The sequence below is a fragment of the Podarcis bocagei genome (assembly GCF_964188305.1).
Source record: "Podarcis bocagei genome assembly, chromosome: 16".
In the NCBI taxonomy this organism is placed as follows: Eukaryota; Metazoa; Chordata; class Lepidosauria; order Squamata; family Lacertidae; genus Podarcis; species Podarcis bocagei.
The window spans coordinates 4,113,455-4,398,051 of NC_138142.1; the positions used below are offsets into that span (position 1 = coordinate 4,113,455).

The 284,597-nt window shown below is 44.4% G+C and overlaps 8 protein-coding genes and 6 long non-coding RNA genes across 30 annotated transcripts in view; 7 read left to right on the forward strand and 7 right to left on the reverse strand.

Moving 5' to 3' along the window:
- Positions 1 to 26,758: 26,758 nt before the first annotated feature.
- On the reverse strand, positions 26,759 to 36,942 carry LOC308575400. 3 transcript variants are annotated; one of them, XR_014002849.1, is made up of 4 exons: positions 36,011 to 36,285; positions 31,893 to 32,028; positions 30,285 to 30,487; positions 26,759 to 29,409 (listed from the first exon to the last, which is right to left on the reverse strand). It is a non-coding gene; the product is annotated as an uncharacterized lncRNA (long non-coding RNA). The 3 variants fall into 3 exon arrangements; XR_014002848.1 differs by lacking the exons at positions 31,893 to 32,028; positions 36,011 to 36,285 and adding an exon at positions 36,758 to 36,942; XR_014002850.1 differs by lacking the exon at positions 36,011 to 36,285 and having other exon boundaries at positions 31,893 to 33,876.
- A 456-nt stretch (positions 36,943 to 37,398) lies between these two features.
- On the forward strand, positions 37,399 to 92,842 carry ATP2A2 (ATPase sarcoplasmic/endoplasmic reticulum Ca2+ transporting 2). Of its 3 annotated transcripts, none has more exons than XR_014002847.1 (21): positions 37,399 to 38,410; positions 39,425 to 39,442; positions 39,531 to 39,613; positions 53,874 to 53,978; positions 58,132 to 58,270; positions 67,143 to 67,223; positions 70,520 to 70,605; positions 72,321 to 72,785; positions 75,398 to 75,486; positions 76,947 to 77,049; positions 78,776 to 78,907; positions 79,022 to 79,144; positions 79,399 to 79,617; positions 80,239 to 80,574; positions 80,862 to 81,082; positions 81,691 to 81,893; positions 82,776 to 82,861; positions 83,222 to 83,355; positions 84,091 to 84,208; positions 84,344 to 86,165; positions 91,965 to 92,842. XR_014002847.1 is itself a non-coding variant. In XM_081173973.1 (21 exons), exons 1-21 carry the CDS (start codon positions 38,293 to 38,295, stop codon positions 91,976 to 91,978), a joined length of 2,994 nt encoding a protein of 997 aa, XP_081030099.1. In that variant the 5' UTR covers positions 37,400 to 38,292; the 3' UTR covers positions 91,979 to 92,842. The 3 variants fall into 3 exon arrangements, 2 of the variants coding, with proteins under 2 accessions (XP_081030098.1, XP_081030099.1); XM_081173973.1 differs by having other exon boundaries at positions 37,400 to 38,410; positions 84,344 to 84,464; XM_081173972.1 differs by lacking the exon at positions 91,965 to 92,842 and having other exon boundaries at positions 84,344 to 86,272.
- On the reverse strand, positions 91,952 to 94,101 carry LOC308575401. The gene is made up of 2 exons (XR_014002851.1): positions 94,012 to 94,101; positions 91,952 to 93,981 (listed from the first exon to the last, which is right to left on the reverse strand). It is a non-coding gene; the product is annotated as an uncharacterized lncRNA (long non-coding RNA).
- Positions 94,102 to 111,302: 17,201 nt separating this feature from the next.
- Positions 111,303 to 122,723, reverse strand: ANAPC7 (anaphase promoting complex subunit 7). Of its 3 annotated transcripts, none has more exons than XM_081174364.1 (11): positions 122,479 to 122,723; positions 119,029 to 119,170; positions 118,434 to 118,553; positions 117,945 to 118,056; positions 116,826 to 116,979; positions 115,993 to 116,135; positions 115,110 to 115,227; positions 114,034 to 114,230; positions 113,563 to 113,787; positions 112,541 to 112,691; positions 111,303 to 112,357 (listed from the first exon to the last, which is right to left on the reverse strand). In XM_081174364.1, exons 1-11 carry the CDS (start codon positions 122,577 to 122,579, stop codon positions 112,168 to 112,170), a joined length of 1,653 nt encoding a protein of 550 aa, XP_081030490.1. In that variant the 5' UTR covers positions 122,580 to 122,723; the 3' UTR covers positions 111,303 to 112,167. The 3 variants fall into 3 exon arrangements, with proteins under 3 accessions (XP_081030490.1, XP_081030489.1, XP_081030491.1); XM_081174363.1 differs by having other exon boundaries at positions 118,984 to 119,170; positions 122,479 to 122,721; XM_081174365.1 differs by lacking the exons at positions 117,945 to 118,056; positions 119,029 to 119,170; positions 122,479 to 122,723.
- Positions 122,724 to 125,612: 2,889 nt separating this feature from the next.
- ARPC3 (actin related protein 2/3 complex subunit 3) lies at positions 125,613 to 136,110 on the reverse strand. The gene is made up of 7 exons (XM_081175501.1): positions 135,958 to 136,110; positions 131,801 to 131,900; positions 130,544 to 130,620; positions 129,553 to 129,621; positions 128,761 to 128,887; positions 127,807 to 127,901; positions 125,613 to 125,882 (listed from the first exon to the last, which is right to left on the reverse strand). Exons 1-7 carry the CDS (start codon positions 135,961 to 135,963, stop codon positions 125,820 to 125,822), a joined length of 537 nt encoding a protein of 178 aa, XP_081031627.1. The 5' UTR covers positions 135,964 to 136,110; the 3' UTR covers positions 125,613 to 125,819.
- A 2,799-nt stretch (positions 136,111 to 138,909) lies between these two features.
- Positions 138,910 to 148,829, reverse strand: GPN3 (GPN-loop GTPase 3). Its single transcript, XM_081175500.1, has 8 exons — positions 148,669 to 148,829; positions 147,444 to 147,552; positions 144,877 to 145,044; positions 144,182 to 144,306; positions 142,661 to 142,776; positions 140,708 to 140,804; positions 139,983 to 140,111; positions 138,910 to 139,361 (listed from the first exon to the last, which is right to left on the reverse strand). Exons 1-8 carry the CDS (start codon positions 148,714 to 148,716, stop codon positions 139,299 to 139,301), a joined length of 855 nt encoding a protein of 284 aa, XP_081031626.1. The 5' UTR covers positions 148,717 to 148,829; the 3' UTR covers positions 138,910 to 139,298.
- LOC308576301 lies at positions 148,758 to 150,430 on the forward strand. Its single transcript, XR_014003178.1, has 3 exons — positions 148,758 to 148,856; positions 149,772 to 149,900; positions 150,111 to 150,430. It is a non-coding gene; the product is annotated as an uncharacterized lncRNA (long non-coding RNA).
- Positions 150,431 to 151,160: 730 nt separating this feature from the next.
- DENR (density regulated re-initiation and release factor) lies at positions 151,161 to 161,122 on the forward strand. The gene is made up of 8 exons (XM_081175385.1): positions 151,161 to 151,363; positions 153,351 to 153,465; positions 154,517 to 154,536; positions 155,882 to 155,966; positions 157,963 to 158,046; positions 159,215 to 159,331; positions 159,703 to 159,842; positions 160,810 to 161,122. The coding sequence occupies exons 2-8, from the start codon at positions 153,360 to 153,362 to the stop codon at positions 160,852 to 160,854; spliced, it is 597 nt and encodes a 198-aa protein (XP_081031511.1). The 5' UTR covers positions 151,161 to 151,363; positions 153,351 to 153,359; the 3' UTR covers positions 160,855 to 161,122.
- On the forward strand, positions 156,145 to 157,586 carry LOC308576232. The gene is made up of 2 exons (XR_014003158.1): positions 156,145 to 156,809; positions 157,130 to 157,586. It is a non-coding gene; the product is annotated as an uncharacterized lncRNA (long non-coding RNA).
- Positions 161,123 to 164,471: 3,349 nt separating the features above from the next.
- On the forward strand, positions 164,472 to 184,425 carry CCDC62 (coiled-coil domain containing 62). 10 transcript variants are annotated; one of them, XR_014003156.1, is made up of 15 exons: positions 164,475 to 164,879; positions 166,116 to 166,292; positions 167,136 to 167,328; positions 168,429 to 168,595; positions 169,941 to 170,042; positions 171,063 to 171,234; positions 172,623 to 172,724; positions 173,196 to 173,284; positions 174,541 to 174,641; positions 176,610 to 177,314; positions 180,616 to 180,793; positions 181,470 to 181,598; positions 181,873 to 181,965; positions 182,191 to 182,256; positions 184,082 to 184,425. XR_014003156.1 is itself a non-coding variant. In XM_081175377.1 (14 exons), exons 2-13 carry the CDS (start codon positions 166,257 to 166,259, stop codon positions 181,957 to 181,959), a joined length of 2,061 nt encoding a protein of 686 aa, XP_081031503.1. In that variant the 5' UTR covers positions 164,476 to 164,879; positions 166,116 to 166,256; the 3' UTR covers positions 181,960 to 181,965; positions 184,082 to 184,425. The 10 variants fall into 10 exon arrangements, 8 of the variants coding, with proteins under 8 accessions (XP_081031506.1, XP_081031503.1, XP_081031510.1 ...); XR_014003157.1 differs by having other exon boundaries at positions 182,200 to 182,256; XM_081175377.1 differs by lacking the exon at positions 182,191 to 182,256 and having other exon boundaries at positions 164,476 to 164,879.
- Positions 184,426 to 193,728: 9,303 nt separating this feature from the next.
- On the forward strand, positions 193,729 to 259,475 carry HIP1R (huntingtin interacting protein 1 related). The gene is made up of 32 exons (XM_081175489.1): positions 193,729 to 193,912; positions 218,215 to 218,278; positions 218,995 to 219,137; positions 220,348 to 220,404; positions 221,021 to 221,101; positions 223,001 to 223,077; positions 223,872 to 223,933; positions 227,262 to 227,402; positions 230,979 to 231,036; positions 231,551 to 231,626; positions 231,901 to 232,041; positions 233,386 to 233,444; positions 234,467 to 234,539; positions 237,577 to 237,760; positions 238,831 to 238,919; positions 239,310 to 239,426; positions 239,966 to 240,067; positions 241,356 to 241,550; positions 242,436 to 242,583; positions 243,163 to 243,249; positions 244,378 to 244,485; positions 245,349 to 245,485; positions 246,445 to 246,555; positions 247,430 to 247,488; positions 249,663 to 249,693; positions 249,978 to 250,040; positions 251,007 to 251,107; positions 251,228 to 251,333; positions 252,904 to 253,027; positions 254,748 to 254,809; positions 255,920 to 256,120; positions 257,256 to 259,475. Exons 1-32 carry the CDS (start codon positions 193,820 to 193,822, stop codon positions 257,292 to 257,294), a joined length of 3,189 nt encoding a protein of 1,062 aa, XP_081031615.1. The 5' UTR covers positions 193,729 to 193,819; the 3' UTR covers positions 257,295 to 259,475.
- Positions 214,683 to 216,665, forward strand: LOC308576299. Its single transcript, XR_014003176.1, has 3 exons — positions 214,683 to 214,783; positions 215,016 to 216,100; positions 216,444 to 216,665. It is a non-coding gene; the product is annotated as an uncharacterized lncRNA (long non-coding RNA).
- Positions 220,411 to 225,821, reverse strand: LOC308576300. Its single transcript, XR_014003177.1, has 3 exons — positions 225,765 to 225,821; positions 223,545 to 223,739; positions 220,411 to 220,922 (listed from the first exon to the last, which is right to left on the reverse strand). It is a non-coding gene; the product is annotated as an uncharacterized lncRNA (long non-coding RNA).
- Positions 259,476 to 265,336: 5,861 nt separating the features above from the next.
- VPS37B (VPS37B subunit of ESCRT-I) overlaps positions 265,337 to 284,597 on the reverse strand; it is a 25,736-nt gene continuing 6,475 nt past the window's right edge. The window contains exons 2-5 of one of the 2 annotated variants that reach the window (XR_014003159.1): positions 270,065 to 270,236; positions 269,080 to 269,162; positions 265,581 to 266,574; positions 265,337 to 265,539 (exon numbers count right to left, since the gene is read on the reverse strand). Coding sequence is in view for 1 of the 2 variants with exons in the window: in XM_081175386.1 (XP_081031512.1) it covers positions 266,080 to 266,574; positions 269,080 to 269,162; positions 270,065 to 270,236 (750 nt within the window). In the remaining variant the exon portion in view is untranslated. Of the gene's footprint in view, positions 266,575 to 269,079; positions 269,163 to 270,064; positions 270,237 to 284,597 lie in introns of both variants that reach the window. The other variant, XM_081175386.1, reaches the window with a different exon arrangement.

The following is a 284,597-nucleotide window of genomic DNA, read 5'->3' on the forward strand; positions in this document are numbered from 1 at the left end:
TTTGAGTCCCTTTTTAATGCATGGTTTCCCCAGCAAGCTCTCTGCAGCGCTACCATACTGCAAATAGCCAACAGGAACCACCTCTAAACCACACAGCCCCAAAGTGACAGCACATCTCAAAAACATGCATTTGTGATCATCTTTCCTCAACATACTCTGCAAACTGAAGTGCACCTATAACTGTTAGAGCATCTGTATGCTTCCAGCAGGTTAGCAGACAAGCTTTGCAAAAGCCCTATTGAAATGAACAAGGGCACTACCTTGACTGAAGCTTATGATTCATTTAAGGTTTAGAGGAGCAAGCAAGGGAGAAGAAGTCTCCAATCAATTTCTGGACTTAAAGAACATACAGGAAAAATCTCAGAATGTGTTACTGATGCTTATTGGAATGGTGTCTATGGCACAGTTTCTTTAGCCCTAATGCAAAGAGAAATATATATATATATAAAGACAGAGAGAGGAGGTTTTGCAGTAGCAGCACTTTTTGGATTGCACCCCAAAACGCACCATGCTGCTTTCTCAGAGGTCCATTGTCACCGCTGCGTCATTCCTGTTGCCCTCCAGAAGGGCAAACTGATTACGCACTTCAGCAGCATCAGAAATGACTTTCTCAGCTGAAGCAGAAAATTATAATTATCCAAAGAAAAGAAAAACTGGAGGAAGGGGTAAAGTGGCTATCTTTAGCTTCTATGCAAGTGGACAGTCAATAATGTGACTTTAATGGTTTTTGTTCAGTGACTATTTTTTCCAACCTGTTAGAGATTTGATAGGCGTTTCATGGGAGGAGAGTGGGAGAATTCTGACAGCTCCTTCAGCTTATCGCTTTTCCTATTAGCATTAATACTCTAACCAGCTAATACATGAGATTACACACGGCTTGGAAAATCACCTGCTTCTTACTGGTGACGTTCCAAAGAACATGTAAGAAACAATTTAGTGTCTGTTAAATATACATTTTGAATATCCTGAACCCCTGGGAGCCTGCTCATATGTGACCACATATCCAGGAATAGCTCACTTCTGCATTAATTTGTTTATACACTGAGGGGGTTAAAAAGAAATTGCAGTGCGCTGTCCGGCAATAAGTGCAGGGACATTTAGATGTAATAATGTATTTAACTGAGTCTGAAGTCCAATTTAAACATGACAGCAGACAAGCCTAGAAAGATTACCGCTTGGGGTCCCAGGCACCTTGTGGCACATCGAAACCAGGTCTCCATCTGCCAAGTGCAGATAGTTAGCAAGCCAGCACAGCATCTGCCCAGGCCACAAATCCCTGGTGTGTTAGTTCTGCAGGTGAGGCAACTGGGCTTAGACATGATACTTCGCACATGGGACTCTGCAAGGGCACATTATTTAGGGAAGTTTTTAATGTCTGATGTTTTATCATGTTTTTAATATTCTGTTGGGAGCCGCTCAGAGTGGCTGGGGAGGCCCGGCCAGATGTGTATTATTTATGAATACCCCAGCATGCCCTCACCTTTAAAGCAAGTCTCTATCTCAAGAGGGGATAGTACAAGATCTGTCATGGATGCTTTAGTTGAGATTCCTGCCTGGCAACGGCTATTAGCCATGATAGCTAAATGCAACCTCCATATTCAAGTACTGTCTGCCCACTATTGGAAACAATACTGGGCTACATTGGCTTTTCTGATCAAGCAGGTCTCTCCTACGTTCCATTATATTCTTACTGTGAATCTCAGGTGCTGAGGTCAGTCGGCCGCCTCCTCCCTGCTTTGCATGAGCGTTTCCAGAGTCATCTGGCTGCCCATTGTTTGGATGGAATGCTGGACAGGGCGGTTTAAAGTGCCAGACCTTTTTCAGCTGACATAGCAAGGCAGTTCTTCTTCTTTGGCAATCACTTGTAGCCGAGTAAGATTGTCTTCCATAAACACGGTTTTAACAATAAGTCCGTAAATGACTGTGGAGGCCAATACTGGATCCACACGTCCTTCCACAGTGGGGACATTGGTTTCCGGGCGGGAGTTGATCACGGAGGGGGTTTGCCAAGCGTGCCTTCCTCCTAGCACATTTCTCCCTTGCGTTCTGAGTTCGAGTGTCTTCAAAGCCCATGACACCTTTGGTAAAGGCTGTTCTCCAACTGGAGCACTCGCAGGCAAGTGTATCCCAGTTGTCGGTGTTTATACTACATTTTTTTAGATTTGCCTTGAGACAGTCTTTAAACCTCTTTTGTTGACCACCAGCATTACGCTTTCCATTTTTAAGTTTGAAATAGAGTAGTTATTATGTACAGTTGTTATGTACCTATGAAATAATAAACCATAAAACCATGTACTTTATGCAAATAATATCTACAGATTGTGCATAAACTACTCACTTCATTGAGCTGATTTGAATTGAAGTGCTTAGTTTTCATGTTGCAGTTTTCAAATCACTTTTTTCTGTTATAAGATATGCCTTAAGTTTAAGTCATTTAGTGACAGGTAATCTAAGACTACAAATGTGCTGAGTGAGAGAATCATTTTACTTGAATAAAGCATTTTTGGACATTTCTTGGCAGTTTCAAATAAGCAAAAAATATTTGACTGTTGACTGCCATACAAGGCTGGAAAATAAACATTCGGCACCCAAACTGCAGTGTTCAGACAGGCCTAGAGCATGAGCATAACTCGCCCTGCATCGCTGTGCTTCATTATGAAGAGCCTTTGGCTACATGAGCTTGCAACTATTATGGTATTTTCTTGCATCAGTTGTGAGGGAAAGCCTTCAAAGTGCCCAACAGTTTGGGATAAAGGTAAAGGTACCCCTGCCCGTACGGGCCAGTTGTGTCCGACTTTAGGGTTGTGCGCCCATCTCACTTAAGAGGCCGGGGGCCATCGCTGTCCGGAGACACTTCCGGGTCACGTGGCCAGCGTGACGAAGCTGCTCTGGCGAGCCGGCACCAGCGCAGCACACGGAAACGCCGTTTACCTTCCCGCTATAAAGCGGTACCTATTTATCTACTTGCACTTAGGGGTGCTTTTGAACTGCTAGGTGGGCAGGAGCTGGGACCGAAAGACGGGAGCTCACCCCGCCGCGGGGATTCGAACCGCCGACCATACGATCGGCAAGTCCTAGGCACTGAGGTTTTACCCACAGCGCCACCCGCGTCCCGTTTGGGATAAAAGTTGGGTTCAAAAATTCCCACACAGCATGATGAATTCAACTGGGTGAGCTTATTTTTCATTTATTTCATTTCAGAATTTATAAACCAACCTACAGAGAATACCCAAGCGGTGTACAAAAAACAACATTAATCTAATACAAATCATAAAACAGTACTGATACCTAAAAACCAAAAAGAATTTAGGGCTGATGGGAGCAGAGCCACAGTCTCCCTCTCCCTGATATAGGTGCTTTATACACAAGTAAAAAAACACCTTGCATTTATCCCTCTGGCAAAGTGGCAGCTAGTGCAGCACATTTTGGCAGAGGTGTCAAAAGTTATTGATAGGTTGCCTTGAGTTAATCCTTATCTCCCAGCCCAACCAGCCTTGTAGGATAGTTTTGAGGTGGAATTGGGCCCATCCCATGTACGCTGCCCTGGGCTCCTGAAGGAAGCAGTGGGATACAGATACGGTGCCATTTAAGGATGTAAGTGGAAATCAGGAAACTCCCTTCCTTATTAAATTTGTATACCGCCCTTCATCCAAAGATCACAGGGCGGGTCACAACATTAAAAACACCACATTTACTCTTAGGCTTTGACAAACAAATATTTGTAGATTAAACTTGCTAGGGCAATTTCTATAACCTTTGCCAGAATTAGCACCTTTCCAACAGACAAATAGTTGGAGCAAGATGCCCAGTATAACATCTTGGTAGCTGACTGTTCTGTTTCCCATTTTCTTCATTTTCCCACTCCTCTGAAAACACTGCCTTTTAATTCTCTTCATGCGGAACCCATTAGCATGCACTTGACACACAGTAGCTCAAGCCTGCCTCTGTTTTTCCTCTCCCACAAATGTTCCCTGCCAGTGAATCTCACCGAATTAAACTGAAGATTCGTCTTAAAAACAACAGCTCTGCACATGTGGTATAGATACACATGCATGCATAGACGCACTGATGCAGATGTACGTGTCAAACCAAGGCAAATGTTATCTCCAGTAAAATGAATGTGTGGGCTTAGCCTTGGAATCCATTCTAAAGGCCAGCCATAGCACATGTGACGCAGTAATAAAAACCACAAAGAGCCTTGTGGCATCTTAAAGGCTATCAGTCTGGTGTATGGCGCCATAAGCTTCCACAGAGCAGAGCCCACTTCATGAAGTGTAATTCTCCATTGGCAACCATAAAGGTAAAGGTAAAGGACCCCTGACAGTTAAGTCCAGTCGCGAACAACTCGGGGGTTGCGGCGCTCATCTCGCTGGCCGAGGGAGCCGGTGTTTGTCCGCAGACAGCTTCTGGGTCATGTGGCCAGCATGACTAAGCCACTTATGGCAAAACCAGAGCAGAACACAGAAACGCCGTTTACCTTACCGCCGGAGCGGTACCTATTGATCAACTTGCACTTTTTGGCGTTGTCAGGGGTTCAGGAGCAGAGGCAAGAGCAAGGGAGGAAACAGAGAGCGAAGGGGAGGAGGCAGAAGAAAAGATGAGTGATGACGACGACCCGAGATCTCCGAGCCTTTCCAGTGAATCAGAAGATTCACAGAAAGGAGCACCAGTGGCCAGGGCAAGGGGGGAGTCTAGGGGGGCACCCCAGGAAGATAGAGCCAGAGGGGACTCAGAGGAGAGCAGTTGGAAATCGGGACCAGCGTCACCGCCAGAGAGCAGGGAAGAGGAAGGGAGCCAGGGAGCAAGCGCTGGCAGCTCACAACAGGGGGGAGGGCATGAGTCAGGAGTGGCCACACCTCCATCGGGGAGCGAAGAAACGGTCAGACGGAAAGTGGAAGGTTGGGCGCGCGCGCCAAGTTCAAATGCACAGGAAAGTGATGCAGTAGGCAGCCCTGAAAGAGAGCCAGGTCCTAAAGCCCGGCGCAAGGAGACAGGGGGGTCCGGGGGGTCGGTGTCAGAAGAATCCAGGAAGGAAGAGACCCCGGGGGGCAGAGGGACCCAGAGGAGAACAGTCAGGCGGAAAAGGTGGAGCAGGGCTAGGATATTAAGTTGGTGCACAAGGGGCGGAGACTCAGACGGAGCTTCGCCGATCTAGCCACTAGACGTAGAGTTGCACGCAGCAGCTTGAGAATGGAAACTGTAATTCAATAAAGACTTTTACTTAATGATCGCTGGCTAGCGTGATCCTCTGTGAGCTAGGATCTGGAAGCAGCTCTGACAGTAAGCTCCGTCACATAATTGTGGGCATCTACAGCCTCGAGGAGAGGAGAGAAGCAGGTGCCTACTAGCGAGCTCACGAACGGCAGCCGACATGACGGCGGAGCAGCAGATAGCGGAACTCAGAGAAGCAGTGTCACAACTGAATGCCGAGGCTCTCGCATCCAGGAAGAGAGAGGAGGAGGCAGCTGCCGCCTGCAGGGATCTCCAGGTCAGGTTGGACATGCTTACGAAGCAAGGGCAACTGACACCCAGACAGGAGGGAATTGGGTTGGCGAGACAGACGAACAGGCGGTCTGGTCTCTCACTTCGATGGGAACCTGCAACAGTACCCCAATTTTAGAGCAGACGTAATGTGCGCACTGCAACTGCTGAATAAAGACTTTAGAGATGAGCAAGAGAAAGTGGGATTCATCATGTCCCATTTGCATGGGGATGCTAAAGCATGGCTGCGCAATTTGTGGAGGGATAATGATCCGGCGCTCCAAAATGCGGATGCCTTTATTAAAGCGATGGATGGATGTTTTTTATCAAGCATTGACGTGGATCTTGCTCGGCAGCAGATACATGGACTGAAGCAAGGGAGGGCCAGCGTAAGGCAATACCATGCCCGCTTTTTCGCTTTGGTCAGTGCCCTGGAATGGGACAGAGATTCGGCCCCTGTAAGAGACCTGTTTTGGGAGGGATTGCACGGCTCTGTTAAAGATGAAATTGCGAGGGGGGAGAGACCCCGGACCACGCAGGAGATCGTTCAGAGGGCGCTGGCGGTGGGGGTGCGGCTGGAAGAACGTCCGTGGAGCAGGGACGAAGGGCGTGGAGGGCGTGAACCAGCCAGGGGCTCCTCCTTCCTTCCCAGAGAAGCAGCGCGTGCGCAATCCACGCCTCCGTCTGGAGGAGGGACAGAACCTATGGAGGTTGGAAGTGCAAGGGCTCAGTCAGCAGCCAGAGCCCTAGCACCGACAACAGTGACGGCGAAGCCTCCTAGAGGGAACAGGAAGTGTTACATCTGCGAGGAGCCAGGGCATATGGCGAAAGAGTGTCCCCGGAGGCTCCGCAAGCACACTGCAGCCTCAGCAATGGTAACTGCAGCAACGCAGCATGGAGAACCACAGCAGGGAAACGACGCAGTCTGGCTGGAGGAAGAGGCACTGGGGCCCAGCCAGACGTGTCAGTGAAGCAGTCCCCAGAGATTTTACAGCCCGTGAACCCCCTCCCGCCCAAACCAGTAGTGAGGCTCACCGCATCGCTCCAGCTGCCCAATGGAATCACCATGGACGTGCCAATCACCATTGACTCAGGAAGCAATGCGGACTTTATAGGGCAAGACTTTGTCGACCGGCACGCTATACAGTTGCTGCCGGCCACGCTGCCCCTGCAGGTTGTCACGGTGGATGGCAGGGAGCTGCTCGGGGGGCAAGTGGTGAAGCAGACGCCACCAATGGTGATGCGACTTGGGAATCACAGGGAAATCATCAGCTTCAACGTCACTCAACTATCGGACACGCCCATTGTATTGGGCATGAGTTGGCTGGACAAGCACAGCCCAACGCTGGCGTGGTACCAGAGGCAGCTGACCTTCGGCTCTTCCTTTTGTGCTGAACACTGCATCGTGCCCCGGCAGGAAGGAGAGGAAGAGGAGACACAGCTGCTGCTAGGCACGCTGCAAGCGATTCCCCACAAGTACGCAGAATTTTTGGAGGTTTTCTGCGAGAAGGAGGCAGACAGGCTACCCCCTCACAGACCATATGACTGCAAAATTGACCTGCTGCCGGGGGCGGCGCTGCCTAAAGGGAAGCTGTATTCCATGTCTGAGGACGAACTGCAAGAACTCAAGGAGTTCATAGATCATAATTTGGAGCGCGGTTTCATCCGGGAGTCCAAGGCAGCGGGGGGCAGTCCTGTATTCTTTGTTAAGAAGCGGGACACGCCCCAAAAAAGACTGGTCGTGGACTATCGCATCTTAAACAGTGTGACCAAGCCATCGGACTTCCCCATGCCCCGGATCGACGACCTCCTCGCTAAGGTACGGAAGGGCAGCGTGTTCACCAAGTTAGACCTGCGAGGGGCGTACAACCTCATTCGCATGCGGGAAGGAGATGAGTGGAAGACAGCCATGTTCACGCCACTGGGCACCTACGAATATAGAGTTATGCCTTTTGGATTGCAAAATGGCTCCCACGTTTTTCAAGCATTCATGCATCACGTGCTGGCGGGACTTCTCTACAAGACGTGCGTCTGTTTCTTAGATGACATCCTGATCTTTTCGGAATCGCAGCAGGAGCATGACAGACACGTCAAGGAAGTGCTGAGCAGGCTAAAGCAGCATAGGCTTTACGCCAAGCTGGAGAAGTGCCAATTCGACGTGACTGAGGTGGATTTTCTGGGCCACAAGTTGTCTGACAAGGGGCTCGCCATGGACAGCGCCAAGGTGCGAGCGGTGTTGGATTGGAAAAGCCCACGCAACCGGAAGGAGGTCCAACGGTTTGTCGGCTTTGCGAACTTCTATCGCAAGTTTATCAAAGGCTTCGCTATGCAGACAGCGGCCATCACGGACACGCTTAGCTCCAAGAAAAAGAAGTTCATCTGGACAGAGCAGGCGGAGCAGTCCTTTCAGGCACTCAAGCGTCTCTTCGCGTCAGAAGAGCAGCTGCTGCATGTCGATCCCAGCAGGCCGATGAGGGTCGAGACAGACGCCTCGGACAGAGCCGTGGGGGCAGTCCTGCTGCAGAAAGACCCGCAGGGGGTTTGGCGGCCGGGAGCGTTTTACTCCAGGAAGCTCAGCAAGTCCGAGCAGAACTACACCATCTGGGACAGGGAGTTGCTGGCCATTCATGCAGCGTTCAAAGCCTGGAGGCACTTCCTGATCGGCGCCAAGCACACGGTGCAGGTTTGCACGGACCACAAGAATCTGGAGCACTGGCGCACGGCACAGTTCCTGAACCAGAGGCAGATACGTTGGGCTGAGTTCTTTGCGAACTTCGACTTCCGAATAGAGTATGTCCCGGGGGACACCAACATCATGGCGGACGCTCTCTCCCGTAAGCCACAGTATCTGGAGGACGCAACGCCAGCAGCCGCCATGCACATCTTCGCACCAACAGTGTGGGCGTGCGCCGCGGCAACCGTGGACCTGGAGGCGGTGCGACGAGCGTTGCAGGATGACCCCTTCGCGCAAGCAAAGATGGCAGAGGTGCAAAGGGGCACGGCAGCGACCGACGGGTTCCAGCTGAGAGATGGATTGCTCATCCGTAAAGGGGCCATCTACGTGCCGGGAGACGAACTTCGCGCCAAGGTGCTGCAGCAGCTGCACGACGCGCCCACTGCCGGGCACTTTGGCAAGGAGAAGACGGTGGAATTAGTCGCCAGGGATTTCTGGTGGCCCGGAATGAGAGGGGAGGTCGCGGACTACGTGGCGAGGTGTGACACCTGCCAGAGGGCCAAGCCAGTGCACAGACCGCCGGCCGGACTGTTGGAACCGCTGCAAACTCCGGTCGAACCATGGGAGAGGGTGGCCCTGGACTTTGTCACGGATCTGCCCAGCTCGAGGGGCAAGACGGCAGTGCTGGTGGTGGTGGACTTGTTTTCCAAGATGGCACATTTCATTCCGTGCGCTAAGGTGGCCACGGCGGAGCAAACCGCCAAACTGTTCATAGACCACGTGTTCAAGGTTCACGGCCTGCCACGGTCTATTCTGTCCGACCGGGGGCGGCAGTTCATCTCGAATTTCTGGCAGAAGCTGATGGGCTTCCTGAACGTCAAGATCAACCTGGCGTCGGCGAGACACCCGCAGACCAACGGGCAAGCGGAGCGGGTCAATGCCATCATGCAGCAGTACCTGAGATGTTATGCGAATCAACAGCCTGCGACGTGGGTGGATTACCTGCCGCTCGCCGAGTTCGCCTACAACAACACGAAGCACGTGTCCACGGGGGTCACGCCGTTCTTCGCCAACAACGGGAGGCACCCCAGAACCTTCCCGGGACTGGAAAGAATGGGGGAGGGGGAGCCGCAGACAGCAGATGCGTTCGCGTCGGAGTTGCAGGAAGTCCACGATCAGCTGCGGCGGCACCTGGAGCTGGCCAAACACGCATACAAGGTACAAGCGGACAAACACAGAAGGGTTGGCGAAGAGATCCATGTGGGAGACTGGGTCTGGTTAGCAGCCCAGATGGGGGGAAGAGGGGGTAGAATACTTTCTCGCCAAGGAGGGCACCCCGGCCAGTGCGAACAGCTGGGTGCCGGGCTACGCCTTGGACGAACCTCTGCTCAAAGACGAGTTTCATGCCCTCTTCCCACATAGGCCAATGCCAGAAGACTTTTTCGACGACTGGCTTTTCACGCCCACGCTTTCTGCCAGCACGTTCCGGGGGTTCGACTCGGACGAGGACCCGATACGAGACGCCCGTTCCCCGGAGGGGTCCCCCTCGGGATCTGCCTCAGAACCCTCGTATTGGTGGGACGACAGACCAGAGGAGCAGTGGCGCAGGAAGTGGCTGGAAGGTCCAGGACGAGCAACGCCGCCAGGAGGAAGTGAGGGAGAGACGGACATGGACGTTTTCGGGGACGACCCTGGTTTCGAGCACGGCGGCACAGAGATGGAAGCGGAGGTGACCGTCGTCGACGAGGGCAGGGAGGAAGAACCGGGAGACTTCAGATGGAGGCCCGCCATGGGAAGCGAACGGTATCCGACGTTCGTCCCTTTGACACAGCAGCACCCAGCTCCCGCACCGAAAGGAGGGGAGGGGGGAACGGGGGGCTTCGAGGGGGGGATGGATGTCAGGGGTTCAGGAGCAGAGGCAAGAGCAAGGGAGGAAACAGAGAGCGAAGGGGAGGAGGCAGAAGAAAAGATGAGTGATGACGACGACCCGAGATCTCCGAGCCTTTCCAGTGAATCAGAAGATTCACAGAAAGGAGCACCAGTGGCCAGGGCAAGGGGGGAGTCTAGGGGGGCACCCCAGGAAGATAGAGCCAGAGGGGACTCAGAGGAGAGCAGTTGGAAATCGGGACCAGCGTCACCGCCAGAGAGCAGGGAAGAGGAAGGGAGCCAGGGAGCAAGCGCTGGCAGCTCACAACAGGGGGGAGGGCATGAGTCAGGAGTGGCCACACCTCCATCGGGGAGCGAAGAAACGGTCAGACGGAAAGTGGAAGGTTGGGCGCGCGCGCCAAGTTCAAATGCACAGGAAAGTGACGCAGTAGGCAGCCCTGAAAGAGAGCCAGGTCCTAAAGCCCGGCGCAAGGAGACAGGGGGGTCCGGGGGGTCGGCGTCAGAAGAATCCAGGAAGGAAGAGACCCCGGGGGCAGAGGGACCCAGAGGAGAACAGTCAGGCGGAAAAGGTGGAGCAGGGCTAGGATATTAAGTTGGTGCACAAGGGGCGGAGACTCAGACGGAGCTTCGCCGATCTAGCCACTAGACGTAGAGTTGCACGCAGCAGCTTGAGAATGGAAACTGTAATTCAATAAAGACTTTTACTTAATGATCGCTGGCTAGCGTGATCCTCTGTGAGCTAGGATCTGGAAGCAGCTCTGACAGGCGTGCTTTCAAACTGCTAGGTTGGCAGGAGGGGATTCAAATCCCTGACCTTCTGATTGGCAAGCCCTAGGCTCTGTGGCTTAACCCACAGCGCCACCAGTGTCCTCTTAAATGACCTTAGCACCTCCTAGGAGACCTGAACTCAGAACCCACAGTTGTCCCCACACAAAGGATCCAAGTGTGATTAGCACTGCAAGTTCCCGCAGGCCCAGAAGGCCTGGTCTGGTGGCAGAGGTCTCGGCTGTTCAGCCAGTGTGAACAGGATTACTACCAGATTGGCATTACCCTGCCCTGCACCCCAGCTGGCTCCCAGCCCAGTCCACCCTTCTGACTGGTCCACAGTCCTACATTAATGCTTCAAAGCTCAGTCTGAGTACTGAGCATTCTGGCTATGAATTTTGCCACACAATACAAGATTGCGGTGCCTTGATGTGCCTCGTTGCCTTGGAGCCCAATGCATAAAACTGCTTTCCGAAACTTGATATTCTTGCCTCTCGCCCAGCTCCCTCTAAATACACAGATTAGGTTTGGCTGGGAGGGGGGAGACCTTTGCACTGGCTTGTACCCCATGGTTTGCTTCTGCCGCCCACTTTGCAATCCCCCAATCCTCCACCTAAGGCACATCAACATGATAGGGCAATTCTGACATAATGGCTCTAATGATATCCAGGTCAAATGAAAAGTGTTCTGTGAACGGCCCTGAGACCTCCAGATATGGGGCGGTATATAAATTCAACAAATAATAAAAAAATAATAGCCCTATTCATGTCAAATTGGAATTAAGCCCCACTGAGTAAATGGGGCTGGCTCCAGGTAAGGGTGCATATTATTCCTGCCCAGGAGGGGGGCGGACTAGATTACCCTGTGGGTCCCTTCCGATTCCACAATCCTATGCCTGCAGCGTTAGTCTCCCTAGAGAGCTTGTGCGGTTTTGCCCAAATGTGCTGTAACTTGGGGAGAGCAGGTGTCTGCAGGCAAAAAATATTCAGGACTGCACTGGTGGCTGCACTGGGCTGAGAAAGACTCTTCTTTGAGATGCCAAGGAGCTGCCAGCAGTCAGCCTAGCAAAACTGAGCAATACTGGGACATAAGGTAGCTCTGCATTTTGCAGGGGTGCGTGAGAATATTCAGATCCTACTGCTTCTTCTTGTAAGCCTCTGGACTCTTTAGGACTCACTCAAAATGCAATGAAATTAAAGAGGGAGATTGGGGCGAGGGGTCTGCAGCTTTGTTGCCCAGAACCATCAAGCCATGGAAAACATGCGGGTGTTTTTCTTTTTCTTCCTTTCTTTCTTGCCAGTGACTCAGCTATGTCAAAACAAGTGGCCAGCTTTTATTCTAACACTTCTTGAAGGATTTGATTGAAACTCTGTATGTCCAGATAACATCCAACAAAGTGCCCCTCTTGCGTTTAGTTTCAAGATATTTTTGGAAACAGCACAAGTGACCTTGGAGCGCCAGAGCCCTGCTTTTCCAATTTAGGACTTTGTGGCTGGCCTGCAGGGAAGGAGGGTATTCTTTGGAGAAAAAAGGGAAAGGAATCAGTGTCCCCATCAAAACTCCCTACCTCTTCCAATTAATATATAGAAGCTATGTGGGATCCCCCCCACCCCCCAGATATACTGATCTATTTAAGGACATAAATCAACAAAGCTACTTCTCAGCATATTTTCCCCATAAATTTTCCGGCTTATATTTGTTTATTGCCAAAAGGTCCTTATGTAATTTGAATGGATTGGCGCTTAGTTTATCTGCCGTTTTTCCTTTTTGTGTTTAAGTAATCATAGCTAGGATTCTGCTGTCAAGCCAGTGACTTGATGCAAAGTCTAAATGAAAGCAGCCTATAATCTTAGCACAGGACGGCATAACAGGTCTGTCCCTTGTGGGAGCTGAGATCCATATTCATAGAAACGTTCCCAGTCCATGAGGATTGCACTGTGAAACCAAGGAATGGCCTTAGGGCGTATGAGGCCACCATCTTGCCGAAGCTGAGCAGGCCAGAGCCAGGGCCTGCGGGAACTGCAGGGTTGGAAGGGACCCAAGGGCCATCTAGTCCACCCCCCTGAAATGCAGGGAATCTCAGCTAAAGCAGCCATGACAGTTGGCCATCCAGCCTCTGCTTAAAAACCTCCAAGGAAGGAGGTTAATCAATATCTGGATGGGTCTCTACCTTCAGTAACAGAAGAAAGGCAGCATATACCTGTAAGAATACAGGAATCCAAATCTTTATTGCTTAGCCAGGAGTATACAGAAATGCAACAAAAAGTGGAATGCCATTCAAAACATAATTAAAACTAAGTAGTAGCACATATTGCAATATCTATTATAATAATAATTTCAAAATTATAGCACACATTACAGAAAAGACACACTTTAGCAACAGAACTGACAGACCCCCTACTGTCTGATATATCGTGGAAAACGCTGGAACCTGTGCAAAACAGGTCTCTTATAGCTAGGTAAACAGCGTTTCCGTGCGCTCTGGCACTCGTCATGGTCCTCTGTGCGCCAGTAGCGGTTTAGTCCTGCTGGCCACATGACCCAGAAACCTGTTTGCGGACAAACGCTGTCTCCCTCAGCCTGAAGTGAGATGAGCACTGCACCCCATAGTTGCTTTTGACCAGACTTAACCATCCAGGGGTCCTTTACCTTTTTTACCTTATATATAGGAATCCATTTATTACAATGATTGTGTAGGTCTGTAAGTGGGTAATTTGTTTAATTTTATTTTAATTTTATTTATTTTTTAATATCTGATGGGAGGGCATTCTACAGGGCGGGCACCACTACTGAGAAGGCCCTCTGCCTGGTTCCCTGTGTTTAATTTTATTTAAAATAGTTCCATTCGACCTCCAAGGCTTAGGTTTGAAAGGGGCATATAGCAAAATTTTAAATCCATACAGAAAATTAAAATCAGAACAATGGTAAAAGGCATCAGCAATAAAAACTGTAAGAACAACTGCAGTGGAACATAGTCCAAAAGCTGAAAATGCAAAACCAGGTTGCTCTAAAATGATCCTAAATGCCGTCAAAGCTCTCACACACAGCAGTGTGTTAACCAGTACCTAAAGGTCACAGAGAAGAAAGACAGCTGGGCAAATGGACCGGAGTAAATGGACAGCCAAGGCCCTGCCTTGAATGTATTTATTTGCTAAATTTGCCTCACCTTTCAGTGTGACAGGTCACAATACAACATACTAAATCACATAAGAGTTTAAACAGCATCACAATATGCAGGTAAATAAAACCAATCTCACATCTGCCCTTCATCTGTAAGCAAGCCCACTGTTATCTGATAAGCCTGGCAGAAGAGGAATGTTTTTAGCTAGTGGCAAAAGCCAGCTAATATCAGTGCCAGCCTAATGTTGGAAGGAAGGGTATTCCACAGCCGGGGGGGGGGGGGCTGACAGCAAAAAGGCCTTATTATGAGTCCTATATCCCCCTACTGCAGGTGAGGGGGTTGAGCCTGAAAGAATACTGCCTTGCCCAAGGCCAGCATGGAAGATTGTGGCAGAACTGAGGACAGTTTTTTAGCCACTACACCAGGCATAGGCAAACTCGGCCCTCTAAATGTTATGGGACTACAATTCCCATCATCCCTGACCACTGGTCCTGTTAGCTAGGGATGATGGGAGTTGTAGTCCTAAAACATCTGGAGGGCCGAGTTTGCCTATGCCTGTACTACACCAACACTCATCAGCCCCGCCCACCAGAGCCCAATGGTAATGGATGATGGGATTTGTAGTCCAGCAATCCTGGAAAGGCCACAGGTTCTACATCCCTGCACTATACTACAGCAGCTCTACAACTTTATGATATTACAGAGCCATGTTTTTGTAAGTCTCTGTACATTTTGCAGAAAAGCTGGGAGAAAAAAAGAATGCCTTTCAGTCTCATGGCAGTATTGATTTCTGTTCTATAGCAGAAATAAAAAAATTCCTTCCAGTAGCACCTTAAAGACCAACTAAGTTAGTTCTTGGTATGAGCTTTCGTGTGCATTTCGTGGTATCTGAAGAAGTGTGCATGCACACGAAAGCTCATACCAAGAACTAACTTAGTTGGTCTTTAAGGTGCTACTGGAAGGAATTTTTTTATTTTGACTATGGCAGACCAACACGGCTACCTATCTGTAACTGTTCTATAGCAGCTTAGACATAAAGTGTGCCTCTTATTTCTGGAAAGAGGCTTTGAGCGGGAGAACATTTCTATGTGGCCTGAATGCTCTTCAGCTGGAGCAGCAGATGGGAAGCCGGAGTTCCTGAGAGGCTCCTTTGCATTGCCTGAAGCTCCCCTGCTGGTGCTACCTTTGAAAGTGACAGTCAAAAGGAAGAACAAAGACAGGAACCAGGGACCCGAAAGGATTGCTTCCCGCACACCTGGCTTGGTGCTTTAAAAGCCTGAAGGAACTCTCCAGAAAAATAGAATAAACAGTGGTGTAGCAGGGGAGGCAGGGGGGTCATGGCCCTGAGCAAAACCAGGAGCCCCCATGACCGGCTCCCTCATCCAGGCCAGAGGCACAGGGAGGCAAGCTGCGCTCAGGCAGGCCTTCAGGACTCCGGTGGTGCCTCCACCTCCTCCTGGCTGGCGAAAGGACGCCTGCCTGCAGCCCGTTTCTGGGTTGGTTTCGCATTTCTCTGCTTTATCTCCAGGTTAGGGCTAGTTTGCAAGGAAAGACTCCCTTGATTAGATGCTGGCCAGTGAAGAGACTGACCATTGCCCAGACCACCAAGGGGGTGCAACACCTGCCCCACCCCGGGTATCAGCAATCCATGCTACGCTCCTGAAATAAAATTAAGCTGTTCTGGGTTACTCTTGTGGCCTTTACCAGCAGCTATGCAGAACTAGCTGGCCAGTGAAAAGACTGGCCGTTACCCAGTCCACCGGGGGTGTGTGCAATACCTGCCCTATCCCGGGTGTCAGCAATCCACGCTACACTCCTGGAATAAAATTAAGCTGTTCTGGGTACCTTTGCAGCCTTCAGCAGCAGCTATGCGGAAATCAGCCTGTGAAAGATTTCCCTTGGTAGAGATAAGCACTGAATGGCTGTGCATCAAGCTGCTGATAAAGGCCACTCTTCCTCTGGCTGGTAGAAAAGTAGCAACTCCAGGAGAAAAGCAAGGCTCTTTTCATGCCTCCTCGTCTGACTAGCCCATCGTGCAACAAGGGTTGCATGCCCCCTTTGTTTCTGGAAAGACTAACTGTGACGTGGGCGGGGGGGGGGGTTCATGGCACACGGACGTGCACATGAGTCAGCGCTTGAGTGCAAGAGTCTGTGGGTGGGGTGGCCTCACCCACTTTTGGCCGCACCCACTGCTGGCACACAGCCCCTAGAGCATGGGTAGGCAAACTAAGGCCCAGGGGCCGGATCCGGACCAATCGCCTTCTAAATCCAGCCCACGGACAGTCTGGGAATCGGCGTGTTTTTACATGAGTAGAATGTGTGCTTTTATTTAAAATGCATCTCTGGGTTATTTGTGGGGCATAGGAATTTGTTCATTCCCCCCACCCCCAAAACATAGTCCAGCTCCCCACAAGGTCTGAGGGACAGTGGACCGGCCCCCTGCTGAAAAAGTTTGCTGACCCCTGCCCTAGAGGGCTGGTCAAGGATGAATGTGGGCAGTCCTTGGGATGAAAAGGGTTGGCCACCCCACCTTTTAATATCTGGAGGGCAGGCAGAAATCCAACAGGCACAGCTTTTCCTCATCAGCAAAGAAATCTAACATGAGCTGGAGCCCTGAAAAGGTGGAGAACCTGGCTGGAGGTGTTTTGCTCGGCACCCCCCAGGCATTCTTAATTCAATTAGTGCCCTGTGAAAGTGCTGCCTCATTCAGCGCTTAAAAGCACCCAGAAAGCCTAGGAAGATTCCAACAAATTCTGAGTCATTCCCTCCCCTGCCATGCATTAGTGTTGAGGGAGAGAGTGAGGGGTATAATCACCCCAACAGGAATTATTTGGTGCCAGGGTGGAGGCCTGAAGAACTGGGGTTGCCAGCCCTTTGACAAGCCCTCCACCCCTTTAACATACGTTTTACCTGCAGCAATTAGCAAGTGATAAAATTTAGCTATGCTGTGTTAATTTTACAGCTAATGGTGCCTGCTGCTGATGCATCATTGACTGATTTCTGTGTATGAAAGTGCTGTTAAATTCATAGGTGCAGGGAAAGACAGGGTGGGGTGGGGTTCTTTTATAGAAACATAGGAGTGCAGAGTGGGAAGGGGTCCCAGGGGCCATCTAGTCCAGCCCCCTGCAATGCAGGAATCACAGCTAAAGGATCCCTGACAGATGGCCACCCAACCTCTGTTCAGAAACCTCCAAGGAAGGAGAGTCTATCATGATGGTCATTTGGGAAACCTCCCTATAATGTACAAAGCACCACCCGACATTTGTGCCACCCGCCCCACCCCTGGGCATGGCATGCTAACCTCTTGGCCAGAAGGGACAGCTTTTTGGCCAAGGACAGGGAACCCATATGTGACCCTCCAGATGTTCCTTGGCTTCAGTCTCCCTCATCACTGGCCGCATTATGCGAGTTGGATTCCAGCAACATCTGGAGGGATGGTTCTGCAGTCCAGTTTTAGGTAGACTGGAATTGTGGCCAGCCAGCTGTTGGCATGGGCTGTGCCTGTTGGAAACACAGAGCTGTGAAAAGCCCAGGAGCACTGACAAGGCAATGGGAGCTGAGCTGGTGGTGCAGAGGAATGAGGGCAACACTGCCTAATTCATAGCACAATCCTGAGCAGGCTTGCTCAGAATTAAGTCCCACCGTACGCAATGTGGTTGACGCACTGCAATGTGGTCAGAGCAATTGGGACTGCAGGGTAAGACTGAGAAATGGGCTAAGGAGGCGAGTGTTTGAACTTCCAGAAAGCAGCAGGATGAGGGAATATCTTGCATTCATCCACCTTTGCAAAGGCACATGATGATCTATCAATGCTAAAATTACTCCCATCCTCCACTAACCGCTACCCAACATAATTTTGCTCTGACTCTGCTCACTTGCCTTTTAAGGCCTTCTTGAGGAACATGATTTGCTCTGTGCTGAAGGTCCCCACTGGTCTCCACGCAAATGCGCCCAAGCAACATCTGTCTTTAATTGTTTATATCAAATTACCTATTTAAAAAAAAAACAGAAGCAAAGGTTTTATTTTAGAAGCATGTGCCGTATGTGAAGTCAGAACAACGTTAATGGAAAATCCGATGCGCTTTTTAGAACATTCTCCAGCTTTTGCAAAACAGTTTTCATGGCCTTTGGGGCAAGTGCAGACTAGTGTCAAATTAATTTTGTGCAGCGCCAGCCTCTAGATAAGGGATTCCTAGTCAAACGGGTGTCCCCTTTTTTAGAGCATGATTTTAATAGAGGGGTAGCTATAAAACCTTGATGAATCAAAACTTAAAGCAACCAAAAACTCTGGGCAGCCCCCAACATGAAGAGAGTAGAAATAAAAAAAAACAAAAGATATAAACAAGGGCTCTTCACATATGACCTGATGGTCACGACATCAGACCCCTTAAACACAGCAATCACCCTAACCAAATAACTCAACACATTCGCAGTGGTGTCAGGCCGACAGGTGAACTTTGCAAAATCTTAAGCTATGTGCTTCAACACTCCCCCTTATATCCATAAAGAATTCACTAACATCACACAGATAAAACTCTGCCACATTAAATTCAGATATTTCACCCTTTCTGACAAAATAGTCATTATCAAAATGATCACCCTTCCCAAAACTAACCTACCTATTTCAAACCCTCCCGATTTGGATTCCCCCAAAAAACCAACTCCATAAATGGCAGGAAAAAACTACACTCATTTAGTTTCTCACACAAAAAAAACAAAAAATAAGCCCCAAATACCTGTACCTCCCCTCCTCAGAAGGAGGAGGAGGAATTCTCAATATAGAACTACATAGCCAGCCAAGTGCGCCACATAATCCCATACCTCCTAGAAGACAAGATGAAACAATGGGTGCACATGGTGATAGGTACAATTGAAAACACCCCCATCACAGTGTACCCAATTTTTCCAATTCCAAATAACTTTATTGTACTAGCCACTGGTCACTACAAATATGAATCAAAAATAAATACAAGCAAAAGGGGTGTCACGCCACAAATAATGGTCTCTCTTTAGATCTCTGCATCTCCCTTACACTTCACTGCTATATTGTCCAGGGTCTTCTTTCTGATCTTTTTGGACACGAAAGCAAAAAGGGTGACTTTATGAATCACTGAAGCGTTCACATCACTAAGAAGCCATTCCTCCAAAACAAACAGGAAAAACCCCACAGCACTAAACAGGTACCCCCTGAGTATCTCCCGGGGGGGAAAGCACTGCATATGTTGGAAGCCACCCAGAGTGGATGGGGCAACCCAGTCACATAGGCAGGGTATCAATAAAATCATTATGATTATTATTATAGAATCATAGAATCATAGAGTTGGAAGAGACCACAAGGGCCATCGAGTCCAACCCCCTGTCCATTATGGAATAGGACAGCCTTGTTTTCATCAGAAAAATGTTGGAAGGTATGAGAATCTAGGAAATGCACTTCAATGAAGGGAGATGACAATGATCTCCTGTCAGAGAGTTGTGCCTGACACCTTTCTGAGGCACTCTGTCATATTCCACACAAAAAGCAGGGCCATTTGTGACAGTTTGGTGAAGAGGCTGGCATGTAGACGAGCAGCATTACTTCACAATGGACTCAAGTAACCTGTGCGGAGCAAAATGTCAAAGGATAAACGCGCCATCCATCTGCTGAAGGCCATAATAATTATTATTAGATTGAGGTGTTTTCTCTTACACTGACGTTACACTGAAACCTTTTCCCATGTAGGACTTTCAACAATGCCTAGCAGCTCATGTCACCAGCCGGGGTAGCCAATAGTTACCGAATACAAACTGGAGTGTCTCCTTTCTCTGAGTCTGTACTTTGGTATTATCGTTAAGCGTAATAGTCCCTTCCTATTGGCTTAATTTCCCCTGGGGAAGGTGAGAGAGCGAGAGGAGGTAGGCAGAACGTATTGTGTTCCTCTGCCTTCTTCAGTGATGAAACAAGAGGAGCCCAACAAGGAAATGTGCTGCTATTAATACAAGTCTCAAGTTGTTTGTTTACCAAGATAAGAGCTGCCTCTCTTTGACCTTTCGGTGTCCCATCTGAGGGGCAAAGGCTTGGAACCTGGGGACTGTTTTTAACGGGATCATCGAGTCCTAAAGGACTGCAAGGGCATCTAGTCTTACCAGTCCTTGGGTGTAAGTGGTGGGACCAGATAAAAAGGTGTGCCTCGCAAGGGGTTTGTTGAGCAAATAAAGAGGCAGCCCTATTAGGAGGGAAGGGCAAGGTGGCAGACTTTGGCCGGCATTAAGGGCAGAGATGTAGGATGCAAGCAGTTCTGACTGATGGGAGGCAACGGGCATAAATAAAGCCCTGCTAGATCAGGCCTAAGGCCCATCTAGTCCTCTCCTCACAGTGGCCAACTGGATTCATATTGAAGCTCCCAAACAAGACACTCCCCACTCATTCTTCCCATCAACTGATTAACAGAGGCATATTGTCTCCAAAAGCAGAGGTAGAACACAGCCATCTTGGCTAGTAGTCATGTATAGGCTTGCCATTTGCTTCATCCCCTGCTGCTAGAGTCTCCCAGGCTACATCCTGTGGCAGTGAAGTACATTACCTATGAAGTACCTTCTTTTGTCTGCCCCCAGTCTTCCAGTGGATGATCCCAGATTCTAGTATAGAGGGAGAAAACTTCCATCTACTGGCAGGTTCTCCCACACAAGTGCCATTGAAATTAACTGGAGCTACTCAAGAAGACGACACAAGTGGTCTTGTGCAGCTCCTGCTTATTTCATTGGGAAGTAGGTCCTGGGATGATAGCCCTGGCAGATTGTGGCCCAGGTTACTTAGTGAGAGGGTTGCACACCTTGGGCTGCCAAGCATCGTGGCCTGGTGGAAAGAGCACTCTGAGGGCCTGGGTGAAATAAATGTTTAGAATCACATGGATGCAGGCCCAGCAGCAAGGGTCAACATGGCCAGGTATCTGCTGAAATCTACTGTGACCACTGACAATAAGGGATGTGGGTGGCGCTGTGGGGTAAGCCACAGAACCTAGGACTTGCTGATCAGAAGGTCGGCGGTTCGAATCCCCGCGACGGGGTGAGCTCCTGTTGCTCAGTCCCTGCTCCTGCCAACCTAGCAGTTCGAAAGCACATCAAAGTGCAAGTAGATAAATAGGTACCACTCCAGCGGGAAGGTAAACAGCGTTTCTGTGTTCTGCTCTGGTTTTGCCAGAAGCGGCTTAGTCATGCTGACCACATGACCCGGAAGCTGTCTGCAGACAAACGCCGGTTTCCTTGGCCAGTAAAACGAGATGAGCGCCGCAACTCCAGAGTCGTCCGTGACTGGACTTAATGGTCAGGGGTCCCTTTACCTTACCGTGACCGCTGACAATATTACTCTGGAGCAAGGATGGAGACTCACTGAGGGAGTGAGGGCCGTGAAGGATGTGTTGAGGCATCTGTTCCTCCACCTTCCCTAGGGCTGCCAAAGACCTGTGTGCCCTGAGGGGAGGCAGAAGCCAGGAAGTCCAGGCCAGTGAGCAACACACACCATTGGCTCCCAGTTGGCCCGGGAGAGGAGTCTGACATTCTACATTTTATGCAATTTATTTGGCTTTAGTGTTTTAAAATTGTAAACTGCCTTGGGGGCCTTGTCAGAAAATCAGTATATAAATCCAATCAATTCATAATAAAGGCCCTCCAAAACCCGAAACTGACACCGTGGATGCTCAGGGAAATAAAATGCCAAACAAATTAAAATGTTAAGATTCTTCTGAAGGGATTCATTGCCGTGGCCTTGTTTTAGGAAGTGCATGGATTTTTTTCTGTTTACACAGGGTTGGGAAACTCTTGACTGTGATCTTATACGTATAAGTGCCACCTGAACAAAACGCTGTCAGGCACAAGGGGAATATGGCAGATCCACACCACACATTTAAAGCGCATATGGCTACCCCAAAGAATCCTGGGAGTACATTAGTAGTTTGTTAAGTGCTGGGAATTGTTGCTCTGTGAGGGGAAAAGACAGTTCCCAGGATTTCTTCAGGGAAAGCCATGGACTTTAAATGGGCACTGGATGTTTTAAATGTATGATGTGTCTATGCAGCCACTGATTCCTGTTTCTTTACACTGCGGTGGCCAAGCTGTGTAAATGCAGATGTTTCTGGACTACAACTCCCAGTGCTTTTCCAGCTGCACTGGCTCCCGGTGAAGTACAGGGTCAGATTTAAGGTGCTGCTTTTGACCTTTAAAGCCCTTCACGACCTAGGACCCTCGTACCCACGGGACTGCCTCTCCCGGTCTGCCCCACGGAGAGCCTTAAGGTCCATAAATAGCAACACCCTAGTGGTCCCGCAGGCAGTGGAAGACAGGAGTGCCTGGCGTGCTCTGGTCCAGGGGGTCACGAAGAGTCGGACACGACTAAACAACTAAACAACAAGTGGTCCCGGGCCCTAAGGAAGTTAGATTAGCTTCAACCAGAGGCAGGGCCTTCTCAACACTGGCTCCGGCCTGGTGGAGCGCTCTGCCTCATGAGACCAGGGCCCTGCAGGATCTGATTTCTTTCCGCAGGGCCTGTAAGACAGAGTTGTTCCGCCTGGCCTTTGGCTTGGAGCCAGTTTGATTCCCTCCCCCTCTTTCTTTTTCCTTTCTCCTCCTGCGATGAGGCTACATTTTAATATTTTAATGTTTCAATATTTTAATGTTGTATTTTAATCTTGTTTTTGAGTTGTATTCATTCAACTTGTTTTTATTATTGCTTGTTAGCCACCCTGAGCCCAGCCTTGGCTGGGGAGGGCGAGGTATAAATAAAAATTATTATTATTATTATTATTATTATTATTATTATTATTATTATTATTATTATCCTTGACCACCAGCTATGCTGCCAGGGTCAGTGGGGAATCTAACAACAGCTAAAGTGTCAGAGGTTCCACATACCTTCTGAACATACTGTGCAGATAGGCGATAACAGGCACCAGGAGGAGGAATGACTGAAAATTTCTAGCCATTGTGTCTAAGGGAGCAAATTCCTCACACAGAATAAATAAAAGTGATGTGCTGTTTCCAGTTATGACAAAGCAGGTTTCTTACCAGGAATCCGTTCTTCTGGTTTCCCTGCCTCCCAGATATTGTCCTGCTATAACCCACATGAAAGCCCCAGAGAATGACTGTTTGAGGTCATCACACTCAGGTATGCAGCAAAACTGGCTACAAAACATGACTAGCTAAATTTCTAGTATTTTGCTTCTTACTCCACACATACTTCATGGTATCCTCAAGAGAAAGAGAAAAGAAAATCGGTTGTGTTGTTTACATTTCACAAAGGTAAGATCCAGCTCCCTGCTGAAATTCTATGCATGCTTTTTTGGAAGTAAGACCTGCTGAACAAAATGGTGCTTACCTCTAAGTAAGCATGCATAGAACTGAGCTGTTGGAAAAGGGAAACCATCATTTGTAAAAGGAGACCAGCACTCTGTCAGAGCTGGCAATTGGAAAGGCACTTGCTGTAGAAAAAGGTTCCTGCAGCTACCCTAAGATAATTCCTCTTGGCTTTGAAGTGAAGTATGATTTGTCTTTCCCTCTGTGCTATGTGCAGACTTCTCAAGCCTGTCAGTCTCTAATCCAAAAATGTTAAACGATTTCCTTCCCATCCTGTGCCCCTCCTCCCCCCATCCCCAGGACAACACGAGCTCTGAGGTCAACACTGTGTTGTCTGGCTGCTGATTCAGGCTGCACACAGAGGTTGGTAATTAACTACAGCTTCCTGGTCAGGTTCTTAATACAGGCCTGCAGCAGGGCTGGGTTTTCTTTTTTGGTTACTAGTCCATTGGGAAAGAATGGGGAATCTGAAAGCTGAGTGCAGGATTAGCTCACTGGGCTTGAATAAAAACACAAACACCAATCTGTCCTCTATCTGTATGAAAGTCACCTTCCCAGCCTCGAGTGACCAAGAGCAGGACAGGCTGTGCAGCTGAAGATAGGTCACTAGGAGCAGGGGCCATCTTTGACCCTCCCTGACAGTATACGCGATGGATCCCTCGTATTTTCTCTTGCATAAGGTGCTGGTCACAATTCATTTTTCCTGTGAAAAGAATTTGGGTATGTTATGCAGAGGGCAGCACCTGCTTCTCAACGCTGACCACTAATCAAGATCCCTCAGGGGTGGTGCAGGAGGTGTCTGTGTGCAGACCACCCAGAGGCACACACGTCACCTGCAAGGCTTCTTCTTACAGTGTACAAGCCCAGCACTCTCCTCAGCCCTGTCATAATGACATGCATTTTGCCATTTACTGATAAAATACAAGGTCCCCACGCTGAAAACTGCAGTTAGGGTCAGCTAGCAATTACCCCAGGAGGTGACTGGTGCACATCTCCTATAAATTAATTAGCTGAGACGTAACCAATCAGCATCACCCAGGAAAACAGGTGCAGCTTTAGAACGGGTTGAATTCCGAAAGGGAATCCTCAGATAAAGGTGCAAGAAAGCAAACTGAATGTACTCATATATCAAAGTCGCAGGAAAACATCTCCACTGTATGTCAACTCCCCCAACCCAGACGTGAGGTATGGGATTTCCCGATAACCTAGCCAAATTTCACATTTAGTGCCAGGAAATCCTCCTGACTGCCAGCCGTTGAGAGGTTAGAGAGATTAGGGTTTACATTAGATGTTTATTACTCCAGTATCACTTCCTCAGAACATTAATGGGTCATCTAATCCAAAGAGGGCAATGAGCAATTCCCCTAATAATGCCTTTGCAAAACTTTCGTGACAAGCCTTCCTTGTTTAGATTTTTAAAGCCTGGCCATGAAGTCTGATTGTTCCTGTAGCTCCGTGATTTCCTGTCATTTAAGTGTTAGGTGGCTTGTCTGCTGTTTGGTACTGGGTGTGTTCCTTAACAGGTTCTCAGCCACAACAACAGTTGTAGTCAAGACTGATACCAAGAGTCTCTCCTGTGGAGCTGCCTTAGACTGCTGGAACTGTATAAATCATGGAGGAGAAAACATATTTCATTGGGGGAGCTCACTATGTATACAACATACATTTAAAAGCTCCCTCTACACACACACACACACACACACACACACACACACACACACAATCCTGCACATTGTAGTTTTCTCAAGCAGCTACAATTCCCAGCAGACTTTCCCAAAATCAGTGGCATAGCGTGGGTTGTCAGCACCTGGGGCAAGGCAAGTAATTTGTGCCCCCTAACCCATGAGCCAGGTAGAGGCAGAGAGCTGCGAGTGCGAGTGCGCCCCCCCCCCGATGTTGCGCCCGGTGCAGCCGGCCCCCCTGCACCCCCCACGCTACGCCACTGCCCAAAATTCTTTCTAGGGATGGGGGAATGTGTTTTACATGCATGGTGTGCCCCCACCCTAATTGGTAAACTCTTCTCATACCCTCCCAAGTGTTCCTATTTTCCAGGGACAGTCCCTCTTTCCCCCGCCACTGCCACTGCTGCCAGGTTTGGGGAGGAGGATGAGCTGCCACTTGTCCCAAGCGATGGTGGCTGCGGCTGCAGGAACTATGAGGCTGCATCCCGTTGCCTCTCCATGGCCACCGCTGCTGTTCAGCGTGTCACTGCCAGACAAGGCCAATGTGTTTAAAATACCTTTGTCCAAAACCAAGACTGAAGCTGAGATCTCTCAATGTCCAACGTCATGCCATTGACCAGATTCTGTACTGCCCGTGGTTACACAGCTCCATCCCCAGCCAGACTTTCAGCCTAGTGGGCAAAGAAATGTGCAAGTGTGGAAGAGCTTGTGGAATGAAGCTTCTGACAACCGATGCTTTAGTATTAACGGCACAGAATAGATTAACTTTTCCTGACTGCACTGAGAAGCCACAGATATTTTAATGGAATATTAGCAGCTTTGCATCTAATTACTTCCAAACCTCCCAGCGCTCTCCCTTGCATACACACACATACACATTAGGTCACACATTTTGCTCCCAGTTAATTATTTTCTATTTTGGTATGGTCTAAGGCGAGAAAAAGCTGATGGGTTTGCTGGGAAATGTTGAAGCTATTTTTATGTATTTCTCTTGCTCTCCGCAGTGGCTCCTGCTCCCTGGAAACAACCTTGAAGGACTTCCAGGCACCTGGTGCCTCTGATTTCAGCTATTTAAAAGCTGGCAGCTCTGCTGAACGTCCCGTAATGATGCCCATCCAGTTCCATTCGCCCAAGGAAAACATTCATGTTCTGCAACCATTAGTAGTAGTAGTAGTAGCAGCAGTAATTTATTAGGATATTCTGCCCTTCATTACAATATCTCAGGGCGGTTCACAAGATAAAAATACAAGGTAAAAGCACAAATAAATAGTTTGAATAAAAACAACAAAACAATAATGCCCCCTCCCACAAACACATTTAAAAGGCTGTAGAATATTAATCAGCCTTGTACAGGGATTGGCCACAAGCGGCCCACGTGGATCATTTAACTGGCCCACAATCCACTCCCAAACCGCTGAGCAAGTCCCCACGCACTGTACTAAACCGGCGCAGCACAACGCGGGGACTCATGTCTGTGCAGATGCAAACGCCAGAAATCGTGGGCAATCCGGCCCACAGACGGATCTCCGCTGGAGTGAACCGTCCCAGATGAGGTAAACCTTGCTGAGCCCTGGCCTTCTATAACCAAAAAATACAAATATATAATACAAATTAACATATAATGCTTAAGAACAATTTAAAACATCCCCACAAATAAACAACATCCACCCAAGTTAAAACCCCATCCCCATTAAAACGATAGTTTTAGCACAACAGGGCAGGGCTGGCCCATGTCCTCGTTCCACCCCCAAGGTGCCACCCCTTGACTTGTCAGTTTTCTTGACTTCTACCTGCTCACCTGGGTGCCTGTTCCTGCCTTGATTCTCTGAGTCCTATCCCATGAAAGCAAGCACTTCTGTTTGTGTGTGATGTGGAGAGCAAATGTGCTCATAAGAGGATCAGGTACTCCCAATAACTGCCATGTAGATATTGATCCTTCACCCCCCACCCCCCAAAAAATTGTATCTGGAAGTGCACATTTAATATTGCTTTTGCAATTCATGTTTGTGCAATCCGTAAGAGGGTTCTTTTATTTAAAAAAACCTGTTAAAATACAGCCAACTGTTAATTGAATTGCAGTGGAATGTTCTGAATAAAAATGCCAACTTTTTTTCTGTCTCTACTCCTATGTCTGACCCAGAAATCTAGCAAGTGAAAGCTTTCCTCATAGTTTTATCTCCATGCCAGGAAATGCTTCACCTACTTCCTATTAGCATGCCAGGCTGCTAAAGGAATTGAGACAGCCAGGCAGGAATATTCTAAAACCTGGCAACCCGTTTTTTCTGAATCAAATAACTAAATGGCTCTAAAGAGGGAAAGCTGTTGGCTTTACATGTGTCTCCAGCATAGTGTAGCTTTAGGTAAAATGCAGCAAATCATCTGAGAATAACCGGGAAAATGTCAAGAAGTCAAACAGCCTAAAATAGAAAAGGGTTTGGAGGTCAGGACAATTTCAGCGAGCATATAAATCCCTCTGACGTAGGAAAGAGCTATGCACAAGGCAAAGAGAAAAGCAGGACACTGAGCCTCAAAATATTGAGCTCTGGGAACTCTCTGTGAATGTTGTTCTCTGGGCTCAAAGTCTCTTCTGGGCATATCCTGTTTAGGTTAAATCTTTGGAGAAGGGTTGCAGAACCTGTAACCCTCCAGATGTTGTTGGACTTGTGACTCCCATCCCGGTTGACCATCCTGACTGGGGCTGATGGGAGTTGGAGTCCAACAACATCTGGAGGGTTATAGGTTAGGCCCCCGTCTAAGTGGCTGGGTTTTAGGAGAAACTTGTCAATGCAGAGCCAGCTCACCCATTAGGTGGGGTGAAGCAGCTGCCTCAGGCAGTGGAAGTGCAAGAGGCGGCACCACTCTTGCCCCACCACTTCCACCACCACTGAAACATCCCCCCCCCCCACTGAGTTCCAATGACAGGCAAGTGTTCTGGCATGCAGCATTGCTACTCATCTTCCTTGCCCCTGGGGCAGAGAAGTCAAGCACCAAGGTCTTGTGGAACATTCCCTGCTCTTGCAGAATTCAACAAGAGGGGGCAGTTTTCGGCACACAGTGGAAGGGGGGAGCACAGCGGCAGGGAGGAAGCACATTCCCATTTCACCTCACCTTGTTAATATAGAGCTTTTATTGTCATATATTTTTGAGGGCTGAGAGAGTTGAATTCATTTTAAAAAGAAACATTATAGAGGCAATGTCAGTAAGAATAAACCTACTGAGAAAATGTCATACAGCAAACTGTTGCTGGCAACACAGAACCAAAAATGAAAGTGCAGAGCCTGAGAGGGGAGTCAAGCACTTCTTTGCATGGCAAACCAAGATGGCCAGTATACAGTACATTAGTAGGGCTTGTCTGTGTTTGAGCATTATTTAGCTGTTAATCCGCTCCCCCACCTTCAAATTAGGCCAGTCATCTACACCCGCACATGCATTTGTATGTCAGGAGCTAGTTGGGTCTTTCTCATTCATACCAGTAGGGGTTACCTTTTCTGTATGTCCCCATCTTCTAATTTCTTTATTATATTATGCTGATTAAGTACCAACAGGGCATGCACATCAATAGCTGTGCAAGCACCTTAAGAAATAAAACCCTGCCCAGGAAGTGCACAAAAGCACAGAGTCAGACAATTGTAAATTCTCAGCACAATCCTATGGAGTGGTTTGCTTTGCATTTTTCTGATTTCATGCAAATCTGAGGGATCAAGAGTGAGCTCCTTCATTTAGGAGAGCACTGCATATTGTTACAAGCACAACCAGAAAAGCAATGAAAGCATTGAGGAAGTAGTGGCAGAAAGTGATGACTAAGCCATCCACCACCACCCCACAAAACCCCCACAAATAATCTGTGACCCTCAAGTGTAGAAGTTTAGAGATCAATTTCCCTCAATTTATTGGATAATTTCCATATTGGGTAACCCCAAATTCACAGTGGAGAATCAACAATATTGGTGGTGTTTGAAGATAATTACTTGTGGACTATGCAAATTAAATGGAAATGCAAAGACACAATGAACGCATAGTGAACTCTGGGGTGGACAAGCTCCTAGTCGTCCAAATGAGGAATAACCAGGGAACAAACAGCAGAAATGAGAAATGCAAGTCTTTCTAGAAGCCATAAAGTTTTCTTTTTATTTCTCTGCAATATAATATTCTGATTTGAGGAGCAGCCTTAGCAGTACAGAGGCAAGGCAAGTTTCAGTAGCACCCTGGAGAACTCTGTGCAGGGCTCAGGCTGAAGAATTTGGAAGAGCAGAGCTCAAATGTTGTTTCAGCAACAGTCGTTCTCAGACTGAGCCTTAAACAATTCTACTGTCGCTATTAGCACCACTTTTCAGTGAGGCACTTCTTCATTTCAATGGGCGCTGCTGCCTTTGTCATTGACTCCCACTGAGTTGGGGCTACTATGGTTCCACTGAAATCCTTTCAACCTGAGGACCACATTTCTTCTGGGGGTGGCATGTCAGTGGTGGGCAGGACTGCAGCAAAAAGTGAGAGAGCAAGATTCTCTGAATGAGCAAAGCAACCGTTGTGACCCCCTTTGACTTTGCAAAAGCCAGGGGTTTAGAAACACACATGCACACACATTTTCATCAAGACAAGAAAGAGGCAATATCACAGTTTGAGGACACATTTCAGGCAGCCAAAAGCACCTGGGCTAGTGGTGTAGGACTGGAGAAGGCTGTGACTTGCAATAAATATTCAGTACACAAAATTGACAAGATAAAATCATCCCATTGTGACTTCACCACAAACTTCATGTCCAAAAGGAATTTGAATTTTTAAATAATGTATGTGTGTTGCATTTATTAGTGACCCACTACCCAAGGTTGTATAGAAAATGCACAGCATAAAATAGACTACAAGAATAATAAGATCAACCAGTAGCAGCACAAAAACACAAAAACGCCAAGTGACATCAGAGAAAATATCAACACAATTTAACAAAAATTATATAATCCAGCAGCTAGCAGAAATCCACACAGAGCTAAAGCCACACAGCCTAAAACAGTGAAATGCAGATAATTAACTGGCCTTGACAGAGTGAGGGACTTGACCTGGTGCTGAAAATTTGGTGCCAGGTAAGCCATTCTGGGGAGGGTATTCCATAACCAGGAACTACCTCTCAAAATTCTTTCTCTTTGCCACCTTTCATATATTAGCTTATGGGGATACTGGGAAAAGGGCAACTGATGATCTCAGGATCCAGGTAGGTACATACAAAATTCAATCACGCAGAGGCAATGGATAGGACAGTTTTGAAAGCTGGTTCCAAAACAGGAATGTTCCTGACAAACAAAATATTAATGTGGAGGCTGGGGGGGGGGGGAGAGAATTAAAGAAAGAAACATACCAACAACCCAGACTTTGACTCTTCATCCCACAGCTCATAGAAACTGATTCACCGGCATTACTTATATTGTGAACAAATGCAGAGAGGGATGAACAGCCCCGTTGGAAAAGTCATTGAAATTCAGCTGCTGCCTTCTGAAGCCATAATCTCAGGACTCTTGCCAGTTTCAACCTCCTGATGTTAACAGGAACACCCACTATTGCCTGGCAAGAAAGATAATACACACAGACACACAAATAATTGTTCCGTTTACATACACTTAAAACAACATATGAGAAGTTTTCCCTTACTGGGTTTGTACAACTATTCCAATCACCTAAAATGTATTTCTTAAAATAAAAAAGTAGTTCAAAGCTTTAAGCTTCTTAAACAGAGCTTGACATATTCCCATGATATCAAAGAGCAAGATGACTACAAAAATACCCAACTATAGTTGCTATATTTAAACTGTTTTATTCTATCAGAGAAATGCAGCTTTATCATCTTCTAATTTTTATGCAATTGCAGGCAATGTTTATAGGCTGCCAGACGGCAACGCAGGCCTACAGCTTTCTAATTTAGCCTCCCAGTCAATCCCCCAGACCCAGACTAGTGTCAGTGGTTGGCATAGCAGGGCAGCTGCACCCCCCTCCACTGGCACAAGCCTCCTCCACTGATGGCAGCCCTCTTGAATGTGCTGCTGGACAGCAGTGGCCATCTTACTGCTCCTGTTTTGCTACCCTAGCCTACTTACCTACCTGTGAGATGGGATTCACAGGTTCATGGAAGATAAGGCTATCAAGGGCTATTGGTCATGGTGGCTATGTACGAAGGCAGCAGCCTGCCGCTGAATACCAGTTGTTGGAGAACAACAGTGAGTGAGAGCTCTTGCACTCCTGTTCCCCTGATGGGCTTCCCATCGGCACCTGGTGGGCCAGCAGCATAACAGGATGTTGGACGGCATGGGCTTCTGGTCTGATCCAACAGGGCTCTTCTGATGTCCTTATGTTCCCTGGGAAATTTCAGCAACTCTTGCTGCTCCATCCACTCTTCACTGTCACTATCTGCTTCTGCCCCACTGTGGAGAATGGGCCCAGAGGGGAGGGGCAGATGTCAGTTGGTTAAGTCCAAAGTCCTAAATTACCTAACTACCGAGGAGGTAGGAAAGTGGGTGGGTGGCAGCTGCTGTGAGTGGGCCCAATGTTACTTGGGTACATGAGAGCCCACAAAAACAATCAAAACCAGGAGCTGCTAATGGATTCCTCCAACAACAGCTTTCTGCTCTCTCCTCCTTCACTTGCTGAGATAGCACCGAATCCTACCTGTCACAGCAGCCAGTGGAGGAGACCTGCTTGCGTGCACATGGCCTAAAATGTAGGAGGAATAGATTAGTTTCCTCTACCACCATTTCACCATCTATGTTTTACTCAATAGGAAAGTTAAAATAGTTTTCCGCTCACATTCTTTCACTGCTGAGTTATAGGATAATTGGGAACTTAATTTCTGTGAGCAGTTATGACAACAGCAACAAACGCTGAGAGTCACAGTGGTCTGGTCATATAGTGTCTGAATTGAACTCCACAGCTTAAGAACTGTAGCTAAAATTGGATTAAAACATAATGGAACTACCTGGTTTCAACCTGGATGGCAGTGGACACTTAAGTATATCCCTATTTATCCATCTGCACACATACAACAGTCTAGGCTATTGTCTGATGGGGAGAAGGTTGAATATTGTCTGCATCTATATGGATGGGGCCCAGACCTGAAATAGAAAGGGCATTGCAGGTCAGCATTTGGATGAACTGACTGAACTGCATGGGGATTTTGAATGGCACCCTCCTGTGCTTTGCTTAACTCCAGCCAAAGCCATTAAACACTGGCCTGACATTTGAGCATCAAAGAGAACTCCATTGTCACACATATTAAGGACAGCCACCAGCATAACTAACAAATCTGCCACCTTACATAATGTGGGGTGAGTGCATGATCATTTTAAGCAGATGTCCTTCTTGAGACCAAATCCCATTTATGCTTTCATTCATTTTTTTAAAATGCTTTATCCACTAACACATTGTGGCAACGAAGATGGAAACCCTGATTCATTCTGTATCTACAAATTCTCCAGTACTTCAGTGCTGGGGCCTGAAACAAGCCACACTCTCTGAACTGAAATGCCTTCCTCCTAATGCCAGATGATTGCAACTCTTTGCTAGTGAAATACCCACCATGATGATGGGCAGGATGTATGCAGATGGAAAGCTTCTGCATTGCAAAGACTGGAGTGGGAGTGGAGGATGTCCTCTGTCTAAATACCAAAATGAATCTGTATCAGTACCAGCCTATGTGCAGACCCTGAACCAAACCAGTCTTTCTCCACAAAGGAGAAGCAGAACCCAACTTTGAGCCCCAGCACAGATGGGGACCCTGGGAAGTTAACAACTCCTAAGAAAGAACTTAAATATTCCCCTCTTGAGAAGGCTGCAATAATGAGGGACCAAATGTTTGTTTGGAAGACTGAAGCCTCCATGTCCTCAGTCCTGCTTGGGAAGAGCAGGTACGTACTAGTGCATGCTCTGGATCAGAGCCCCATGGAGATGCCAGAAGAGGCAGAGCCGGGTCTACTGTAAAACCATCAGTTACTGATTGCAAATTGTTGGTGCAACAGCTGTGAGGGGGAGGCCCAGCCTTCCAGATCCTGCTGGACAGCTCCTTGGCTGCTCCAACTCCTGTCCCAAAACATCCTCCTTTGGCACCACTCAGGTTTGGAGGAAATGGAAAATTACACCCCATGGCAGCCTTCACTAATCTGATGCTCTCCAGATGCTCTCCAGATGTTTCAGACTACAAACTCCCATGATCCTCTGGATCATGCTGGAACGGATGGGAGTTGTAGTCCAATATATAGCCTGTCAGAGAGGGTTGGGTCATCTAGTGTCAGAGCAGAGAGCAATGCTACCCTCATTGACCTCATGCACAGCTTTTTCTCCATAGGAGAAGATAACAAGCAATTAACTTATAGCGGACAAAGCAATGGGATCATTTTCCATCCATTATGAATCAAGAATGCTTCTGTCTGACTCCCTATCCTCTTTCACAGGTCCCATATTGAATCTGTGTTTAGGTCAGCCTATGACAGAATGTTGGGGTCTGGTTCTAATACAGATAGATGAATAAGGAATATCAGGTCAATAGACTAGAATAGTATAATCCAAAGTGGAAGATACTTGTGTGTATATTTTAGTATTCAGGGCTGATTAATATTCTGTCCAGTGAGCTATATTTTGTAATTATTATTTCTTACACATTTGATATAATAAAAAATAAAACAAAGATAAAACAAAACAGAAAAGCTAAAAGCATTTATGTGCATAAAAGGCAATTTAACACATCCCACCCATTAGTGGAGGCCACAAAATCTAAAACACTCCAAGTTAAAGGCCAAAAGCCTGTATGAAAAGAAACATTTTTGCCTGGCACCTAAAAGTAACATATTTGGCCGTAAGGGAATGGACAATTACACTAAGTACCATTAGCCAATATATTGTATTTTTATAGGAGGGAGGGAGGGGGGAGAGAGAGAGAGAGAGAGAGAGAGAGAGAGAGAGAGAGAGAGAGAGAGAAAGTGTGTGTGTGTGCATATATTCAATTTCTTTCCTGCCTTCATATATACAACGCCATTAACATTTGCAGAATAAGAGAAGTGGAAAAACCCTTGCACTATAGGTCTTTCTCACAAACTATATTTGTATTGTGAGGGAGACAAAAAGGGGGGGGAGAAAGGATAAGTGAAGTTTCACACAGAGAGTAGGTGAGAAATTGAGTTAAATTTTAGACATAATTTTGGATCAGGGTGAGAATTATGAGATTAGGCCAAAGGTTTAATGAAAGAGGTAAATCCTGATGAGGAACCTAAAGTAGGAACTTGTGGGGGTCTGGATACGGCTACCATGAAACAGGGACAATCTGCACATGCTCAGTGTAACTCTTTGCCTTATTATCACTTCACATGACCTGGATGCTGAGCTTTCAGGTATCCCTAATCAAAGCCTTCATAATCTCTATTAAAATATTCAGGATTACTTTAGAGGTGAAAGGATATCTTGCAGCATGAGTGACGGCCAACTTCATCAGATTAATGAACAGGGATTTTATTCCATTAAAGCCAACAGGATTTCACTGAGAATTAATTTGACCTCTTGCGGCGCTGCCTTTCTTGCCAAGGTCCCACTCTGCATTCACACTGCAATCTCAGCTCCTCGGGAGCAGAGAATTCGTATGTGTTGGTCTTCCTTTTAGTTACATTTTTCTGTAGCTTGCTCCAGCTCAAAAATTAATCTGCCTGAAGCTTTCATGCTTCCACAGTTTACAATCAGCTTTGATGCCTTCTCACAGACAGGCCAAAATAACTTGCTTGCCAGTGAAGAGAGATAAATTGGTCAAGAAAACACCATGCGTTTCCAAATTATTATCCCTTCAGGAGAGCCTGATGCTCTCATCTAAATTCCACAGAGGTAAACAGGGGCAGGGAGTAATATTTCAATGTTGGTTTTAAGGGACAGAATTAGCCTATTTGTAGACCTGTCCACACGTTGATTGCATCTGCATAGATAGTTCATTCTTCTTTCAAGGTTCTAGCTCCTTTCCGGCAAGAGAAGTACTAATTTTAACTCCTACCTGATAAAATGTGTTGACCCATCATGCCCCCTCAGACAAGCTTTTATCACTGGATGATAAAGCTGGTCTAAAATCTAGGGAAGCATTTTGTACTAATAAGCAGTTTTTCAGAAGGAGCAGAATTTCCTGTTCTAGTACTGCCTTGGTGTGCATACTTTTGCTGGTTACAAAACATTAGGGGGCAGAAAGAAGGGGTTGATGCGTATTCTCCAACATTTGACGAATGCCAACACCACTTGTTTTATATTAAGATAGCCTATCATGTAGGGACGTGGGTAGCGCTGTGGGTAAAACCTCAGCGCCTAGGACTTGCCGATCCTCAGGTCGGCGGTTCGAATCCCTGCGGTGGGGTGCGCTCCCGTTGCTCGGTCCCAGCGCCTGCCAACCTAGCAGTTCGAAAACACCCCCGGGTGCAAGTAAATAGGGACCGCTTACTAGCGGGAAGGTAAACAGCGTTTCCGTGTGCTGCGCTGGCTCGCCAGATGCAGCTTGTCACACTGGCCACGTGACCCGGAAGTGTCTGCAGACAGCGCTGGCCCCCGGCCTCTTAAGCGAGATGGGCGCGCAACCCCAGAGTCGGACACGACTGGCCCGCACGGGCAGGGGTACCTTTACCTAGCCTATCATGTAGTGCCTTCCAGATGTTGTTAGACTCCAACTCCCAGACAGCATGGCCAATGGTCAGCGATAAACAGAAGCTGTAGTCCAACAACATCTAGAGGACACCACTGGCACCAAGTTTTATAGTATATATCAATACGCAGGGGTGGGAAACGCAAGAACTAATCTTCCTCCCAAATTGTAATCTGATATCCCAAATATAATTTGCTAAAATAATAATAATCTATTTGTTTGCTGTTCATTTGGACACTTAAGATATCGTAACCAAATTTTGTATGATGGTTCCTGAGATCATGTTTTTGTCTATGTTTGGATATAATTAGATGCTATTTTGAATCAAGATGGTGGACTGAACCTTTCAAAATTGCACTTTCTTTTTTAGCTTCTTACAGTCCTAAGCAATGCCAGGTACAAGGCAACTAGTAGTAAATAAATAATGTTGGTGCCACCTGCTTGAGGTTGAGGCATGGTCCTCTTGTGTGTTCCAGCAATACTTACTGAAGACTGATGATCTTAAACAGCATAATGCACAGTTGAAATGCCTGGGAGTTTGACCTTAAATAGATCAAATCAAAGCACTTTCAGCTCAGGCACACTGGAATCTGTTTTATAACAAGTCAGAATCCAGTCCTGTCTACTATCAGCTAACAGCTAGGCAGCAGGGGAAAGACTGCCCAGCTTGGAAGACCAAGAAACATTGGAAAGGGCCATTTGGTGGTGACACTGTATGCGTTTTTTATTTCACAAAGCCTTCAATTTTGTATTCCATCCTTCCTTTCTCCTCCCCCCACCAAATGATTTTGATCGGTTTTTAATCTGCTGTTTTTTGTTTGCTTTTATCTGTGGTCCTTTCAAATAGTTTGCTGTAGTTTGAACGACTGCTTATATGTTCCTTGCCTCAACTGCTTTTAATCCTGTCAGCTGTTTTTCAGGTCTGCAGGCATAAAACGGTGGGGTTGAGGGGATAAGAGTAATTAATCAAATCAACAATAGCGACTGTACTTCAGGCAAGACTGCGTGAGGTGAACATGCCAAGAGTGTAAAAAACATGTTGTATATTAAAAAGTGCTGTTAGAATCGCGCATCCGCCCTCATGGCAGCTGTGTGGAAACGGCAGAAAAACGAAGCCGTCTCAATAAGAATGCCTTTTGAGAGGTAGAACGCGTGTGCGCGCTTCAACATGTTCTCACACACGCATGTTAACGTGTTTAAACGATTCAGGTAGGCTCAGGTGTTGGAAAGGTCAGCTGGGCGTGTCGGGTGCGTGTGAAGGCCGGCCACGCGGCCCCTTGACCTGACGGGACCCGGAGGCGGGCGGAGAGGCCAACGGCCGCCCAGCGTCGCCTCAGGGAGGCCAACGGGCAGCTCGCCTCCCCTCCCCCAGCGCGGCTGGAAAGAGGAAGGCGCTCGAGAGACTTGCCTCGGATCCTTTTCAAACCGGTTTACATTGCTTTGGTTTCGACGCCCGCGCGCCTGCCCACTCCCTTTCCAAGCCAGGCCGTTCCCGGAGTTGTACGGCACCAAGCGTCAGCGCGCGCCGCAAAATCAATCCGCGGGGCGGGGGGCTCATTTTTTTATTATTCGTTTCGTAGACACCAGTGACTCCCTCCTCCTCCTCCCCCCCCCGCCTCCCTCCCTCGCGCCTCTTCCCGGCTTCTGGCGAAATCTCAGCAGCAGCAGCAGCAGGATACGGGTTTTCGCGGTGACGTCACGACGGGTGGGCGGGGCCTCTTCCCCTCCCCCCTCCCTTCGCTCTCCTCTCTCGGCCAATGAGCATCGTCCACATGCCGCGGCCGCAAGAGGGGCAGCCGCGAGTTGGCTCGGATAAATTCTATTAGAGCAGCGGCCGCCGGCTCAGCCAGCGCCGGGGAGGGGAGCCGGGACGAGGGAGGGCAGGAAGCGGGAGAAAGGGACACCCCAAAAGCCCCGCCGCCGCCGCCGCCGCCACACACAAAAAGGGGGGCAGGAAGCCGGAGAGCCGACCGAGGCCTGCGCTGCCGAGCCGGGGAAGAGCGCGCCGAGGAGCCGCCGGTGCTGCCCCGTCAGAGGCGGGTGGGGCGCTTCTCTCTGCCCCCAACCCTGAGGGCGCTCGCACCTCAGCGAACCCGGAGGGAGGCGAGGCGCCAGGGGCCAGTTACTGACTGCGAAGTCAGGGGAGGGAGGAATTCTTTAAAAGGGGGCGTCTCATTTTATAAACCCCCCCAGTTTGGGTAGCAGCCCCTTCTTCCTATTTTTGCCACCCCCCTCACAAAACACCCCTCGAGTTGGACCCCTCGCCCTGAGGGAGAGCGGAGAGGGCTGGGCGACGCACCCTTGCCAGTAAAGAAAAAAGAGGGGGTGCCTTTCTGAGTTGGGGTGGGAGGAGGGGAAAAGGGGGTTCATTGCCCCCTCACCCTGGTGGTAGCTGTGGGCCGTCCCTCCCCCCGAAAGACCTGTCCCCAAGGGGCTGCGCGAGCCTTGATCTACTGGCTGGCTTCGCCTTGCTAGAAAGCGCCGGGCCCCCTCTGGATCTCTTGTCTTGGATGGTGACAAATCCGGGGAGGAGGAGTGGGGATCCGTAGGGGAAGGGAGGGCGGCGAGGGAGGCTAGTGGTGAGCGAGGGTAGGCGCCGCTTTTTTTTTTTATTTGCTGCTGCGAAGAAGGAAGAGGAAGAGAGGCAGCGAAGGAAGGCGAGGGAAACCCGAGCGAGGCTCCATTTGCTGCTGCTGCTTCTCCTCCGCCGGCCTCAGCCATGGAGAACGCGCACACGAAGACCGTGGAGGAAGTTTTGGCGTATTTCAGCGTCAACGAGAGCACCGGGCTCAGCTTGGAGCAGGTCAAGAAGCTCAAGGAGAGATGGGGCGCCAACGGTAGGTCCTCGTCGGAGGGGAGATGCTGCTGGGATTGCCTCCCCCCTCGCTCCCCTCCGCATTTCTTTTTATCGCCATTCTTCTCCTCTTCCCTCGGCCCCTTCTCAAGGCCTAATCGTGTGGCCACGCACAGGACACATCCGCACCCCCCCCGAAAAAAACCGGCATCTGCTTCAGGAACCGGAATAAAAGGAAAGGGAGAGAGAAGATGGCTGACTCTCGATCCACCTCGTGGGTTCCCTTCCGTGCCCCAGGCTTCTGGGGCTGTTCCAGCGTACAAGCTGCCCGCCCGCTTCCCTTTCACCTTTAACGAGGGCAGAGCTGCTTCTGTTTTACACGCAACACGTTTTATATCTCTCTTTTGCCTCCCGTTCTTAACATCTTAGCCTATTGCTTATTTGACCTTTGTTTCTTTTGTTCTTTTCCTTCCGGCTTGGTTCCTCATTCCTGTTAAACGCTCTTGGTTTAAAAAGAGGATTCTGAAGGTGCGGGAGGGGGGCGAGAAGGCACGCTGCTTTCACTGTGTTGCAAAACCGGCATTTGCATAGGAAATTGTATGACGGGGCCAGAGGTGAGGGAGCTACCCTTGAAAAGTGAATAAGTGTATTTTCTTTCCTCCTTGCTTTTTGAAAAAGAAAGGTTGAGGAAAACATAAAATCTCTTTGTCTGAGGCTTAAGAGAGGTGTGTGTGTGTTTAAACACCTTTGACCCTGTGTGTGAAGCTCCATTAGAAGTTATGGTTGGCAGCAGTGATGACTTGGCTGAATTTGTAACCTCACCAGCTTGATGCTTAGGGTAAAATTCTGGGAGCATGAGGCCTGCTCTCTGTCTCAGTGAAAGAAGGCACCTTAACCATTACATTGTTTGTGCCTTTGATATTAAGTTAAACATTCTAAAAAACCCTTTAATGCAGCTGAGGCTTCAAGTATGGATCCTATTATACTAGTTTCTAATAATATCTTGTTTTTTCTTCCTTTCTTGGATGTGCTTTCCGGAAATCTTTATCTCTTAAAGAGCTACCAGCTGAAGAAGGTAAGCAAGTTTGTGAGGCATTTCATATTTCTACATGACATTAATCAGTGTATATTTGACAACTTATGTCTACATTTTTTCTTGGCAGGAAAAACTTTACTTGAGCTTGTTATCGAACAGTTTGAAGATTTATTAGTTAGAATTTTGTTGTTGGCAGCGTGTATATCTTTTGTAAGTATCTTATATTTTTTATTTCATATTTGTCTGACCTGCCATGTATATAAACTTGCCATGCAGATTCTTCAAAAGTTCTTAGACTGAGAAGTGCAAAAACCATACCTTTTAATTTGCCTTAAGTTTTAGCCTTGGGACCGAATATCATGCTTTCTACCAGAAAGTGTTTTGTCTCTGGATTTTAGTGCAGTTACTTTGACCTCAATCCTAACCATATTTTCTCAGAACAAGTTTGATTTTGCTGGGATACTGCAGTTCAAAGTTGTGTTTTAATATGGGGCCAGGATTGCATACCAGTTAAACCAGATACACACTAACATTTTTTGATACATAGTATCCATGGGATTGATGATATTTTTTTATTTGAAGTAGGATCTCCCAGTTCTTGCCTGTTAACCTTGGCCCCAGTAAGAAGGTGAACTAGTATTCTTTGTATGGTTGATTGTTATGAAACTAACTGAGACTGCTGGAAATCTTTTTTTGGATGCAATGCAAACTGTAAATAGAATTTGCATGGGGGAATATTCCAGTTGCCTTCCCTCGCTGATAATAGCAAGGTGACAGTTGTTGCTCTTGACAGTGACAAGAATGATGACAGCAGTGATGGCACCATTGTTGACCAAATTTGGTAACTGACCTTTGGGAAGCCTCCTGCTTTACATGCAGAATTGGTAGGATGGGACTGTGAAACCGGTTCTGGATATTTTTACTTCTTCCTTATTTAAAAGCCGTTGAATAGACTTAACATTGCCTGATGCCAGGTCTGTGTTTGCGGAGAAACAGTTAGATATGCAGCAAAGATCGAAACAGAGGGTGGTCATGGTTCACACATTCTGACATGCTGAAAAGGAAGGGGTAAACTATAAAAGCATTACATGTGGAGATGATACTTAAACAGGTTGGCATGGTGCAAATGGTAGTGTTCTCTTTGGTGCGACTTTAGCTCTAAAATGCTTGGTAGCATTGGGCATGTAGTGCCAGCCTAAACTATAGACAGGGTTGATGTGAGGATGATGGAGATAAAGAATGTACAGCGCTTTGTAACCTGAAAGGTAGGTTAGAGAAGGCTGGGGTTTGCAGGACTGTGTGCACACCAACATGTGCTTTCATTATATATGGCAACTCTAGAGTTCCCCTTTAACTGCAGCTTTTTGTGACGTATTAGCACTTCTGGAGAGCCCCATTACTTCCAGGAGCAGCTTTTCAGGGATCACAAGGCACTGTGGTGGGAAGAAGGGGGTTTAAAAATGGGTTATATGTGGAACCTCCAAGATAGCTCTCCCCAATTGTGGATTTATGTGGCAGTTTTCAGAGGAACTAAATTTAATCTTTGGGGCCTTTTTAGAAGCTATAAGAGTAGAAAACAGTAAATGGTGCAGAGCTCTCTTAAGTGTTTGCAAAATAATTGTGGCAGTAGGAAATACGATCTGGAAAAAACGGGTGAGAGGAGGGTTACCCCTTGTACTAATATGTAGCATAGCATGTTGCTGATCTTGAGCCAGTGAGGGTTTCAGATATCTTGACACTGGCATGTGCTTTCAAAGAAGATGGTCTTCAGTTCTGGTACTTATGCATCATTGCAGTTAGTCAAAGCTTGGCACTGATTTTTCTTGTGGGACGATTGTCTTAGTCATTCTGGTTTTTTTCTTACAAAAGTTAACTATGTATGACTATGCCACTTTAAAATGAGCGAACATTTTATGTAAAGGAAGTTGTGAGTATGAGATGAGACCAACCCATTTTGGGGTTCACTAGAATGTATGTTAGTAAATGTGGATCACTTGTGCATATTCAAAATACATTTGCAGTTTTAAAATAGCATTATTGGTTATAAACCTGATTTTGAGTGACAGTCCATTATTTGTGTTTATGATTTGATTAGAAATGCTCAAGAATTATGCATTCTGAAAGCGGACAATTAGTGAGCACTACGTCTGAAAAGCTGTGCACGTTAACAACGTGAGATGACATGCCTTGACTTACCATGCATAGAATTCCCTACAGTTATTATAGCGTGGGTTAGGTTTTCCTGGAAGAATCTTTCCTTAAACAATTTCCAGGAAGCAAACCAGTGAATTTATTTCTCCAGAATATATTCTAATATTTTGAAACTGAATCTGGGGGATGTTAATTCCAGAGTTAAAAGTTAGCAGAAAAATGTGAATAATTTTGCTCTCCATATAGTCTTATTTAACTGAATTATTAAAAGTTATTGCTATACAGTGGAACCTCGTGTTACGTACCACCCTCCTTACAAATGCTTCGGGTTACAGGCTCCGCTAACCTGGAAGTAGATGCCCTTTGTTGCGGACTTTGCCCCAGGATGCGAGCAAAAGTCGAGCAGCGCAGCAGCAGCGGGAGGCACCATTAGTGAAAACACGCCTCATGTTAAGAACAGTTTCCGGTTACAAACAGACCTCCAGAACAAATTAAGTTCATAACTGGAGGTACCACTGTAATCTTGAGGTTTAATTTTATGCTGATTTCAGTAATGTAGGCCTGTATAGAGTATAGATCAAAGATACTTGTGTTAGTTTACTCACTATTGGCTATTTTATTTTTAAAAAATGACTGTAATCCTTGAATAGTTGCTCTTGAACAATTTCTTTGGTTAAGGTTGCATATGGATGTTGAAATGCAATCCTAGCAGAAGCTTTTGAGATTGTCTTTAGAATTGCTAAGTTTCCGTAGGTCCAAAGCTGACAATATTCTAGCCTATAGGCTTTTTGACACCACACATTAAACCATAGTTTGAAGAATAAATTGTTTCTGTGTGAATAAGCTAGTGTGCTGGTGCATGCTGCTGAAAAGTTCATGCTGAGTTCCTCTGCTCTGCCACGGGGAACCAAGTAGGAGTCTGGCTTGTTGTGATATCTGAAACCCAGCTCATGGTTTGATTTTCCCCAAACAAACCATGATCAGTATTCTAAAAATAAACCTTGGTTACTACTTGAGGCTTGTTTCTCTCCAAACAATGAACCTGGTTTTAGACATCATGACAAGCCAGGATTGTTTCCTGGCAGCGTAGCAGGAACTGGGGAGGAGTGGAGCAAGAACTTGGAATGCACCAGCACACACATGTTCACATTAAACCTTTTTAGAAGTATGGTGTAGTACAGTGATGGCCAAACTTGGCTCTCCAGCTGTTTTGGGACTACGACTCCCATCATCCCTAGCTAACAGGACCAGTGGTCAGGGATGATGGGAATTGTAGTCCCAAAACAGCTGGAGGGCCAAGTTTGGCCATCACTGGTATAGTGTAACATCTGTCATGTCTGCCAGTTGGTTGAAGTGTACAATATAGAAAAAGTATTGCACTCACTCGGAGACCTGAAAAAGATGCTTCCTCACTTTTTTCCTTGAATTACTGATGCAATTTGGAATCTTAATGTTGGAACAAAGTATTTAAAGGGCCCTAATAGTGAAGTGCACTTGAATAAGCCTCTTCCCTCCAGAATAATGGGAGAACTGTGCTCCTGAGGAGTTGTGATGATTAATTTACAAAGAGGCCAGGCAGTGCTTAAAAGGACAACTGTGAAGTGTACATTAGGGGAAAACGTGGGCCTATAAATTTTGCATTTCCCCTCTGAGGGAAATAAGACAGTGTCTTTTATCTGTTTTACTGCAAAACAAGCATTTTGCTTAAGAAGAAGAAGAGTTTGGATTTAATATCCCGCTTTATCACTACCCTAAGGAGTCTCAAAGCGGCTAACATTCTCCTTTCCCTTCCTCCCCCACAACAAACACTCTGTGAGGTGAGTGGGGCTGAGAGACTTCAAAGAAGTGTGACTGGCCCAAGGTCACCCAGCAGCTGCATGTGGAGGAGCGGAGACGCGAACCCGGTTCCCCAGATTGCAAGACTACCGCTCTTAACCACTACACCACACTGGCTCTCTTAAATACAACCTTCCCCAATCTTGGTTCCACAGACTGTAGACTACAGCCCCCATCATTCCCAACCAGCATAGCCAATGCTCAGGGATGATGCAGTTTGGTCCAACAACATCAGAGAAAACAAGGTTGTGGAAGGTTACTTTAATGTGCAGAGAATTATGTATTGTGTGTAATTCTGGATGATTGTATTTACTTCCATATTCATGTGTTCAGGTCTGTAAGTCTAAAAAAATAATAAGAATATGCAACTTCCCCTTTCTCTGCTGATGAGTGCTTGCTACATGTTCATCTTGAACAGTCTTGTTGATGATTTAAAACTCAGAACACCCAAAGTTTGTGTGCATGGTGCTTTGTTTGTAAAATAAGGACAGAATGTGAGAACCACTACCCTATAGATTAGTAAAAGGAGTACAGTGGTGCCCCGCAAGACGAATGCCTCGCAAGATGGAAAACCCAATAGACGAAAGGGTTTTCCGTTTTTGAGCTGCTTCGCAAGACGATTTTCCCTATGGGCTTGCTTTGCAAGACGAAAACGTCTTGCAAGTGTTCCGATTTTTCCCCGCTTCCCCCCCTTTTTCTAAGCCCCTAATAGCCTTTTAGCCGCTAATCTGCTAAGCCTTTAATAGCCGCTAAACCGCTAATAGCGCTAATCCGCTAATAGGGTTGCTTTGCAAGACGGAAAAACCGCTAGACGAAGAGACTCGCGGAACGGATTAATTTCGTCTTGCGAGGCACCACTGTACATACAAGAGAAGGAAAATATTGTGATTCCAACAAATGAAATTATAAATATTGGACTCTATGGCAGGAATCTGGTTCATTTTTATGAACCAGTGTGGTTGGTGCTGGAGTAGAACTGGTTTGACTCCCTCCTTAGCTGTGAAGCTCACTATGTCATCTTGGGGCACACTATTATCCCACCTCAAAGGGTTCTTGTGAGGATAAAATGAGGTGAACCTGTGTATTCCACCTTAAGATCCTTGGGTGGAATAGTGGGATAAAAAACAATACAATATTCTTTGCCCTATGAAAGTATGATGCCATATTGCCCTGACCAGTGGCCTTTCTTGTGTTGTCTAATTTTGACGGGCAGTAGCTCTTGAAGGCCTTGGAGGTGTTTCATAGCTGTGCCACCTAAGATCCTCTCACTACAGGTTGTGTGACTTCTGGAGGTAAAGGATGTGCTCTATCGCTGAATTATGCTCCATTGTCAGGGAGGGCCTTTCTCTAGCACCAGTTCCTACCATATTAGCCTTGATTCTATAATGCAGTTTGGGAGATGTGACGTTATTTATTTTCCTGAACAAAAATGGCTTGCTGTGCTTCTAATAGTGACCATGAAATTGGCATGGGCAATTTAGTACACACAGTTGTTATCCTGGTGCTGGAGAATAACAGATGCAACATAGATAAGGTTAAGTTATTGGAACATGAAGGATCGTCTTACTCACTTGTATACAAAGACACAATCCTTCATACTAAGCATTCATACACAGTGTTCTAGCTTCGGCATTCTCTGACTTCTGAGAATTGGCCTATGTATCTGATGTTCCTTCTTACAGAGTAGGATACTTGTAGCCTAAATTACATAGCCGCTAAACCAAAAGCCTCTTTTTTGGTAGCTCCAGTAACTACAAATAAAATCCTGCTCTCTGGCAGATTGAATTTAGTTTTGTTAATTTTGTTGAACTTAGTTTTGTTAATTTTGTTAAACTTTGAAACAGGATTGAAGAGAGATTCTAGCAGATGTGATCTATGCTTATGTGTGATATGCCAAATAGTGGAGATTAGAAAATATATGCTATATGAGAGTTTAGAAAGGAAGGTGGCTTTATCATTCTTTTTAGAAATTTGGCAAGCTTTAAACATTGAGTATTTTTATCAAGTATTTGATATGCTGTAAAGCAGGTACTGTATCTTCAACCTTTTCAGACGCAGCACCCACTTTTAACCCAAACATGCATTTGGGGACCCATTTCTTAATCTTTCACCATAATATTTGTGTAGTGGTAGTGCTCCTATTACGGCCCACCTTGGATCAAACTGTGACTGACTAGTGGATCCTGACTCACCATTTGAAGACCAGTGCTGTAAAGAATAATATGTAATGTATTAAGAAGCACTGCAGTAAAAAATTATAAAAGAGGGGTGTTAAAGATTTTACTTGGTTAGTGTAGAAGAGGGGATGCAGCTCATTTTATGTGGCCTTGAAAGCTGGCTTGAGTTATTCATTTCTCTACACCAGACAGATTAAGGGAATGATTGAACATGTTATATAAAATGGTGAGAAAAGTCTTGGTATGTAAAAGTGCTGCCTGCATTCTGATAAAAAACATAATTTCCTTTTATAATGACCTCCCTTGACAACTTGTGGACATTTCCCCTTCAATTTTGTTTTCAGGAGGCATCTGGCAGTCACGTAATCATCCAATTAATTTATTCACTGCCTTTTTGACCATGTATTTGTTTGACAGACTTGTAACATAAATTAACAATTTACCTGACAAAAGTTTTTTAATGCTTGTAGAATACCTAATCCTATTGTGCATCTAGCAGAATGGGCACAGTGATCAACTAAATACATCTTTGGTCCCAAAACTGCTTAGAAAATTATCTTTGTGGCAGTATTTGGCTACTTCACTGTGTGTAGCATTGGATTAAACATAATATGTAATGGGAAGTACTGTAGAATTTTAAAGAACTCGCTTATCTTAAGAATGTGTAGCTTTCCTCCCTCCAGGATGTTTTAATTAGTTTGAAGAAGCCTAGAACCCAGCCAGATGAGCAGCTAATAAATTATTATTATTATTATTATTATTATTATTATTATTATTATTATTATTATTATTATTACTACTACTACTACTACTACTACTACTACTATCTGAATTATAGCAAATGGTATGTACAGAAATAACTGATAGAATATCTAAGCGGTGGGTGCTCCTCTATTGACTAACTTTCTGTAACAACAGATGGGGAGAGTTTTTTGGCTGTGAATCATGGAAAGTGTGGAAATAACCTGAACTGATTGTGGACAGTGTCTCTAGGGCAAAATAATTTGTATGGGATAACTTGTTATCAAAACTATTGCAAAGGAATGCTTTATCTGCTTAATTTTAAATCAATTATGGTAAATTAATAAAAACAGTATGCAATAAGAGTCCATACAGCACTCCAGAGAGCATGAGTAAAACAATAGAATTAATAAGGTACTGTGAATTCCAAAAAAGTACTAAATGTGCATAAAAACAACAACTAATTTTAGAGTTGGACAGAGACGTGAATCCAGTTAAATGAGAATGGCATACCGTCCAACATTTCTCCAGTGAAAATAGGGATGTCCTATTCCATAATAAAAATGATAATAAAAATTTGACCACGCCCATCTGACTGGGTTGCCCCAGCCACTCTAAGCAGCTTCAAACATAGTGAAACATTAAGCATTAAAAATCTTCAGATGTCTTCTAAAGGTTGTATTTATCTCGTTGGCTCGGGGTTTACATAACTCGGTACCTTCCAATGAAAATAGGGACGTCCTAAGGAAAAGCAGGACATTCTGGGATCAAATCAGAAACCAGGGCAGCTTCTGAAAATGTGGGACTATTGCTGGAAAAAAGGGACACTTGGGAGAGTCTGGAATTGAGTGGGATGCATGTTCTATGTTGTATTTTTTATCTAGCACTTTACAATGTTTGTAATGCTAATCTCATTCATGACCCAAAATCAGATCTTTAGGCTTGTGGGCAGTAAATTTAATTCTGCTTTATTTCAGAATTAGTCATTAGATACAGCACTGGTCCATTAGTATTACCCATGTTTGTGTTTAGCTGATCTTTGGAGGCTCATGGAAGCAGTGAGACTTGCTGCTTTCAAGAACCTCCAAAGACCAACTCAGGATCAGACCCAAGCTGGGGCAAGTGTTCACCTATAGTTTTCACTGGTGACTTCATTGTGACTAGAGTACAAATCCTGCACAGAAATATATTAAATACATAATGGCATAGTCTTTTTTATGTGTGATGACAATTCTTAAGAACTGGTCTGCCTACCCCCAGTTGTTTTATAGCAGACTGCTTCTACCAAGTCTGTCAAATGCCCACTAGAAGCTTTGACCTTTCACACAGCCAGTAGCCACACAGGAAGCCCAAGCGCTAACATGCCAAAACATTCACATTTGTCTTTCCTTTTTAAAGCTTGGGCCTATATCGTGTTATACACTAGGTTGAGTCTCACATGGTCAAATACACACAAATGCCCTGCACATAGAAAGCAGGTTGTCCAGGAGTAGGATTTTAGGACAGCATGTTGGTTTTCTGTGTGTGTGCAAGAGTGTTTCGGGGGTGGGTGGGTTCTGTCATGTGATCTCTTCCCTTCCAACCTGAAACAATCCAAGCTCGCCACCTCAACTGCTTGCTGTTTGTGAGAACAAGCAGCAGTCATTAAACATGTGTGTTAAGAGTCTTGCGTGGTATGGAAATGTCACACCATTGTATGGTGTCTGCTATGTAGTTAAGAACTTAAAAGGTGACAAGCATGATGTCTAGAGACATTAAACATTTGATACCAGTCTGCATGTACGTTTTCAGGACTTGCAAATAGAACTATTCATATTGGGCAAAAGATTCCTGCATTGCAGAAGGTTTGACTAGTTGACCCTTGTGGTCCCTTCCAACTATGATTCTAGGATCTCAGAGACTCTTGACTACCTATAGCTTACTATTCCATGCCCATCCCTAGTTGGTGTACCTATTTGCTTCAGGTCTCATAATCTTTTGTAAGCAGCAGTGGTATTTTAAACATTTTTGGAAGGTTTATGAAACAGCACATGTTACAACAACTCAAAGAATCACTTCTAAAAGTCTTAGCAATATAAAGCTGCAATCCTATATCTGTGTATCTGGAAGTAAGGCCATTGAGCTTGGTAGAACTTCAGAGCAAGAATCCCAATATAAAGGGAATAATGATAATCTAATCAAGATCCCTCTAGCAGTTCATAGGACTGCTTTGTGGTAGAATTTTTTTAAAAAAATAACGATTTTCTAGTTTCAGTGTGTATATTTTGATTGGTTTGCTTGCTTGTGGGGATCTTGTGATGACATACAACAAATACAGTCTAAATAATTAAAGTATGCTAAATTTTGTATTTTGCTATAATGCCTTCAAACGTTGAAATTTGGCTTTAAAATGCAATACATGAGTGACTAGTTTATAATTTGTGAATGTAGAGAAGGGGAAAGGCAGATGGCAGCTACAGTGGATCTTTACATAGAATTCTCCAGTTTCAACTTTTTCATGTTAATTGTACTAACCTCTCACAAAGGAAACTGTTCATTATAAGCTTGGCACAGCTCATTGTTAAAGTTTACATCCTCTTTGGAAGAGAAAAGTGAGATGTAAGATGCGGTTTTTGTAATTGGTGCTTTATATCTAGCAAGGCGTCTAAAATCAGCATGGCTGCTATTAATGAAATGAACCATTTGACAATTTGAGCATTTATTTTACACAGCAGGTTTCTAGACGTCATAATTCCTTAAGAAAAAGCTGCTGTGTATGGGAAACTTCAGCAAATGCTTATAAGAGTTTAGGATGGGATATATTGGAACTGGTCTCACTCCCTTCTTGTGGCCTTGAAGTCAGTTATTTGTGTTCTCATCTTCTAGTTCCTCCTCTAATTGATGCCTCTGTGCTGGGTATTGTAGAGAATGGTGGATCAAAAGATAATCAGTTTATCACGAGCCAGAAATTAAAGAACAGCATGAAACATGTAGATATGTATACAGTTGATCCTCAGGTTACGTTACCTTTGGGTAACGTAACTTTCAGGTTGCAAACGCGGCAAACCAGAAGTGTATACTTCCGGGTTTCGCCGCATGCGCAGAAGTGCTCTATCGCGCTGTGTGTGTGTGTAGAAGCAACACCTCTAGATGCAGACTTTTGGGGGTACATACGGACCCCCGGAACGAATTAAGTTTGTATCCGGAGGGTCCACTGTACTGTAATACATTCCCTGTGCCTAAGTGGGAGGTGATGTGCCTAAAAATCTGGATCAATAATATTTTCTTGATTTTCTTATTTTATCTTTTTGTAAGCCACTTTGAGAGTATTTTTACAATGAAGTAGTGTATATATTTTATGAAGTGAATTAATCATCTTAAATCAGTACGAAATATTTATTGTTTTTATTTTATGTCATATTGAGCATGATGGACTTTAAAAAATTGGCTGTCTTATTGGTGCTCGTATTCCATTGATAGATGCCATTGCAGAGGCATTTAATCTCTCATTTTAGTACTAGGATCCTGAATACTTCAGTCACATCATAGCTGTATAACTGGAGCTCCATCAAGTGGCTAATGTTAAGTTATAGCAACAGCCATTTAAAAGAGCCAAGATTAAATTTAGGAGTGAAATCTAGATTCTGCGTTCCAACCCAACAGAAGATGATTTTCTAATGGAATTTTCCTCTATTTAAGATTTACCATGCCCCTCAATCTAGAAACTGCCTTCCCTATAGCCTTTAGTGCAGTACTGCATTTCCTCCATTCTCTATTTCCCACAGCCTGTGTACCCACCTGGAAAATAGTTCTACTTAACAAGATTCCTCTTCTTTCAGCTTCCTATTGACTGGCTTCCAAGCACTAATGATTTCAGCATTATTAAGTTTGTTGATTTTTACTTCCTCTTGCCCAATATGTTGAATATAGTAGTAGGTATTTTCTGCATTAATCGTTGCAGAGTTTGATACAAGCTACCAAGTACCATATTTTTCGCCCTATAGGACGCACTTTTTCCCCTCCAAAAATGAAGGGGAAATGTGTGTGCGTCCTATGGGGCGAATGCAGGCTTTCGCTGAAGCCTGGAGAGCGAGAGGGGTCGGTACGCACCGACCCCTCTCACTCTCCAGGCTTCAGGAGAGCCCCAGCGCCAGCCCCACAAGGTCGGGGGACAGAGGGAGGTGGAATGCCACCATCCCGCTGTCTCCCAAAGTGGTTTGGAGGCTGGCGGCGGGGAAGTTCCGGGGACAGCTGGGAGGCACTGTCCCTGGACCTGATCTCAAGGCAGGCGGCGGGGAGAAGAGCGCTTCTCCCCGCTGCCTGCCCCGCAAGCTCCGGGGACAGCTGGGAGGCGCAGCGCGTCTCCCTGCTGTCCCCGGACCTGATCTCAAGGCGGGCGGCGGGGAGAAGAGCGCTTTTCCCCGCTGCCTGCCCCGCAAGCTCCGGGGGCAGCTGGGAGGCGCAGCGCGTCTTCCCGCTGTCCCCGGACCTGATCTCAAGGCGGGCTTCTCCCCGCTGCCTGCCCCGCAAGCTCCGGGGACAGCTGGGGGGCGCAGCGCTTCTCCCTGCTGTCCCTGGACCTGATCTGAAGGCGGGCTGCAGGGAGAAGAGCGCTTCTCCCCGCTGCCGGCCCCACAAGCGCCTGGGGGGGGGGAAATAAAAAAATTTCCCTTTATTTCCCCCCCCCCAAAAAATTTGATGCGTCCTATGGGCCGGTGCGTCCTATGGGGCGAAAAATACGGTAAGTGTAGATTAAATAAAATTTTGGCTGTGACTCTTAAGTACCCCATTCAGTGACCTGGTTCACGTGTAACATTAAACCATGGTTTAGTGGTGCATGTGAACCCAGCATAGCACCTTGCAAGCCATATTTTGTTGTTGGCTCCCTAACTTTAATTACCGTATTTTTCGGACTATTGGACGCACCGGTCCATAGGACGCACCTAGATTGGGGGGGGGGGGAAATAAAGGCAAAAAAAAATTATCCCCGCCAGGCGCGGGGCTGGGGCGGGGAAGCCCGAGCTTCCCCCTCCCCCAGAACGGGACCCAGAGCCATGCCGAAGCTGCGCGCAGCTTTGGCATCGCTCTGGGAGCTTGCGGGGCTGGGGGAGGAGGAAGCCTTCCGCCAGCCTCCAAACCATGTCGGGAGACAGCGGGATGGTGCGCTGCGGGGCTGGGCCAGCCTTCTAACCAAGTCGGGGGACAGCGGGAAGGGCGCGCTGCGCCCCTGCCGCTGTCTCCCGAGTTTGCGGGGCTGGCGACGGGGAGGAGCAGGCTTCTCCCCCCGCCAGCCTTCTAACCAAGTCGGGGGACAGCGGCAAAGGCGCGCTGCCCCCTGCCGCTGTCTCCCGAGTTTGCGGGGCTGGCGACGGGGAGGAGCAGGCTCCCCCCCCCAGCCTTCTAACCAAGTCGGGGGACAGCGGGAAGGGCGCGCTGAAGCCTGGAGGTTGTGGGGCTGGTGGGGGGGAGAAGCAGGAGCGCCGCCATCCCGCTATTCCCCGACCTGATCTGGAGGTTGTGGGGCTGGGGGGGGGAGAAGCAGGCTTGCTTCTCCCACCCCAAGCCTCCAGATCAGGTCGGGGAATAGCGGGATGGCGGAGCGCCGCCATCCCGCTATTCCCCGACCTGATCTGGAGGTTGTGGGGATGGTGGGGGGGGGGAAGAAGCAGGCTTGCTTCTCCCACCCCCAGCCTCCAGATCAGGTCGGGGAATAGCGGGATGGCGGAGCGCTGCCATCCCGCTATTCCCCGACCTGATCTGGAGGTTGTGGGGATGGTGGGGGGGGGAGAAGCAGGCTTGCTTCTCCCACCCCCAGCCTCCAGATCAGGTCGGGGAATAGCGGGATGGCGGTGCTTCGCCATCCCCCTATCCCCCGAGCTTGTGGGGCTGGGGGGGGGGAGAAGCAGGCTTGCTTCTCCCCCCGCCAGCCTCCAGATCAGGTCGGGGAATAGCGGGGTGGCGGCTCTGCGCCTCCCCGCTGTCCCCAGCTTTTGGGTGCAGGCTGCTGCCCGCAAGCCTTGCGAGCCCGCGGGACATCCCGCCGGGCTTGCAAGACTTGGGATAGCTTCCTGAAGCCTGGAGAGCGAGAGGGGTCGGTGCGCACGGACCCCTCTCGCTCTCCAGGCTTCAGCAAAAGCCTGCATTCGCACCATAGGACGCACACACATTTCCCCTTCATTTTTGGAGGGGAAAAAGTGCGTCCTATAGTGCGAAAAATACGGTATGTTTCAGCATTGTGTGTGACCCCAGACATTGTATGTAATTCTTTCAGTTTGTATAAGGATTTCCACTGCTCTTGCGTATTCTTCCCGCTGAAAGCAGCTCTTCATGTTTGTGTTGGAGATGGTTTCTAAAAGTGGTCTGGGATGACTTCTGAAGCAGCACAGGAAACGCTTTGGGGAAAACTAGGGCGAAGGGGCTCAGAAACCTTTGGATAAAGGCATTTATCTACCTAAGATCAAGTTTCATTTTTAAAAGTTTATCATGGATTTTTATAATATCCAATAGCTATGGGAGCACCCATGTAGATACAATCAAGGAACTACATGTATTCAAGAGAGTACTTGACTGCATTTAGCTGTAAATAATTAGGGTACTTTCCTACGTTTCCTGATATTAAAGTAAATTATTCTTTATGCTGATGAATCTAAATAAGGGGATAGCTGCAAGCTGAGCTTCAGCTCTCATGGGTCTGACATCTTTTTTAAAAATGCACACACGCAGTATTGTATAAAATTTTGCTGAGACATTCCACACTTACTCCATTTTTATGTTGTAATCACTTTGGTTTCTCTAGTGCCCTGTCAGTATTTTATCACATATGCACCTCTGAACTGTATGGCGACCTTATCCAGAAAATGTCAACTACATCCTAGTTCCTGATCAACCTGCAACTAGGACCGCTCAGTATTACATGACTTAACCTTCTCTATTGTTTACAGAGAGGAGGCTTGGCTTTAAGGAATGTGGGACTTAGTAGCAGATTATAATGACAGTTTAGAACCTGATAAATATTACCATGTTTCAGTCTCAGAATAGCAAACTAACCAAGCATAAGCATGGTAGCACAAAGCTTACTATGTATTAAACTACTAAAGTCTTATCTTTAAGAAACTGTTGCAGATTGTGTCTCCGGATTTTATTTTTTAAAACTAACCTCTAACATTGCCATGTAAGCTACCCGAGAGAAAAAATACATTATTAAAAAAAATATTACACACACACATACTGTGTATATATATATATGTTTCCTCACTCTAATTTATTTAGGCATTGTGAACAAAGCTAAACTTTGTAATTTGTTTTGAAAAGAAAAGCTACAATTCTAGCCTTCTAACGTGCAATGTACTTTCAAATTCAAGCCATTTGGGAAGGTGAAGATGGGATTATTTTTGTAAAATGGAATTTGCTTTTAGCTTCTAATGTGTCGCTTAAGTGACTTTTCTTTTTAACTGGTGCAATAAATCCTAGGGTATATCTAATTACCAATGACTAACATATAGCTAAAATTAAGACAACTATTATAGAAAATACAGTATATAATATTTGAATATGTAAAATGACCTGTTCTTCAATCTCTCTTGTAGGTGTTGGCCTGGTTTGAAGAAGGTGAAGAAACAGTCACAGCCTTTGTAGAGCCTTTTGTAATCTTACTCATATTGGTAGCCAATGCAATTGTGGGTGTGTGGCAGGTGAGTGAATATTTTGTAATGCTTGAATCTTAAGTAAATTTGCTATATATATTTTAGATTAGCCTGAAAGTAGATGCAAATTGTGAAATAGTTCAGCATTTCAGATTTAGTTATTTGAGAGATGCTCTACATTGTAGAAGTACTGCAGGATCCAAAGAGCCATGCAACTAATTAAGTGAACCCAAGGAAACTTAGGACTTGTATTGCTTAAGCAGCAGCCCTCCATATTGTGTAACAAGTTCTTTTGAAATCAGGAAGTTACAGGATGGATCTGCTGTACTAGAAATTAAATTTTGAGTGTTTGTGAAGAATGCTGAACTTTAGGTCTTTTTTATAGTTTTAATTAAGGTTTTTTGTGTTATACCTATTGTCCCCATTTAGGTCATTTATGAGAATTGAGTATTTGGGGGGATGAGGTGATGCGTGTGTTTTTCATAGTTGGTGCATGACACTGAAATCTTACTTGCTTATTTAAATCTAAAATTTGAATTTCTTCTGCATGGTGTATTTATGGTAGTTCTAACTTGCATGCATGGACTGACATGCCATTAAGGTTAGGAAAACCCAATTTGCCCTGAACTACTTCCTCAGTATGCTTTTATTGTCTTTTATATAATTATATAACATGTGAATTGGTCGTTTTGTGTATTTGAGAATGTATGTATGTGTTTATAGTAACAGCCAGTGTTAGAAACTGAGATATAAAAGCTAATCTCCATATGGCACCTTAAACCTGGGTTGCGGCTGCACTAACAGAATATTTAAGCTCTGTTTTTTACAAGATAACAAAGCTGAAAATGAATTGTGTATATTGTCAGCTCCAGCTAAAATATTATGTTAATTTTTCATGACTGCAAAATGCTTCTCCTGCCTACCCCACAGATACTCTTATGTGGGTCCTTTCTTCAGTCTTCATAGAGTAGCTGGAAATGGGGAGGCAGAAAAAGGTCCCCCTTTCCTTCCACTGCATTCAAGCTCTAGAACAGGGGTAGGCGACCTAAGGCCCGGGGGCTGGATGCAGCCCAATCGCCTTCTCAATCCGGCCCACGGACGGTCCAGGAATCAGCGTGTTTTTACATGAGTAGAATGTGTCCTTTTATTTAAAATGCATCTCTGGGTTATTTGTGGGGCATAGGAATTTGTTCATTTTTTCCCTTCAAAATATAGTCCGGCCCCCCACAAGGTCTGAGGGACAGTGGACTGGCCCATGGCTGAAAATGGTTGCTGACCCCTGCTCTAGATTCTCACTACACCCTCTTTCCTTCATATTACATATATCCTTCTGGCACCACCTTAACTGAAGAGAATGCAAACAACAGCAGACCACCAGGCAGTAAAGCGGTGGCAGCAGATTTGGGCCACATTCACAGCACACATTAGCAGATCTTCTTTTATACTTACTTCTAACTAGAACCTTGAAAACCCTTTTTTTTTTTTGACTGTTTCCTTTTGCTGGCTCATCGAACAGCTTGCGTCTTAAATGCACTTTAACATATTTATATTTGTCAAATCTCAAGTATGAATACATAAATTGCCCCAATACATAAACTGGTCACTCATTTTGTAGCAAGTTATTTCTATATCAGGCTTTTGTATAGTAGGGCCCACAGCCTTCATATCCTGACAGACAGTGAGTTCCCTCACCCCCAATTTGTGCATTGGAGATTATTGCTATGCAGGATTCAAGAGAAATCTGGGATCTGAGAAATGTTTGAAAAGGAAGGGCCCCAGTTGGCTATTTCTGAAAGTATGGTGAAATGAGAATGACTGTCCCCTGAAACCATGGTAATAAGATATTGGTATAAAACCACTGCCAAGCCAGAGCTACCAGATTCTGACTAATAACTTATAGGTAGTGTTTCTTTTAGTTGGTTTCAAGCAGCTCATCTGTTTACAATCCAACAATGTCTTCCTGAAGCCTATACCACAAAAATATAGCCAGCCAATGTGTATTACAAATCCCCAAATGGTATATGATAGGTGATTATTGAAGTCTCTCTCTGCTTGGAATGTACAAGGTAGTTGACTATTCTAAATAGCAGATGCTATAAGCAGTTGAATGCATGAATTTAATCTGGAGCAGAAAATGTGAGCAGGATGTCCCTATAGTACAGATCTTTTAATTGCTCTCACAGATGGATTGTTAAAAATAGTCACTCAGATAAATTCCAAAAGAACATTTTCTATTTAAAGTGGTCTATCTGGGTGGCTTAATAACGACAAGTATGCTCATGTTACAATTCTGAATGGGCACTGGGAAAGGAGACAAATGTAACTTTTGCCTCACGTAACATATTGTTAACAATATGAACATTTCCCCAGAAAGCTAATTCTTTAGTTGTTGGATTGGCAGAAAAGACACTTAATTTTCAGCACTTTGTTGAAGCAGTTAGATAAAGTGTTTTGCAATGGAACAATATGCAAAACAATTTTTGATATCTGCTAATGTTGAATCTGGAAAAGTTATGATTTGTGGGTTGGGGCAAGTAGCAATTCCTGCCTATTTCTCTTCAGTGTAAACTTGGAAGTTTTAAAGATTTTTTTGCACTATTGCTGTATCTGAATATACTGGCAATATGAGTCATGGATAGGTACTTCTCATTTGACTTTCAGTGTAGATATTAGAGCTGGAACTGTTGGCTACTTGAACTTTTTTTTTCTGTTGGTGACCTATAATAACTTGGCAAGATTTTAATATTAAACTGTCTGGAAATAGACAATATTATTGACTGCAAAGTCCTTATTAAATAACTACAGGCATAAACCACTGTTAACATAATCAGATTCAGTTTTTGTGGACAAAAGCAGAGTCCATCTGAAATATTTATGAACAGCATTCAAAATTAGCCGGGAACCAGGTGCATTTTGTGACTGCGAATGGTCTGATTGTGAGCAATTTGAGAAGTCTTGGTGCTGCGTATGGTGACTGAGATTCAAGGTTAAAATTGCCGCTGCTAGAAATACCTTCCTGCCTGACTTCAAAGTAAGATCGCTGGCTGCTGCCTTCCATGCTGCTTTGCCTCACCTTGCCTCCCCATCCCAAAATGAGATCTCTGCTAGATCACTGGCTGCTGCCTTCCACATGCCTCTTCGCTTCCCACTTTAAATAATAATAATAATAATAATAATAATAATAATAATAATAATAATAATAATAATTAATGCTGGTATTTGTAAATATTAATTATTCAACTGGCTTATGGTTTTGGCCACAATTACAGGGGTTGAGCCCCATTCATGTTTGTGGTGTTCAATTAAGAATTGCCATTAAAAATGTGATACTAACAATGTGTCACTGGTGTGAATTGTGCATTAGTTCATGCATTTCAAACAAATTAATAAAAAGTGCTGCTACGTTTTGGGGGGTGGTGTGGCTAGCCATTCTGTTTTTGCACCCACAACAGAGGTTCCATGTGGCAAATAGCTTTTCTATCCCAGTTTCTAACACTGGTTATGAGGTGTTAATATGTTCTTTTAAAATGCCAAAAATGTCACTATGTTCAGCTAATAGCAGTTACTTTGTTAGCAAGTCATGCACTACACTTTTCTTTTATAAGTACAAATAGGAGGCTTTGAGGACAATTGTTTTCTTCAAACTTGGATGCCAGAGTTGTAGTAACTATCGATATATCCAGTTGTAGTTGTGAACGCATCTAGCCAAACAGTGGCTAATTGTTGTGGGAGGGATAGAAGCTTTTTTCCAAAGAAGTGATTCTGATCTGTCTTGTCTTAATGCTTAATCACTAACTATAAGAATTACGCTTTTGGGTTTTAGGCTGCTTGCTCTAAAATGACACAGGATGCAGCCTGCCTGTTTTTTATATGAGAAAAGGATCTCTCTATGATTATGAAAAGAGGTTCTTACCGAACTATCCCCAAGTGAAAACTACCTTTGTCTTTCCCAAATTGTAAGAAAACACATTTGCAAGAAAATGAAATGAAGTAGAGGGCATTGGTTTGCAGATTGCATTTGAAAGTGATGTTTTGCAGGCTGCTCCCCTTGCTGCAACAGCATCTGGTAATGTCAGTAAATGAACGAAGATTGTTTGCCTAACAGTATAAACGAGAAAATTGGAGGGTGGCAATTTGGCCAACCACAATAGTAAAAGCAACAGCTTGTGTGCCCTCTAATCTCAGTGTTTATTTCTTGCAGGAAAGAAATGCTGAAAATGCCATTGAAGCTCTTAAAGAATATGAACCTGAAATGGGTAAAGTGTATAGACAAGACAGAAAAAGTGTACAAAGGATAAAAGCAAGAGACTTGGTTCCAGGTGATATCGTGGAAGTAGCTGGTAAGATGATTTATATGTTACAACATTGTGGGTCTTTTTAGTTATTACGAATTGATTTGCTGTTAAGACAAAGAGTGATAAAAAAACATTAAAAAAGAAATATACTCAAAAACAGTTTTAAACATTGTAAAAAGCTGTGAACTCAGGGTTGCCAGGAACAGCATCTTTCAGCCATCAAATGCTAGGGTAAACAGGAACATTTAAAAATATCTCCTGATAGTCAGTAAGGAGGGAGACAGATGCACCTCACTAGGGAATGTCTGCAACTTATGTAGGGGTTATATTCCAGGGATTGCGCCTAAAGCCAAAAATCATGTATAATCATAGCACATTGGGTTCAGCGGTGGGTGGGATTGCCAAGGTCATTTTCTGGGACCCCCTTTCCTTTCTGCCCACCTTTTTTAAAAAATCGTGTGCATAAAGCTGAATGCACACAAGTTAAATTTGTGTAAGTTGTGGGCTTTACTGCCTTTCCTCATCGACCTCTTTACTGTGAGGGGAGAAAAACTGCTTGCTTCTAGAGGTGCAAATTAGCTGTTACAACAGCTGAACTGACATGAAGTGACCTACAACAGAATAATGTCTTGTGTAACCAGTCACCTGCCTGTCAGTCATCTGATGTCAATCACCTGACATAATTAAGACATCTGTCAAAGTTGACCTGGGGTATGGGGGAAAGTTGCCCAGCACTTCCCAGATGCCTGACAGAGAAGGTATTTGGGAAGTGGTGCGCAAGTGCCTTTGCAGGCTTTGCCAATTGGCAGTGCCTTCAAAGCCCCTTTTTCTAAGCCACCATTACATACCCCACACCTGGTTTCATATATGATGGCAGATGGGCATGACTTATCTGAAACTACCTTATGGACCAAATGGGGAGGACTGGCAGGCCAAAGTCATGTTTACTTGCGTCTTGACTTCCTGCATCAAGCTTCCCTCCCTGTGTTGTCTCTACCTGGGGGTGGCTTTCTTCCACCCTCTATGGTGTTCCTCCACTTCTTACTTTTGCAGTGTATTGTTTAGGCATGTGTTCGTGTTAAGATTTGCATAGATGTTTAACTTCTTTATTGTCAAATTCAGAGAGCAGCTATATTGGTTTGATGTGGCAAAAACAAAGAACCCTGCTAGATGAGCATTTTGTAGGGTAGAGCACTCCTTGCCATATGGTTTAATGAGCAATTTAGGTGTAGAAATGTGTGCACTTAATAGAAACGTGGTACAAACTTCCTGACTTGAATCCAATTTTGGATAGCCTATTCCCTCCCCTCCACAAAGTTCAAGTATTTGTTACTCAGTTCCAGCTTCAATTCCTCTGACATGAGTTTAAGAGAAATGGATGGCTTAATTTTGTTTGAATGTATATCTAATACATAGATCTTGGGCAGTTCATTTTTCACAAGTTCAAGTTTAACATGTCAAAAAATGAACTACTTATAGTTCACATTTCTCCCTTTACAAAATGAACTAGTTCAGTTTGGTTATACTGTATACAAGTTCATCCAAATGTTCCATGGCAATTTTTTTCAGCATACATAATGAGTTGTACTAATATTTATGCCCTTAGGCTTAAAATCTAATGTTTTCATGTATGTCTTGGGTTTATATACCACCTTTTCTGTAAGGAGCTCAAGGTGGCATGCATGGTTCATCCCCTTCTTGATTTTATTCTCACATCGACTCTGTGTGGTATGAGAAAAAGTAACTGTCCCAAGGTCACCCAGTGAGCTTCTTGACTGAGTGGGGATTTGAAGCCAGGTCTCCCTGGTCCAGTGCTAACCACTACACCACACTGGTGTAAGCAACACTGGAGCAGCTGCTCTTTCACTGCTGATACATGAAGCCAAGTCTCCCTGTCTGGAGTGGCCCTTGGTCAGTGGATTGGGCCAGGCTGTGTGTCCCTTTAGCCCTTGCAGTCCCAGAGTAACTGGCAATTGGAGTAGAGTAATCTTTCTGGCAGAGAGGAGGAAAGACTGTTACTTCACGGACTGATGGATGTTGCTAGCTTGGTTTCCCCCTTATTGTGATGTTCTTGGGAAGCATGGGGTGTAACCACCCAGTGACCCATGGTCTCCTGATTTATTTTGTGGTAGATCATTGTGTTGGGTTTGCTCCTGAAGTAGAAACCTGAGTTCCAAAATTCATTGAACTGTGCTGAATCTTCATAGTTGGCACTTTTGAGAATAAATTTATTTCTGTGCTTCCCTCCTGGCTTTTACATTGGGTATAAATACCTTCCTGCTAACATTTCACTCTTGAGGGTATAAATACCTTCCTGCTAACATTTCACTCTTGAGGTCCATTTGTGTGTGTACTGAAGGGCATTGAATATGTGTATCTAGCATATAACTTGTACTACATATCATACTGATATTGCAGTGGTAGATGACAAAAGTTATATAATAGGTGTACTTGATCTTTCTAGTTCAAATTACTGTCCTTAATAAAAAATATTAATACTATGTGGATTGAATTCTTTCATGGTCAAGCTGATGTGCAGATAACTAATAATTCTCAGATTTGCAATAATGCCATTCTTACCCTTGGAAAGACTAAACTTAATTTTTGGAATGACTTTTCAATTAACTTGAATAGACTGTGCTGTGAAATGTAATCCAGTCACTGTAAGTGACTATAGCCAAGCTAAAATTTCAGGGTGGGTGGCAAGAGTACATACACTATGTTCCACAACTAGTGTCAAAACCTGGAGGTGAGAGAAACTGTGTGCATGCCTCTGTCATAAGTGTAAGCATATTGGATGGCCTTTGACATGGTGCCTGCAGAAATAGGACCATGTAGGGAAGCGACAAAGCACTTGATGCGGGGATGCATATCTGGGTATGGAATTCTAGGCAGTGTGCCAGTGACATTGCATTGCAGGCACCAGTGACTGTCATGAATAACCAGGTGGCAGTTACCTCTCAGATATCAGTGCTGTCTAATGTTCATGGATGTTTTAGGATAGGTGGGGGGGGGGTTAAGCAAAGAAGGCATTGGGACACAGTCACTGGCCCTTAAATAAGCGTCCTTTTTGTCAACACAAACAACTTGTTTTGGGGGGCGAGTTGCTTTTCCAACAGCCATATCTTGCCTGGAAAAAACATTAAGCAAACACTGAGCTTTCAAAGTATGTAAAGTACTTGTTAGATGATGAATTAATAAGGACAATGTTGTAGGAAGTTGTGGTTACACTGGAGCTTATAATTATTAAATATAGGTTGTTTCCCTTCAAAGGATATTGCTTACAGCCTAACAATGGAATATGCATAATAATAACAACCACAAACAGAACAGGTAGAATGTGCCAATTAGCCACCTTCGTGCTTTTGCTGCCACTTGTAAATGTGGGATTAATAAGGTTGCCTTCACTAGGAGGCTGGTCACTTCACAGGGATAAATGCTGCTGCCTTTTGAGGGGATTTTATATACAGTGCCACCATGCATTACCTGAAACTACCTGGTTATAGCAAGTTGATGGTATTGCTTACTGGTAAAATAACTATACCTGCCATTTGTGGGTAGTTTTTGCAGTTGTAAGTTGCTGATGAAGATTTGAGCAAAGATGCTCTTAATGGATCAAGGCCACTGAAGAAAGAGAGGCAGTAGAGGAACCAGCATAGGAACCAAAATACAACAGACATTGCAGTCAAACAATAAACACATATTTTGAAACTTCTCAGCATCTTTTACAAGTGATATTTTGCTGGGGGAGTGACTGTTGAGGACATATCTAATTAGAACTTGTGATAATCACCTTTTTCTAAGAAAAGATTCTGTTCAGATGGGAGACTTTACTGTAATACTGCTTTATCACAGTGTATGAAGATCAGCTATCAATAAGAAGCTTATTTTGAAAAGTAGAAAATAACGTTCTCGCAGTATAAACCTTTAGGAACTTTCACTAACCTCCACAGGGTTCTAGGTGTTGTTAAACAATCACAATGTAGTTTGGTAACCTACATATGACAACCAAAGAATACCCAGTTTTTCCTCAAATGACTTTGTATCTTACTCATCTGATTCAGATTTTTACTGGGGAGAATCAACTTCTAGGTTTTTTTTTATTAATCTGCAGTTGTTTGTTTTAAGCTTTATTAATCAATTGTACTAAAGTAAAGGTACTTACTGCTTCTTCTGAAAGTACTGCGTGCTTACAGAACTGATGCCTGCTTTTCGCAGGTGGGGGAGAGGCACGTTCATGCAGTTTTCAATTATTAGTATTCCCATATTCCTTACACTTTGGTCATGCGCTATACCTCATGCTCTATGGTTCCATAGTATGTGTGTTTCTGTAAAGGAACTGTATCAGTTTTGTGTTGGATAACATAGAAACTTGTGTATAGTTCAAGCACACAGTTCACATACTGTAACTGTTTTAAATTAAGTGTTCAAGTCCTGTATAATACACATCAGTTTTGTGTGATGAAGCCTTCTAAATTTTTATAGGTAGAAGAGTACAGGCAGAATGTACTCACAGACTATAGAAACCTTGCATATTAAGGAGCACTGCTGAAGTACCACTATTTCCTCCTTTCATTACCTGAATAATCCAGTAGTTTGAATGTTCCTACTTAGCTTGGCATGCTTGCTAGAATCCTCTAACATGGCAAAAAGTGAATGTTGATGGTCTTCCTTTCCAGACACTTCAGCAGAGAGAGGCTGCATTTCTGCCACTAGTTATGTTGACTGCACTGCTACTGCTGTTTTGTGAATTGCTTTTCTTGTATTTGCTAAAGCCTACGCATTTAGCTATTGCTATAATTAAGGTCTCCTAATTATTTTCAACTAATCAGTTTACTACACTATATTCAGACAGTCATAATTATCTCTATTGGAAAAATCCAGAGTAGCAGCTTTTATAAAGAAGGGTAGGGAGTTTACTGATGTTCAGAGTACTACTGCAAGAATTGATCAGTGAGTGATTTTTTTCATTAGATTGCTGAAGCCTCTGGCTTTTTTTAACCCACTCATTTCCCAACAGATTGTCTATAAGCACCTCCGATGTCATAGTCCTTAAGTAAGCCTGAGCAGGAATTTGCTGGTGTCTGGCCAGGGTCAAATTGCTAATTGTGTGTTCTCTAAGCAAATGATGGGGAAGTTGAAGAGCAAATAACAACTATGTGCTTGGCTATTAAAAGCTGTCTTCTTTTATTTTTCCAGAGTTGGTTGATTGGGCTAACTTTCAGCCAGTTTTGTTGGTGGTGGTTCCCATGGAAAAGATTGGGGGGGGGGTGTCCATAGAATCCATAAACCTTTTAATCATTTGTTTAGTTGACTTGGAAAGAGAAACAAATTAGATAACGAAGAGTAGAATTTATAAGCTAGGTATTAAAAGTAGAAGAAGAGAATGTTACTAATTTGGAATTATGGGTTGGCAGAGGAAATTAAATAAGAATCTATGCATTTCTTTCTGCAAAGCATCTCAAAAATGATTTTGCAATACAGTAGAAACATATGTAGAATTTCAGATCCCATGCAGATGCTGACTGACATAAAAGTCTCCACTTGGAAAGCTTTTTGAAAGGGGAAGTCTTCAACATATGGCAAAAAGACTACAGTGGAGCTTTCCAAACTGTGTTGCGACATGTTAGTGTGTCAGCTGCAGTGTGTAGGTGTGTTGCGCAAATGCTCACCGTGCTCCTTCCAGGGCTGGAAAGGGGTTAGTTTAACCTCTGGTTTGCTATTAAAACTGAATTGCTGTGTCATGAAATGATGCATGTCTATAAAGTATATCACCAACATGAAAAGTTTGGAAATCTGGACTGTAGGATATGGGACTTTGAGCTCTGATTCATCTAGGGATGCCATTACACATTGCTGGTTCAGGTCAGATCTGTAACGCCCCCAAACATACAAAATTTTAGCAGGTTGCGGAAGAATGTGCTTCTGGATAGCTTAATATTTTATAACATTTAATCACTGTATTACAGAATAGCTAACATTCATAAGGACTGTTTCATAAATACCAATATCTGAATATTGTCTGGATAAGGTATGTAGCTCCCTCAAAGTAAAGTAGAGCAGACTTTTTTATTTGGACAGACACTGTTCAGCTGTTTATGGTGTGTGTAGTCCAAAAGTAATATATGTATTTAGCAAGTTTCTCTCTCTGGATTCCCTTTATTCAAGTTTTTACTGGTACCATTATCTTTCTTGCTCTGAATCAGTGATGTGGTATGGACAGTTTTCCAAAACAGAACCTTTCCCATTTCATAAGTTCAGTAGTAACAATGAACTGATGCCTATTACGAATATATACATTAGGCTAGCTTGGCAGTTTCAAGGTTGTTAGCATCTCTTACTACTTTTGTTATATTGTAATGGTCAGGGGTCCCTTTACCATTAATTATGTATTTATTTCATGTTGTAGGCAGTCTTGAGCATGGCTTGAATTATGGAAACGTGGCATACAAGTAACATGTATCTATGTACCAAATACAAGTAAAATAATTGTGGCAAATTAGAGCATTCTGTAGGGCACCATAACATTTTCCAATGCAAACTGATGTCATTTTTTCTAATTTGTATAGGATTTTTTTCTGGAAAACCACATCACTGTGTGTGAAGTGGGTACATTTGAGCAAGAATGACATGCTCAAGGCTCCATCCAGTAAACTGCATGGGGGGCAGTGTGTGACTGGATGAGTAATTCATATAATGGGAATATAAACCTACATTAGCATCTGTGGCTGAGGCAAAAATCTATAAATTAAATAGATGCTTGGTTCACATTTTGCTGTGTTCAAAGGTTTGCTTTCACTTTATGCAATCAGGAGAATATAATGCTGTCACATGCCAGTAGTGTATCTTAAGTTAGGGGATAAGACAAAGTTTAGAAAGATTTATTAACCCATGTTTTTTTTCTTCCTTGTGAATTGTTTAGATTGTACAGAACTCTGGGAAGGTGCTAGGCGTTGAAGTGTGGGAAATAAGATTGCAAAATAGCGCGCCCCCCCCCCGTTCCTGGAATGTCAAACTTTTGTCCTGTACTTTGGCATTAGAACGGTCCCTGTGTCTCTCTATGTGCTACCCGAACTTAATTGTTCACTTTGGATAGTTAAGCAAACTTCAGAACAATGAAACTTCAGCTTGGTTGCTATCCTTGCTGCTTAAAACAATTGGCAGCAATTACTGGGGAGAAGTATACATTTTGTACAGGGAATTTACTGGAGCCACAATAATTTTGTTCCTATTTGGGCTCATCAACTTTTGACTGTCATAACTTTTACGGAAGAATTGTTAATAAGATTTCAGAACATGCTGTTGAGGAACAAATAAATAAATAGTGGTGCTTTTTCTAAATACTCTGCTGAAAGGCAATGAGCTGTGGTGTTCACTTGGCTGCGTTGAAAGCAAAGTTTGTTAGAATAATATTTCAGTGCTTTCTTCCAGTAGTCCTTACCACCATTTTTAGCAGTTGTGTGTAGGCTGATCTATATACATTTCAGCAAAGAGATCCATTATTTTAATATGCCTTTGCCAAGTGGGGCAGTACATTTGAGATGCTCAGCTGTTGAAAGCCCAGCAACCGTGTGTGCCCTTACGGATTGATGGACTTTCTTCTGCATTGTGCTGAGTCTTAGCCTGCTGTTTGGTGGAATTGTGATAGATGAAAAAGCAGCTGCTCTCATGTATCTACATATAAACCTCGTCACAACACCAGGGGACTGCATTCAAATAGTTTGCCCATTTTTGGCCTTGGTCATTGTTTTGTACTATTTTCTCTTCACTGCTGAAGGGCACAGCGAATTTGGTTTTCATGTTGTAATGACAGAGCAGAAAAGAAAAAGTCTAGCTGGCTTATTGGCCTCTTTATTCTAAATAGAGAGTGGTGTTAGTTACCTACCTAAGACTCTGCCCAAGAGAACACTATAATTTTAACCTTGTGAGAAATGTTGCAGAAATTGTTTTTCTAAAAGAGTCTAAAGCTACAAATAATATGTGCTTAATCCTCTGGTATGGTGTTTGTGCATCCATGACCTAGCACATAGAAGTGGCAGACCTACCGGCAGACCTAACTTCCTCACAGCGTCATTCTCTCCCTCATGCATGATTGCTGCCAGTTGCATAAGCAGTTCCTGTAGGAATTAGCATTTAGTCTGTGCATCCCTACAGTAAAACTAGAGGGACTATTGTGTAACAAGTCCACATATTCTGGCAGGATTAGTAATTACTGGCTGATGATGCAAGTATTTTCAGTACCCTGTTTTAGGGTTTTTGTCATGTGTTGGCAAAATAGCGTTTTATTAGTTCTTCCTTCGTGTGTGTGTGCTACTTTAGGAATGGTTATTAGATGAAATGTAGGCTAGTGCAAAAGATGTTGGATATGGCAATTTCCTGTCTGACATTAAAGAGCTATGCTGGTCAAAGATTGAGGTCCTAGGGGGAACATCAGACACCCATGTCATAGTGCACGCTCTTTAAAATATTATCAGTTTCAAAAGTGGTTTGCACTGATATTTGAGAAATCCCAAGTCTGTTCAAAACCAGTCAGATAGTATGGATTCTCCCAATTGTCAACATCTTAATGGGCAGATGGAGAATTCTCTGAGAATGTACAATAATGATATTAACCAAAATAGATACTTCATTAAAGGTTTAAGATCTAGTAACAGGGTTTAAACTACATGAGGAGAAATTGCACATAGCAAAATGTTCCTATAAACACTTGGGCAATGAGATACACTTCCAAAATAGGTTATGGAATTTCTAATTGTGGGAAGCTCTGAAAAATGGGTTAGCTTCCCTCATTTCAAAAGTGAAGTGAGATATTTTGAATAAATATATGGTTGATGTATGCTTGTTCTGGTACTACTTGGAAAATATTTGCATTCTTTAACGTCTGATCAAACTCAAATACTCTCCTCTTCATCCACAGTTGGTGACAAGGTTCCTGCTGACATAAGACTTACTTCTATAAAATCGACAACTCTGAGGGTTGACCAGTCAATTCTCACAGGTAAGTGTTTCTTGGCAGTAATGATCAGAAAATCTATTTCTTTTAAAAACAAATGGGAAACTGTCCTGATTACAGCAGCAACCTCAGTTTTTAACAGAACTCTTAGGCATCATTGTGGTGAATGAGAGCCATCAGTGTTACACTGGGTACATGCCATTCTTACTCAGTGGAAGCCATTAGTATATCTTGGCATTTGTTCCCTTCCAACTCTGCAATTTTATGATTCTGTTATTCTTTCTTTAGACTAAAATAAAGTACCCAAAATAGGAAGTTTGCTTAGAAGCTGGCGTGAACACAATCTTACCTGCTTCAATAATCTTAGCATGATCTATTTATATTTTAGAAAGGTATATTTCTGCTGCGTGGTTGAGTGAAGAACTTCACTCGTGTTTCAGGTTCCTTCAATTATATCTTGTCTGGGCCAGGGATTGTGATTTATAACCCAACTTCCTTAGAATCCTGGACAGACTGAGTAGAAGATAGAATTCTCGTCTTGCACTGCTCTCCCCTCTGAACCGCCAATACTTTTTTGTTTTCTTTTTTCTTTCCTTCATAATTTTTTATTAGTAACTTGCTTGAATAGCCAAATCAGTATATGTATACATGAGAGCTGTATATTGTTTCATATGTAAGACATGGAACATACCATTCAGTGACTGCATTGGAGGGGAAGGAACAATGGAAATAAAGATTTAATGTTGTACTACCCAATTGGTTTTGAAGTTGACTTGTTAAACTAACCAGAGCTTGTTTTAAACCACAGTCCTTGGTCCAGATAGCAAGCTAGATCCTGGAGGAAAATGAAAACTAAATTTCAGCTAATTCCTTCTTCCTATGCTGGTGGGTAGGGAGAGTGTACAAGCCTAGGGCTCCTCTTACATTTGTTCCAGATCATGCACAATGTGCTAAAGTTAATAAGGGATTAGTGTTACTTGTGAATGTTTCCAAAATCCAAATGGAATACATACTTTTAATGCAGAATATCAGAATTGAACCTGTGGCATCTCCAGGGAGGGTTGTGGAAAACTCTTGTTTGAAAGACTGGAGAGGCACTGCTAATCAGTAATCAGTGTAGATGTAACTGAGGTCAGTGGACCAGTGGTTTGACTTGGTATACAGCAGCTTCCTGTGTTTCATTATACATACTCAATTGGGTTTATCTTTTCCTAGTTAAAAGTCAGCCATCCATCTCTCTTCAGAAAGTCATATTTCAGTGGAAATGTTAGAGAGGGAACTCTTTGTACTGTGTCCTAGTTATGATTTTTATTTGCCATTTTAAAGGCTAGAGTAATGTGCTTGCTTTGTAGAATCTAGGTTAGATTAGATTCCCAACGGTTCTTGTCCAGATCACAAAAGGTACATGAACAAAAGGCCAAGAGAGATGTCTACCTGTTGCTTCTTTCTCCTGGTCAATAGGTCTAACAAGCTTGAAGGGTATCGTAATGTATTTGGTTGTATATTTGCAGTATAACCAAACAAACAGGGTGTCAGGATTGGAATATTTTTCCAGTAATCTGATAGCTCAGTCTTTGAGCATTATTCTGGAGATCAAATAAATGTTGGTTCAATGAAAAAAATAGATATAAAAGGAAAATTCCTAGATGCCAAGTTCCAAGTTTTAGGCTAGTACTCTTGGGTGAGAAAACTCCCACAGAGATTTAAAATAATAAAATATGCAGCAAAGTATAGCATGGAAATATAGGCTGTTAGGCCTTTAAAATATGTGCCCTTTAAAGTAAGTTCCAAAGTTCACCTCTTCCTCTAGCATAGAAAAAGACAATGGGTTTAGTAAGTTAAAAATGCTTTTCAGGCAACAACTGTTTTGCACAAGGGCTACATTTCTGATCCCAGTGCATGTCGGCCTACTCTGCCCTTTTACAGCTCCTGCCCTCTTTTCCAGCTACCTCCAGGTCACTGGTGTGTGTGTGTGTGTGTGTGTGTGTGTGTGTGTGTGTGTGTGTACAGTTGTGCATCAACTGGATGTGTGTAAATTAGTCATTGCCTGTACTTACAAACTCTCCAGATTCATGTGCTTTTCCATACAGCATTCAGAAAAGGTTGCACAGGCAGTAAAACTTGGCTTTAGTTAAAGTGGAGAAGGCTCCTAAATTATTGGTATAGGAACTCTAGAGTGGCTTGTAAGAGCCATGCAGTTTGGTTTGCACCAACCAGTACAAACCTTCTCACACATTGAGCTTCTCTGGTAGACTGGAGGGGAACAGAGGCTTGATTATCTAGTTCTTCACAAGGTGTGCTAAGCCTGGCATGATTGTTTACTCTAGGGTCTTAAATGTTTCATGCATTAATTAGACCAGATTGGTGGGGTATTATTATTATTATTATTATTATTATTGGTTATATGAGGCTGGCTATCCTACAGTAAATACATACTCACTTAATTGGGCCCACAGATCATAAGGCCTGTGGATTGATTGTGGCCCCTCGTTTATATGCAGATCCCTGGAGGCATTTGAAGTCTGTTGGCCATCTGTCTGTTCCCCTCATGTTCTTGGAAAGTGTGAATGGGCACTGGGAGAAAGCCTCCATTGCAAATTCTGCATTTTTCCTCCTCTAATTTGATTCAGAGGCACATGGTATAGGAAGAAATTATCTTTAGGTCAAAATCAGACACAAAATCTAAATTAGAAACTGGTTTCTGATGATCAACTGGCTTGCCTTTTTTGGTATATATGGAAGCTTCTTACATGCCCAGGCATTGTAAATATTTCTGTATTTACATATGTTGAATGTCTTTCTCTAACTCTTAATTGGAGGATTTTCTTTTAACTTACCTAGACTATCTGTTATTGCCTGGTTTTCTCCTGGCAATTATTTGCATCAAAACTATTTTCAGGTGGTGTTGGTTTTTTAATGGCTACTGTAGGGTTGCCATATTTCAAAAAGGGGAAACCAGACACAGAAGTTGTTGAACTTTTTTCTTTGCAAAATCTAAAAAAAACACAAATGTTTTCGAGATATTTTTAAGGAAATTCATCAAAATCTAGACTTCTGAAACAGGTTGACATATCTCCAGATTTTCCTGGACATCTGAGCATGATTTCCACCCAGACACTGTTTACGACTGCCGTGTTCTGACTATGTCCGGAAAATTCCAAGTGTATGGTAACCCTAGGTTACAGTTTTAATGTAGTGGCTTTTTCTATTTAAAAAAATGCTTTTCATCTATGTAAACCTTGTATTATGATGTAATGGCTTTCACGGGTGATGTTCTGCATATGCAGAAAGGTGGGAAATGGAGGCATTAATGTCTTACTAAAGCTGTAACCTTCATCTAGGTGAATCTGTGTCTGTGATTAAGCACACGGACCCTGTGCCTGATCCTCGTGCAGTGAACCAAGACAAGAAGAACATGCTCTTTTCTGTGAGTAGATGGGGGGGGGGAGGGTCCTGTTTGTGCGTACTGATTATTAAAGGATTGTTCTGCTGTTTCTTGACTTACTTCCTATGGGTTCCCTCCCCCCCCCCCCCAAAAAAATAGCCATCACTCATTTTGTTTAGGGCAGCTCATGTTTAAAGAATTAAGAATATCTTGGACATCTAAATGGTAACCTTGTATGGAACTAAATGAGCCTTAAAAAACCTGATGCATATAAACACATTGTCTCTTCAATCTTGGTAAACTTTGTTTAGCTACACTTGTACATGCAAGGCAAAAATGAAGAGCAGTAAAACGAGAAAGCATTGGAAACACAGGTGCCCAGGGGATGTGTTGGGCTTGTAATCCTAGGTTTTCAGGGTACATGTTTGAAAGGCAAGTGTGAGGGCTGTGGTTATAAAGCAAGGTGTTTCTGTCCTCTACCAGTTACTGCTAAGTGTTTTTTTTGTAACTGGAATGCTATTTATTAAGAGAGCTTATCTTCCAAGTTTCACTGATACCCCAGTTTCTTTTTTTAAATCTCCTGTGATGTGCCTGGCAGAAAAGCTTAGAAAAAGGGCTCAGCTTCTTTTTCATCTCTTCCAAGTCAGTTGCCACATTTGGCCATAGGACGTCCTGTTCTTTGTTGCATTTGTTGGATGAGCGTCACTTGAAGATGCAAAAAGTGTGCTTGACCACATGTCTGCCCAACTCTTGCCCATACTGGCAAGGCTGGTCTAAGGAAGTGGTCAATGCTTCTTTGTGGGAGGGAGTAGTACAATTACATTCTTCAAGAGAATGAATGTGAGGCCTTTGAAGGATTTAAGAAAACAGTAGGTGAATGCTTTCTTGCATTCAAGCTCCCTCTTCCCCAAGGTCACCCTGCAGGAGGCCATGATTTCATCTGCAAAGGAGCCTTCATCTGGGATCTCCCTCCCACAAAGAAGCATTGACCACCACCAAGACCTGCTCAGTCTTTGTTTTCAGAAGATTGGTAAACTCTTCTTTCAGTGGGCCTCTGAGAAGTGCAGCCTTACTGGTTGTTAAGCAGGCACATGTTTTTCGGTGTTTGTGGAATCTTTGGGACGGAGGTTCTTGGTAAACTGCTGCTCATTTGTCACTTCTATAAATATTGCTTTAATAATCACTTTTACTTGATGCTTCTATTTGGTTGGTGATTTTAATTTGATGGTAGCAACCATCAGAACTCCATAGAGTACAGCTCGCCTAGTGTATAACTGGCCAATAAATACTTAGAGGCCATGGGCAAAGCCATCTGCCTCCTTGGAATGGGAGTAGTAATGAATCCATCCATGACTGGTGATAAGATACACAAGAGAGGGATTAAATTCTTACAATGTTGGACACTCACTGTGATTGTTTTTTTCAAAGCTGACCAAACTAGAGTGAGAGAGTAATTTATGGTCATAGTAGGGCACATAGTACATACAAATACACATAAAATACACATAAAATATGCCTGTGTATATAAAAACCCAGTTCAAAGACAGAATGAAATCTAAAGTAACTTCCAGAATGCTGATAGCTGCATTCATGTATTTTATGTTGCTGTTAACTCGAATTAGCCAAAATAAGACTACAAACCTTGCAGTTTGGCTATAAGGTATTGGTGGAAAATAGTATCTGAAAAAGCATAACCTAGCTTTATGTGCTAGTGATTAACCACAGTTCTCCAATTCCCTTTTAACTTCTTGATTTAGGGTACAAACATTGCTGCAGGGAAAGCTATGGGTGTGGTTGTGGCAACTGGCGTGAACACCGAAATTGGCAAAATTCGTGATGAAATGGTGGCTACTGAGCAGGAGAGGACCCCGCTTCAGCAGAAGCTGGACGAGTTTGGAGAGCAGCTGTCAAAGGTCATCTCCCTGATATGCATTGCGGTGTGGATAATCAACATCGGTCACTTCAATGATCCTGTCCATGGAGGCTCCTGGATTCGGGGTGCCATCTACTATTTCAAAATTGCTGTGGCACTTGCTGTGGCTGCAATCCCAGAGGGCCTGCCTGCTGTCATTACCACTTGCTTGGCTCTGGGTACTCGCCGAATGGCAAAGAAGAATGCTATTGTTCGAAGCCTGCCATCTGTGGAAACCCTGGGCTGCACTTCCGTAATCTGTTCAGACAAGACTGGAACTCTTACCACCAACCAGATGTCAGTTTGCAGGGTATGGTTAATTCACTTATCTAGTTTCTTCTAACTTATGTAATTTGTCTAGGTTTCTGTCAGAACTATGAAATAGGCCAGTTTTAGTGTCAGTACAGCTCTGTCACCAAAGCCTGCTTCTAAGCCTTTATTTTATTAAAATGTGATTGCAGATGCTTTATCAGCAGAAAAGATAATTTAAGTTAATTAGAAGGATAGTGCTTACCTCTTTGTAACTTGAATATTACTCTGTACATAAAGAGAAAAATACATGGCTTGGTTTGAGACAAAACTTAACCAATGCCTATCCCTTGAATCTGTTCAGTTTCTGAGCTCAACTCTAGGAGAAAAGGTGCCTTGAGAATAACTTTCCTTCACCACTGATGCAGTCTTGATAGGGTGAAGATAAATGTGCCCCAGGAGAGATGGAAAAAGAAAATAAAACTTTTTGCCATTTATAGACTCTTCCCAAGTTGATGGCTTGGGAATTATTCTCCTTGTCACAGGTTTTTTAATGAGCTTATTACCCTCTTCAAAACAAAACAGAAACACCTCAAATTTTGAGTGAAAAAATTCCATTCTGTATTAAATTGCCTATGAACTTTGAAGAATGACCCGTGATTACCATTTCATTGAAGGTAGGCCCTGGAGACATAGAATAGATAAGACTTAAGAGTTACTTCCTTCCCACATTGTCATACTTCTGTCAGTCTTCTCCACTATTCTCTATACCCCACACATGGGTGGTCGACAGTATTTGATAGTAAATTCAAACTGGAGTAGATATGGGAGGCCCTGGTGTAAAATTTGATGCATAATCTGTTATTGAGTAGATTACCAGAGTTACCTTTGATGCTTGGCACTCTCTGTAGAGTAGCCAGCTCTGTGTGTGTGTGTGTGTGTGTGTGTGTGTGTGTGTGTGTGTGTGTTTAGAAAGTTGATGAATGCTGATCTAGGTATTGTCCTGTTATTTAGCAATTATGCCAGTCTCTTTCTTCAGTTGGTTGTGCCTCACTTGTGATTGATATTCTAAGCAGGAACTGAATAGAAGCACAAAGAAAGAATTTTAAATCAAATTAAGGCACTTTTATTTGTGAAGGGTAATTGCTGGAAAGACTTAAGGGGCTAGAGCTTCTCCTGATTGCATTACGCGGCTGCAAATAATTACATTCAAAATTATTGGGCCAGGGTAAGATTTCAAATAAGTAAACAGTAACAGACCTCTTCTTTTTGAATCTACTTAATATTTGTGTGACTGTAACAGACTTTGGTGCCCCTGTTTAACTTGCTGTTTACTTATTTGTATTACTTTCCAGTCTTGTCCAGAATTTTATGCTGAAGTGTTTGTGCCTGTGGAACACAAAGCAGCTGCTCATCTGTATTCTAGAGAAGGTTACTTGCAGAGTATTGCATAACTGCCCGTCTCTTAAGAAGTCAGATGCCAAAAAAAACAGAAAGGTTCCTTAGCATAGGAACATCAAACTCTTTTGCCTTGGAAAAAGATTTGTTTTGAAGTAGCAATATTGAGCTCTTCATTCTTTTAGATCAAAATATTTCTCTAATCCTATATAGCTGGGAGAGTGTGTTTTGTTTTTTGTTAGTGTCAAGTCCATTAGGTAATGCAGAGAAGTGGTGTCTGTAAGATTTTGGAAGAAAGCCTTTGCACATAAAAGCAGTAAAGCAGCATTTTCCTTGGAAAAGAGAGAGAGTCTCTCTCCTTCTCTTTAGGAAGTTTTTACAGAAGTAATCTTGGAGATTATTTTTCTGCATTATGGTCTGTTGCCAAACTATCCAGTCCAAGCCGATGTGAATTTACTCATGTTGCTTGTACACAGCAGGCTTGAAAGGAAAGTAACTGCATACATTTGAATGGTGGGTGTTCTTTTTATGGTGGGGTAGCGGTGTTCTTCCTTGGGGACTGGAGTTCAGTCTTTTGCTCATCCATTATTGGTAAACACTGTCCTCTCTTCCTGCTCCAATCTCTATTTAAACTATAGTGCTCCTTTAAAAAAACCATTTCCCCTGCCTCTTCAAGACCCTCGTTCAGTAAAAACCTACCTTGTCAGCAGTGCCGTCTCCCCGGCTCTTTCTCAGTGCTCATGTTAATTTCTGAAAAATTACCCCCTCCCCACCATGCCCCCTTAGTCTTTTCCCTTCACCTTCCTTGTGTTCTGGTCATGCTAAATGAACATTGACTAGCATATGCCACATTTCCATGTCTGAGGCTGCATTCCTGTCGCTCCAGGTTCAAAAAGTGGCATCAGGCACTGCTTCTGAAGCATTTGCCTGATTCTAAAACTCCCCAACACCTGGCAATGAAGGTGAGTGTTCTGAAGTCAGTATAGCTGTGCTTACCTGGAGTGGACTAAACATTAAACTTTGGCTGATATAAACTCTTGATTAAAATGAATTCCTGGGAATAAAATTAATTCCTCCAGAATATAGAGGCAAAGATCTAAAGAAATTTATGTGGAAGAAGCCCATATTATAAAAATCCTGAAAAATAAGTGCTAGCTAAATGTTATAATTATTAATGCCACTGATATAAAGTCCTGCCTGCACTTCTATTTTGACGTTCAAGCTTTAAGTTACCTCAGTTGGTTGACTGGATCTGTACCCTTTTCTGTCTTACAGATGTTCGTTGTGGACCGAGTAGAAGGAGATAGCTGTTCTCTGAATGAATTTACAGTGACTGGCTCAACATACGCTCCCATAGGAGAAGTGTAAGCTTGATTCTTGCCAGCTGAACCATTTACAGGTCTGGCTGTGTATGCACAGCAGCACTTAGGGCTCGAATTTAACAGCCTGAAAGAGAAGTGGATAATGTAAAGCGGGACTGAAGTGTAACCTCTTGATTTGTAGATTACCAATTTAAAGCTAATCTTTTGGAATAGTTAATTTTGTGAGGAAATTGCAGGCTTTCCACAAGGTTATTGATATTTCGCCCATCTTAGGGAGAAGAGTGTTATTGGTCTCACTTAATAAGTTATTTACTGTGAGCACTCCAAGCATTATAAATATACTCTAGATCTGTCCTTCAGAATTACATTGTTGTCCTAGAATATATTTCTTATGTGTACAATCTTTCATTATGAATACTGTTGTGCAGGCTTGTGTTTCAGCACTTGCCTGGCAGCTTATGGGGACAAGGATTTGCATGCAGGTGAGTGAGTAACCTGGTATAGAATGGGTAAAGCACTGTTTCCTCCTTGGAGCCCACCACCACACACCAGGGTGCTAGAGGAAGGACAGATCTCTCCATCTGACCTCTACTGGCTCCCAGAAGGCTAGAATTTGTTGTTGTTTAATTTGGCAGGCCTATAAAATTACAAGACTGCTATGCTTTCCCTCCTTCGAACCTTAATTTCTCCAAATTGTTCTGAAATGTTATGTTTTTGAATCTACATATCATACTACCACTTCTCTTATGCCTTTGTCTCTGCTTTCCGTATAAACGTGCACACACTAGTGTCTTTTCAGTTCTTCATAGCTCCAAAGAAAGGCACAGATTGTTAATGTTGAGATGATGACTGGAAAAGACATAACATCTATTGTCATTTCCTGGTTGATGTCTTTGTTTACGTGGAACCCTTAAGAGGAGCACATGAGGTGTCATGATTCATCAGTGCTTCAGCAAAGCTAATTTCCCCCAAGTAGAGCGAAATCTCAATTTGTTCAGTCTTTATAGTCATTGATGACAAGCTTTTGATGTGAATCAATCCCATGATGGGCACTTTCTAAATGTTCTTTGTGTAATATTAATTTCAATTACCCTTGAACAAAATTCACTTAGGGCAAAAGTGAAATACAGCATCTTAAAAACATGCAGCACACTTGCCTCATTGATCATGGTTCCTTTTCATATTTGAGTGGGCAAGGAGGAATTCTTAATTAGGACACAGGAACTTTAAATGCCCATGTTTTAAAAGACTACCTGTAAAAGTGAGTTCTGCTGTTGATTCTGGCCTTGTAAACATAATGCAGCATGAAATGTCCATTCACATTCATGTCAATGTGATTTATTTATCTCAAGCCCAAGCTGCAGGGGGCTTTCCGGATTTCAGCATATGAAGAATGAGAATAACATGAACATGCCAGAGAGGGAAGGATCTTAGCCAGTGGTTTACTCTGATACAGCACAGAAAGTCTCACCATCTATTTTTCTCTTGAATATTTTTGACAGGCATAAAGATGAGAAACTGATCAAATGCAGTCAGTATGATGGTCTTATAGAACTGGCAACAATCTGTGCCCTTTGCAACGATTCTTCTCTGGATTTCAATGAGGTAAGTATCTCCTCCTAATTCAAGAGAGGGAGCAAAGTGGTTGCTGTTGCTCTCCTACGTTAGAAAGGGCTGCAGCACGAGTGTCAAGGTACATTCCTCCCATCCTCTTTGATTGAGGGTATTTATCTGTTCACAGGAACAGATACTTTCCCTCAAGGGTGTGTTTGTTTAGTCTTTTATGCACCTCTTTTCCAACAGTTGTGTCCAAGACAAATTGCTCAGTTGTTTTCGGTTATTAAATCTGTACAAATAGATAGCAAATGAAATAAATAAAGTATACAGCAAATGAAATAACAATTCAGCAGCAAGATATCCAAACCAAGGCATCAAGTTAAAACAACTAAAAAAGACTGAAATAATCAGATTTTAATGTTGCATCAAAATATCAACAATGTAGGTCTTGACCAGACATCCCCACTAAGGGAATTTAAGAAGTGGGGTTGCCACAATACAACATATTTATACTTTTCTGATAGATGCATTTTTGACACCTGTCAAAGAAGCCTTGTGTGCATATCTACTATCTAGGTATTTTCCTGAATCCTGTGAAAAGTGACTGTGCCTGCACCAGTTAGTTTTTCATGATCTGGGAAACGTATAGTTTTATCTTGGCGCTGAAGAACCTTGGTGTTGTATGAAACAATGCATACATGAATTCATACAAAGAACTCTGACAGATATGAGAGCACCTAAGTCTGAAGCTAAACAGGTGTGAACTTGAACAGTCCCTTGAATTAGTCTGGAAGCTTTGCATCGAGGGGGCGTTGCATCGAGCAGGAGTAAGGAAAAATATGGGGAAAGAAGGCCGGAAGAAAGAGGCACTTGTACACATGGTTGGTTATACAATATTGGCTTGAAAAAGCACTTCCATAAGGAGTGCTGGTTGAGATGCACCTTTAAAATAGTTAGGCAGAACACTAAATAAGGAACAGCCAAGGGAAGTGGGCTTTTGAGACAAGGTAGTGTATTCTTCTAATTAACAAATAGGTTTTCTTATGCTGAGCCTGTGCTGATAGTCCCCATACCAAGGGCAAAGAATGTGACTTACACATACAAATAAAAGACAGTGACCTTTTTGGTGCTGAGCAGGACAGAGGAAGGTAAAACGTTTGGATAAAGGAGCATAAATAATAGGCAAGAGTTAACATAGCAGAACATTCAGGACAGTTATGCTTCTTTGGGGGGTTTATGCAAAAGTTGATCTAGAAGGAAATAACTTGATAGATGCAGTGGGGAGAAAGGTCACAGACATGAGTGGAAGAAGTCAAAGTGTAGGGCTGCAGAGTGAATCAAGAGAAAGTAGTAGACTGCCGGGAACGAAACCCTTAGAAACTAGGGCTTGAAGTGTCATTAGAAAGTATAGACTAGTATGAGTAAACACTTGAAAGGGCTGATGTGGCTTAGACTTATGTTCTCACTGTGCCAGTCTACTTACTGCTACAAAATGGGGGCCTCTTATGGTACTTAAGGTACAAATGCAAGTCAAGGTAAACCCCCCCCCCACAGTAGGTCTTTGTGTGCTGGAAAAGGAAGCAATAATTGGTACAGTACAAAAATATATTTTCAATAAAATCCATTATTGCATAAATAGATTTTATTACAAATTCTGGTTTTGTTTTCATTTTAAATAAGAATTTTTGGATGTCTGTTATCAAGAAGACTCCCAAAATATGTAAGTGATAGGCAAACTGTGATACTAATCATGCTAATTACATTTTTGTTAAAGGCTAAAGGAGTGTATGAAAAGGTTGGTGAAGCCACAGAGACTGCCCTCACGTGTCTGGTGGAGAAGATGAATGTGTTTGACACAGAGTTGAAAGGACTGTCCAGAATTGAACGGGCAAACGCTTGCAACTCGGTCAGTACTTCTGAAGTAATACACAGCAGAGAACCAAGTAAAACTCTTCTCCTTTCCTGCTGGTTCATTGCACTCCAATTCTGACTTCTCCATCTTCCCACCTCCTTTTTGCAGGTGATAAAGCAACTCATGAAGAAAGAGTTCACCCTTGAATTCTCAAGGGATAGAAAGTCCATGTCGGTGTACTGCACTCCAAACAAGCCCAGCCGGACTACTATGAGCAAGATGTTCGTTAAGGCAAGTATGCTTCATGGAAGCAGGCGGTTATACTTAGCTATAAGGCAGCATGGCTCTTGAAGTTGTGCCAGAACAAAATTGCAGTGGCGTCTCAAAAAATAAATCTGTGCTTAGTAGTATTCGACCCCTGCAGTTGAGTGAGCTACTTTAATTTAATTTTTTTTTTCCTTGATGGCTTTGTGGTGTGAAGGCAAGTGATTGTGATTCTGATCTTTCCTGGAAGGCTAATTGACTCCCACTTTGTGCTCCTGCAGGGTGCTCCCGAAGGAGTAATTGACAGGTGTACACACATTCGGGTTGGAAGCACTAAAGTGCCATTGACACCAGGAATTAAGCAGAAGATCATGAGCGTCATCCGAGAGTGGGGCACAGGCCGAGATACCCTGCGCTGCTTGGCTTTAGCAACACATGACAATCCACTAAGAAGGGAAGACATGAAATTAGAGGATTCTGCAAATTTCATTACTTACGAGGTTGGTTTACTGTCAAATTGCAGCTTGAGGAGAATGGCAGAAGTTTCCTCAAAGTGAGCTTTGTCTTTGGTTGGAAACACCAAGTGAGCCACTTGGAGCTCCTTGGAGGAAGGGATGTAGCTGATGTTAGTTTGTAACATTTAGCATCTCCATCCTAGTATATTGTGCATTTATCACTAGGCATCCTGGGTAGTGTTCATGCCCTTGCAACTAACACAGCTGGTGATAAACTCCACCTAATCCTTGGCTACAAAAATTTACCTAGGGCTGTCTAGTCTATTCCTTACCTATAGAATGGGAACAGTAGCAACTGACCTCTGTGGATTGTTGGGAAGATGAACAAATTAAAACAAAAATGCTGTACAAGCAGTAATAGCAGTGCCTTTTTCCTAGAAAAATAGGTACTCATCATGAAGTTGTTACAGTAAGTGCCACACTCTTTAACCAAAAAAAGAGGCTTCAGTACTTCGTACCCTTGAGTACCCCCTCAAAAAAACCTGACAAGTAATAGTATAACAATGGTAAAAGACATATTAGTTCTGTTCAGCAACTTAAGAATGTGTGCCTTTTACCTTGTTACTGGAAAATCTGAATGCTTAATGAGGTTTATTCTTGTTTCAGACCAATTTGACATTTGTTGGCTGTGTGGGGATGCTGGATCCCCCACGAATTGAAGTGGCATCATCCATAAAGTTATGTCGGCAGGCTGGTATTCGTGTGATTATGATAACAGGGGACAACAAGGGGACAGCAGTGGCCATCTGTCGTCGTATTGGCATCTTTGGGGAAGAAGAAGATGTCACCACGAGAGCCTTTACAGGGCGTGAGTTTGATGAACTTTCCCTGGCTGCCCAGAGGGACGCTTGCCTAAACGCGCGCTGCTTTGCCCGTGTGGAGCCTTCCCATAAGTCTAAGATTGTTGAGTTTCTCCAGTCTTTTGATGAGATCACAGCTATGGTAAGTGTGAGAGGTGGGGCATTAGATAGGCGGCAACTTCTTGTGTAGAGAAAGATCTGTGTACTAGTTGAGGGGAGGGGTCTTTATGCAGTTGCATTTTACGGAGGTTCCAAACAGTTCTCTCCCAGCATGAAGATGCAGAATAGGATAGAACGTACATTAGTCCGCCCTAACTTGCTGCCCAGTTATCAGACGATGAAGATGGGGCTGTGCTTGGAACCAGTTCTGCTGTATGCTGGCACAATGGGCCATGTCAGTGCCCCCGCTTGTCAAACTTTCTCTTTCAGACTGGAGATGGTGTAAATGATGCCCCAGCACTGAAGAAAGCAGAGATTGGCATTGCTATGGGGTCAGGCACTGCGGTGGCAAAGACAGCTTCAGAAATGGTGCTGGCTGATGACAACTTCTCGACCATTGTAGCAGCTGTGGAAGAGGGACGTGCAATCTACAATAACATGAAACAATTCATTCGCTACCTCATCTCCTCCAATGTTGGAGAGGTCGTATGGTAGGTGTGCCAAGCAATCTCAACTCCCCTCAAGAACTGCACAAGTGAACTTTGTTGATATAAATTGAGCTGGTCTGGCCTCCTGGGACAAATTCAATCCAGAGGTGGCTGACAAGCGACTTAGGGAACCTTTCCCGTCCCCCCTTAAACAGAAGAAAATGTCAGAGGATGGATTTGGAGAGTGCTTAGTGGCAACTCAGCTCTGGACAATTTGTTAGCAAAGACCATAGATGTGCCAAACCAGAGAGCTTTTAAGTGCAAACTAGAGCTTTAAGTGTAACAATGTATTCTTCAGAACCACTTCTGCTGTTTTGGGTAATGAAAGAGTGGTTTGCAAAGACACACTGAATGTCCCTAGTTGCCAACGACTATCATTCTCATCCCACTTTCAATGCAGCACTCAAGTTCTCCTTTCCATAGGCTGCATAGGACTTGCCTTGGTTGTCGAATAGCGTCAAGAACTGTTAGGATTGCAGCTAATTTGAATACTTGACTCTTAAATAGTTGTAACCCAGTTTCCTCTCATGCTGTGAAAACCCTAAGTACAACATATCCATTAAATCCTTCAGTTAACATGAATAATCTTACTTCTGCTCTTTTTTTGACAGTATCTTCCTGACTGCTGCCTTGGGTTTCCCTGAAGCTTTAATTCCTGTGCAGCTGTTGTGGGTAAACCTTGTGACTGATGGACTCCCTGCTACTGCTCTGGGATTCAACCCCCCTGATCTTGACATCATGGACAAACCACCTCGTAATCCCAAAGAGCCCTTGATCTCTGGGTGGCTCTTCTTCCGCTACTTGGCCATTGGATGTGAGTGTTGATTTTGGATTTGCGAACCCCTGGATAGAACAAGAGGTTTTCTGCTTTCCCCCTTCCCTCATTCCCAGTACCTCCCTGTTCCCTTCCCTTCTCCTCTTTGCTCTTGCACAAGTGAGTCCAATTAGGGCAGCAGCATGGCATCAGCCAGTCCGCATTGCAATTTGGCAGAATGGTAGAAGTTAGCTTAAAGGTACTGAAACCTGTTATCACATGCTGTTGCTGCATCCTTTCCTCCTCACCTTCCTTTCTCTTGGCAATTGCTAATCTTGCAGAAGATGGCTGCAAAGTGCCACTTGGACCAGTCTCTCTCAAACTTGGGTCGCCAGCTGTTGTTGGACTGCAGCTTTCATCATCCCTAGCTAGCAGGACCAGTGGTCAGGGGTGATAGGAGTTGTAGTCCAACAACAGCGGGGGACCCATGTTTGAGAAACTCACTTTGAACAGTTTACCTACCAAGCTAAATCTACTTCTGAACTCTCCATTTTAACTAAGCACCCAAAATGTTTTTTTAAAGCCAGCATTGCCTTGGATTGAATTATCTGATAAAATAATTTGTGTGTGTGTGTTTGTAGAAGAGTTAACTTCCGTTAGGCAGGTTTTCAGTGGGGAAAGTGTAAGTGTGTCTTGCACAGAGCTCTGGCCCCATCTCTGGGTCTGTTTTTAAATGAGATATGTGGTGCTGGAAAGAATCCAGTTTTGGTTACTTGGCATTCAAGATATGAGCATGGATAGCAATTGCAGGAAATGGGCAAGGGTTACACAGTAACCTATTGTACAGAGGAGAGAAAGTTCAGGTGAGGTGAGCAGGCAATACAGTTGGCCCATTATTCAGCCTAGAAAGTACTAAAATTATTTATCCCCCACCCCCTTAAGGCTACGTTGGAGCTGCTACGGTGGGAGCTGCTGCTTGGTGGTTTATTGCTGCTGACGGTGGCCCAAGAATTACCTACTACCAGCTGGTAATATTTTCTTCTCAATATTTCAAGATTAGCATTTTTGGAATAAGGCTCACATTTTTGTAGTGCTGTTGGCTAACTATGGTGTTTAAGTGGAATGCACTGGTATCTTTTCAAAATAACACCAGTTCTTATCTTTGGAAAGATCTTACACATGTCAAAAAACTAATTCCTGCTTAAAATAAAGATCAGATTAGAGTGTTTAAGAAAAAGCTTTGGTTTGTTCAACTTTATAGCTGAACAACAACAAGAATTATAATGATGGTTGATAGCACAAGAGTATTTTGATGAGCTGCAGCCGGGGGACGAGGAGCAGTGATGTCATGAGGGTACTTAACTAGTATTTGTGTTCACATTTTCCAGAGCCATTTTCTGCAGTGCAAAGAGGACAATCCAGATTTTGAAGGTGTTGACTGTGTGGTCTTTGAGTCTCCATACCCTATGACAATGGCACTTTCCGTCTTGGTCACTATAGAGATGTGTAATGCACTCAACAGGTTGGTGTGCTTGAAATGGATGCTTTCATGTGCCGTGTGTCGGTGATGCGGTGATGGGAGCTCTAGATTGCATCATGCTATTTGAAGAACTTGCCTTGACTGCAGAAGTTCTGCATTTGGGTGATTTTCACTGTATTTCTGGAATTCAGTGACTTTAGGGATTCAGCTACTTTTACTTTTTTTAACAATGGATTTAAATAAATCAATGAAGGAGCAGTACACAAGATGGGGCAGAAGAAGTAGGTTTTTCATCTGCAGAAACTGAAGAGAAATATTGCCTGCCTTAAGCTTCACAGGACATCTGTCTCGGCACCGTCAGAAGCATTGCAACGTTAGACAGGCTTGATCCAGTGTAATGTAGATATATGGAGCAGGATCTGGGTCAGCAGTTTTTGCAGAACATTGGTGGGGAGCTATTAAAGCAGGTGGACCTTTCACTAGAGAGCTGCTGATGGGTTGTGGGCCTACAAAACTGGGCACTAGGAGAAATGCCTTGTGCTGTAGCACATGCGTGCACTTGGTATCTTGGCAGCCAGAACTGGAAAGAAGCCTCCTGCATTAAGAGTTTTTAAAGCTAGTGGGAGCGGAAAGTAGAGTGGCAGACTCTCTGAGCCTGCCGAAGATAAGAGCTGGTGAAGTGCTGTGGCTTTGAGCAGGAGCTGTGAGCCCTGGGTCAAGTCACACATGCTGCTGTGAACTGTGAAGCTTTATGTACGCCTTCATTCTTTTTTTCAGCCTGTCAGAGAACCAGTCCTTGATGCGGATGCCTCCTTGGGAGAACGTCTGGCTGCTGGGTTCCATTTGCTTGTCCATGTCTCTTCACTTCCTTATCCTCTACGTGGAGCCACTGCCAGTAAGTTTGCATAGCTCATGTTCCAGGACAAGTCTTGAGCCAAGCAAGAAAAGCTCTTGGTCATCCCCAGCTCTCTTGCCCCTCAGCTCAGTCAAAAGGCTTCACCAATAATGCTATTTCTCTTCCATTCCCCAGCTGATCTTCCAGATCACACCTCTGAATCTGACCCAGTGGCTGATGGTGTTGAAAATCTCGCTGCCTGTCATCCTGCTGGACGAGACACTTAAATTTGTGGCCCGTAACTACCTAGAGCCTGGTAAAGATAGTGTGCCGCCTGCCACCAAGCCACGCTCTTTGTCCGCATGCACCGAAGGGATTTCCTGGCCGTTTGTGTTCATTACCCTACCCTTGATTATTTGGCTGTATAGCACAGACACTAACTTTAGTGACATGTTCTTGTCTTGACCTGAAGAGATAACAGTTTGACAGAGAGATGTTTAACTTAAATCAATTTTTTTATTGTTTAAAGCAATTGTCTTATTCTGCTGAATTTTCACATGAACATATTTGCCGGTGTCTGAGGTTCCATATTCTTGGCCGGCTCTTCCCCATCCCGGCCCCCTCCAGATACCTGCTGTTACAACTCCCATCAGCCACAGCCAGCCCCCCTGTGCTTGCTAGGCCCAATGGGAGTTGTACCCCAGACACCTGGGAGGGGCACCAGGTTGTGGAAGGGCTGAGCTAAACGTTTTGGGTTTTTTCTTTTACTTCCCCTGACCCAACTCCAGTGGGGGAGTAGCATTTCTCCCCACCCCCTTTTATACACATCTAGGGTGTCCATTGACATGTACAGAGAAATTTAACACTATTTTATGCAAATATTTTTTGTAGAGGAGAAGCATGTACAGTGTTCTGTTTAATAGTCAACTCATCCTTGTAAAAACAAACAAAAAAAGTGCTTTGCGGGGGGAGTGCCAGTGGACACTATATTGAGCAAACTGTAATTGGTAGCAGATTTTAGGGAATGAATGTTTTTGTGTGTGTTTTCTTAAACTAAAAAGCATGCAATTGTTTATGTCTTCTGCATGGTCACCTAATCTTAATTTGTCATTCAGCTGGTTTTTTTCTGCACTGGGCAGATGTATACGCTACCTCAGTATCCACCCCCCTTTTTTGCCCTTTCCAATATTTTTAAATAACAACTGAATCTTGTTTACACCTGTATTTGTAAGAGGTATGCTTATTTTTGCTGGTGCAGAAAATACCACTCCAGGGGCAACCTATTACTGTTCTCCCCCTCAACCCCCCCATCACATGTAGATTTTTTAAAAAAGAAAAATATTATTTATTTAAATATCTTATGTATTTTTATTGTAACAGCATTTTCACCAGCATTGCCCACTTTGGGATGGTGGGGGAGAAGCAGGAAAGGTAAAAGGCTACCTGGATAGACTTCAGGCAAAGCAAAAAATAAAAAAAATAAACTTTTTTTAATTGAGAAAATTTTGTTTCTCATTTCATTTATACCTTGGAGGCTGCTCCATTTTAATTAGCAAAATCCATGCGTCAATATTTTTTGTGTTCTTTTTTTTTTAAGTGGGGGCATTCATAATGGGACCTGGAAACAAAGGACTTGCGTTTGCACAGCTGGAGTTCTCACAGGGTCTTTTTTTGGTTAGGTCTCTTAACTCTCAGTGCCACATCTTGGGATATAGTCTGCTGGCCACATCTTACCCTGAAGTGGCAAAGTAACAAATTTGTGTGCGTGTGCGTGTTACGTCTCTGTGTGTGTTTTTGTAAAATCTGTAAATACCACATGACCAAATGAACATATTGTATAGAACTATTTTTATTTTTAATGTGGCACTAACCACCATCATTCTATTGCGATAAATGTTACCGCATGTTGTGTTTCCCCCCCTCCAAATTGAGTCATGTATCAACAATGTGTAAGTTCATTAACAGTCCTAACTGTGTGGTGTTTCTCTCCAATGCCTTCCAACATTCATCGACTGAAGTGAGTATCTCTCTTCCATTTCACCATTCCAGTGGTGATGTGCTGTGTTAAAAAAAGATAGCATATGCTGTATACATGTCAAAGAATAAATGCTAATTTTCCCTTCATTCCATGCTGCGTTTTGTCAGATATTCTGCTGTGCTACATTATTATCACCACTCTTCACATTCTGCCTCCAGTATCATAAGGCTCAGATGTCTTGAAGAACAAGCATATTTTGCGCCCCCAATTTCTATCAGGTTAAATCTTTAGAACCAAGCTAGCAAGACCTGTGCCCTGAAAGTATTAGAGAATTAACAGTGTTTCCCCTTCCTAAATTCACATTAAACTCTTCCTTAGCAACCGTCAGCACCTCCAGGGTGGCTTTGCTGCAGTGGAAGCTTTTTTAGATAATCTGATCTATCTTCCCCACATCTCAAAAGTAATAGGCATCCTTGAACATGGGTCCCAATTAGCTTCTTGTAGTTTTCATACTGTACTTTGATGCTCTTGGACTTCTTTGTTTTGTTATAAAGGGGTCATGAACCATTCCAGATAACAGATATTAACTTCAGAAGGCCAAAGGTCTTCCAGTTACATTCTCTCAGGTATTGTGTTTGTAACAGAACAGTATCTTAATAGTTCTCAGTGAGTAGAGACTCTTCTTGTGTCCCACAAAAACAGCAACGGAGCAGTCGAATGAACATAACACGGTTGAATCCCGAGGGACTGGGGAACACGTTCTGTCAAAACAGCAGATAGCATGCTGGCTTTGCAGTGTTTTTCAGTCACCTGCTAGGGCACTCTTCGTTTAGGAGCTGGATGGATTAAAATTTGGCAAGAGTCCTTTTAAGACTCTGTGACTAGCACAGAATGCTTAGTGATGGGTAAGCTCAAAGTGCTCTGGGGTGTAAAGTGAAATCCCTTGCAGGTGGAAGGTTTCACTAGCAGACGTTAAAAATGAGGACCTTGCAACTCAGGAGTGTGTTAGGAGCACAGCAGTAAGCAGCCTTCTTAGGCAAAGTTTCCATGTCATCCTAAATCTAGACTCCAGTGCTGACCTTAGTGCACATGCTATCTCCACACCCCCTTGCCTTGGTCTGGTTTTGCCTGAGCTTGGGAATGGGAAGCAGCACGATATTATCAGTGCAGGCTGACTTCTGTGACAGGGGTAGCTAATCTGTGACCTGCCAGATATTGCTGGACTACAACTCTGTCTCTGACCATTCTGTGCTACTCATTGGGGGTAAAAACACTGCCAAAGGTAGCTCAGTTAAGTAGAGCATGGTGCTGATCATGCCAAGGTTGCAGGTTTGATCCCTGTACGGGATAGCTACACATCCCTATGTTGCAGGGGGTTGGACTAAATGATCTTTGGAGCCCCTTCCAACTCATTGGGCCTAATAGAAGCTGGGAGTCAAACAGCATCTTCAAGGCCACGGATTGGCCATTCATAGGCAGGCCCAGAAGCATCAGCTTCTGGCTTCTTGACACCTGCACCATATTGGCCATATTCTGTCTAGCTGTAGGTCTCTGGTTTCCTTCAGCTGTTCCTCCTTTGCTCCTCACAAAAGTGAGCACAAAGACAGCCCCAATGTATCTCAGTATTTTATTTAACATTCTCAAAGTAAAAGAGTACAGGTCCCTTCCTTGATGGGGTTATAATCTCAGATTTGACAGGAGGGGGTTTGAGCAGAGAAAACTCTTTCTCAGTTGCATGGATTTAGGAGGACTAAGCAGGTATGCCAAATACCTCACAGGAGGCTGGGAGAGGTTTTGAAGAGGGAAGCAAGAAATGGCATTGTGCAAATGTTCTGGGAAGCAGTATCACCCATGAAGGTCTGGAAGGGAGAAAGAGCAGAGTTAAGAGGAAGCTAAAACTTTCAGAGGTCCCCTACACTAAGCATATTTGGAGAACAAGAATCCTGAATGCCTGGACTCTTATGTGTGTGAATGTACACATGAAAAGCCCAGCTTAACCAAATGAAAATAGAAACCACGGTGGAAGTCCCTATTTCAGTTACTCATCTTTACAAGTGGCAGTGAGCTTGGACGATGCTGGTGGCAGTTGGAATGCCAGCCACATTTGAAGGGCCACACAGGTAAGGGCAGGTTACCAAAAATGCTGTTTCTGAAAAGCAATGGAGCAGACCAGTAACTTTCAAGCCCACTTGTAAGAGGGTTCTTGCACGGATATCCATTCAGCCCAAATTGTTAGCAGCTTGGAGTGTTTGTGAAGGTAGACAGTTCTTTATTTCTTTTAATTTAAAAAATCTGTTGTGTTTTGATCTGCCTTCCATTTCTCACTGTGCTTTTCAGTTGGTTTAGACTGTTCTTGTCTCCATGTTTCTCACCCAGATGAGGAGACATCTGCATAGCTGTATAGGGCGGTGGCACAGAATCCTGTGACCATCCCAATGGTGTCAGACTTCAAATCCCAACAGTCCCAACCACTATGGTCAAAGGGGATGATGGGAGTTGAGGTCCAACCACATAGGCTGGGGTAGATGAGTCAATAGTCTACTTGGTATAGAATAGCTTCAACGTTAATCTCTGAAGCACAGCTCCAGCACACTGGCCTTGCTCCTTCGTCTCTCATCCCCGTTTTGACTGAATTGGGGAGATAATAAAACATATGTTTCTGGTATGGTAAGCCATCTAGTTAAATGATATTTGCAATTCACAAGGCCAGCTATGGTAAGCAATATATTTCCCCAAGGGAAGCACACATTCTGCCAGGAGGTAAGATGGCTAGTCATCAACTTTTCCATTAGTGAAGCTTTTTCAAAGTGCTTTGAACCTTGCAGTGACCCCTTTGGAAAGGGGCACAGGGTGCCTTCCCCTTCTCACTGAATAAGGAGTTGTTGTCTTTCCAAGCAGAACTTAACCCTAAATCTCTTAAAGCCCAGTGCAACCTTCAGTGGTTCTCACACCACCACGGGTTGGGTGAATATGGTAACTTTTCTAAGGCCATCCAGTAAGCTTAGAATTGGACCTGTGGCTCTAATGTTAAAAACCTGATGGAGCAGAGTCACCATTCAGGGAGGACATACTTTTCCTCCATAGGATCCCAGGTTCAATTAAAGCCCCCTCAGTGCAGCAACGATGGGAAACACCTTTGCCTGAAACCTTGTACAGATGCTGCCAGTTGAGGTTGACCAGCCTTCCTCCAACCTGGGGCCTTCTAAGTGATGTTGGATTTCACAACTCCCGTCCGCCCCAGCCAACGTGGCCCATGGGCAGGGGGGATGGGAGTAGCAACCCACAAAGCATCTGATTAATAACTTGACTTAGTCCACAGCATTTTGGAGTGAAGCTTTCTTTTCTGATAAACATTCAACAATTTAGATGCTAAAAGAATGGCCAAATTGTGTTTATTTTCTCCCCATTTGTTTACCAGTACAAGTGGTGTCTTAAATCAACAGGGGATTTTTTATTGTTTAAACTGAATGCAAAGCAGCTTTGGTTTCGCTTAAATTAGTGTTTAATATTGGGGAATCTTAACTCTGTGGTGATAAAATGCAGTACAGCAGTTCTAGTGTCTCCCAAGGACGCAGCCAATAAGAGGCTTGAACGATGAGCAAACTGGATGGGTGAGGCGTAGGTAAAAACAGCCCAAGTTGTCTGTCCTTGCACCTGTCTTGTTTTACTTTTTGCACTTCTTAACCATCGTTTCCCTAATTTCTGCTTATTGCATTAAAACAAACAATAATAATGAAACACTAACACAGAGAGTAAAAAGATTGCATATTTTCTAACACAAACACTGTGGGACAGGATACTGCAGTTGTACAATAACTGAGTTGAAAATTGCTATAGAACAGCAGAAGCAAATAGGGCAGGGGCTGAATCATGATGCAAGCTTCGTTCTGAACAAGGCAGGTGTAAGGATTTGGGGCACATGCCCAGGGCACCAATTGGCACAAAATGTCCACGTGCAATGGAGCTGGCCAACCAGGCAATGCACCAGCGATGTTGGTGTGTCTTCAACCAGCCTCTACCTGCCAGCCCTCTTACTCAAAGAAAACCAGGGAGCGGGGGGCTGGGGGCTGGTTGTCAGCTTCCTCCTCCTTAGTCTTAGTGTTGACGTTGCAGAAGAGGAGGAAGGGGGCAAATTGAGAATGAGTTGGTGCTGTCTGTCATTGGCTCAGGCAGAGGCCATCGCTGGCTCTAGTTCCCCCTATTGTTGGGGGTTTCTGCCTTCCATTCTGCCAGCCATCAATGTCCACATGTTAACTCTGGGCAAGTAAAGTTGGTGGGTGGGGTCTCAACAGGACTCTGCCTTGTAAACAATCTATTTTGAAATTAAAAGATGAAAAGGGCAGGAGGTGTGTCACCCCCCCCCCCACCGCTCCTGGTTCTTGTATGTCTCCATGAGCACAAGGCTGGCATGCCAGTGGTTCTGGTGGCAAAGCTTTTCTGGAAGGAAGAAGGTTTCAGCAGATGGACTAGCCCTGCAGCCTTTATGTTGTCTCACCTTTTTAGTATACAGTGGTACCTCGGGTTAAGTACTTAATTCGTTCCGGAGGTCTGTACTTAACCTGAAACTGTTCTTAACCTGAAGCATCACTTTAGCTAATGGGGGCTCCTGTTGCTGCTGCGCCGCTGGAGCCCGATTTCTGTTCTTATCCTGAAGCAAAGTTCTTAACCTGAAGCACTATTTCTGGGTTAGCAGAGTCTGTAACCTGAAGCGTATGTAACCCAAGGTACCGCTGTATTTGGGGGGTCAGGGAGAGACAGGCTGGGGAAATAGCTTAATTCCTTATTGTACTTCTTTCCTTTTAATAATTTCCAAGGTGCCAGCTGCATTCCAAACTACTGGGGCATCCTAGACATCCTATGCTAAGGGGACTTGCAGTTGAAAGACCTCCACAAAATACCACAAAATTATTAGAAATTGAGAGAAAGTTTACAAACAAACATTGACTGAGAAGCAGTGCTGTTGCCTGGGGAGAATCTGAAAGGGAGACTGGTTGGATGGGCAGCCAGACTGACCTGTTTGCTAGGTGGAAATACGTAAAGGAAGCAAAAATGGACTAACAGAACCACTTCTCTTTTTGCTGCAAAGTTAATTGCATACTAGGAAATTGAATGGTAGGAATTTGTTAGGGCCTGAGAGCTCCAACATGCTGTGGCTAATCTGTAACTCTTAATTCACCGCAGACAAGCCATTAACAGCCAACAAGTGATGAAAAAGGATGTGTGAACATATTTTGGTTACTCCAGGGCTTTGGCAACAGCATTTTTTTCTCACCTCACTAAAGGTTTGGGAGGGAAGGGCTTGTGGAAGGCATGGGAAGCATTCAGAGGCTGTTGGGACCACAGCTCCCTTCCTCCTTGGTCACTGGCCAGTATGGCTGGAGCTGATGGGAGTTGGAGTACAATAGTATCTGGCAAGGCCGCAGGTCCCCCATCTTAGTAACTTATCAGTGAAAGGGAAATTTGTCCCTGTGTCCTGGAAATGGACAATTTTACGAAGTACAGTATCTTTAGCCTCCCTTGTACAACAGTTACTAAATAAAAAGATTTGGCAGTTTGGCTAAAGTTTTAAGGATTGGCTTATGGGGCAAATAGCGAGTGGAAATCTCTTAACTAGATGTCCTTCCAGCTTTTAATTCTCTGTCATACTTTTCCAATTAACATGTATTCTCCCATTTGAAAATGAGAGGATGCTTATCAGACTGTTAGAATTTAATTCTATCGCTTTTGAGCCTTTTAAAAATTACAATAATGTCCTTGCTTTTATTAAGCCTTCTTTATCCATCCTTTTCACTAACGTTTTCCCTCTCTCTCTCTCTCTCTCTCTCTTTTTATTTACAGCAAAACTGGAGTAATCACTTAGTCCTAGACAAATTTTGCAGAATTGTAAGGTTAATTTTCTTGCATGCGTCTTTAGGAACGCATCTACCGAAAACATCTGCATGAGTCTTGTAAATGGGAAAATAAAAATCTCTCCTTAAGGAGGGAGAAAAAAATAGAACTGAAAACTCGTGTTCCACAAAGGAAGTGTGTGGTGCTCTTAAAAAGCTTCAGTTTATATACAGATCTACCAATGTGCAATATGGTTTTTAACTGATAAAACAGACCTCTGCGAAGAAGTTTTGGGGTTGCATGAAGACAAGTCTCCCTAAACTGCTGAGCAAGAATTAATGAGTGGTGATTCGCCAAGTTTTATCTTTTTTCTTTTTCTTTCCATACTTCGTTGTGTAAAATGTCATAGTTTATAAAATGTACAATATTGGACTGTAATGCATGCTTTCAGTTGTAAGTAGCTGATAATCTCTATTGTATCTCAACATAACACTTAAAAACAGCTCTGTACAATATGCAATTCTATTTATACAGGTTCGTTGACAACGGTACTGTTGCTGAACGTTTAAGAAACTGTTAAACCTTCAATTCCATAACTTCAGCTTAAAAAAAAATATCTTGGAGTGTGCAGATAGGTCTATTTTGCACTGTAATAATGTAACTTATTTAAATCTAAAGCCGTAGACACACACCGGTGCAATACACATGTTGTGGTGCATTTTATCTTAACAACAAAAGCCTAATAATGAACCTAGTTCATAAAACAGCATGTGTGACCTTTTTTCTTTGTTAGAAGTTGTAAATAACATTGTCTGATTCAATGCTGATGGTGACAAGCATCACACCTGCCATCCTGGTTTCGGGTAAAATAAACTTATTCTATGATACATAGCTTTTGTGTTTGTTTGGATATGCGTTTAGGAACACGCAAGCTTCCTTGTAAGCTAATTCTAAACACGTTTACTGAAAGCCTGTCCTGCACATGATGCAGAGTAAGGTGGTAGGATTCTGGACTTCACTGCTTCAAACTATTGGAGAGTGCACATTTTTAATGTTCCCTGCATACTAAAGCAAAAAAATGTCTGCTCCTTTTATATACTGAACTAGAACCTCAGAAAGAGAGAGACCAGCCTGTTGGATCAGGCCAGTAACCCATCCATCCCACCAGCCTGTTCTCTCAGTGGCCTACCGGCCAGCAGGGCCTGAGTGGAGCAGGACTCTTCCCACCTGAGATTCCCAGCCTTCGGAGCCAGTCTGCCTCTGATCCTGTAGGTGGCATGTAGCCATTGTGGCTGGGAGCCACTGAGAGCTCTATCCTCTATGACAGTGATGGCCAACTTGGCCCAACTGCTTTGGGACTACAATTCCCATCATCCCTGACCACTAGTCCTGTTCGCTAGGGATGATGGGTGTTGTAGTCCCAAAACATCTGGAGGGCCGAGTTTGGCCATCACTGTCCTTTGAGAGAGTGCTTTTCTTTTCTTTTTAAGTCGAGCCCAGTTCCCATTTTAGGGAGCTTTTCTTACATGGGAGAATATTCAGAGCTATGAAATCCCAACCACAGGCTCAGGTGGGAGAGTTCAGAATTCTGCTTTTCATTCTATGTAATGTGTGGATTGGCTGGCTCTCAGGAATAAAGGCACATTGCACTGGCTGGGATCCAAAGAACCAAAGAAGGAAGCTTTTGAATTGGGCTTGTTAGAACGGCACGTTGCACAGAAAATGCCCTCTGAAGGTGAAGAGGACTTCAAACCCCATTTGTGATACGGCCGGGGCACATGTCATTCAAAGGCAAGAGAATGCCACTTAACACAGGCCCAAGCCCTTGGCTGCTGCTGCTTTGGATCTGTGACATCGGTTCCAGTGAGATTTCCTTCCAAGCTCTTCACACTTTTAAGTTTGTGGCATTACTTGCGCACGATTTCCTAGCAATGCCAAGGCAACACTTCTTCCTCTTAGAACTGCATAGCGTTCCTCTTGGAGTGTGGCATGACTGGGGTAGAGAGTGTGTGTTAGAAGACAACCTCTATATACCGGTAATCACCTTTTTCAAAACAAAACAAAAAATGTTTTCCATTGTTTGTATAAAAAAAGTGAGAGATACAAACCATCTTGTGTCCCAACTGAATTATTGATATTGATATTTATTTAATTTTCTAAAGAGTGTACAACTGTTCATACACAAGACGTTAAAATCTTTAAAGCACAGGAAGTTTTCTGTGTGGTGAAATAATCATCCTCCCAAGTCAGAGGACTTAACCTGTAAAGTGCTTTATGTAGTGGAGTCTGGTCCAGCAGGGTGAATGGCCCACCAATCTTCTGCCTGCCTCCTTTCTCCAGGGGGAGGTCACTCCTTGTCAACTTCCTCCTCAGGGATGAAGGGGCCAAAATGAGTTGGTTCTGGTGCCGTCTACTGTCAGTCTCCCTATATTCTGCCCTACCAGTCCCAATGGGCACCAGCCACTGGCTTCATAGAATCATAGAATCATAGAGTTGGAAGAGACCGCAAGGGCCATCAAGTCCAACCCCCTGCCAAGCAGGAAACACCTTCATGGTAGAACTCACACAAACAAAATAATTGTATGAGTTCTACCCACTCAATTAAATCTCCATGATTTAAAGACATCAGAGTATTTTCCTCTCTCTTCCTGGGCTACGACCTTCAACTGGAAGGAGTGATGAAAAAACCACCTGTGGCCCAAGTCCCTTCGGCTCCCTGCCCAGGGTCTCATGGTCCCTTGCTATGCGTTGCAGGCTGTGTGTGGCAGTATTTTTTGTACCCACATGAATCAAGGAATTCTTTTTTCTTTTCTTTTTTTGCAACTGTTTGACCAAGACTTGCTTTGTTAGTTTTAATAATTGCAAGCCGTATGAGGGATGGCCTCTGTAACCTGTACATCCACCTTGTTGGATGTGCTTTAAATGGATCTGTTGTTAACACTGTAGAACTCTGTGACCCTGGATTCTAGTATTATGCAAATTGGAGGAAAACTCACACCAGAGCGGTAGTCTCATAATCTGGGGAACCGGGTTTGTGTCTCTGCTCCTCCACATGCAGCTGCTGGGTGACCTTGGGCTAGTCATACTGAAGTCTCTCAGCTTCACTCACCTCACAGAGTGTTTGTTGTGGGGGAGGAAGGGAAAGGAGAATGTTAGCCGCTTTGAGACTCCTTAAAGGGAGTGAAAGGCGGGATATCAAATCCAAACTCTTCTTCTTCTACCATGCATAGCTTTCTACCCCTCTTATTAGTCAGAGAAGAATTGATGGAGGCAGGAAGCAGTCAAAGCAAGGCAGATACTATTTTTTTCTGCTGCAATAGAGTCCCCGCCACCACTGCGGGTGAGGACCCAGAACAAAGGTGTGTAACATACTTGAATGGCTTAGAAATTGCCCAAACCCTTAGCCAAAGACCACCCAAAAGCATCATATAAATGTCACAGAAAGAGGCAGAAATGCGACAGAAATTTGAGTGTGTGTCTTGTCTCCTGTCCGTCAAGCAAGATACCTGATAATGTTTCCTGATTGCCTTTTCTTGGCCCGTCTGGGTCATTCTTTTGAAAATTGTAACTACCAGTTGTTTCTGAACCTCCCCTGCTCATACACAAAACGTGCTATTTTGACTGGATTTGAAGGATTTGTAAGTGAAAATAACTATTGGGAAAGGTTCTTCCCAAGATAGTCCTTTCTACAGCAGAGTAAATATTTGGGGTCCTTAAGAAAGTCTAGATGGTTTCAGGATTGCTCTCCTGTAATATGTAAGATATGTGGTTTATGTACTTATGTGTGTTTACATTGTGCACTTATGAACATTCATTTTGTATGCATTTTCCATACATGCACTTTAGAGCGATCATCATTCTTCGACTTCCCCACACATCCCTCCATGGGTTCTTATTTAGCTTAGTCCTTGTTTAGCTGAAGTTCCTTCATTACTGCCCCTCTTAATTCATCTTACACTCCAGTTGTTTTTAACTGCTGCTCATATGTCTAGCCCCACTTGGAAATTTATCTGACTGTTGTATTGCTTTAAGTATTCTTTATGAACATTCATTTTATTTATGACACCTTATAATTTTTATAACATGGGGAAGGGCATAGCTCAATGGACAGAACAAACATATACTACGATATATACGTATACTACTGGATACTACTGTTTAATATTTATTGTGGTATTCATTGTAAATAATAACAACAAGAAGGTTCTGGGGGAGAGAGTAAAGTGGGCAGTGGCAGCAGCAGTTCCCTCTTTTGTCTGGATATGAGGGCAGTTGCATAGAGCCCCCCTCACCCTGGCAAAGGCAGGCACAGAAAATAAGCCTCGCCATCCTGACCAAGACCTCTGCCTCCTCCTCCTGGTTCTCCTCCTTGTCATCTTCATGCTCTTCATCCTCCTCACTGTCATTCTTGTCCTCCTCCCACCAGCAGTTTAATTTCAGGCATGGCAGAGGTGGGGTACCATTTTACTGTCTGGGGAGGGGAGAAAGGAAGCAACTTAAAGGAAGCCGCCATTCCACCAAGGTCCAAAAGAGGAAGAAGCCAATGGGGGGCAGGGGGCTTTGACCCCTCCCAGATCTTAGGAGGAGGGGGAGGAGGGTAGGATACTTCCATCATGCCTTGCCACCCTCAAACTTTGACCACTGAGGCTGCCACCATCATCACCCACCCGGCCACCTCCAACAACTCGCCAGGAGCCCCACTCTAGCTCCTTCTCCTTGGAGTCACGGGAATGGAAACAGCATGATGTTGGACCAGCACCAGGCATCCTAAAAAAGAGGAGCAAATATGTCCATTGGTGGAGTATGTGGTGCAACTAACCCTTTGCCCCCCTGAGTTCAGAAGGAAACATCAGGGGTGGAGGTCTCCCTCCCCAGGAAGGTGCAGTTGGGCCTTGGGGGGGCTGCCTGCAGGCGTTCTTTGTGACCCCCTCCAGATCCTCCAGCCACTTGCCAGGAAAAGGGAGGGGAAGAGAGAGAGACAGAGAGACTTTCTAAAGGAGAAGAGCTGAGTGACTCTCCGGCAGCATCTTTTGTTGGGATACTGCCAGGGAGACAAAGTCCATCATGGCCCCAAGCCGTCTGCCGGACGATCCATCGATCTCCCATAGGCACGCAGTATCAGCGATTAGCGACATGAGTTTCTAGAAAATAGCCCGACATCTAGAGCTCATGCACACTCTTATCAGCAGATAATTGACAGCAGAAGTCACACTCAGGAGAGCATTATTTACAAGCTTTATTCAGCGTTGATCAGAACAGAGAAAGACATGACTGCCTGCGTCAGTGTCTCCGACACAGAGAGAAACAAAAGCAATAGCAAACATAAACATCCTGTGAACAGGAAATACGCAGACTCTGTGACTGACAAAGCCTGCTCCCTTTTAAGGTGGAACGGAAATATCCTAACATCTTTCTCCAGGGGGTTCCAACACAACTCTGAGCTAGTGTGGGTAGCTATGTCTTTACCTGGGCTGCTGACCCTTAAGGTGTTTCATAAACTATGCATCCCGTTTCTGTGCTAGTAGGTTGTTTTAAACTAATTTCATGGCTGTAACCCAACCTGGGAGCTGAGGCGGAGATACCTGCTCCAGCACCCAGAGTGGACCGGAGTCCCCAGGCAACATGGCCAATTTGATCGGCACAAGGCATGCAAGCTCCACCCCCCAGTCGTTCTTAGACTCCTTATTGGGTGAGCAACGCAGCCAAGCAACACAGTTGGAGCCTTCCTCCTCCCTGGCCGGCAGGGAGGGAGGGAGAGGAGCTGCTTCCTTTGAAACCCAGGAAATTTAAGGGACATCATCAATAAGGGACAGCAGCGGGACATGGCGCTGGGATAAGGGACTGTCCCTCCAAATAAGGGACGCTTGACAGCTATGCATTCTTTGGGATCAGTCAGTTAACTGGCTACAAATCCACCTAGTAGTTACCTTGTTCAACCCACGTTTTACCGGCTTCCTTGCACAAGTTGTATTACGCTTATTTATTACATTTCTGTACCATCCTTCACCCAAGGATCACAGGGCAGTTTAGAATATTAAACACAAAAATACATAACACAATAACAAACAAAACCAATACCCCCCACATAGAATATATAAGGCATACCAGACTGTTCAAAGCAATTCACACATTATTGTCTAATCCTTACCATCAGCTTCCTAGTGACTTTATCTCCACCCTGTTTCGCCATAGGAGATTTGCTTCAGACCTTCAGCCATTTTAGATACTCTTTTCTACCTTTCCCAGTTCTGAAATACCCTTTTTGAGGTGCAGTGTACATAGTATTTCAAGTGGGTTTGCATTAGTCATGGCATTGCAACATTGGCAGCTGCGTTTTTCATCCCTTTCCTAATGATCCCTGGCATAGAATTTGCCTTTTTCCACAGCTGCCTCACACTGGCTCAACACTTTTATTGACCTGCCTACCCTGACCCCACAATCCCTTTTGTGCTCAGTGCGAACCTGCCTGCTCAGACCCCCATTGTCATAGACGTCATTTATATTTTTGCCTCAATGTGCATAGTTTTGCACATACACCCAACTACATTTGTAATTTTCTTGTCCTTTTCATTGCTGCCAATTATGACAGTTAGGGGTTAAAGGATCAAATCTTCCTGGCCCTTGCAGCTAAGAAGTAAGCTAAATAATCCGAGGTAATTCTCACCATTGTTGTCGTTATCAATAATAATCCTTGGCAGACAGAGCAGCAAATGGATATGGAGTGGGAATAAAGCGTTCCCAAAACATTCCCTCCTCTAAACATACTGCAAAGTTAAGTTGGTGTTTTGCAATTCAGTAGCCAGAGAGGCATTGAAACGTTGAACAATGTCCCCCACCCCACCTTGACTTGCAGTTTTCCTTTTTATGGTATTGTTGTTCCATGGAAATTTCGAGATCATTTGGCTGATGCTAATTCTTAATTGCAAATAGCTTCATCTTTCTCTTCTCTTCTTTGGATTTAAATGTTAATTTCAGAGAGGAGAATACCATGGTAACCTTTTGGACAGACTGCTTAGAAGGAACCACACAGCAGGAATTATTTAATATTGAGGCTCCCAATCTAGATATTTCACACCTTGTGTGAACAGAGAATAAATGGAGGCATTGAGAATGGTCATCACAGTAGCAGAACAGGCTCCTGTCTCAGGCAAGGCCTAAAATTGGATCCTAGACTTTTACAGCCATATTGTTTATTATGGCTCTCCTGGACTTTAGCCAGCACTTGCTTGTAGCCTCTCTAAGTTAACTCCACCCCTAAAAGGCTAAGCCATTTTGTGTATTGTTCTCTCCCAACTTGTTGAGACAACATGTCTACTATTTTATTCTTCTTAGCTTCACTTAGCAGGGGCGGCACATTCTGTTTCACCACTTTAAGTGAAATGGGAACATGCTGGCGCCCTCTGCTATCATCACCCTTCACTGCCGCCCTGCCACCGTACCTGTCTTAACTGTGTTGCACGGAAACAGTTGGGAAACACTAGCAGTGGCACTGGCTTCCAGCTAGATATTGAAAGATCTCTCCAGAAACTGGTGCCACTACTGGAAGTAGAGGCAGTGGGGAGGGTGGCAGTGGCAGGTACCTCACCTTGCTTCCTCTGCTCAAGGTAGGCACCTCACTTTGCCTCACCAGTGGGCCTGGTCTGTCACTCATCCTGTAAATAGTTCCTGCATGAATAAAGCCTTTGACCTCCATTAACTGTAAGTGATCTTTTCAATCCAATTCACCCAAGCTGCAAGGTGTGCATAGTTGACTCTGTCTTTCATTGGCTCTGGCTCCACCTACCATTTGGGTTGCCTGCCTTCTGCCCTCTTGATTCTAACATGCACCATCTACCATTGTTTCCAGCAGAACATCTTCAGTGGATCTTCCCGGCCAATCTCTGTGCATAATAAGCTAATAAATCACTTAATTCAATTTCTAGGTGGCCCATTCCCCAGGGCTTTTTTAATAACAGGTAAAACACATGCATTGTATCCTATAAACACCTCGTTATATTTTTTTTTATGCTCCGCCTCCCTGACTTTAGACTTCTGAATGCCAGTCTGAAAAGTAAATTGCATGCCCCCCTTTTTTTACTTGGGCAGTCCTTTAGAAAGGAAGGGAGTACCACAACTGTGGAGCAAGAACAGCTGTATATAAGGTATTTATTATGACGGTATAGTCAATAAAGTGCTGTCTGTTGATTGACAAATGGGGCGGTTGGTTATGCTGGGATGAAAAGAAATAGCTCATTGAGGCGATAGCATTTCTTAAAGCTCCATGAAACTAAATCCCCTACCTGATCTGGGCTTTTGCACAGCCTCTATCAGTGCCAGGTTTCTGGATTGGCTGCCAATAGAATCATCCAATTCCTGCCAGCTGCTAAACTCTTTCTAAGCCTGGGATCCCAGCTGGGAAATGTTCCAAACTCCTGAAAGCACACTGTGGGTTGCTTGCCTCTGTCTGCTAGCCAAGCTGGCTTTGATGCAATAGTACTTTCTGTTCTCTGGTAAACTCTTAGAAATCTAACCGGTTCTCCTCCTCCTCCTCTCTCACTTTCTATTCAATTTTTCCAGAGTCTGGCCCACAGTTTACCAGCTGTTAATCAGGAAGCAATAGGAAGGAAGATGCGTACTTACCTGTAACTGTAGGTGGCAAAGGAATTTTGAAGTTTGGGTATGTTTTTCTCTATCTATTTTATATTATAATAATTCAATACATGTAAATGACATCACAATTAAACATCAAATTACAGAACAGAACAGAAGTGGCTATATTTTTCCATTAATGTCATTTCAAGCATTTCAGTGGTTTTTCACTCTTTAAAGCGCGCGGGTGCGCATGCGCACACAAACACACACACATGCGCATGCTAACACTTAAAAAATAAAATAAAACCAGAGTGCTAGAATAACATAATGGCTAATTCTTGTGAACCGTATCTTAGCTCTTCTATTTATTCAGCAAACTGCCACAGTCTCAACATCATCCCATCATAATCATTCGTCACATTTATATCCCAACTGTCCGACAAGGTGCATAAGGCAGCATATGCCGTCCTCCCCATCCCTGTTTTATCTTCACAACAACCCTGTGAGACAGCGGCGCAGCAACCCCTGCCGGCTCCTGGGGTGAAGCTTCTTTTTAATAAACTGCCAGCAGCATCTCTCCAGGGTTTCAGGCAGGAATTTAGTAAGAGCAGCTGCCATATCAGCCAGGGATTGATCCCGGGACCTTGTACAAATAATGCCTCTGCTCTGTTACTGAGCTACAGCCGTTCTCTCCTGGCGGACTGTAAAACAGAAATGCTGGGTATAAATGCGTCTTTCAAACATTAATCCTTTTGAATAACCCCATGTACCTAATTCATTTATTATTTAGATTTAAAGTGACCACAGTTGTATACATTCACAATCTGTTCCATTTACCTGTCCCAGGTTCAGTGGCGAACCTTGGCATCACCAACTCCAGCAGCACCCTGTGCAACGCTAAAATCTGGCAGCCCTCTTGCCTTCTATTGGACTTCATGGCTGCAGTTCCTGCTGCAGCATCCCAGAATCACTGTGCCTGGTGCACCCAAACAGGTTGTACTGCCTTAGATCCGGCTTTGGCAGGTTACTGTTGGAATTAAGTCCCATCAGTCTCCCCGCTGCTTCTCTGAGCTCAAGCAAGAAAATGAAACCAGGACAATAACATGACAAGCAAAGGCACCTGATGAGAAGGCGAGAAGCAAGGCCTGTTAGGTGCGGGGCCCCGAGAGAGAAGGTGTGGGCCTTGGGAGACACTTGTAGGGGAGCATTTAGTCCTAGACAGGAGGTTTTCCATCCCTATCTTATATAGAAGGGTTTCTATTTAAGGTTCCAATAAATACAGCCAAGGATTCACATTTATTTGCTGAGGGAATATATACATTTGTCATCAGTAAGTGTTTTGTTTTGTTTTATTATTAGCTATCTGGCTTTGGTTTTGGGAGGTTGTTGCTTCTTTTGACGTGGCAGTGCTCAGACAGTCCTGGGGCAGGTGTCCACCTTGGAGCCTTACGGAAAGATTTAGAAAGCCGCTGATTCTGCGACAAGGGAAAGTGCCTTTGCAAGTCCATTAAGGCCCTTTCTGCTGCTGTGCTGGAGGGAGAAGGGAAGGCTGGCAGTAATTTTAATGATGGATTTCATGATATAAACATCCATCACCAGCTGCAGTGAAATTTCCAACGCTCCTTCCGTGTAGAGCATTAAAAAGCTATTAAATCCATCATTAGCAGTTCTGGAGGCAGCTAGTCTAGAGACATTAGGAGCAAGTGCTTATCGACAGTGCAAACCACCCACCAGTATTGTATTGTTTTTCAGGAATATTAGCCTCAAGGGAGACTTCTATTAGCCTCACCTGTTAGTTCTAAAAGGCTTACAGAAATCGAAGATCCAAACCCAGCTCCAAGCCCAGCTGCCTGCAATTCAATTAATATCATTTGTTTTAAGAGCAGACTCAAGACACATTAACCGTTGCCCCTCTGGCAGCATTTCAGGTTTCTTTTTAGCAGTGTTGTGCACCCGAGAGGAAAGCAGGGGTGATGCACATGACCTGCTGTGTTTTTCCATGCCAGCAACCACTAGCCCTGAACACCAGTTAAATGTATTTATGTATTGCATTTATATCCCACCATTTTCTCTAAGGAGCTCAATGTCATTTATGTGGTTCTCCCCCACAACCAATACCCTGTGAGGTAGGTGAGGCTGAGAGGCAGTGTCTGGCCCAAGGTCACTCAGTGAGTGTCTGAGTGAAGATTGAAACCCTGGGCTCCCAGGTCCTAGCCTGACACTCTAACCACTATGCCACACTGCCATTGCACTGTGCAGTAGTTGCATAAAATGCACATGGCCAGCTTAACTACAGCTTGTGTTTTCAAACCAGAGGGAGGCTGGTTTGAAGGAAAAGACATCAATTAACAGCAGTTCTCATGAAACTATGGGATACAGATGAATTGTGGCTGTCTTGTTCTTCTCCCTGTGTGAGTGCCTGAGGGCCCTGCTCCTTCTTGCCACTTACCATCTGGCCCAGTGCGGGGCCTGAAGCCTCAAAAGGACTGCTCCTGACACTTACTATCTGGCCCAGGGTGGGGCCTCACAAGGATGGTTGTTGCCACTGATGCTGCTACTGCCCAGGAGGACCCGGAGGGGTGCAGAGTTCTTTTTAACATGTTTTTTTTTTTAAAAAAAATCCTTTCCCTTTAGATTTTTTATATTTGGGGGTGGGATGGATGTTGGGAATTTGTTAGATTTTGATGAATTTGTCATTTTTGCAGTTTTTATTTGTATTGTTTTATTGTTTTCTGGGTTGTTTTTGTTTTGTTTTTTTTGTTTTAAGGTTTTAAGGTTTTATTGTTTTAGGCTGCGAAAGAATAACATTAATTGCCATCAATGGAGGCTACTATGAGGCTTGGGATTGCTACCGTGGAGGGGCGAGGGAGGTATGGCGGTGGGGGCAGATGTTATAGGCGAAGGGGATCGAGATATGGATATGCTCGTACCCCTTCCAATCTGCGCCCCATCCCGAGAGACGAGGGTAGGGTGAGCAAGGATTACTCACCTCCGTCACTGGTGCTGTGCAATGCCAGGTCTATAGGCAATAAAACCGCCACCCTGCGAGGTTTATTTATCTCGCAGGGGGTCGACGTGGCTTGTGTGACGGAGACCTGGGTACGTGAAGGGGCAACAGTTACCTTACGAGAGATGGCGCCCCTGGGTTTCTCCGTCCTCCACCAGTCGTGGACTGTGGGCCGGGGGGGAGGGGTGGCATTATTAATCCGGAAAGATTGTCCTTTCAGGGCTCTACCATCGCCATCGATCCCCGGCATTGAATGTGTTGGCCTAGTGTGGGGCTCTGAGGAGAGCTTGGCTGTCTGGCTGGTGTACCGGCCACCTAGCGCACCAGCAGCCACCCTGTCAGGCCTGCTGGAGGCGGTGGCCGGCTGGGCCTTGGAGTTCCCTAACCTATTGGTATTGGGAGACTTCAACTTCCATGCCGATGCCACTCCCTCCTCACAGGCTCTGGACCTGGTGTCTTCCATGGCGACACTAGGGCTCTCCCAGTTTGTTTCGGGCCCCACACATCAAGCAAGCCACACGCTGGATTTGGTCTTTGGCGTAGGTATAGATGTGATCATGTATCCTTCGATGAAGGTGCCATAGTCTGATCACTACGCTCTGAAAGCCAGGATTGACTTTCCATCCCCACCCTGCTTAGGTGGCGTGCCGATTTGGGCTCGCCCGCAGAGGCTGATGGACCCTGATAGATTCCGCCAAGCCTTGCGGGACCTTGCTCCCCCTGGCGACTCATTGACTGAGCTTGTTGAGGGCTGGAATACCCAGCTCCTGGCAGCCATCGATGAGATCGCACCTAAGCGCCCTCTGCGACCCCGCAGAAACCGGGCTCCCTGGTTTACCGAGGAGCTCCGGAAAATGAAGCGGGACCTCAGACGGCTAGAGCGAGTATGGCGGGGTGCCTGTGACGGAGCCTCAAGAGGGCTTTTATGAAAACCTACGAGATGGCGGTGAAGGCTGCTAAGTCATACTTCTCAGCCGAGCGCAATTATTTAGTATAATCAGGTCTTTAACGTCCCTTGAGGGACAGCCAAATTTAAATAACAATTTGACACACAGCTGTGAGGCATTTGCGAGCTTTTTTGCGGAGGTCTTGTTGCTCCGCCATGACCTCCCTGCCAATTTGGATACAATAAAGGAACTGGAGGCCCCTCGACTGTCCTCGGGTCCAGTATTGGAACACTTTGACTGGGTATCCCCAGCCGATGTGGACAGACTCCTCCGAGCTGGAAAGCCCACCACCTGTCCTCTCGACCCGTGCCCGTCTTGGCTGATTAGAGCGTGTCCAGACGAGGTGCGGACCCTCCTGGGGGATACCATCAATTTGTCCCTTGGCACGGGGACATTCCCAGGGGAACTGAAGGAGGCAGTGGTGCGCCCGCTCTTAAAGAAAACATCATTAGATCCTTTAGATCTATCCAATTACCGCCCGGTTCCGAATCTTCCTTTCCTGGGTAGGGTGATTGAGAGAGCGGTTGCTGAACAGTTTGGTGGGTTTCTGGATGAAACATCGGCTCTGGATCCATTCCAGTCCGGCTTCTGCGCTGGTCATGGGACCGAGACGGCTCTGGTTGCCCTAACAGATGATCTTCGTAGACAGCTGGATCGAGGCGGGTCGGGGCTGCTGATTCTTCTAGATCTGTCAGCAGCTTTCAACATGGTCGATCATGAACTTCTGGACCACCGCCTTGCCGACGTGGGGATCCAGGGCACACTCCTTCAATGGCTGTGCTCGTTTCTCTCTGGTCGGGGACAGAGGGTGGCGCTTGGGGGGGAATTGTCATCGCGCCACTCCTTGGTGTGTGGAGTACCTCAGGGTGCGATACTCTCCCCGATGCTTTTCAACATCTTTATGCGCCCCCTCGCCCAGCTTGTTCGGAGTTTTGGGCTGGGTTGCCATCAGTATGCCGATGACACCCAACTCTATCTGTTGATGGATGGCCATCTGACTCGGCCCCAGACACACTGACCAGATGTTTGGAAGCTGTGGCTGGATGGTTACGTGGGAACCGGTTGAAGCTAAATCCTTCGAAGACAGAGGTCCTGTGGCTGGGACGGGACGATATGGGATTGGGGGGGCAACTCCCATCTCTTGCGGGGGCGCAATTATTGCCAGCACCGTCCGTTAAGAGTTTGGGTGTAATTTTCGACACCTCCCTTTCCTTGGAGGCGCAGATTGCAGCTATAACAAAGGTGGCATTTTTCCATCTCCACCAAGCTAAGCAGTTGGCTCCTTACCTCTCTCGCCCTGACCTAGCCACTGTGATCCACGCGACGGTCACCTCCAGAGTGGATTATTGTGGGGCTGCCCTTGAGACTGACCCAGAAACTCCAGCGGGTGCAGAATGCTGCAGCGAGACTCCTTACGAGGTCTTCACTGCGAGATCACATTCACCCGGTGCTATACCAGCTGCACTGGCTCCCGGTGGAGTACAGGATCCGGTTTAAGGTGCTGGTTTTAACCTTTAAAGCCCTATACGGCCTAGGACCCTCGTACCTACGGGACGGCCTCTCCTGGTAGGCCCCACAGAGAAACTTACGGTCTTCAAATAAAAACATCTTGAAGGTCCCAGGCCACAGAGAAGTTAGGCTGGCCTCAACTAGAGCCAGAGCTTTTTCGGCTGTGGCTCCGATCTGGTGGAACGCTCTGTCACAAGAGACCAGGGCCCTGCGGGACTTGACATCTTTCCGCAGGGCCTGCAAGACAGAGCTGTTCCACCAGGCCTTTGGCCAGGGCACAGCCTGACTCCCTCCCTCGGCAATCTTCGCGGAGCTCTGGCCCAATGGTTGCCAGTGGCTTGAATTAATTAATGTTATAATGAATGATTTTAGAGTGTTGTTTATGCTGTACTTTTGTACTGTTTTATTGTTGTTAGCCGCCCTGAGCCCGGCTTCGGCTGGGGAGGGCGGGATATAAATAAAAATTTATTATTATTATTATTATTATTATTATTATTATTATTATTATTATTCTCCGCGTCAAACACCTGCAGTGGGAACTCAGTTGCACAGCCAGCAGCTCTGGCGGCCCGACACCTATGACTGTGCAGTGTGGTTCCCAGGCTGGCTGTCAAGGCACTTAAAGATCAGTGCTTGAAGGCCTTCTTACGAGGGACTTCCGGGTTGGCGCCATCGCCGAATGGCGGACTCCCTCCGAGCTCCGGAGGGAGTCTGCTCGGCAGGGGTTGGGTCCTACCGCGCCGGCGACGCGGGGACCCTCAAAAACCACGGGCACGGAGCCCGTGGACATGGGGACTCGGCTGGTACCATCAGCGCCCTCCCGACTCGTGAAGGAGCCTTTTTAAAGGCTACGGATCGGGTGCCGGGGAGCGGCGTGGTACTGTGAGTCTATCGCTTCCCCTGCCGAGCGCAGCCGCATGCCATTCGTTGGAGAGCGCTGGCTTCTTCCATTGGAAATTCGGACATTTAAGAACAACCCGTGAGTAATTGGGCAACCGGGTATAAAAGGAGAAAAAAAGGAATTTTTTTCGGATTCGGCATGAGCGGGGGGGATCTAAAAAGGAAGTCAGTCCCCTACCTGATTGTAAACATGCTAAAACAAGGACTGAGAAACCAAGATCGATTCAGAAGTTTATTGCTGACAAAAAATATCAATTCCACGATGGGATATTACAAGAATTGTGCTGGAGGAGAAAAGTCGAGGGTGAGAGGGAAAAGGCAACCCCCCTGGGAACCGGGGCGATTCGGAGAACCTGGCGGAGAGAGATGGAGAGTTTGACAGCTGTCAAAGTAGCTGTCAAATCTTGAGAATACAAAGAGGACTTTGTTACAAGTATTTTGCTGGTTAATTTTGTTACAATTGGACATAAATATGGATACAAAATGTCGGGGGGGAAAAGAAACAACAACTTGACTTTTGGATTAGAGGACACAAAGTTACTGCAACCCCCTAGAGGGGCTTTGGGACATTACAAGTGGCGTATGTGGAAAACTACTCCGGGATGTGTACTGGTCTTAGCTCCTGGGAAAGTAGCAAAACTGAAATATTGTTTTGTCTACAGAGGTGACAACACAATAGAATCTTTCTATTGAAGTAAGGTAGGAACTGGACGTAAGTTTTTGTTCCTGAATAACAAACCTCTGTAGAGATACTAGATTTCAGAATAAGAATGGTTTTGCAGCTGAACAAGACAGAAACCTGAGAAAGTAAGAAACAAAAGAGCAAAGGACCAACTACGCCACGGAAAGAACAATGGGAGGAGCAACAATGACCAAGGGAAATTAAAGGCCTCTATTAGACTGGATTTTTGAAGTTAAACATTATCAAAACAAGCAAATTCAAAGAAAACCGGCAAGATGGATTGAGGAAAATTTGGTTGTGGACTTGAGACCTCCAGGCCGACAACATACAGACTGATGGACATGGGGAATCCAAACCGGGGAAGGGAGGGGGAATTCTAGAATCCAAAGGCTATGTAACCAACTTTTGGAATCTTCTTCTATCTTCTATCTTTTATCTTTCTATATAACTTTGGTATTTTGATTTAACATGTTTTGGGGGAAAAAAGGGGGGAATTCGTGGAAGGAAACGGGGCAGATCTTGGGGGAAAAATCTTTGTTCTATTTTGTTAAAGATGAGGAGTGACGTTAAGATTGTAATTTAAATTGGCTAATAGGTACAACATATTAGGTTTAAATTGGGAATGAGAACTTGTGGAACCAAAGTAGGGAAAGGGGAATACAGTCGGGAGGGGAAGGAGGGAGTCCCAGAAAGAAGGTTCTGAAAATAAGGGTTTAAAATTGGTCTCTCTTTTTCTTTATTTTCTTTATCTTTTCTATTTTTTCTATTCTGTTATTATTGGAAATTTTAATAAATATGATTATAAAAAAAAATGAAGGCCTTCTTACAAGTGAGTGGGCTTAATCTGCCAAACAATCATCTGGTGTCACCAAGTCAGGCCAAAGACAGGTGGGTTGTCCCACCCATCAAAAATAGGTCTGCAGGGGTGGGCTGCTCATCCAAAAAGGTTCCCTGTCCTTGCTCTAAGTGTCTTCTGGGTCTCCACAGTCCAGGACATAGGCACACTCCTTTTTGTATGGTCTCCTGCAGGTGAGCTGAAAGAGGCCAGAGTACAAGGCAGGTGGATGCAGATTCCCTCTTCCACACAACTATGACGGGAGCAGGAACCCTGGCCTCGTCATTCTTCACTAGCAGCAGTCCCACTAGCTGAATTCCACTCTCCCCAGGACCTCTCAGCAGTCCCTTTTATGCACCATTTTTCTTAAGAGTCTTCTTCCAAAAGGATGTGATGAGCTGTCTTCCTCATCCTCCTTTCCCTTTTATAAAGATTAACATTATGAGAGGGTGTGTAAAGGGTGGCACAGAACTTACTGCATTTGCATGTATATTCATTACACCACTAGCAAAGTTTCAACCAGCAAAATGTCTAGCTGGAGCTCTTTATCAGCATTGGATCTGAATTGATTTGAACTATGCACTATTCTTGTTTTAAACTGTTTTCATTTCATATATACAATTAATTTTAAAGAACTGTTTTTACATGTACAACTGTTTTAAAATGTTTTTTTGTTTTACTGTGGGATGCCTCATAGGAAGTAGTTCATAAGTGAAATAATTTTTAAATTTCACAGACCAGGGACTAGGGTGCTTTCTTCCTTGTTGATGAGTTTTATGAACTATTGTAATGTAATGGTACTATATAAATAACAATGGACAACTAATTTACATGCTCCAATTAAGATAGTTCCCCCCCCCCCCCGAAAATAAGAATGCCCACACACTGAAAATCAGCAGCTTGTCTAGCAAATAATTGTGTGCCTGGTTTTGCTGGTGGTGGGTGATCACAAGAGCTGGAGTGGCATCACAAACAGGGAAAGGCCCCAATTCAAATCTCATCTTAGCCACAAACTGATTTTGACAAGCCATTGCTCCCTTTCATTTATCTACTGGGCCTGGAATCGTGAACCAACTGTGTGAAGCAAAGGGTGATTTTAGACATTCTCCTCCAATTTCCAAAATGGTTTGTGGAAAGGGGGGAAGAGTGGTGCTTCTTCTGTTTAAAGAGAAAGCAATACATTTCCATTGTACCAGCACTATTCCCTTATCTGAACTAAAGTATCTCTTTGTATCAATGTGCATCTGGCATCCTGTGTTCAAGACTAACCTGATCTCGTTTTTTGACAGAATTACAAGCCTGGTAGAAGGGAACGCAGTGGATGTAGCCTACCTTGATTTCAGCAAGGCATTCGACAAGGTGCCCCATGATATTCTTGTAAAGAAGCTGGTAAAATGCGGTCTTGACTATGCTACCACTCAGTGGATTTGTAACTGGCTGACTGAGCGAACCCAAAGGGTGCTCATCAATGGTTCCTCTTCATCCTGGAGAAGAGTGACTAGTGGGGTGCCACAGGGTTCTGTCTTGGGCCCAGTCTTATTCAACATCTTTATCAATGACTTGGATGATGGACTCAAGGGCATCCTGATCAAATTTGCAGATGACACCAAACTGGGAGGGGTGGCTAACACCCCAGAGGACAGGATCACACTTCAAAACGACCTTGACAGATTAGAGAACTGGGCCAAAACAAACAAGATGAACTTTAACAGGGAGAAATGTAAAGTATTGCACTTGGGCAAAAAAAATGAGAGGCACAAATACAAGATGGGTGACACCTGGCTTGAGAGCAGTACATGTGAAAAGGATCTAGGAGTCTTGGTTGACCACAAACTTGACATGAGCCAACAGTGTGACGCGGCAGCTAAAAAAGCCAATGCAATTCTGGGCTGCATCAATAGGAGTATAGCATCTAGATCAAGGGAAGTAATAGTGCCACTGTATTCTGCTCTGGTCAGATCTCACCTGGAGTACTGTGTCCAGTTCTGGGCACCACAGTTCAAGAAGGACACTGACAAACTGGAACGTGTCCAGAGGAGGGCAACCAAAATGGTCAAAGGCCTGGAAACGATGCCTTATGAGGAACAGCTAAGGGAGCTGGGCATGTTTAGCCTGGAGAAGAGGAGGTTAAGGGGTGATATGATAGCCATGTTCAAATATATAAAAGGATGTCATATAGAGGAGGGAGAAAGGTTGTTTTCTGCTGCTCCTGAGAAGCGGACACGGAGCAATGGATCCAAACTACAAGAAAGAAGATTCCACCTAAACATTAGGAAGAACTTCCTGAGCTGTTCGACAGTGGAATTTGCTGCCAAGGAGTGTGGTCTCCTACTTTGGAGGTCTTTAAGCAGAGGCTTGACAACCATGTCAGGAGTGCTCTGATGGTGTTTCCTGCTTGGCAGGGGGTTGGACTCGATGGCCCTTCTGGTCTATTCCAACTCTATGATTCTGTGATTCTAAGAATGTTTCTGTACAGGTAATGTTGTATCTCCATTCACAAGAACCCTATAACAGTATCAACAACCTTTTCCATCCTGAATCTTTGGTAGTATTAGTAGTTTTCAGCAGATGATCAAGACACATTGGGTCTTTCAAATTCTACTGTGATTCAAAAGAGGAGGGTGGGGACCCATGGCTCTCCTGATGTTGCAACTTCCATCTGCTTCAAGCTGATGGAGTCAATTACGGATGATAGGAGTTGAGAGTGCAACATCTGGAGGGCTGCAGGCTAGCCACCCTTGTGAAAGGGAAGGCCACATCATTTAAAAAAATAATTACTTAACAGAGAACACAGCACTGTGGTCTTGTGAAGATGGGGCACCCAACAGAAACTGCTGCTGGACTGTGCTTTGAGGAAGTTATTTAATGCAGCCAAATCAAAGTCAGAAGCACAATATGTTAGCAAGGCTGCTTTTAATAGTCATGTATGCAGGAAAGGATTATGTGGTTTAGATATTGTTAATTGGTATTACCCAGTAAGAAGTAACCTTAAGAACCTTTCACTGGCTGTAATTTCCTCAACGCTGCTCCATTTCACTTTCTCTAATATCCTTACAGAGGCTTAAAAGGAGTGGCACTTGTTAGCACAGAATGTGAAAATAACCAACTATTTCACAGGCCACAATTTCTTGTGTATATGGATTCATCAGCTATAGAATTCCTCATCAGTTAGGAGCCTGAAGCAGCATGCTTCTATTTTAGAGTGTGCATGCTAAATATCCTCCACAAAAAACACTGGGGAGGCCAGGAAAAGGCTGGAAAGAAATTTACTGCCCCTGTGTGAGATTCCAGCAGCTTTCTGGAGGAGTTTGTGTATCTAAAGAACACCGTACAGGCTTTGCGAATAAAGCCTCTTTTATAAAAGGATATAAAAGTAGCCTACATTTATGCACCACTGGGGATCAAGCATAATTAGTTTACAACATGATTCTGACATCGTTTTAGTCATTAACAAATGTTTGAAAAATGCTTTATATCATTTGAAAGCTTCTAATTTTAGAAATAAGAACTCAAAATTGCTGCTTGGCACGAATGCCTCCCCAGCACTTAAGTTGCTCAGACTTCACCATGAAATAAGGAGTACTGAGAGCATAACATAGAAACAAAAAAGGGACAGAAGGGGCTGCTTGGATCTTGCCTCAGTCCAGTTCTTGCAGCAGCACACAGTGTCCCCTTGGCATTCTTCATTCCAGGGAGAAGAATGTCTTATTGGGCGTCACTCATCAAGGGCTATGGTCCCAGGTTAGTTCAGGAAGGCGATTTCACTGCATGCCAAACCACTGTTCCTGATCCGCCCACTGGGCTGCCTCACTGTCACTGCCTTCCAGGTCACCTTCCTCTCCACTGCCTTCCATGTCATCCACATCTTCCTCCTGGGTGGCATCCGTTGGACTTTCCTCTTTTTCCATTTTCTGCATTCCCTCCAGTGATTTTTGATCATTGGGATCCAAACTGGGGGAACAGAAAGTAAGAGAAAGACATCCTGGAGTCAGGGAGCAGCAGCAAGAACAGGACAGGCTGGCTTATGCACATCTCCATTTCAGCTCAGTGACATCTATCAGCAACCCACAGACAAAGCACCTGCAACCGTCCTTCAACTCATGGCCATCACAACAGGATTTTCCAGAAACTTACCTTAGAGCAATACTGTACTGGTCCATGGCTTCCTGATACTCATTAACAGCCACAAGGAAGTCCCCTAACATTCGATGGAGAATGCAATCACTCTGGTTGGCAAGGGCATTCCTCAGCAAAGCTATTCCATCTTCATATTTCTGTTCTCGGCCTGTCAATAAGAAGGGTTATTTCAAGCTATTTATGTTGAGGCCATCACCCAAAAAAGAAATCATAAATAACTGTATGAGGCTTTATTTTAATTTGCAGAAGTATAGATTGCCTCACAGCCAAAAGCTTTTTTTATCTTGCACAACAAGATAAAAATAAGAAAAAACACAGAAGTCTATGCACCCAGCAAACTAAAACCATTTCTGCAATTTTGCATTCAGATACACATTTTTTGCAGTTAGGTTTTCAGAGGAGGAAACAGTTTGTTTCAGAGGATGCAGAGATTGTGTCTTCCTGTGACATATACAAGAAGTTCTCTGTGACAGAGAAGGAAGAATGCCTGTTCTAAACCACCTAATTACCTATGGATTTGCAAACACTTTGAATTTTAAAGAGACACGTTAAAAAATATCAATTTAAAGAAAACGACGAAACCCTGCATCTCCAGTTCACATGACTTCTTGCCAAAATGGAAAGCTCGAAATGTACCGTATTTTTTGCACCATAACACTCACTTTTTTCCTCCTAGAAAGTAAGAGGAAATGTCTGTGCGTGTTATGGAGGAAATGCCTACGGGTGGCATGCCTACGGATTTTCCTCCTCTAAAAACTACGTGCATGTTATGGTCGGGTGCGTGTTATAGAGCGAAAAATACGGTAATGAGTAATTCAAGATGGGCATTTTCAGCTGGTTGTTCACAACAGGAGTGAGAGGGTGCTGTAAGTCTGATTATGGCTATAGTACGAAGAGATGTGGGTGAAAATTGCTGCCTTCCACCATCTTCAAGACTTGGTGGGAGTTGCATCTGCATACATCTCTATTCATGCTGAATAAGACTTGCACACAAGAAAAGAGGAGGGGGAAAGACTTACTGAGAAGTTCTGCCTTCTTTACCACTGCTTTGATGTAATCAGGGCGCTGTGTCAGTGCTTTGTCCAGCAATGTCTTTGCTTTCTCCTGTGCAACAGGATCTTCCAGACAAACAGTTGCCAGGAGGGTGAGTGTCTGTGCGTTGGCTCCCAGGGTTTTGTAGACATTGTTAGCCATGACTGTGGCTTCACGAAGACCATTGGATGCTAAGTAGCATTCAATGAGGCCTGAGGGTCAGAGGGGTAAAAGTCATATTTGAGAGAATATTTGGCTTTTTTTCAAAACCAGCGCTCATCTAAACAATGGTCACCGAATTTAGCACAGTAGGCTGACAGTTCACGACTTTAAGGTGGGGTCTTGGCATGTCAGAAAGACATCTCAGTGGTGACAGTCATATGTGGGCCTACAGAAACTTTCCTTTCACTACCAGCTTTAACAACTCCTGTTTGGAGAAGTCCGTCCTTTTTACTTGCCTTCGTAGCAGTCCAGCCTGCAAGGGGCAAGCCGTATCGCTTCACGGAAATGGATGATTGCCTCTTGCACTCTCCCCATGTTCCGAAGAGCAGCGCCTTTCAGCAGCAAAGCCTGCACACTATTGCTGTTCAGCTGAATGGCTTTGGCTCCCAAATACAGGGCACGGGAATAGCGCTTGCTGTAGAAGCTATGACACCTGCAGAAAGAAGAGGGAATTGTGGTTAACATGCTCAATCTGTTCCATCTCAGGAGGACAAGCAGAGAGTTTTACAGCCATGGCAGCATTGTCATTGTATTATTAAAGGGTGTGGGCAGAACATCTTGCCAAAGTAGGATGGGCTATTCTGTTATAGACCCACAGCACCCCCAACTCCTACAACCTTCTATTTCAATTACTTTTGATGATGGGGGGGGGGGAATATATACTCTCTCTCTCTCTCTCTCTCTCTCTCACACACACACACACACGGGAATGATGTGTTCTACCTAATGAAAGCGGAAATGCCTGTTGCTATCAGGAAATGTAATTTTAGCTTCAGCATTCTGAAAAGTGACCTACTTTTTAGTGATGCCTCCAAAGTAAAGAAACACATTAATAATTTTCTAATGTAGACCAGCTTTTAGACACCACAACAAAGTGTTTTTTAAGGGAAGATTTTAAGTACGTTTTGTAATTTTTGTAATCTGCCTTGAGCAGTGTTGCTGAGAAGGCTGTGTTACAAAATATATTAAAGGCTATTTAGCTCCCTGAAGAATTTTATTTCAGACAGTGGCTTTGGATATTTTTAGATCCAACACCTCTTTGAATTTCAAGAATAGCAAGAGGTGCTTTGAAAGTGGCATTTCAATAGTATACCAGTTAGGGAGACTCCAGGACATCCTACACAAAGCTTTGGTCGAACTCCCACAGACTTCAGTGAATTCACCAACTCTGTGTCAGTCAAGATTTTGCTGCCCAACACTAAGCCATTAGCAATAAACACAAGACCATCTGACTCTCCTCATTAATAGGGTAGATTCTGCCTTCAGAAAGTTCAATGTAAAAGCCAAACAGGAGCAAGAAGCAGCCCATTACCCTGATACCACCCACGGCTCAGCATGCTGGTCAGAAATATTGAAGAGCCGGCAGCCGAGATTCTCCACATCCTCCAGGCGACCCTCGCGGGCTAACAAGTAGCCATATACATCCATCCCTAAAGACAAAGCATGAAAGAGTTGGACACACACACACACAAAAGCTACGAAGGAAAAAAGATCAAGGAAAACTAGAGGACAAGACTGTTCACAGCTTTCACCTAAAAGGCAGGAACAGATCCAAATGTTTTCTCAACTTCTATATTCTATACACGTATCCACTAGCATAAATTCAAAATGAAGATTCAAAAATATTTTCCATAAAACTGGTTGCTCCAGTTCTAATCAGTTGTCATGTATTTTCCACATTATTTGGAGCTCCACAGTGATCCAAATGTACAATTTGTGGGGGAAACAAACAGCAGACCTGCCATTCAAAGGAATCCCATTGGCTGGGAATTTGCTCAACACAAATTTGAAATATAACATCTTTTATTTTTGTACCATTAACCACAAATGTATTTCATTGACACAATGCTGTTGTTGCATCAGCTGTTTACAATATAAATGTGTCTTCAACAAATTACAAGTGTTTTTGAGGTTTAACCATTTCTTATTTTAGTTAAGTGTAAGGACAGAAGGAAAAAATCCCTCTCTTTGCCTCATTTGTACTAGTTTTTCTTTCAACCTTACCAACAAAAAATAAAACTAGTGAGAATTTTTTGCTCTGTTAAAAATATAGTTAAGGTTGCAGTACTACAAATACCTACATGGGAATTCAGTAGGATGTTTTTCTGAATAAACATGCATAGGATTGCACTATAAAAGTTGAATACAGAATACAAATTATTCTAACAAGGTCTCCATATTTTCTAGAGACTTACCTTTTATCAAATAAGGATCCAACATTTGCGCCTGTTCAAATTTTAGAATTGCGTTCTTATTGTCACCCGCTCTGAAATAAAGATCAGCTAAACTCCCTAGTATATCCACATTGTCCCTCAGCAGTGACTTTTTCTCCAGCGAGCTTTTGTGGGAAGAACAAATTGAAAGATAAGATCAATATATTGGAACCTCTTGGAGCATTTTTATTCTATTTTATGGGAAAAGGTTCATTTCCTTAAGGCAAACATATCTACATGTCACAATTTATCATTCTCCACTACAGCACGTCTAGATTCAAAGCATCTTCCACCCAAAGAGGATTAAAAGGAAGGGCATGAGACAAATAAAGTCAGTAAGAGAAAGGTGTACGCTTTGCTTTCTTTCACAGTGGAACATCTCCAAATAATACTTGGGCCGCACACACTCCTCTAACAACACTAAGAATGCAACCACAATCAACTTGTTTCTGGGTCGGCTTGGTGCCCAAGGGGTATAGACTTCTTTGCCCATGGTAGGAGGGGAGGGCCCCCCCGCTGCTGCAGCTGTGCAACCTGGTAAGGCATGCAACTCTGGCTTCCGGGGGGGGGGGCAGCGGCTGTGGCACCTTCAACAGCATGACTAATAGTTGACCACAGGTTCCCCATCCTTGTTTTAAAAGACACATATATGTGGGATTTAAATTCCAAGAGCTGTTAAGCATTCAAACACTTAGCATTGTAACTGTCTTGCTGCAAAGGGGAAGCAGCCTTCAATACCCAAGTAGTATATCTTACAAGATACCAGGCTAGAGGTTCTTTGAGAAAGCTCATTTGCATTTGCTCCAGATTCTTACCAGATGGTGTTGATTGCTCTGGTATTATCACCTGTGTGCACAAATGCGTATGCCTTGATCCATACTGAAAGCCAGTCCAGGTTTGGGACACTCTGGATCACATTCATTGTCATGGAAGCGACTTCTGCACCTTTCACTGAGAGCGACAGCAAGCCTAAATGAGAAGCAACAGCTGTTGTGACCACCATTTTGACAAAATGTTCTTGGTAGTCGCAAGGAAATTAAGTCCTCAGGCACCGACAACAGCAGATAATTGACCAAAGACTGGAGAACCTGTGATCCTCCAAATGTTGCTGGATCAGTGTTAGAAACTGAGATATGAAAGCTAGGAGCTAAATGGCACCTTAAACCTAGGCTATGTGTGCAACAACGGAATGTCTAGGCAAGCTTTTTTAATAACAAGAATACAAAGCTAAAAATGAATGAACTGCAACTAAAATATTTTGTTCATTTTTCACATGATCTAGTCCTTCCCCTGCCCACCCCCCTAATATTCTTAAGAGGATCTCTTCTCCAGTCTTCAGAGAGTAGCTGGAAATGGGGAGGCAGAAAAAGGTCTTCCTTTCCTTCCACTCTGCAGTTTTAATCTGAAATCTTAGGTGCAGTACTGCGCCCAGAGCTCAGAAACTGCTCGGGCTAATGAAATTCCATGTGGCAAAAAGCACCTAGAACAATGGGAGTTTTGAGCAGTGCTGGACTACAACTCCTTTAAGTCCCAGCCAACATGGCCATTGGTAAGCGATGAGAACTGAACACCAACAACATCTGAAGAGTCACAGGTTCCCTACTGCTGGATTACAGTGATCAAGTCCTGCAGACAGGTGCATTTTGTAAAACTTATCCAATTGTCTTGCCATCTCTAGCACCACACTCCTCCCTCAGATCAGAAAGAGCATTGCAATGCTATTGTTACTGCCTCTCCCAGCCCTTACGTCTTCTAAGACACAATATATGAAGTCATAACAAGCACCCCTTTAATGTTGTAACTCATGAGGAGGCCAATGGCGGACTGCACTAATTCATATTTTGTTCACCTGCCCATGCTAAGACTGTTCAGATATGCCAACGTCTCAATCACAATTTTCAACAATAATCATTGATCAGAAGAAAAGTGGCTACCTAGGATGGCATCAAGGGCTAGTGGGCACTGCCTCAGCACTTCTTTGTAACTCGTCACAGAAGAGCGTTCCTGACCTGCCTTCTTGTACAAATTTGCCAGCATCATGTTAATCTGCAACCCACAGAAATCCAGTGATGAGAACAATCATGCTTTAATGTTGACATAAGACATAACATTTTGCACCACTTTGGATCTGTTAATTCTACCTGTTGATGCACAACTCTCTGGGCTTGCAGTTATTAACGGCAAGTTTTTACCTTTATTCAAAAAACCTGGGGATTTGTGTCAGCCAAAGGGTGTTTGAAGAATGGGTTGTATTCCGTACTAGTTTTCCTGAGGGTAGATCCACTGAGGCACATGGCTGTCTTAGGTCCATTGATGTCAATGGATTTATTGAGTAGGAACAGCACTGGTTACAACCCTATAAATTGTATCCATATCTCAGCCAAAGGCTCCCAAGGAGCATAACTTAGCTAGGAAAGTACTACCTTTGGGGTTCTCTGTCTTGAAGGGATTCCATCAAGTATAGCAATAGCATCTTTGTCTTGCTTCAGCATTGTATAGCACTCCGCCATTTTGTACTTCACTTCAATTTCAGAAGGCAGGCACTAAAAAGACAACATACAAAATACAACAGTGGTTCAATAACATCTGGAGGGCCACAAGTTCCCCACCCTGATATATGGAGAGGATAGTCAAGATCTAGGAAAGACCAAGTTGGGGTTGTCAGAGGTAATCTTTACTTTTCAGGAGTTTACTCCAAGGCTGGGACACTTTCCACATACATTATGAAGGAAAACTACAAGACAATAACATCTTTCTTAGGCTTCCAAGTATCTGCCACCCCATTCTGTCTATTCAAGGCGAGTGTTAAATCACATTCAATTATATATTTAATTTCTCCCAGAACTCACATAAGGAGGAAAAAACTTTTCAGATATAAATGAATTCATATCTTTTGCCATGTATAATAAACAGTGAATGCAAGACTCTTGCACTGAGGCACCAAGCTATAATCAGAATTTAAGCTATGAACACCTGGCTCTGAGGAGCAGATGCAGCATTCCCAGTTGAGGGTCTCACTTTTGAAGTTTTACTCAGTGCTTTCTTCTGCTGCAAAGCCATTGTATACTTGCTGACAGCATTTCTATATTCCTTGTCATGGAAGAGAGAATCTGCATGATATACAAGAAGCTGATACTTCTGCGATGGAGAAAATAACTCACTGTAAGAAACACAAGACAAACCAGTGTTAGCTGACCACATGAGGAAATCCTGGAGCAAACATCCCTGAACTACTGAAAGGTGAAAACAATAAACAGAAACGAGTCTGTATTCAGAAACCACCTGTCCATTCCATTTTCTGACTATGCAATGCTATCCTACAATGACAGCATTAAGCATCCCCAAAATCTATAAAGTTGCTAAACTTTATCTGTCATCCAGGAAACTATGAACTTACCAGGTGACCTTAAGCAAACTATTATTTCAAGATACCTCTTCCAACTATTATTATTTATTAAATTTCTATACCACCTTTTATCTGAAGGTAACAGAGCAGTTTATTAGTAGTACTATTAGTATTACAAATAGGGAGGGACCTACTGTGGTACCTTGGTTTACGAACTTAATCCGTTCCAGAGTCCCATTCTTAAACCAAAGCGTTCTTAAAGCAAGGCATGCTTTCCCATAGCAGTGGGGGACTCAATTTACAAATGGAACACACTCAACAGGAAGCGAAACATGTTCTGCTTCCTAGGCAAAGTTCACAAACCAAAACATCTACTTCTGGGGTTGCAGCGTTCTTAATCCAAGTTGTTCATAAACTAAGCTGTTCTTAAACCAAAGTACCACTGTACTTATAAAGCTTTTGTAAGATTTACTGAGATAACAACTATAAAGAGCTTTGATAAAGCTCACATAAATGCTATCATGCTTGGTTGGCATCCATCTGTCTCGGGAGACAATGGAGGATTGAGCCTTTGGGGGTGAGGTCAAGCTGCTGGAAGGTTGCAGTGCCTGCTGTGGCTGTAGAGACAGATGTGGGATACACATGTTTTGTTGCAGTTGGGGCAGATGAAGGCGTTCAGTTGTGATGCTGCAAATGCACCATGGCGTTTCTTTTCTTTGCACTCCTCCAAGTGGTCATTTCTCCTCTGGTCACTGCTATGGATACACAACATGACTGCCTGTCTACTGTGAAGTTCACTGGATGACCATGGGTAAGCCAGCCACTCGCTCTCCACTCTCTGAGCCTAACCTACTCTACAGAATTCTTGTGAAGATAAATGGAAAGGTGTGTGTCCCTGAGCCAACTGCCCCTGTTGGTGCCTTTTGCACTGATGCTGAAGATGCCTTTTTTAAATATACTAGTATTCTATAGGATTCAACTCATTTCCAAGGTCTCTTGCACTTAAACCCGTGAGAGGAGAGAAGGGTGAAGCACATGTACATTGAGATACCATGCAGTGCACAGCTTGCCATTTCACACACGCCACAGGCCTTCAAAGTATTGGAACTACCAATAACCCACGGTAGGGAAATTATGTTTTTGATGGTCTAATTCTTAACCCAAAGTACCAGCGCCCTCTAGGCTTTTAAATCAGTATGGGTAGGTGTAGCAAGCATGTCAGTTATTTCAACAAAAATCAAAAAGTCTTGTAGCACCTTAAAATTCTAAACAGGTTGATTAAATGAGCTTAATCTTTTGAGAATACATTCATTTGTGCTTAGTTAATGTAAAGATGCCCAAAAACTGTTTAAATACATGCAGCACAGGCCTATGGATGTTTTACTACTGTGTTTAGGAAGTGTGCAACAAACTGCAGCCTGAACAGATTTAGTGTAGTCCTTTTAATTAGCTGTGTGAAGTATTATCAGCAGTCATTGGGTATTAGAATTGGGACTACTGCAGGTGCCACATAATACCTGTTCTTCTAACTCTGGTCATTTAGTGTGGCAGCACCAGCATTTTGGATCTCCCTGCCTATTAAAGTCAAGAAGGCGCCTTCACTGTTCGCTTTGCGGCACCTGCTAACAACATTCCTGTTTAGACAAGCCTATCCAGATGCTTAGAAAGTTGCGGCAATTTTAATCTGCTTTAGTATTTTAAGCTTTGTATGTTTTAAAGTCTGGTTGTGAATTTTTCTTGATTTTACTGTTTTTTCTTCCGTAAACCACTCTGAGGTTTGTTTTTTACAATGACGTAATGTATAATTTTTATGAAATAGATAAACACTAAGAGGGAAAATGGGGTCAAACAACTGAAAAAATGAAAAAGCTACCATCCATGAAGATTCTACGGAGTTCTTTTAATAGTGTGATCCTAAATGTGTCTACCTAGAAGTAAACCCTGTGGAATTCAATAGGGCTTACTCCCAAGTAAACAGGGTTAGTAGGATGGAGCTTAACTCTCCTCTGTGTCTGCAGGCAGGTCGTATTTCCTGCAAAAAATGTGGCACTGATTGCAGTCATTCATTACAGACTCCAGGGCTAGGGAGACCTGGGTTCAAATCCCCACTTGGTCATCCCGCTCACTGGTGACCTCAGGCCAGGGCCAGAGAGCCTATGGCCCTCCAGACATTGCAATTTAATTTCTGATGTGCTTTTTTGCTGTTGCTGATGTGTGTGTGTGTGTGTGCGTGCGCATCTTTATCATTAAAGACCTCATTGTGACTTATGTGGGGGCTGCTTAAATTTTGCTGCATACTTACCAAGATGGTTTTAATTTACTGCTCATGCCTACTTTCTGTTATATTTTTGCAGTTACATAAATCTCGAGCGTGGTTTTAACTATGGGAAGGGCAGCATGCAAACAGAACGGTGACGAAGATGCTGCAAGTCTCCCTCCTCTTTTTCTTCACTTCATCAAGTCAAAATGGTGGGAGTTGGGGGCCCAGTCGACATTTGGGGAGCCACAGGTTCCCCACCTCACACTCTCAGCACAGCCCCAGTGATGTCCTACATCACTCGGCTGCTTTATTATTATTATTATTATTACTATTATTATTAAGGATTTGACTTCACTCCCAAAGGCAAACTCTTCCATTGTCTCACAGGCAGATGGATGCCATTGCCAACCAACAATCTATTGTTAACAATTATAACAAAAGAAAGGGGGGAAACGAAACTATAAGGAGGGGGCACAAAATGGGTGCAACTGCAAATGGGCTTTTGTTCTTGTCATGTATTTTGTGCTTTTATTTTATCTCGTATTTTTATGTGGCGAACTGCCCTGAGATCTACAGATGAAGGGCGGTGTACAAAAGTAAGCAGAGTCCCGGGCGTGTGACGAGGGTCGCCTTGAATGTCACATTTAAAAAGGGACAGGAGGCCCCAGCGCGCTTTCGCCCAGCCTAGCAGGGGTGTCGTGACGGCGGGGGGAAGCGAGGGAGCCGAGGCGGAGCAGGATGGCGCCGCTCGGTCGGGGGGGGGGAGTTCGAGGACGGGGAAGCGCGAGGGAAACGAGCCCTTTCTGGGGCTGCAGTCGCGGCGCCGCCGCCGCCCCCCTCCTCGGGCCGCCCCCCAACTCACGGGTTGTTGCCGCTCATGGTGAGCAGAAGCCCACTGAGGAGCCGCACGTTGGAGTGGAGCCCGGCGGCCGCCATCTCCCGCACATGGTCTACCACGCTCATCGCCGCGGGCGAGCCGAGAGAAGGGCGGAGGAGGAGGAGGAGGAGGCGGCTGCGGCAGCTACGAACTCGGCGGCAGGGAAAGCTCCGGGTCGCCTCAGGAACTCTAAAATGGCGCCTCTCCGAGGGGTCCTGGCGGAGAAGGCAGCCATGACACCCGCGCAGAAAACGCCATTGCACAAAGCGCCAGCCCGACGGGGGGGGGTAGGGGCTGCCCGCGACGTTCGCCTGCGTAGAATATGACCCAGTTATTCATCGCGGGAGCCGCAGCTCTAACTCTGGACTCGCTATGCGCTTTTAAAAAAAGATATGCTGTATATTCTTGTTCACGCAGAAAAGCGCGATAAGAAATATAAAGAAATGAGGCGTTAGTGTGGACACCCTCCGCTAGCTAAGACCATTAGAGTAGAGAGGGGGCGACGAAAGAAAGGCCTGAGCATGCGCGTTAGGCGCCACTGCTGTACCTCCAAAGCCACAGGCAGCCCAGGCAGAGGGCGAGCGAGGAAATATCTGAGCATGCGCGTTAGGTACCCCCAGCTATGCCTCAGCTTGGTACAAACCCCTTTGGCGGATTTTACCCACATTTCAATATAAAAGGCACGCCATTGGTGGAGGTCAAACACTGCTCGTCTTGAATTTGATACAACAAGAGGGCTTTCTCCTAAGATTTCACTGCTAAAACACAACTATAGAACATTAATAAGTAAAGGGGAGACGTTAATATAAAACAAGGAACCATAGTTGTCAATTTACAGATTTGAAAATAAGGGACCAGCAGCCTTGAAAATAAGGGACCTGCGGCCTCACCTGTTCCAGGCACTCCAGTCTTCCTGTCCTCCTGCAGTCTGGTCAAACTCATGCTGGTAGCTTTGAGAACACTGTCCAGCCAACTTTGTAACCAGAGGTTCAACTGAATAGAATCTGAATCACATGCACCACAAGGCCTATGCAGCCTCAACTTAAGATGGCTCCCCGGCCTGGCTTTGCACTGCAAAGTTTGCAGCAGCACGTGCAACAAAATGGCATCCAGCATTCCAAAACCCCCTCAGCTTGCATTAACTAGCCACACACAAGGCATGCAAGGTCCACCCCCCAGTCGTTCTTAGACTTCTTATTGAGTGAGCCACACAGCCAAGCAACACAGTTGGAGCCTCCCTCCTCCCTGGCCGGCAGGGAGGGAGGGAGGGGAGCTGCTTCCTTTGAAATTTAAGGGACATCATTTAAGGGACATTTAAGGGACATCCATCAATAAGGGACAGCAGCGGGACATGGCGCTGGAATAAGGGGCTGTCCCTTCAAATAAGGGACACTTGACAGCTATGCAAGGAACAAGAAGGTAAAAATCAGCTACTAAAAAGCTGCACAAATTAAAAACATTGAAAAGATAAGAATTCCCTGAGACAAAGCCTCTTGTGAGGTGGGTTCCTCAAGAGTAAGAACATCAGAGTCCTGCTGGATCAGACCAAAGGTCCCATCTAGTCTAGCATCATTTAAATATATTTGGTTATGGAGGCACATTTCTTGCTTAGCTTTGTTGCAGGATTTCATTATATTTATACCCAAAGAGCTCAATCTGGGGTGCATGCTTCTCTTTCCCCGTTTTATCCTCACAACCACCCTGGGAGGTAGGCCAGGCTGAGGGTCTGTAACTGGCCCAAGGTCACTCAGTGAACTTCACTGCCTAGTGGGGATTTAAACCTTGGTCTCTCCCAGGTCCTAGTCTGACATTATTCACTGCACCTCGCTGCTCTAGCCGATTTACTGTCTTGTCTAACAACAAACTGGCCTGAAAAGCTATTCAGCTCATTCCAAATTTTATGTTGTTATGAGTTCAAGTCAGGGGTCACCAGCTAGGCAGCCGCAGCATGTTTCCATAAATATCCCCTTAAAAAATCTGTGGTGCATGAGAAGACACAGAGGATGCCCCCAGCAGATTGTGCACTCGTCTTTTTCTGCTCTTTTAGATATGGCAGCCTTGCATTATGCCACACACCCTGCAGCTGCCATTGTGTTATGCCATATCCCCCCGCCCCCCACAACAGCCATTTTGGGACTGGCATCCACACTCATGGATTTCTAAAAATGCCCACTTGCTGAAAAGTTTGGCAACCCCTGAAGTAAATTTACCTTGCTCTTCTTAAGCGAGAATCCTTTGCCCACACTTGCTGGTCTGTTTAACAACCCCCAGCCTGTCTCCAGGGCTGGCCCAAGCCATTTTAGCACCCAAGATATGGGATCCTCTTTACCCTGCTGCAACTTACTGCAGGCATTGCGGAGAAGCTGTCGCACGGCTTGTGTGGCTTTGCCTGGCCACAAAACTGCCAGCAATGGAAGTTCAAGCAGTGTGACAGCAACAGACAAGCAGCCACACTCCTTCTGACACACAGGTGGTGTGCACTGGGGTGGGTGTCCTGATTTTGTTGCTCCTCCCAATCTGCCAACTGAGATAAGCATTTGGGATGGGCCAGCCTGTCTCCCATAGAACCCAAAAGATCCTGGGATGTATTCTTGGTCACACAGTTCACTGGTGTGTGGGCTTTGCAGCCAAGCTCACAGCCCAACTGAGCATGTGCCCCAGCTGTGCTGGGAGATCCGTAGTGCTGGGAAAGCAACTGTCTTTCAAGGAAACTTGTTGGTCGCTGCTGATCTTCCAACTGAGAACCTCCCCAATAGGCTTCTGAGGGTCTCCAGGGTACTCCAGAACAGTCTGAAAGGGGTGGAGAACCTTTTGCAGCCCGAGAGTCACATTCTCTCCGAGGGAACCTTAAAGGGAACAATATGAAAGCAGCAGGCAGGGCGGAAGTGGGCAAAGCAGGGGACGTGGCTCTGACTTTTGTAAAGTAGCCACATAAAAGTCAGAGGTGTTATCACAGTTGATGGACATACTCCAGCCAGGCAAAAGCAATAAAAAATACAGAGAAGGCCAGTGAGGAGAATCTTAAGGGCCAGACAAAAAGGCTTGGAGGGCCACAGTTGACCCAGGGCCTAAAGGTTCCTCACCCATTTTTGTCAAAGACACAAGAACAGCCCAAACGATGCTAGAAACCACATTTTATTCCTCATCGTCATCAAGCTCCAGCTCCAGCACATGATTTTAGCTCCACCTTTTCATCCACCGGTGGGTATCTTTCCCCCACAGAAGTGCTTATTCTCTCTCTCCGTAGAAAACATATATTAAAACAGAGGCAAAATTTTATACATCTGGCAGCAAAGTGCTTTGGCGAGACAGCCACGCGCCTCTCTTCACTGCCCTGGTCCTGACAGGCTCTTGTTCATGAATTGCCTTTTCACAAAACACATCCACCACTAGGAGACAAAGGGAAAAGAAGACAAGGTGTGAAAATGAAGTGAAGAAGTGGAAAAAAGCAGAGGCTTGACAACCATATGTCAGGAGTGCTCTGATGGTGTTTCCTGCTTGGCAGGGGGTTGGACTCGATGGCCCTTGTGGTCTCTTCCAACCCTTTGATTCTATGATTCTATGAAATACACCCGTTTCCACCCTGCAACTTGTCTTCAAAGACATCGCAGTGAAAAATACATCCCTGCACTCCCCGATCTCTCATTAACGTCTAACAAAATTCATGATGTGACATGACATTGTCACACCAGGAGCACGTGATTGGCTGGTGTAACATCTCAGTGAGATGACATCACATCATACTGTGGGTTTGTATTATCCATGCTTTTACTTCGCAATGTTTTGTAAATTACTTCACAAAATAATTAATAATAATAAAAAATTTCTATACTGCCCTTCATCCGAGGATCACAGGGCAGTTTAGTTTTAAAACACAGGCATACTTAACATAATAATATACAGAATAATAACCCCCTCCATAGTTTAAAAGGCCATAGATTGTTTAACCAGCCAAAGGCCTGGGAGAAGAGGAATGTTTTTGCCTGACGCCTAAAGATATGTGAAGAAGGTGCCAGGCGAGCCTCCCACAAATGGGGAGCCACCACAGAAAAGGCCTGTTCTCATGTTGCTCCCTTCCAGACCTCTCATGGAGGAGGCACACAAAGAAAGGGCCTCAGATGCTGATCACAGGGTCCGGAGTTGCTCAGGTGCGGAGAGGCGGTCCTTGAGGTATTGCGGTCTTGAGCCACTTAAGGCTTTATAGGTCAAAACCAGCACTTGGAATTGGACCCATAAACTAACTGGCAGCCAGTGCAGTTGGGCCAGGATTAGCGTTCTATGCTCAAACTGCCTTGCACTGATCAGCAACCTGGCTGCTTTCCAAACTGAGGCAGCCCCATGTATAACTGGACTTGATAGCAGACATGAGGCTGCTGCGAAAAAACTGAAGCTGTGTGCCACGTTCCCCTCTGATCTCCCACAAGAGACTTTCAGGAAAAACTAAACACACAGCTTCTGTTTGGCAGCCATCCTGGCTCTGCAATCAAGTATGGTGCTGCTCTAGCTAGATGTTGTAAAGTAAAAAGATAGTCATACAAAACACACCCTGATTACTGATAGACTCTCTGTATTTATTTTGTAATATACCACACCCTATCCAATTGGCTTAAGGTAAGGTAAAGGGTAAAGGGACCCCTGACCATTAGGTCCAGTCGTGACCGACTCTGGCACTCATCTCACTTTATTGGCCAAGGGAGCCGGCGTACAGCTTCCGGGTCACGTGGCCAGCATGACTAAGCCGCTTCTGGCGAACCAGAGCAGCGCACGGCTTAAGGTACAATGCCATAAAACAGCCTGCCCCAGCCTGGGGCTCTCCAGATGTCCTTGCACTGCAACTGTCATCATCTCTGACCAGTGACAACGCTTGCTGAGGCAGGGGAGTTGGGAATCCAACACCCTGAGGGCATTGCCATGGATGTACACAACTAATACGTAGATATGAACAGAGGATTTTAATTTAAATATATGAATTATTTGGCAAATTCCACTGGTCCTTCTAAAAAACCCAAAAAACATAAGGCAGAGGTGGGGAACCTGTGGCACTCAGAAGGTGTTGGACTTTATCCCCCATCAGCCTGAGCCAGTGTGGTGGCCAGTGATCAGGGATGATGGGCTCTGTAGTCCAACATCTGGAAGGCCACTGGTTCCCCAGGCCTGACAGAAAGGAAGCACTTCTGTTCTGTCAGGATTCTGCTGAGACTTAAACCAAGGATGGCTAACTTGGCTGGGACTGAAGGGAGTCCCCACGGCCACCACAGGGGAGCCACTCCTAGCTTAAATAGAGCCAAGTCACAGAGGAGATCAATATCTGACCTTGCTTGGTTTGTCACTCTGGGGATCAAAGACCTTTTCACAAAGCCTCAGGCCGGTTTCCTGCCTCAGCTGCTGCAAGTAGGCCCTCATAATCTCTGAAAAACAAAGACGTACACTCCACAACCAAGGCCAGATCATATTATAGCTCCCATTCAGTCACAGTTTTGATGAATTAAAAAAAATATTAATGATATTTCCATTTATCTGTTGATCCCAAAAGTTTACAGTAGATATAAACACATACAGTAGATATAAACACATTAAATAAATACAAGTACAATAAAACCATGGTAAATGATTTTCTCCCATTCTCATACTAAACAGCCTCATGGTGTCCTGCTTTCCCAAATAATATGGTATTTTCAACACCTTGCAACTAGTTTTGCTATGCCACCTCCCAAAGGGTGGTTTCGGCAGCCAGCCTGCAGCTGAAGCTGGCTTTGCCCCTCTCCTCTCTTTGAAAGCTCCCTACAAAACAAGCTGGGATGTTCTCTGCTGGACTAAGTGAACACCTGAAGCCTGTGGTTCCTAGGAAAGTGATGCTGATTCACAAGCAGCAAGCTGCCATGAAATGTCTCCCCGATCAGATGGAGAAAGCCCATCTGCCCATTCTGTTGCCCAGGTAGAGCTGCTCTCTCCATCAGACTGCAAGGGGCACAGGCACACCCAGACCTCTAAGTCAAGTTGTAGGTTCGCAAGATTGAAAGAGAAGAAGCTTGAGGAAATGCTACACTGAAAATGAAGTTGTGGGGAAATGGGGGCAGAGGCTGCTTTGCGTCCTACTCTAAATGCAATGAGAGGAAGGATCCAATCCTATACTGTACATCCTTAATCCAGAGGTAAGCCCCCTTTAGTTCAGTAAGGCTGATGAATGAGCATGTTTAAGATTCAGCTGTTAAGTAGATTAAATCCACCAATTCAAGCTTGCAGTCCGCATTGTTACCTTGCCCTTACCTTCTTCCTGTTTGCTGCTAGGTCTGGCATAGAGAGCGTTCAGTGGAAATCCTGGCTCTCCAGGCATGGGGAAATTTGTTATTCCTAATGTATACATTTCTTTTTCTCCCTGGCCTTTGGAATTACACTGGAGGAAAAGAGAGCACAAGGAAGCATGAGCCACTTAAGACAATACAAAACGTAATGTACACGCAACACACAACTGGTAGTATTACAGCAGGATCCTATGTGTCTTTACTCAGAAGCAAGTTCTGCTGTGTTCAAAGGGACTTGCTCTGCAGTATCTGCATTGGGGTCGCAGCCTTAAGAGCTAAAACTCTACAGTGGTGATCAGCATTTCTTGTGGCTAGGATTTCTACATAATAAATAATTATACGCGAGTGTGTGTGTGCGTGTGTGTGTGTGTGTGTGCACGCACCCCCATACCCACTGTAATCCCTAAGAACGGTTACAATTTTATTTTAATTTTCAACCCCACCCCCAAAAAGGACAGACATGGGAAAACAATACATTTATATTTTCTTGTTTTTAAACTTTTATTTCCTTCGGCTTAAAAGCAACAACCAGCTCTCAGCACATAAGAAACATCCTCCTGGCTGGGTCTGAAAGCAGGATTCTGTTCTCACAGTGGCCAACCATTTACTCCTGGGAAGCTCACAAGCAGGGTGGGGGCCCAAAGGCATTCTCCCCACCGGCGCTTCCTGGGAATGAGAGCAACATCCTGACTCATTACCCTTGGCAGACAAACTCCATGGAGGCAGACAAGGCCAGTGCCCTTTTCAATGCTGTTACCTTCTGCAGCTTTTTCAAGCACTCCGTAATGTAGAGTGTTATGTAGATCAAAGTTCTGTCGGCCTCATTCTAAAAATAAAAATAAATCCAAGTCATCTCCTGGGAAAACTTAATATCTCTTTTCTTCACCTCTTTCTGCAATCTTAGTTTGCCCAAACCAACTGGCACCTCCTCGTTGTGTTAAGATGGCGCCGTAGTCTCTATTTGTTTATTTAAAATCTGTAAGCAGCATACAACCCTTTTTTTAAATAAAAAAAATAGTTACTAAAAATGCAGCCTAGAGCCAATAAAACAGCAATATGAAAGCAGATGAAACAGACCAAGTGGGAGAAAGGGGATTCAAACCAGTGAACCATGAGCATTGCCACTCATCGTGTGAATGTCATGCATGGGGATTATTCAACACACACACTGTTCCTCTTCTATAATACTAGAGCTGATTGGAAATCATTGGGAATGTCCTTGTTCAATACATGACTAATGCACCAATATTTTAAGAGACTTTAAAAAGGGATCAGACAAGGGGGGACAGGTTTATTAGCCAGGATAATGGAGCCTCCTTATCCAGATGCAGTCAACCTCCGCACACCAGCTGACCGGGGAAATTGCCTTCGTCCCTTATTGGGGGCCTGCTGGAACCTTCTGGCTGGCCTATTTTGAGAAAAGAGGCCCTGGATAAGGGGAACCTTCCAGCAGGGCTGTTCTAATAGCAGGAGCAACTGATCCCTTTAATATGCAAATCACAGGTTGTTTTGTTTTGTTTTTGGGTACTTAAGTCACTCTTATGTCTGTATTTAATTTCTTTGGGTTGTGTCCCTTTAAGTTCTACTCAGAGTAGAACCACTGAAATTGATGGATCTAAGTTAGCCATGCCCATTAATGTCAATGGGTCAGCTCCAAGTAGATACAATCCTATGTTTCCGAAAACAAGTCCCTGGCCCTCCAGAATGCACAGCAAGCATTTTAAAGCAGGTTTTTCCATCCTCCTTACCTTGATTTCATAATTTTTAAAGAAGACATTTGCTTTGAAGTAGTAAATGGCTTCATCTATGATGTCTGTATCTTTTGCTACCAAGAAAGAGAAAGAAGATAGATGTACTTGGAATATTATAAGAAAACAAGGTATCGCAAGAAATGCAAGCTGACTCCTGAAGATGTCTGATTGACAATGCAAAAGTAAGCCCCACCAAGTTCAATTGGACTTACTCCCGGCTAAGAATGCATTTAAAGGATTGCAGCTTCAGTTTCTAGTACTGTACTTTAAATAATATACATAAGGTTAGGGTGGCACTGTGTTCCAAACCACAGAGCCTAGGGCTTGCCGATAGGAAGGTCGGCAGTTCAAATCCCCGCAATGGGGTGAGCTCCTGTTGCTCGGTCCCAGCTCCTGCCAACCTAGCAGTTCGAAAGCACGTCAAAGTGCAAGTAGATAAATAGGTACCGCTCTGGTGGGAAGGTAAACGGCGTTTCCGTGCGCTGCTCTGGTTTCGCCAGAAGCAGCTTAGTCATGCCGGCCACATGACCCAGAAGCTGTCTGCAGACAAACACCGGCTCCCTCAGCCAGTAAAGCGAGGTGAGTGCCACAACCCCAGAGTCGTCCGCAACTGGACCTAATGGTCAGGGGTCCTTTACCTTGGTAGAATACAGAGCTCAGGAACTATCCATGTAAACTGCATGCCTACACAGAATGCTTTGACATGCACCCTAAACCTCATTAATGGTGCTGCTTTTCAAAATATGTTGCTTGACAACAACACAGAAAAGGAACTTCTCTGTAGGGGAGTCCCCTCTTAGAAATGCCTCTTCCTATCAGGGTGCTTCCGAGAACTATTAAGAACACATTTGTTTACATAGGCATTTTTTTTCCTAGACTCAATTTGCAGTGTACTTTTAAAGCAGTACCACACCACTTTAAGCAGTCATGGCTTCCCCCCAGGAATCCTGGGAAGTGTAGTTCCCAAGCAACCCAGAGTGGCTGGGGTAACTCCTTCAGATACAAATAATAAACTGCTTCAGCATCCTAACATAGGAAGCTGCCTTATATAAAGCCAGGCCCTTGGTCCATCTAGCCTAGTACTGTCTGTACTGACTGGCAGCAGCTCTCCAGAGTTTCCGGCAGGGAAACCCTTCCATTCCTATTGGAGGATTGAACCTGGGGCCTTCTGTGTACAAGGCAGATGTTCTACCACTGAGGGACAGCCCTTCCGTGTTGCGGAAAACACCCTTTTGAGGCCTGCTGTGAACTTACTTTCCCTGGGTGCCGGCCCTTTGAACTGACTCCTGATAGGCAACAACGCCATGTTCCCAATCAGTTTGGTGTCTGGGTCCATGAGAGTAGAATGATAAGCCTGTAAGAGGGAAAAGAAGGGATAATCAGTAACAAAAAGCCACAGGCACACAGAAAAGCTGTTTCTATGTTTTCCCACAAATGTACAGAAGAGTCAGAGTTCCCCAGTCCCTGGAGGCTCTTTAGCCGGTCGCAGCACCCAAAGGCTAGAATAGGGGTTGGCAAATATTGGCCTCCTGGCCCACAAGTCATGTGGCCAAGTGGAAATGAAGGCAGAGCTCCTGCACCTTTACTAGTTGTGCAGAAGTGGGGAATCGCAGCAGGTTCAAGCTTGCTTCACAAAGCAGCACCTGGTGAAATCCCCTCTTCTGCTGCACAATTATTAAAGGTGCTACCTGAATGCCACCTGGGTTAACAACTGCCAGGTCCTCCAATATATCTCCTTTCTCCTTTTTTGCTTCTGTCTGCTTCCAGCAAGGGGAGCAAATGGGAAAGAGGCAGCGACAAAGAGCAGCATTCATGGGAAGAGACAGCTCATTGGCAGAGCACCTGCCTTGCGAGGAGCAGGGTCCTGCTGCAATCCTTGACATCTCTGGGTAGGACCAGGGGTGTCCCCTGCCTGGAACCATGGACAGCAGCTGCCAGTCGAGCTGGGCCAGGGACAGTGGGACCTTTTTATCCTGAGGGCCACATTTCTTTGTGGAGGAACTTTCCGGGGGCCACATACCAGCAGTAGGCAGAGCCGGGGCAAAAGTCTGCAGGGCAGTGGAAGCCCCTCCTTCCTGTGTATGGCAGGCTTCATTTTAGCCACACACGAGTCAGAGGGTTTCTCCATCCTTCGTTAAAGTCAGGCATTTTTCAGCCAAGCAAATGCACTCAAGGAGAGTATGAAGGAGGTCCAGCGAGGGGTGTGGCCTGAGAATAATCCTGAGGGGCCTGAGGCCTGGCTCTCCCCAGTGTAGACAGTACAGATGAACCAATGATCTGACCCAATACAGTGGTGCCCCGCAAGACGAATGCCTCGCAAGACGAAAAACTCGCTAGACGAAAGGGTTTTGCGTTTTTTGAGCTGCTTCGCAAGACGAATTTCCCTATGGGCTTGCTTCGCAAGATGAAAACGTCTTGCAACTTTGTTTCCTTCTTCGTAAAACCGTTAATACCCAGGGTGCATTGCTTAAAGAGGTGCAGTTGCGACTTGACTTCGAGGAGCAACACATAGCACGCGGTGTGGTAGCCTTTTTTGAGGTTTTTGAAGACTTTGCTGATTTTTGAAGCTTTTCCAAAACTTCTTTTGCAGCCATTTGGTAAGTTAAACTTTTAAAACTTTTTTGGGGGGTTTTGGATTGGGGTGTTTGGAATTCAAGGACTTGGTGTTGGGGAGGGGTTTGCAAGAATCTGGAAGCTTGTGTGGTTTTTTTCTGCATTTTTATGATTTTTTGTGACCATTGGGCCACTCTGCTGTTTTTTTTTAAAAAAAATTCTGGGTTTGAATTTCTGTGTGGTGGGTGGCTGGGGGAACAGTTGAGGAGGGGTTTGTAAGAATCTGGGAGCTTGTGTGGTTTTTTTTTTAATTTTTATGATTTTCTGTGACCATTGGGCCATGTTTTTTTTTTAAAAAATGTTTTTCTGTCATGTTTAGAAACTTAATTTATTGTTCCTTCAATTTTTGAAATGCTCTTTACAGTATGTGTGACTTTAAAGAGCACTTAATAAACTCTTGTTGTACCAAATTTGGCTTTGTTTGGACTTTTTTTGACCATAGGAACGCATTAATTGAATTTCAATGCATTCCTATGGGATTTCGTGCTTCGCAAGACGAAAAATTCGCTAGACGAAAAAACTCGCGGAACGAATTAATTTCGTCTTGCGAGGCACCACTGTATAAAGCAACTTTTAAAGTAACAACCACCTAAGCATTCTCCTCCTTGTGGTGCAGCAATAAAACTGCTATCATGTTTGCAAAGCTAAGCAGGGTCCGCTATGATTTCAAATTGGATAGGGAACCACGTGCCAAAATTCCTGGATTGCAGGGGGCTGGTCTGGACCCTTGGGGTACCTTCCAACTCTACAATTGGAATTATTATATTATTCTTGCTCCAGGTCAGTGGGTAGTCAGTGTGGGACCCTCAATGCTGTAGCCTACAACTCCCATTATTCATTGGCATTGGCTAAACCAGTTGATGCTAATTGGGCTGGTAGACCAAAATATTTCAAGGGCTACCCCTGTTCTGGGATGGGCTTCACTCCCTCAAATTGCTCAGCTGCTCAGTGGAATAGAGAAGTCGTGGCTCTCCAGATATCCTTGGGCTCCAACTCTGATTAATCTCAGCCTTGTTGCTGGCATCTTGAGACAATGGAGTGCACCTCTGGGGGTTAAGACAAATTGCTGCAATAGCAGCACCAATGTGACCTCCCTGGGGCGCAAGCCTGGGCAGCGTGCATTGAGGTATTGGGCTGCCCAGACAACAAGACCCCCCTCTTAGCCTCACTGATGTGGTCCAAAGGAGAGCAGAGCAGGATGTTTGGCATCAGCTTGGCTGCAGGAGTTGCTGGAAGGAGGCGTACAAGGAGCCATCCAACCGCCTTAGGGACTCCACTCTGGATTCGTGTAAGGTTTACTTACTCCTTAGCCTTTGCTTCCCCCAAAGAGATCCCTCAAGGCAGCAGAGGTTTAATGTCAGTCTACAAAACCAATAATTGGGGATGATGGGAGTTGGAGTCTTACGACATCTGGAGACCCAGAGTCAGGTTTCCCACCCCTGGGTGAGAAGGTCAACAAATCCAACCTCTGCTGCTAGGCAGGACCAACCCACATAATACAGAAGTCAATGTGTCTAAAGCATGGGGGGGGGGGGACTTTTGGGTCCTCCAGATGTTGCTGAGCTACAACTCCCATCATCCTGGGCAATATGCCTTGCTTTCTGGGTCTGATGGGAGTTGAAGCTCAGCAACATCTGGAGGACCCAAAAGTTCCCCACACCTGGTCGAGAGTGAAACATAAGGTGCTCATTAAAGTACAGTGGTACCTCAGGTTACATACGCTTCAGGTTACAAACTCCACTAACCCAGAAATAGTACCTCGGGTTAAGAACTTTGCTTCAGGATGAGAACAGAAATTGCACACCAGCGGTGCGGTGGCAGCGGGAGGCCCCATTAGCTAAAGTGGTACCTCAGGTTAAGAACAGTTTCAGGTTAAGAACGGACCTCCAGAACGAATTAAGTTCTTAATCCAAGGTATCACTGTACCTGGTGCTCTGGTCGATGTAGGTCATTTGGGGCAAATGAGTACAGTTAAAATAATAATAATAAGCCACTCTGGGCAGTTTACAAAATAGATAAAAACATAATAAAACATCAAACACTAAAAAAATTCCTGATACAGGGCTGCCTACTGATGTCTTCTAAATGCCAGTCTTTTAAACCCCAAGAAATGTGATAAACGGTACTGATTCACAGGGGACCCAGCAAACCAGGGTTGGATCAAGGTATCAGCCTAGCGTCCTTTTAGTAACCTCCAGCCCACAGGTCCAGACACAGGACTACAGGTATCAAAAGTTGTATTTGGGTCAATGTTTTTCAAATAGCAACTTTTAAAAAAAGAAAGAGCAACTGACGTTTCCTTTGCCCTGCGAATTTACTGCTGCCGAGTGTGATTATTTGATGCACATTAAAAACACATCCCTTATTTTTCAACAAGGATGTTGCAGTGCGAATCCTCCACCGCAGAGACGATGCTTTTTTTATAGAAAAGAAAAACCCGCTGGCCATATAAGGAAGTTCTTCTTTCCCCTGACATCGCCAGCAATTCACAACACAAGGCTAATCCGGGCGCAGAGACCCAGAAATGAGAAACCCAAATGGATCTTTACCCTGAGTGGGGAGGGGAGGGTTTTAAAAATACACCCCGGCTTCCTTGCGCACGTTCTGGATCACAGGAATAAATCAAGGGGGCTCAATTAACAGACCGCCTTCCATCTCTCCCCGGGCCCAGCATCCTACGCCCACAGTTCCTGTTTTTAAAAATTCCTATGAACTAACATTTAAAAGAATAAATAAATGCTGTTTTAGGCAAGTGGACCAGCTGCAGTTCTAAAAGGTACGCGGATCTTTCCCCTTACCGGCATATTTGGGGCGCAGCAACGCAAAGCGACCCAGGAAGGAGAGGTGCGAGGCGCCCTTCCAGCGAGCAAGGCAGCGAAATCTTGCAAAAGGCAAAGCCCTTCCTGCTCCACCCAGGCAGGAAGTGAGAGGCAGGCGAGGCAAAGGCGGCGGGACCCGGAGAGCCAGCAGGGGGCAGCAGAAGCCAAGTCCTATTGAATTCCATGCAGCTTACTGCCAGGTATGTGCGGTTGTGAATGATTGACAATAGTACAGGAATTAAAAAGGCGACCACCTCTTTTAAATCTCATTGAACTAAATTAAGCTTGCTTCTGAGAAACCCAGTTTAGGACTGAAGCTTCATGACTAAGTCATGTGTAAGTCTTCTGGTGTGCCTACTTCTGAGTAAATGTGCATTCAGGTCAGGCTCCACATTTGTTTTTCCCACAGAAGCTTACATCAATATTTGCTGTTTCTTTCTTCTTAACAACACAGAAAACTGTACATTGCAGCAATGCAAACAGGATTTAATATGTACAGTTCTGAGGCGGCAGAGAGAGTTGGACCATCAAAACATAGCTGTCAACATTTCCCATTTTTTAAGGGAAATTCCCTTATTCCAAATAGGATTCCTCGCAAGAAAAGGGAGAAGTTGACAGCTATGCATCGAAGAGCCAGTGCATGAGGAACCAGGCCTTAGCCCCCCTTTATCTATCCCAGGGGTGTCCAGCTTCCAAGAGACTGCGATCTACTCCCACTATAAATAAACTGGCGGTGATTGACCAGAGTTGTTGAGCTGTATTTGTGAGGGGTGAGCCAGTTTTTTTCAGGGTGGTGGTGAGGCGATTGCTGGAGATCATGTAACCAACCAGGATCAACCAGGGACGGCCCATGATCGACCGCCTGATCTCTCACATTGGCATCATACCGTTTTTCTAAGTAGCTTTGGGGAGTGTATGTGATATTGCTCAATTTTCTCCTCACAAGGAGCCTGCAAGGTAGGCCAGTATCCAAAACCAGATACTCCTGCTCTACACACCATACTTGTCACCAAAACACTTCTCATAGTCAGGGCTGGTCCTCCCCATTCCTTGTACAGAAGCCAACTAGACTGGTGGCTGGATCTTATTTCAATGATTTTGAAAGGACAGCATCCTTCATCACACCTGAGGCTGTACAAGTTTGGGGTGACTCCCAACACCTGCCAGCTCACTCTGTCTAATGGTAGGGCTGGCTCTGTTCATATTTATCTGAATTAAACACGAACAGACCTTGTCCATCAGGAGGGAAGGAGCAAGGAATCTAGCAGAGAATGTGGGCTGGTAGTGGAGAGCAAGAGGATGTGTGAATGGGGGTCCGGCAGTGCAGGTCTACTCAGAAGGAAGTCCCAACAAGTTGAGTGAAGCTTGCATGCAAGGGGTTGCTTGCTTAGACCCATGATATCTAAAGCAAGGTCAAGGAGGCTGTGGCCTTCCAGATGTTGTTGGGCTTGGGTCAGCCCCGGCCAGCATGGCCAAAAGTAGTCCAGCAGGATAGGGAGGGTCACAGGCTCCCCCTCCAAAGGACCAGCTCCTCTCACATGAGCCTGTCTCCTCATTAAGATCTGAAAGAGAGGCTCTCTTTGAGTCGCACCATCACCTGAACTGGGGAAGGTCTCTCCATATATCCACAGTGACCCTGTAACAGAGGTGTCTTCCTCTAAAGTGGATTGACACCGTGCAACATCATGACGTCATGGCATAGCCACCTTGACATCGTACACCACAAGGAGCCAGGTGGCAGAGCTAAATGCCTCAAAAAATACAGGGGGGGGGCGCGCTGAAACTGTATTGGCCCCTAGGAGTTGGTGTGCCTACGCTGTAAGGTAGGGCACTGTTATTATTTCCCGCCCATCTATAAGTGAGGAAGGAGGTGCCTTGAGGTTGGCAAAGTGGGGCTTAAAGGTAAAGGTAAAGGGACCCCTGACCATTAGGTCCAGTCGCAGACGACTCTGGGGTTGTGGCACTCATCTCGCTTTATTGGCTGAGGGAGCATGTGGGTCATGGGTCATGTGGCCAGCATGACTAAGCTGCTTCTGGCAAACCAGAGCAGCGCACGGAAACACCGTTTACCTTCCCGCCGGAGCGGTACCTATTTATCTACTTGCACTTTGAGGTGCTTTCAAACCGCTAGGTTGGCAGGAGCAGGGACAGAGCGACGGGAGCTCACCCCGTCACGGGGATTTGAACCGCTGACCTTCTGATCGGCAAGTCCTAGGCTCTGTGGTTTAACCCACAGAGCCACCCACGTCCTGCCCTGTAAGGTAGGGCACTGTTATTATTCCCCACCTATCTATAAGTGGGGAAGGAGGTGCCTTGAGGTTGGCAAAGTGGGGCTTACTGAAGGCCATTACAGCATTTCTGACGTATCTTAGCGCAGCCCTTCCTGTTCCAGCGTCCAGCCTAAGATGCTACTTTACACTGACCTCTTTATTGACTTAACAATGCAGCCTTCTGGGTCTACTCAAAAGAAAGCCCCATGGAGTTCAATGGAACTTACGCCTAGCTAGGCGTGCACCAGATAGCCTAGGATGCAACAACTTATTCCTGCTTCCCAGGCATGCAGAAGAAGCAAAGATAGTTAATGCAAGAACTGCTTCTGCTGGATTGTGGGAAATAATTTTTAGTGCAGGCATGGAAAATCTGTGGTCCTCCAGATGTTGCTGGATTCCAACCCCCATGAGCCCCGGCCAGGATGACCAATGGGCAGAGATGATGGGAGTTGGAGTCCAACATAATTTGTAGGGCAACAAGTTTCCTCCACCCCTGTTTTACTGGAGACTAAGGAGAGGGAAAGTTCTGTCTTAATTTTCAGCATGGGCCATGGAGGGAATGACCCGAATACACATGAGAATTCTTTTGTTAAAAGCTGCTGTCCTTCACAAAGCACAGAAAGGCAGCACTGAGCAGCAGGACCACAGCACTGTAGTTCAGTTCAGATTAAACACACTTCCAATTTATTTGTACATACTTGCTCCAGTTGCTTAAGTAAATACCACCATCAATGGTTACAAGGCTAAAATGAAAATGCTCCATCTTTTTTGTAGCTCAGTAAGCAACCAAGAAATGCAGAGAGTCAATAATTTATTTCTCATGATGCCCCTTCTTTGCCTAGTCACTTCTACAAATAATACAACTGTGTGAAGCGGCATTATATACACTTAATGTATTACACACACATATTAAAATGCTTTGCGGTGGGGAGAAATGCCCCTACTTCAATCGCTGCCCGAAATTTATCAAGCAGTTTGTGGTTTTCAAAACACAATGCATAGAAAATCTGAAGAGTCCTTTTTCTTTTTACAAAATAAACCCTTAAATCTTTATTCGTCCACTTGATCTTGGAAGTATTCATCAAAAGCAGATGATTTATCTTCCTCATTTTCCTGTTGGGGGAAAAACACACACAAACCTTTAACATTTTGAGTAGTTCAAGACAGCAAAAGATACACACACAGTCAAAAAAAGGAAGAAACCCTGTTGTAATCTTTCCTCATGAAAATAACAACCCCGACACACACACACAAATTTTTTATGGTCCATAATCCACAGTGAGGACACCAGAGTAAATATTTCTACCTGAAAATGGTGATAGGTTGTCTTTTCTTTTGTCTCTCTTACCCTTTGACGAGATTTAAAGAAGATGGAGAACATACTGAATGGACCCCAAAATAAGATGCAACACCCACAATTTGGGCCAGCTTTCTTTCATGCCAACACTATGCATGCATACCTGGGAATAAACTCCACTGAACAAAATGGCACTTCATGCATGAGACTATGCTTTTTAGGGGGCAAATTCACCCCCGCAACCGAACAGCAGCTAACCCTTCTCAGACTGAGGTCTACCTTGACACAAAGGTCACCCCTCCTGGGCGTGGCCAGTACTGGAGGGAGATCATATCAATGGCTGCTAGCCACAATGGTTAAGGGCAGATTTGTGGCCTTAATGTTCAAGGCTGGCTGAGGCCTAGCTAATGTTGCAGGAGGACTTTGGAACTTTTTACCTTTGGCTCTTTGAACTCCAGATCCTCCCCATATTGAATGGAGAAGTCTATGTGCTGCAGTACAATATTAATGCTTTCCTCATCGGAGCGATCAAATGGCAAAAAACGGACCATGCTGTAGTCGTCAATCTAAAAAAGAGGCAATAAACAGATATGTAGAGAGTGAGTGGCAACGAATTCAAGCAGTAACAGTTAACAAGCAAAACACTTAGCCCCCAGAGTGCTTTACAAGTGGGAGAGGCAGCTAATGCTGATACAGTCTGCTTTAATAGGCAATGGACCAACAACTGTACTGTGAATCAAGCCAGGTTATGAATGACCCTTGTGTCTGCATGTCCACCTTCTTCTCTCCTCCCTTTGCACCACACCTGTATCTGGTGCAGAAGTCTCCAATTAGCCACGGTTTCCTGTTTCATCAAAACCAGGACACTGTGGTTACTGGCTATGCACAAATACCAGATCTCAAACCAACTTCAAACCACAGTTTATGATCCTGGCTGGTTCTGAAGCTGGGAGTTAACCACATTTCTTGGTGTGGATGAAACAGGAAAATTGTGTAACAGGAATCTTCCATTGTAGCTGTAGCTTAAATTAAAGCCAGAGCTGCAAAGGAAGAACTAGAAGAAAAAAAACAACTAGAAGCTACTGCATTGGGTTATTGCAGGTGGCAATTTTAAGGTATAACTGTACTAATCTCCACTGCTGGATCTTAAAACACAACTTACCAACCCACAGATCGCCTGAGTTAGCTTCTTAAACCGTTTGCTTTTGAGCAAATCTGTAGAATCTTCCAGTGTAGAATACATGTCAGGGTCCAGATACCTGGAAGGTGTTGGTTGAAAAGTTAAAAAACACAGCAGTTTGAGAAGATCTTCATACTAACTGTCCATTAGCTGCGCCTTATACTAGTTACTCCTCACCCCAAAATTTCTGTTTGTGTTCCCTGACACAGGGGAAGAAGTTGATGAGGAGCTTTTGGTAGATCTCTGGGTGATTTGCAGTTTATCAGCAAGTGTTTACAACTCCCAGCAGCTAACAGAACAACTTTCCCCACCTAAATCAGGCAGCTGAAATGAAGAATGCTAATCAAGAGTGGATTTGTGTGAATGTGTGTGAGATGGAACTGCGAGCTCAGCTCAGTTCTGATACCACAAGCAATCTGCTTGGATTCTAACTGTACATCTTTGACAAATGGCTCTGCTTCAGCAGATCTTGGCGTTCTAGTAAGCGAACCAAACAACCACCAACATGTAAGTAGATCCCAGAAGTTCGTCCCTGCCCTGAGCTGCAATCCAGGGCTGTTTCCCCTCACAAATAACTGTGCACAGGGTCAGGTACACAAACCACTGCAAGCTGCCACAGGGCTAAGAACCCAACCCTGGAGGTTTTGTGAGTGGCACCAGATGTCAACCTCCACCACATGTACAAAGATGCTCTATATCTCCAGGTGGCTAACCTGTTGCCCTCTGGACTCCAACTCCCATCATTCCCAACCACTGGCTATGTTAGCTGGAGTTAATCCAACTACATCTGAAGGGCAAGAAATTAGCCCTTTCTGCTCTTCCGAGACTATTTTTTTTAAAATCATTTTTATTTGGGGGGGGGGATATCTTCACCCCTCCTTTCCATTATTGCATTTTCCTCCTTTCATTGGAAGCTGAACTCAAGTCATCTAGTGTGGCTGACTTTATCCTGGACAGTTCTGAAAGGTGGAGCTGATGGCAGTTGGTAGTGACAGGTTAGGAATATGCTGTCATATGCTAAGACAGGCTCATTGGTGCATTTAGCTTAGCACTGTCTACACTGACTGGCAAAGTCTGTCTAGGGTTTCAGGCAGCGGCCATTCCCAGCCTGACTGGGAGATGCTGAGAATTGAACTTGCTCGGGACTGGAAACTGCCACTCAGTACCTTCCTTCCCAGATAGGTCTCAATTATATAAACTTTGCTATATACAAAAAGGGATGGGAATTACCATATTTTTCTGTCTATAAGACACCCCCATGTATAAGACGACCCCTATTTTTGGGGACTCCAATTTAAGAAAATGGAGGGAGATGCCCCCTCTTTATAAGACACCCCCAAATTTTGGACATTATTTTTAAGGAAAAAAACCTAGTCTTATACATGGAAAAATACAGTACTTTTTTTCCTCCTTCTCATCTCATTCCTTTTGCCTTTTTATTATTGCATCGCTTAACCATTAATTTTTTTCCAGTTAAGAGTCACCCTAAACACTTAGCTTTTCTGCCAAACATGTGGTAAATAGGGCAGCCTGAGCCTCATGCCAGAGGATGACGAGGGAGGCTTTGAGATTGTGGCAGAATTGAATGTGCTGCTGCTGCTACCTACAAACAGAGTCTTCTGTATTTGGTGGCTGGTTGTCTCTGTGGTATTCTGGATCTGCTAGTTGTTACTGTGTTCCCCATATCTTATTTGTTTCATTTTATACTGCTATTTAAGAGGATATTTTACATAACTGATATCTATGCTGCTGTAAAATTTCATTTTTACCCTGTATTTTGGTATTTGACTTTTATTTCTGACATTTTTAGGATGTTACAAACCACTGAGAGATTTTCTTTGAAATATGAGGCAGTGTGTAATTTACATAAATAATAAAACATGAGATCCAGCCCCACAACACTGAGGCAAAAAGTCCGCATTTCCACATGCTTACTTTTCAATTTCTGCTTTGGCTTTCTTGCTCAGCAAGTCCATCTTTGTCATGACATTGACTTGGGGAATCTCTAGCGATATCATTGCACTCAGGGCAGCCATGGCTCCGGAAATAAACTAGCGAGAGAGAAAGACACAAAAATGAACGGAATTTGAGAAGAGATGTGAAGGTGCCCTGTTCCGAAAATGCCACCTGTTTAACTGCTGCTGCAGGGATGTCTCAGGCAGGGTGAAATAGGTGGCATCTGGAGGTCGCAAGGGATAGATGAAGGCAGGGATATTGTAGAGCTAGAAAGGGTGAAGAAGAGGGCAAGCAGAAAGATCAAGGGGGTGGAGCAACTCCCCCGTGAGGAAAGCTTACAAAAATTGGGACTTTGCAATTTAGAGAACAGGCAAGTAAGAGAATAATGATGATGATGTTATTATTTGTACCCTGCCCATCTGAATTATGCATGATGTGGAGAAAGCTGATAGAGAAAAGTTCCACACTTTCCCATAATACCAGAACCAAATGACGCTCAATGCTGGAATATTTAGGAGACACAAAAGAAGACAAGGGTTCACACGTAGTTACACTATGGCATTCCCTCCCCAAAAGTGGAAGTGATGGCTGTCAGCTTTAAAATGGGGTTAGGCAAATTCACGGAAGATAAGGCTATGTATTACGTCCAATATCAGAGGCGGGATAGCTCAGCTGGTTAGAACAGGGGTAGGCAACTTAAGGCCCATGGGCTGGATGCGGCCCAATCGCCTCCTCAATCCGGCCCGCGGACGGTCTGGAAATCAGCATGTTTTTACATGAACAGAAGGTGTCCTTTTATTTAAAATGCATCTCTGGGTTATTTGTGGGGCACAGGAATTTGTTCATATTTTTTTCCAAAGTATAGTCCGGCCCCCCACATGGTCTGAGGGATGTTGGACTGGCCCACTGCTGAAAAAGGTTGCTGACCCCTGGGTTAGAGTGTGGTGCTGATAACACCAAGGTTGCAGGTTCAATCCCCATATGGGCAGCTGCATATTCCAGGGGGTTGGACTAGATGATTCTCATGATCCCCTCTTCCAACTCTATGATTCCAGTTGCTGGGAATCACATATGGAGAAGAGGGCTGCTGCACCCAGGTCCTGCTTGCAATTTTCCTTCCCATAGGCATCTGGTGAGCCACTGTGGGAAAAGGATAGGCCTTGAGGCAAAACCACTTGCATTGCTCTTATTTATGTTCTCATCAACTGGAGTCTGAATGGTGCAGCAAGACTTTTTGTAGCACTGGCCCAGCGGGGTGGGGGGGTGGGGGGTGGAGATTAGGGCTCCACTTGAACCAGCACAAAGTCTTATGTCTTCCACTGTCCAGAAATCCAGTTGCTACAGCAATACAAGAAAGCAAGCAGCCAGATGGTTAAGACAGCAGGTTAATTTGCCTCAGAGTCATATTTGCATGCCAAATTGTGTTAAGACCCTAAAAAGAAAAAAGGGGTGTGTGTCTAGATTTGTCACTTGTTGGGGGTGGGCAGAATTATAAGTTACCTTGAAGGATTCCACCATAAACTGAGAATCAACAAGAAAAACGCCACAGACGCGGAACTCCCACTGCTGAAGCTGTTCGACAAGTTGCCTCATCACTGGCAGGTGCGTGTAGAGCTCAATCTGACCTGAGGAAGGGGTCACAACTTTTAAGAAATGTATTCGTTTCATGGACTTGCACCCTGCCCTTCCATAAAAGGTTCAAGGTAGCTAAACTTCTTCATTTTTTAAACAGCCAATCTATTTGAGACCAATAAAAACAACAATATATAATTAAGAACTGAAAACCGAAATAGACAAAAACGACAGTGGTTTAAAGACAAAGGCGAAAGCAAGTGGGGCCCAGACTCAGAGCAACAGGCATGAATTTTACCCTTATAGAGCAGGTGACATTCTAGCCACAAAAAAGCCAAATTGGGTTCCTAAAGCTCCTACACACTAGATCTTTTTCCATTCAGGCAAGCAAGAAGAATGATCACAATTCAAGGCCAGATTCCAGCCAGGTAAAAGCACCTAAGGAGGGTGCAGAACAAAGCTGAGGGAGGGGCTGCGCTAGTGGAAGGAGGCAGGGCCTGGAGGGGGTCCCAAGGGCACTACTGCAAAGCAGTGGTCCCTCCCCACAGTGTGTGTACTAAGGCTCCCCCCACAACTGTACTAAGCTTTTGTTTCCCTTTGTTATTTTAAAATTCTTTGCTCACCTGGGCAATCAAAGAGTATGTAATCGTCTTCCACGTGGCCAAGACATCCTTCCAGCCAGTCAAAGTTACTTGCAAAGTATTCCATACAAAATACTAAGCCACCATTGGGGCCAAACCTTAGAGAGTCGTCTTCCATGACATCGTCCACTTCAATTAATTCCCGGATATCTGAAACAAAAACAAAAAAGGGAGGGGGAACACAACAGTTTTGCTTGATTTCTCTCTCTCGCTCTCGCTCTCTATCTCATGTCTGTGTGCGTTATATTTTTTTACATCCTGCCTTTTCCCTGGACCAGAACTCATGGTGGCTTACAAATAAAAATACAAAACACAAAAGGCAGGGGCAGGAAGAGGAGGAGGAGCCTCATGTCTGTAGTAAATGACTTGGGAGAAGGGTTTCTCTGTGCATGACAGTTTTAGTCAGCTGGTGGGTTTGGCCCCCTTGATTCTGAGGGATAACTTTAAATCTCCATGGGAAGGGGAGATAGTGGAGGAAGTGCAGAAGTGTGGGTTGTCCTCCCTTTATATAGAGTCCATGACGTATAGCCACGCAAAGGCGGTGATCGCGCAAAGATTAAGGGATATTGCCAGACAGGAGGACATAGCCTGTGTGAAACCTGGGTTGTTTCTGGGGGAGCAGTTGTATCGGGCTGCTCCAGCTCGCTACCTGGCGGATATCCACTATGTGGAATACCGCAGACTATTTACTGCGGCTAGGCTGAATGTTCTTGACTCGGCGGTCCTGAAGGGAAGATATGGAGGAGTTCCATATGACCAGAGATTATGCCACTGTGCATTGGGTGAGGTAGAATCCACAGAGCACATTTTATTGAGCTGTCCCTTCTACAACGATTTAAGACAGTATCTTATAACTCCATACTTACCCCAGCTCAGTTCCCGACAAAGAGGAAAGCAGACAGCATATCTGCTAAATAAGTCTTCTGGGAAAACAACCTTGTCAGTGGCTAAATTTCTTTTCCTGGCACTCAAGTGTCGGAAACGTATAACTGAATGCTTTGATGTGGGTTATCTGTGAGAGGTCTAGTTCTGTGGCCCAACCTTACTTATGTATCTCCTATGATGTTATAGTTTATAATTATTGTGTAATGTTTTAATTCTGACTATCGGTCGAATAAAGAAATTGATTGATTGATAGTCAGCTGGTGACTGGGGAAGAGAAAGGAGGAATGGGGGAAAGGGAAGGTGGAAGTGGTTAAAGAAACATGTGGCATTTGGCAGAATGAGGGGGCATGTGGAAGGTAGGGAGGAAGGGGTGTGTGTGTGTGTGTTAGAGAGTGTGTATTAGGGCTCTGTAGATGGGGACGAAAGCTGAAGAGAAGGAACTGGGGAGGAGGCAAGTGGATGGGGTTAAGGGGGGATTTGGAGTGCTGTGAAGGAGCAACAAGGGGGAATTAGAAGAAATGAAGAGGAATATGTCAGTGTCCATCCCTTCTGGTGGTTGTTGTTGTTAACAACAACAACAACAACAACAACAACAACTATTTTATTATTTATACACAGCTTACAACAGATCTAAAATATAATAAAAACATCAATCCTTATAAACTTCCCTAAGCAGAGCTGCCTTCAGATGTCTTCTAAAAGTCAGATAGTTGTTTATTTCCTTGACACCTGAAGGGAGGGTGTTCTACAGGGAGGGCGCCACTACTGAGGAGGCCCTCTGCCTGGTTCCCTATAACTTTGCTTCTTGCAGTGAGGGAACCAGCAAAGACCCTCGGAGGAGGACCTCAATGTCCAACCGTACTCAACCGTCTCCCCCTGCCATTTCTCAGCTGCCTCATATGAGAAAGATAAAGTATCTGAAGCCCTCAAATAGTACCTTCACACAACACATTTTACTCCTGATACCATGTGTTATCTTCAACATGCTGTTCCAGATTCAATGAAGTGATTTAGAAGAGATATTTCATTAACAACCAAACACCTAAACACGTACATCAACTAAATTTAACCTCTAACTAAACAAGCTAACTGACAGGCTTGCACTAAAAACTCTATTCATCTTAAATATACAATAACATGTATCATCATGGGTGTGTGTGCAAAAGGGGCCGCAGAATAGGAGAGTTGGCAGCATGGAAATGGTAGTGGTCTGTGTTCAAGTTGGAATTGGAAGCAGCAGAAGCGAGAAAAAAGGGGCTGAAGGTGAGAACAGGGGTGTGCAAAAGGGAGTTGTGAAAAAAAGGAGGCATGGAGGTGAAGATGAAAGCGAGAGTATTAGAAGGGGTGTAGAATAAGAGGGGGTGGTGGCTTCATAATTGGGCAGAAAAAGTGAAAAGGGTGCTCAGTAGCTGCAACATGTGGGAGGTGGAAGATTCCAGTGATTCCCATGTGAGTGGTCTGTGTGCAGGGAGGGGCACTGCAGAAAATACCAGTTGCTGGGGAACTTGAGTGGGAGGCTGCTATTGCACTCATCCTGTGAGAACAGAATTCAGCAAGCCTCTGCTTATCATAGAACCATTAGTTCAACCCCTGGCAATGCAGGAATCTCAACTAAAGCATCCATGACCTGCTGCATCCCCATATGCTTCAAGCCTTGGCCTTACCTGCCATGACATCATAGTCAAAGTGTTCTGCAGCGGGATCAAGGTTCACTACCTGTACCGAGCGATTCAGTTCTTCGCAGTGTTGGACCATGGTGGAACAGTAAGTGCTCTGGAATTTTAAAAATCCAGAGCATTAACAAACTAGCAAAAGCCACCAGGAGAGCTTCTATCAGTGGGCAGGAATCCAACATCTGAGGAGAGGAGATAATTGAGACATCTCTGCCGACAGTCTCCTTTGGAACATGGGGCAGTCATTTGCTTTCCATTGAATAACATTGAGCACACTCTATCTGGGTCCCTAATAGGCATGATCAGACGGTTTTACAGAAATTTTGTTTAAATTTTATGAAAATCACCATGGTTATAATTTTACAGAGAAAATGGGTATTCTGAAAAGCTCTGAATAAACAGCTGCCTCTACATCAGCCTGTCCATGTGACAAGATCATCCAAGGCCTCATCTGTGTGTCTCTACCATGTGAGCCCAGATGGGTGACAACTGTGGAGAAGACCTTCTCAGTGCTGCCACCCCATTTATGGAATTCTTTCCATTAGTTTGGATTGCCTTTGGCTATCTTTTTAACCCCAAGTTGGACTTTAAAAGAAAAGATTCTAGGCATTATTATTTTTTCTAGGCAATGATATCGCTGCCAGTTTCCCCCCTTCCATTCAGTTTTATCCCTTTAAATTTTTGCTGCTCTTTTCGCTGCACTGTTGCTTTTTTATTTTTACCGCCAACTCCAGCCAATGAGAGTTGTGGTCCAAATCATCTGAAGAGCAGCAGCAGGAATAAGCAGCACTTAAAAACCAAAGTATACTAAGAAGCTTTTACTTTGGTAAAATCGATTGAAAGTGGTTTTCGTCTGCCATCAATACTGTATATGCAACTTTTTGGAACGGTGACTTTATTAGACTGGGTGAGACAACACCGACTTTATTTGCCAAGCTCTGTATTCCCTTTTCGACGACTGTTTTGTTAGCTTCTTGTTAACTTCAATATTGTTAATTTAATTAATAATTCAAAAATCTATTAACGAGGAGTAAAACCCCTTAAAGAGGCAGAAAAAGACGAATAAGCTTTTAAGAACCTCGGCTATAAACTGCGTTGCTGTGCATAGCAAGGGCGGCAGTTTTGGGCGGCTGGAGAGGATCATTTAATGCAGCAGCAGCAGGAGCATCCCTTCCAGAGGCCCCTTCGCGGGGCTCGAGTCAAGGCCCGCACTCACCTTCCCGCTCCCCGCGGGACCCATAACCAGCTGCGCATAGCGAAGCATCTCGGCCTCCTCCCGAGCTCAGCGCCTGGAAAAGACCGAGCGCCACTACTTTGGCCCAACGGGCTACCCGTAGCGCGCACGCACTTCAACTTCCTGTTCTCGCGCCACCCGGCTCCATGGTCTGTACGTCACTTCCGCTGGTACGGCAAGCCCAAGGGCCCAACCGCAGCAAGTCAAACTCGGATCCTTTGGGCAGCTTTAGTAACTGTTTGAAGAGCCGCCAGAGCCCGATCTCTCTTCTGGAGTGTTGAAGAGGGGGCGGGGCGGGGCTTTATTTCATGCCTTGGCCCCGGAGGGTTGGAAATGTGGGGGTTTTGGGGTGTTGTTGTTTTTTTGCAAATGAGGCTCCAGTCCTTAAAAGGGCTTTCTGATTCAGTAAAAAATATTTTTTATTATTTATTTTGGACTCTGCCTTTCTGTGATAAAAGCAAACTCATGATGGTTTTAGAAACACACACACACATGTATCTTTAAAAAAATGTCCTGTAAAGCCCCACAGAGCTCGCCTGCACTTACTCTAGGGTCAGGGTGCATCATAGGATTGCTATATTGGGCTGCAATCCTGCATCCACTTACCTGGAACTAAGTTTCATTGAACTCGACACATATTTAGAGTTGAATTAGATACAGGACATATGTATGAAAGTGTTCATCAGGGCATATACAGAGCACACAAACCCAAATGCCACAGGGTTAAATGAATCCATAGGTCTTCTAAGGTGTCCGCAATTATTATTATTTTTAAAAAGTATTTATTTTACATATTTTCCTGATCATGATAAAACCTTGCAAGTGGCTTGCAAGAAATATTAACATTATTGGTTTTAAAAAACTGGTTAAAAACCTTTAACATAATTAAACCCTATAAAAATTATATATATCTAGGTGCAGAATAAAAAAAATGTCTGCAGCAGTGCAGATACAGTATTTGTCATTTTCGAGGTTAGTAAGTAATAGGAAAGCAGTACATCAAGTATGCAATGGAACAAATAATAATTTACTGCCCCACAAAAGACTCCCCATAAAATAAAATTATTTGTTGTTTTGTTTGTTAGCAACCTACCCAACAGTGCATCTGCCAGAACAACATTTTCAGCAAAACTCTTGGTTACAGGTGGGAGACAAAGAAGATAAGGCCAGAAGATAATGGGGGTGTTGTGTCTGTTATCCTTATTGGGAAATGGGTAAAAGGTGGATCCAGCTGATTTTAAACGGATCCTCCTGAATTCATTGTTTTTTCATTCAAATTAAATAAAACTGCCATGATACTGTAGATCATGTCTTAGTCTGTAGGCAGCATCAAAAAAATCATGCATCCACTGTTTCATGGGGCCGCAATGGCGCAAAAACATGGTTAAAAAACACGGATCCTCATGATTTTTGCACTAGATCAGCCCGAAGTCACCATCTGATCTAAAGTGTCCAGATCAATGGAAGACAATAACACAATGAAATTCAAAACAGTAACAATTTATTGTGCATTTATTCAAAATCCATTAAAAAATACTTATTTTTATTCCATTCTCTTCCAGTTCTTTTTCTTCTTGACACGTGGAGTTACACAGGAAGTAGATCATATATCCTAAGGAACGGAAAAACCCAAAATTCTGTGAGATCTTTTGAGGCAAAATAATGTTAACAATTTTCAGATCTCTCTCTGTCCCCTGCCCTGCCCTGTCTTTTGCCAAAACAAAGGTGTCAACCCTGTGCCCAGAGCCGCCGCCCCCCCCCCCCGGCCTCCCTGGGCTGCAGGAGTTGCCAGAAGGAGGCCTACAAAATGCCACCCAACCATCTTAGGCACTCCACTCTGCATCTGCATCACTGTATTGTGAAATCGTCAGGGGAACTATTTAGTTATATGACCACAGCAGTCAGAGGGGTGTTGGCTAACATATGGAAATCTGACATATGTCCCTGAATTTCATTGTGTTGTTGTCTTCCATTGATCAGGACAATTTTGATCTGATGGTGACTTCGGGCTGATCTAGTGCAAAAATCATGAGGATCCATGTTTTTTAACCATGTTTTTGTGCCATTGTGGGCCCACGAAACAGTGGATGCATGATTCTTTTGATACTGCCTGCAGACTAAGAGATGGTCTACAATATCATGGCAGTTTTATTTAATTTGAATGAAAAAATCATATGAATTCATGAGGAACTGTTTAATATCAGCTGGATCCGCCTTTTACCCGTTTCCAACCGAGAATATAGCTCCCTGCAACACAAAACATTTTAACCAAAGATGATTAAAGTTCATTTCAACATAGAACATTTTAACCACAATAATAAGGTACAGCAACACGATGCGGGGCTCGAACCACCAAAGCACAGCCCAAGGTGGGCGGGAGAGGAGGGAGGGAGGGAGGGCTCCGCGTGACTACGGCGGCCGGTCCGGCCCATTCCGCGCAGTCGCAGCGAAGGCGGAGCCGCTCCTAGAACGAGAGTCATCGCCAGCCCGGGCGACTCTCCGGAAGGAACCTCGCGAGCAGCGGGCGGCTCTCGCGATATCTCTCTGTCCCTACCTGAATCTGCTGCTTGCTGCTGCTGCTGCTGCTGCATGTGCCACTCAGGAGGGTGGGAACGGCAGGAGGAGGAACCACCGCCCCCTTCCTCCCCCCGGACCCCGGCTGAGGGCCCCCCCTCGGGTAAGAGACGCGCCCCCGCCCCGCTGACCCCCCCTGGCACTTGGTGGGCAAACTTGGGCTGCTGCCCAGCCCCGAGGCTGGCACGGCTCCCTCCGCCCATGCCCTGCCCAGCCCCTCCCTGGCATCTCCCTTCCTCTCCCCCCCAAAAAAGTTGGCACTTGCAGCCCTGCCTGCATCGTGGCCCTCGCCCGCAAAAATGGTTCTGCTGGTGCCCGGCATTCAGGGCTGGGTGCTCCCCCTCCACACCCTGGGCAACTGTTCCGGTGCCAGGCTCCCAAAGCCCTGCAGGGGGCTGTGGAGAATGGCCCCCACCCAATTCCTGAAGAGCTCAGTATGAGAGGGGGAGGTGGGCAGAAGTGAAGGAGGAATGAAATGGAACCTAGCATAAATCAGTTTAAAAATATCAGATAACAACAAGAAGAAGCTTAAATGAAAACCACTTTGGTTGGTGGAATTGGCATCACTGCCACATAATACCCGTTCCACTTTTGTAAGAACTTTGGAACTCCCTGCCTATTGAGATCAAGCAGGCGCCTTCAGTGTACTCTTTTTGGTATCTGCTGAAAGCATTCTTCTTTAGACAAGCCTACCCAGATGTATAGGAAGTTGAGGTGATTTTGGTCTGTATTTTTAACCTCCGTATGTTTTAAAATATGATTGTGAAATTTTCTCATTTTTGTTGTTTCGTCTTTCTGTAAACCACTTTGAGGTATTTAACAATCAAGCCATGCATAAATTTTATTAAACAAACAAATGACCGTACACAACGACTTAATGCTGTAAGCGTAGTGGCATCTGCTCAGAAGTAAATCCTGTTGAATTCAATGAGGCTTGCTACCAGGTAAGGGTTTAGGACTGCAGCCTTACTCTGGCTCAGCCTGTTGGTTGCCTAGATTTAGACTTTAATTTAAGAGTCGTAAGCTTCCTGTAGGGATATTAAAAGACAAAACAGTCCCTGTTTGCAGGCCCACAGTGTTCATTGCTTGCTTATATTCTGCTTTTCCCTTCTGAGGGAATCCCTAATAGACATGATGCAAAAAGAAAAAGGAATGGAGAGGAAAGAGGAAAAGTATCATATTTATTTACTTATAGAAAATTTATATACTGCTAATTCTCCCTTCTGTGCCCCATTGTGGCCCATTTGCTCTCTGTTCACTTTGTTTATTGCGTGATTTCTTTCTTCTATGACTTGATTTGTTGTAATGCAGTTTGGAAAATTGTTTTTATCATACTCTATTCTGCTTTACTTTACTGTGTGAAAAGTGGTATATAAATCTTTTTATAAATTAAATTTATAAATAAATTAAACCTAGCACACACACCACCCAGATCCTGGCCCAAGCTCCCCACATCCCAGTGCCCAAATCTCCTTGTTTTGCCAGAACCGTAGCTATCTTTCTTTTAACTGGTTCAGAGTTGCCACACACACCCTTTTTTCGGTTCACACTTGGTATTTGTAATTAGTAATTTTTGTTCATCTCCCACCACTGTGCTTTGCCTGCCCCAAGATTGGTACCCAGATTTATAACCACCACTTTCACATTCAGTATCTCCCCTCCTTATTCAAACTGGTACCTTGGGCTCTTCCTTAGACACACAAATGCCAGTCCTTTGGCTTTCTCTACTGTCTCTGCCCAAAAAACTCAGATCCATCTCCCCATTCCCACATCTGTGCTTTGCTTCCTGGTGGTAGTAGCAGCCACAGTAATCTCACTTTGCTTCGCACACTTACATCTATGCTGTCAATACCTTCCCCCTTCCCCTTCTCTTTTCGGGCCCAAATCCCGTATACAGGATTGCAGAGTAAACTAGCCATCTCTTACCACACCTTTGATCTTTAGCCTGTTGTCGGTTATTAGATTAATTCAATTTATATCCTGCCCTTCCTCGTGAAGGGTGGCAGTGCCATGCCAGCTGCCGCCCATGGCTTGCGTTGGTTTCTAAGTCTGAAATATGCACTGAGCTCCTCTGCTTGTGTGATTCCTAGACTTGTGATATGGCAATGGATGCACCTGAGTCTGCACTTCTTGATTGTAAAGGAGACCAAAGGTGCCACGCGAGGCCAGACGCAGACTATCCTCTCCGAGTTCTCTACTGTGGAGGCAAGTACTAACCAAACTGTTACTGTAAATAATAACAGCCCAGGATAGTTTGCAAAAGAGGGCAAGTTGTTGATTATTTAAAAAACAGAAAGGAGTCTTGTGACACTTGAGAGCCTAACTATTTTTTCACTGTGGCTTCTGTATATTTGATCAGTGATTTGTATCCCCTGATTTGTACTCAGTTATGAAGTTTGCACATTTGACTAAATTGTGATTTAGCATAGTGAGGACTGGCTGCACCAAAGCCTCGGGATTAGCCTCTCCCATCTCCTCCCCCCCCCAATAGTTTTTATTAAAGTTTGAAAAAAGATCTACAAAGATTAATATCAAATACCCAATAAACGAATTAAATAAAAAGACAAACCAACAAGAGGAAAAGAAAAAAGAAAAGAAAAAAGGGGAAAGATAAAAGAATAGAATTTGTGGAATGCCCTCCCTGGTGAGGTGCTTCTATCTTCCTCATTCAAGAGGAATTTTTAAAACATTCCTGTTCAGCCAGGCATTTGATCACTGAAATATACTGTTTCCTGCAACCTTGAAGTTAGTAGTTGTGTGAGGGTACGTTGCTGATAGTTTTAAACAAGTATCTATTTTACTTTAATGGTTATTGTTTTTACTGCTTTGTTGTTTGCTGCCCTGGACTCTCTTATTTCCTTGGTCCTTTGCTATAGCTTTGGAGGAAGCCTGTGGCATCATTTTGTCAGCTTAACTTGCAGTGTAAAATGAGTAACAAAGGAAGCTGTAATATACCAAGTCAGTCCATTGGCCCATCTAGTTTAGTATTGCTTACACTTCCTGGAAGCAGCTCTCTAGGCATTCAGACAGGAGGAGACACTGCTAGCCCTACCTGGAGATGCTGGCGACCTTCTGCATGCATAGCAGGTGCTCTTCTAAGCCGCAGCCCCTCCTTGATTTTTTCCTCAGAGAATTCCTCTTAGTAGGAATCAATAGACTGTTTAGAAGTGTTTGTCTTAAATGTTAATTTTTTTAAAACTATGAAAACTGCAGAGAAAACAAAGAGAAAAAACTCCCTTCTCTTTTCTTTCCACAGTCTGCTCGTTGCCAACAGAGGTGAGTTGCCTTAATTTTGATTAATTTAGGCCTTGTCTACCTATGGAAGCAGTGGAATGAGGCAATTGCCTGGAGTGTGTGCCACTTCTTCCCAGGCTGGTCTGATGTTCTAGACAGTATATCAGCCCCTTGCTCTTTTCTCTCTGTGTCTTTCATCATTCTTCAACATGATGCCCTTAAATGGTTGCTGGAATACAACTCCTATTGTCCCTGACCACTGGCCATACTTGCTGTGGCTGATGGGAGTTGGAGTCTAACAAATACTTGGTGGGCCACAGCTCCCCCCCCCCCCTTTAAATATTCTGGGTAGTCCAAGACTTTACTGATTTTGGTAGTGAGCAGTGGCAAAAAGAGAGGGGGAAATTACAATAGACACAGTTCTATCAGTGATGTCAGGTGCAAGGACAGGTGGGCATGTTTTGCTGGAATTAATTAGACCTGCTCCTGGAGGTTCCCCACCCCTGGTTTTTAGCTTTCCCTCCCTGCACGAAAGCCATATATATATATATATATATATATATATATATATATATATATAAAAAAATTTTGCAAGGATAACAAAACATATATCAAGACTGAGCGAGTGTGAGTTATGCCAGGTAGGGCATTCCACAGAGCTGCTGCCATTACTGTAAAGCAGGTGTGGGGAACCTTCAAGCCCCCCAGAAGTTGTCTAACTACAACCCTTACCATCCCTGGCCATTGGCCATGCTTGCTAGGGTTCATGGGAGTTGTAGTTCAGCAAAATCTGGAGGACCAAAGGTTCACCACGCATGCTGTAAAGCAGGGGTCGGCAAGGCTTACCGAGCATGGGCTGGATCACTCTCACGGAGATCCTCCGTGGGCCAGGCCAATGCAGCGTGACACCAGAAATCACATCTGTGCATGTCTGTGGTGTTGGAAATTGCTTCTGCGCATGCCCAGATGCCGAAAATTGCACCTGCGCAGAAGCGATTTTCGGCATCTGGGCATGCACAGAAGTGATTTCCGGAGCCGTGGGGACTCGCTGAGCGGGCGGCTTGGTTCAGGGACAGCTCTTGGGCCAGTTAAACGGCCTCCATGGGCCACTTCCGGCCCATGGGCCTTAGGTTGCCAACCCCTGCTGTAAAGACTCTTCCCCCCGCTGGTGGGGTGGGGAATTTGCACCAGGAGCAGACCTTCCTTTTATGGTGCTCAGGAGTGGGAGAGGCACTCTTTAATAATATGCTGGACCCAGGGTATTTGTCAGCCCTTATTGTACAGGGACACTATCATCAATGCTACTATTATACCCTGTGAAAATATGTGTGTGTCTGTGGAGGGGTTCCCTCAACTAACAAACTTATTCTGTGTGCTTTTTCCTCAGTATTGCGAATACATGCCGGATGTGGCAAAATGTAGGCAATGGCTAGAGAAAAATTTTCCAAATGAGTTTGCAAAACTTACTGTAGGTAAGAAGATCTTTGTACTGTTTTTAATGTGAGATTGTAGGACAATGAAAAGGGTTCAGATGCTCAAGAGAGGATAAAATCAAGGGAAATTTTGCCACAGATATAAAAAGGAGCAGGATGTGCGTCTTTACGTGTAAAGTATCTGTAATTATACTACCTGTAATTAGAACTGAGCATAGTGTCCCTAGTGCAGCAGGGGCAGGGGAACTTGTGGTATCTACGCTTTTTTTTACTAGAACTCTGAGATCTGCCAAGCAGAACCTGGTGGAAAATACGTACACTTGGGGCTGAAAAATTAGGATCACAGGAATATGTTCTGAATACCAGCACTGAACTGAATCCAGCCTTTCCACACAATCATCCAGTGATGGAGCCTTTGCCAACCAGGTGCTCTTCAGATGTTGGTGGACTACTGCATGCTTGCGCAAGGCTGATGGGAGTTGTAGTCCAACAATGTCTTAAGGGTTCCAGGTTGGTCAAGGCTGCACTACTGGCTGCCTCACTTCCCTTCCAGCATTCCACATTTCATGCTATGATTTCCACCCCCAGGGAGGATAGCTACCGTATTTTATTTTGGCCATTGATAAAACATAGGGCGTCAGAAACCCTCAGTGGGCTACATCTCACTAGTAGTAACTAACTGCTTCTTTCCAAATTTCATATCCCCTTTCACTCTGGACATAACTCTGTATTACTCCTGGCTTTGCTGATACATGCCTCTTGTATCCCACAACCCTCTGCTTGGATTAGCGACAGACACAGAAGGTCTGCTAAGCACAACTAACCTGGACCAAGGCTTAAACAGATTATTTACAAGAGCTTGTGTCTTAATTAACTACAGTGGTGCCTCGCAAGACGAAAAGAATCCGTTCTCTTCGTCTAGCGGTTTTTTCGTCTTGCGAAGCAAGCCCATTGACGGATTAGCGCTATTAGCGGCTTTTAGCAGCTTATCAGCTTATCGGATCAGCTGATAAGCAGCTTAGCGGCTTAGAAAAGGGGGGGAAGGAAAAAAACCCCGCAGGAACTCGCAAGACATTTTTGTCTTGCGAAGCAAGCCCATAGGAGATTCGTTTTGCGAAGCACCTCCAAAACGGAAAACCCTTTCGTCTAGCGGGTTTTCCGTCTTGTGAGGCATTCGTCTTGCGGGGCACCACTGTAGTTAGTCTTGAAGGCAGCCCAGGACTCTTGTTTTTGCTACAACAGGTCAGCATGACTACTCTTCTGGAATATGTTCCATGAAAGCTGTTTTACACTATCCCAAATTTCTCTTCAATTTCTAGAGAAGAGGTAGTCTTCCTTTCTATGGCGGATGCTTACTGGGGAGTAAATCCATCATTTTATTTGTATGCCACCTTTCCAAAGTTAAAACTGAAGGCGTCTTACAACATATAGGCAACCCGTTTTGCATGGGGGTTACATTCCGGGTCACAGTGTGTGTCTGCGGAGCGTGCGTAACCCGTTCTACCCCATTCTACCCACTTTTCCAGCAACTTCTGAGTTTGCGACACTGCGCATGTACACAATTGCACATTCTTTGAACACACGCAGAATGGGAGTTGCCCGTATTTAAAAATTTCATAACTACAAACATAACAAAAGTAGTCATAAGCAATAAACAAATCATCAGAAAGAATATATTCAAACTGAACAATTTTCACATAAATAATAAGATAGAAAATAAAGCCTCAAAAAATTAACAGCAGCAACTCTTCCCCCGCTAAACAATACCCCAGCGCAAGATTCTGTTCAGCCGCCTCAGCTTTTATAGCTGGAGTCAGTCAGGGACCTGCCTTGCCAGGCCAGGCGAGAAGAGGTCTGCAGAGGGAGGGAGTAGGTCTTCCAGGACTCACAGCCAAGATGGTCACTGTTGATGTTCCACTGTTGTGGGAGTGTGTGTGTGTGGCCGAAGTACCATTATTTGCAAAGTCACTTTGCACTTAAATTTCTTTTCTCCCCCCAAGCTCAATTAATTAATACCATTTTTTTCTTCATACAGAAAATTCTCCTAAACAAGAATCTGGTGTTGGAGAAGGACAAGGAACAGTGGGTGAAGAGGAAGAGAAAAAAAAGCAAAAGAGAGGCAAGGTCTAAACCAGGGGCAGGGGATTTTTTTCAGCCTGAGGGCATCATTTCCCTCATGGACACAGCCAGGGCGGTGTAGTTGTTAGAGTGTCAGGCTAGCACTTGGGAGACCAGGGCTTGAATATCCACTTGGCCATGAAACTCATCGGGTGGCCTTGGGCTAGTCAGTCACTCTCATCCTAACCCACCTCACAGGTTTGTTGTGAGAATAAAATGTGGGGGCAGAGACCTATGTACACCACCTTCAACTCCACCACCAACTCCTTGGGGGGAAAGGTGGGATATAAATACAATAGATAAATAAATAACCTTCCAGGGTCTGCATGCTAATAGTGGGCAGGAGGGGGGCAGAAATGGGGGGGGGGCTAGAGGCAAGTGTGGGTCATGCAAAAGGTGTGTCTCTTAATCTTCTTAGGGTAGGCCACAGTCGAGCCACATGAAAGTCAAATTATCACACTTTAAAGAGACATGCCTGGAGAAAGAGTGAGTGGCCTGGGGAAAAATAGTTTTGGTATGTTTAGCCTGGAGAAGAAAAGACTAAGGTGATATGATAGCTGCCTTCAAATGTCTGAAGGGCTGTCACATGGGAAATGGAGCAAGCTTGTTTTCTGCTGCTCCGGAGGGTAGGACACGAACCAATGATTTCAAGTTACAAGGAGGGAGATTCTGATCAAGCATTCTGAAGAACTTCCTGGTGTTAAGAGCTGTTCAGCAGTGGAACAGTCTACTTGGGAAGGTGGTGGACTCTCCATCAATGGAGGTTTTTAAACAGCACTTGGGTACTTGAGATTCCTGCATTTCAGGGGTTTGGATTCTTGGGGTCCCTTCCATCTCTGCAATTCTGTGATATTCCTGAGGGTCAGATGAAGAGGTCTGGAGGGCTGCATTCACCTCCCCCACCCCAAAGGCCTGAGGTTCATCTCATGAAATCTTGGTCTAACTAGCTGGTGATTTATGAGTTTAATAGAATAGTAATAATAAGGGGAACGTTAAAAGAATAGCTGGGTCTCGGCTATTTTGTGTTGGGGTGGTGGACAGCAGTGCTGGTGGAGGGATAGGAAACTATAAAACCCAACCAATCCCTGACGCTTGTGTTTCTGTAGTCTGAAGAGCAAAGTGTGGGTTCTGAGGTGTTTATCGATAATGATGTTATGTTCTGTTCCTAGGTGGAAGAGGTCAGATAAAACAGAAGAAGAAGACGGTACCACAAAAAGTTACGATAGCGAAAATTCCTAGAGCAAAGAAGAAATACGTCACAAGAGTGTGTGGTCTTGCAACTTTTGGTGAGTCAAGAAAGGGCCTTGTTCACATGGAGGTATCTGTGACATTTAAACAATTTTTTCATGCAGAGCATAGTTAAACAATGGAACTTGCTACCCCAGGAGGTAGTGATGGCTTTAGAAGAGGATTAGACAAAATAACGGAGGATAAGGCAGTCAGTGAGCCATGATGGCTTTGCTTTGGAAACAGCAGGAGCAGAGAGGTGGTCTTGCTTGTGGGTTTCCCAGAAGAGGCATTTGTTTGGCCACTGTGAGAACAGGATGGTGGACTAGACGGGCCGCTGTCCTGATCCAGCGGACTGTTTTTCGGTTCTTTGAAGAAGCAAAGATGAAATCAGTATTGTTTTATTTGTGTTCTTTTCTACTCCAAACAGAAATAGACCTTAAGGAAGCACAAAGATTCTTTGCTCAGAAATTCTCCTGCGGTGCCTCAGTAACAGGAGAGGATGAAATAATCATTCAGGGGGACTTTACAGACGACATCATTGACGTCATCCAGGAAAAGTGGCCTGAGGTAAATAATTTCTCTCCCCATGTATTTCCTTCCTTATCCACTTGCATCCAATTGAACTTCTGGTCACTGTGAACTTTTAAGTTTTGCACCACCAAGACACTTCAGGCAACATTTTCAGGTGTCTGTGAGAGGAAAAAGAGTAAGAATTGGTGAGAGGAGTTGATGGCTAAGTTAACTACAGATTTAGACCTCGTGAAGACTAATAACTCTGCACGACACTTTCAGCAGGGTTGCCATGTTTCAAAAAGTGAAAATCCAGACACAAAAGTTGCAAAAATTTTTTTTTGAAGTTTTTGAGCTAGTTTTAAGGGAAATCACCCAAACCAATGCTGCTGACATGGGTTGCCATACGACCAGATTTTCCCAAACATTTTTAGCGGTTTTCGCCCGGACACTGCTTCTGACTGCAGTATTCCGGCTATGTCCAGGAAATTCGAATCGTACGGCAACCCTGTTTTCAGGATTCTCTGGGTGTGGAGCCACCATAATTTTTTGCAGCCTAGTTGTGGTCATGCATGTTCCTAGATGGGCAACACTCCAGAGTTTCTGACTGGAAGCTCTGTCGTGTAGCCGATCCAAGCAGGGCTTGGAAGTCACTGCCAGTCAGTGGTGCTTGGCTTCCTTTGAACCCAAGCTGTGCTGCAATGGGGAAATGGGTCTCCTGACATCATGATGACATGGGATAAAGCAGTGGTGAGGGACCTCAGTTTCCAATCTGCTGGGCTGAAGAGGCTTCCCACCCCGGCTCAAAGGAAAGGTGCTGCAACTTCTTTGTGTGTGGCCCCAGAGAGGCTTGCCAGATGCCTCCATGTGGTCTTTTAAGCACCAGCTGACCTTGCTACCTTAGGTCTTTTTAATTACAATCCATTGGGTGCTTTAGCATTTGCACCAACTTCTCCCTTGTTGGGTTTTATACTGATTTTAGTTGCTTTTTGCGTTTTTGATAACAGAATTTCGTGTCTTGCAGGTTGATGATGATAGCATTGAAGATCTAGGAGAAGTAAAGAAGTGATGCTGTTTTTTTAAAAGAAGAAAAACAACACTGCCTTCTAACAAACACCAAGTTCTAGTCAACGTAGCCAAAGCAAGGCTTCTACGTGTGTTCGCCTGACAGCAGAACTGTTAAAGGGGCACCCTTATTACTGTTGGCATTTTCACTGTTCTGTATTGGCTGCTTATTTTCTGTTTGTGATTTTTGCCAAAGTTTAAACCTGGGGGAAGTGAGACACTCATGCCTCCGCATGAAGTAGAGACTTAAATAAAGAAGTTATTGTTCCTCACCAAGTAAGCGGTTCCTTTTTTCCTAACACAATTCTCCGTCCCTCAGAAATACAGTGGTGCCTCGCAAGACGAAATTAATCCGTTCCGCGAGTCTCTTCGTCTTGCGGTTTCTTCGTCTTGCGAAGCACGGCTATTAGTGGCTTAGCGGCTATTAGCGGCTTTAAGAAAAAGGAAACAAACTCGCAAGAACTCACAAGACGTTTCGTCTTGCGAAGCAAGCCCATAGGGAAATTTGTCTTGCGGAACGACTCAAAAAACGGAAAACTCTTTCGTCTTGCGAGGCATTCGTCTTGCGAGGCATTCGTCTTGCGAGGTACCACTGTACTGATGTATTCTCTCAAGGTTCAATCTGCTAGGTATTTAAAGTAGACTTTAAATCTGGTTTCTGTCATTGATGTGCTGCAAAGCACTCTCTTTTTGTGTCTGCTGCAAGAGGCTAACCCAGTTGTTCCTTCTGGGGTTTGTAGGTGCAGAGTTTGCCTTCAAGGTGCTTGGTGTTTTGCATCTGCACAGTCGCCAGAAGAATTCTGGCATTCATGGCTATGGAAAGGAACTTTTGAATATGGGTTGAAATCTCATCTTGACAGATCTGTGTTGGTTTAGGGAATGGGTAGTGGTGAGGACTTACTACATTGGCTGGTGAATCAAAAATCCATGCCACAGTAGGGTAATACCTTTAGACCAGCTAACCTGCCACGGGATATTGGGCAAGATTTGGAGTTCTCCATAACTATTGACGTCACGTGGCTTTTGAAAATAGGTAATTTTGAGAGGTTTGCAGACCTGAGGAGGGCTTCCAGCAGTAAATGAATTGGGGTTTTCATACCATGCTTACCCCTTCATTTCTGTCCACAGCTAGTAGAAGGAAAATGAATTATGCCAAATAAGCACTATTGCATCCCTGTTCTTGATATACAATAGTACCTTGGTTTTCGAACGTAATCAGTTCCGGAAGACAATTCAACTTCTGAAATGTTTGAAAACCGAGATGCAAAGGGCGGTCTGCCAATTCAATAGAGAAAATTGTGAGAAACAACAGATACACGTAGTGGAACCCGTTCAACTTCCGAGGCACTGTCGAAAACGGAAGCATTTACTTCCAGGTTTTCGGTGTTCAGAAATCAAAATGTTCACCAATGGAGACGTCCGAAAACCGAGGTACCACACTATATGTTTTTGGTGCCTTTCATTTTGGATTTTTCTTGGCATGGAACTTTTGGGTGCTTTCTGGTGTCGTTGTTTACTACAATACATGGATGTGCTTAATGATTATGTTTACAGCTGCTTAAAGCGTACAGCTGCAGTCTTTCAGTATGCTATATTTACCCACCCTGCAGAGAAGAATTAATTCTCTTTACATTTGGTCTGATAAAGAGTTGTGTATGAACTGAAAGTTCACATCCTTCTACACTGTGACCAAAAGCTGGTCAAACAAAGGATTATCTCCATCTTTAATTAGGACCTTGGAAACAAAATTTTAATATATAGATGTTTTTAATCTCTATGTTTCATTTCATTCCCATAATAGTATAGTTTTTGGAAATTAAATTCCAAATATATTCAGGGAAAGTTGTGTGATCCAGCTGCTGTACAATACCTGAACTGTGTATTGCCTTGGACAAGCACAATTCACAGATCAGTTCTACTATCACACCTTCCACCAGTCTGGTGAAAAATGTAGCTATTTGCTCTGTGACTTCAGCTATTTGGGGAGACTGCTGCTATGCTACCATGACCTGTTTAAAAGAATGCAGTTCTAAACAAAAGTGGGATAAATCAATTTGGTTAAGACATGTATGTGGCAAATTGGGGAGGGAAAGAGAAAAAGGAAGCACCACAAGGAGTGTGGTGGAGTCTCCTTCTTTGGAGGTCTTTAAGCAGAGGCTTGACAACCATATGTCAGGAGTGCTCTGATGGTGTTTCCTGCTTGGCAGGGGGTTGGACTCGATGGCCCTTGTGGTCTCTTCCAACTCTATGATTCTATGTTTGTTAGTAAAGAAGTGTGTAGTGGGAAGGGGTGAGCTCTACCTGGGATGATTTTAACACAGGAATAGGAAACCTGTGGTCCTCTGGATGTTAGGCTACAGTTCCAATCATTCTTGACCATTGGCCATGTTAGCCAAGTATGATGGGAGTTAGATTCCAGCATCATCTGATGGGCCACAGGTTTCCTACTTGTTTAAAAAGATGTAGAATCTGGGGTGAATTTGTATTTGTGCTTATGGACAAAGTGTGGATTCTGACCTGTAGCAGTCATTTTGAATTAATTTGAAGAAAAATATGGAATAAATCAGTGTGGGGTTAATGCATGTTTTAACATTCAAGGGCTTGGCTGTTAGGAATAAAACCTGATTCTGTGTAAACAGCTAAAGTGTATTTGGGGGAGGAGGAAGCAAAATTCTAGTCTGCAATAGTCACTCCAGATTATGTTCTACCTCTGCTCGTGGAGGCAGCACACCTCTGAACACAAGAGCCCATCTATGCCAGCATCCTTTCCTCACAGTGCCCAACTAGGTGCCCATGGAAAGCAGGGCCTGAGTGTGACAGGATGCTCCACTGCTGTGTTTTACAGCAACTGGTATTCATAAGCATGCTCTGAATACTAGTTATTGAAGACAGCTCTGTTGAGGGAAGCTTTTAATGTTTGATGGATCACTGTATTTTAATATTTTGTTGGAAGCCGCCCAGATTGGCTGGGGAATAAATAAATTATTATTATTATTATTATTATTATTATTATTATTATTATTAGGAATTCACAGTGGGCTTCCCATGGGCCTGTGGTTGGCCACTGCAAGAACAGTGTGCTTGCCTAGATGGGCTCTTGGCTGCATCCACCAGGACTTTATTTTGTTCTTACTAATGAAACAGGAGTACAATCCAATGTGCTCTGGTGCTAAAACACAGCTGTGGCAGAAGAGGAGATTCTAGTCCAGGATAAAACACTGGGAAACAAACATAAAAAGAGCTCTGCAGCTGGATCAGGCCAGTCGCCCATCTATCCACCCATCCTGTTGTCACAGTGGCTGACCAGTTGCCCATTACAGGAAGTCAGCAAGCAGGGCATGACCATCCCTGGCACTCAGTGGCAAAGAAGAAGAGCTGGGTCTCCAGGACTGTCTCTCCCCATAGGAGCCAACCTAGACCCTGCAATCATTTCCCAAACTTGGGTCTCCAGCTGCTGTTGGACTACAATTCCCATCATCCCTGCCCATGGATCCTGCTAGCTAGGGATGATGGGAGTTGTAGTGCAACAACAGCTGGGGCCCCAAGTTTGGGAAGCCCTACAATGGGGTTTTTCTTGCTGTGCCTCCTCCATGAGGGACCCAGAGGGCCTTTTCTGTGGTGGCTCCCCGTTGGTGCATGTTTCTCTTCCACCAGGTCTCAGGCCGATGAAGGAATGTGTGGAAGGGGGTTGGGGGTTGGCTTTTCTTCTATTTTGGTATCTTGATGTTGCGGACCGCCCTGGGATCTTTGGATAAAGGGCGGCACACAAATTTAACGGACGATAATCGTAATGATCATAATAATCGTCTGTGCGGCGGCGGCGGCCACTCCGCATTAAAGAAACCGGAGTAAGAAAACAGAAGCAAAGCCACCCCGGAAGGCGGATTAGAGAGCGGCTGGCGCGGGTCTGGGGGCAGAGCAGCCGTTGGAGGCGGAGCGCGGAGGCTTCCCGGGGAGGAGGAGGAGGAGAAGGGCCGCTCCGAGGCCGCTCCGTCCCCCTTTGCCCCTCGCGGCGGACGCCGGAGGCGGGTAAGCGGCAACTTCGCCCGCCGCCATTTCCCTTTCCCTCAGAGAGAGCGAGAGAGAGAGACGCCCCCTCCCTGCCCGCCGCCCCCTCAGTTTTCCAAAGTTAGGGTCGGTCTCCCGCAACCCCACCCGGCTGACTCCCCCCCCCTCCGCACCCACTTTCTGGGGGACCCCGACTCCCTTGGGTGCTCTGTGGGTGAACTCTCTGCCCCCCCCCCCGGTATTCAGAGGCCGCGCACTGTGTCGTGTACGTTATTCTCTCCCCCCCCCCCGTCTCCTGGGATCTGTAGTTCACCCCCTCACGGGGCTGCAATTCCCAGCACCCTCAGCAAACCGCAGGGCCCAGGATTCTTGGGCCGGTTGCGGGGGGGGGGGTACTTTAATTCGCCCGGGGCCTCCGTTAAATCCTCAGGAGACAAAAGCGTGCACTTAACATTTCCTCTGCTCCTGCCTGCCTTTTTAAATGATGTCTTTATCAAAAGATTTCCATAAGTCACAAAAGTACATTCAGTGTCTCTGCTTTCAAATCGTAGCATCTTCCATACAGGTCAGTTACTGTCCATTTGAAACATTTTTTTTTTTGTGTAGGCAATGTGGGGGAGTGGGGGGGGGGAGGAAAGAAAGAAAGGAAGGAAGGAAGAAAGAAAGAGAGGAGAGGAGAGGAGAGTGAGAGAGACAGTATACTTTCATTCTTTACAGAGTATTTGAGTGGTGTGCCTGTCTTATCTTTCTAAGCCACCTCCCCCTTTTCATCTCACATGTAACTGTATATAATCGATTTACTTGGAAATTTCTGCTGTGCCCCTTCAGGTAAAAACTTGGGGTGGTACACAGTTACATGTATAGGTGGGAATATATGTATTATGTGCGTGCATTTGGTTGTAATACACAAGCACTGCATTCAGAATGTCTTTCACTGTAATCTACTTTTATATGTTTTTAATTGTGTGTTTTAGAATGCTGTAGGTGTTTCATGTCTGAATTTTGGATGTGGCCTATAACAAAAAAAAACAAAAAATGAGCAAATGTTAAAATTGATATAACTATATTAAAAACAAATTAGTATATAATAAGGCAACAACAAACAAATTCAGCAAACATTTAATACAATTCAGTGTCTCCTTCCTCATGAGTAATTAAAATTTTCCGTAATGTGAGGTGGCCTCTTACTATAAACTGACTATAAGTTGTTTCAACAACACTTTTTGATGTATCCCCACTCAATCTCTGTTATGGCAGTTACCCTCTGAATTGCTGAGTTGCAGTTCACAAGAATAGGGTTCTTCATTTCTCTGGGAGAGCTGAACTACAGTTAGAAATTGACCACGCCACTTCTGCAACAATTGTACCTGTTACAGTCCTGACCCCAGCACAGTCCTTATGGAATCATCATTGCCTCTCTCCACTCCACAGCAGGTAACAAAACCAAGTTAAATCTGAAAGCAGTATTTAATACCTCACATTTCACTAAGCACCAAAGACTGATGGACCTAGATGTGTATTCTCCTTTTTTGTTTCAAGGTTACTTCTAGATTAGAGTTTAGGAAAGGTCTGTGGTGCTTGTATGTTCGTAACAGCTTGCTGTGTGAGGCCACTGGCGCATCTGGTCAGCCTCCTGTTCTTGCAGTGGCCAAGCAGGTGCTTGTGAGAAGACCACAGCAGGACCGGAGTGCAACATAACTCTCCCCTCCTGCAGCTTCCAGTGGAGGTAGAACATAGCTGCTGTGGTTAGTCACTATTGATAGAATTACAGTGGTACCTCTGGATGCAAACGGGATCCGTTCTGGAGCCCCGTTCGCATCCTGAAGCGAACGCAACCTGCAACTGCGTGTGCATGGGTCGCGATTCACCACGTCCGTGCATGCACATGACGTCATTTTGAGCTTCTGCGAATGCACGAGCGGCAAAACCCAGAAGTAACATGCTCCGTTACTTCCGGGTCGCCGCGGAGCACAACCCGAAAAGGCTTAACCTGAAGCGACTTCAACCTGAGGTATGACTGTATTTTCCATGAACTTCTTTAATCCCCTTTTAAAAACATGCAAGTTGATAGGCAACTCGTCAGAGTGAATTCCATAGTTTAGCTATGCACATGTCTCTGAGCTTTCAATGAAACAGTTGCAAGCTTTTAATGGAATAGAAACAAGCCACAGCGCTGTTAATAAATGCTTCGTATTTTGAACTGCATACTTCTGTAACAGCTACCTAATTTGTGATGTGATGTAGGCGGGACTGTTTTCTCCCCCCTTCCTCTTGTAGAATACAACCTCTGAACTGGAGAGCAGTACCATTCAGAAGCAGAGGAAAGAACTTCAGCTGCTAATTGTGGAGCTGAAAGATCGTGATAAGGAGCTCAATGATATGGTTGCAGTGCACCAGAGGCAGCTGCTGGCTTGGGATGATGATCGTCAAAAAATACTGACGCTGGCAGAACGGTGCAGCAAATTGGAGAGTGAGTGCCATGCAGACCACAGGCTGAAGTATTCAGCCAGTGCAGCAGTAAGAGTATTGTGCCCATTTTGCAGATGGAGGAACTGAGCCTGACAGCGGCTTGAGGGCACTGATTAGGTTTTTTTTGAACTGTGATTTCCTGGTTTACAGCTCCGTCCACAGCTTCATGGCAGTGGGCATGGCTCAGTGGCAGAGCACATTTCACATGTAGAAATCCCCAAGTTCAGTCACTGGCATCTCCAGTTGAAAGGATCAAATAATATCCCAGAAGAGGGAAAATGTCTACCTGTACCTGATCATCTGCATAGCCACTGCCGGTCCAAAGTAGAAAGCAGTAGAGAAGATGGATTAATTGACTGACTCTCTATAAGGCAGCTCGATATGTTCAGTCCCTTGGTGGTTACATTATGATTGTGCTCTATGTTAGAGACAAAAGACATTAAATAAAAGGTAATAAGCCCAATTAAAGCATATGATGTGCACCTCTTCTCATATACGCCCTAAGCTGTTTGTTGGAACTTTAAAGATGCTGCAGTCCAGGAGCTTGGAGAATCTATTTGGCTGGTCCCACAGGTGCTGGCTGGCTACAGAATGGTGATTTTATCTGAACAGAAGCACCATGGAAATGCTAGAATGTTGTGAATGGCAGGAAACATGTAGAACCTTTCGTAAGTGATGCTGTAATAATAGCAAAATGCCAGTAGTTTTCTAAAAGGACTGATATCACATAAGATGGATGCTGTTCAAAAAGAGCTTCATGTTTTTGTATTGGGTTAATTTTTATATGCCCAACATCTGTATGTAAAACCTTCAAATATAACCCCAAAGATGTGCTAAGAATTCCATTCAAACTCCCAAATTGTGGAATTTAAAAGGGGAAAAACATGGCAGGTAAAAAGATCCAGGAGAACATAAAACATTTTAGGATGACTCCTAGGTAGACATTCCTTTATAGAATTAAAATATCTGTACCTATCTGTACCTCTCTCTCTCTGCCTTTTTTTAACATTTCAAACGTCAGCTTAGTTTAAGGAAGTTTTGTGTGTGCATCGTTGCTCTCAGTTGCTTTCCCAGAAACAGTACCTGTCATTTATCCCTCAGATGAGCTGCACAAGAGAAATGAGATGATTAGCACACTGACTAGAAGGCTAAAGCACCTTGAATCCCAGCAAAATGACCGCAAGATAACACTTGAGAATACTCAGCAGAAGCTCCAGGAACTCTCTCGGAAAGCCTCTGATACATCACTTCACTGCCAGGCCCTCGAGGTAAGCTTTAGTTCGTGGCTAGATTCTGAATGCTTTGGGTAGATTTGAATGTAACTCTGAGTAAGGGACAAACTTGACCTAGTGCTGCTCCCAGGTGTTTTGTGGGTGGTCCCTTCAGCAAGATGCTCTCAACATGCCTCCCTTCCCCAAGAGCACCCACTTCCTCTCCCTCACTATCATTGCACCACCCCACCTCCCATAGGAGTGGATAAAGTCTATAGTGGTTGCTGTTCTTCTTGCTCAAGATGTTTGAAGAAGGATTGAAGAAGGTAGATCAACAGATAGGAGGAGGAGGACCAGGAGGCTCCAGAGATCAGCAGTGCACCCCATACATGAACTTAGGCCTTGGAAGGTGCCCAGAAGTTCCCGCTGCTAGCCCTGACTAGGCCTGACATTTTCTATGACTGACACATCTCAGTTTCTTTATTTGGCTGAAGACCGATGCAAGGGACATGTGTGTGATTGGACTGGACCATAGACAGGATAGTTTATGAAATAAAACATTTGCCTCCACACAGATTCCCCTATGAAATCTCTTATATTGTAGGTTTCCTGTGTTTTCTCCTTTGTGGCTCATGCCAGCTTTAGGGAGGAGGGGAGTAGAATTCCAAACCCAGGGACCCTGCAGCTGCTTTTAGCTAAAGGACAATACTTTGGGAGATCTGGCCATGGATATTCCACTTCTAGGTTAGTGTGCTAATATGGTTCCGGTGAAATAGGAACAGCAGGTGCAGGTTACAGTAGGTGGATAGGAAGAATGGAAAGTGAGGGGGAGAATTAAGAGCTAGTTCACATTGAACAGTTTGGGGTTGTTGTTAGCAGACCCTGCAGCATGGATGCATTAGACTGTAATAATCACTTACAGTTTCTGGAGTTCCAAGGCTTTATTTATGCAGAAACTCTTTGCAGGATGAATAATGATAAGAGAGAGAAACAGCAGGCGTTGTCTAGACAGGTTGGGAGAAAAAAACAAAATGGCTCAACTTTTAGGAGTGGAGTTATCTTTGACAAAGAAGCTACAAACGGGGTGGCCAGATCACTAGACAAACAGTGACCTTGTGTGGTCTAAAGTAACACATGCATTAACCACAAACTCAAAAGAAGGAAATGTATTTGTTTTTCTCCATCAGATGTTGTGAGCTAAAATGCTGCGCTCACACCAGTGTGCTGAATTTGCAGTAAGGTGGCTCTCCTTAAGTCATCCTTAAGTCATCCCTAAGTGATCAAGGATCTGGGCTGCTAGGGTAGCTTTCTGCTTGTGGTGCAATAGGGCTGGGAAGGCCACACAGGGCACAGCGTTTAGATTTCACTGTCAACACTTTTTCCTTTCTTCTCTGTTTCCTAGGAGAAAAATCAAGCCCTCAGCTGCTCAGTGATGGAGCTGTCCAATAAAGTAGGACAGCTGCAAGCCAGAGAGCAGGAACTGCTTACTATGTTAAAGTTAAAGGTACGGTAATTTTACCATAATAATAATAATAATAATTTGTTATTTGTACCCCGCCCATCTGGCTGGGTTTCCCCAGCCACTCTAAATGTTAGGAGCACCCCTGTTTCTGGGTACACTTAAATAAGACAGGGGCAGGGCCCAAACCAGATGCTGCTGATTTCCTTATAGAGCAGGGGAAGACGACCGGTATTTAAAATGTAGCATCAGTAGCAGGGAGTAGAACCTTTCCCATCGCCACCCACTGTCTGCAGTTCTCTATCCAAACTGATTTTTAAGCTGGTTTCCCACCTCTGCTAGTAGGAGGTTACTTTCAATTATGGGGCTCTACATGGAGAAAAGGGAGGTAAGAAAACCCTGGAAGAGAGGGAGGTGTTCAGTGGGACATGAAATCCTCACTCCCAATACGAGGTTTTAAGTTTCTTGGTAGGGATTTGGTGAAAGGCTTGGTTCTGCTCACAGGTCTGCTGCCTTCGGCGATTTCAGACGGAAGTCTCTCCTGGCCTTACCTGCAAATGCTGGGGTTCCAACCTGGGACCTTCGGCATGCAAAGCAGTGTTCTTCCACTGAGCTTGGGGAAAAGACAGCAATTTGTGCTGTAAATATTCTCCTTTGGGAGTTTTTAAATTCTTTGTTTTGTTTTCGAGTCCTGTATTTTAAATGGCTTCCCCCTCCAACCTGTTCTCTTCTGGTCTCCCCATTCCTCCCCATATATCTTCATTCATAGATCTATTTCTTTCATGGTTTTAATTTTAGAAGAATTTTTTTTTAATGGAACAGTTCTATTTTGTGAAGGTTGTGAGCCAATTGGGGGACTGTGGTCAAGAAGCAGGATACAAATCTGTTAAATAAAAAAAATGTGATAGAGTTCATTCAATCAGATGAACACTGCCAAGCTCTGAGCTAGTTTTTGAAATGAGACTAATAACTTTCAGCATTCAACATATAAAATGAAAGAGGCACAGATGGCAGCAAACAAGGCAAAACAATGGACCAAATTGTTTTTGTTTTTGTTTTGGTTAGGATAATGACATACTTGAAGCAACGAATCATATTACTGAATTTACATGTAAATTTAAAAAATTAGAAAACGCTCTGCGTGCAGCAAAGATGGAGGAATCAAGCGTCAATAGGGAAAAGCAGGATTTTAAACTCAGGCTGAAGGAACTTATGTTGGAAACAAGCAAATTAAAAGGTAAACAATGCTTAGAATTTGATATTCATAATCTAAAAACTGAGTTGGAGAAGGACAGTGTTCCTGTTTGCATTTGCTCCAGCCAAATTAATCAGGCTATCCATCAATCAGAGAATTTTCAGTTCATTAATCACCTGCCTTCATATTTAAGTACATTTGCAGTTTTCCCCTAAACTCAATATGTAGGTGCCTTTTTTCAGATATTGAATACAGTGGTGCCTCGCAAGACGAAAAGAATCCGTTCTGTGATTCTCTTCGTCTAGCGGTTTTTTCGTCTTGCGAAGGAAGCCCATTGACGGATTAGCGCTATTAGTGCTATTAGCGGCTTTTAGCGGCTTATCTGCTGATCGGATCAGCTGATAAGCAGCTTAGCGGCTTAGAAAAAGGGGGGGGGAGGGAAAAAAACCAGCAGGAACTCGCAAGACATTGTCGTCTTGCGAAGCAAGCCCATAGGAAATTCGTTTTGCGAAGCACCTCCAAAACGGAAAACTCTTTCGTCTAGCGAGTTTTCTGTCTTGCGAGGCATTCGTCTTGCGGGGCACCACTGTATACGGGAACTTAGAATTTAAAGAGCAGAAACTACGACAATTTTTTTTAAAGGAAAGGGAACCATTTAATAACTTTCCCCCATTCCTTCTTGTTGGAATGCATCAGAAGCAAAAGACACCCCCTCCAAAAAAAGTACATGCTATTTTCTATAATCAGACTTCAAGTTAACATACATTTATTTTATTTAAAACCTTTGTACCCCACCTTTCCACCAATGTTGGCCCCAGAGCAGCTTTCAACAAACCTTTTACAAATAGCTAATTGTATAAATACAATCCATCACAACAAAAGAAACAATAGATGCAGGAGCAAAATAAGACAGCAGATTAGCTGGAAATCTGAGTGCCACCCAAAGTTCAGGCATTATTATTATTATTATTATTATTATTATTATTATTATTATTTGGTGTCCTAAATGATAATATCATGGGTTCTTGACAGATGTTCCCAATGAGTGTTTGACCACAGAAAAGGCCCAGTGTCTGGTCACGACCCCCTCACTTCTGACGGTGGGGTACCCAGAGCAGAAAACCTTAATGTGTGTGCAAGCTATTATGGCAGCCTGCTGTCCTTCAAATACCCTGCAATGAATGAGCCAGTTATAGTTAATGTACAATTTTGTTGGTAATAATGTACAATAAACTGCTAATGATAAACTATATATTCAGTGTATAGTTTTAATCCTTGTTGCAGTGATATGAATTTTAGTGTTGCATTGCAACAAAAAGTTCTTGCCGGACATTTGGTTTATCACCTCATGCTTATGATAATTTAAATAGATGTGAACTGTCTTTAAAAGATATTTCATCTCAGCAACACTCTCTCTTTTTGTTTTATAGGTGACCTCAGCGAGAAAACAAAAGAAAACAATGAGCAGAGGGAGGAAATCATACGCCTCAAGCAAGAAAACAGTTATTTGAACAATGAATTGATGCTTAGTGGTGAGTAGACGAAAACTAATGTTTGGACCTTAGCTTTTGAAGGGAGCCTAGAGTCCATCTGCCTCTGATTTAGCAAATATGGTGTTGGATCTTTTGCCTGTATTCTTTTTTTAGGTATCAGCTGTTGATCAAAAATACCCGGCCAGAAATCAGGACTAGTTCCCATATGGAGTGGAACCATTCCCTCCAACCTTTGATCAGATGTAGGTGAACTCCAGCACCAGTGGTCAGGAATGATGGGAGTTGTAGTCCAACAACATCTGGAGAGCCACAGAATCCCCATCCCTGCTTCCCAAGAGGGGAAATCACTCCCCTTAGGACCTGATTCTAAAGAAATCCCTGTGTATAAAAGAAGAAAATGTTAGCTAAATTAGCGTTCATTTTCTTTATGATTATTGCTTATTTATTGTTTCTCTGTGCAATTCTTTGTTGTGGAAAATCCCCAACCATTCAACCCCTCTCTCCTAACAGCTGAAAGAGCAAACAGAAAAGACCAGCTGCTTCAGTCTGCTAAATCTAAACAACTGCGAACTGACACAGAACTGAGCAATTTGCGACAGGTTTGACTCCAGTTTCTGGATGGGGGGTGGGGGAGGGGATTGCACTTGTTTTTGTCCTTTTATGTCGCAACGAGGAACATAACAAAAATCAAAGGTGAACAGGATTGGCTGTTGCAATAACTTGTTTGAAGAACCTGTTTTTGATACTGGGGCTCAGTCTTGGAATATGTGAACTAAATAGAAAGGATGAACGTCTCTAAAGCATCTCAAGTGAAATATAGTAAAATATTTTAAATTCATATGCACTGGAAGATATCTCCAAATGCTTGTGGTTAAATAACAGCTTGGTATGGTTTATTCACCAGGGACACGGGTGGCGCTGTGGGTAAAACCTCAGTGCCTAGGACTTGCTGATCGTAAGGTCGGCGGTTCAAATCCCCGCGGTGGGGTGAGCTCCCGTTGTTCGGTCCCAGCTCCTGCCCAACTAGCAGTTTGAAAGCACCCCCAAGTGCAAGTAGATAAATAGGTACCGCTTTATAGCGGGAAGGTAAGCGGTGTTTCCGTGTGCTGCGCTGGTGCTGGCTCACCAGTGCAGCTTCATCATGCTGGCCACGTGACCCGGAAGTGTCTTCGGACGGCGCCAGCTCCCAGCCTCTTAAGTGAGATGAGCACACAACCCTAGAGTCGGTCACGACTGGCCCGCACGGGCAGGGGTACCTTTACCTTTTTATGGTTTATTCGTACATGGTGTTAATTATCTGTATGCTGCCCTGAGAGAACAATAAAGTAGCTAGATAGTCCAGGCCAAGGCACAGCCATGAATCTTATTGGGAAACCGTAGTCCAGTCACCATCCTTCAGCCTGACCTGATCTTAAATGGAGGCTAAGAATGGCCAGAACCATTCTGGAGATCCTTGAAACAGAGTGGGATACTTAAATAACTAAAATTGGAGCACTACTTTTTACATGTACAGAGGAATTTTATTTTATTTTCTTTTAGTCTTGTATTCTCTATGAAAACAAAACAAAAAAGATTTTTCTCTTATTTTTTTTAACACAAATCTTTACTATTGTTATAGGAGCATGTACTGAATATGGAAAAAATGGAGTGGGACGTATTTCCGATAGTTCTCTGAAATCTTAAAAACAAACCATTTAAAATTTCTATGAACTCTAATGCCCTCATTATTATTCTTTTTATTTTAAATTTTCCTGCTTTGTGTGTCCGTGAAGAGAAAAACAGGGCAAAAATAATGTATCAAAGTGAGCTGCTTGCTCTTCTGAGGCTTGTTTGTTGTTTTGTTTTCTGCCTTCAGATCTATGTGAAGCAGCAACGAGATCTGCAGTTTCTGCATTTCAACTTGGAGAGTTCCCAGGAAACGAAGCAGAAACATAAGATACAGGCACACGAGGCCAGGTAAAAGTGGCAAATGGCTTTCTGGAGAGAAGGTTGCTTTTAAAAGGGACTTACATGTTGCACAGAGGCAGGGTTAGGAAAACATTTCAAAATCCTAACCCTGGTTCTGTACAGTGACTACTGTATTTTAATGCTTTGTTGGAAGCCGTCCAGAGGGCTGGGGAAACCCAGCCAGATGGGTGGGGTATAAATAAATTATTATTATTATTATTATTATTATTATTATTATTATTATTCCAGCCCTGCATAGAGCATATTTAAACACTAATACACGGGTGTCAAACACAAGGCCCGCGGGCCGAATCCGGCCCACCAGACCTCGTCATGTGGCCCGTGTAGCCACCGGCGGCCGCCAGCCTTCACCTTTTATTCTCGCTTTTTTTTTTTTTGACACAAGAAAGCCGCCTCTTCAGCGCATGCGCGGCAGCCTACAAGCCAGAGAATTGGTTTTTCTATAAAAAGAATCTCCATGTACCCGACCGTCGTGGAAGTGCTAGGACCCTGGCGGTCTGCTTTTCGTTGCTGCGTTCGCACTCCCTTGGCTGATTTTGCAGCACCCGCCTTCATCCTCACCCCTGTTCCGCTCTTCCAGGCACAGCAACCCTCCCTTAAAAAAGCTCAACCGGTTTGGCATACGTAACCTAAAAAAACCTCATGGGTTTCTTTTCTTAAGTAATGGGCTGTGTTTTTGAAGTTGCGAACAAATTAACAGGGCGACTCTCCCTCCCTCCCTCTCTCTCTCTCTTTCTCTCTCTCTCTCTTTCTCAGCCCTCTCCCACCTCTCCACATCTCCCTGCTTAACTATTTCCTGCCTCACTTTAAACCTTTTCTCACGTGGAAAGACACCTTTGGGAAGCGATTTTGCCCTTTCGGCTCCTTTCACCTAGAATTATAGTACAGTATTGTAGAGTTGGAAGGGACCCTGTTGAGGATCCTCTACAATTTATACTAGAGGCTAAATTGTACAATAATTGTACATTTGAATATCTACTTGCCATTATTCTGACTATGTTTCTGCTTTCAGAGCTAGTAATTACTTACATTATTACAAAAAACAGTAATAATTGAATGCAGTGACAATAATTTATGATAATAAAGAGTGGACACATAGTCCTACAGATACAACCGGCCCTTTGAGGGTGACCAAACTGCTGATGCGGCCCCCGATGAATTTGAGTTTGACACCCCTGCACTAATACATCAAGACTTGTTAAGAGGAAACCCCTAGAAATGCACCATACCAATCATAGTACAGCCAGAGGCGTTGGGAGAAACAGTATTTGTTGAAATGCTGCCTTCTGCTCCATTCTTGGAGTGTGGTCACTTAGCAGCTGACTATGCTCCTGCTCTTGGTTCGACACACAACTTGGAGCAGCCTTGAAAAGACCAGCAATGGAAGCTGCACAGCCAAAAGACTGAATGGGGGTGCCCCAGCTGTGCCGTGTTAGAAAGACTCTGTTCTCCTAAATTAGAGCCACTTGGCATTGCCTGCATTGAGAGCCACCAGGTTGCTAAGCTGTCTCACAGCATGTAGTTCAGGGCAGTAAAATAACAACTTTAATTAGGGCTAACTGATGACATTACAAGGATTTTCCCTTGGGCTCAGCTTAAAAAAAAGATGGGGGCTGATGTTTCTGTTAAGTCCTGTAGAGTTTATGCCAGTCTGAAGAGGAAACTCTTGCAGGCTAAATAGGCATGCCAGGGCAGAGAAACAGATAGAAGTTGTCCCTTTACAGATCCAAAAACCAGCAGTTATTTGATTATGTATTTAGCAGTACTCACAACTCCCAGTTCCCAAGTGGGGCAAATCCTCAAGGGCTGGAAGATCCTGGATGTCTGAAACAGGAATGACACACCCTTGGGTGGACGAAGTGTGTAGAGATTGATGGGTGCAGATCAGATAATGTATAGGCTTAAGTTGTTAAATGCAGTCTTGATAACGTGAGTTCCTTATTGTGCCCTTTATAGCACAGAGATAGTTTTGTCAGATCCTGGAAGTAGCAGCAACAAAGACACAGTGTGTAGCGAAGCCCATCAGAAGATACACACCCGGTTTGTGCATTCTCCCAGCTGTAGTTCAAAAAATATCTGCGAAGCACACAGAGCCGAGAATAGGCAGCAAAAGGGCCCCGAGGAGAGACAGCCAGCAAGCTCGGATCAGTTTCAGGAAGGGCTGTTTTATGGGCCAAGAACTATGCATAGGGAAGAGCTGGATCAGAGCGGTTCCTTGAGTTCTGGGGAGACAGACAGCAGACCTGCCTCCCAGACAGACAGCATGTGGAAGGCAGAAGGCAGGGAAATGGCCCGGGTGCCGGAGCAAAGCTTTGCGGCATCTTTACCAATTCACGAGCATTGGCTTGACCTAAATTGCAACACCGAGCCCACAAACTGCCAGAGTCCTGGGTTGAAGCAGTCCGAGAAATCCAGTGAGGACTGTAAAGATAAGGAGATGGGCACATGTGGGCTGAGTCCCAGCAAGTCTCCTAGTCCATTTAAAGGGCGGGAGTCGGGGTACTGCTCCCGCAGCTCCATAAACAAAGTCACCCTGTACCAGCCTGTAAGTGACCAGCAGTGGATGCAGATTTTCAAGCCTGCGAAGGGAGAAGCAGGTTCATGGCACGGAGCTTTTCCCAACGGTCCTCAGGCTGCGATTAGAAGTGGCAAGTCGAAAAGGTTCAGTATTTTGCTAATTGCCTACAAAATTAGTCCATTCTCTTGTTAGCTATGACTGTCCCTACTCCAAATGAAAAACCTATGAACAATCTTTTAATAAACTAGCTAGCTTGTCTTCATCAGACTGTTTAGAGCAGGGGTCTGCAAACTTTTTCAGCGGGGGGCCAGTCCACTGTCCCTCAGACCTTGGTGGGGGGCCGGACTATATTTTTTGGGGGGGGGGATGAACGAATTCCTATGCCCCACAAATAACCCAGAGATGCATTTTAAATAAAAGCACACATTCTACTCATGTAAAAACATGCTGCAGGCCGGATTTAGAAGGCGATTGGGCCGGATCCAGTCCCCAGGCCTTAGTTTGCCTACCTATGTCTTAGAGCAAAAAAGGAAAGGAAAGGACACAAACAGGCAGGCAGGTGGCTACCTGGCTAGTCTGCTGCTAGACATGGACAAAGGCTGTTTTAATCAGATTAAACTGACGGCAGCACAAAGCTTCTGGTCCAGCCAATCTTGGTCTGCATCTGAACTGCCTGAGTCTTTGTCGCTGCTTGCTCAGCAGAATAGTGCCTTCTGCCTGCTTCACTTCAGGCAGCAGCTCCAGCTCAATTCCTCAGCTCCTCTGGTCTTCTCTGTCATAAAACATTACTCTAATTACTGGGGGACTGGGCGGGGGGGAGAGATTCCTGGATGAAATCCACAGGCCTCATTCTGGGACCCCCCCCCCCCCGTTTTAGTCAACTCCTGCCCCCCTTGACCAGAAACTAAAGGGGCAAAATCACCACCCTGTGATTTGAGCACTCTTATAACAAACCCGTTGCAAACATGGCCTGCAATTTTAACCTTCACACAGTTCACTTTGCACTTTTGATATGTGTGAGCTTCTGTTGGCCACTTTTTTGCGGGGGTGGGGGAGAGAATCAAGCTGTGCAAAGGGCCTGGGGCTGGTCAGAGCAGCATCGGTCAGCCACACAGCTGCTTTCAAGGGCGCATGACTTAAAATGGGATCTGGAGCAGTCCCATGTAGCTCACCTTGGAATTCATACCCAGTCCCCTTTGGCTTAGTACACCAGCTGTAAATAAATCTCTTCACTTTCTTCCAAAGCCCATAAAAAGAGCTGAGACTTCACATTGCTCGTAATCTCCTTTCATCACATGACCCAGCAGCAGAGCTGGTTTGTACACCTGGTTGAGTCTGGCCATTCCCCTTGCACAGTTGCAGACCTGCGTCCCACTGAAAGCTGTGGCCCCAGGCCCCAGCAGCTCCACCAGCGTGGACAAAGGTCAGGGACTGGAAGTTGTAGTCAAGCAACATCTTGGGGGCAGGGACCACACTGGCCATTATTGGAAACAAGGTGGTAGTCCACTAAGTGTTACTCAGAGTAGACCCATTGAAATAATTTTTTTTTTACTGAGAATTTTGTTCTTTTTGTAAACTGCTTCAAGGTTTTATTACAGTCAAGCGGTATATAAATGTGAATTAAATAAGCATGTCTGAGTTAGGTTCCTTTATTTCAGTGGATCTGCTCTGAGTAAAACTTGGTTGAATAGCACCCATATCCTGCAACTACTGCCATTCTTCATGGTTCAGCTCTCACCAAGAGTGTGTGTGTGTGTGTGTGTGTGTGAGAGAGAGAGAGAGAGAGAGAGAGAGAGAGAGAGAGAGAGAGAGAGAGAAGCAGGCATCTTCTCCCTTTTTGGCCCCCTCGGGGTTATGCAATGTGGTGCCACAGGGCACTGTTTTATCCTCAGTGCTATTCAATGTCTATATGAAGGTGAATGAATGAATGAATATTTGCATCAGCCATTGGCCATAGCAATAAAACAACAATACGATATAAAAACAATAGAAATACAAATAAAAAGTCAATTGTATAAAATACATTTTAGGGTTTTGAATCAATAGTCAAATAGTGGATATTATTCTGATTGCCCCAGCTAAAAACCTTGCAACCTTTGCTCATCTTGATCTGCCAAGAGAAAGGACACTGTGGCAGTGGCTGGGCGACCCGGAATGGACAATACAAGAAGGGTGATAATCTCATTCCTCAAGTCTTAATAAAGAGTGCAAGCCAGAAAGGCATGCGCCACCGATTCAGTACTGCCATCTCCACAGGGACATAAGCATTTTTCATGTGGAATCTGTTGGAATCGCCCCTCAAGTACAACCGAGGGGAATACATTTAATCTTGCGAGAGTAAAAGCGTGTCTACCTTTTAGAATTGCTAGGTTATGCAGATCGGGTGCCAGAGAGTCGTAATGGGAAGGTAGAAAATAGTCATACCATGGACAAAATTTCCTTATTGTGGCCAAGTTCTCGTTCTCAATATCATTTAGGTATTGACAAATTAGACTATATGAAGCTGCCAGGAGCAGTCACTGGGAATTTGGGGACAAGGTGCTATCAGTATGCTGACGACACTCAGCTCTGTTTCTGCATAACATCTGAATCAGAAGAGGCTGTGTGGAACCAGGACACAGTGCTGGTAGGGATGAAGAAAAATGAGCTGAGCTGGAATCCTGGCAAGACAAAGGCACTGTTACATTTCTTTGCTCCCAGGCCTTTGGCTAACTACACAGTCTATGGCCTATGGGTGTGGGGTTGTTTTAGTTCGTTACTATGTTGTGTATTTTTGTGTTTTTGTATTGTAAACTGTCCTGGGATTCTCAGATGAAGGGTGGTATAGAAATTTAATTTAACAATAATAATTCAGGTGCCGCACACTGCTTGTTCTGCATTTGTCATAAATTGTTCTTTTAGTATGCCAGCACCTACACTTTGGAACTTCCTGCCTTCTGACCTCAGGCAGGAGCCTTTGAAATACCCTTTTCAGTACCTGCTTAATGCATTTTTGTTTAGGCAAGCATTTCCAGAAATGCAGGTGTTGATGTGTTTCCATTTCTTTCTCTTTTTTTTACTGCTGATTTTAATTGTCTTTGAAATGTTTTTAATTATTTTTGTGGATAATTCAAATACTTCTTGTAAGCCATTTAGAGGTTCTGTTACAATTAAGCAGTATGCACATTTGGTAAATGAAATAAAATAAATACAGGGCCTTGGTTCCTCCGCTGCAAAACAAGTTTCTGCAGTCATAAGAAATAGAAACTTATTTTTCTTTAAAGGGAGTTTAAAATTAGATTCCACCAGTCCAGAATTGCCTTATGAACCTGCACGTCTGTTGCTTTCTCATCCCCTTTATGTTTTAAAAAGCATGGTGCTGTACCTAACCCTCATATTTATACCCTTTCCTTACAATGTTTGCTGAAGATGACTTTCTAAAAGTATTATTTTCAATATTCACAGTGACCATGATGTGGACCTGCATTTTTCAGACTTGGGTGCTCCCTGTCTGACATCCACCCAAAAGACAAGCGGGAGCAAGGGAGACGGAAAGTTGTTTGAAGGAGAGCTGCCTTCGGAGTTCATGAGCTTAACAGACATCCAGGCAGCCAACGGATGCTGCCATCTGACCATCCACAAAGTGAGTGTCTGGTTGGGTCATCCCTGGCTATTGTAGCACTCTTGATCTACAGCCATCTGTTGGTGGCCACAATTATCCCATTTATCACTTGTGCAGAAGTCTCACAGCTGCCCATTTCCCCTTTCGGCTCCTTGCTAACCTTTGGCAGAGCTCCATCCTCGGGCATTTTGCTGGGTCTGGGGCACAAGGATGTGGGCATGTGACGACTAAGTAGCTACACCATCTGCAATGCAATTAATAATTTTTGGGTTACAGTCCCCATCTTGCCCTGAATCTGGAACTCGGAACCTTAGGTTTCATTGCTAGGCTTGGTCCAGGGCCGGCCCAAGTCATCTTGGCACCTGAGATGAACCACAAAACGGCACCTCCTCAACTAGGGAAGAAGAGGTGAGTGAAGTTCTATATCAGGAACAAAGGTAGAATAAGACAATCTTACTCAGCTACAAGTGATTGCCAAAGAAAAACAAGGTCCAAGGCTGCTGAGGTTCTTGATCCTGCTAATTCTGCTTCCCATTGCTGCCTGCTTCCAGAGTACCTCCTGGCAGCCCTGAAGGCATGTAGAAATATTCCAAAGTTAGGCTCTGTGATTTCCTTCCCAATGATCTCTGTGTTCAAACCCACCTTGTGTCTCTGGTTCCAGGTCTTCCTTAACGCATTTTGTTCTGGTTCTTCCTAGGATTCTTGCTCGCCCACCAGCAAGCTGCAGCGGCTGCTGGCAGAGTCCCGCCAGATGGTAGCAGACCTGGAGCTCAGCAACCTGCTTGGTCCCAGCCCTGGATGCAGTCCCAACAACAGCCTTCATATGGTAATTTCAGGCTTTCCAGTTTTGGTGACAAAGAGAATTGACTTAGAACAGAAGTATCTACCATCTATCTATCTATCTATCTATCTATCTATCTATCTATCTATCTATCTATCATCTATCTATCATCTATCTATATAAACTATACTAATTGCATACTGCAAAACAAATGTATTTATGAGTAGTTTTTAACCTAGCTTATGCCCTGCAACCACACATTTGTTTTTCAAGGTTATTTACTTAAGGATGTAATACAGATGTTAATATCCTTTGACAGGCAGGAGAGTATAGTGAATCCCTTTGCAAAGGGCGATTGCCAAGTGCGGAGGAAAGCGAGATGAAGCTCTCCCTTTTTTCTTTATGACCTCAGGTCAGTCGTTCTGCCTTTCCTCTCCATATTTGTTGACTTTGCACAACACAGAGCTGAAGAGCACAGTAAAAAAATTATATGAACACCTGCTGGTATAAAGATCCAAGTGCAATTGCAAAGCAGCACATTTCGTGCGAAAAACTGTTGTGCCAAAGTTATCTCTAAATTGCCTTTTGTGTTTCATACATATGTTCCCTACTCATAACAAGTTATTTGTTTTTTGAGTATTTGCAGGTGAAGATGTGATATTCAGAGAGTAATGCGTGTTGGTTGCCACAACATACATTTAAGGTACATCTAGCACACATTTAAAGCGCTAGAGTTAGTTCCTGAACTGCAGTTTCCTCTGCACAGAGCCACATTTTTCTGCATCATTAACAACCCCAGGATGCTTTGGGGAAAGTTATGTGCATTGGATGTGCTTTCAGTGTTTGTTGTTGAAGTTTGCCCTTAGGTTTCCCAAAACCACAACGGCAGTATTATGGCAAGCCTGTTGCTCCTGGGCTGCCAAACCCTCTGAATTTTGTTAGTGTGATCTGTGGGCACTTAAATGCCATGACAGTGGCAGGATTTCCTTTCAGCAGAGGCTGGGAATCAGGTTCCAGTGTGCATACAGCACTTGCGCCCAAGATTTAAATAATTTTAGCCATATTACCTAACTGCACTTCTCCAATGGAGCACTGCCAAGAGTACTGCATGCCCCCAGGGTCCACTTAGTATGCACTAGAAAACAGACTTTTAGTGATGCAGCTGCAGCCCTCTGGAATCACTTGCCGACTAAAATCTGGCCAGGACAGGTGGGCTGAGCTTAAGAGCAGACCAGTGTGGAGCAGGCTTTGCTCTGGTCTGCCCCCCGCCAATAAATGTCAGCCGCACCTGACCTCAGGACTGTAGTCAGCTGAAGACCAGATAAGGCATTGGGTGGAATCCTTTAGTCTAACATCAGGCAGCGGGTGAAGTGGTGCGTCACTTCAACCTCAAAAGAGGTGTGTTCACTGGGTACCCTGTTAGAGGGGTCTAGTTGGAAGTCTCTGTCCAAAAGCTGAGGTGTGCTGCTGATGGGCCTTAGAGCTGCCTTCAGCGGCTTGGGAGTGCTACCCATAGAGTCTTGCAGTTGACTCACTAATCCTAGGCTCGAAACAAAATAAAAAAATTCCTTCCAGTAACACCTTAGAGACCCACTAAGTTTGTTATTGGTATGAGCTTTCGTGTGCACGCACCCTTCTTCAGAAAGCTCATACCAATAACAAACTTAGTTGGTCTCTAAGGTGCTACTGGAAGGATTTTTTAAAATTTGTTTCGACTACGGCAGACCTACCTGTAACTACCGTAATCCTAGGCTCGACCCTGTCATTCCTCAGCTCTCCACCAGGAGGCTGGGAGTGCTATACACCTAATGCCTAAGCCAAATCCTATCTACAGTACATCTGGAATCAATAAAGTTGTGACCAGTTTTTTAAAAAACCCCAAACGTTGTCTTGTCCGGTTTGTTCTTAGGTTAGGCCTTGCTCCCTGAGGAGCGGTCGCTGCAAGTAGGTCTGCCAATGGTTTTATTGCTTTTAGCTTATTGAGTCAGTAATCCTTTGTCTCTTTATTTTATTTATTCTTATCGTACACTGTTTAAGCAGCTTTTGGTTGTGAACCATTTTATAAAAGTGCAAATAAAATAAACAAATAAGACGATCTGCCACAGCCTCACGGCTTGTGCTGGAAAGGAGTTTAGACAAATGTGAAAGAAATTAGAAATATGTTACACTGGAGCCCTTGGCATCTCTGGCATGCCTCACGGCTTGTAAATGCTGATGAACCTGATGTCAGCCGTGAAGGAAAAATATCTTTGTCAACATGGAAACTCCTGAACTGCCAGCTGTTTGCGGAGCACTGGAAATGAAAGTTTCCGGCAGTGACACAAAGGCAGCTTTGTGGCAGACAGTTCATCCCATGAAGTAAATACACCTTTAAAACAAACAAAAAAACCCTCCAGGCGTCGCTGAGGTTCTAACTGGCTGTGTTTTTCCATATGCTGTCATAAAACTGCAAAGTCTGGAACTGAATTGCGGTGTGGAGTTTCAGCGTGTTTTGCTTCTTCAAAACTTTCCTTCTCTTCTCAAAGCAGGTGTCTCCCATGTTTTGTCCACAAGAGCAGAGAAATGCACCCTTCCTTTCCAAGACAAAGATAATCGTGGTGTGTTAAACTCAGTGGACAGTCACTCAGCGTTCTTCTACAGCTCAGTTCATTTCAACCTCTGAAAAGCTCTCAAGTGCCAAAGACCCGTGACAAAACGCTGGGATTCATTCCCTAATTTTTATTTAAAAAACTAGAATTATGCTGAATGAATAAAAACGACTTCATATGCTCAGATTAACTGCTAGTATATTTTTGGAAGGTTATTTATATATGTAACTGGTCATTAATCGGTGATTTTAAGAAAAGAAATAAATAAATATGTGTTTGTGGCTTTTCCTTGTTTTTGTACAGATATTTTGCATTTACCGTATGACTAAAGAGTTCATTTATACTCAGTGTTTTTAATGCCAGAATCTTTCATCCCTTATATGAAGTATTTCTAACTAAGGTCACATCCACATCATACATTTAAAGGACCTTTAACGCACTTAGTTTCTCTCAAAGAATCCCAGGAACTATAGTATGTTGAGGGTGCTGGGAATTATAGCTCAGGGAATGTGAAACTACAGATCCTCCGTTGTGCTTTAAGTGTTTGGTGTGGGTGTAACATTTGTATAGTAACAAAGGAACGCTCTATACACTTTTTGGAATACATTTTATATGTATAAGTCATTATCCACAATGTGGAGGAAATATTTTAGCCACAATCCAGGAGGAAGTTCTCTGACACAAAGCTAGGGCTTTTTTCCTGGACATTACTGGGATTTCAATGGCAGCATTGACATCTGGGGGGAATTTCCAAAAAGCAGCACTTTGTCTTGGATCTTAGGCAACTCAATTGAAAAAGTTGTGTTTTTGTAAAAAGTTCAACAGCAATTATGGGGGTTTCCTAAAAAAAAAAAGGCTTTTTGAAATATGGTAACCCTACACAAAGCTCCACTGAAACTGACATGACCTGTAGACTTCAATGGGTTTTGCTCAAGGGAACCTCTTGCTGGATTATGCCTTTTTGCTGCTTCTTCTTTGAATATGATTTTTATTATATTTTCTGTATTACAATTTCAGATAAACATTTTACATAAGATATCAGTGACTTCCCTTCTCTTTCCATGGGTCATTTTACATACCGTATCTTATATCCCTGCATATTTTACAAAAACTATACCAATTGGTTTTCCATTACTACATCCATCAAAAATTATTTGCACTGTTGAATTTATCTTAATGCTGCCAGCGTTTTCAGCTGCACACAATTATTTTCCATATATTCAATAAATGTTTTCCAATCTTCTTTAAACATATGTTCTTCTTGTTCTCTTGTTCTATATGTTAAGTCTGCAAGTTGTGCATATTCTGTCAACTTAAGTTGCCAATCTTCTTTAGTTGGGACCTTGCTCTTTTTCCATTTTTGGGCTAACAAAACATGGGCCACAGTTGTTGCATACATAAATAACCTTTTCTGACACTTGGGAATTTCAGACTGAATTATCTCCAACAGAAACGACTCCGATTTTGGGGGGGAAGTAGTTTTAAACATTTTTTTCCAATTCATTATAAATCATTTCCCAATACTCTTTTACCCTTTTCCATGTCCACCACATATGAATGAATGTTCCCTCCACCTTTTTACACTTCCAGCACTTATCTGATTCTGTCTTTCAAATCTTAGCAAGTCTACTCTGAGTTAAATACCATCTGTGAATCATTTTCAGATAGTTCTCCTTCAAAGCATAACATGCTGTAAATTTCAAGACACTTTTCCAAAGTTTCTCCCAGATCTTAAAATCTATATGTGTGCTATATCTATTGCCAGTGTATCATTGAGGCTTTAACTAGCTTGTCTTTTGTTTCCCATTCTAATAACATTTTAGACAAAAGTTAATATTTGTTTTGTAGGAGTTATTTTTTGAGTTGTGAGCTTTGGTCCAAAAAACCATTCTTTCTATCTACAGTGGTGCCTCGCAAGACGAAATTAATTCGTTCCACGAGTTTTTTCGTCTAGCGAATTTTTCGTCTTGCGAAGCACGAAATCCCATAGGAATGCATTGAAATTCAATTAATGCGTTCCTATGGTCAAAAAAGTCCAAACAAAGCCAAATTTGGTACAACAAGAGTTTATTAAGTGCTCTTTAAAGTCACACATACTGTAAAGAGTATTTCAAAAATTGAAGGAACAATAAATTAAGTTTCTAAACATGACAGAAAAACATTTAAAAATCAACAAAGTGTACAGTACATTTTCTAAGACTCTGGGGGACCACTCGAAGAAGGTTCCTCTTCCACTCTTTGCTTCTTGCTGAAGAACCCCCTCCTCAACTGTTCCCCCAGCCACCCACCACACAGAAATTCAAATCCAGATTTTTTTAAAAAAAAAACCACAGCAGAGTGGCCCAATGGTCACAGAAAATCATAAAAATGCAGAAAAAACACACACAAGCTTCCAGATTCTTGCAAACCCCTCCTCAACTGTTCCCCCAGCCACCCACCACACAGAAATTCAAATCCATTTTTTTTTTTAAAGCAGAGTGGCCCAATGGTCACAGAAAATCATAAAAATGCAGAAAAAACCACACAAGCTTCCAATTCTTGCAAACCCCTCCCCAACACCAAGTCCTTGAATTCCAAACACCCCAACCCAAAATCCAACCCCCCCAAAAAAAGTTTTAAAAGTTTAAAAGAAGTTTTGGAAAAGCTTCAAAAATCACCAAAGTCTTCAAAAACCTCAAAAAAGGCTACCACACCGCGTTCTATGAGTTCCTCCTCGAAGTCAAGTCGCAACTGTATTAACGGTGTTAAGAAAAAGGAAACAAACTTGCAAGACGTTTTCGTTTTTTGTCTTGCGAAGCAAGCCCATAGGGAAATTCGTCTTGCGAAGCAACTCAAAAATGGAAAACTCTTTCGTCTAGCGAGTTTTTCGTTTTGCGAGGCATTCGTCTTGCAGGGCACCACTGTAGTTTAAACATAACATGTATCGCAACCGGTCTGTAACATGGCTCCTTACGTTTTCCATCGATTTCAGTTTGGGTTCTGCCCCTATGAAGTGCAGCAATTCCCTGTGAGCTGCACAGAGTCTAGCCATATTAACTCTCTTAGATGCCTTTCTGCTTTAAGGCCTTGACTTGGACCACAATGGGAATAAGACCATAGCATGCAGGCTGTACTTACCTTGCTGTGCCAGCAATAGTATATACTGTCTCTCTTTCAACAGTACCCTGTTTTTCTGTGCATTTGAAAATATTTTGAGCATCATATGGTGCGTAAGTTAATAAACATGATGCTTCCCTTTAGACTTCTTTGTGCATCCTCCAAAATAGCTGATGTTTAGTCATTAATATGTGTTTAAATTACTTCTAACTTCTGCTGTTTGGAGAATGTTTTTGGCCGCCGTGTTTTCACATACTCGAGTCAATAATGTTGGCAGTAGGAATTGGGATATGGGCACCTCCATTGTAGGGGGCTACACTAGATGCCCTTCAGGATTCCTTCCAACTCTACAGTTCTATGATAACCAGTGCTATTTTTCTAGAAAAACAGGTGCCAAAACTCACCATGAACACCTCTCTCATTCTCTTAGAATGGCAATGGTGCCCACCAGAGAGATGCCAGAACTGAGTTCCACCATCTGATAAAACCCCTGATGATAACCATTTGGGGCCCATGTATTCCAGGAGTCCTACCTCCAGCAGAGTTTGAGCGGCATTGGTCTTTTCCAGGAGAAATGTGGCCAGCAATTTCGGGTGCTGACAAATGCCAGGCAATTAGGTCTTTCCCCATCGAGATGCAGCGGTCGTGCTTCTCTCGCCACCTGCTCTGTAGCCCAGTCACTCAAACAGCAGCTTTCAAGTTGGAACTAGAAGCCTTGAGAGCTGTTTGTCAGCCAAATACATTTTAGTTCTGTGTATGTCGCACTACAGGTGAGGATAGTGATATGGGAGAATTCTGGTACAGTTTGCATTTTAATGTGAACGTACCTAACCCCCACTTTGCAAAGCAATATGCAGACCGAAACACAGCTGTGCTTTGAATTATGCACTTCTACAAATTTTGTGATGCAGTTCTTCAACCCAATAACATCACGTTTATGTTAGGGGAATGTCTGCATTCATGAAAATAACACAAAAGAACATTTTGTTATGGGAAATTGCTTGCAGAAATGTGAATTTTAGGAAAAATATGCACTGAAAGGCTGGTGAATTTTCAATAGGACTTTTTGTTTTTTGCAAACTGATAATAGAAATGTTGTGTACTGAAAAGACTGGAGAAATGAGAGACTGAGAAAAACCACAATTCTGCATCCCTACCTGCGGCTCACAGTCATTTTTGTGTGGACTTGCTTTCAAACATTTGTCAGAGGTGTCCCAAATGTTTCCTGCGATGTGCTTCAGCTGGCTTAGAATGAGGGCGTGTTTTGGGAAAGGCAGTAAATGAGGGTAAGGCTGCCTGCCTTGTGTTCACATTCTCTACTGTTATTCGAGGAAAACAAAGCTCCCATTAATTCCTGCCTGCCTTCAGCTTGGGTGTGTAGGCTTCCTCCGCTCCCTGTCTTGTATTTAATTAGAGGGTCAAGGCACAAGAAGGCGGTAGAATAGAGTGGCAGAACAGAGCTGGATCAAATATATTCAATCGTTTCTGCAGCAGAACGAAGCTGGTGATTAAAGATCCAGGGCCAGTGCTAGCAATTGCATTAGCAAAGAGAAGCAAGGAAAAGCAGAATAGGCACCGCCTTTTCTTTTAACAGCTAAGCAAAAAGTAATAAACAGTAATGATATCAAGATTTGGGCAAAATGTACAGACTGTTGAAATGAGTTTTGCTGCCACCGCTACTATTTATCCTGCACCATCAATGCGCACAGCATTTACATAGCGGGATTAGATAGGCCCTGCCCTGCCACAAAGAGCATAATCGAAAATCTGAAATGAGACAATAGAGGGAGGGGATGTGATGGGAAGGAAGAGGGGAAAAGTGCACTTGGTTCAGTTGGACATACTGAACCCTCATCTCCTAACAGATAGGTAGCCGTGTTGGTCTGCCATAGTCAAAATAAAATTTTTTTGAAGAAGTGTGCATGCACACGAAAGCTCATACCAAGAACTAACTTACCGTAGTTGGTCTTTAAGGTGCTACTGGAAGGAATTTTTTTACCTCATCTCCTAAAACAGCCTAAAGTTTGTGCCAAAGACAAAATTCCAAAATACATGTACAGTATTTACAAGGCTCCTAGAGCAACTGATGGTTGCTGCTTCACGTATGGCTTAGGGCATTCCACAGCCCATGGAGGATTGGCTGAAAACGCCCATTTTGAGGTCACCGCCCTATAGTATTCTGTAGGTTTGCAGTGCCATGAGTACAATTTCACCGAATTAGCTAAGTGATCCTACAGATCTCTGTAGGGACAGACAGCCTTACAAGGTACATTCAGACTTGAAAGGCCACTAACTACCATTCTAGCATTTATTCTTGATGAGAAATGCAGTACTTTGCTGGTAAATTACTGCTGGAATATTTGGGACTGGGTTTCCACCCCCAGCTTGGAAAGCTTGATGGAGAAAGTGTAGTTCGGTTTGGGATTAGGTTTGGAATTACTGCTGTTCTTTTGGCCAGAAATAGCTGGGCAGAGTGACATGATCAAACACTTTTAACAGTTTATTATAATTATTTCTGGACCATCTTACAGAACACAAAAGTGAAGTGAGAATCTCATTAATGAAATCTTAAAGGCTGCACCCTCCCATCTACAAAAGGAGAGCAACATGGGAAAACCCTCAGCAGCAGATGAATTTTTCATTTGCATTTCTTCATATGACATCTGCTAAAGTTCACTGTGTGTGTAAAATACTCATTTTTGCAAAAATAGTTATAAACATACCATCATTAGGTGTGTTTGTATCTCTTACTAATTTCCTTTAAATTGGCAGTGTGGTGCAATGAGCAGAGGAGAGAACAAGAAAGAATTCATAGTGCCGGTACTATCTCTTAGGCCTCTGGGTGTTCACAGTGGGGCCGCCTCCCCTACCCCAAATGAACCACAACCCCCAGATTTGCTGCTTTTTCTTTTCTTGAGAGAGCAACTTTCTAGTGTGTATAGAACCTGGTCTAACCCCATTTAGAAACCTCCAAGGAAGGAGAGTCCACCAGCTGAAGCTGTGTGTTCCACGGTTCAACAGCTCTTGTGCTCAGAAAGCTATTCCTAATGTTTAGTTGGAATATCCTTTCTTGCAATTGGAATCCATTGGTTTCAGAGGCATCGGCCCAAGGCATTAGGGGACCCACTCACTGCTAGGGAAGAAGGGGCAAGGAAAGGTCTGCATCAGGAACAAGGAGGGGGGAGACTGACATTGGGATCTGCTGCCCTGGTGGATCCTGCTGCCTGAGGCAATTGCCTCACCTTGTCTCATGGGTGGGCCGGCCCTGACTGGTTCAAGTCCTGCCCTCTGAAGCAGCAGAAAAGAACCTTGCTCCATGTTCTGTGTGACGAAATTAGCCTACTCTTCCCCCACCCCCATAAAAATCCTTGAGGACACCTGTCCCCTTGGCTTCCATCCAGAAGGAGTCGCATTCCAGTGATGGGTGGGGCCAGAGGCAAAAGTGGGTGGGGCAACAAATGCAAATTTTGACCTTTGTACACTAGGCTAGCGTCTACACAGTCCTACACCCATCTCTAGCCTTCCACGCAGGCAAGTGAGAGTCATCATCAGAATTCAAGGACACATTTCCAGCAGGCGAAAACACACAAGGCACAAAGGTTCTGCAAGGGGATAATCTGACAAAGGCAAACTTCACCTTCACAATTGTACACACTCTTATTACTTGGCCGCTGCAGCTGAATGTGTTGAATGAGATTCCACTGAGCTTGATTGGATAATAAAGTTCTGCCTCTAATATTGTCGAGCAACCAACGTTCGTGTGTGTGCAACCCACCTTTAGGAAGGGCAGGGCCAGGCAGGTAAATTATGTGATATCTATTTGCAGCCAAATCCTAAACTTGTTTGATTTGATCATGATTTAAGTTGTTCTAGATGGTTTTTAACATTGTTTTTAATGCTGTAACCTGCCCTGAGACCTTAGTGAAGGGTGGGATGCAGTGAACTAAGTAATAATAATATTAATTAATAATTTGACTGTGACTGTCAAGCTACAGTTTGCAAACCCCACATTAAAATGGTCAAGGAGCTTAACCAGTAAGGTCCAAGTAAGAGGATTTGGCTGTATTTAAAAAGTCACTTAAGCGGTTTTTTAGTCCCACTAACGGGTGGCAGGCAGACTAACTTTTGAAATAACAATGCAGGCTATTAATTGTGCCTTCTGGCTTCATGCCCTGGAGGTCTGATAGAGCCATGAAACCAAATAATATCTTATTAGTGCATGCACACTGCAAGCTTCTGAGTATCACTAGGCTCTTCTTCAACTGGAATGGTGGAAAACTTTAGGTCATTAACTACACTCAATTAAATTAAACTGACACCTGTAGGCATGTAAACAGGTCTTCTAAAATTAATACATCCACAGAGTTTTATTAGTTTTGAACACAAGCAGATACTATCAAATGATTAAAGTTTCGTCTTGTCCAGCATCTTGTGGAAGTCTACACATAAATGCAACAGTCTTCGTTTTTTTGTCCCTAGCACCAGATATTCAGAGATATATTACCCTTGAATATGGAGGTTTGGGTTTGTCATTCTAGCAAATAGCCACTGAGAGACCTATTTTATGCAGACATTGCATCCTTGTTTTGCTGCGTAACTTTCTTTATAGATGTCCACTTTACTTTACTTTTTCTTAAATGAAAGCTAAGAGTCCAGGCCCCCTGAAGATGAATTAGAAATTGTTCCAAGTTCTACCCCAGACTGAACTTAATTTACCATTAGGTCACTTGGCAATTATGGGAGTTTGGAGATGTTTGAACTAGTTTAGAGAACTTTTGTTCAGCCAAAACCTTCCAAGTCCTGGCCCCCATGGCCAACATTCTGGGATTATGGGAGTTATAGTTCAGCATATAAAGTGTCATGGATTTTCCACCCCTGTCTGTAGGCAAAGACTCCATCAGATACAACCCTTATAAACTAAATATAAGAACCAGAACATCAGTACAGTGGTGCCCCGCAAGACGAATGCCTCGCAAGACGGAAAACCCGCTAGACGAAAGGGTTTTCCGTTTTTGAGCTGCTTCGCAAGACGATTTTCCCTATGGGCTTGCTTTGCAAGACGAAAACGTCTTGCGAGTGTTCCGATTCCCCCCCCCGCTTCCCCCCTTTTTCTAAGCCGCTAATAGCCTTTTAGCCGCTAAGCCGCTAAGCCTTTAATAGCCGCTAATCCACTAATAGCGCTAATCCGCTAATAGGGTTGCTTCGCAAAATGAAAAAACCGCTAGATGAAGAGACTTGCGGAACGGATTATTTTCGTCTTGCGAGGCACCACTGTACCTACAACAACATGAAATAAGATAAATACAGTGGTGCCTCGCAAGACGAAAAGAATCCGTTCTGTGATTCTCTTCGTCTAGCGGTTTTTTCGTCTTGCGAAGCAAGCCCATTGATGGATTAGTGGATTAGCGCTATTAGCGGCTTATCAAATCAGCTGATAAGCGGCTTAGCGGCTTAGAAAAAGGGGGGAAAGGAAAAAAAACCTGCAGGAACTCGCAAGACATTTTCGTTTTGCAAAGCAAGCCCATAGGAGATTCGTTTTGCAAAGCAGCTCCAAAACGGAAAACTCTTTCGTCTAGCGAGTTTTCCGTCTTGTGAGGCATTTGTCTTGCGGGGCACCACTGTAAGATAAAATTCTACATACCCAATTTTCCTTGCTCAAGTAATGTTGTTTCCAGTTTTTTTGCGGGGGGGGGGGGCTACTGCAAGTCTAAACCACAGAGCCTAGGACTTGCCGATCAGGTCAGCTCCTGCCCACCTAGCAGTTTGAAAGCACGTCAAAGTGCAAGTAGATAAATAGGTACCACTCTGTTGGGAAGGTAAACCGCATTCCCATGTGCTTTTCTGGAAAAAAGGTGGGGGAACTCAGAACAAAGTTAGTTTATTGCAGGCCCATTTGCAGTGCCGCCACCCCACCCTGGCCCTGGCAGTGGCTAAATGTAAAATGGAATAATAAACTCAAGCAGACAATGATCTGGATTAGAAATGGTCACAACTTTAATGATTATATATATAAAAACTTTTAAAGAACAGGAGCGGGTGGGTATCAAGATCTACATGCCCTGCTGCGTTCCTTGCAGGCCGGGCCGGATCCCGCCGCCAGAGGCAGCCGCCCCACCTGGCCTCCAGGAAGAAACCTGCGCGCCAGGTTTGTCCGCCTTCCTTCGCACTGAGGCAGCTTCCGACGAGGCGCCTCCTGCCCGCCTGGCAGCCCGGGGGGCGGGGCTGGGCGGCGAGGGGAGGGCGCGGATTGGCTGCCGCTCGGCCCGGGGGCGTGGCCCGCTTGGCCTGGTGAATGGCCGGCTGCTGCTCTCGGGCCAGAAGGCGCGCCTCGAGGAGGGAGGAGGGAAGAGGCGGCGGCAGTTCTCCGTCAGGCCAGCAGGGGGCGGCGTGGCGCGAGTGCGCCTTGGCATCCCCGACCCCGCGAATAATCCGGCGGAGTCTGGCAGGCCGAGCCGGAGTTGCTGCTGCTGCTGCTGCTCGTCTGGCGGGCGAAGCGGGCGGGCGAGGAAGGGAGCGGGGCCGCCGAGAGCAGCAGCTGCTGCTGCCAGCCCGGGCCCAGGAGGCTTCCTGCCGCCTGGCACCATGAACACCATCAAGAACGTGCCGGCGCGGGTGCTGAGCCGCCGAGGGGGGCACAGCCTGGAGGCGGAGAGGGAGCAGTTCGACAAGAACCAGGCAAGGGATTTCCTGGGGCTGGGGGTCTTTTTTGGGGGGGTGGCCGGGCGGGGGGCGTGTTTGTGCCCCGGGGGGGTGTAACTGCATGGCAGAGCTGGAGGTGGCATCGAAAAGGGGGGTGCAGAGTGTGTGTTTGTGTGAGGGAGAGACGGCGCGTGCATGTTATTTTAGTGGGGGGCGAGAAGAGAGACACCCCCCGTTGCATGTATGCACCTTTCTCTCCCCTCCCCCACTCGACCCTGTGCAGGATCCGTCCTGCTTCCTGCACGGCTGCCCCCCTCCCGCCGCCACCCAGTGAAATGGATCCTTTTGACACACGCGACTTCTTCCTTAGCGGGGGGGGGGGAGTCTTGCCAATAGGAAACACCCCTCCTGCTTCTCAAATATTGAATGCACCTGGTGTGTGGGGGGGAATGGAGAAGATCCGTGCACTGCGGGGGTGTCCCTGTCTAGGATTTGAGGTCGATTTGCTACGACTATGCACAGGATTTGAAACATGCACGGAAGGTGGGAAGGGAGGGGGCAGGAGAAAGGCGGGGGGGCCGGGGGGGGAATCACCTTGATCAGAACTAGGTGAGAGAGAAGGAAGGGAGCAGGGAGGGAATCCTAAGAATAGCCGGAATCCCAGATTTCATTTAAAATTATTATTATTAAGGTTGCAGTCCTCGTGGTAGGGAGAGGAAAGGGAAACAAGTCTCCCACATCCTGGGAGGAGGGCAAGAAAATTATTTTTTTCTTCTGAGGTGGCAAAAGGAAAATTGAGAGGCTATTCATTGAAACATATTGGTTATAATTAATCATAATAATGTTGTAGCCCTCTTGGTTACAAGGAGGAGAAAGGAGAGCAATTTTCGCATGTCTTTGATGTTGTAAGGGGGGAAATGCTTCTGAGGAGTCAAAATAAAAATTGAGGGGCATTCATTGTTGTTCTGCATGACTGTGAGTTTTTGAAACTTAAAAATTAACAGATGCACACGTTTAAAAAATAGTGTGAGGAGGTATTGGTTGGAGCAGCATGTGTTTTGGGTATACATAAGGCTGAATAAAGGGTGCTCTCTAAAGAATGTATTGGGGATTGAGTGATACTTGCAGTTTCGGAGAGGGAGCAAGAGACTGTCTATCATGACCCCCAATGTAGGTTTGTGATTGTCATCCACCTCAGCCCACCTGCAGTCTCCATGTCCCACAGCGGCCTGCTTTTCGAAACATAGAATAGTTCAATCATCGAACCATGGAGTTGGAAGGGGCCACAAGGGTCATCTAGTCCAACCCGTTTGCGACGCAGGAGTCTTTTGCCCAATGTGGGGCTTGAACCCACAACCCAGAGATTGTGTCTCTTGTGGCAGAAAAGCATTGGTGTGTGTCTTCCTCTGCTGAGGATTGGGGTGTCCCCTTGCGCAGCAATGTGTTAATCGGTTCTGTGTTTGTCTTATCCGTGTGTGTATCATCCAGGACATGCAACCCTGATGGTTTGAGGTGGGAGGCTAGATTTATAATTTCCAAGAATGACACTTTTCTTTTTTAAAGGGGGATGGTGAGTGGAACAAACACAAACTTGAGTTTCCCTCCATTTGTAGTACTTTGCCTCTGGCCTGTTTTTTGGTGTGTCTGGGGATATTGCTCATAGCTTCAGCCTGTACATTTCTCTTTGACATTCCTGGGCTATCATGTTTGAGGCCGGGGTGTAGCTTCTCAACTTTAGAGGAGGTTCTGGGGTTCCTACAAGCCACACCCTGTGAACCGGAATTCCTTTCCCCTGATTCTGACAGGGTATGTGACTAGTGTTTGTTTCAGTGGTGGTGAGGGGGGAAACAAGGCACTCTGCAGATGCTCAGAAATGCTGGTGTTTCTTCCGGCAGAGCCTGACAATGAAAATAATGTCTCAGGCCTGAGTCCTTGTCTGTGTGAGATTCCCATGACTTCCTTCGTTGCCCATATTGCCCTGTATGGCCTTTTTGATGTTCTATGCATGTGTAGATCAGGAATGCGCACAATCTCTCTTCTACCCTGTAATTGAATTTTGCATGTATCTGTGGACGTATGTTCCTACATATATACTACTGGGATAAACAATATGGATTTATATCCGGTTTGGGTAACGAGAATTTGTCTATTGTTTCAGGGTTTGTAGGGCTGATTCTGTGTAGGTTATCCTGTGTACACTTTTTGTGTGTGCGGCTTTTCCTAGAGACAAACATCTGGTCCTGTTTCTATCATAGGCAGAAGTTGCTTAGTTTTTCTGAAAACAAACAAATCAATAATGTTTTGTTAGTTACCTGTGCAGTCTTGAAGAGGAACGTATTTATTGAGGCAGAAATTTGTGCAGCTTGTGCAGGAACCTGATGAAATGACCCGTATTCCGCAAAAGCTTCCAACATGCCATATCTTTTCCATATTACCATGCCACAATGAACCTGCTTACCCAATCTGGAGCCTTTTCTGCTGGTCTAGATCTTTTCCCATGCCCCAACTTTAAGGAAACAGGTGTGAAATAAAGTACAGTGAAGTGGAGTGCCTCTGAGCATGTGCAGAGTCCCTTGCCTTCACCAAAGACAACCTTCCCCAAACACATAGAATGAGAGACAGATGGCACACATCTCAAAGCAACAGGCTCAAGGCACCAGGCAAGATGGCGACCCTTTTCTCTCTCCCCCTCTTGCACTCTCAGTTCCATATACAGAAATGGACCATTGCTTCAACCCTGCCAGCAGGATGTGCATCTGGGACTGGTAGCAGTTTTGAGGCTGCAGAAAACAAAGGCTGAGGGGCTGTTGAGCTCTGCCTCACCTTTTCTCACAGCAGAATCGAAACACTTTTATTTCCTCCTTAGAAACTGTTGGAAGCAACTCCCACCATTCCTTGCTATATTGGCCCTGCTGGGCCTGGCAGGGGCTGATGGGGGCTGGAATCCAACAAAGTCTGGAGGGTTATAGGGTCTCCAGAGCCATTCTGAAGTCTCTTCTTAAACTTACAGCCACTTGCTTTCGAGGAAGGTCATTTACGTCCATTTCCAGGCAGGGAAAACCAGTGCTTTTTGGGTGTGAAATGTGCTGTGTTTATTGCCTCAAGGTATCTTGGAAAATCCTCCCTTGGAAGGGTAGGGAGGGTGCTTTGACAGCCCATCAATTTTTCACTGCAGCGCACCTGTACGCCACAGGTACTCAGTGAACAGCCTGTGTTGACTCTGTGCCTGTACGTGTGTGTGTGTGTGTGTGTGTGTCAGGAATTCAGTGTGTGTTTCTGAGCCTCGAGGAGAAATAGTGAGAGGGTTTGTGGGCAAATGTCAGGAAGTGTGTGTGTTGGGGGGGGGGTCTTCCTTGAAACTCCCATCTTTAGTTGTCAAAAATGAACACTGGAAACACTTTTTCCTTCCTGACTGTTTATTTTCTATTTGTTGTGCAGTTTCTCTTTCCCTTTCTCACAAATGTTATGGTCCCAGAAACCTCTCTTGCTTCCTAGTTCGTCTGGTCTTGAATCCGGTTTGGCATTCTCCAAGACTGGAGAGGTGAAGAGTTTGTCGAAGGTTCTGTCATTGGGGCCCAGTTAAGCGGTGTACTTATTGAACCCTATAGCCTTGCTTTGAACAGTTGAGTGGCACAGGTGTTTTGCATTTTGTAAAAAATCAATTTACATACACTTTTTTTTAATTAGCTGCTTTCTTTGTAACAAATTGGCTGCCCTCTTTTTAGGAGATGAGAATAATTTATATTTCATGCATAAACCTCTGGGCAAAAAACCAACTCTTACCCAGTTATTCATTGCTTTTATAGTCTACCTTTTCCTCAGTGATTTCAAGGGAATCTAATTAGTTCTTTCTATGCCCTTAGAATCTTTGCAACAACCCTGTGAGGTAGGATAGGTTGAGAGAGAGACGGGCCTAGTTTCCACAGAACACTAAGCCATGTTTAATGCTAACCATAGTTAATAAACATTTGTTAAACCTGGGACTCCTGGCAGTCAGTCACTTAAACCTCATTTCATTAACCCTCCTCCCATTAAAGCAGACACAAGCCAGGAAGATCCACTCTTCAGTCGTGGCTCGGCTGCTTTTGGGTGGTGACGGTGGTGGGAGGTTCTGGCTCGTACCTCTAAACTCTGGTTAACGTTAACTGAGGTTTGCAAACCAGCTGGGTTAGGTTCTCACTTAATGCTAAGCCACGGTTTGCAAAAACATAGTTTGGTGCTGTGTACAAACCTTTTTTTATATGTATATACCTTTTTACAAAACAGGCCAGTCATTGGCTTAAGGTTCCCAAGTTAGCTTCATGGCTGAGTAAGAAATTGAACCCTGTTCCTCTGCATTGGGACTCAGGGGTGTGGATGTGTGAGATATGGCTGATCTCCAGCCGCTATTGATGGGCCTGCCTGTGCAAATGATATGCAAATGATGCAAGTTATTAAAATAGGCAAATTGTCCACAGCCCTATAGCTTTCAGAGTGGTAGCTCTGGGTGTCAGGGAGGTTGTCTGTTGAAGCTCATTATGGTTCTGGGTGGTGATGAAGTCCTGGTAATGATTTGCTGACCTTCTCTGATGTCAGAGAAGGACAAAAGAAGGAGGGCCATCAGACACCAGGATCCTAGAAAACAAAGAGTGGAAGATGAGCGTATACACAGGAACAAAGGTAAGAGGAGAAGATCAGAGCGAAGAAAACGAGGGGGTGATCTTGCTGACCTATGCTTACAGCTTTGGGCCTCTGGTGATAACAGTAGATATTTAAAGTTTAAAATGTGCTGCTTTTGTCTGCCATCTTTGAGCCCCATTTAGTCAGTGAGTAAATTGCCATCATGTCACGAAATCTTTACAAACAAACATTTAAGGAGGATGATTTTGACAGGAAGATTAAAATCAGTGCAGCTGCTGCAAAGGAAGCAGAGCATTCATCTGGCAGGGTGAAAACCTTGCATGGGGCCTAGAGATGGAAGGGACAGGGTGCTCAAAGAGAAAACTAAGGAATATGGCGTGCCTGTAAGGCCAGGAGAAAGATGGACTTAAAAACATATAGTATTGGTCAGCAACTGAAGTCACCTGTTCTAGGTGTGGCCCACCACGTCACCCCTTTGTTGATACCTGAGAGGTGAAAGAGAGTTGCCAAGATAGTGGCATCTGTGGCAACAGCCACCTGAGGGTGCCCCTATGGAAATTGGAAGTTGAGGCCTTGGTCTTTCAGCCCAACTCCATTGTTGAAGTGGTTCTCTGAGAATGAGCACACATGGCAGTCAAGGCAGCTATCAAGACAGACAACTGGTCCGTCTTACTAGCCCAAAACTGATGACCCCCCATGTCCAGGGGTTCTGCAAGATCTCAACCACACATGCATCTTTCTCAGCCCTCTCGCGAGCAAATCGGCTTGAGCTGGAGTGACCTAGAACTTTCCACGTTCAAAATGTGTTTTCTCTACTGAGTCCCTGTAGTTGCTGACCAGGGAGCAGCAGAGAGATGAAGAAGAAGCTGAATGCTTATAGGCTGTAAGGAAGCTGGGGGAATTGGGGTGTGAGGGCATATGCAGGGGCAATAACGGCCTGCGGGGGGTCGCGAGGATCAAATATTCTGTTCTTAATTGCTTCTTAGAACGAATCCATCCCCGCTGAGCAAATCTGGATTTATTCATCTGTTACAATTAGCATTTTAAAATACGCATGTGAGTATGGAAGATTTGGGTTTCTCTGGGAAGATCTTCTGCCTGTGGGGTTTATTAACTGAAGTCCAAGGTAGTTGCTAGATTTGAGTAATGGAAGCAGTGGGCAGAGGGGGGATATGTGTTGCTGATTGGTAACTGTTTCCTTAAATACCTATTCACTTGGAAGTAGGGAAGAGGGGTTTGATTCACTTCTCATTTAAACATGAACCTACCTTATCTGCTGTTTTCAGAACAATACAGGAGCTGAAATGCAGGCACCTTTCAAAATCTGCTCTTCTCTGAATTTTTCAGTGCTGTTCTGCACCCAAGGAATGTGTATCAAAATGCATATACAGTGGTATCTTGGGTTACAGACGCTTCAGGTTACAGACTCCGCTAACCCAGAAATAGTACCTTGGGTTAAGAACTTAGCTTCAGGATGAGAACAGAAATTGCGCACCAGCAGTGCAGTGGCAGTGGGAGGCCCCATTAGCTAAAGTGGTACCTCGGGTTAAGAACAGTTTCAGGTTAAGAATGGACCTCTCGAACAAATTAAGTTCTTAACCTGGGTACCACTGTACTAGGGCACAGTTTGCACTAACAAACATATATCACTGAAAATAACATACAAGTATGCATTATATTAGGAGAAAAGACATACCAAAACTTGCATGTTATGAAACATGCATCCACCCTGCGTGGATGTATACAGTCCTTGTCTCCCTGCGAATAACTACCCTGCCTTGTCTGCCTGTCCCCCTCCGGTTTTGAAATGCGGAGAAGATTTAGGAGTCGTAATACAGTGGACAATCTCCTTCATCCCAACCCAGTTTATCTGCTACTACAAACATGCCTCCAGTGTTTGCGGAGAAGGGATTAGAAAGTTTTATGGCAGTGTGCTAAGAAGGGAGAAAAGAAGTGGAATCTCTCCCAGCTGAGAAAGCCCTCTGAAGGTTACAGAAACAGCAGCCCTGGCAGCAAAGAATGCTGAGATGGCGGTTTGTTTGCCACACGCCCAAAGCACAATTCGGGCAAATCCCTGCCCTCCCACTGACCTGACTGCTATTGCAGTTCATAACCCTGGCTGGAGATGAGGAAATCTCAGCTGTTTTTGTCCCAGCAACATATTAAAAGATGTATGGATTTTATGGATGTAAGAGTAATCAGCAGTTTATAAGCTTCAGGCACAATCTGGCTGGAAGCTTTCCTGGAAAAGGTCTATTAAAATGAATGGTGGCTTCCTGATGGACTTTTATCCATAAGCCACATTGAGTCACTATCAAAGAAAAAGCTTGAGTACAAATAAATGTATAACAACAACAGCTCCCTCTGCACCAGGTATTTCAGTCCTGCATGATTTGGGTATGCAAGCAAGTTTCCTGCGTACTCAAACTGAGCAGAAAGCAGGACTGAACTCTCTGCTCATCGTCATCTTATGGGCAGAGAGGTCAGTCCTTCTCAGGACTATCCCCCCTACTCTCCTTGGGCCACCTTGGACAGGTGGACAGGACAGTCATTTGATGCCTTTATGACATCAGAAGAGTGATAGATTTGACCCCCTCTCTAGGCCATTAGAGGAGAATCTTTCCCAGCCATATTTAGAGATGCCAGAGGTGGAATCTGGGTCTGTTGCATGCAAAGCACGCACTCTGCTGCTGAGCTTGGCCTCCCCAGCAAAATGCACAATTTTAAAATGCAGTGGAGCAGGATATAAATTAAGCAAATTATGTAGAACAGAGCATGCAAGGGAAGCATGCACTGGGAATCCCAGGAGCAGATTTGTCCCTATGAGTGCTGCAGCTCCTACCTGCTTCCCCTCATTACAAGGCCAAAAGAAGTGTGGAGAAAACTGATTACTGAACTGGTAGGCTGCTTTGGCTAGTAGGGTTGACATGTAAGATCCCTAACCTGTGAGCTCATCCTCCATGGCTAGTAAAATATCTACCATGGAACAGGGACAGGCTGCCAGTCTCTTACTTTCTGAGAGAGGAGAACCTGGTGCCAACATCAGAGGTGGAGCACAAGTTACAGGCAAATTTGAGGGGACGAGGTCTAACCACCACCACTACTAATAATAATCTGTAATAATACTAATACTACTCTGCCCACCTGGCTGGGTTTTCCCAGCCACTCTGGGTGGCTTCCATCACATATAAAAACATAATAAAACATCAAACATTAAAAACTTCCTGATAAAGGGTTGCCTTTAGATGACTTCTAAAAGTTGTATAGTTATTTATCTCCTCAACATCTGGTGTGAGGGCGTTCCACAGGGAGGGCACCACTACGGAGAAGGTCCTCTGGCTGGTTCAAACCAAAACTGGCCCAAGCAATTATTTTTGTCACACCAGCAGCATTATTTGGAAAGCCTAAGCTAAAAATGGAGGGACACAGGTGGCGCTGTGGGTTAAACCACAGAGCCTAGGACTTGCCGATCGCATGGTCGGCGGTTCAAATCCCCGCGACGGGGTGAGCTCCTGTTTCTTGGTCCCTGCTCCTGCCAACTTAGCAGTTCGAAAGCATGTCAAAGTGCAAGTAGATAAATAGGTACCGCTCCGACGGGAAGGTAAACGGCATTTCCGTGCACTGCTCTGGTTTGCCAGAAGCAGCTTAATCAGGCTGGCCACATGACCCGCAAGCTGTATGCCGGCTCCCTCGGCCAATAAAGCGAGATGAGCACCGCAACCCCACAGTCGGTCACAACTGGGCCTAATGGTCGGGGGTCCCTTTACCTCTAAGCTAAAAACAAACCTGTTTGCTCCCTTATTCATCTCTGTTGTTGGTTCTCCCCACTGTGACCATGAGGACTATAGGCTTTCATTGATGCATACTGAAATCTGTGATTCTCATGGTTTTTACGTTAGCTGGTTTAGTGCTGGAATGGCAAAGCTGCAGAAAAGTTATAATAATAATTTTAAAAACTATGAATTCAGCCTAGATTGGGTGGCTGCTGTCTGCCAGAGTTACCCTGGAGACTGCCAGTCACAGCAGACGGTATTGGGCCCCAATGGACTAATGGTCTGACTCAGTTTGAGGCGGTTTCCGGTGCTTGTAACTAGTACAACCTGCTGAAGACTAGAACTCGCAGCTGCTGAAGAATGTAACTCAGCACGTGAGTTAACCTCTGTACTCGTTGCAAGCTTCTTAGTCCGCAAACGTTGTGCAATGTTTCGTTATTTGGAAATAGTATCTATGAGCTAAGCATTGCTCATTGGTTCTCCTTCACCCCTGTGCCTGTCGCTTAGTGTGCACACACACAACTAGGTTTTCCATAATTGCAGGTCTAGTCAGTCTTAATTGTACCTGTTTTAACGGCAGGAAGGCTGGGTGTTGTGGGGGCGGGGAGACACACATTGACTTTTTAAACCAGAAGTGGGGATCCAGATGTCCCTGACCGTTGGCCATGCTGGCTAAAGGGGCTGGTGGGAGCTGCTCTTGCTAATTTATTTACCACATTTTCTCCAAGTTTATACTCGGAGCAGTTTACAATGAAATAACAGACCAAAACAATGCCACAATAACCACAATGCACACAATTAAAATTATAATACAATTTACAAAACCAAATGAACAGTTCAGTAATGACCAATTATTGTTGATTCAGTTAAAATGCATCCAGAAAATGAAACCTTAAATGACACCAACAGGCCAGTTAATACACCCCCCAGTAGCCACAAAGCTGATGAAAGTGGGAACTACAACAGTCAGATTTCTCTTCAACAGATATATTCACGAAAGGGAGCACCAGGGATGGCCTTGCCAATTCTTGTGGGTAGCCTTGCAAGATCGCTGAGCCAAGTTGTAGTTCAACAAGAGCTGGAGTGCCTCACGTTCCCCCTCCTGCGTTTGGGGCTGCAGCTCAGCTGCTGAGGACAGGCGTTGCACGCAAAAGGTCCCCTGTTCCGTCCCTGCTGCCTCCAGCTAAAAGGATCTCCAGTTCTGAGAAAGGGTCCCTCTTGGGAGAGCCACTGGCATGAGAATTGGACAGCAGGCAACTAGGTGGACAAGCGTCCAGAACTAGCATTCGCTTATAGCTGCTCAGGCTGACTGAAAGCTGTGATGAGGCCTGGTCTGGCTTTGGGCAGATCCACACCATACATTTAAAGCACACCCCAGACACATTTAAAGGATATGACTTCTGCCAAAGAATCATGGGAACGATAGTTTCCCACCTCATAGATACAGTTCCCGGCACCCTTAGCAACCGAAGGATCCCAGGCTTATAGAATCATAGAATTGTAGAGTTGGAAGGGACCCCAAGGGTCATCTAGTCCAAACCCCCTGCAAGGCAGGAATATGCAGCTGTCCCAGACGGGGATCGAACCTGCAACCTTGGCATTATTGGCACTGTGCTCCAACCAACTGAGCTGTCCAGGCTTTAAAAGTATGGTGTGGATCAGCTTGGAAAAGTTTGAATGGCACTGCGGGAAATTTTTAAAAACGGAAAGCCAAAACAGACTTATTTACACCCTCATTCTTTCTGTTGAACTTTGAGTTGGTGATCAGAAAGGAAATGAGGTCACGTTGAAGGAAGTATCCTTTTCTTTTATTTGCAATCAGGAAGGCTAAATGCGTTTGCCACCTGCGAAGCAGAAATACCAGTTTAGTTTTGAAAACAAAGCAATTACATCCTTGCTTCGTGACTGCATCACCGCTGTGGTTCCGAGCTGTTTCTGAGTCACTTCCTTTCCCTGGGTTGGCTTGGGAGAGCAGGGTGGGCGGACACATTGGCATCTCGGAAGCTGTTGCCGGCTGGCAAGGAGAGTGGGGCTGACACAAGATGCTTGGACCTGGGTAACACATTGCTAAAGAACCGGCCAAGCGTCTGGATTGTGTTCATGGAGGAATAAGTGTCTGTTAGCTTTGATACTGATGCAAAGCTTAAGAAGGGACAAATCATTATCCAAATGAGGAGGTTAATGCCCAGATCCTATTTACCAGATTTACTTGAATCTAATGCTCACTTTTTTTGGCTAAATTATGTTGCGAAAATTTAAGGTGCGCATTAGATTTGATGTCATATTTACATTCACCAGCAAATACTTTTTTTGGTTTCACATTTATGTCCCACCTCTCCTTCAAGGAGCTATATACAGTGGACACTCGGGTTGTGAACGTGATCCGTGCGGGAAGTTCGCAACCCGCAGCGCCGCATGTGTGCATGTGTGGGTCGTGATTTGGCACTTCTGCGTAAGCGCTGAAACCTGGAAGTAACCAGTTCCAGTACTTCCGGGTTCGGCGCGGTGTGCAACCCGAAGTTGCACAACCTGAAGTATCTGTAACCCGAGGTATGACTACATAGTTATTCCCCCAGCATTGTATTACCACAACAACACTGAAAGGTAAGTTAGGTGTGTACACACAGACAGACAGACAGACAGACAGATTCACCCTGTGAGCTTCATGGCTTGTCTAAGTGGCAATTTGAACCCTAGCCTCCCAGGTCCTAATCCAACACTCCTCCACTGCACCATGTTGACTCACTTCATTTGGATTTTATTTGAGTTTAGTTGGATATAAGTGCCCCTTTTGTGTGTTCTACTTGACTTGTATGCCGTGCTTTGCCTAGTATGCCTTCAGCTGGGGACTTTCGAAGTGAGCTTTGGGGTGTCCTGTGGTGCTGTAACAGCAAATTCGTCTACACAGGGAAGCGTTGCCTTCTCTGTTTGTCTTTGGAGGCTGTATGCCAGGGAAGGCCAGTTGCCAAGGAGCCACAGCAGGAGAGGGCTTTTGTGCCCCGCTTGTGGGCTTCCAGGCAGCATCCGGTCGGGAAACAGGGATGGAGCTAGCTGAACTTACACTAGGAGAGCCTGCTGGATCAGGCCAGTGGCCAGTCCAGCATTGTGCTTACTGTCCCTGCCACATCCTGTTCTCACAGTGGCCAACCAGGCGCCTGTAGGAAACCCGCAAGCAGGATTGAAGGGTAAGAGCACTTGCCCCTCCTGGGATTTCGAGCAACTGGTTTTCAGAAGCAGTTCAGTCTCCAACTGCGGAAGGCAGAGCGTAGCCACCTTGGCTGATAGCCATCAATAGCCCTGAATTCGCCCAATCTTCTTTTATTAATATATGTTTTTATTGGTTTTTGAAAATACAGCTGTAAAAAGATGCACTGATCAATAGAAGGAGACTAGAAAACCATAGTTGTAACTGTGTCCATTATTCTTTTAAAGCCATCTAGATACGGCCTATACAGCCTAGGACCCTCGTGCCTACGGGACCGCCTCTCCCACAGAGGAACTTACGGTCTTCAAATAAAAACATCAGAGAGGTTAGGCTGGCCTCAACTAGAGCCAGGGCTTTTTCGGCTGTGGCTCCGATCTGGTGGAACGCTCTGTCACAAGAGACCAGGGCCCTGCGGGACTTGACATCTTTCCGCAGGGCCTGCAAGACAGAGCTGTTCCACCAGGCCTTTGGTCAGGGCACAGCCTGACTCCCTCCTTTGGCAATCTTTACAGAACTTTAGCTTATGGTTGCCATCAATTTGATTTTAATTAATTTTTATAATGCTTTTAGAATGTTGCACTATTTTATTGTTGTTAGCCACCCTGAGCCCAGCTTCGGCTGAGGAGAGCGGGATATAAATAAAATTTATTATTATTATTATTATTATTATTGGTGGCCACCGCTACCTCTGCGTGAAGAAGTGCTTAATTGTGGTCTGATCCACCAGGGCTCTTTGTATATCTTTCCCTATTCCTTCCACTCCTCCCTCGCTGAGAGACCTAGCATTCAGAGCCAGTTTGGAAATAGCTGTGGTACTTTAAGGCTGCTATAATCCTAAGTCTTCATATTTGCTTTTCAGATGTTGTGCAGGTGAACAACCCCTCCCTCCTACTATCCAGAGGTGCATGCCTCCAATTTTCATCCCATCTCCCAATAGCATTTCAAAGGCTAGAAAGGCCTGGTTGTGTTAGGTGGCAGGGATAATAAGCACAACGCTACTCTGCCTTGCGTGCTGCCCTTGCTGAGCCTCTGATCTAGCTGTCATGGAAACCTGCTCATTAAAGATACTGAGCAGCAAGCAAAGCGTAACTTTAATAACGATCAGTGTATTTGCATACTCCGTGCACAATTTGTGTCGCAGTTGAACCACCTTAGTTACGCTCCTGGCACACTTATTCAACAATGTACAGTGGTACCTCAGGTTACATACGCTTCAGGTTACATATGCTTCAGGTTACAGACTCCGCTAACACAGAAATAGTGCTTCAGGTTAAGAACTTTGCTTCAGGATGAGAACAGAAATCGGGCTCCAGCGGCACGGCAGCAGCAGGAGGCCCCGTTAGCTAAAGTGGTGCTTCAGGTTAAGAACAGTTTCAGGTTAAGTACAGACCTCTGGAACGAATTAAGTACTTAATCCGAGGTACCACTGTAATGGAATTTAACACAAAACTGAGGCCTTTTCAGTATCACACCATATTGTAAAAGGGGTCTGGCAACTTTGTTTTCCTCTTAGAGGCCACACTCCCAGGGGTGGGGGGGTGTGTGTGTGTGTGTGTGTGAGAGATGCTCCTGCTGATGGACAGAGAGGCTAAAAATGTCCTGGATTTTCAGTTTTCTCTGTGACTACCTCATATTAGGAGGTGTCTTTGGGGTGAGGTGGTCTTGATCCTTTTATATTTACTTTGTTGGAGCCTATCCTGGCCTAGCTGTTGAAGCAGGAAAAGTTTGTTAACGGATCTTAAGTTTACTATTTTTTTTTTCCAAAGCAAAACACTGGTGTAAGTTTAATTTCAAAATTTACTACAGGATAGCTGCAGATCAAACTCCTCCAGGAATATTTGTTGTTTGGACATATATATATGTGAAGAAGGGAAGGGTAAAGGAAAATAATGCACAATCACGTGAACGAAAGTAGAGATGCATGTGGGGCCCAGTTTTAAAGTTGATGCTGCGTGCACAAGGGGGAAAAACAGCATCTTCATGCAAGATCCTTGTTCTGGGCTGATGACCTATCCTGGCAGTGGCTGAGGCCTAGTTTTAACTGAGTCACCAGCCACATGGTGGTGGGGTTTTAAACTGATGCTGTAATCTGTCTGGAAAGATGTGCAGGGCCTCCACCACCACCCCACTAGTGGGTGTGGTGGGCTGCTCTGTTTTTCTTTTCTTTGGTGCTAAATCAAGCTTCAAACTGTTCACTCCTATAGCTTAAGGGGTCAATATAAATGCTTGCCAGATGCTGCTTATTACACAGAGAACATGATGGATCATGCATGTGTGTGTCTGCAGAGGGAGGCTGCCTTACTTCCCCTCAGCTGAGATGCACTGACTGCAAGACCTTCCACAGAAGCATCTACATTAGTATATCCAGTCTCTGTGCTGGGAGTGTTTTGGTTTTTTTTAATTACCCACTCAGCGAGGAAGTTTACTGGTGTGTGTCTGCACAGCCTATACCTAAGGTGTTGCCTTCTTAATGACCCAGTTCACACATTAATGGTTTGCTGTGAACACACCTAAAGTGGACGGCGTCTTTTCTGCACTTGTGCTGGGAGGAAACAAGCCATGATGATGCCTGCTAGGAAGGGCAAATCTGTCTATTTTGGCTTCTCTCACTTAAGTTCAGTTCTCCACATTTCCACATCAATTTGCCACAATTGTAGGGTGAATTTCTCCTAAAATTTTTGCAGAGCAAATTTCCCCAATATAATAATAATAATAATAATAATAATAATAATAATAATAATAATAATATCTTTATTGTCATTGCCCCCTTCGGGGACACCGAAATTACTTGACTGCTCCATAAAAACTGTTCTGAATGCTGTTCTGAATGTTGGCGGTGGGGAGGAAAAACCCTCCTCCCACCGCAAGCCCCGGGAACAGAGGAGAAGCGCTGCGCCCCTTCCCCTCTGTTCCCGTACCTGTCCTGAAGGCTTGCGGTGGGGAGAAAAGCCCTTCTCCGCACCGCCAGCCTGGCAAGCGGTTTCCATAGGAACGCATTAATTGATTTTCAATGCATTCCTATGGGAAACCGTGCTTCGCAAGACGAAAAAATCGCAAGAAGAAAAAACTTGCGGAACGCATTAATTTCGTCTTGCGAGGCACCACTGTATGCACTTCTGTACACATCGCATTGGTGTGGCAGCCGTGGGAGGCTCCGTTAGCTAAAGTGGTGCTTCAGCTTAAGAACAGTTTCAGGTTAAGAACGGACCTCCGGAACGAATTAAGTACCGTATTTTTCGCTCTATAACACGCACCCAACCATAACACGCACGTAGTTTTTAGAGGAGGAAAATCCGTAGGCATGCCACCCATAGGCATTCCCTCCATAACACGCACAGACATTTCCCCTTACCTTCTAGGAGGAAAAAAGTGAGTGTTATGGTGCAAAAAATACGGTACTTAACCCGAAGTACCACTGTATTTATAAAAGTATTTTTGTACTGCCATACCATAAAGTAGAGTGGTGTGCAACATTAAAACATAAAACACCATTAAAAACAATACAGACCATAAAGTGACTAGCTAATTTAAAAAATGAAAAATGAAATGGCTACAAAGACCTGTTGGCGTAAAAAGGTCTTCAAGAGCACCTAAAAGTCAAAAACAGGGTTTGCCTCCTTTGCTGGAAGAATGTGCCACAAGATGTATATCGCTACAAGAACCTTGAACCTGTTTGCTTGTTCTCAGACGAACTGCAGATGGTAAGTCAAGAACAACCCTCGACTATAGATACTGTTTTTGGGGGAGTAAAACAAACCGCAATCCCTGATTTCAAGGGAACACAAGGCCAGGGATTGTGGTTGGTTTTGTCCCAACACAAGCAGGGAAGAATGAAGTGGGTGCAATTCATTTCTGCACAGTAAGCCTTAGCTTATGGCCTTGCCTTCTATGAACAGGCAGAGTCAAGTGCTCTGGAGGGCAGGCAATGCAGCTGTGTTTCTGGAGCATAGATGCACAGGAGCAGAGAAAACTGCCTTTTGCCCACTGGTCCATCAAATCAGAATCTGGGGCGGCTTCTCTAAATCAGGGGCATCCCTGGGAAATAGGGACACTTGGAGGGTCTGTGTTGTGGCTCACCATCTGATGCAGTAGAGGGGCAAGGGAAATGCTGAGGATTGACCTGAGTACCCTCCCAATATATAGGTCTATAGGTTTGCAAGTGGTGGAATGGCAAGCATGCTGCTAGATCCCTTAAGAGGGAGGGCTGTTCAGACCCGCCCTGTGCTTTCTGGCCATCTACTTCCCCTGCCTTGCGTTACATCACCTGCTGCCGTGTGGTTCAGCAGCTGCCACTTAAGATATTCAACACTAGGCAACAAATCTAGTACATATTACTCCGAGGTGGAAAATATCACAGGTGTAGGCAGTTCTTATTTTTCCAAGGCTATCTATTCTTGCATTTGTGCACCCTATAACTGACTCTGTTTATTTGCAGCTTGGATCAAAATGCAGAGCACGGCCAATTGTAGGTTTGTGAAGGTACTGAGGGGTTCCTAACAGAATGACAAAGCTGAAATGCATAGGATGCTTTGCTTCCTATTTTATATAGATTTTTAGTGGGCTTTTAAAAAAATAATAATAAATTAGCATTTGCTTTCTCCAGTGCCAAGCATGATACTTATATACAGTATTTATTTTTAACACTGATAATTGACTGTAACCAAGAGATTGATTGAAGTACGTACTTATTATTTGAAAATTTACAATTCTCTCTTTCCTAAAATTCTGTATTACAAGATGGCTTACAATACGTATATAAAATACAATAAAGTACGGTAAATATAAAACATAAAAATATCAATAGATACTGCTTGATTTAAAGAAAAATTCACATTGTGAAGGCCTGTCTAAACAGTGCAGTTTTCAGAAGGCATCTGAAAGAAGGCAGGGACAGTTCCTATTGAACCTCTACTGGCAGGGAGTTCCACAGGGCAGGGTTGTCACTGCATGTGTCCTAGAAATGAGCTGTGTGGTTCCTCCCCCAAAATTAACCAGGTCACTCTTCCACACACAGTATATGCTGTTAAAAGAGTTCCAAATATTAGTTGAATCCAGAACTTCTGTGTCCAGATGTCGGCCATCTTGATGTTTCCAGAATCTTTATGAAGGCAGACTATGATAGTTACCTGTTATTACTACATTTACCAGTATATCCTACTTTTCTCTTAAGATATGTGCACTCTCCATTTTTATCCTCATGACAGCCTTGTGAGGTAGGTTAGACTTGAGAGACCATGACTAGCCCAAAGTCCCCCAGTAAGTTTTATGGCTGAATTGCAACAGGGGTAAACTAACCCTGAATTTCGGGGTTCTTGTTAGTTGCTGTAGCTTGTATAGATGGTTAAAGTTTTATTGGTTTGTTGCAGCTGGTTTATGTGCTTTACGTTGTGTACGTTGCTTTGGGTCACATTTCTGAGGAAAGTGGCTAATGATAATGGTCTGTGGTAGATTTGTCCTGGATTGAATTTCAGTGTTCTATAATTTCGGTTTCTGTGGGTGGTGCATGCTAATTAACATCATCTTGGGTCATCTCCTTCAGCCACCCAATTTCACTGGCTCTGGGAATGTGCTAGTATCAGTGAGTGACATATTTACATATATTGCTGAAAAGGAGTGAAGGTCAGGTGTTCTGTCTGGGTGAACTGGGAAGTCTATGTATGAGAACTCAACTTGATACTGAAAATTCATTAAAAAATTAGCATTTTTACAGAACTCTCTAGCTCTTCAAAGTGCTTTGCAAACATTTACAGCTGCCCTATCCTATCAGCAGTGTTATCCCTGTTTTATTTTATTTATTTTAAAGATTTATATCCTACCTTTCCCAGAGTGCGACCATTCCCAGAGTGGCTCACCAAGTATTAAAATGAAAAAACCCAACATTATAAAAAGCTCCAAAAATAAATGGATCTAAATTTTATTTATTTCAGGTATTTCTTACATGTTCTTCACCACAAAGTCCAGGGTGGATGATATTTTAAAAACAAACAAACCCAATTTATAATCAGTATAACAGAATATGAAAGAATATGAACATACAATTTTGAAAGAGAGGAGCAGAAGAAACTCAACCACAGCAGAATTAATGTTTTATTTATTGGCTGATGGGCAGCGAGCTAACCCTACTGGGTTGCCTGCATGACCCAGTTCTGCATGGGGAACTTCATTATGTAGCTGATCCCTGAAGAAAGCAGTTTTGCTAGCCCTGTGCCCAGTGCTCTGCTTGGAAAGACCCAACTAAGGGACTTCGATAGGTGGGCAGGATAACCTGCCTTGCGATCATCTGGCAGCTTAATGATGCCAGGTGATTGACAGGTGGGTCATCTCACCCACCTGTCAGAGTTTACCTGTGCGGGGTGGGGTCAGATAATAACTTGGCTTTCCATGCCAAAAAGGTTCTCCACCCATGGTTCAGAGCAACTGGAACAATATTTTTAAAATATTGTTCAGCTGCTTGAAGAGTGGGCACCATGTCTGCACCATAACACACAGGTGTGATACTTCAACCCAGTGTGCAATCTTCAAGGGACTGGCACCCATTGCTTGCTTCTTCTAGACTTGGCTGGGTTGGGATGGTTGTTGGTAGACCAGCAGGCTTCTCTGCCAGTGTTTGAGGGCTCATCCAGACTTCCACTTGCCCTCTCAATCAGAAAACCACGGGAAAACCACTTGGACCCGTGCCTAGAGAGAAGGGGACAAGCAGAAAACCACTCATGGGACCTGTGGAAGTGTGGATGAGCCCTTGAGTCTGGCAGAAGGTTACCGTGCCCTATTAAATTTTGTTACTGTATTGTTGTTATTATTTTTTAAAGGGCCCAATGAAGTTGACCCTCCTTAAGAGGTTGCGCCAACTGCTTTGAGTTGCACAAGGCTGACAACCTTGCTAGCCTCTTTAAAGCGTAATTTCTTAGCAGAGTGCCTTGTTAAGAATTTAATATCACATAGAAATGAGAGAGAGGGAGTTTTATGTGTGCTAGGCCCACCTTGCTTAGGTAAAACTCTGTCACAGGATGCGGTGGTGACGTTTTAGAGGAGTGGTTAGCTGAGGAAATACTTTGGATTCTGAAATCGAGTTCCTGGTAAAATGACAGCTTAATGAGAAGGTGCCAGAGATCAAAGGCGGAAGGAGCTTGCTTAAATTAACCGTCACAACTTTGCCCTAAATCTGTAGGTGGGGAGTTGCCCTTGTGGGCGGTTTTTATCATAGGCTGTGTAAATACTGTTTCGGTTTTTCATTGTGTTGGCTGAGACTAACCTATCTTCAATTTGCATAACACTTTTTAAAAAAAGTTAAAACACTCTCATTTAACATGGTCAGATTAATCTCTACCTTCTCGCTCTTGCACAAATCTTTGAGGAGATTCCAGTTTATTGATTTAATATTTCTGGTATGTTGATGTTTTAATTCAGATGGCTGTAACCATTGTTTGTCTTTATTTTTATACCAGCAGTTTGGCTTATGAATTGCTTCTTGTTTTTACAGTGTTACCTGCCTTTGATTTTCTTCTGAGTTTATTATTATTATTATTATTATTATTATTATTATTATTATTATTATTATTTATTTGCATTTTTATTTATTATTAAGGAAGCATGATATGTTTTGAAAACAAATGCTCAATTTTTCCAAGTATTGTTCAAGGTTTTGCTATGCTTTCTACATATTTGCTACCTGAAACCTAGAGGCGCACCTTATAAAACAAATAAGCAGTGGCTAAATTTCCCTAAGCAAAGTAGCTGGCCCTTTCTAGGCCCAAGATGGTGGAAGGAGGGATCCTGGCCCAGCTGAGGCACTGGCTCTGCTGGGATGTTACACCCATTGCCCCATTCTTACACTCGGTGAACACATCTGGGTCTGCAACAGGATCACAGCAGCAATCCCTACCGCCCCCCCCCACATGTTCATTTTGATGGTATATATAGAAAGTGGGGGACTTTTTTCCACCTGAGGGCCACATTCCCTTCTAGAGAACCTTCTGAGGGGCCACATGCCAGCGGTGGGTGGGGCAGAGGCAAAAGTGAGCAGAGCTGCAGGTGTGAATTTTGCCTTTTGTTCAGTCAGGACCCCCACGCCCTTGGTCCTCCATCCATTCAAGCAAGCAAGAGACATTCCTGTTGTGCAAGGACACATTCCAGGCAGGCACAAACAGTCAGGGAGGGTGTGAAGCAGGGCTGGTAAGAGGCATGGCCAGAGAAGGGGGGGAAGAGTCCAAGGGGCCAGATAAAGATACTTCGGGGGCCATAGTTGCTTCTGGTTCCCCATGCCTGGTATGAACAGGATTCCCGTGAGAAGGAGTGTAATGCGGAGCTTTCGCCACACAATTGGGGAACCTACTTTTCCAGGGTTTCTGATCCTGTGGAGAGAACCCTGCAGTCATGTAAAGATGAGTGCAGAGAGGTGGCCCATGGCGGTTGGGGTGCTGCCACAACTCCCCTCTCACATTTATTGAATGTACGAAAGGGTGAATATTGGCATTCACCCTTATTGATCCATGAGGCAATAAATAATGTTGAAATATCAATCTGGCAAGGAAATAATTGTATGTAAAACTTCTAAGAATTCAAATTCCCTCTGAATGTGGAAACAGAGTGTTCCAGAAGTTTCCCCACAAACCTTGTTCTAACTCTACTTAATAGTCAAGATATTAATAATGAGCGCCATGACAGAAGTTTATGTCAAGCCAAGCCAAGAATTCACTCTCCCTCGCTCTGCTTTGACAACCAGAGCAACAAATGGCAGTTTGCACTAACAATGTGTAAGAGCGTATCTAAGATGACTCTGTCAGGAATGGATATATAATGCTTTTTTTTGCTACTGACCTGTGGAAATGTTGCAGGTTAAGAATACAGGACAATTAGTCATATATAGCTCTCCAAAGAGACATCTTCATTCATTTATACAGTTCAGCTGCAGGGCTAGTTCTTGGAATCTAAATGAATTGGTGCGACAATGGACTTCTGTATGAAACGAGGTCAGGCCTGGAGCGATTGAAAGGGAGCCCCTCTGCCTAGTCCTGCCAGTGACGGAGAAACGTCCACAGAAGGCAATCATTTTTGGAGAGCTTTCAGATAAATGCTCATCCAAAATCTGATGGCTGAATTGCACCTTTTAAATATCTCAGGATGTGTGCCAACAGCAAATTCTGTAAATTAATCACATGCTGTGTGAAGATGGCTGCCCCGAATCTCATGCCATTCAGCTTATTTGGATGACCTCAAGTTGTAGTGTAATGAGAGAGAAGAAGAATAAATTCTCTCCACCATAGCTGTCAACTTTTCCCTTTTCTTGCAAGGAATCCTATTCGGAATACAGTGGTGCCTCGCAAGACGAAATTAATTCGTTCCGCAAGTTTTGCCGTCTAGCGAATTTTTCGTCTTGCGAAGCACGGTTTTAACGGTTTAACAAAGTCGCAAGACGTTTTCGTCTTGCGAAGCAAGCCCATAGGGAAATTCGTCTTGCGAGGCAAATCGCAAACGGAAAAACCTTTTGTCTAGCGAGTTTTTTGTCTTGCGAGGCATTCGTCTTGCGAGGTACCACTGTAAGGGAATTTCCCTTAAAAAAGGAAAACGTTGACAGCTATGCTCTCCACCCAAAGCATGCATAAATTCTATAAACCTCTTTCATGGCCCATCGTTACTTAGCATCCTTTTTAGAAGCTAACACCACCACTGCAAACATTTTAGTCTTTCCTGTAGTCTTACTGTTGACACTGAATTTTAAGGTTACAGTGACCCTGGGGAGGATATTCTAGTATCAGTTACTCCCGTCTTGTTCTTGGTTCATGAATGTTTTAAGATGGCTGCTGCAGCTGCTTCGACTTTTTGCAACAATATTGTGAGAGTCCTGTCCTTATGGTAGGATTCTGCATATTATTATTTTTTAAAAGAGCTTAATAGGAAAAATATCCTGATGCAGGATGGACGTGGTCCATAGAAATCTGGGTTTAAATCCTCACCCAGCCAGGTATCTTGCTGGATGATGTTGGGGCAGTCACCTTCTCTTGGTCTAAACTCAAGCAGTGATAGAGCCATATGACTCTCAGGGCAGGGAGTTCCTTAGGCAGAGGGTGCCAGCCCAGAAAAGGCTTCCTGGCTCATTGTCACCCTGTTAATACCTGAAGGGATAGAAAGAAAGGGTACCTGTGGTTGATCTCAATTTATCTCAGTGTTTTCATAGATAAATGTCACTTGCAGTGGTGCTTAGAATGGAGTGAGACATTTTGTCTGTCTGTGTGAGAGAATGGGGAGGGGACAGCAGTCCCACATGTCAGATGAACATAATCTCAAAATCCTCTGCTTTCATTTAACCAAAGTTTCTAGCATTTGTAGAACCAGAGATGTGAAGCAAAATGTTCTCATTTTGCTGTGAGAACATAGCTTCCTCTGCCGTTCAGTTTTTTATCCCCACCCCACTCCCAGAGGCAGGGGGATTCTGAAGATGCTTTAATGACTGGTTAGGTAAAAATCTGCCCTGATGAACATGGCTCGGGTGGTAATTCTGTCTTGGTGGGGGATGCACCCCATGAGACCAGCTTGAAAGATTATTTTTGGCACACAGATCTTTGTTAGAAATGTTTCCTGAATTGCGGCCACAAATCTTGTCACCAAGTGTGTGGTTTTGAGACTACAGTGGTGCCCCGCAAGACGAATGCCTCGCAAGACGGAAAACTCGCTAGACAAAAGAGTTTTCCGTTTTGGAGGTGCTTCGCAAAACGAATCTATGGGCTTGCTTCACAAGACGAAAATCTCTTGCGAGTTCCTGTGGGTTTTTTCCCTCCCCCCCTTTTTCTAAGCCGCTAAGCCGCTTATCAGCTGATCCGATCAGCAGATAAGCCGCTAAAAGCCGCTAATAGCGCTAATAGCGCTAATCCACTAATCCTTCAATGGGCTTGCTTCGCAAGACGAAAAACCTGCTAGATGAAGAGAATCACAGAACGGATTCTTTTCGTCTTGCGAGGCACCACTGTAGTAGAGTTGTTTTTTTTTAAAAAAGAGATGTTCTGGTGTTGCTCAGCAATAGAATACAGAAGGAGACCTCCTGGATCAGACGTAAAGGCTCATCTAGAGCCCAGCACCCCATTTTCTACTGTGGCCAAGCAGGACATGAGCTCAGGAGCCCTTGCCTGCCTTTCCCCGCAAAAGGCCTTAGGCTGGGGGTGGCACTCGGCCATTTTGACTAGTACCCAGGAGTAGATGCCAGCTTTCATTCTTGTAAATGCAAATGTTTTCATATAGACTGCAACCCTTTGAGAGTCAAGGCATCTCCTTGATTCTGTGTCCATGTATACTTTGAGCATTACAGTTTTCTCTGCAAGCATGAAGCCTAGAAAGCTATTTTTTAAAAAAATAGAGGGAAGAGTTACATTTATTCTGCTCTGAGGTATTTTCCTTGGATGTAATTTACCGGAATAAGATTTTTAAAAGTCCTATGTTAACCTTTGCAGTGTGAAGAATTATTTTTGTGTGTCGTGTATCCTGCCCTTTCCCCCAGGGAGATATAACCAATGTATGTGGGAATATCTCATTTTATTTTTCTTGCAGCAACCCTGTGGGATTAATTTAGAAGGAGAGTGAGTGGCTATAACGTCACTTAAATCAAGATTTGTGATGGAGCTAAGATTTGAATTTGGGTCCAATCCCAACATGCTAACCATTATGACAGAATGGCAAATATGCTTGGGTGTATTTTTTCTTCTAATTCAGAAATGGGAATATTTTGAGCACAGGACCATTGAATTCATGCTTAATTATTCTGAATGGTGCTGCCTCCCCCCACCCCAAGTCTTATCAAAAAGCTCCATCTGTTCTTGTATTTCCTTGGGTTAAATTCACAAACATACCTGCTGCCTGATTTTCCAGTTCAGCCAGGATAAGTATTTTGATTCAAAATTCACACATCGAAACATTGACATGAGAAACTAAGATTCGTACAGTGTGAGAGTGAAGAGCAGAAAATAGTGTGTATGGGTGTTCTCTTTCATCAGCGGGCTACAGTTGAAAGGCAATTTGTCATCCAAGAGCTGGAGAAGGACCTTTTTGTCTCCAAACCTTGCTCAGGGGCTCACAGAAGTACAATAAGTGGCTGCCTAGTGCTGGAAACAGGATCTTGGAGTGTGGTGTGATCATCAAGCTCAGTGGGCTTCACACTCTCTTTTGGGGAACTCTGGGGTTCCTCAGAACATTCTTGGGCATGCCTCAGATAGATGATCAGTAACAGCAGATAAGCCTCACTGGAAGATTGGTCATCCCTACCTGTCTAGTTGTGACAGTATCGCCATAAAATTCATTTCTGATGTTGTTGGACTACCTCTTCCATCATCCTTGCATATTGGCTATCCTGGCTGGAGCTGACAGGGATTGGAGTCAAGAAACACCTTACGTTTCCCACCCCTGATTTATTGGGGTGGCTTACTGACAATTTTGATATATTCAGTGCTTTTTGTGGTAAAAAATGAGCTCCCGGTACTTATATATTGATAAGAGGCTTGTGTACTAGCACAAAATGGCTGCCATGCGCAGCTGATGAAAGGTGCCAGGACTCTGTACCAGTGAGTACTGTCACCAAAAAGCCATTTATGCATTTTATTTTAAATGTAGGAATCCTGTGGGATTGTGCACTTAGTCATAGTGTTATTGTCATTGTTACTAGTTGATAATTAGATTCCATATAACTTATCATTGTATTTGCTAGAAATGTAAACATCAGTGCTATTCTTAATACTGGCTTTCTCTCCCCTTCCCAGGCTATGAGCATCAGCAAAGCAATCAACACTCTGGAAGCACCAGTCAAAGAGAAACATGCCCGCAGTATCCTTTTTTCCGACCACATCACTTGTTCGCTTGGCTTCCTTAAGTTAAATTTGTTATCAGTGCTATTTAATAATAACACTAATTTAATAAAGTATTAAATTTCGTAAAGTACACTTAAGTACAAATTTATTAAAGTAGACATTTAATAAAGTACACATTCAGTAACGAATATACTATCTGGTGGTTTACAGAGTAACTTCCAAAAATGACAGACCAGTGTCTCATTTCCTCCTCTTCCTCTGTAATATGTAATGCCTCATGTTCTGGGTGCCATTTGCTGTGAATTTTTTCCACTTACATATCAGAAGATGAGGTAAACCAAAGAGTGTATCACAAGAGGAAAACTCAGCAATGCTAAAAATCAAATCCATAAAAACTGTTGAAAACAAACATATTTCTATCAAATTTTGGTGAATACAGAATACAGGATTACTTATGATGTTTTTTTATTTAGAAGACAATCCTTCATTGATTTGGTGATGTTCAGAGCAGTGACTCAAAAGCTGTGGTAGAAATTAAGATAAATATTACATATTTATTACATTTATACCCTGCCTTTCCTTCAACACTTAAATGTTTCTAAGTGCTTCTGGGGCTGTTTTTCCATTGTTGGTGATGGGAAAATCTCTTTGGAGGCTGGCCATGTTTCGTTGTCCTTCCTCCCTGCCCCCTTAAACACCTTGAATTTCAAACTGCCCTTGACTCCTATGAAGGAATTATTCTGGGGACTCATCATGAGAAAGGAGCATTTACTTTTTGGTCATACGCAATTGGTCTCCCTTTGCCCAGCAGCGCCATCCTCAGCTGGAAGTTTTGCCACGTTCTCCACAAAGTCCTCCGCGATGGGCATCCAAATGTAAGTTTGCTGGCCTCCTTCCATTCAGCCAGTGTGAAAAAGACCTTTGACGGAAGAGAAGAGGCAATATACTTTAAACTGTACACGTAGCTGACATTCTAGGTGGGACAGTGTGTACACTGTGATTGAGAAAACAACAGAAACTATGTCCAGAAATTATTCACCCCAATAGCTTGATGGTGTGACAAGAAAAGCTGGATTTTGCAACCTCTGTCAATTATTATGACCTGTCACTGCCCTTAAGCTTGTTAAGTGTATATGTTAGTTAAGTGTATATGTTGAGATCAGCCCTCCAGATGTCCAAACAAGATTCCACATGAGGTGGGTGCTTTTAGGAACCATGTTCAGATTCAGCCAGACCAATGCATAATACAGTGGGTGTTTATCCTTCAAGCTCAAAGTATATAAGTCCATAAAGGCTCGCAAAATCCTCTTTTCTGCTGTTAGTCCCTGTACTATGGGAATATAATTTAAAAGTACATGCATCTGCAAATATCAAGAATGTTGCCAGCACTAAATTGATACAGACAACAACTTCAGATGCTGAAGACTAGATCATTGGAGAAGTCCATATCATGTGCCTCAATTAGACCTTTTCTGCATTATACCTCCAACATCTATCTGTATGAGGTGTTGCCTTCTTACAAAGGCCTTGTAGAGTTTTGTATACATGAAACATTAATTTTTGCTGGGTCAATCTCAGTTTCAAACCTAAAGAAACATTCTTTGTGGTCCCTAAAGCAGTTTTCCATCCTCTGGGTTGTATGATACAGTCTAATTCCTGTTCCACATCTCTCTAACCCTATCGGTTGCCTGTAGGTATTAGGCAGGTGCCTTTGCTGTAGTGTTTCCAATGCCTGCTAAAACCTTTTTGCTTTTGTTTAGCGTACTCAGACATGTAACATCATGCACATTCATTTTCAAAATCTGTTTATTTTTACCTGTATTTTGATAATGTTATTTAATCTACTTTTTAAAAGTCTGTTTTGCTATTTTTAATGAATATTCTATTTCATGTAAACTGCTTAGATTTTTTTTATTGTTCTATAAATCTTGTAAAAAATAAAAATAAATTAATTAAGCCTGGTTGACCTTTTATAGAAGAATAGACAGGGATCAGTATAATATCCTTTGGAAAACAGGTCCTGAATTTCTGATGTGGCCAATTTTCTTGTGCTCCTAAGTTTTCTTCACACACTGTCTTCTCTAGGTTCTTCAAGATTGTCAGCGATATCGAAGTAACATCCGAGAAACTGGAGACCTCTGGGTGAGTTCCAGAAATGTGCTTCCAGCTGGATGCTCCAACTCTGAATTTTATACTGGATTGAGAACACTTTCTTCAAATGTTGTCCTGGATATAGAACAAAGATCCCTGGTCAGCAACTATGCCTGGTCTGCCCTGTTGGGGGTTATTTTGAACTGGAAGTGTGGAATTGGCGGGGGGGGGGGCACAAGGCTACCTTCCATCTTTCTCCGAAGACCAGGTGCTGCTGATCCTATAGTCTTATGGTGGCTTTTAAAGTTTCCAAGGGGAGCGGGGTAAATGTCATTTCCCAAGAGACAGATTTTGTTTTGAGGCTATCAATTGCTGATCTAAGCCAGTGGAGTTAGAGAGCCAATGTGGTGTATTGCTTAGATTGCTAGTTTAGAACTTGGGAGACCAGGGTTCAAAGTTGTCACACAGCAACAAAGCTCACTGGGTCACCTTTGGCCAGCCACCATCTTCCAGCTTCACTTCAAGGTTGTTGTTGGGTGGGGAGAACTGTGTACAGCAACCCTGAGCTCCTTGGAGAAAAGGTGGGATATAAATGTAAAAATAAACAAATAAACCTGACTCCCCCCCCCCCATCCCTTTTAATGAAACGTTTATTTTTCCTTGTTAGGGCCACCTACATGATCGATACGGCCAGCTCGTAAACATTTATACCAAACTTTTGCTCACCAAAATTTCCTTCCATCTAAAGGTAACTTCTGTTTATGCAGCTCCTGCACACCTTATCTTCTCAGCGGTTTTTTCTGTAGGGTTGCTACTCTCCAGTTTGTGGGAAGGGGCTCATCTAGTTTCAACCCCAAGAGCTGCATCCCAGCAGGGGCATTATGGGAGTTCCCTCCCACTGCCTGTTTCTCCCTCCTGTCAAGCAGGAAAGATTATTGTAGCTGTCTGCAGTGGACCTCCACAAGGAAATTAGTCTGACTTACGAGGGTTGAAAGGCATGCCGACCTGCCTTAAACTGTGGTTGTCTCCCAGCTGGGATTCTGCTTAGGGTCCCTCCAGACTGGTGTTTCATTGTGGAAGTACTCGGCAAACATGTTATTGACAGAATAATAGTGCATTAGTAGTAGATTTATTTTGCTTTGTTAGTAGTTCTGTGATGCTTCCCCAATGCTACCACATTATTGCTGTTCAGAGGGGCTGTAAGCACAACTTTTGCAGGAAATTACAGGATATGTACTTCTTTAGAGATGAAGCACCTTTTCTTCAGATGCAGCTTGAATGCTCAATGAAAAGGATGTCTGGAGGGGCTCTAAACTGTGTTGGGTTAGGTAACTAGTACTGAAAATCTGGTAAACTTGAGATTCTGCCTAGCTCAGCTCAGCATTCCGCTTACCATTTCTAGCCATTGCCCTGCCAGATGGCACCTTAGCCCTGGCCTCCACCCCATTACCTTTCTGGAGAGAAGCAGTGTTTTCAATGTTTTGGCTGAATCACATTGTTTAGTTCATGTTACAGGTAACTACATAATACTCATTCCACAGTTGTAAGAAAATATTTTAGTAAGACTGCACCTACACTTTGGAACTCCCTGCCTGTTGACATCAGGCAGGTGCCTTTGCTGTATTCTTTTCACTATTCTTTTTGTTTAGGAACCCTATCCTCATCCTATCCAGACATGTAGATGTGAACATGCTTTAATCTATTTTAACGTTAATTAATTTTAAATGTTAAATGTTCTTAATTGATTTTAGCATCTTTTTATTGAGAATTTAAATATTTATTATAAACTGCATAAATGTTTTACTACAATCAAGTGGTATATAATTTTTTAAAATTTAATTTAATATGTAGCCCTGAACTGTCCAGTCTTACAACCACATCCTATCGTAAGATAGCCAAGTAAAAATATTTTTCTGGGCATGAGAATTAACCTAATGTGTGAATGCACTGGGGACATGTGGGCAAAACAAGAAAAGCTGCCTTATACTAAGGGTTTATCTACACTTACCTTTCCTCTGAAGAAGTGTGCATGCACACGAAAGCTCATACCAATAGCTAACTTAGTTGGTCTCTAAGGATTTTTTTTATGTATGTTTTGTTTCGACTACGGCAGACCAACACGGCTACCTACCTGTACCTTTCCTCTGTGTGTTTTAAACCTCTGTGTCTGAGTGCCTTTTTTGTTTACTCTGGAGGTTTCCCGCAGTAACCTGCTCTTTAAAGCTGAACTGAAGCAAATGGCAATCTGGGGAAAACTTGAATTGCTGTTTGTTGCACCTCAGCTTTAAAGAGTGGGCTTTTGAAGGGAAAGCTCTGGGAAAAGAGAAAAGGGTGCTCAGACACGGAGCTTTAAGGCACAGACCGTGCCTGGAAAGAACAGGATAAAAGAGAAGTGTGTGAGTCATACCATTTGGTTCATCTAGCACAGTATTGTCTACAGCGACTGGCTGTGGCTCTTGAAGGTTTCAGAGAGGGTCCTCTTCCAGTCCTACCTGGAGATGCCAGGGGTTGAACCTGGGAGTTTCTGCAAGCAAGGCAGGTGCTCTCCCACTCTTTCTGTGTCTCTTTGTCTCTCTTTGGGTTTGGTTATGGCAAGGCAGCCATCTCCTAGTGAATGAATGCCAATTCTTATTTTTCTCTCCCAAAGCACCCAGAATTCCCCCCAGGCCTGGAAGTGACTGATGAAGTGCTAGAAAAGGCTGCAGGAACAGATGTGAATAACATGTAAGTTTCCCCTGCCCACCCAGTCCCCCACCTTTCTGGTTACTTGACATTTTCCACAAAGCATAATGGCTGCCTTTGTTCCCTGGGTACAAATGGAGTGTCCCAAGTGTGAAATGTACCTCATTAAAGATGCTTTGGATAGGAGCCCAAGTAGCTCCTTGGCTTCCTAGTTCTGATATTAACTGATCCTGCCTGATCAGTGTTGCCTAAACTTCCGAAACCTAGATTACAATTTTGTGTTGTTCTCATTCTTCTGGATTAAAACTAGAGGCACAGTTTTGCTCTTGCACTCAACAAGATCTGTCTATGTTCTCAGTCAGCTCCCGGAACGTTGAGCAAGCCTCTTTCTTGCAGCTGTGGGACAGCCCAGTTAATATTATCTCTTGGCATTTCACACTCCCCTTTAGTCTAGGTACCCAGGAATGGGACTTGGCCATGGGATGCTTCAGAGATTCTCCCATGCCTACCAGCTGAAATGTAGGCAACATCCAGGAATCACTCTGGGTTGATTCAGATGTAATGCCAAACCATGGCTTGCTCTATCCATTGTGTAGACTCCAAGCTGTGACTTTGTGTCTTCCCCAATGCACAGGCAAACCATGGATTGTGAGGTTTGTGTGTCTCAGCCATGCTGGCTAGGGCTGATGGGAGTCCATCATCACCTGGAGGAGACAAAAGATTTTAAAAAAAACATGGTATACCATTTCTGAAAAGGCAGGCTAATGGCAGGATATTTTGACATTCGATGGTCCTTGTTTTATGTCTCTCATTTAAAAAAATACTTTTTCTTGTAGCTTTCAGCTCACAGTTGAGATGTTTGATTACATGGATTGTGAACTCAAACTGGCAGAATCAGGTAAGCTGACTTCAGTTCCTTCCTTTGTTTCCAACTTTCTTTCTCTCTTTTTGCTCATAAAATTGCGTGTGCTCCAGGATTGTCAACAGTGCCCCCACTAAAAAGTTCTGGCTTACTCCTATGATTGTAACAGCAGCAGCTGCAGAAAGTGAGAGTCAGAGCTTTCCACAACACAGCCATAGGCATTATTTGTGGATCAAACAGGTGCTAAAAGTACAGGAGCAAGACAGACTAGTAGTTCTTTTTTTTGATAGGTTGGCAGCCCTTAGCATATTTTAGTGTATGTTAGTGTAATTCCAGAGTTACATATTCTTCACAAAGACAGTCTGAATTCAGCAACCTGTGTTTTTGGAACCCTCCCTCTCCTACAAAACCCCTCAGACGTCTTTCTTTGTCAGTTTCGCTTCAATTCTCCAATAAACAGAGGCAGAGCGCTGGTCTCTGCCCCACCTTGGCTTTGCTGGTTTGTAGCTACCAGCCAACAAATGTGTTAATACGCCTTTAGAAATTTATTATTATTCTCATTATTACTATTATTATCACTCAAAGTACAACTCAGGACTTACCCACGCTAACTTTTTGCTCTGCTCTTTCTAGATAGAGGTCTGCACTTTAGCGCTTTGTGTCCAAGTGTGTGTGTGTTCTTTTTGCCCTAAGCGTTTACAACAAAAACACTCTCTTTGAAGCTGAATTGGAGTAAATGTCAATTCAGGTTTTCCACAGCTTAACGTTTGCTCCAGTTGAGGTTTAAAAAGTGGGTATTCATAGGGAAAGCTCCGGAGTAAAAAAGAAAAGAAAATGGTGCTTGGACATGGAGCATTAAATAATGAACCTGTTAACGGAAAAATCCGAGGGCTCCCTTAGACAAAAACAAAGACACCAACCAGGATAACTTGGAGCAAAACAGCAGCCTGTAGGCTTGGCCTTTATTGAACTGTTTCAACAGGGTGCTCCCCTCACTTGCAGGCGAGAGGAAGGGCACAGAAAAAATGGTGTGCCAGGTCTTATAAAGACTTTTGAAATTCCCCTCCTGTAGATCAAGCCCACCCCCAGAGACATCATGCATACATCACAGAAAGGAGGGGTTGAGGGAGGAGTTGTGGTGGTAACCTGAGTGTCCTGTCACCTGGCTGGTTCCCCCTTTCCCCCTCCCCATGAGTACTTTCCAGGTGACAGAGGGGAGTTTGCAGTTTCCTGCCCCCAGAGGGAAGAGCTGATTATTGTCCTTTGTTCCAGTCTGTGCTGAATTCACTCCCATATGCAAGTTCTTTGTGATCTTGATGGTCTTCTGTCTAGGACCATCAGGGTTGGCATAGCAACTGGGCAGGGCTCCTGTGGATGTGCTGGTATGCTCAAGGGATTATGGCTGCCCTGTATCAAACTTTCCCCATTTTGTAGTCCTTCCTTCATGGAGTAAAATAAAAGTGGAACAGTGTAAATCCGATGTATGGTTGATTTTCTATGAATTTATAACAGAAGCGCAGTGTATGTAGTGTGTGAGTGTGTGAGTGTGTGAAGTTTGTACAAACTGAATGATTGGGGTGGGGGTGGGGGTTTCCTGCTACAAACCATGCCTGGAAAGAGCAACGATAAGAGTGGATGTGTCTTCTGTTGGCCCAGAACCTACAGTATTTATGGTCAGACAGGTTCAGAAACTACTCTCAGGTTTAAGCTCCTCCTAGCCATCAGGGCGCATTATTTCTAGCTATTTGCTAGGCAGAAGCCTCTCTTCTGCAGGAACCAAGGCAATGACGTTCTCATGCCAGACTTCCACATGTGGCATTTCTGAGCACAGAGCTTCTCTTGGCGCAGAGCATTGAATGGGCCTTACCTTGGGGTGTTGCAGGTCATGACTGTGCTGCTCTCAGTCGTTTGAATGACCTGGTATTCTTTCTGTTGCCAGGCAAGGCTGTGTGTGCTCCTAGTTAATGATAAAGCTTTCATAATCTGAGAAGATTGTGCTTGGTCCTGCCCAGCAGCAGCCTGAGTAAACAAAGGTGATAGGAGCTGAAGCTGCCAGTTCAGTCACGGGAAATCACAGTCCTCCGGTGCACACTGGTTCCTTTAACAGACCAGTTGTCCTATGCCTTTTATAACCTCAGATGTTAACATTTTCAGAATCTAGGAATCTCCCTTCTGGATTCCAAACAAAAGCCCCCATAGATTTTCCTCCCCATCTGCCAAATAAAGTGGTGACTGGTGCTCTTTGGGACTGATGGAGCAGGAGGAACCAGAGCCAATCACAGGCAGAACCAACAAATTCTAGTTTGTTCCCCACCCTCCTCCCTGCCAAGTTCTACATGGGCAATACCGAGACTAAAGAGGAAGCTGATATTATCAAGGTCACCCCCTGAGCCACTTGCAACTAAGAAGGCAGGCAGGTGAGCACTGACTAAGTGCAGATTGATGTTGATAGGGCTCCGTTTGCCATAACAGACCAGCCTCCACTGGCCAAATACGTTATCCAACCTTGCTGCAGGGTGTGAAGGAGGATGCCAACTGCTGTGTTTTGTCCCTGGCATCTGGCGATTGGAGGCATGCTGCCCCAGAACAAGGAAGGTTATTTAGAAGATTTACATCTCTGTTTTTCTAGACTTTGTTACAGCAGTTGTGGAAGCATGCACCATTTTATATAAGCTGCAAAGTTCAGTTAAGCTTCCCATTTGATTTTTATGTATTATGCACATAAGCATGTGTGTGTGTCATTGGTTTTATTTAAATATGCACAGGCACACACATACAGAGGTGTATATACTGCCAACTTGTTTGCTGTGCTGTTTAGTTGTGTTTAGGACTAATTGATTGGAGATATAGAATATGTATATGCACACACACAATCTTAGAAGCAGTCAAACAGCAGATGAAGAGATCCTGTTTCCTGTAAGTACATTGTCAAACACTAAGTAATAATATATGAAAAACAAATGATCAAACAGAGAGAGAGAGAATGCTGTTTAATTAAATGTTTCAGCTGAGGAAGGTCGAAACCAAAATGTTCATCTAAATAGTATTTTAAATCTCTATTTTAATTTATAAACCTACATATAAATAAGCATGCACACATACAATTCTATGATTCTATGAACATGCACACATATACTGGGGTATCCAGAGACCTTCCAGTAATCCAGCAGCAGCAGCAGCAGCAGCAGCAGCAGCAGCAGCAGCAGCAGCAGCAGCAGCAGCAGCAGCAGCAGCAGCTGTATTTGTTATTATTAAAGGCACCATCTCAGTCTTAGCTTTCCATCCATAGAGGATACTCAAGGCAATAAAATGCAATAAAAACAGGCCTCAAATCAGTATTTGAAATTTCCTTTCCTCTGTTCAGTTTTCAGACAGCTCAACACCTCCATGGCTGTCTCCCAGATGTCAGCAGTTCAGTGCCGGCTGGCTCCCCTCATTCAAGTGATCCAAGACTGCAGCCACCTCTACCATTACACTGTGAAGCTGATGTTCAAGCTCCATTCCTGTAAGTCGCTCTTGTGGGGGTGTGGAAGCATATCATGGTTCAGGTGCAGTTCTGGGACATTTGGGGAACGGTCCATGGCTCAGTTGTTAGGGCAGATGAATTGCATGTAGGTTTGTTCTCTCTGGTTCTGTCTCTGGTGTCTCCCAGTTAAAGAAAGAATCTCAGGTGAGGCTGACCAGAAATTCATCAGCCAGTTAGAGACGGTGTCAGTCTACAGAAGATGTTGCCACTGCTCTTAAGGTAGCCATACTTGAACAAGGAAACTGCTAAACCACAATTTGTAAAGAAGTTAAACTCTTATTCACTTGTGGCTGAGTAGAGACAGTGGTTTCATTTCCCATTCCAGATGTTAATTTACTCCCCGTTGTCAGTTCGATTGTTTCATCACTTGTCACTGCATTCTACCTCTCATTGAATTCTCACTCTCTGTACTTTTTGTATTTAATTTTTCTCTGACCTTACCTCCTTACGACCCTCCTCATCCCTTATCACTGTCTGTGTGCATGTGTGAATGCAACCAAGGATTACACTTCATGCATTTGATAAGATGGACTCTAATTCATGAAAGCATATGGTGTAATAAAATATTTTAGTTCTCTTGGTTGATTTTTTTCCAGTCATAGTGGACGATTCTGGATGAACAAAGAGTCTGAGCTGGTATAAGGCAGCTTCTTGGGCTCACAAGTTCAAGTTGTTTTTGCACTCTGATCAGGGAAGTTTTGGAGGACTTCAGATGTCCCGCGAAGGTTTCTCAATAAAAAGAGGAGTCACTGAGCTGTGGCCCTTCCCCACAGCAGGGGTTGGGCAGAAAGCTGATTGGGGTCCACTGGAAAATCACCAGATGGATTGCAGTAGATAAGTACTCACCATCATCATTTATTAAATTTCTATACTGCCCTCCACCTGAAAATCACATGGCAGTTTACAATATAAAACCACAAAAATAGATACCGTAATAACAAACAGAAACAATAACACACACACCCCACACACAGTTTAAAAGGCCATAGGGTTTCTGACTCCCTGGTCCGCATGGCTTATCTTACCTCCTGTCACTGCGGCTCACTGAGAGGGAAAGGTTGACATGGTGCAAACACACTGTTGGGAGCACTGGATTGGCTTCAACAGTGCATTTGCACCGTGCTGACCTTTCCCCTGCAGTGATGCTGTCTGGTAAGCCTTACCAACTGCTGCTGCTCCCAGTAGTTTACATAGGGAGTGAGTCAGACCATGGGCCCATCCAGTTCAGTATTGTCAATATTGACCAGCCGTGGCTCTCCAGGATTTAAGGCACTGAGTCTTTCCCAGCTCTGCCTCAAGGTGCTGAGTACTGAACCGAGGATGCAAAGCGGATGTTGTACCACTAACTGCTGAGCTCTGGCCCTTCCCCAAAGCAATGGAAAAATCAGAAGAAGCAGACTCCAAATGCTTGAAGGAAAACTGATTTCTTTATTTAAATCTTCCTTTAAGCACCTGGATGTTATTCCTCTGCTTTCCCTCCCTCTATCCGTGTTTTCTGGGTTTTTCTGATTGGTTTTCAACAATAGCAAGAATAACAACAAAAAGGCTTCCCTTCTGTTCTAAACTAGGCTGGTAAAATTAAAATAGCTGGGGTGCTGGGGTGGGAGAATCAGGTGTGTGGAAGGGTCAGCTGTCAGCTCACTATTGAAAACTAGTCCCTGAGCTGAACATCTACAGTATCTGCTCTGAGCATCATGGTCTTTAATTTTAAGTGTAGGTCTGTGTTCTGAGGATGGACCAGTCAGTCAGTTCCTCATTTTTACAGGCTTAAGCTCTGTTTCCTCCCTTTCCACATCAGTCTGCTTGTTTAATTTAATGAAAATTTATCATTTTAGTGTGCACTTCTCCAGATATACACATTTTAATACAATTTTACCTAATACACTCATTTTTGCAGTGTTTTCCTCTAATATTCTGCACTTTATTCTGCAACATATGCTTGGCTGGAGAACAGCTTTGCTGTGTCCTCCGCAAAGTATGAGGATGAGAGAGTGAATGATTTGCCTAAGGCTATGTGGGAAATGGGTTTTTTGGGTGGGACAGCTATGGTGAGATTTGAACTCAAGATTTCACAGTTCACAGCATAGCAGCTGTGCCATACTAGCAGCTCAAGGGTTTTAGCCTTTGGTTACCTCTTATCCTTTTAGACTCTTCTGCCAAACAAATGGGCTCTGAATGGAGTTTATGGATAGTATTCTTTAAAAAAAGCAAAGCCATAAATAACACTCGAAATCAATAAACCATACAGTCCAGACTTTCCCAACCTCGTGCCCTCCAGATGTTGCTAAATTCCAGCTCCCATCATCTCTGACTCCACTGGTTGAACTGGTGGGAACTGGAGTCCAACAAAATGGCGGTTAAGATACAGACTGCCCTTTAAGGCTATGTAGAGCCTGTTATTTGTATTCCACAATGAGAAAGAATTTACTTGAAAGGTGGGTAATAATAATATCTGTCTTGCTGATGTATGTGAGAGAAATCCCTGCTGATATTTATCTGCTCTTCCCCTTCTTGATCTCTCTACACTAGCTTCCTTCTTTACAGGGGCCTTTCTATCTTCTTTTTAATTTTAAAAAGGGATTCCCAAGGGGGGGAACCAGCATTCACAGGTTTTCATTCCACCTTCCGTTAGGGAGCTTAAGTATATCCTGCCGTTGGCTTTTCTGAAACCAGGATTCAGTTCCCAGAAGGACAGGACTAACCTTTAAATATGTCATAAGTTTTGCACAAGACTTATGCTAAGGAAAGCCGGAGGATTATTAAGCATATTTGTGTACAGTTGGCCAGATTTGCATTAATTTTGCTGAAGCCATAGAGGGAGAAACTGAAGACCTGCTTATTTTGACTGTGAACGATGTGCTTCCTTAAGAGTTCCAACATCCAGGCATTAAATCAGCCATATTATTTATTTCATAAAATTTATACATTGCTTGATTGTTTAAAAATACTCTCAAAGCATTTTAGAAAACATAAAAGAGTAAAGGCAATAAAAGATTTGCAGCCAGAAGCCACATTCCTTTCTGGGAATCATAGAATCCAACTCACTGTATGTGTTTAAAGATGAAAACAGAAGGACCAAAGCTTAGTAGTATTGCTTGCTTTGCATGCAGAAGATCCCAGAGTCAATCCCTGGTATCTCCAGTCAGGGTCTAAAACCATCAGTGAGCTAAATGGAGCTTTTCTTTGGAATAGCTGCCAGGCCCTCTGCTTTCGGAACCATGACTTTTCCAAAAGTGCTTCTCTTCCTCTTCTCCCAAACTTTCAAAACCTGCAGCTCAGTGGCAGAGCATTTGCCTTGCACGCGGAGGGATTCAGGTTCAGTCTCCAGCACATCCACATTCATTGCCCGAAACCCTGGAGAGCTGCTGCCAGTCAGTGTAGGGAGTACTGAGCTAGATAGACCAATGCCCTGACTCGGCATAAGGTCACTACCTATGTTCCTAGCAGATTGTGAAAGAAAGCCTTGCTTGGGTGCCAGGTGTGCTTTTCCCTGGCTCAAACCCCTGTGTGTGCTTTCTTGGCAAATGGTCCATTAAAGTCTTTTGTCTTCCTCAGGTCTCCCAGCTGATACGCTGCAAGGGCATCGTGACCGTTTCCATGAGCAGTTCCGTAGGTAATATAATAATTAGAATTATATTTATTTTTGTATTTAGCTTTAATCCGCCTTTTCCCCTGACAGGGCTCAAGGCAGCTTACAGCTAAAAGCATATTTTAAAAGCAGTCATTAAAAAACAAATAAATACGCATGGGACTGCACTGTAAAACATTATTTTAGAGATAGGAGAGAAAAGTAAGTTTAAAAGAAGCGTATATACACCCTTCTCTGGTGAAAACCAGGTAATGACTTGTGGCCTGCTTTTCAATCTGTGCCTGGGCTGAACTACATCACATAGGATGGAATGGAAATCTTTGTGGTTAAGCTCACCATTGAGATTTTCAGAAAACACCACCCCTACTAGTGGGCTTCTTGGACACACGGCTTCTGGTTGGCCATCGTGGAAACCACAAAGCTGGAGTAGATGTTCCCTTGCCTCATCCACCAGGATTCCTCTTGCGTTCTTAAGAGTCAGACCACCTTGCTGTTGGTTTCAGTATTGACAATTCCGTTTCCCCTCTCCTCTCTGTAGCCTCAAAAGCTTTTTCAAAAGAGCATCGGACATGCTGTATTTCAAGCGGCTCATCCAGATCCCACGGCTGCCTGAGGTACAGTCTCTCTTCTGCCTTCTCCTGCTGCTCTCCAACCCTGACAATCTGGGGCTACTACAATGCCCCTGCCTGCTACTGTCCGTAAAGCTTTTCCTGAAATTTACCCTAGTTTACCCTAGGAAATTCACTGTGTGTGAGAGGGGGTGGAGAGGGAGAAAGCACCTGTCTGCCCGATCCAATCTCTGGGTGTGTATTTGTGAGGCTGCATTTATGAGGGTGCCATCTAGCCTCACCTGCACTGTAAATGTGCCTTTTGTTCCTCCTCCATTAGAACCCACCTAACTTTCTGCGGGCATCAGCCCTGGCCGAACACGTGAAGCCTGTTGTGGTGATCCCAGAAGAAGAAGCCCCTGAGGACGAAGAGCCAGAGAACCTGATTGAGATCAGTACAGCCCCAACTGTGGAGCAACAGGTGAGAAATGCTAAGGGGGGTCTCTGGAGTGGTGAGCTCCACCCACCACTTTTAGGTGCCCCCCCACTAGCACTGGATTTAGGGCTGTGCAGATTGTTCCCCACACGAGGTGCTGAGCTAAGGGAGCACAACACTTAGAAGATCCATGGGTGGGGGTTGCAATTCTGGCCTTGCACAGGGAGACATATTATGAAAGATTACCAAAGACTGCCCCTGCCCCCACTAGAAGGTGCTTATGAGGGAATGTGGCTGTAGGAACTGGAAAAGACCATTCTCTCTCCTCCCCCTTTAGTGCATTTGCTGGGTGGGACCACATCATTTTGCTTTCAGGAAAAAAATTATCTGAAAAAGAGTAGGAATTGGATGAAGTGCAGTGGGTATAAGGAAAAAGATGCCCAACCTCCCACCAAGCTGCATCCCTTCCCTATAAAAAGTGGTTCTTCGTTTCATTTCGTTTTAAAATGGTTTTAAGATGCTATTCTTAGCCTACTTGTAAATGCCTTACAAAGTTGAAAGGATGGCTAAGATTAAAAAGAAGAAAAGAAAGAGATGTGTGTTGACTGCGCTTGGAATAAAGCCAGGAAACAAACTTGGCCATTGTGCTTGGGCAATGCATTTACAAAGCTGTAAAAATTGGACACACAAAATTCTTGGCAGTGATTGCAATGTTTTCCAAATGGAGCTTTGCTTTCGTTCGTTGTTTCCTGGTTGCTGATGTTTGCTCACTATGTGATGACGTTCGCAGGCCAAACTGGAAGTGCTGCCAGGGCCAGTCTAGGAGGTGCAGGTCTGGGAACCCTGCAGAACCCAGAGGGCTGTGCATGGGCCAGGGGTGTTCCAGCTTGGCATCTTCTCGTGGGAGGCAGTGCATGGTCATATGGGCTTCCCAGTAAGAGCTGTGGAGCTGGAATCCAGCATGACAGCTCCAACTTCTGCAACACAGCATTTGAAGAGAAATAAAGACACCTTTGTCCACCCCGCATGGTAAAATAGTGTCAGTGTGTGGTGCAGCCCCACTTTCTCAGGGAAGGCAAGAGTGGCCAGGGGGCAGGGGTTGGAAGGCACTTGTTTCAAGGGTCATGCTGACATTTCTATGGCTTATTCTTTTACCATTGTGGCATCTCAGTAATTCCACACAGAGGAGCTTTCAGAAGCATAATGGATCTCAGGTGTGCTGCAGAAACAGTTCCGTGTGCAATAGTGCAATTTATTTAGTTGTAGATATATGATAAATAAAATGATGTAATACTGTATCTCCCTAGGAATACAAAGCCTTTATACCATATAGCCATAAACATGAAGCTTCCCCTTCATTGTCAGTCTTTTTAATATTTGTTTCCGCAGAATGTGTCTGATATATTTGAACAGACCTTTGGACCACCCAATGGAATAAGAGATGATAGGTAAGCAAAATCTCTCTCTCTCTCTCTCTCTCTCTCTCTCTCTCTCTGTGTGTGTGTGTGTGTGTGTGTGTGTTTTTAAGCTGGCATCTTAATAATAAGGTTTAGCATTTATGCAGCATTCGGACTATTTTAACAGAAAAAGTTGTATTTGCATTAACAGTCCGGTAAACTAGATCAGTATTATCATATCTCTCAGCGCTGTTGTTATGTGGCCAAAAGAGTAAAACCCATTACCCAAGGAAGAGATTTCCTTGATGGTTCACACCCAAGGTTTGCAGACATTTGTGGAATTTTAGGCAGCATGTGGGGCAGAACAGCCCAGTGGGAACTGAACCTGGTCAGTGGGTGCAAAATAAAGGATGACTGTTGGAGGGTGTGGTGAGATGAAATGGAGTTCCCCAGAACAGGGTGGTCCAATGTGCGGCTGGCCCTCAAGGCCATTTTTTGGCAGCCCTTGGCAACAGTGGATCCCCCCAGCCCTCCTGAGGCTCTGGGCTTTAGGGAGGAGGCATGAGGGTTCTGACAGGGTCCGGGAGTCCTTCCTCCTCCTCCGCAAAGCCTATTTGGCACTTTCCCAGCTTTGGGAAGGAGGTGCGAGGGACCCCAAAGCCCAGCGCCTCACTTAGCTGGCTTGGGGGCATCAGATTTTGGCCTTACCCACCCACTCACCCCCCTTGTAACAAGGCAATGAGTGGCCCACATGTTCCGTGTCATAGTACTATTGCGGCTCACTTGGTATAAAATGTTTGTCCTCCCTGCCCTAGAAGAGGACACACCTTGAACCTACTATGGTGGTACTCCATACTGCAACTTCTTGGTTACAGACCCCACTATCCCAGTATTGCTGGCAGGAGGTGGGTGGTTTGAGGCTGAGACAAAGAAAAGGAGAGGCTCTGATGTGGCCCTGAAGCCTTTGCAGCAGAGGAGAGATTTGCCCTGGAGGCCTTGAGCTCATAGCTCTTCATCACTATACAACATCAACTCAGAGCATTCTTGTGTTTTCAAAACCTTTTAACCCTCAGGGATCTCCAAATTGAAAACCTGAAGAAAGAAGTGGATCTTCTTCGAGCAGAGCTGGAGAGGATTAAGCTTGAGGTAACATGGGGCACTCTGTGTGCTTGTGTGTGTAGGCAAAGTGAGATGTCTTACTTCAGTTAATAACTATGATACATTGGAATTAAGTGGATTCATGGAGATTGCTAAGGAAAAAGCATATACATATTTTGCAGGAATTCATAATACCCAGCATAGAATTGATTTCTTTCTAACATCAGTATCATAACATCACTTTACTAGCTGATGTGACATTGATATTCCCATTATAGCTGATCACTCAGCAGTAATACTGGAATATAATTTATCTAAAAGTATGAGGAGATGGTATCTTAATATATCATTATTAAATGAAACAAACTTCATTTAATATATAACCCAAGAAACGCAAATATAGTTTTAAAATAACTCCAAATCTTCAATGTCAAGACTGATGGAATGGGAAGGATATAAAACTTACATCAGAGAGAAGATAATATCCTTCTCTGCCAACAAGGCCAAGCTGCAAATATTAAAAGCCTTCTAAGACAAATATATTGGGAACAGGGAGAAAGACCGATATTGAAAGATATTGAAAGGTGGGGACCTCTAAACCTCTCCCTTTGGGGAAAGGTTAATGTCCTCAAAATGAATGTTGTTCAAGAGCTTTTATACATTCTTAGAGGATTACCAATGTATATTCCCAAATTATACTTCCCAAAAATAAATCAACTATTTAGATCGTGCCTGTGGGGTACAAAGCCACCAAAAATATCACTACATAAAATGCAACTTTGAACTAAGAAAAGCGGATTTGGGCTCCCAAATCTGGAATTGTATCACCAGGCTTACTTGCTGAGTAAGACTAATTATTGGAGAGCTTAGCAAGAATCCCAACTGGGCTACTCTCGAATATAGTTTCTTTGAACCTCTTGTAGGGTGGACTAAACTTGGCTCCAATTTTATGAAATATCCTATTATGCTGGAGACTATTAAAGCACCTATAAAAATTTGAATGAATATAAATAAAAATAATAAGGATGACCGCTATCAGCATAAGAAATTAACAATATGGGCCAACGCAAAATTAAAAATTGGAAATCAAGTAATAATTTGGCAAAATTGGATAAAAAGGGTATTTTGACATTGATTCAATTAATTGATGAAAATTATAAATTTGTGGAATATAAGACTTTGCAAGTAAAGTATGGATTAACCAGTGAAACACAATGGCAAGACATCCAATTGAAACATACGTTGGAAAGGCAGTTTGGCCCCGACGCTATAGCAGCATCGGAAACACCCAGGCTGCTACAAGGTTTAATCTCTGCAACAAAAACAAAAAACTCTATACTTGCACTATATAAAACCCTACTCAACAGGAAGAAATATGATTTAGAATATGATAGACAAAAATGGAGCGAAGAGTTAGGGGTACAGATAACAAATGATATATGGGAGTCAAGTTTAAAATCAACAGAAATAGCCTCTATGGATCTAAGACTAAGACTTATTCAATGGAAAATAATATTCAGAGTCCACTGGACTCCAGCAAAACTATACCAGAAGAAAATAACAAGTGCAGACAACTGCTGGAGCTGTGGGAGTAAAAAGGCGAAGTTACCGTATTTTTCGCCCTATAGGATGCACCGGCCCATAGGATGCACCTAGATTGGGGGGGGAATAAAGGGGGGGAATTAGCCCCCCCGGCGCAAGCTTCCCCCTCCCCCAGCCCCCAGAACGGGATCCAGATGCACACAGCTTCAGCATCGCTGTGGGAGCTTGCGGAGCTGGGGGAGGGGGAAGCGCTCCGCCAGCCTCCAAACCAGGTCGGGAGACAGCGGGATGGCGAGCTGCACCTCCCTGCTGCCCCCCGAGTTTGCGGGGCTGGCGACGGGGAGGAGCAGGCTTCTCCCCCCCCCCCGCCAGCCTTCTAACCAAGTCGGGGGACAGCGGGATGGCGGCAATCCTCCTCCCCGCCGTCCCCCGAGCTTCTGGGGCCGGCGGTGGGGCTCTCCTGAAGCCTGGAGAGCAAGAGGGGTCAGTGCGCACCGACCCCTCTTGCTCTCCAGGCTTCAGCGAAAGCCTGCATTTGCCCCATAGGACGCACACACATTTCCCCTTCATTTTTGGAGGGGAAAAGGTGCGTCTTATAGGGCGAAAAATACGGTAGTATATATGTTGATTAACTGCCCGATGATAAGATCATTTTGGTGCGAGGTGAGGATATTTATAGCAAGAGTAATAAAAAGAAATTGTTATTTAGGGGAACTGAATTTAATTCTAAATTATATTCTGGAAATGTGGGAGATTTCAAGGGGTCAAAAAAAATGGCTGTACCATGCTATATTAGAAGCAAAAAAAATTGTTTTGCTTAATTGGAAGAGCCGCAAAAAGATTTCATTGAGCACATGGATTGATAATATGGACATATTAGCTACATACGAATGAATTGCATGTCGATGCAAAATAAGAATGGATAAATATGAAGAAATCTGGAACGAATATTTAAGCAATAAGGCGGATAGTGGTGGGAAGTAGGGGGAGGAGAGGTGAGAAAATATTGTTTAAAAAGGTGTAGTCATAGGTATATCAGTGTATTCAAATCTGAATTGTCAAATTGTAGTATTATTATTATTGTTATTATGATTTTTGTTGTATGTGTCTTTTGCGGTTGGTTTTATCGAAAAAATGATTAAATGTTTTTTTAAAAAGTGAGATGTCTTACTTTGGGTGCTACAAAAAGGAAGTAAACTGATAATTTTTTATATTTTTACTGCTAGGGAGTAGGGAAGAGGCGCTTGTGAGATTTTGTATGTCAAGTGCTAAATGAGCATTGCTTGCCTTGAATAATTGGGCAGAGAGTTGGTGATTGGCATCTAGTGAGCTTTATGGCCATGTAAGGATTTGGTCCCAGGCCGACAGTCTTACCATTGCACCACATGGACACTTGCTGCTTCCCCCAGTGGCCAGCAAGATGCCTGTGTGGGAAGCCCAAAATCAAAGGGCACAAGAGCGCCCTGCTTCTGATCCTACAGGTAACACACGAGCTGTCATAATTATAGCCATTGCTTTGTATGTGTTTTGCGGCAATACTCAGGCTCAGAGATACATCACTCAGCTGAAGGCCCAGATTAACAGCCTGGAGGCGGAGGTGGAAGAGCAGCGGAAGCAGAAGCAGAAGGCCCTGGTGGACAACGAGCAGCTCCGGGATGAGCTGGAGAGGCTGCAGAAGGCAAAGCTGGAGGGAGACAAGAGTCGAGGGCTCTACCTAGAAGCAGAAAGTAGGTGGTGCCTTTGGAAAGCAGGTTATGTGTGTTGACCTGTGCTTTCCATACAGCAATATTAAGAAAATCCTATTTACAGTGGTGCCCCGCAAGACGAATGCCTCGCAAGACGAAAAACTCGCTAGACGAAAGAGTTTTCCGTTTTTTGAGTCGTTCCACAAGACGAATTTCCCTATGGGCTTGCTTCGCAAGACGAAACGTCTTGCGAGTTCTTGCGAGTTTGTTTCCTTTTTCTTAAAGCCGCTAAGCCGTTAATAGCCGCTAAGCCGCTAATAGCCGTGCTTCGCAAGACGAAAAAAACGCAAGACGAAGAGACTCGCGGAACGGATTAATTTCGTCTTGCGAGGCACCACTGTATTGTGCTAAGGAATGTGCACTTGGCGCTGTCTCCCTCAGGGATGGGGAGCCTCAGGCCTGGGGTCCAGATATGGCCCTTCAATTTCTCTGCCTGGCCCCTGGAACTACCCTAAGGCCCACACACGCCCTCTCTTCCCAGGCCATGCCCCTCACTGGCCCTGCTTCAAACCCTGAGGGTTTCTAGTAGGTTATGGAATGGGACCTTGGGCTCTGACGTTGCCTCTTTCTTCTCTGGATGGAGGATAGAGAGGGGTGTGCAAGTATGTGCAGAAGCTAGCTTTCTATACAGAAGTAGTGATTCACATTTGTTCCTCTGCCTGCTGTTGTCTGCGGCCCCAGCCACCACTGTCATGTGGAAGGCTGCCCAGAAGGAAATGTGTCCCTTTAACTGGAAAATATTGCTGACTGCTTATCTGCATAAAAAGCATGTGAGCTTTGCCTGAGTTTTGACATACCCACCCCAAACACACCACCAGCCAGAAGCAGTTTTTGATGGCACAAATTACTTCCTTATGGTCCTGCAGCCTGTGGAAGCTAGAACGGCTGTTGGCAGTCACCTGTAAGGCAGGACCCACAACCCATTTGCTGTCTTACAGGCCGCTTGTTCCTTGGGACAGGCTCTTCTGGGCAGCTAGTTGCCCACCATGGCTTCCAAGGTTCAATAGTTGGACTGAGAATGCAGCTCATGACAATCTCATTCCTTTTTCCAGAGAAGGCCAGCGCCACAGAAACCCGCTACATCAAGTTGAAGGAGAAGCACAATGAGTTGATCAACACACATGCAGAGCTCCTGAGAAAGGTAATGACAGTGCTGGCTGCCAACTTCCCACACTGTTCCATTGGGTATTTGCATGCAAGAGGAGATGGGACGTCACCTCCGCATTCATAATCCACAAGGGCTGGCTTCTCTCTTAGGCACAGCCTTCGGTTCCAGCAGTGGTCAAGCATGGCTCTAAGTCTCTGGCTTCTGCCTGCTTCTAGCCCGCCTCGCACACACAACTCTGGCTTTTTGTCTTTCTCACTACCACCCATTTGTCCTCAGGCACAGAGCAACTTCTTTTGCTATACTAACAATGGTACTCGCTGGATCCAGGGCCCCAGGAATTAGAAGGGACCCAGGCACCATACAGACTATCCCTGCAATCTCAAAGTGATGATTAAAATATGTTTGATGTTTTTTAATACCAAGAATGCAGACACGGCCAAGCAGCTGACAGTTACCCAACAGAGCCAAGAGGAGGTTGCCCTAGTCAAGGAGCAGCTGGCCTTCCAGATGGACCAAGTCAAACGGGAGTCAGAAATGAAGGTTTGCTGCTTTGATCTCTCTTCCCCTGTAACAGGGCAGGGGGCTCCCTATTCAGAAACTGTTGAGGAGCTGTTTTGATCTAGGGGTGGGCTGAGATAATGTTTGGTACTAAACATCTAAAGCACCTGACTTTCTCCCAAAGAATCATAGGAACTGTAGTTTGTTAAGGGTGCTGAGATTGTAGGCGTGTGAGGGGTAAACTACAGGTCTCAGGAGTCTTTGGGGAGAAGCAGGGTGTGTTAAATGTGCTTTAACGGTATGGGGTGAATGTGACCATGGAGACTGGGCGCAGCTCAGGACATAATTGAGGGATGGCTCAGCAAGCTTGAGTCCCAAGTTTGTAGTGCTAGGCCCCTGATTCCTGCTGCTCCCCCCTTGTTGACATTAAAAAAGAGATATTGGAGGGCGCAGTTAGGTGCACTGCGAAATGCAGTGGTGTTAAGAGCTCAGTCACACACCACCTTGATTTGCTCAGAGGCATCTGAAAAGTTTGGACATTTTTACAAGGATGCACTTTCTCTTTGATTCCCTCTGTGTAGTTAGAAGATCATATGTTGCAGATGGAGCAGGTGAAGAGAGAACTGGAATCTAAGAAAGAGGAATTGGCTCAGCTTCAGCAGTCACTCAGCCGTTCCAAGCAGGTATGCAGGCTGGGGTCGTTTGTGGCCTGTGTTGTTTGTGGGGCTGAGGGTTAAAATCTTGCAGTGGTTTCCCCTTCCCACATGATACTCTACTGAGGAGTCTCTGATGTATCAGCCACTGAGAGGTACCTTTTTTATACAGGACAGCTCCTTATTGGTTATACCCCATGTTAGCTATACTCAGAGTAGACCCATTGGTGTTAATGGGCATGATTTCAGTGGGTCTGCTCTGAGTATGATTTAGTTCAAAAGAACTCCATGCATTGTGAGTTAGATTTATGTATAACTTTTTTTTAAAGACACCTTTCAATTTAGAAAACTTTGAAGTCAGCTGACAACTATATTAAATTATATATAGTGTGTGTGTATTATATTGCTTTTGTATGTTGTTGTTTCAAAGTTTGACTGCATGTATCTTTTGTAACTTTGTATGCTGCCTTGAGCACATGTAGGTATAGTCAAGCGGGATTTCAATCCTGAAATAAATCAAATTAAAACAGCATCCACTCGGAATAAAAGCCAGCATTAAAAATAAAATAAAATAGTAGGGAGCTCTCATAAAATAGCAGTGGGAGTATTCCTGTGGGTTGTCTTGCAAAAAGCCATGAGGCGTCTGTCTCCACTTTGCTGCCCTGCTGTGCAGTCCTTTGCCTTAGGAGGCCCATCTTGCACTCTCCCAATGTTAAGGGTGCTTTGGTTGCGCCTCCCCTGAGAACCCTCTCCACTACTCTCTAGAGAAGCTCATCTCATGCTTTTGATGTGCCCATATACTAGACTGTTTATTGCTTATTGTTTTTTCATTTTATTCATAGCATTTATATGCAGCTCTTTAGTTGCAAAGGCTCATGGAGCAGCTTGGAAATCATTAGAAATAACACAAGCTTACAATCTAAAAAGCCATGATGTAAAAAGGAAAAGGGGTGGGGATGGAAGAGGAGCTCAAACTGGTGTTTGTTTGGAGCACCAAATTGTTGGAAGACTCTGATAATAACCAGCTGGGATTAAAATAGCCCATTTTTCTTGTCCCAAACTCACCAAAAGTTGAGGTTTATAACTCAAATCCTTCATCTGTTAAGCCTCTTGCAGTGTCATGTGGTTTAGGTGGAAGAAACTCCTCTTAAGCCTTCCCACCCAAGTCATCTTAGGTTAAATTACCTCATGAAGAGGACAATGAGCATGTGAAAAACCGCATTAGTAGGGGGAGGTGATTGAGAGGGTGGGGCCAAGCTGAAGCGGGAGAGCTGGGCAATGAAGCTGTGAGCCAGCAGGTTGCTTGTCCTCCATGCAGGCCGGTTCAGACCTCAACACCCAACTGGAAGCCCTCCAGGCCGAGAAGGAGACACTGAGGAAAGTGGTCAGTGAGAAGGACTGTGAGCTCATCTCGACAAAGGGCCTGATCCAAGAAAAGGAGCTGCTCTTGAGCCAGGAAGCAGAGAAGAGAGCAAAGGAAGTTCAGGAGCTGCAAGGGAAGCTCTTGGAAAAGGTACTCAAGGGAGAAACAAAGTCTTGGTAGCGGAGGCTGGTCGATCGGGTGTGTGGGATGCTGCCCTGACAGCTCGCTCTGTGCTTGGCCAGACCTCTCCTGCCTGCTTACCTCCACCCTGCCCAGGGGATGATCCTGGCTATCAGCTTCCTCCTCCCCAGGGCTGCTCCAGAATGGTGCTTTTTGCTAGAGTATTCTGAAACATGTCATTGACACAATAATAGAGCATTAGTGGTGAATTTATACCGGACCATCCACACTTCTTTCCGCTTTATTAGCCATTCTGTGATGCTTCCCCAGCGCTCCTGCATTCCTGTTGTCTTGAGGGGCGCTCCTGCACTGTAGGGCAACAAAAGTGAGGCAAAAGGACCCCTAGAACATTTGTGGCATGAAAAGTTACAGGAATTTCTGCAGAAGGTTACAGGACATGCGCTGTTTGGAAATGAAGCAGGATGTCTGCCCTGAAACTTTTGTAGGTGTGAACAGTATTGAAAATGGGGTTATGTATAACTATCCTTCTATTATCATGAGCACAAACCATCATGAATGCACAACAAGGATGTCTGGAAGGGCCCCTTCCTCCCAGTACTGCCATTACAGGAGTCAGTATGAGAACGGGGGCAACACTAGAATGCATTGGCTCTGGCTCCGCCTGCCATTAGCCTCCTTGCCAGTCCCCAAAAGACACTGGGCACAACTGAGCCTTGGAAAGCTTTTGTCTGGTTAGGGAAGGCAAGGGAAACAGCGGGCTGAGCAATGGAGAGAGGGAGCCATTTAGCAGCGCTGTAGGCCTCCCCTTTGCCCAGTCTGGATCATGAAAGAGCAGTGAATATGTGGGTCCCGGGAGGGCACTGTTAACTTAAACACTTTGGGCCAATCCCACAGAAAGGTCAGGAACAGAACCTGCAGCAGAAACTCCTGGAGGAGCAGTTCAGCATCCTGCAAGGGACAGTGAAGGAGGCTGAGAGCATCATTCAGGACGCCGTTGCCAAGCTAGACGATCCTTTGCACATCCGATGCACCAGTTCACCAGGTAGGTCTAAAGGTCCAAGGGCATGGATGAGTCTGACAGTGGCTTGGCTTTGTTTTGTTTTTCTTAACCTATTTTTTAAGAAGAGCAAGTTCCTGTCCCTCTTAACAGCCCAGGAATCCTTGAGTAAACCTCTCAAGCAAGCCTGGCATCATTCAGAATCCTGAGGCAGTGGCCAAGGCCCTCCCAGGGATGCCTGTCCTAGCCCCCTCCTCTCAAATCCAGCCCCCACTCCATGCTCCAATTAGCAACCTGAGAGAGTTGCCTTTTTTATGTCCTACAATGCCCCAAGTGATGCTGCATTCAGGCCATTGTGAGACATTTAAATGGCAGCTGCCCCAGACCTGGTTGTCTGCCTGTCTTGGAGCACTGCCGCTGCCAAGGAATCGCACCAGGGCTGAGCCCCACAACCCCTTTCAGGGATGTAAGGGAGGGAGCCTGCCAGGGGAAACCTGGGCAGCTGAGGCTCCTTCACTCTGGAGCTGGCTCTGCTTCTAAGGCACAAAAAGCACCTGCACGAGAGTCCATTTTATCTTGTTTTCCCATAGGCCTCCTTCTCTGCCCTTTCTTTTCTCTCTGCAGATTACCTCGTCAGCCGCGCACAAGCAGCACTGGAGTCAGTGAACACTGTGGAAAGTGGACATGGGCGCTACCTGTCCAACCCGGCAGGTAAACATTGCTGGGTTGCCGCTGCAGTTCTCGTACTTGTGGGGCAGGGTGGGAGTGTAGGTTTCTGGTGTCGCTGGCGAAGACAGATTGTGCCTCTTCTGCCATCACAAATGTTGTTTCTTCAGATGTTTCTCCCCCCGCTGACCCCCTCATTAAAAAAGAAAAGCTAAATGCCTGGTGACTAATGGAACATTTCACCAAGTGGTAAAGCTTCAGGTTGATTTTTAATCCTTGCACTTTTAGCTATGTTCTAAGCAGGAAGCCTGTGTGGGGGGGTGTGGGGGAGTGCTGGTCTGTGGGATGGGTTTGGATGGAGTCAATAAAAGGTGCTCACGAGTTACCCAGTCTTGGAGGTGTTCAGCCTGTGCAGGTGGGGAAAGTGCTGCTGTTGTGGCAGGTCCTTTTGTGAGCTTCCCAGAGACGCCTGGCTGGCCGCTGTGAGAAGCAGGTTGCTGGACCTTTGGCTTGAACCAGCCGCCGGGTTCTTCTGATTCTTTTTTCTTTTTTCTTCTCAAATGTTTTGCATTGAATTTTAATAACAACAAGCAAGTTACAGAAAAAAGAAAGAAAATAGTTTTTTAAATAAAAAAACAAGAAGTTGTCACAATTGCCAATAAAGTATAGGAAACAGCTGCGTGATTTGCGGAGTCAAAAATAAAACATATCAAGAGGAAGAGGATGTGTAGTCTATAATTGCAAAGGGTTCCATGGTCTGAACTGAAACAATTACAAATTGTTATTTCAAAACAGAAGATTAAAATACCTTGAACTGTACTAAACCCAGACACTTGCATAGCCCTGTTTAACCTGAGCTGCTGTATTCGTGTATAAAATGAAATTGGACCAAATGACAAAGATAGTGATCTTGAGCACTTTGGCCCCTGAACTCTTCTGATGTTCTTATGGGATGGCCACAGTTCAGAGCTACAGTGGGGTTAGAAGAGAGAAGAGCTGGGGGAAGAGTTGGACTGAGGTTAACCTACGTTTAACCTGGACAAACCTTCAGGGTCTCTGCTCCTTGTGGTGCTTAGCTGAATGCTGCCACTCTGGGCTTATCTCAAATGAGATGGTTTTATCCCTGTGATCCACTTCTGGATTTCCATCTTGGTATTTCTCTTCATTTCTTAGATGTCACTGGATTGGTTGGTGCTCTGGCCCAATTTGCCCACCTGACTGCAGACACCATTGTGAATGGCAGTGCCACTTCCCACCTGGCGCCCACAGATCATGCAGACAGTGAGTAAATTTGCAAAGGTTCTTTTCCCCCACCCCTGAAGTCAGAGGTGATGCAACTCTTTTCACATGATTTTCCTGAATGCGAAACCTGGCTTTTAGAAATGGTTGGAACCCAGTGTGTAAGGACCAGGAGACTTCAAGCGCCTCTTTGCTATCTGGTTTTTTTCTTCTTCTTCTTCAATCCATTCATGCATCCTCTAAACAGGGGAGGGGCAACTTTTGCCTGGCTGGAATGTGCCCTTGATCTCTGCGAATGCTTCTTGCGTACCTGGATGGGAGGAGAGAGAGAGAGAGGCATGAATGTGTAGAAACAAGCCTACCATACAAGGGAAAAAAACATATTTGTTCCTTTGCCCACTTTTGCCTACTGCTGGCATGTGGCCCCTGGAAACAGAGGAGGTGTGTTTACTGTGTGCAAATTTGAGCATGTTCATCAGTCTCTAAACTCATAAATTTAGCACTGAAGGCTTCTGTAATTGGGTGACAATCCTAGAACTTAGTATGGGGATAAGGAGACACAAACATGGTCATGTGCAAGAATAACATCCATATTTCTGATGTGTGTAATGAACTCTGCTCTTCCTTGAGGCTTGCACTGGGCTCTTATCCAGATTACAGATCAGGCCAACATCCTCATAGCTCCCACAACCCTGCAATATCTGTTATTCCCAAAGCATACCCTGAGCCTCAGGACTTCCACATATTTGTTCTGAGATGCTTCTCCTGTAGCTCCTCCAATGAAAGCTAAAAAATGAGCTTATTCCTGAGCTTCCCACAGTCATGCTAGTTTCCCTTGTATGTGTGTAATTGCTAGTTTCCCTTGTATGTGTGTAATTTTTATTTTATTTTCTTCTTCTTGCCAGAATTGACTGAAACCTGCAGGGACTGTGGGCAGCAGAGTCTGGACTATCTGAGCAAGCTGAAAGACAAACAGTCTCTCCGACAAGCAGATTTGGCAGATGTGAGGAAGAGGCTGCTGGGACTTCTTCAGCTGGGACAGGTAAACAGAGTTGAGGAATGGAGTGGGGAAATCCATTGGGGAACTCTGTAATCTCACAATTTATGCTTATTAGTGTACTTCTACACTTCCCTAACTTGGCCATGGCAGTGAGGAGGCAAAACATAGAATTGTAGAGTTGGATGGTCCAAGGGGTCATCTCGTCCAGCCCCCTGCAATGCAGGGATCGCAAGTGAAGAATCGCTGACAGATGGCCATCTAACCTCTCTTTCAAACCTGCAGTGAAGGAGAGCCCACCACCTTCTAAGGGAGTCCATTCCACTGTTGAGTGACTCGCTGTCTAGAACTTATTCATAATGTTTAGTTGGAACCTCCTTCCTTATAATTTGTATCCGTTGACTAATGGTTTCTTTCAGTAAAAGAGCAGCTAGCTGTGTAATGCTGGGGTGGGGAAACTGCAGCGCTCCATACGTTGTTCAACTACGTTGTCCTTGGCCATAGGCCATGCTGGCTGGGGCTAAGGGGAGTTGGAATCCCAAAAAACTTGAATGGAGGACTGCAGGATCTTCACACTTCAAAGTGTTGGCGTTGACCTTTGAAGCCCTACATGGCTGAAGGAGCGTCTCCACCCCCATCGTTCAGCCCAGACAATGTGGTCCAGCACTGAGGGCCTTCTGGCAGTTCCCTCACTGTGAGAAGTGAAGTTACAGGGAACCTTCTTGGCAGTAGTGCCCTTCCTGTGGCATGCCCTCCCAGCAGATGTCAAAGAGTTAAGCAACTATCTAATTTTTCAGAGATATCTGAAAGCAGCCTTGTTTCAGGAAGCTTTTAATGTTGGTTGTTGTTGTAGTAGTTGTTTGCTGTATTTTTGTTGGAAGCCTCCCAGAGTGGCTGGGGCAATCCAGTCAGTTGGGCAGGGTACACAAAATTATTTCTTCTTCTTCTTCTTTTCCATTTGAGCCAAGTGTCCCCTTTAAGGACTCACTTTCTCTTTTGACCAGGAATTGAGACCCCAAAGCTTAGACATCCGGCAAGAAGAACTGGGCGACATGGTTGACAAAGAGATGGCCTCCACCTCTGCTGCAATCGAAGACGCGGTCAGGAGGATAGAGGTGAGATGAACCTGTTTGGTTGGTTGTTTTATTAATAGTCAACCTTTTAGGGAAGGCCGTGTGCAGCTGAAGCATATCCACTTGAAATACATTTGAGTGGTAAAAAAAAACCAGAATAGTAAGCAACTACCAGGATTCAAGAATCAGGGGCATAAAAACATTAAAGGAAGGCAGACTGAACAAATAAGTCTTCAAGACATGTTTGAAGGCCTTTTGTAGTTCTGAAGGGAGTTCCGCTGCACCAAGTAGACCCTGTCCTTTCTCCCCACCACCCTAATTAACAGCACTTGTGGGCAGTCAAGTAAGTGCCACTGTAGTTGAACTCAGGGCTTTTTTGCAGACGGAACTCAGTTCAGAACCTCTTTTTCTAGAAAAATAGCATTGGTTGAACTTAATAAAATGGGCAGATGTCATATGGGTGAAGATGTACTTGAGTGGCAAAAGGAGAGTACAACTCCGCTCAATACACAACTGCTTGACTTGTTATTTGTGATATTTTTAGGATGCAGTAAACTGCTTAGCACTTTTCTTTTGACGTGTCAAGCAGTATATAATTTACCTAAATGAAACAAATAAATATAAATTACCCAGATAAATGATTAATAGGTGGACTTCGCTGCCACAAGATGTAGTGGTTGGTTGGTGGCTTTAAAAGGCAATTGGGCATGTTTGTGAAGAAAGAAGCATGTCAGTGGCAATTAGTCCCAATAGCTAAATGGAGGGGGTGGGGGTGGCATCATTGTCCTGCTTAACAGCTTCTTTGAAGCATCTTGCTGGCTGCTATAAAGACCAGGGGCACCTTTGTCAATTAGACCCCAACTACAGGCCTGTTGTGATGCCCGACTGAATGAAGCTCTGTTTGATTTTTCTGCAGGAAATGATGAATCAGGCCAGAATAGAGAGTTCTGGTGTGAAATTAGAAGTAAATGAAAGGTGAGTCTGCAGGATCAAAGATCCACAAGGATGTAGTTTATACTTGGGCTACATTTCTTTTTCATTTGCAACACTTCCAGCTAAAAAAGAATTTCTGATAACACAGATAGGAAAGACTTTTGCCAGGGACCTGGAGAGAGCACACTTGGAATACCACTTGGAGATTTTGAAAAAAATAAGTGTAATAATAATGATGATGAGTTATGGTCATCTTGCCTCAGAAACAATATTGTAGAGCTGGAAGACTATGATGGACCTTTGGCCTGATCCTGCAGGACTGTTCTTACATTCTTATCTGCTACCTGTATTTCTTTATCCAAAGAGTTTTCAATACAATCACATTTCAAATCACTTTTCAGCCATGAAGCTCACCCTGAAGGTATATATGGAAGGTATATTTGGGAAAGTAGTTATCTCTCTTGATCTAAGCTGCTAATCTTGCAGGGTTGTTGTGAGGATAAAAAGCAATAATCCACTGTTTGTTGCCTTGAGCATGTGGATTTGCATAATATTGTTGGCACAGACTGAACCCCCAGCACTCAGCGTTTGAACTGAAGCATGAGTTGTCCTGTTTGTTTTGCTATGAATAACCTCTTGCTGTGCTGTAGAGGTGATTCCTTTTTACTGAAGGGTCTCTTCTCCCATGGTTCAGCTCGCCTGCCTTTTGTTTTGTTTGTGTGCAATAAGTGTAGTGTAGTTCCAGAGACCTGGAGAGGCTTTGCCATAGATAACTAAGGAAGGAGATGCTGTTGGTGTGCATGATTATTTTCCCCTTCAATATATTCTTGGCTCCTAATGCTGTGTTCTGTCACTAGATGGTAAAGGGACGCAGGTGGCGCTGTGGTCTAAACCAGTGTTTTTCAACCACTGTTCCGCGGCACACTAGTGTGCCGCGAGATGTTGCCTGGTGTGCCATGGGAGAAATTGAAAAATTCGAAAGATTTTTAAAAAATAATGTCAAATTTTTGCCCACTAGGTGGGCGCCGGACTGTGTCCACCCTATTTTCCATCCGTCCTGGGTGGGGATCAGATCGGATGGGATCGGATGAGAGCGGACAGGCGGTCCGCTCTCATCCGATTCCCCATAGAGAGCAGCGGGGCTCTGACATCTCCCTCTCCGCACACAGTGCGGAGACGGAACTGTCATCCGCCGGCTCAGCGGGGATCAGCGAATCGATCCCTGCTGAGCAGAGAACGGTCCGCAACGTTTGATTCCAGCCAGAATATCAGCTTTGTGTTCAGCCAAACAGGCCCAGGTTGCGCACTGAATAAAGTATTTTATAATTTTTCATATTTCTGTTTACTTACTATTTCATAATAAAGTAATTATAAAATACTTTCTTTGTGTATATTTGATTCCTATTCAAGAGAATTACTTTATATATAGTCAATATAGGCACAGAGTTAATTTTTTTAACATTTTCTAATGGTGGTGTGCCTCGTGATTTTTTTCATGAAACAAGTGTGCCTTTGCCCAAAAAAGGTTGAAAAACACTGGTCTAAACCACTGAGCCTCATGGGCTTATCGATTGTAAGGTCAGCAGTTCGAATCCACGTGATGGGGTGAACTCCCATTGCTCTGTTCCAGCTTCTGCCAACCTAGCAGTTCGAAAGCACCCCAGTGCAAGTAGATTAATGTAGTGGGAAGGTAAACAGCATTTCCATGCGCTCTGGCACTCCTTACGGTCCTCCATGCACCAGAAGTGGTTTAGTCCTGCTGGCCACATGACCCAGAAAGCTGTCTGTGGACAAATGCCGGCTTCCTCAGCCTGAAGCGAGATGATCGGTGATTTTGACTGGACTTAGCCACCCAGGGGTTCTTTACCGTTACCTTTACCTAGTAGATGGTGCTGCAGTGCTGGCTGTTTACCTCTTTTTATATCATAACACAAACAGCATTGCAGTGATCCCTGGCGAAAGAATTGAAGCAATTCACCAACAAAGAGAAGAGTGAAATAACCACCCCCATGCTTTTTCGTTTACTGTGCACCCTCAGAGAATCAATTTCAAGGTTCCTTGGGAGAAACAAGAAAAAGTGGTTTTAAACTGTTTTCCCTTGGTAGTGTAGATGCAAACAACAATAGAATCATCATCATTTAAAATGTTATTTCCAAATTTTAGGGCTTAATCAATCCTTTGAGAGAGTTAAGCATCTTCTTTTTTGTTTCCCACAGAATCTTGAACTCTTGCACAGACTTGATGAAGGTGAGTGCCTTTGTAATTTATTAAAGCCCCAGCTAAGTACTTGAAAAACCCAGCTGTTACCAGATGGCTGGACCTCTGGAGGGTATTCAACACTGCATGGTTAACAAGATCTCTAGATATTCAGCATGACCTTTTATTTCAGGCTAGCATTGCCACTAAGGGAAGTTTCAGAAGTATTGTACTGTGTCTGGAGGGGAGGGTCTTTTTTGTTGTACTGGAATCCCTAAAGCTGTAGGGAAATCCTTCTATTAAACAGAGTGCTTTGTTGTTTTTGTCTCTTTCAGGCAATCAGGCTTCTTGTGATGACATCTACACATTTACAGAAGGAGATAGTAGAAAGTGGAAGGGTAAGGCTGTTCTTTTTGGACCTTATGTTCTTCCTTTGCATGAAAAGTATGGGGGGGGCACTGAACATCTGGCAGGGAGAAGCCTGGAAATGTGGGCTGCACCAGCTCCTTGCGTCACATCATTACTTAAGATTGAAGACTCCCAAGTAATGGTTTTGTTTGTTTTCTCATGTCCTCTATGAAGCATTTAAAGCTATATCAAATGCTATTCAGATAATGCCTCTTCCTTCTCTACAAAAGAACCTGTTTTTATTGCATTCCCAACCATTGGCTATGCTGGCTGAGGCTGATAAGAGTTGGAATCTAGCAAGCCCTGGAGGCCCAGAAGATCCCCATCCATGCTCGAGAGCAGGGTTAACCAAACTTGGGTCTCCAGCTATTGTTGGACTACAACCCCCATCATCCCTAGCTAGCAGGACCAGTGGTCAGGAATGATGGGAATTGTAGTCCAACATCATTTGGGAACCCAAGGTTGGAGAAAGGCTGCTCTAGAGTAAAGAATGCTGAGAAGGAACTCCCCTGACCCCACCTCTTCCCTCTCTTCTCCTGAGTCAGTAAAACAACTCTTGCTGCAGACCTGTATTAAGCACCCCACCAGGGCCTCCTCTTGGGGGAACCACTTCCATCAGGAATTGTGAGCCTGTGGCTCTCCAGAAGTTGCTGGACTACAACTCCCACCATCCCTGGTCGTTGGCTGTGCTGGCTGGGACCGATGGGAGTTCTAGACCATGTTCCTCCTAATCCCTGAGCTAGATGGACTTCCTGACAGTATAAGGCGGCTTTGTTTACCCATTTGTGACCTTTCAGTAAGCACACCTGCCACCCCAGTCTTTGAAGAAGCTACCAGAGGGTGTGTTTTCCAGGCAGAGTTGCATCATCTTTTCCATTTTGAAGCATGTTTTGCTTACCAAATAAAGCTCAGCCTTATTGTGAAAGCTAAGTGTCCTCTCTCTCATGGAACACTAGGGGGCAGCAACACCGCAGGAGTTTTATGCCAAGAACTCTCGTTGGACGGAGGGACTCATCTCTGCTTCTAAAGCCGTGGGATGGGGAGCGACACAGCTTGTGTAGGTATCTCAATTGCTTGGGCTTCCTTTTCCTAGCCACCTGCTTTGTGGATTGAAACACAAGGGAATGCAGAGCCGCACCTGGCTTCACTAATCCTGTCTTTTTGCTCCCCACTTCAGAGAGTCTGCGGACAAAGTTGTCCTACACACAGGCAAATATGAGGAACTGATTGTCTGTTCGCACGAAATCGCAGCCAGCACAGCTCAGCTTGTAGCTGCCTCCAAGGTAATCACCCCAGAAGGAAAAATAGTCTGCACTCTTCTCAAACTGTGCAGAAGTGGGTGCATGTCACATGCCTACAGCCCCATCTCAGAAGCAACATGCTTTGCATTGGGCTGGGAATTCTGGATTTTTAGAACTGTACCAAAAACATCCAATGAAATCTCAAATGAGAAAGGGGAGTGAGGGTTCTGTTGCCAAAGTAGGCTCTAGTGTGCCCAGAGCCCCTTGCAGAAGCAACTTCCTACATAGGTAAAGGTAAAGGTAAAGCGACCCCTGACCGTTAAGGCCAGTTGCAGATGACTCTGGGGTTGTGGCGCTCGCTTTACAGGCTGAGGGAGCCAGCATTTGTCTGCAGACAGCTTCCGGGTCATGTGGCCAGCATGACTAAGCCGCTTCTGGTGAACCAGAGCAGCGTACAGAAACACGGTTTACCTTCCTGCTGGAGTGGTACCTATTTATCTACTTGCACTTTGACATGCTTTTGAACTGCTAGGTTGGCAGGAGCTCACCCCGTTGCGGGGATTCAAACTGCCGACCTTCTGATCGGCAAGTCCTAGGCTCTGTGGTTTAGACCACATGCTCAGGTACAAATATGCTTAACAGCTGTAACTCATAAGAACACCGCAAGACCCCTGCTGGATCAGGCCAATGGCCCACCTAATGTCGCATCCTGTTCAGATGCCTGTGGGAAGCCTGCAAGCTTCCCCACCCGTGGTTCCCTCAGGGGACCATTTTCCTCTGCTACCATCTTCATTTGAAGCTTTTTGCATTTCCTGGGTTCATTCTCAAGGCCCCTAACCTGAACCCAGAAAAAAGCACACTGCCAATCCTCTCTTTTCGCCTCTCTACTTTTGCAGAGTGGCTGCAGTTATCAGAGGTTGGCCCTGGGGGAAAGATGAAGGTGTAAGGTACCAAAGGAGAGTTCTCTCCCCCGTCTTCACTCCTCACTGGTTTCCACAAATTCACAGAGGAGGTTGAGGCTATCAGTGCTGATAACCATAAGGGATATGTACTACCTCCAATATCTGAGGTGGGTGCTAGGAATCGCAGCTGGGGAGAGTTGTTGTTGTACTTGGGTCCTGTTGTGGGCTTCCCATAGACACCTGCTTGTCTGCTGTGAGAATAAGATTCTGGACTAAATGGGCCTTTGGTCTGATCCAGCAAGACTCTTCTTATGTTCTTATGAGACGCCCCCATTTCAAAGCAACTGTGGAATGGTGGTGCTCAGCTGAATGCCTCCACTTTGAGGAGTGCCTTTGCTCACTTCTCTTGAAGGAGTTCCATTCAGGATGTGGGATTAGATGGCCCTTTGCTCTGATGCAGCAGGACAAGACTTATGTCCTTAACCTGCAGACTAGGAAATAAAACAGCAGAGATTTTTCAGCACCCTAAGCTCTGCCTCCAAGTTGTTTACTGTAACAAGTATGTACACAGTCCTGGTTCTGAAATGAACTGGCCTCAAGCTGCTGCTGCTGCTCAAAGCTTTAGGTTGGACTAGCAGACCTTTTTTTGCTCGTGTTTTCCCTACACCTGGCAAAAGATTTGAAAGAAGCAATATTCTTGATGATGGCAGGTGAAAGCCGAGAAGCACAGCAGAAACCTAGGAAAGCTCCAGGAATGCTCGCGCACCGTCAATGAAATGGCTGCCAATGTCGTGGCTTCCACAAAGTCAGGCCAAGAGCAGGTTGAAGACAAAGGTGAGCTGCTGGGGTCTGGGCATGGCAGTGGAGGTGGGAAACGCAGCGTGAAATGGCAGACTTGCGTTCTTGAAAATGCTTTTTTAAAGGCTTTCTGGTGCTTGCAAAATTATGAGAAGGAAAGTGTGACATGAGGAGAACAGGGCTAATATGAAAGGCCGACAGAGTTACAGTGGTACCTCAGGTTACATACGCTTCAGGTTACATATGCTTCAGGTTACAGACTCCGCTAACCCAGAAATAGTGCTCCAGGTTAAGAACTTTGCTTCAGGATGAGAACAGAAATTGTGCTCCGGCGGCGCAGCGGCAGCAGGAGGCCCCATTAGCTAAAGTAGTGCTTCAGGTTAAGAACAGTTTCAGGTTAAATACGGACCTCCGGAATGAATGAAGTACTTAACCTGAGGTACCACTGTATTTATTTATTATTACTGTTACCCATACTCAGGGTGGTGTACATGCTGCTCCTAATTTATCCACACAACTCTGTGGGGTAGGTTGGGCTGAGTAACTGACTATCCTGGGCCCATTCAGGCCGCAGTCTTAAAATGCAATTACCAGGAATTAAGGCACCATTGAGACTCATTTCGAAGGAAATACAGTGGTACCTCTGGTTAAGAACTTAATTAATTCTGGAGGTCTGTTCTTAACCTGAAACTGTTCTTAAGTTGAAGCACCACTTTAGCTTATGGGGCCTCCTGCTGCTGCCGCGCCGTTGCGCAATTTCTGTTCTCATCCTGAAGCAAAGTTTTGAACCCGAGGTACTATTTCTGGCTTAGCAGAGTCTGTAACCTGAAGCGTCTGTAACCCGAGGTACCACTGTAGTGGCAGGGAAGCACAAGTGGGGAGGGGGCTGTTGCTTTCAGGTTCTGCCTGCAGGCTTCCTATAGGTATCTGGATGATCTCTGTAAGGGGAGGGTCTCTCTGGAGTGAAACCAGTGCTTTAATCACTGAACTGGACTGACTCCAGTTACGTTATGTTACACAGCACACTGTGTGATAAACACTGGAATTTGCTTCCACAAAATGTGGTGCTGGCCACCAAGCCAGGTAGCTTCGAGAGGGGATTAGACAGTTCCATGAAGGAGGAGGCAGCTAGCCATAGAGACTAGTCATGCTGGCTCTCTGGGGCTGGCCTTGTGCCTCTTGAGTTCCTGGGGAACACAGGTGGGGGAGAGTGACTGCGCTCCTGTCCGGCTTGTGGGCTTCCCCTCTAGAGACATCTGGCTGGCCTCTGGTGTGGCCCATCTTGTCTTCTGTGGTTCTCAAAAAGAAACTACTAAGCTGTTCATGAGAGAGGAGTTATTTTGCATATTAAAAACCCCTGCCTAGCCTTTTTATAGCTGTGAAGTTTTATGCTTGGTGCCATGTGCAACTTCCAGGGAGATGTGGGCAGAACTTCATTGAACAGCCTCGTGTATTGGACTAGATGTGTCGGGGGCAAATATGTTCTATTGAACAGCAAGAGGCTTTTCTAAAAGGTGCAATAGCACAGAAGGCTTTCCCCAAATGCTGTTATTGCTCAAAATGGTGAAGGTTTCCAGTCTTTCCTGCTACATACTAAGTTGCTCAACACTCCTACTGAAGCAAGAACACACTGGTGAGGGGCTGGCTGGGTTTAGGGTAGCAGAAAGTGGCGACTTTTCAGTTTTAAAAAATGCCCCCCACGTCCTTGCTGAAAACATATGTAGTTTCTACAAACTTGCTTTTCTCTTCCTTTCAGAGACCATGGACTTCTCTGGAATGTCCTTAATCAAACTTAAGATGGAGGAAATGGAGACACAGGTGCTGTTTGGGTTCTTTGGAAAAACAGGGGAAGTGTTGAAAAGATTCCTGGGGAAGTATAAAATAGAAGCTGGGTTAATCGTTCCCAAAGTGACTCTCAGACAAGAGCCAACTGCCCCTTGAGCATCTGAGGGATGAGATGTCGTCAATGGGACATCTTTAAATAGGCCATGCAGACTGGGGTTTCATACTGGTGTTATGTAAGCCATGATTTGTTTGCTGAAGAGCAAGTTGAAAGCAAGCCTTAATAAGAATGGGCAGTTGCTGCCTCCTCCCACCGTATTTAAGGCTACAGAGGTTGAGCCTGACTCTCCTTGCCCAGTAGCCCTTCTTTGGATCTGTCTGTCTGCTCTAATCCTTACCTTTTCCCACAACAGTGACTTGATTTCAGCATGTCAGTTACAGCTGGCAGAGCTTGGAAACACAACTAGCCTTTCAGATGCTGGTGTCCTCCAGCTGTTTTGCACTACAACTCCCATCAGCCCCAACCAGCATGGCTGTGGGTGATGAGAGTTTCGCATGGTCCAAACCAGTTGAACAAGCTGAGCAAGGGGTGGACTCTGTGAATGTTTTAGTAACACATAACAGCCAAGGGTTTGAATATCACAGGGCAGACAACAGAGCATGGAGAAGCAGAGGTAAATGAGAACAGCGTGTCTTCGTTCAGCTATACATACCGTATTTTTCCATGTGTAAGACTAGTTTCCCTCCCCAAAAAATAATGTCAAAAATAAGGGGCGTTTTATACACGGGGGCATCCTATAGATGGAAAAATACGGTACTTGGTCCCCAGACCCTATTCTCCAAGCCTAAGCAGTTGTGCCACGGAAGACAAGGCAGTTGAGAAAATGAGGTGTGGGACACATGTGGGGCTGCGTGGATGCAATTCCAGGCATAAGGAGGAGAAAAGGCAGCAGTGGGAGACCTTTTGGCCACCTGGGAGTAGAGATGCCAAGTTAGAAATATTCCTGCACTCTGGCCATGGGAGTAGATCTATGGATAACATGTGAACTAAGCAAGAGTGACTATGTTCAACAGCTGCATAAGAAGTGGGGTGTCTCTGATATTTCTCACTCCCCATAGCTCAACAGAGAATGTTGCTTGTTGCAGGTGAAAGTGCTAGAGTTGGAAAAGACCCTGGAGAATGAGAGGCTTCGCCTTGGTGAGCTGAGAAGGCAGCATTATGCCTTGGCTGGTATTGACTATGAGAGCGCAGAGGGGGGGAAACCAACAGTTGCCCGCAAGCCAGGCAGCTTAAAGAAGCCTCCGGTTGCTCAGAAGCCTGTCCAGTCCCTGAAGCCAGCCTGTGAGGTACAGTATACTCTCAGCCGCAGAACAAGGGGTGTGCATGGTTGCAGAAAGCAACAGCCTTTTCACAGCAGTCAGGCCCAGAAAACATTATGAGGCTAGCAAGCTTATGTGATTCATTCATTACCAGGATAAGTGCATGTTTGTCACGGTTGTACGGGATTCACGTAGGGAAGCCAAATCGAGTTTTCCCCTCTGAGGAATCCTCTGGAGACTCTGCTTGCCACAAAAAATGGTGATTCCCAGGCAGTGGGCATAATACTGTGGAGGGTGCAGAAGAGCACTGCAGTGGCTAAAGGGAGACTGAGGAACAGGCTGGGGCACATAATAGTGTCTGTAGAATGGCAACCAATGCTGCAGTAGTAGATTAAAACAAAACTGCCTGACCTCTCCTGTAATACTAGAAATTTGGGGTCACCCCAGTGAAACTGAAATCAGCAATACAGGAAAGTATTTTGTCACACATCTAGTCTGTGCAATCTGCTGCCCCAAGATAACTGCCATTTGCTGAATGAGAAAACACAGCCGTTCACAAGCTGGGGCAAGGGGGGGCAACTTGTGGCTCTCCAGGTGCTGCTGGACTGCAGCTCTCACCATCCCTGGCCACTGGTCATGTGGGCTGGGAGATCAAAAGCCTCTGGAGGACCACCACAGGTTCCTCATGCCCTTGGGCTCTATGCCTCCAGGCTTAGAGGCAACAGAGAAACATCAGAAGGCTGTGAACCTCCTGGGGTGGAAGATGCAAGATGCTGGACTTTGGAAATAATCCTCTGGGCTACTCTTACTGAAAGGGTCACAAGCTAGAGGGAGCTTCTTCGTTTTCATTTATAGTACGCCATCCAGGCTCCAGGACACCCTTTCCAGCCCCTACCACTCCTGCCCTTTGGATCGTTGGAGGGCTGGCAACAACTGTTTTCCATTAACTAACTGATACATCCCTAACTTGATTGGACACAAGATTTTGCCTTAAAAGCATCCCCTCTAGTCTCAAGCACATAGAACTGACATGCATCATCCAAAAACAGCGTGTGTCTTAAAACAGTTGCCACAAATAGATTGATTAAATCTCATTGCATTAAAATTTCTTTTAGTTGGGTAGTAACAATCCATATCTTATCATTTTCTGTACCTGGTCCAGGAGGATGGTGTGTTCCAGGCACATGTTGTCAACTTCTAAGGTGTAAATGGCAAACGACTCAACCTGGAAAGGAAGAGAACAGCAGCAAGAGCAAAGGGCATGTGGGATTCAGCTTCTAGCCAGCTTGATTCTTCTTCCTGCTGCCCGGAGGGGTTCAGGCACTGTGCCTTGCCTGCTGTTTTCCTGCAGGCTCCAAGCAACAGATTTCTGGGCGGAAGACTCAAAGACTGTTTGCCTTTCCACAGAGAGGGGGCTGCTCTGGAAGGCCCTGAACTATAGACATTCCAACATTTAAAAATGTCTGTGTTTTAAACAGATACAGATTGGATAAATCCTCAGTTGCCTTGTGTCTGGCATTGCCTTTACACTGAAAACTTACTTCCTTGACCAAGAAAGAAGCAAAGGTACCTTTGAATTGTATAGCTTGACCTGATCTGTAGTAGTAGAACGACTGCTTTCTTAAAGCAACAGTAGGCTGCCTGTTACCTATGTGGAACACAGATCCTAAATGGGAAGAAAGGGGAGGGTGAGGGGAGAAAGTTTACTTTGTGGATATCAGTTATTTATAAGCAATAGGAATCTTGTGCTGTTTCGAGTAAACGTTGGTGTACCTATCACTGTACTACAGGAGCCTTTTTCAAGAAATGTGATTCCCCCCCCCCCCTTTTTAAGTAGGCTGTTTGGATTTCTTTGTAGTGTTTATGCTACAGGCTGAAAAATGTTTCCCCCAGGATGAAAACTCTGAAAAGGATAACAATCTTTTTAGACTGTCAGTTTTTGTATACGTATTAAAAAGGAATAGGATTTATTTACTGTACAGAAAGGTTTGACAACTTCTAGAAGCACTGCAAGCAGAGAAAAAGTCTACACTGGTTTAAGGTTATAAAATTCCAATTTAGGAATAAAATGTAAAAAACGACAACCACCCAACTCCTTTCACAATTATTGATGGAAACAGTTGTAGAGTTTGACATTTAATAGGGGTGATGGTGGGGAGCAGGAGAATTTGCAACTTATAGGAAAGCTAAGGGGGTGGGAAATGAACCAAATGCTAAATTTTAATAGGACTATTTAGCTTATTAAAATGGATTAATTGCCTGAAACCTTGTTCAGTGTTCTGTTTTCCTGATATTTTTCTAGATCATATTTTTACAACTATTACTTAGTATCACCTCCTTGAAGCTGGCTGGCTTCAACATATGGGCCTCTTCTCTACCAAGTTGTCCAGCTTGGCTTCTCCATTTAAGCCATTAATGATATTGCTGAGCAGGTACCTTACAACTGCCAAGTTCAGTCCTTCAGGCCGACTCTATGTAAAGGTACCTTCACTGGGACATTGTTCTTGCCAAGTGTATCTAGTAGAATTGTAGCCAGGGCAAGATTTCTGCTATTGGAACTGAACCATGGCCATTATTTTTGGTGCTCGTTGTACCTGCAAATTGCAAAGGACTTTAGTACCACAAAATAATTATCCTCTCCTTTGGAGTGTTTCTACTAGCAAAAACAATGACATTTTAAGCAAATAGTTGGAAGTCTGCCTTGATTTGTTTACACTTTGTGGTATTCTTGTACATAAGCAATAAAATAAGACAAGTGGTGTGTTAGGATACTGAAATTGCTGTGTGAATGTCTGAGAAAACAAATGGGTTACTTCTTGCCTTGACGTTCCAACAGTGGTAGCTGTCAAAATTAAATGGTGCAGAATTCTTTTCCAAAGTCAAACCAGCCTCAGCACAGAAGCAGTTATCTGCATAGTTAACATATTTCCCTTTTGACGGTTAACTAGGTGGCTCAGTCACTTTTTTCCATCTTTGTCAATGGGAGAGGAAAGCAAAGCGGCAAAGTGGTCCTTTACTGAGCAGCAATCGCACAATGTACACTCATGGGGAAAAGAAAGTACACCCTCTTTGAATTCTCTGGTTTTACATATCAAGGTGTTGCATTGGCCCAGTTGAAGTCCAGACCTCAACTCAAATGAAATGCTGTGGCAGGACCTTAAGAGAACTGTGCATAAACAAATGCCAACATTGTAAAGAAGAGTGGGCCAAAATTACTCCACAATGATGTGGGAGATTGATAAGTCATACAGAAAAAGATTAGTTCAAGTTATTGATGCTAAAGGTGGTTCTACAAGCTACTGAATCCTAAGGTGTACTCAGTTTTTCACACATGGCTTCTCCATTTTGGCTTCATTTCTGTTAAATAAATCATGGAACAGTGTCATGTGTCATGTGTTGTTGTTCATCTGAGATTGTATTTACTTAATCTTAAAACCTGCTAAGGAACAAATTATTGTTATGTCCTCATATATAAACCCACAGAATTCAAAAAGGGTGTACTCCCCCCCCCCCGCAACTGTAAGAATTGAAAAAGGTAATTTTGAGAAGACACACCCATAAGCCAGTGACACACATTTGTACAAAATCTAGCATTTTTTTATTCGGTAATCACTGCAATCTTGAAATTGTTAACAGCCAATTCTACAAGAAAAACAAACGGCTTTCAACACTGAAGCTCGTTTTGAAACCACATCCTCATCAGTTGTATAGCACAAAGGAAACTTTTACAGACTTGTTACATTAGGAACAGTCCTACTTCCAGAAGTGAGATTCTGCTAGAGGCTTAGTTAAAAGTATCCAGTAGCTTCTCTGGGGGTTAGAGGCAACATGGTGCATGTCTTCCTAAGACTAGCTTACCCTGGGATGAAGTGCCAAGCAGCCTGCCCCTGAGGCACAAGCGACAGGATGATGCCTCAGAATGCAGCCTACTACAGAGGATTACCAAATTGCCAGCATCTGACACACCTGCTTCTCTATTGGACTTAAATACACTGCCAGCCTCCCTTAGTAAAACTAGTTACCTATCCTAAGTTTGACTCTTCTTACGTACTAACCCCACCCCACCCCTTCTGCATTCTGCTGCTACCACTGGATGTATGAAGCTAATCCAGCAAAATCCACTTATACTTTCCCCACAATATATACAATTACGAAATAGGCATGGTCTAATGTCAAGCAAGTACACTGTGAAATTCCCATTCACAGCAGACATCCCTCCATGTGTATACTCTTATAGAAAGGGCAATTAAGACAGTTGTGTATAAAAAAGTGGCTCTCCCCTCTCCAAAACACACACACACAACCCTGCCAAGGGAGTATGGCTTTCATCACCTCACAATAGTGTATGTTCAATGGGTGTTTTTTGTTTTTTTTTTTAAAAAAAATCACTAGCTGCACAATACAGGTATAATGAACAAAAACACATTTGCAATGTTTTATATAAAGGTCAGCAAAAGAGTAATATCTGAAATGGAACACTAAAACAGTTTATATTCTAACGCTATTTAAACTTCTGAGCTTCAACTGCTTTTGTTTATAAAAAAAACTTGTAAAGTTTTCAGGTAACATTTGCCACTTGCAGGCATCTGAAGTCATATGTTGAAGTGTTTTGAAGAAGGTTATGACCAGGCGGCTCCTAAATTTTTTGCCACTACTGGAATCAAGTCTACTCCATAAAGGGGGAATGTTTGCTCAACACTTGTTCACAAGGTGATCTGTAGATCAAGAAGCCCCACCCACGGTGGAGTGCCTCCCATTCAAATGCCATTCTCACTTTTGTTACCCCACAACTGGTTGCTGGTGGCCAAGCCCCACATGTAATACTTCCTTCTGTATGAATGCAGAATAGAAGGAAGTGGGGCGCAGGATCAGGGTGCAAGCAGCAGGTATTGGTGGGGAAGAAATCATTCATCCATTTGCATCTGACTCCTTTGGTTTCATCTCCACCCAGGTCCCACTTAATCAGAAGAAATGTCCAACAGTGTTCTCTCGTAAGAAGCGTTGCATTCATAAGACCTCACAGGACAGCTTGCTTTCTGTGCTCATCCCCCAACATTTTGCTGAATATTTGGACTTCCACCATGCAAGAGGGAACAAAAGATCTTGCCCTCCAGAATTCATGCAGTTACAAACATTTGAAAGTATGTCTTGCACAATTAACAACTGCATTTCCTGCTACTACTATTTTGAACACAATGACATCTAACAAGTGCTCCACTGTAGCACCAGCCAAGCGATAACCCCTAAGCCACAACTGCAACACCTTCCTCCCCTTGCAGAGCCCCAGGTGGCTGTTGCCTGCATCCTCCTTTAACTGCCACATCTGGGACAAACAGAAGTTCCTCTGGCAGGCTTGATTTACCAGCCTGCTCACTGGAAGGCCTACTGGGTCAGCCCTCCCCACCTTTTCCTTGATTACAGCAGTTTAGTAACAACGGCTACCAACCACATATTTACACTTCTCACCACAAGCGAATTGCAGATACTGCCTTGTGTTTACTTTCAAAATCCTGCATCATAAAAAGAAACCCTCAGAAAGGAGCTCTTAGAAAAAGACAATTGAATGGCCACTGAATTGAAAGATATGCAGGTATCTTTTATCAGCAAGTCACAAACAGTGATCCTAAGGCACACATCAGCCATGACGCACTGCTGCTGGATACAAAGAGAGCCCACTTTTGTTGCTGGTAGTGTGGTTGTCTTCTCCATGAGGAAACCCTGAACAGTTCAGCAATTGCAAAATACACTGTTGCTGCTTTAAAAGGCAAAAATTCTTTAAAAACTAGTAACGGGCTTTGGGGTTCTTCCTTGATAGGGACAATCACTGTCTAAAAACACTTTAGAAAGTATATAAATATGTTTTGTGAAATTTGTAAGTGGGCTTGTGGCCGCCTCTGTTGCACACAAAGGATGCTCACATGAGAAGCTATCAACTAAGGTTACACCACCATTACAAACTAGAGAAATGTTTAACCCGTTTAGCCCTGGAGAATCTGTGAGAATGCCAGTAATTCTACCACCAGCCCAGCACATGCTATCTAAACTTAAGATGCCTCTGCCTCAATTGGTCTACCTCAATTTAGACATTTGCCTCAAGTTTTTTCTTTTGAGTGTGTAATGCTGAGGGTGGTGGTGGAATAAAGATAGCCAACAGTATACGAACAACCAATTTCTATTGTTAAACAAAACCTATTTTTGAAGGGGTGGGCAGACATAATTGGTACCTACATTGTGTCTAATTTGAGGGGCAACTGACAAGAGTTATAGCACCAAACAGAGGTCTACCTTTCACTTAGGCACTCAAGTGTGAGCTCTGAAGCAGCAGGAAAAAGATGGCTACATTAGCTCCAGTGTTTGTATTCTGGTTGCTAGAAAAAGGATGACTTATCATCATGCTGAATGAGTAACACGACTGGCTGAAAGACTCACCCAAGACTGAACTTCTGGGAGAATCAGATCTTCAAAATGAAGTAGTGTTACAACCATGGAATGGCCTTGACAAGCCACTCTGGCACCCCAAAATGCATTCAAATGACTCATCTGAACAGGTTACAGACAACTTATTTGAAACACAAACCAATTATTCAAAGGCTGTTTCAGAAGCTTCAGTTTATGGCTCTGTCTAGGATTAAGTCAGGCGTCTTACTCATTCAGCCCCCTAAATCTTTTAGGACACAGAAGTGACTCATAGGAGTCCTCCATGCGCCTCCAAGTGCACAAGAAGCATCCTTTACAAGAAAAATTATGAACAGATGATTAAAGGAACCAACTTTTCAAATTCACCAACCTCCAAAGGTTCATATTCCACACACAATAAGCAGCACAGAAAATGAAAATGAAAAAAGGGCAAAACTCAAGTTACCATGCCCAAATAAGATTATAATAGATACAGAATTCAGCAAATACAGGTATACTTTTGTCACCATTTTTTTAAAAAAGAGATCTTGTGTCATCCATGGAATACTAAAAGCTCATACCTGATCAGACCCTAGAAACCATTTTTCCTACATCAAGCTAGAATTTCACAATTCCCCAAGATTTGCACAGTAGGACTTAGTCATACACTAAAATCAAAATCTTGGTCCTGGCAGAATTAGCCTCAGAGTCCCACAGCCAGATGGGAAGAGGATATCCTGTTCCAAGGCAAGTGTGAATAGCCTCTAACAGAAAAATGGCAGTTCAAGGACGGGCACAAATGCACACGGATTTCCCATGTTTCATCTTTTATCTTCCAACAGAAGATTATGGCTTGAAGAAAGAGGCTTCCAGGCTGAAAGGTTTTTGCATTTTGCTCTTTTAGCCAGCTTGCCCAAAAGGGGCAGTGATCAGAAGAATGTAAATATGATACAATATAAAGTTTCTTATGGCCATTTTGTTTTGCAAAGCTGACAAAAAATTAGCTCGTCGTAACAAAAAGCGCACCAGTTACAGTCTAGGATGGCGTAGGGGGGGGGGAGAAAAGTGGCAGAAAGAAAGTTGGAGGGTTCATAAGGAGGTCTAGATTGGCAACTGCAGCTTGGTTGGTTAGTTTTTAAGTAACTGTTAAAGGGCATTATGCATTAACAGCAGGCCTTCTTGAGACTTCCACTGTAAAACAGTTAAGGCAGGTTGCTAATGGATGTGCTGCTGCAACAGCTTCACACTTTCCTCCTTGCACTCTTGAGCTGTGAGAAATGCATGCTTTGTGAAAAGCTGATAGAAATGAAGAGTGTCGCTACAGCAGCTTTAAGGAAGCTGCCTATGGATGGCAACTGTTTTACTTCCATGTTCTTCACAGTCAAGATGCACAAAGCCGCAAATTAGTTTGAAGCATGTTTTCCTGCCACAAATTATTGAAGTCCAATGCAGATTCTCTCTCTCTCTCTCTCTCTCTCTCTCTCTCTCTCTCTCTCACACACACACACACACACACACACACACACACTTTACTTAATTTGGAATTAAAGTAGCTGTAGCTGTAAGCATCAGTTTCTTCTTACTTCTACAGTGGCCAGTTTGAAAATCACACTCATGCCAACTACCTTAAGATACACCATTCAATAGCATACAAGGCAATCCTGCTGACTACAAAGAAAGAGCAGCAGCAATTTAATCTGTATTTCGCTTCAACTAATTTCATAGCCCCGTACAGAACAAACTACTCCTGCAAGATGCTGTGCTGAAAGGCTTAAGGGAAAACTGGTAACAGAAGCATTTGAGAGCGGAAGTAGCTACTCTGCTCTAACTACATTGTGTGTTAACTACTGCTGTCTCTGTATTCAACCCTATACCTCTATCACACCTCAAAAGATTTTACTTTTTTCTCTCCATCGGCTTCTTAGTAAGCTTCTGCTAGTTTTATGCTGAAGAATGCAAGAGCATACAAAGACAGTAATCAGCAAGGTTATCTTGACCTGGAATGTGGATGATTCCCCTGCAAAATTTAAGGCTCAGAACCATTTCCTACTGAATTCAGCAACAACTATCCCTCTCCAAACACTCTTGAAACATTATTCATTTTACAGCTATCCACGCTTATTAAATTGAGAGATCAATCAAACACACCAATGAGCAATGATGTGAAATTGGTGTGATAATCCCTCTATGATCTTTTACCCCCTGCTAGACTCTTGGAAGAAACTCCAATGCAATGAAAAAATTGCATTTAGCATATTTAGCTGTTATTCAGGGCTCTGTCACAGACCCATCTGATAGCAAGAGTGAGCCCCCAGAAGGACTAAAGCAACAATGAAATTTCAAGACTCTGAAGCTGTCACATGACTGCAAAAGTTAATTAAATACAAAAAACTAACAGCCAAGATTCATTCAAGAGCAGTCAGTCTAGAAAAGTTTGTAAATGGAAGCAGGTCTTCAATTTTAAGAAACAAAAGGTTTGGAAGACTAGAGGGGCATGGAGGGAAGAGAAAGCTCTCTCCTGGCTCAATACGAAACAGATTCAAGGTTCTCCACTGGGGTGGGAGTTTTAGCTTAAGACCAAGATGTGGTGAAAATATAAACTGATACAACTAATTGCCCATCAGATTCGTTAGAAGTCATGACACACAAAAGTGTGTTTGACAGAATTTGCTCTCCACAATGCAAGAAGACAATACAGGTCAAAAGCCTTTTTAAGACGACCCTCTACCCTACATGCCACAATGAAGGAATTTGGGAGACAGACTGATGAGGAGAGAAGGGTGACAGCAAGCAGAATGGGGAGGTTGCAGAAGGTATCCAATGGAACAAAATACAAAATTTTGGATCTGGTCCAAAGATCCAACAAGAGGAGGAAAAACGGGTGTCCATTCACTACTTATTTTTTTAAATCCTGAGACTTTCTGGAGGTCATCACGTTTAAAAAAAGTTGATCGATCCCTACCACATATTTAAAAAAGGCAATTTAGGGACCTACTTACACTGGCATCATCTCACTGAAATGAATGGGATTACTTCAGCATGGGAAGCACCTTGTCCCGCATTAGGTGCTAAAGCCTCAGTTAGCAAACACCGAGCACAACACCGAGTCACCAGGGTTGCTGGCTGGTCCATTTTACTGTGTTTTCATAGTCAGAATGTATATGCAACAGCTACCATTTAAAAGATCAGAACAGAGATTTTTTTTTTTTTTTTTTTTTGCAGAAATAGATTGAAGTTCTTCATGCGCAAATCAAGTAGAGAAAGAGACATGATCCCTTGGGAAGTCACAGTCATTCCACACTGACTTGAAATCTCTTAAGAGCTATGCAAGTTCCCACTTAATATGGAAACAATCAAATTTACAGTTCGGCTGCCCCACCACCCTTCTAAGCAAGTGTTTTATGCAGTTCTTGATTTAAAACAAAACAAAACATGGCAATGTTTTGCAGGATGCACTGATGCACAAGTTGTGAGCTATGATTTCTTGTGTGCAAAGTCTGGAGATTTGCCACTACTTAGGTTTAGTTTGTGGGAGATAAAGAGTAAAAAGTTCAGCACCAAAACACAAGAGTCAGGGCATGATGGCATCTTCACTGTAGGATAAAGCCAGGGTTTGGTGGGAGGCGAGGTGGTGGTCTTTGGGGCAACGCTGGTGGGTACTGTGGGGTAAACGGAGCTGAATATCCTGGAGGGAGCATTTGAGTAGCAGATGGAATTCCTGTTCGAGGGGGGAGCGGAGGGTATGGAACACCTGAATAGGGGAGGGCTGGTCCTGCATTCATTGCTGCTGTAAAGGGAGTCGGGAAGCGTCCTGCCGGGACTCCTGGCGCCAGGGGTGGCGGTGGAGGATTGCGGCGAGGCAGAACGGAAGGAGCAGCATTTGCCTCTGAAGTCTGAATTGCTGGTGGTGTCTCAGTGGCTCTCGGCTGAGGTGGCACCAGGGGAAGTCTTGGTCCCTTCAGCACCATCTCTTGGAGTTTTTCTATCTTTACGCGTCGCAAATGAGCCAGTTTCCTTTGGCTCTGATACTCATCAATGAAGGTGTCCAATGGAACTTCACCATCCAGAAATTTCTCAGCCATGTTCTGTTGCAAACAACAAACAAACCATTAGGGGAGGGACACACTGCAGAAATGCATTCCCTAATCAAAAAACATCAGGCTCCATCCATCACTGCATCTCTTTCTGCTAAAGAGGGAAGGAGAACCTGTGGGCCTCCAGATGTGGTTGGACTCCAGCTCCTATCAGCTGCAGCTAGTATGGCCAATGTCAAGGATGATGGAAATTGTAGTCCATAGTCATCTGGAGGTCCACAGGTGACCCATCCCTATGCAAAATGAAAGAATATAACTGTCTCAGCTTGCAGCAGCACAACCAATGAGCTGCGCTGCCAAGGCTCGATCCTTTACCTGGGAAGCCAGACAGTGGCTCAGTAGGGCCTATTGTAACTGGCAGGAACTTCCCGAGGTCTCAAGACAGAAATTGCTCTCAGCCCCACTATACAAGATTCTTAACTGCAGATACCAGGACTGAACCTGCTACCAATTACATGCAAAGCATGATGCTCTGCCACAGATCAGTAAGGCCTCTGAAACACTGAGCAGCTCTTTTTAAAACATTTACTGCACTTATATCCCAGCATTTTTTCTCCAAGGTGTACATGGTTCTCCTCTTCCTCATTTAATCTCCACAACAACCCTGTGAGGTAGCTTAGGCTAAGAGGCAGTGTGTCATCAGCTCTTTTCAAGTACAGATCTGCATCCAAGCAGCATTATAAAAGCAATAATCACCTCCCTGTGGCTTTTGCTAGGAGGGTTAAGTTGGTGTTTCCCTGTCTGTTAGAGACAGGAATGTACCGTGACATAATTTTCCAAATGGCCAGCCAAGTTGTGCAAAGGCCACGGGGTATGCTAACTGGGAACATATTAATAGGAATATGGATATTTTAAGTATACAGGCACATATGAAGCTGCTTTATACAGAGCCAGGCCCAATAGTCCACCTAGCTCAATACTGCCTACATTGACTCCCAGCCTCGCCTGGAGATACCAGGGAGATTAAACCTAGGACCTTCTTCATGCAAGGCAGGTGCTCTCCCACTGAACTATGCCAGAGAATACTCTTCCCTACTTCAAACTGGACACATGAAACAAGTTACACGGATGGCATGAATATTGTGAGAGTATATGCTTACTGTATATACTGCAAATCTCCCTGGAAATTTATTATATAAATTTAATAAATAATGATAAAAGTAATAAAGGAGAATGTTTTTCCCAGCAAAGAGCTAGAAGAACAGCCATGAGGGACAGTGGACTATCAGGGCATAGTCTGAAGCTGGCTATTTTCCTCCCACTCCTCTTTCATCTTCAGAGGATATTCTTTCCTGCAGAAGTTACTACTAGCTTTTCTTAAGGCTTCTGAGGCACTTGGAGGCATTGGAAACAGCCTGGGATCAAAGAGAACGAGGAAATTAACTTCTGCCCCTCACCTTCTCCCTTCCCTCTCTGATCTGAACCTCCAGACACTGTCCATATGTTTGCAACCATGACTACCAGAGTACTTTTTTTTGTTTTTAATATAAGATTCTCAAGACGATTTGCTTAAGAAATTTCGCACTGTTTTTCTGCCAAGAACCTGGCATTTAAGCCAACTTACATAATTGTGTTACATGCACCACACACAGAGCCTTGAAAACATGCAGCTATTTCTTTGCACAATGTGACTGATACAGCCAGGCTCTCTGCACTAACTCTGTAGTGCAGTGACCAAGGAATTTGCTTGTTTTCAACCCTAAGCAGCTTAAAGCAAGGATAGAGTTTAAAGCAAGGAGGCTGCCATCTGTGGCAGTTATGTAGGCTCTGGACAATTTTTCCAATTCATTTTTTTCCAGTAAAAATTTGCTACCCTACAGAATGATTTAACTATCATTTAATAAAACAAAACTTTGAAACTACCAAGCTCACTTAATATTGGATTTGCAGTTAGTACCCACTCATAATAATGAATTTATGGAACAGAAAATCTTCTGTGAAAATATTTTGGGGAAAATGTTGTGCCCCACACCACTGATCTGCAGTGCTTGTGGCCTCCTGAACTACATTAAGATCACAGGCTGGTGGTGGACCAAGCAAGGTGGAAGGAACTGTCCAGCAGTGCCCAAAATTCAACTCACCAACAGGAGCACAATTTCTGTAAGTGCTCCGACAAGCTGCTCTGTCCTCCCAGCTAGATTTTCATGCCCATTTCCTGGCTAAATCTGAGGAGGAATAATGCCACATGCCCACTTCTACAAGGTCAAGCTGCAGCACAGAATCCTGGGTTCAGAAGGGCTCCAGCAAAACTCCTTATCATGAGACACCCTTCCCTACTTCCCAGTTGAGCCACTGCTCAAGCGGTCCTGTGAAAACAGTCATACTCAGGGAAATATTTAAGTCGGTGGGCTGTTAAAGTAATCTGTATTTTTCTGCAAGCTCTTTTAGGTGAAGTGATAAGCTTGCAAGATTGCATTGAGAACCCAGAGGGGATAAGAAGTCTTCCAATGCCAGAGGCATGTTGGCAACTTGATCTCCTAGGCTCTTTTCACTGACCTCAGTGTCTTCCTCAATTTTAGCCCCTTCTGTTTGAAGCAGTGCTAGAAGGGTCTCCAAGGAAGCATTGCTGGATTGTCGGTCTAAATGGAGCAAAAATCAGTAAGAGATATTAATCAAAGCAAAATTGCTAAATGAAATATTAAACTCCAGACATTTTAGGAAAATAATTCAAAAAATAAAAAATATCCCCAGTAATGGTTGATCTACCATATTTTTCGCCCCATAGGACGCACCGGCCCATAAGGCGCACCTAGTTTTTTGGGGGGAAATAAAGGGGGGGATTATTCCCCCCCCCAGGCACGGGGCTGGGGCAGTGGAAGCCCGAGCTTCCCCGGACCCCAGCCCCCAGAACAGGCAGCTCTCCACAAGCCGTGGGATCCCAGCGCCGGGCTCCCACTGCTTGCGGAGAGTTGCGCGAAGCTTGAAGCCTGGGCGCGGAGAGCTGCGCGAAGCCTGGAGAGTCCGAGAGCGATGGTGAAGTTGCGCGCAACCTCGCCATCGCTCCCGGAGCTTGCCGGGCTGGGGGGATAGCTTCCTGAAGCCTGGAGAGCGAGAGGGGTCGGTGCGCACCGATGCCTCTCGCTCTCCAGGCTTCAGCGAAAGCCTGCATTCCCCCATAGGACGCACACACATTTCCCCTTCGTTTTTGGAAGGGAAAAAGTGCGTCCTATAGGGCGAAAAATATGGTAACTCATGGGTGGCTAACTGCGATTCTCCAGATGTTGGCCATGCTGGCTCAGCCTAATGGGATTTGCAGTTCAAAAACACCTGGGAAGTCACCAGTCAGCCATCCCTGATCTAACTGAATAAATGTGGCAGCCTCAGCTACTTACATTTCTACTGACCCTTAGGCAGCAACACCCTGTATGCCTTTACACCAACGAACTTAGGAATGATAAGTATGGTTTGCCACAGAGTTCTACTGCATGCCCATTCTGCCAGACACTTCAAACAGGAAGATGCAGAAAGAAGGGTTCATTACCTAACTTCGTTTTCTTTATTTGATATGCTTCAAAGATAACCTGCAGTTCTTGATATTTTTGCGTCAATGCAGCCTTCAGGGCATCCAGCTTTGGCTGATATAAGAGATTGCCTTCTGCCAGACTGCGGTTGCTGGCAAGAGTCATGTCCTTGCTAAGCTGAACGTTTTGAGCCTGCAAAAGAGAGAAAGTGTTAAATGGGCAACATTTCTAAGGATTCTATTACTGACTAAACATAGTAGTCAACACCACATGCTAGATGTCTACTAGCAGGTATACTACCTAGTTGCAGCAAAGGAAAATATGGGACCAGCTAACATTGGCTCCTCCCCTTCCGGTGAGGGAAGGAGGGAGACGGGGTGGCAGGATTTGGATGCGACCAGCGGCGTAGCGTGAGTTGTCAGCACCCGGGGCAACACAAGTAATTTGCGCCCCCTAACCCGGGGCAAGGCACGTAATTTGCGCCCCCCCAACCCCTAACCTGCGAGTTGCCGCTGGCGCTGCTGCCCAAACAACGCCGCTTGCCCGGAGGAGGAGGGGGGCAGAGAGGCGAGGAAAATGCAATGGTCCAGCAGCTGCAGCAGCAGCGGCGGAGGCGGGGCTGTGAGGAGGGGCTGCCTGGCGCGCGTCCTCCACGGCGAGCGCTGAGAGCCGCTGCCTGCCGGGCGCCTTCAGCCGGGCGCCGCGAGACATGCGGCTCTGCTACAGCCTGCGCCCGAGGCTCTTCAGCGACTCCGGAGGCAGCGAGCGCGCCCCCCCAGATGTTGCGCCCGGTGCGGCTTGCACCCCTTGCACCCCCCACGCTACGCCACTGGATGCGACAAAAGACTGCAGAACAACACAGACAGTTGTGACCTAGAGGCAGCATTAGGTATTAAAATGAGGGGCCCCAGTGAAAACACACAGAACTGGTGTTAATTAGCAGGAGGAAAGGATGTGTTGCTATCGGATTTTCTGCCTCACATGAAAAAGCCTGTATGTGCAGCCTCATATGAGACTAGCCAGAAATGCCAACTCTCTAAAAATAAACCTGCCATTTTAATCTAGTGGCCGAGGGAGGGCAGAGAGAGAAGATAGGTTTACAAGACTACATGGAAAGTTGGCTTGGCAGAATCTCGCACGAGATCTCTAATAAGATTTGTAGATCAAAGGGGAAATTGTAAGATCTGAACTCAGTCATTCAGCAGAAGTGAACAGCAGGATACTGTTTCCTCTAATGGGACAGGGAGGACAAGGCCCTCTTTCCTTGATTATACAAATCTGATAAAGAGCTCTTTATTGCATTCAGGAGTTAACATGCACATAAGCTGCGCTCAAAAAAGACTGGATATCTTCATTTGTTGCCTATATATGCTTCCTACATTTTAATGTACACTCACACCCACACAATTTCTGTCAGTCATTCAAGGCAGCATAAAATTTAAAAAACTGTATTACAATCTGATAGGTAACACAAATATGGGAAAGGAAGGAGAACATTAAGTAAGTCAGGTACCACCAAGCCTTGCACAAAATGGACTGTATCCAATTAAATTTACCCATAGTGAACTCACTGGAATTAATGGGGCCTGCTAGTCACATCCATCAATTCCAATCACCAGCACTGGATACAACCCAGTGTTACACAGATTTTACTTTCTTGCCCTTGTGATCTACCTCAGATCTTTTCAAACGGTGTCGCAACATGTTAGCGTGTCAGCTGCAGTGTGTAGGTGTGTCTCGCTCCCCACGCTCCTCCCTGGGCTGGAAAGGGGTTAGTTTAACCTCTGGTTTGCTAATAAAACGGAATTACTGTGTCACAAAATGATGCATGTTTAAAAACTCTGTCACTGACATGAAAAGGACTGGGGTGTGCGTACACTCAGTGCTCTGCTGAATCATGCCACCAAACTGAAACACCATCCAAGATGTTAAATCACACCAAACTCCCATCTAATCCTACCCTGTTAAGAGGCCTCCTGGAGAAAAGGGGCTAATAGCTGCTGAAAGACCCATGGTGGTGAATTGGGAACTGGACAGCAGCTATTGGAAGCCGCCCAGAGTGGCTGGGGAAGCCCAGCCAGATGGGCGGGGTATAAATAATAAATTATTTATTTAATTATTATTATTATTATTATTATTATTATTATTATTATTATTATTATTATTATTTGGCCACTGTGGGAAATAGATGCTTAGTCAGGTGGGCCATTGATCTCATCAGGCCAGACTCTTCTGATCCTGAATGGGGCTTTTGGGGGATATTCCAAGTTTAATTATGCCTAGTCCACCAACATTCCTTAAACCCGAAGTTTAGGATCTACTTAAGCTAAGAAAAAACCGGAAAGTGTATGATTTAGAGAGTGGATTTCTTCTTTATATAAATTGTTTATATATGGCTCACTGCACAATTCCCTTCACTAAGTCTTCTTATGTGACTTGCTCTTAATAATTATTTCCAATTCATCTGTCTACTATCTCTCCCATCTATTTTTATATCTAGAGGACATTATACACACTAACTCACTCACTCCCAACTAAATCTTTTCCATTATGCAAAAACCCCAAGCTAATGTCTGCTGACTCTGGACATTTAGCTTTCAGAAGCCAGTGTATAACTTAGCATTATCACCTTAAATATTTCTGTTAGAAGCAATAAATATCTCTGTGCTCCCAACTGGTAGCACACATGGGTTTGCAAATGTAGCAAATATAGGACTACTTTTCCACCCCATAAATTAACAAAGCTGAGTGTTCCTGCCAGCGGCTTCCTTGTCACATGGGAGCAATAGCTAAAGCTTACTAGGTTTCTCCAACACAGTTACATCAAGAAGGGTAAAAGATGCTTTCCAAGACATTAAAAAGCAACATTACATTTCCCAAAATTATTTTTTTTAGAATAATTAAATATAAAATCATTATTTTAAAATGATTGTGCACTGAGTGTCAAATACACCAACAGTGGCACAGCCAAAGTAAAAAAATTATCAAGGACACCAGAGGACCTCACATGAGAGGCAGCCAAACTTGAAATTAGAATTAAGGTCCCATCTGAACTAGATGTTTAAAGTAGTACTATATACTACTTTTGTTTGTTTGTTTGTTTATTATTATTATTATTATTATTATTATTATTATTATTATTATTATTATTATTTTATTTATTAGATTTATAGTGCTTTTTTATGGGGGGACACAGGGGGGTGCATACTCCTAAACATTTTGTGAATCTTTGTACTTTTGTCCATTTACTGTATTGATTTCTTCCGATTTGAAATAGTGATTTTCCTGAGTCAAAATAAGAATACCCCTAAACATTTTTAAAGGGAAAAAAAGCACTGGGTTTATATACCACCCTCAGGGCAGTTCCTGGCTTCCTGCCATGAAGAGTTGATAGGAGATTCCCTGTTCCCCTCATAGTTAGTTCCCAGAGTGGTTTAGCAATCAATCCCTCTTTCCAGGGAACTCAGTAAACTGTAATATTGTGGGGAAAACAGGGGTCTCCTAGTAACTCTCAGCACCCTTAACAAACTACAGTTCCCAGGATTCATTAAGGGATGTCATGACTGTTTGAAAGTGGTGAAATATTGCTTTAAATGTATGGTGCAGATGGGACCTCAAACTGATGAGCAAGGAATACACTCCCATAAAAGAGGTGATGCATTAATGACTACGATAAACTCCACCAAGCTAATGACTGATGTTAGGCAAGGAGAGGGGAATTATGTAATTGTCCTTTTTATTACTAGATTCTAAATAAGAGTCAATTATGAAACAGCAGTTGGGTTGCTTAGTTCATGAGCTTTTCCTACCTGCAACAGAGGAAGCAACTCATACTAGTTAAAGACTTTTTGTATCCTCAAGCACGTCCTACAAGTTCAGACACAGTGTGGAGGAACAGCATGTCAAAAGGAAAGCAGGGATGCAATAAAGCAGATCTGCCCCATGATGGCTCTGTTCCTCTCCAACCCAGCAATTTATAGCCCCAATCCCTGCATGTCCCACCCAATCTCATTATATTTATGCAGTTTCCAGCTCCTGTCAACATCACTAGCTGCTGCTTGCAGGAAAAATGCTCAGCTTAACAACTTAAGGACACAAAGTAAGTTATGTGATGAATCTGATTAATGAGACAACTTCATGTGATTACCTGCCATTTTACGGTGCCTCAGCTCCATTTTAGGAGGCAGCTAGCTAGCAAGTAGCCAGTTTTAGCAGAATATGCCTGTGTCTTATTTTATTTTAAACAACCTGTAAGTACAAAGTGTTTCTCTTAAGTTGCACCACACATTAAGGGTCTGGAAAACTCAAGACTCATATATATTACTGGGACAGGAGGAGCTGTCAATTTCTATTCCTATCTTCATCACATACATACTTTGGGAATTCAGTTATGTCACCTAACTTCTAAGCCACAAATTATTGTGTTAGCAAGCACCCTACTCTTGCTCAGAATGATTCTAGTTTAATGTCTGGGGAAACTCTTGACCATGTGAACAAGGACAAGCATGACTATAAAAGATGTAAGATAAAAGATGTAAAATATACTTTAGGTAATATACACGAGAATGATCTCAGGTTGCGTTATCCATGCCATGACCATGGAATTCTGCGGCCAAGAGAAGGCAATCTTTGTCCGAACATCCCTTTGGAGGATACCAGTAGCAAAACTTTATTATTTTTAGTTATACACATCCAGAAAATCTAGACAAACTAAAACTGGATTTTTTAGCTTTAACATGCTTATGTTAGTTCTCTCAAAGCTGATGTCTTGGCATGGCCTCAATGTCACTCTTCTTTCTCTTTGACGATCACTCATAGCCGAGTAAGACTGTCTTCCATAAACACAATTTTAACAATGAGTCCGTAAGTGACTGTGGAGGCCAATTCTGGATCCACACAACCGCAGTGGGGACATTGGTTTCCGGGAGTTGATCACGGTGTGGATTTGCCAAGCGTGCCTTCCTCTTAGCACGTTTCTGCCTTGCATCCTGAGTTCGAGTGTCTTCAAAGCCCATGACACCTTTGGTAAAGGCTGTTCTCCAACTGGAGCGCTTGCAGGCCAGTGTTTCCCAGTTGTCAGTGTTTATACTACATTTTTTTAGATTTGCCTTGAGACAGTCTTTAAACCTCTTTTGTTGACCACCAGCATTACGCTTTCCATTTTTAAGTTCGGAATAGAATAGTTTCTTTGGAAGACGATCATCTGGCATTCGCACAACATGACCAGTCCAACGAAGTTGATGTTGAAGAATCATTGCTTTGACACTAGTGATCTTTGCTTCTTCCAGTACATTGATATTAGTTTGCCTGTCTTCCCAAGTAGGAGGAGTTGGAGATGGCATTTATAAGTGGTCCATGTTTCACAAGCATATAGTAACGTTGGTTGTACAATAGCTTTGTAAACAAGCATTTTGGTTTCCCTGTGAATGTCCTGGTCCTCAAACATGCTGCATTTCAATCAGGAAAAAGCCATACTCGCAGAGCTCAGGCGATGCTGGATTTCGGCATCAATGTGGGCTCTTGTGGAAAGATAACTGCCTAGGTAGGAGAAGTGATTGACATTTTCCAACGCTACACCATTGAGTTGGATTTGTGGCGCTGCAGAGGGGTTATTTTGTACTTGCTGGTGCAGCACTTTGTTTTTTTTGGATGTTGAGTGATAGGCCAAGCTTTTCGTAAGCTTCTGCAAAGATATTTAGGATGGTTTGGGGTCATCCTCTGAGCATGCACACACTACATTGTCATCAGCACACCGAAGCTTTATGACGGTAACCTTACTCTTTGCCTGCTCAGATTGAAGAGCTTTCCATGGAAGGCCTCAATGTCACTAGGCACAGAATGGCAACTGCTGTCTATTTCTGCTCCTACAAATTCCCTTTTCTTACTCCTAGAACTAAATAACTTTTTACCACCTATGAACTCTTTGTCAAGCGCTGCATGTTAAAACACCATTAACATTAAAAACACCTTTAACACTTAAAGAGCTTTTCAGACTTGAAGTGCTTTCTCACTTCCCCCAAACCCAACCAGTTCTGCTAATAAGAATCACTTGTTGGCTAACTCACAAAGGCCTGAAGCTTCAATGTTCTACCCATATGAAGCTTAGCTTATATATCCATTTGTTATAAAGCTCTTTTGCAAGGTAAAATCACAGAAAGCAAAGCTTCCAAGATAATGTGCAGGGGCATTTATATAAGCAACTCAAAAACCAGTGGAGAATAAGCCGTGGGCCCACTTACAGCATCACAACACCCAACTGCGCCCTCTGTCACAGCAATTCATGTTCTATTTACATAGCACTATTACTAAATGATCAGAAATAAACCACACAGCCTCAGTAATCTTTACAGCACCGAATATGTTTAATGTCCACATTTCTGCAGGAAAATCAAAGAAACCTTTTTAAAAACCCACATATATACTGTACAGGCAATATAATATAGCTAAGCCTCATGGGAGCTGGAATCTAACCTCACCCCAGTCCCTGCCAGACACAGAGCAGAGAAATGTGCACCCCTCCCAGCCACCTCTTAGTGACATCGCATTGAAGAATTTCATAACAACCATAAGAAACGGCTCTATTTAAGAACACACAAAACTCTGCCTGATTTTCCTTTCTCAATGGCAAACACACAAAAAAACCTTTAAAAGCAAAGGAGTCTAATACACATTCAGTCATATGAACCTATCCAAAGTCATAGTAGCGTGATATGGCCACAGTTGAACAATTTCTCTTGGCAGCCCTTAATTTTTCAAGGCTTGATGAAAATTACTTCGCCACTTTCATTTCCCCACTTTGCTTTCGAATATTGTAAAAGCCACAAACCAGAGCCACTTTGATATATATGGACTTTCAGGTCCCTATAAACCCAAAATTATGAACTGTGACCAGCATCCTCAATTAATTTTGTGGGCTTTGAGAGTTATTTGCATTTTTCTATATTCAGCAGAGATTGATGTGGATTAATGCTGCAAATCATTGTTGTTCTGAGCTGCAGTTAACAGTAACATGAGATACAATAATAATAACAACAACTATTATTTATACGCCACCCATCTGGCTGGGTTTCCCCAGCTACTCTGGGCAGCTCACAGCATATATTAGAACATACAGTGGTACCCCGCAAGACGAATGCCTCGCAAGACGGAAAACCCGCAAGACGAAAGGGTTTTCTGTTTTGGAGGCGCTTCGCAAGACGAATTTCCCTATGGGCTTGCATCGCAAGACGAAAGCCCATAAGGAAATGCTGGCGGTCGGGAGCAAAGACTTTCGCCCACAGCCGGCCTTCAGAAGAGGACCTCTTCTGAAGGCCGGTGGAGGGCAAAAGTCTTTGCTCCCCCCCCCGCCTGCCTTCCCCCCGCCTGCCCCAGGCGATCTTAAAATGCTGGCGGGCGGGAGCGAAGCGTTCGCTCCTGACCCCCAGCATTTTAAAATCTCCCCGGGACAGGGGGAGATTTTAAAATGCTGGGGGTCGGCAGCGAACTCTTCGCTCCCGACCCCCAGCATTTTAAAATCTTCCCCGGGGGGGGGGGACACCTGCCCCAGCCGCCTGGCTTCGTAGCGCTGCTGCGAAGCCGGGCGGGGGGGGGGAACACCTGCCCCAGCCGCCGGGCTTCGTAGCGCTGCTGCGAAGCCGGGCGGGGGGGGACACCTGCCCCAGCCGCCGGGCTTCGTAGCGCTGCTGCGAAGCCGGGCGGGGGGGCGGGAACACCTTCTGAAGGCGGGCGGGGGGCGAAAGTCTTTGTCCCCCCTGCCTGCCTTCCCAGGGGCTTTTAAATCGCCCCGGACAGCGGAGAAGTCCTCCGCTGTCCCGGGGCGATTTTAAAATGCCGCCCGCCAGCATTTTAAGATCGCCCGGACAGCGGAGAAGTCCTCCGCTGTCCCAGGGTTTTTTAAAATGCTGGGGGTGGGAAGAAAAGCCCTTGTCCCCCCCCCAGCCTTCAGAAGAGGTCGGGGGACAGACTGTCCCCCGGACCTGGTCTGAAGGCGGTTTCCCTAGGAACGCATTAATTGATTTTCAATGCATTCCTATGGGAAACCGTGCATCGCAAGACGAAGAGACTTGCGGAACGAATTAATTTCGTCTTGCGAGGCACCACTGTACTAAAACATCAAACACTAAAAACTTCCCAGTACAGGACTGTCTTCAGATGTCTTCTAAACGTCAGATAGTTGTTTATTTCCTTGACATTTGAAGGGAGTGTGTTCCACAGGGAGGGTGCCACTACCAAGAAGGCCCTCTGCCTGCTTCCCTGTAACGTCGCTAATCGCAGTGAAGGAGCCAGCAGAAGACCCTTGGAGAACCTCAGTGTCTGGGCTGAACAATGAGGGAGGATACTGGTATACTGGGCTGAGGCAGTTTAGGGCTTTAAAGGTCAGTACCAACACTTTGAATTCTGCTCAGAAATGTGCTGGGAGCCAATGAAGATCCTTTAGGACTGGTGTTATATGGTCCTGGTGGTCACTCCCAGTCATCAGTCTAGCTGCCGCAGTCTGGATTAGTTATAGTTTTCAGGTCACCTTCAAAGGTAGCCCCAGGTAGTACAAGCAGGAGATAACCAGAGCATGCATCACTCTGGCAAGACAGTCTGCGGGCAGATAGGGTCTCAGCTGGCATACCAGACAGAGCTGATAGACAGCTGCCCAGGACACAGAATTGACCTGCGCCTCCATGGATAGCTGTGAGTCCAAAATGACTCCCAGGCTGTGCACCTGGTACTTCAGAGGCACAGTTACCCCATTCAGGACCAGGGAGTCCCCCCAGCTGCCCGCCCCATCCCCCTAATACAGTACTTCTGTCTTATCAAGATTCAACCTCAATCTTTTAGCTGCCATCCATCCTCCTACCACCCCCAGACACTCACACAGGACATTCACCGCCTTCACTGATTCTGATTTAAAAGAGAGGTAGAGCTGGGTATCATCTGCATACTGGTGAATGCCCATTCCAAACCCCCTGATGATCTCTCCCAGTGGCTCCTTATAGATGTTTAAAAGCATGGGGGAGAGGATGGAGCCCGGAGGCACCACACAAGTGAGAGCCCAGGGATCTGAACACTCATCCCCTAACACCACTTTCCGGACATGACCCTGGAGGAAGGAGCAGAACCACTAAATAGCAATGCCCCCAGCTCCGAATTCCTCTAGATGGTCCATAAGGATGTCATGATTAATTGTGTCAAAGGCCACTGAGAGATCCAGCAGGACCAGGAATCAGCTTTCACCTAGGTGTGTGGCCTGCCAGAAATCATCAACCAGTGCGACCAAGGCAGTTTCAGTCCCATGATGAGGCCTGAATCACAATTGGTGTGCCTGGAGTTGTTCAGTGACCACCTGCTCAATCACCGTGTCCAAGAATGGAAGATTTGAGACTGGGCAATAGTTGGCCATATTGACGGGTCCAAAGACGGTTTTTTAAGAAGCGGTTTAATAACTGCTTCTTTAAGCAGGTGTGAGAAGACTCCCTCACAGAGGGAGGCATTCACCACCCCATGGAGCCCATTGCCCAGCCCTTCCCAGCTCACTTTTATGAGCCAGGATGGGCAAGGATCAAAGAGACAGGTGGTCAGTTTCACTCATCCAAGCAGCCTGTCCACATCCTCAGAGGTAACAGAAGGAAACCTGACTATTTCAGTGTCTAACATGGTATATAAAAGGAAGCCAAATCCATTTTTATAAAGAATGAGATTCAAGGAATTACAACAAAATGTTGGCAGGGGACATCTTTACATTCAACTAAAAATATGAAGACAAAAAAAGGAGGACTGAAATGGAACTATTTCAAATTCAGTTTTTTTTAAAAGAGGCTGACATCATTCAATTTACACTGATTAGCTAAGAATACTTACCACCTGCTTTGCAAATGGAAGTGCAAGTTAAATGGATAAGACTCCTTGGAATATTAGCAATGCAATGGATTCAAAATCAAACTTCCAAATGGTATCATAAGCAAATTCCCTCTGGACCTTTCCAGACAGAAGAGGGAACATTCTCCTCATTTATGGCCCCATTAATTTTATGCTGGAACTCTGGTAACATCCACATCATGACTGAGGGAAAGATTAAGCACACCAGAAGCAACAATCTGGATTCAAGCCAAATTGGAAACTAACTACAGGCCACGTCACACATGCCAAGAAAAGGGGTAATTCAATAAGAAAGGGAATACAATCAAACCTCGGTTGTCGAATGTACGATAATCTGTTCTGGAAGATCATTCGACTTCCGAAACGTTCAACAACTGAGGCACACCTTCCAACTGGTTGCAAGAGCTTCTTGTACTCAAGCGGAAGCTGCGTCAGACGTTTGGGTTCCGAAAAACGTTCAAAAACCGGAGCATTTACTTCCAGCTTTTTGGCGTTAAGGAGCCAAAATGTTCAAAAACGGAGCCGTTCAAGAACCAAGGTTTGACTGTTTTTGGTGGAAAGGTAAAATTCTTCAAAAGCACACCTTTCTGTCAAGGAAGCAAGCCAGCCCAACAGAAACAAACCAGCCTTGTACTAATAATAGTTCCTTATAATCTGCCAACAAGGCAGGAAAACAGAACAAGCTCCTGAGATAAGAACAAGACCAGATTTCAAAACAGACTGGATTCTAATTATATAAACAGTACTTTGGATCAAAGATAGGAAGGTGTGGTGTGCAAAACCCAACAAGCTCAGTTTTTAAATTGAACTACTGGTTCAGAAAGAAGGCTGACCAGTAGGCCTAAAGTGGACAGGACAGGTTAACACAGGCACAACAGAGACTCAAACTGCAGGTGCACGTGGGCCATGAAAACCCCAGTTGGATCTTACTGTTTTGCAATGGTTGCTCATGCCCTGCCTGTATCACTGTGGACTGGAGCAAAGCACTTAGCGTCAGAGTGCAAAGTCCAGCTGAGGTACTGACACTAATCCTATTTCCATTCTCACATTTGGGTGTGTACGTATATAGAGAGCTGCAGATGGGCTTGCACTCGTTTGCTTCAGAACTGTGTGATTCTCTTGTTAAACAGATTAGGAAAACTGGCTCATTTCTTCTCCCCTCTTAGAAAATCTTAAGAGTTATTCAGAGGGCTTAAACAAAAGTGCTTCAATAGCAGGCCTAGACTTATTTTAGAGTAGGGTAGGAGTTTGGGTATTTTCACTGTAGGTTATGATTAAGTAATAACCCTATTAGCAAGCAGCTGCCATCTGGAGCTCTGACCTTCCCCTCTCCTGCAAGAATATGCTTTATTTTGTGTTTTGAAGCATATTTGGAGAAGGGGAAAAACTGATGTATGTAAAAACAACAAGTTTCCTACCACAAAATTATCAGATAACTACAAAATAGTGATTCATACGCAGGATTTGCCAAGCTGAGTTGTGGGAAACAATGCCGGCCCACAAGGAACTATACTAAGGGTACAACTAGAAATACCTTCTGAAATGTGATATCTGAACGAGACTAATCCCAACTGCTCATCACAATCTGGCAAACCAAGTTATAATCATAACCTTGCTTTGGGAGAAGCTACAGAAAGGAATTCTGTCAACATTTCCATAAGAATTAAAAATAATAGTAACAAAGGAGTCTTTCAACTACTCTCAACTTTTTACCAGGATAGCAGCTGCTTAATGTTAATCTTGATTTTTAATTTCAGAGATCCTTCTCTCCTGCCCCAATACTAGAACTGCACATTTAGTTCACATACTTCCACATAACAGTAAAAAACAAAAAACGCAGCTGGATACAATCCCAGACAACATTAACTACTACTCTGATGGATATGTTTTTAGTCAACCAAATCAGAGGTTTTTGTGTACATGGACCTTTTGGAATACTTCCTTCACTGCTGCCACATCTGTTTCTAGATCAAGCAGAAGAGGCACAGTCTTACCCTTCAATGTGCTCCAAGGCTTTGACCCTCTTCTCTTTCCTCTTCTGTGAGGATGCCTCCCTGCGCCCATGACCTTTACTCCTCTAGAACCACCACCATCAGCCATTGAAAGTCTCCTATTCCCTTAAAGAGTTGCACCTTTTCTCCATTACTGATCCTGATTGCCTGGAATTGCCTCCCACTTGTGTGATGACACTTCTCACTTGCTTTTCCCCTTCCCCACAAGCTTCTCCATCAACCCTCTGGTTCAATCCCCAGTTCCCATGCCCTACTACAACCAAACCTTAGCACAGGTACCTGTTAACAGGCACCATATATTTACTATTTGTTTTTATTGCTTTGTTCTATTTATCAATCACTCTGAGAATTTAATTGATGGGTGGTATAATGTACTCTTCCTGTTTACCCCTGCCTCCCATCTCATCATTTCTGTTATGTTAATTTTTATATTGTAAGCTCCTCAGGGTATCGACCTGTGCACATCTAATTGTGCACTCTATCACTGAAGAGAATGGATTGCAGCATGAACTCCCCTTCTCCAACTTCACAAAAAGAAACAGTAGGAAATACTTCCTGTTTTAGGAAAGACTGTGGTGGGATGTGTGGGTTTCTTCTCATTATTAGACAGTATGTGTGCTTACCTTCAGCTGGTATGTATGACCTAAGGTGGGTCAATAACATTTCATGTTCTGTTTTTGTACGTCCAGGAGTTGGGTAGAAGATGGAATTTCAGTAGGTACCGTTTCTTGACTCTGCATAAGAACTACTATGAGTACATTTCCTTTTCATCTGGTCATGCAAGAGGAGTGGGGAACCTGCAGCCTTTCACTTAATTTCATGCAGGGAGAAGAAACCGGGGGGGGGGGGGAACGGACTCCCCTAGCAAGTAATAATTTCAGATCTCTGAGAAGAGGAATCTACTGTTCCCACAGTGCAAACTTAGAGAGATAAAGGGGTGGTCCCTCCCGCTGCCTACATGTGATCCAGATCAACCTATGGGGAATGCAGCCCTCAACAGAAAAGGGGGTCCTCACCTCTGTCCTAGAGACAAAGCAGGAAGGGGGACAAATATAATTAAAAATTAGTGGGTAAAGCATTGAAAGGTTTTCTGGTCAGTAAAGGTTGGAGATCTAGCAGGACTGCAGAAGAATCAAAGGACAATTTTCTGCAATGCTGCTATTTAATGACCCATCGTGTCCTTGCCTTGACTGCAAACAGAGCACATCCTGGTATCCCTCTTCCCTCCCTAACCCAGACATTTTTTGTTCTCTATATAACAAGGAAGTGACCTCTGTTTACAAAGCGCAGAGGGAGAAGCCCTATTACGTAAGACAGGCGGCTCAGATTCTATTGTACCAAGTTATTTTAAGGTGGTGCATGTTTTTATCTAAAAGCCCCTTTGAAACAGCACTTGGTCAGTCCAAAAAGCTTCCTAGAAATATGGAGTAGGAATTCTTCCACAGGAATTCCACCTGTCCCCTAACTTGAATCGTTTGGAGTAGGTTCATGTTACTGCAGGAATAAAATCAATACCATGACTATTGTTTGTCAAAAGTCCAACCCATTTGCAAGATTCTGAGACACAACTATCACCTTGAGGAGTAAAAAGCCCATCGTAAACTTGAATGTGGAACCAATTTTACATGTATTACACAGCTTCAAATTAGCGGCAAACCCAGCAAAATACTGAAATTCAAAGCAATATTCAGAACACATGGCTGGAAAAATCCATGATAAAGTTGAAACAAAGGAAGCAAAAATATATCTGCATCATTGTAATCCAACACTCACGTGGGTCTTGATTCTGAGTAGGTTAAGCATAGGATTGCACTGTATATCTAACAGAAGAGAACTGGGCCTTTTCACTGAGGCTAGGTACAGTAATGTTTCACACTTATGCAACTGATCATTGAGATCAATTTTAAAAGTTACATTTTGTGATTTAAAATAATCTTGCTGAGCAATTTTTCAAGGGAAGAAATACAGCAGATATTAGATATACAGCAAAGAATCCTCTGGTACCTTTAAGACTAGAAAGTTATAAACTTTCACAGACTACAGTCTGCTATGTCAGATGCAGCAGATTAACATTTTCCCCACCCTCCCCAACAGGATATGGTTTCAAAAATTTCTGCCCTTTTCCCAGCGCTCAAGCTTACTACAGGTCCAGCAGCTTCCATTTTGGCCACCCAGCAAACATTTTACCCAGGTCCTCCTCTGAATTCCCTCCCGTTTCAGAGTGTTTATTGTGTTAGTTTGCAGGTACACGCATAACCCTTGTGGTGCCCTCAAAGATCATCAGATTGTTTCCTAATTTTTCATAGACTAATGCCAACCCCTTCTGATGCATGAAGAAATATTACACGCATACACAAAACATTACCCTGTCTGCACACATTTTAAAAATCAGTTGGCAAATATACTGTGTATCTTATTTAGTTCAAGACCACAAAAGCTTGTGCCACAATAAGATGCCAAAGGGCATGCTTTCATATGCCCAGTTTTATTGCTCTCCCCCCCCCCCCATTACTGCCTTGTGTTGGTGCAAAACTAAGCCTTTGCAGTATCACCCCAAACTGCCCCTAATGTCCTATTCTGGATAATCTCACTAAAACTGTGCAATGAGACTGTATTATTATGCCAGGGTGACATAAGTTTATATCTTGTAGACATAGGCTTTTCCTAATTGATG

What these genes read in the sequence shown, in the direction of transcription:
- ATP2A2 (XM_081173972.1), top strand. Translation starts at nt 38,293, where the DNA reads ATGGAGAACGCGCACACGAAGACCGTGGAGGAAGTTTTGGCGTATTTC. An exon ending in TGACCAGTCAATTCTCACAG is followed by an intron (nt 67,224 to 70,519) that starts GTAAGTGTTTCT and finishes ACCTTCATCTAG; the next exon opens with GTGAATCTGTGTCTGTGATT. An exon ending in TTGATGAGATCACAGCTATG is followed by an intron (nt 80,575 to 80,861) that starts GTAAGTGTGAGA and finishes TTTCTCTTTCAG; the next exon opens with ACTGGAGATGGTGTAAATGA.
- ARPC3 (XM_081175501.1), bottom strand. An exon ending in GCTTGAAAAAGCTGCAGAAG is followed by an intron (nt 128,888 to 129,552) that starts GTAACAGCATTG and finishes CTTTTCCTCCAG; the next exon opens with TGTAATTCCAAAGGCCAGGG. An exon ending in AGAGTGACAAACCAAGCAAG is followed by an intron (nt 125,883 to 127,806) that starts GTCAGATATTGA and finishes TTTGTCTCCTAG; the next exon opens with TGGTGGATGTGTTTTGTGAA.
- HIP1R (XM_081175489.1), top strand. Translation starts at nt 193,820, where the DNA reads ATGAACACCATCAAGAACGTGCCGGCGCGGGTGCTGAGCCGCCGAGGG. An exon ending in CTTGCACAGACTTGATGAAG is followed by an intron (nt 249,694 to 249,977) that starts GTGAGTGCCTTT and finishes TGTCTCTTTCAG; the next exon opens with GCAATCAGGCTTCTTGTGAT. An exon ending in AGCTTGTAGCTGCCTCCAAG is followed by an intron (nt 251,334 to 252,903) that starts GTAATCACCCCA and finishes TGATGATGGCAG; the next exon opens with GTGAAAGCCGAGAAGCACAG.
- ANAPC7 (XM_081174363.1), bottom strand. Translation starts at nt 122,579, where the DNA reads ATGAGCGTGGTAGACCATGTGCGGGAGATGGCGGCCGCCGGGCTCCAC. An exon ending in CAAGACAGAGAACCCCAAAG is followed by an intron (nt 118,057 to 118,433) that starts GTAGTACTTTCC and finishes TGTGGGTTGCAG; the next exon opens with ATTAACATGATGCTGGCAAA. An exon ending in AGAGCAATCAACACCATCTG is followed by an intron (nt 116,136 to 116,825) that starts GTAAGAATCTGG and finishes TTCCCACAAAAG; the next exon opens with CTCGCTGGAGAAAAAGTCAC.
- DENR (XM_081175385.1), top strand. Translation starts at nt 153,360, where the DNA reads ATGGCAATGGATGCACCTGAGTCTGCACTTCTTGATTGTAAAGGAGAC. An exon ending in GAAAAAAAAGCAAAAGAGAG is followed by an intron (nt 158,047 to 159,214) that starts GCAAGGTCTAAA and finishes TTCTGTTCCTAG; the next exon opens with GTGGAAGAGGTCAGATAAAA. An exon ending in GTGTGGTCTTGCAACTTTTG is followed by an intron (nt 159,332 to 159,702) that starts GTGAGTCAAGAA and finishes TACTCCAAACAG; the next exon opens with AAATAGACCTTAAGGAAGCA.
- CCDC62 (XM_081175377.1), top strand. Translation starts at nt 166,257, where the DNA reads ATGGAATCATCATTGCCTCTCTCCACTCCACAGCAG. An exon ending in TTCACTGCCAGGCCCTCGAG is followed by an intron (nt 168,596 to 169,940) that starts GTAAGCTTTAGT and finishes TCTGTTTCCTAG; the next exon opens with GAGAAAAATCAAGCCCTCAG. An exon ending in AACTGAGCAATTTGCGACAG is followed by an intron (nt 173,285 to 174,540) that starts GTTTGACTCCAG and finishes TTCTGCCTTCAG; the next exon opens with ATCTATGTGAAGCAGCAACG.
- GPN3 (XM_081175500.1), bottom strand. Translation starts at nt 148,716, where the DNA reads ATGCTTCGCTATGCGCAGCTGGTTATGGGTCCCGCGGGGAGCGGGAAG. An exon ending in GTCCCGCGGGGAGCGGGAAG is followed by an intron (nt 147,553 to 148,668) that starts GTGAGTGCGGGC and finishes TTAAAATTCCAG; the next exon opens with AGCACTTACTGTTCCACCAT. An exon ending in TGGAGTTCAAAGAGCCAAAG is followed by an intron (nt 139,362 to 139,982) that starts GTAAAAAGTTCC and finishes TTCCCCCAACAG; the next exon opens with GAAAATGAGGAAGATAAATC.